We start from the raw sequence: 272,955 nt of genomic DNA on the forward strand, positions 1-272,955 counted from the left end.
TTAACACCAGCTCTCACACCGATCGTTTCCTCCTGGGTGACAGCCGTGACCGATGCCACCCTGCTTTCTGCTTTATGATCACAGAGGGTCTGGTCCCTAGGAAGTTCTGCAAGCACAGCACATTCTGGAAAGGGCACGCGAGCCGAGGCAGGCCACCGTCTAAAAAGCACAGTTGGTGTGGCGCTAGGAAACTTCAACGGTGTCACGGCCTGTCCTCCAAGGTGCTCGTTGGCCCTGTGCCCCCCTAGACAGGCTGCATTTCGGGGGTCTGTGTTCTTTGGCATCCTTTCTCTAGTTCCCCACTGCTTTGTTCACTGTCACCCAGTTGTTCCCAGCCAGCCTCAGGAGGAAAGGAGATGCTGAGGAGGGGAGTCACAACAGCGACAACCAATTTTCTAGGGCCTTCGCCTGAACACTTGGTATGTATTAGCTCATTTAAAAATATATATATTTTTTAATTTTTTAATATATCTTTATTGATCTCAGAGAGAGGAAAAGAGAGGGGGAGAGAGAGAGATAGAAACATCAATGATGAGAGTCATTGATCAGCTGTCCCCCCGACTGGGGATGGAGCCCGCGACCCGGGCCTGTGCCCTGCCCGGGAATCGAACCCCGATCGCCTGGATCCTAGGTCAGCGCTCAACCGCTGAGCCACGCCCGGCCGGGCAGCTCATTTTTTCCTCGCAACAATCCTTTTGTGGGCATAATTATTATGCCACTATAGAGAAAGACAGAAAGGCCCCATTGGACCCCTAGCTGAGTTTCCAAGAGGTTGGCGCACATTGGCGAGCCGTCCCTGGTAGCGTGGTGACACCGTCCGACCCGGGAGCAGCTGTGGGGACCAGAGGGAAGCGTGTTGGTGGACAAGAGCTGGTGAAGAAATAAAACTTGCTTTATGACCAGCTGTATGGCCATCAAAGCTGAGGGTTTCCCATCAGAAAGTACGTGCCGTCACAGTGGGATAGCAGCGCTCCCGGCGTCACACCCTGTCCCCGTGACAGCTGCCGTGTCACACCGGTGGCCAAGGGGACAGCAGGCGGGGGTTCCTTGTTAGGGTTCTGCATCCTCGGCGACTGGGCCTGGGCTGCTGGCTCGGTCGCGGCTGTCCCACCTGGCGTCTCTTTCTGTGCCCATGCGACGCTTCAGGCCTGCGGGTGGGGGTGCGGGGGACAGGAGCTCATTTCACACTTTGCCACCAGGCCACGCTCAGCGGTCTTCAGAATCGCTAAAAGCCACGAACCCCAAAGCTTGCTGCCAAGGGGCTCCCCGCCCTCCCTCAAACGCCTGCGCACTTCTCAGCGGTGCCCTCCCGCCCGTGGGCACAGCGGCCGCCCTTCTGGAAGCCTTTGCCAGTCTTGTCGCAGCGGGTGAAGCCCTGCTCGCCCAGGACCTCGTGGGACAATCTTTCTCTAATCCCCCAGAGTGGCCTGAAATGCCCCTTTCTCCGTACCCCGTGGCGCTTTATCACAGCAGTCACCCCAAGTTGCCTAATTCTCCCCTATTTAGTGCCCGACTGTCAACAGACTGTCCCCAGGGCACCGCCCTGAGGCACAGAGTCTGCATCATAGGCCTGTCACCTCCCAGATGAAAGACTCTCCTGGGTGCTTGACTTCCCCCCAAGTGCCAAAGCTGAATGCCTGTGGGGTGCCTGCCCATGCAGGGGGGTGATAGAGTCGCTGGAGTGGTCACCACCAGCGTTTGTCACATGTGTCCCCCCCCTTTGCTCTCACAGCTTCACTGAGATGCAGGTTTTAGTTTCATACTTTCTACCAGCGAGGAAGCTGAGGTTCATCCAGCGACACTTCGGGGCCCGGGAACGTCCCACAGCGAGGAAGGGGCCGAGCCGGGTCCTCGCTCCAGCGTCGCCCGTCACTGCCTCTGAACGACGGGCCCGACGGCGCGTCCCCAGGGCGCTCCTGGGGTCGCCCTTCGCTGCCGCGGAGCCTTAAGGCGCGTCGTCCTCTCCTCAGGGCTGCCTAATGAGGAAGGGGGGGCGTGAACCCTTCTCTCTCTAACTTCTGTTTCCTCTGAGTGGAAGCAGAGCCCGCCCCCCGACGTGAGCCTCCGCACGCGAGGCCCGTCGCCCCGCAGTCACCCGCTTCAGCGCAGAGCCCCCCGAGGCCCCCCTTGCTGGGCAGAGTTAATTAACAGCCCAGCCGCTAATTACTTCCCCGGGCTCGGTCCTGATCGCTGAGAAAATGTGAACGTACTGAGTCACCTCGAAGTGTAAAAGCGAGCAGCAGGCCTTCGCGTAGCAGTAACAATATTTTTTATGGACTTTATGGGGGGGACGCCGGTTAATGCAACGATGCAGGTTTCAGGTTCTATGACACGTCATCTGTACATTGTGCCCTGTGCCCAGCACCCCAGTTCAAGCCTCCTTCCATCACATTTCTCTCCCCCGTGCCCTCTCCTTCCCCCACCCCCTTCCCCTCTGGCAGTCGCCCTGCTGACAATAACATTAATGCAATTTCCCATCAAGGACCAGGTTCTGTGCTAAGTGCTGTTTCTGTCGCCCTGACAGGACTTTAGTTTGAAGCAGACGCTCCCCTTTTCCTCTCTGCCTTGAAAGCCCAAGGAGAAGGTTAGGGTGAGATTTGAACCCAAGTCTGTGCAACCGGGGCCCGGACACGGGGTCCTGCCGGTGCCCGCGTCTCAGTGGCAGGGAGAGGAAATCATCCCCTTTATGTTGGACCGGGGCGCTTCTCCGCCCATGCAGCAGAGCTTGTCGTCACGAAACCTGCAGAGCTGAGGTTACAGGCCCTTTGTGACTAAGGCAGCCCCCTCGAGACCCTCGAGTTTGGGCGAATGGGAGCCAGCTGGTGCCCCTGTGACCGAGACCTTGGCCAAGGCAGGGTGTTGGTGGCCTCTGAGCAGCCGAGCTCAAGCCCAGATGAGAGGTGCAGCTTAGGGACTCTTCTAGCTATATTCACAAGGCGTTTCTTCTGCCTGGGACATTAGCTCACGCTCACCAGGTCCCCTCTGCAAGTCCTGAGACCCTTTCGTGTCAGCTTCAAAGCTCTTTGCGTGCAGACCGCTCCTGACCTCCAGAAGAGGCCCTGCCTCAGCTTCCCCGTGTCAGGGAACCCTTGTGTGTGGATCACAGCCCTGAATACTGATTTGGGTCACTGTGGATTAAATACCTGTGGCCAGTGCCGGGTATTAAGTTCTGTGTCTCATTCTTTGTCCCATCTGTGGCCTAGTACAGTGCCTGGCACCTGAGGCCCGCGTATAAGTCGTGGTCGTGTTAGCCTTTTAGGGCTTCCCTCAAAAAGACCGAGAACTGGATGGATTGAAACCAAAGAAACTTGTTCTCTCGCAGCTCTGGGGGCCTGAAGAATGAAATCAAGTTGTCAGCAGGGCCACGTTCCCTCTGATGGCTTCAGGGGAGGGTCCTTCCCTGTCGTGTTCTGCTGGGGTCATGGAAGTGCCTGTCACAGGGCAGGGTGAACAGAAGGGGCTTTAGGGTGACACGCAGGAGCTAGGCCCCAGTCGGTCATGGGGGTTCGTCCCTCTGAGTCTTCGTTGCCCCATCTGTGGGGGGAGCTGCACCACCTTCCTCAGTTTCCCCTGTGAGGGTGATGACCGCCACACTAAGTAAGCCCATTGCATGTAAAGTCCTTGATAAACTGCCTGCCGCATAATCCATACCAACGAGTGCTAGCTATTATAATAATTATTATACTTTTATATGTATGTGAAAATTCCTGTTTTACAGAGGGCAGGCCTTTCAGCTCAGTACGTGTCGGTATTCCAAGAATTTTGCAGGGAAAAGAAAGGTTACCCCGTGTATTAATGCGAGTTGACCTTCTGTGCCTTCTTTAATCAGATTAAAGCGCTTTTTATGAAAATAGTTTTATTTTTTACCTAATTCTCTTGGTGGCTATTTTCTCCCCTAAGAGTTGTGGTGAGAGAAAAACAAGAACAGACTGGTTCTGGTTTTTAGCAACATGTTATTTCAGAGGGATAATTGAAGGGACACCCAACTAGGGCGTTTTGCTGGGTATGGGTGGCCATGGAGGCGTCCTACCAGATTCCCAGGTCCCCCCATTAGTGTCCATCACATGTGAGCCAAGGCCACGTTTCCCCCACGTGGTTCCCAGCCGGGTGACCAAGCCCAGCAGGGGTCCTAGTGCCTGGCCATTCGGGCCACCAAAGCGGATTCCTTTACTGGGCGACTGAAGCTGAGGATCCCCATTGCCCTGGCCAGTGAGCCTACCTACCTACCAAGCCAGTAACTCCAGAAGGGGGGGTTATGAAGAACTAGAGGATTCGTTGGTGTTGGTTGTTTCTTGCAAGGCTGCTCAAGAAACCTGGAGCTCCAGCAGGGCTTAGCCCGGGTGCAAGCAAAGTGCAAGGGAAGAGAGAGGAGCATGCAGGGGGCAAGGTCCTCAATGTGCTAGAAAAGGCAACGGCTTCTGTCCCTGGTGTCCTTGAGCCGGTGCTTGGCATTGGCCTTACGTACATGCCCAAAGGTGTCTCCATTTGAAAGATAAATCGTATGGTCATCCTACTTGCACCCCAAGTAGCTAGAGAGAGGACTGTGGTTCAAAGCCTTTTTCCAAGGCCGGTTAAGATCTCCTGGTCAAACATTAAGCCAGACAAAGATATCTCCTCTACCCCTGGCTAAGTATCGAATTGAAAATGTTGCCTTTCAACCTAACCTGTTATTACAAAAGGCTGCGGTGGGTGTCGCTGTCAAACCGAGGAGGAGGGATGGGTACACAAGGAGGGCAGGTTTAGGATACTATCTAGGAAAGAAGTCGCTTGTGGTGTCTGGCACAGGGAACCCACTGGAAGAAAATTCAATTGTGTTGCCAAAGAAATGATAAAATGGGTTTGCAGAGGTCTGTGAGCAGCTCCCATATCCCCAGATTCTCACAAGTAGGAGTGAGCTGGAACGGCTGTGGCCCAGGGTAGCTGCAGTGACAATGCCCTGGGGCAGGGAGAGCAATACAGGGTGAAACTGGTTCCCTGAGTGACCTTGTGGAGCAGAATCGCCCCACTGACATGGCCATTCACCTGGAAACAGGCCCAAAAGAGAGAAATAAACCAAGTTCTTTAAGCCACCATATAGTTAGGTCTCTTGGCTACTACAGCTTAGGTGTGTATCCTACCTAGTAGAGATGTTTTCATCTTTTTCATTTCTCCATTCATTCATTTATTCAAGCATCAATCCACCTATGACCTAGGCACTTAGGTGCAGGAGATAAAAAATATCGACAAAACATGTTTGTACTCTCAGGGAGGTCATTACCTACCAGGGGAGGTAAAAAAATACACAGAAAATTATAGCACAGGGTAATGAGTGCTCTGAGAGCAACACACTGAGGAAGAAGTGGCCTAGCTTAGGAATTGTTCTTTTTTTTGTTAATCGTTACTCAAGGATTTTTTTCCATTGATTTTCAGAGAGAGAGTGAAAGGGGGAGAGAGAGAGAGAGAAACGTGGATGTGAGAGAGACAGGTCAATGGGTTGCCTCCTTCATGCACCCCAACCGGGGCCTGGAATCGGGCCTGCAGCCGAGGTACATGCCCTTGGCTGGAATCGAACTCAGGACCCTTCAGTCCGAGGGCCGATGTTCTAACCACTGAGCAAACCAGCCAGGGCAGGACTTGTTCTTAAAGGACAGAACTGACAGACTGGGGCTTGGAGGCTGAGCGGTGACCATCACTAGTGACCAGTGAGTGAAACCCCGCTTTGTGGCAGGCCCTCCACCAGGCCCCTTGGACATACACTGATCTGCCTGAATGCTCACAGCACCTCTCCAGACAGGTGTGAACACTCTTTATTATAAAGATGGAGACACAGAAATTCAGAGTTTAAATAATTTTTCTAGGACCATGCAATTGACTGTCAAGATTTAAAGCCAGGCCGGCCTGACCCTGAAACAAGTGTCCTTTCTGCCCTGGTGAGCTGTCCCTCCACCCCGTGAGCTTCAGTGGTGTGATCCGCTTAATAAAATGCCGGCTGGACAGACGGCTGCCTGTCTGACCCGCCCTGAGCATTTCTCGAACTTACTGCTCGGGCCTATGGGGAGGCGACGGGAGAAAGCGGGGCGACCAGGGGCCGCTCTCGTTCCCTGATTTATTCGCTTTATTTCCAACCACGATCAGACACTCACCCCCGGCGTGACTGCCCTTCCTATTTCACACTGGACTTGTTCTAAACGGCTTGAGGCTGTTCCCTGAAAACAGTCAGACCTAAGGGACAGACATTTGCCACCACGCAGGATGCTCAAAGGACACACTACAGGCCTTGGCCACGTTTAACATCTGAGTCTGGAGTTTCCTGGGCAGTTAAAAGGGCAAAAGAGCCCCTTTCCACTGGGTCTAAAGACCCCATTTTTTAAAAATCAATTAACTAACTAATTAATTAATTAACTAATTAATTAATTAATTAATTAAACATGTTTTAAAATGTTTAAGTTACAGTTGACCTATAATATTATATTAATTTCAGGTGCACAACCTTGGGATTAGACATTTATATAACTTACAAAGAGGTCACCCCGGTAAGTCGGGCACCCCCCCGACACCACACGTAGTTAGTGCAGTGTCAGTGACTATGTCCCTGTGCTGTCCTTTACGCCCCGTGGCTGTTGGCATAACTGGCCTTCTGCCCATCTGGGCCCCTTCCCCCCTTTCGCCCCTACCCACGGGCCCCTTCCATCGGCAGCCATCAGGATGCTCTGTATCCACGACTTTCTTTCTGTTTTTTTGTTCGCGTATTTGGTTTTGCAGGCCCCACATACCAGTGAAATCATATGGCATTTGTCTTTCTCTGCGAAGGCCCCATTTTTAGCTCCCTGAAAAGGAGCCAGTCTTCCTTCTATTAACTCTGGGAGACGCCTTCCAATGGCCAAGAACATCAGTGTGAAGCTGACACTATTTTCTCCAAATACCATCCTCGGTGAGCAATTGGGCAAGACCGCAGCACCCCACACGGCTCCCATTCAAAAAATTAACATGAGAGCGACTGATCTAAAGAGGGATTTTTATCCATGTGTCTCCTCGATGTTATAAGAGGGAGTGAAAAATAAGAACTGAAGCTGATTTTTGGAAAGGAGCCTTTGCAAAGACACAACCTCGCCCCTCTTCAAATCATGTGCAGTTTCTAGTCTCTGCCACTTTTGTAAATGATTTTTTTTTTTTTTTAAATAAGAAAGTCTGTTTTGAAGGTAAATGAGTTTTCAAAGCAAGAAGAGATAATCTGTTCTCTTATTAGCAAGAGGATCATAAGTTATGTCCTGAGTTTATATGGAGAGATCGGTAAATAATAGTCAATAGCAGGTAGGCCGCACGGTGTCTTCTCCCAGGACGTTTTCAATATTCGGCTCTTTCTTTATTCACAAAGCATTCCCAGAGGGAAGGTGTGAAGGGGACACTGAGGCCGCTTTTGTAAGGACAGTGACCCAGACAGGACGCGGTTATGCTCAGGGTGACAGAAAAAAACGCACGTGTGGCTCCAGAGCCAACACCCCCGGGCCTGGTGTCCCCTCTGAACACCAGGCTTTTCCGTCTTTGTCTATTAGGCTTTTTTTGCTGAATTTGGTACCATCCGGGTGACACGTGTAATCAAGATCTTGCAGAAAGCTGATCAGATATGGAGCTTGTCACTCTACGTATAAAATAAACCAGATCACAGAAAGTGGAGAAATTAAATCTCCTTTCTCTTCTGGGGCATTTTCCTGAAAATCAAGTCAAATTTCTTCACTGGCTTAGAGTATTTGTAGGCACGTGGATGCACCTTGAGGCGCTTCACTGCTCCTCCAAAAGGGAATAAACTGAAAACTGAGAAATACTGTCCACCTATGTGAAATAGTTAATTTTTTCCTTGGTTCTCTTGAGAGAGTCTCCCAAGCCTAGTTGAGAATTTGGGGAAAAGAGATCCATTGGTCTACTTTTTTTTTTTTTTTGAAGAATGGAAATAGATTAACGATATGAATTGCCGGGGGCCTAGAAGGATTTATTTTGTCACTTGTGTGTCACTGGCGCATTGCCTTGGTTTCCAGGGCAGTCCTAAGAGTGCCAAGCGCCGCCTTGGCAATATGTCGTCGTCGGGGTTGTCGTGTTCAACATATCTGGGGGTGTCTGGTATATCTGGGGAACCCGCCTTCCCCACACGTAAGATGAGATGATGGGAAGGGATGGAATCCACAATAGAACGAAAAACTACTAAATCATATTACATATTATTTGCCCAGAGTCTCAGAATCTAATCTGCACATATCTCCATGTCACACCCGGCAGAGGAGGCCGGGAGCAGACAGGGGGCCTGGAGGCGGCAGGCAATAGGTGTCCCCTCCCAGCAGGCCACCTCCCTACCCTGCACCCCTCGTCACCATGGGCTTGTCTTCCTAGGGCCCCTGTCACCAGGGGAGGAACCCATCTCGCCCCAGCATCTCCGTCAGGCCCTCTTTTTTCCTCTTAGGCCCCATCACCCCCCTTTTCTCTCTCCTTCTGCCTCCTCGGGTTGCAGATCCCCCCCCTTTTCCATATGGTCCTCAACTTCCTCCCCCCGATGGTTTCTCTTGACCTGTTTCAGTGGACACCTTAGCAACCCTGGGAAACTGAGCCAGAGCCACCGGGGGGCTCTGGAGGCCTGAGATGAAACGTCTTGGGGTAACTTGTGGAGTCTGGGGGTGGCGACTGGGGGGCCGATGTCCATGCCAGCCAGTGTGCTGTTCAATGCAGCCACTGTCCCCTCTCTGGGGGCGGACAGAGCAAGGGGCTGGGGACTTTCAGTTTCTTCTATTATTTCTCCACCTGTCTCCCAGCTTTTAGGGGGAAGAGAGGGCCTCAAGGGCCTCCCACTGTCCTTAGCACCCATGGCCTGTCCCCTTACACCTCCACCCAAGAACCTCCCCCTTGGTGCCCCAAACTGCCTTGAAAGAAGGGACCTCTTCGGGTTATACCAAAGGCAGGCAGCCAAGGTCGGGGACCCCACACGAGCCTTGGCACTGAGCCTGCTTTTGTCAGTTGGCCCTTTCGTACCCCGAGATGGTGGAAGTGTGGGTCCCCTCAATGACTATGAGCACATGTCCACCCCGGCGGCTTCCTAAGCGAGCAGGGGACAGCCGAGAGGGGACAGGCCGCGATGTCCCGCGGCTGGGCCTTCCTCGGGGCTGCAAGGAGCCAAATGGAAAGAGGCGGGTCACAGACAGGCCTTAGGAATCTGTAGACAGGACGGAGGAGCTCTGGGAAAGTTTTAACAAGGTTAAGCGTGAAGAAAATGCTTTAGGACAAGATTGAGTCCGGATTGGAAGTTTGAGGGAAGAGCTGGAGCTGGTGCTGAAAGATGGGCTCTGTGAAGACTGTGGGCTAGACGCTCAAGCTCATTTCTCCCCCCCCTTTCTCTCCCTCTCTCTCTCTCTCTCTCTCTCTCTCACACACACACACACTCCAACAATAAGGATGGCACCATTATTATTACCGATTGGAAGAACTGAGATACGGAAAGCTTACACCATTTGCCCGATGTCGCACGGCTCCTAGGTGGCAGGGCTGGCATTCCGGTGTCTGAGCCTCCCTTCTATCTTTCCAACTTTATGTGAAAATCTTCCAACTATTGGAAAGAATAGGCCAGTGACAACCTAGGGGACCTACTTACTACCCGGTTTTGAGAATTTTGTCAAATTTGCTTTATCCGTCTGTGCGTGTGAGCGTGCTTTTTTCCCGGGGACATTTAAAAGTCATTTCTGCCACTTGCCCTCTGAACACTGCAGCACTCACCTCCCTACACCGAGAGCCTTCTTCCAGGTGACAGGGTGATTTGTCACAACTCAAGTACTGGAAGGTGTCTAGGATCATCCATCCCCCCATGCCCTGCTCATATTCAGATGTCCCCAGTTATTTCTAAAAAGCCATAAAGCTTTTTTAAAACTCAGCAACAATAAAAACTCACACATTATTACATTTGGCCTCTTTGTAGTTAAAACATAAATTAAAGATTATGCCCCAGCCGGTGATCTTTTGAGCAGCTCCGTCTTGGGCCCAGTTGCTCCCAGTGGCCACCAGCGCGGAGGGCTCAGGGTTGCTCCTGTTGGCTGGGCCTCAGGCCGCCCAGCGGATGGAGGTTGGTGGCTGTCCCTGTGACACCGCCCGGGGTCAAGTGGCCATGGGAACTGAGGAGTGACCCAGACGCAAGGGTCAGGCAGAACAGTATGTGTCTGTGCCTGGTCTTTGGCGGAGGAGTTGACCAGAGCTGCACTGGGCTGGGACCAGGTCCTTGCCCTGGTGACAAAGGCCCATTCTCCCAAGGCCAGCAGGGGCATGCAAGTGCCCTCCTGGAATCCTGGGGGGGGGAATGCCATGCTGGGGGGGGCGGTGCCCATATATGGCAAACATTTGAAAACTATTTTATGGCCTTATACTGGGTCAGAGTTATGTAGACGTCCCGCCTGATTAAAGAGATTTCCTAGATTGACCGAAAGTAATATTCTTCTAGAACCACTGAGCTAAGCAGAGTATGTGGTGAGTTGAAATCAAACATATCATCGCAAGGATACCTAATAATGATCAAATGATCATCGACACACACGAACGATAGGATATTAGAGCTAAAAGGGACCTTACGTTGAATCAGGGATTCGACTAATATTTACTGGGCACTTGGCACTGAGGGTCAGGCATTTATTCCATGCACGGGGCATATGGAAATGAAAAGAGATACAGAGATTGTTTGCCCTGGTGGAGCGAACATTCTAGTAGGGGATCCAGACAATTAAGTAAATAAACCATCAAGATTTCTAAAAAAATAGCTGAGGGCCCCTTTGGTTCTCGACTGTCTCTGCGCCTTCCTCAGGCCTGGAGGGTGAAGGGCCGCTGCTCGCAGACGCCTTTTCCAGTCTCCCACACACCCTGCTACAATTTGGGGGTACTTGCCACCTATTGTGGGGCCACATGAAAGCCCCAGACAGACTGACATTTCCATCTGCCCTTACAATAGGGTTGAAGCGCTGGCGAATGAGAACTGAACCAAAAAATACACGTGCCCATGGGAAACGAGCCTGCATTTGTCGGGCAAAGCTTCGACATACTTTTCAAGGACTAGGGAATGAATGTGGGGGTCGCCCTTCGGGTTCGAGGTGGGGGCCCCCGAGCTTTCCTTTCTGGAAAGTTGCCTGTGGAGACTCGAAGAGGCTTACGGTCTGGTGTCTCTTTCCCCTGGAACTTGGATGTGGCTTCTGGGGAACAGCTTCGCCCTTCCCTGGCCAGGCCCCCCCCCCAGTGTCTTTCCTCCTGAGTACTTCACAGAGAGATAGATGCTAAAGGGTCCCCGAAGTGTCGTCTGTCCTGGCAGGTGATGACACCCACAGCCAGAGCGATGAGATCCTGCGTGTGCGAGTTAAAAATCATATTGTCCCTCTTGCCCTTGTGGGTCACGTCTAGGGCCGGAGGCCGCTGGTACCACGGTGACACCGGAAGGGAGACTGGGAGCTGAAGTGCCTGGCAGGGGTGGCGCCTAATCTGTGAGGAAGGTAGGCACAGACTCCTTGTTGCCTGCCACCTATTTCAGGGCCTTGTCCCCAAAGCAGCTGTGCTGACATGACACGGGGGGGGGGGGGGGGGCCTACCCTGTGCCCTGGAGCACAGAGCATCCGCTCTCCCCGCAGCCCCTCGCTGTCCCGTCCCGTCCCCCCTCCATCGAACATTCTTTAATACCAACCTTGCCCTTGGTAGTTGGCGAGAGGGATTCAGAGACAGAAGCCATGGGGTGGAGCCTCCGTTGTCACTCCCTGGTGGCATAAGCTCGGGAGCCTGAAGCAGGACTGATGGGGTACACACAGGCCAGGAGAGAAGATGGGGGGGACAGCCTCTGTGAGACTCCACCTGCTCACGTGAAAATGTGGGTCACCCCCTCGGGCTCTCCTTCCCAGGAAGAAGGTGACAATACAGGTAAAAGGACCTCATCGGTCACACACCGTTAGATGAGTGTTTACTGTTCGAGGAAGAATCCTGTCATCTGTGTGACCCAGAGTCTAAAATAAATTCATCTGGAAAACAAAATAAGTGATGGGAATTCACATCTGAGAGCCTGCCTGCCTTGTTCACTTAACTATCAGCTCCTCTTGTCCCCGAGATGGGCGTCATTGTCCCACTTTGTGGCTGAGAAAAGCAAGGCCCAGAGTGAAGTAACCGGCCCAAGGTCAGGCCACAGAGCTGGGGGGATCCAAGGTGAGGGTCCATCTCTGTCTTTCCGAGGCTCCTTCCTCGGGGGACCCTGTGTGTGAGCCCGGCTGGGTGACCTCTGGGGTCCCTCCAATTCCAAGAGTGCATGATGTCCTGGAATAATTGGGTGACCCAGAGAAAAACACGGCTCTGAAGGATATCAGCCCCTTGGCTTCTAACAGGAAGGTCATTGCTCAGCTCTCCTGACAACCTAGATCTCGGGGGACACAGGCCTCAGCAGGCTGGGGGGCGAGGAAGGGTGGAGGAATGGCAGAAGCTTTGCCTCAAGGGGCTTCTTCCATTTTGGGGGGGTCCTGGAACCCAAGAAGGAAATAAGAGCATGAAGGATTTTTCTGGTATTTCCAAGCATCCTGGTAACAGAGTTAGAAGGATGGGCCACAGTTGAAGAACCAGCTTCTGACAGCGAGGTATTTATCAGAAGGGAGCAACCTTGGCTTTTTTTCCTTTAAAGAACTGAGCACGACACACAGCTGAGGTGGCTTAGGAGAGGCAAAAAAATATATATATCATTTCCAGTTCCATGCCTGTGCACAGAAAGAATTGACAGGCGTGTTAAATATTGCTTAGCACGAAGTTAACTAGGAAAAAAATGTTTTGTTCCCGCGATTTTTCTAGTGGTTGAGGTTTTGAGATATTAAATCATTTAATATTATAGATAACATAGTGTTTTTTAGCTGATCCCCACCAGGTTATAAATATAGATAGTCCGATTTACATATTTATTAACTACATCTTGCAAGAAAATAGCAGCCTCCTGGTCCTGAATCTCCACTGACTGGCAAGGACATTTAAAATAAGCCCCTGCCACAAATTCTCATTCTGTGCTGGTCCCAGGGATAGCTGTGCATGAAATGATAATAGAGAGAAGCTTCCAGGCCTGAGCTCTGAATATCAAGTTTAAGTGCGATGAGGTCATTTGCTGAGTCTGTGACCCTTCAAGTCATTAGGTAAGAGGGTTACCATATCCCTGCATCCCTGCCTCGGGGACACAGTGGCCTCGATCGGCCCTCAGGACAAAAGTTCAGACGGTAACATGCTCTGTCTGCCATCAAGGGTGGCGTGGGCACCCTTTGCAGAAGGCCTCCCGCCTGGAGGGGACATTAGATGCAGTGCCCTGGGTCCAGGTCCCCAGAGCCTAAGGCATTTGTTTAGAAGCATTTGAGCTTCAGCCTTTCTCCTGGGAGCCTGGGCTCCTCCAGCCAGAAAGCACTGAACACGATCAGCCTCTTGGCCCAATTTTGTTTCTCCTGTGGAAAAATATGGGTACAGGAAATCGCCACAAGGGTTTCTCTTGCCAGACTGGCAAAGGGGAAATGATTTGTCAGGCCTCTGGCTGCAGGGAAGGGGCCCCTGGTGTCTTTTTGTGTCTCAGAGAAGAGATGGGCGGGCAGGCCTGCAGCGAGCACAGAGAAAGAAAACTCCCAATGAACCCAAATTTTCATTTCATTTCATTTCATTTCATTTCATTTCATTTCATTTCATTTCATTTCATTTCATTTCATTTCATTTCATCTGAATTTAAAGAAAATGGTAACTTCTGACATCATCGAGGGAGGGTTCAAGCGTTATGTGAGTGGCGTGGCCTGCAGTGGGCCCAGGCTGCCAGGGAAGGGGGCCCCCTAACAGTCTCCTGCTGAGCCACCTCTTGCCTCTGTCTGTGGTCCTGGGAAGGACCAAAAACAAAACGGACACTTGTCACAAAGCTTCTTTGAAGAGGGCATTCGTTAATCTCTTTTCTCAAGGGGCTGGAAACCACTTTCTATCCCCCCGAAAGGAGGCGTCCTCTGAGACACGCCAACCCCAACTTGCACCCTCATGTGCAGAGAGCATCGTGGCAAAAAAATGGGAGTTTTCTGTTAAAACAGCGTCAACAGCCCTAAAAACACACTCCACCTTATTAAAATTCCCTTAAACCTTTAGGTAATGGGGCATTTGCCCAATCGTCTCGAGTTTGGAAATATTTCAACAGGCGAACTATCCCCTAGGGCTGCCTCCCGAGCCTCTCCACACAGCAGTGCAGGGGTTAACTGGAGGCCTGCAGTTAACTCCTTGGGTGTCATGGAGCCTTTTGGAATTGTATGCAAAAGTGTGTGTGTGTGTGTAGCTTTCATTTTTAAAAAGGACCCGATTAGGTCTCAATGGCATGGACTTAAAGGACTCTACAACTTAATAGTCGTAGAAGTATTTCTAGCCTCCAGGCCAGTGGCACCGTAATGGACCCAGTGAGGGGGTGACGATATGACACACACAGGACCTGGTGGCTCTCTCGATTCCCCATCTGCATGCCCGCCGTGGCCCGTGGCCCGTGGCCCGTGGCCTGTGACCCCTCGCACAGCGCATCTGCAGGCCTGTGACACAGCAAAAGCCACCACCCAGGGCCGGCTCCCGGCTCCGGCGCTTTGCTGTGTCCCTCTCTTGCTGTGACATGAGGCCACCAGCCCGGTCCCTGCAGTGCTGTGGAGCCCTCAACGGCCGTCCCCACTTTGGCCAACGTCTCATAAATGACACAATAAATCCAGGATCGTCCCGGCCACCAGAAGATGCAAGCAAGCCAAGAAAGCCCGAGCCTCCTTTGCGTCCTTGTCGTGGGCCTTTGCTCTGTGTCAGAACCTCAGGGCCTTGTCGAGCGTTTGCTGAGCGTTGGCAGGTCGCTTGTGACAACAGCCTTCCTCCTTTGTCACTTGATACCTGTCTGGCCCTGACCAGCCCTCTTTCTTTGCCCCCAGCCGCCGCTCCTCTCTGCTGGCAGCTTCCCAGCACCCAGGGGAGCTGTGGGCCTGCACCACGGCCACCGATGGCCTTGCACCCTGGGGTGCGTTGTCCCTCTTTTGTTCAACTTACCTGTCATCCCCTGTGTCTATAATGCTTGTTCCATCTGACTCTCTCTTCCTTCTCCTTTAGGACACAGCTCTGGGGCTGGCTCCAGACAACTGACAATGAGCCCCCCAGGCCCTTGTGGGTGACAGTGTAGCACCCCCATCGGACTTGCTGTGTTATAGTGAAAAACGGGAGCTTTTCACTACTCACCCCCACCTAGGATGGGCCCCAAGCCACTGCTATTGGCTAAAATTTATTGAGCATTACTGACCGCCCGATTGATAACCTAGGCCTTATTTTTCACGTTCACTTCGCCAATAAGGAGATCAAGGTTTGGGAAGGTGAAGGAAGGTGTTTGTAGATCAGAAAATGACATTTCTGCCGCCTTCATCAGGGCCAGGGGAAATGAACCGGTGTCTTTATATGTATAGGTTGTAAATGTACTAATCTCCTTTTTCCTAAGTGGCAGGATTGTCCCCTGTCTCGTCAGGACAGTCGGGCACAGCACAAACCTGGGATAAAAGGGCGGCCCGTTTGCGAGCGGAGTTTGTTGGTGGCCTAAGGCTGCCTTGTGCTTAGACGCCTCTAGGGTCAGCTCTGAGCCTCACGTCGGTGAAGCTGAGGAACATTAGTAAAAATTAGGGAGAAAGAGCCTTAACTACGTTTGCAAAATGTATAGTCATTTACAAGGTGGCCCTCAACTGTCGCTGGGCCAAGGCTGCTCATGTCCTGAGCCTGCCTGTCCCTTTAAATATCACTGTCTTGCTCTTTGGGAAAAAGGGGAATGATGAATATTCCTAATTATCACCGACCAGGCTCTTGCCCATTCTGGTCGGTTCCCCGCAGGTTCCACTATGTGCCAATATCTATTTAACTGGAGCCGTAACAGGAAAAACTCCCAAGTCTAATCAGCTGGCAATTCTCTGGCCCTCTCTCGCTTGAGGGGGATCGTATTTTTGCGCTGGAGGTCACCCTTAAATAGGAGAGGGGCAGCGAGGCTGGGGGAAGGTTGGTATTAAAAATAGAGCCAAGTCCCAGGCTCTCGAGAGCTCCTGGAAGATGCAGGCCTTTTATTATTCATGCTTAAGGCTCACACCATCCCCCCTGCCTGGAGAGCATGCCAAGGATCTTCGCAGGGCCCTGGCGCCACCTCGCCAGCTGCCAGGGTTGGCATCTGTTGAAAAGTGGATTTTTTGCTTCTGCCCATCGCATCGAGGCAGGGTGCGTGAAGGTAAATGAGGGGTCTGTCCGTCCCTGAGCCTGCCTGCCTCCTACTCTGAAACCCTGGGCACCCCCCCCCCCCCCCCCCCCCGCTGCCTACCTGACCCCAGGCCTCAGGCTTCCCCAGCTTTGACCAGTAGCTGCCCCAAAGCTCCCAGGTCAGGAATGGAGGTTACCAACCTGCTAACTCACTAAATTAAACAGAAAAAATGCTGCCAACAGGAGAATTCCTTCTAGTCGGAAAAGTCAACCTTTATTGAGGCGAATCCCAAACTCACCCTAGTCCTAGCATTACATAGTTGAGAATATATTTTTAGATGCATGAAAGCTTTTTAGAAAGTCTTGGCGCTGCTCGAGTATTTTTCGTGCAAACACTGGGTGGGGTAGGCTCCGAATTCAGAATAGCTGACTTCACTGTTACCATCCACCTTTGGGTACATGTAAGTACCCATATTCTCGCACTTGAGGATCCTGAGCTTCCAGGAGGTCAAATAATTCTTCTGAGCTCATATACCCTGATGGAAATCTGAACCCTGGTCATGTGATCTCTAAAGTGCTGACTTTCTCTCGACCCCACACTGGGGGGACTGGGGTCAATGTTGGCCCAGGTCAGAGGAAGGAGCATAATCTGCTCATGGAGTCAGGTCATGAGTTGCTCTTGGAGGGACATCGCCCTATGGTCCAAATCCAATGCCTAGGTTAGGGGCTGTGCCCAAGCAAAGGCAAGGTGACCAAAGGGGAAGGGCCCAGTGGCCAGTGCATGCCCCAGATGCCCTTGGAAGCAGGAGAGGTTCCAGTGAGTCCAGAGCAGGCCCAAGGAGGCTGATGGTCAGGGTCAGGGACTCCATCTGTTTGGAAACCGGAGGGCAGGACAGAGAACTGGGCCCAGGCCCTCATGATGGGGGAAGGACCTACCCCAAACCTGGCCTGATGCTGAGGAGCTAAGCATGAGTGCCAGGAGTCTGTGCCCAGATCTGGGAGAGGCTGATTCCTCAGGAGGGCCTCTGCTATCCAGGTTGCCTGGTTGAGAGGCCTGCGAAAGCGTGGAGATGTGAAGGTCACTGACCCTGGGCAAAGCCTAAATATGACCCCATTTTCCAGAAGTCAACAGGATTACTGACTCCCTGCACATTCAGTGAGTCAGCAAGTGACTCAGCCCCCAAATGCTCTTTTGGGCCCTTATAATTGTCTTATTCCTCTAAGAGTTGGGGGCACCTTACCGTGTGGGGGGCTGACTCTTGGTGGGGACAGTTCTCTCTGGCTGCACATAAGGATGCTTCGTGGAAGTCAGCCCTTCAGAAGGGCCAACTTGTTTTAGGTTGTTGGACAAGGCTTCCAAGGTTGACCCATTCCGGGTTCCTAAGGGCCTATGGGGTTGCATCCTTTGGCTGAAGCTATTTCTCCTCGAGAGCAGAATATAAGTGACCCCCAAATCAGGCAGCTGAGCTGACATAGCACCTTTGGTAATTACTGGCTGTGTGGCAAAGTATTAAACGTAGTCTCTCTTAAGGCTCCGCTTATCTTTATAATGAGATCAACAGTCCCTATTTCAGAAAGTGTTGAATATGAAATGAGTCTGGATTAGAGCAAGCCCTTAGTGAATGATAGCTATATGTAATATTCCTTCTTTGAATTTCGGAGCTTTAATGAAAATGACTTTTAAGAGAAACTGAACCCATGGTTTAAAAAAACACACACCGATTTCAAGGGCACAGAATTATACTTGGTTTGCTAAAGGGCTGACTTGAGCTAAGACACATCTTCATAAAATATGTTAATGCACATACACGGATGGTTCTAGACACCATGTACCTGAGGGGACTTCTGTGTACACACACATGCACCTCACCTCAAATTAATTGCAGATATGGCGCGCTCCCTCCCAGGAGCAGGCCTGCGCCTTCCCCTTTCCCCCTCCCCCATTAAAAAGAAAACTAATTGCAGAAGTTATGAATATGTGTTTCCAGCAGTAATTACCAGTCCCTCCTCACTACGGAATTATTATTGCTAAACTGAATTAACATCACCGTGTCTTGTTATTGTAAACACACCTGCTGGTAAGAGTGTCCCCAGGGTCTTCAGTTACCAGTTTCTAACCTCAGCGCTGGCTGGGCAGGACCAGCCCCACTTCACCTGGTTGCCATGAGAAAGAAACAGAGCACAATTATTTGACAGAACTAACAAGCCCCTGTAGGGTTTCCTCCAGCCTTCAGACTAGGGAAAGAATGCCACACTCCGCTCTGGGCCTCCAGCGGGGGTAAGAAACACCTGCCACACCTCGGGCAGAACACCCACACCCAAATCTTCTGACGTATTTTGTCGGTAACTAGATCATATCACTAATTGAGTTTCAGAGTAATTATTCATGCATCCGTCTTTCTTCTGTGCAGGACAAGCAGGCTTTTCTGTGTATGTGGAGGATGTAGTGTTCATTTCTGTGTGCACAGTGGTTAGCCTGCCTGGGTAGCTCCTGGCACATATTTGATTAGTTGGATGAATGGGTGGGTGGATGGATGGATGGATGGATGGATGGATGAGTGGGTGGATGAATGATGGATGGATGGATGGATGGATGGATGATGGGTGGTTGGATGGGTGGATGGGTGGATGGATGGATGGATGGATGGATGATGGATGGATGGATGGATGGATGATGGATGGATGGATGATGGATGGATGGATGGATGGATGGATGGATGATGGGTGGTTGGATCGGTGGATGGATGGATGATGGATGGATGATGGATGGATGGATGGATGGATGATGGATGGATGATGGATGGATGGATGGATGGATGGATGGATGGATGGATGATGGGTGGTTGGATGGGTGGATGGGTGGATGGATGGATGGATGATGGGTAGATGGATGATGGATGGATGGATAATGGGTGGATAGATGGATGGATGGATGATGGATGGATGATGGGTGGGTGGATGGGTGCATGATGGATGGATGGATGGATGGATGGATGGATGGATGGGTGGATGGGTGGATGATGGGTGGGTGAGTGGATGGATGATGGGTGGGTGGATGGATGGATGGATGGGTGCATGATGGATGGATGGATGGATGGATGGATGATGGATGGATAATGGGTGGGTGGATGGATGGATGGATGGATGGGTGGATGATGGGTGGGTGGATGGATGGATGGATGATGGTTGGATGATGGGTGGGTGGATGGATGGATGGGTAGTTGGATGGATGGATGGATGATGGGTGGGTGGGTGGATGGATGGTGAAAAACAATGGTATAGTGGAGTGTGCAGCTCCATTTTCAGTAGGGTCTTTGACCTTGTGTGACTATGAGAGAGGAAATTGTGGTGATTACTTTGGTGAAGGACCCACCTGTACCTGATTTTTTCTAATATGCAATCTATGTGATTTTTTAGCTTGAATATTCCAGCAAATCATCTCATCTGAGTTTTTAAATGAGCAGAGCAGACCCTTGTTACAGTCAAGCTATGGCTCCTGCAACTGTACATGGAAAGCCAATGATCTTAAACTACTCCTTTTTGCCCCCTACTTAGCGCTTCAAGGGCACAGGGGTCCTTCTAAGCTCACTCAGGGGTCCCAAACTCTTTCATAAGGACCTAGTAGTAAATATAGTTTAGGTTTTGAGGTCCAAAGGCAAAATCAAAGACATGTTGTAGGAACTTACAAAACCTACATTTCACATTTTTAAATGATTACATAAGTAAAAACCATTCTTAACTCACAGGTCCTACAAAAACAAGAGAAGAGCTACGTTGGGCCCATCAGCAACGGTTGTCACCTCCTGGTTTAGAGGGATGGGGGGGCAGGAGAGTAACATGGCAGCATTTTTCTACTGGGGAAAAAAATAACAGATTTGGCTTTCCCAGTATATGCTTTCCACATATTTCCACACAGCAGCACAGAATCCATTTTTTCTGTGCACTTATTCCAAATGAAACCATTTGTTTCTAGCCTGAAACTATTTGTTTCATCGCCCACTGGTAGCTCCATTAGGGCAGGGACCATACCTGGCTTACTCATCAGTTCTTCCCATTAGTATGCCTGGTGCATACACTTGCTAATAAATATCTGTAGAATAAATAAATTACAGAACTGCATCTTTACAATCCTTCCATGTGTTCCTGGGCTATCTCTTACGTCCCAGGAATCTATCTTTTTTTTTCTTTTCTCCATGCATCTGTGCCATACTGGTTTAATTACTGTGGCTTTAGAGTTTGTCTTACACTTGGTGGTACTCTCACAGGAGACATGATTCCAGCAGTGGGCTAGATTCTAGAGATATAACTGTAAATATAAATAAACTGTGTCATTGTCCTCATGAGGTCAAATCCTAGTAGGATCTTGGAGCTTTATTTCAAATGAGAAACGGGCAGTGCATAAAAGTGAGAAATGGGTAGAATACTTGATCCAGATGGATAAGCAGGTCTGCAGATCTTCAAATTGTGGCAAATCTTCAAATGTGGCTCAGAGTTTTTATTGGAGGGGAGCTTCCCGGGGGCCATTGGTAGGTTCTAGAAAGACAGTGCTATTTCCAGTCCCGAAACTGAGTGAAACAGGGCCCAGGGTCAATTCCTGCTGAGGCTGTGTGACCGGTGTGGCGCACAGGGTGACCTGTCCACCTGATCCCCCTGACGTGGAAGCAACAGAAACTGCTCAGCTTGTTCTTCTGTGCCCTTGCTTTGGACCAGTGCGGGCCTGGGGCCCAAGGGTTAAGTGTGGGTTTAAATTTTAAACAGCTACCTGAGACGGTTGGGAGGCGATGCCCAGTTGTGCCCCTTGGCTGGGCCTTGCTTCTGGGTAGTGTTTCTGGCTGCCCCAGATTTTGGAAGGTGAGACGGCGAGAGGTGAAAATGTCACTGTCCTTGGCCAGGAAAAGATGCCAAAACAGATTGAGAAACCTCTCCGCCTCCGTGCGCAGGGGAGCAATTAGACGTGCATTTTTGTCTTATTTTGCAAATATTCTTAATATTTCTGTGTTTATGTTGTGCTCTCTCGCCCTGAGCTCCCAACTCATTGGGGAAAGCTGGGCCTATCTTTTTATTTTTATTTTCTATTCCATGTTTTGGTGTAAAGGTTGATTCTGCCTGAATTTCCATAACCCGGATCATGCCCTATGTGATCTTAATAGACTAAGGAAGTAGAATTGTTCCACAATGAAAATAACTCCCCAGTATTGTATGTTTGAGCTTTAAAAGTTGAGGTTTCTGTAAAGCTGAATATAACCGTGATGAAGCCTTACCTGCCCCTGGTTTTGCTGGGAAGCGCGGCTGGTGCTGAGGGTCTTCACTGAAGTCTTGGGAGGTGGGAGAAGAGCATGGGGGGCTTCTAGAGTCACCCGCATGCTGTGAGCCCTGTGGCCTCATCAGAGCCCCTTCATCATCATCATCATCATCATCATCATCATCACCATCCCTGTGTGTTCTGATTCCCTCCTTGTGAGAGAAGGGATTTCTCCTGGGGTCTTGGGATGGAAGCACCCCGGCCCTTCCCAGTCCCCCCCTCACCCCTGGGAACTATGCAATACCCTCATGGGGGAGTCTTGGAGTGGGGCCCGCAGACGAGCACCCCCAGAGTGGCCTCAGCCCCAGCCTCCTAACCCTCCCCCTTGTCCCACACCCGGGTGACCTTCTGGGGGACAAGCAATCTGCAATGAATGAGCGAACGGGCCTAAGATGTTGTTTAAGGGCCCAAACTGGCACCTGGCAGATAGATAAGTCCTGGGGATCTAATGCACAGTGCAGTGGTTATAGACAACGATATTGTATTATAATCATCAAATCTGCAGAGAGACTAGGCCTTAATTATTCCCGCCACAAAAACTAAATGATAATTATGTGATGGGACAGGGGTGCCAACTAAAGGCTTAATGGCAATTACATTCAACATGGCAATATATCAATATATCAAGATGTACACTTAAATTTGCACAGCGTTACATGTCCAGTACATGCCAATGAAAAGGGAGCAGGGAGACTGGGGGAACCGCAGGGAGTGGCCGGGATGCAGCCCAGGGGTGTGGAGGGAAACTTCCAGCCTGAGAGAGAGCAGATGTCATTCAAGGGCAGGCCCAGCACAGGCCCTCTGACGTTCGTGGGTTCCTTTGCCCTCCCTTTGCCTCAGTTTCCTTCTCGGTTTGGTGAAGGGTAGCACCTGCTTCACAGGAGGCTGATAGAAATTGCACATGACACCAGATGTAAAGCACACGGCACAGCACCCAGGCCCCAGGCGATAAACGAGAAAATCCATTTCTGAGGGCTGATTAGGCCTCAAGCCGTGGCACCAGCGCTCCTTTTTTCTGTGAAGATTGTCAAAACCTCTGCCTGTATCATCTTATCTAGGCTCAAATTAGTAATTAAGAAAAATTCCTCTCTTATACATCTTTTTTTTTTTTTTAAATATATCTTTATTGATTTCAGAGAGAGGAAGGGAGAGGGAGAGAGAGAGAAACATCAATGGTGAGAATCATTGATCGGCTGCCTCCCGCACGCCCCCTGCTGGGGATTGAGGAGCCTGCACCTGGGCCTGTGTCCTGACTGGGAATCGAACCGCGACCTCCTGGATCCTAGATTGACGTTCAACCACTGAGCCACACCAGCCAGGCTCTTATACATCTTAATAAAATATCTTTAGCGCTCATATAGTCACCGAGTTTCTCTCTTTATCTCGGTGTTTCTGAAAGCCCCCACCTTTCCTGGCGAATGCTCGCCTCCTAGTGCAGAGCTCAGCTCTTTATAACTGTGTCTTCGCTGCCTTGAAAGCAAGCTAACAAAGTCTTTTTGTCTGAAGTGCACACAGAAATAAAGTAGCCCAAATTACAAGACAGTGAATCTTATTTTTCACCCTTTATTAATCCTATTATCTCTAGCATTTTTCCTGCTCTTATGGAAAGGGGTGATCAATGACCTATCCTGTGGATTTCACAAATGCATCCATTAGGAGGGATCCCTTTCACCAGTGGGTCGAGTCTAATGGATCGTCCCTTTGAGTTTTAAGAATATTATAATTTAGTGTATTTTTAAAATCCCTTTTCTCATTTCTGCCTCCTCAGAAGAACTTCTCCAAATACCTTACGTTACTTTTCAAGGCTCCTTTGAGTCCAATCTATGTCTTTAAAAAATATATATCTTTATTGATTTCAGGGAGAGGAAGGGAGAGGGAGAGAGAGAGAAACATCAATGATGAGAGTCATTGATCGGCTGCCTCCTGCTCACCCCCTGCTGGGGATGGAGGAGCCCACACCCCGGGCCTGTGCCCCAACCGGGAATCGAACCGAGATCTCCTGGTTCCCAGGTTGATGCTCAACTGCTGAGCCACACTGGCTGGGCCCAATTTATGTCTTTTGGATGCTATGCAGAAATCAGCCTCCAGGCTGCCAAGAAAGAATGATTCTGTGTATATTTATTTGATTTAGTTTTATACTTTCTGCAGATGTGGAAGAATGGCCCCTCAATGGCCTCTGGCAATGTGGCCATCACTTCGTGTAAGTGGGGGACACATTCACTCCTCCACGCGCTAGGAGGCAAGGCCAGGGCTGTAGAAGCAGCTGTGGGTGATGTGTTGGGAATACATACATATGAAAGGTGGGGCGAAAGGAGACTTACAGTTGTTCGTATGGAAAATTCTACACATAAACGAACTGTAACATATGTTGGAAACCAAGTGGGCCTAAAACTAGGGAGTTTGGAGTCCAAGGGTTTAAAAAATACATTTCCTCCAGCCTCATTACCTTTCCCAAATTTCTTCAGACTAAGAACTAAGGACCTTTCCTTGTTTATGAAAACCCTAGATGCTGTGCTGGGTGCCCCGCACCTACCTGGCATGGCAGCCACGCACTCTTTCAAGGCCGAGCCTTCTCGGCTTCCCATTTGTGTGTAGTAGGTGTTCAGAGAAGGTGGTGTCTGAATTTTTTAAAGTCAAATATTTATTGAACTCTTACTTACTTACTTACTTACTAGGTGTACCTGAACAGACAGCTGAGAAGTTAGTGGAGAATTTTCCCTGCATGGTTTTTGCCCTGAAATTCAAACTGAGAGTTACCTTTGCCACCAGCATTGCCCTCTTTGTGTTTAATTGGACTTTCAAGGATCATCCCTTTGAGTTTTAAGAATATTATAATTTAGTGTATTTTTAAAATACCTGGTGACAGAGCTCATTGGAAAGCAGGAAGAGAGTTGAGAAAATGTGTCCAGGTTCATAGACTTGGGAAAGGATATAATATAGTATAGTATAGTATAGTATAGTATAATATATAATATAATATAATATAATATAATATAATAATATAATATAATAATATAATAGTATAGTATAATATATAATATAGTATAGTATAATATATAATTATAATATAATATAATATAATATAGTATAATATATAATATAATATAGTATAGTATAAAATAATTAATATAATATAATATAATATATAATAAAACATAATAAAACATAATAAAATAAAATAACATAATATAATTAATCTAATATGCAATCCCGAGTCAACAGAATGGAAGGAGAGGGTAAGTGGGCAATGAGGCTGGAGACTAGACTCCGGGTGGAAAGCACACTGCAGACTTTGTAGATGTCACATTACAAAGTGTACACCTGAAATTTGTGTAATGTCTGAACCAACGTTACCCCAATACATTTAATAAAAATAATATTTATAGCTCATAAATAACAAAAAGACAAGCTATCATTTTTTAGAGGGAGCAGGTTTATGGAATTTTTTACTTATTATTAAATAAAAGCCAAGGGCTGCATGGTGAGATCCGCCACAACCTGCGCTTCTTGCACTGCGTTGCTCTCATGATGGAAAGGAAATTAAGCAGCGGAGGAAAGACCACATCTGAGCAATTTCCCTGCCTTTCGCTGTTGGCATGAGCCTCACGTCACTAAAAGCCTATTGCAAAGGCGCAATTATCCTGCAGATCTCGCATTCTATCATCATCACCATCAAAATCACTTCCTCCACATGATGCTAATTCGGAACACACACAACATGTACTTTTTTACGTCCAGGGGGGAATTTACAGTATCTCAGGCCTTGTCCAAGTCAAGAGAGATTTCCATTTCCTAACATATTTTTTTGTAAATTTACTGCATAGCTCCAAACCGAGTTTTGGGACTTGGGAGTGGTCAAGGACATTTGGGATGTCAGATAATCAGAGTGGGACCAGCGCTGGCTGGGCTGAGAGGGTCAGTGGCTGTTGTGGGCCTTGGCTTGTCAGGATCCTTCTAGGCAGCCGAGGGGCCAACTCGAGGGCCCTTGCTGCATGGTCTCTTGAGATCACCAGGCTAAGACAAAGAGATCACCTCTGTGTCCAAAGGAGACACTAAGAACACAGCTAATAATTTTTTGGTGAGCTTTGGAGTAGCTCATGGATCGGGAAAGATGTGTCTCTTGCCCACATTAAAAGGCAACAGCTCTTTTGAGACCGTGGGCTGGACTGTGCTTGGTGAAAACGGCCCTAAGCTATAATGACCCCGAAATCTAGAATTACCTTCGAAGTTTACCAGTGGCTTATTGCTGTAAGTGCCATCGTTGAAGGTCCCCGGTGCCCAGGCCAGTCCATTCACTAGAGGTATTAAAATACCCACACACTTTTTATTTTGTGAGCCTTTATTTCTCTTCAGGTGAGCTGGCCTTTCGGGCCGGCCCCTGGGACAAGTCAATTATGAAATAAGAACATGAGTCCTCAGTGCTGAGGATTCCCAAGGGCCCTGTGAGGGGAGGAGGGCAGGGTGTTGGTGAAAGAAATGCGCCTTGAATGAGCTCCCACTGTAAATGGGCCTCTCCGTTTAACGGGTTATTGGGACAGAAAATAATCTTTCATTGGCTATTGAGACGGTTTTGTCTCTGTTCTTTTTTCTGCCATCCTGTCTCTCAGTCCCCATGCCCCCAGCCCTGCGGTGGCACTTTCCCACCCACCCCTTGCTTCCTTCCTGCATCCGATTTTCCCATAACCAGCAGGTATGGAAACACTTAAGACTCAATAGTGAGGGGTATTGTCTGTGCCTGGAAGTCCTGGAAAAGCTATAATCGTGGTCTGCTGGGGGCCAGGATGCTCCCAACGAGGGCGACAGCCAGGCTTTGGCTTCTGAGAGCAGGAGTTAAAGGAAATATTCTCTCAAGGAAACCAAGAGTGGGAAGAAGACAGAGCAAGGGCCTGAGAGAAAGGCCCTAGAGAAACGACGTGATACGATATAAAAGGCAAAGCTTGGGGGCGAAGCCCCTGACAGATCGTGTGGCCTTGAGAAAGTCATTTCATATCTGTGACCTTCAACTTCCTTGCCTGTAAACTGAGTCTGATATAAAGGGTTATTACAGTGATTACAAGTGGTAGGCACTGTGTCTGACATGTGGTAGGTGTGTGAAAATGTGAATTTTTATTTTATCAGCACTAGCGTCATCCGAGCTGAGGACTGAGCCAAAGACACCACCCTCAGTGGGCAAGTCCAAAGGGTGGGGACAGGTTCAAAAAGTATCTGAATGGGGGTGAAGTGATTCCTGGGCTCCCTGTCTGGATGGTGTACACACGTCTGTCCGACCTCCGGCCTTGGCAGCGAGGCTTTAGGCTGGTCCGGAGCCACAGGGGCCCAGTACTCAGGTCTAGGCAAGATCCCCCAAACTCTGCCTGGGTTCCCCAAACCCAGCACACTCGGGGGACTGAGCTCTAAGGCTCCAAGTCCCTGAATCGCATTCCTGGCCCCTCACTGCGGCTGGATGGAAAAGTGAATTGTTGAAAATACGGTTAAAAGAGATGAACCTACCAAATCCAGTCACCATCACCACCACGCAGGGGACACTCACTGGACATGTTCATGTCTTTATGCTAACATGCATTTATCTTCCTTTTAAAACATAAAAATCTGTAATTTATTAAGACTTGAGGGTTTCCTTTTGCACTGTTTGGGGGCTTTTTTCTCATTGCAAGAAATCCTGTGTCTCTGGGGTGAGATATTTAAACTTGGAAATAACCTAGCTAATCTTTGCCCTTATAACTCGATCTAGGGCTACCTTTAGAATGGCTATGTTTCAGTGTGGAAATTAAGTTTTGCATAGAGTTCTAGAAGCCTGTATGGCTCATGAGAGAATCTCAAGGCAATGCGTTTTGGCATTTTCCCTATGAGAACATTATTTTTCTGGTGGGGCAGAGTGGGAGCTCAGAGGACGCTAACAGGCCCCCAAAGACCCAAACCCCTGAAATTACAGTCAGGAGCCTAAGCCTGAATCGGTAATAATAAACCACTAACCTGGAGCTCACGTTCTTTGCCAATCAAACCATTGGGCTAAACCTGCTATTGTTATTTCACAAAAACTTCCAGAATCTACAATATCAGCCAACCCCTGTCTGAAGAGACCACTTTTTAAAAAAAATTTTTCCCAAAGCTTTTAGCTTCACCCATGTCCCGGGGCTCACCTGAAAGACCCCAAGGTGGCCCCGACCCCAGGGCAAAGTGCAAACAGCTCAGAGGCCTCCGCAGGAGACCCTCGGAGGCCTGATTTCCCGCATTTCTTCTCTTTCCATCTCTCCATCTTCTAGTCATTTCTACTGGAAATTTCACTTCCTATCATAATTAAGAAGAGTTCCTAACCTTTCCTTCCTCGAGGGGTAGCCTGGAGCAGGAGAAAGCAGGCTCAGAGCCCAGGAAAGTTAAGCAAATACCCTGCACCCACCCATGTCCTTACTTTTTGCACCAGACTGAAAACCACCACCTCCTGGGTTTGTTATGCAAGTGAACCAAGGTCCCTAACCCAGTAACCAAAACCTGAGACCCGCTCAATGTTGGCTTCTTTGCTTTGCCAGTAAAAAAATGATATATTAACTGTCTTTACACAGAGACTTTTAAGCTTCGGCCGCTTACTGCCGACGTGCCCCATTCTGTCCCCTGGTGTGTTCAGATGTGGGGTGAATAAGCCTTTCAGATGCTGTTGAAGTTGAGGCCCAGCTGCAGGGTTTAGGGGTGTTTTGAGGGACGGATGCACACCGACCACCCACTCGGCATACCCGGGTAACACTGGCCAGACGAGAGATGACCGCAGCGTCGTGGGTCACATTGACTGAGCTCTGTCGTCACCATTACTCAGCCAAATGCTGGTCCCATTAGAAATCATCCTAAACTCCCGCAGTGGAGGGGTTAAGATGCTCCGATTACGATGCAGAACAAAATGACCCCCAGGTTTCATTCGTCCGCTTCGCAGAGCAGCACTCACCCGGTCGTAGGAAAGCTGTCGGGCCGTAGATTTCGTTTCCAAGAGAGAGGGTTTGGTGGCCAAAGTGCAACCTGTGTCTCTGGTCACGTCTGTCTTTCGGGCCCCCTTTCGGGGCTGTCCCTCCGTCGCCTCCTCTCGCATCTCCCCCCTCTGTTTCGCACCTGTCCCCTCTGGGGGGACTGGTGACCCCGCAGTGGCCCCGACGGCCTGCTTGCCTCGTGGCTCCAGCCCAGGCCACTGCCCTTCTCTCGGGTTGGTCTCACCCAGACTCACTTGTGTCCCTTCCCTTTAACTCACCATCTCTATTTTTTTGCAAATTCACTTACTGAAAATCCACCTGCGCACATGTCACTCGTATTGTCCTGCTCCGAGTCCTGCAGTGCTTGGCAGTGGCCTGTGGTAGGCCCCTTGGCTCTTGCTCCTGTTTCCCTGCAACTTTGTCTGCTTTTAGGCCCCTTTAGGAGCCTCATGTTCCAGTGACATTGAGTGACTGTTATTCAAGTCACTTATGCTCTTCCAAGCCCCATTCCCCTGCTGGTTACGGCTTAGCTCAGATGGATGGGGCTCTTTTGCTTCCAGAAAATTCCTGGGCTCACCATTAATCGGCCACCCTAGAACCCGTCTGCTGTATGCCCCCCTCCGCCTCCAGTCCTGGGTCGCTTTATATTTTCTCCTGATGTCCCAAAGCCTAGCACAGTGCCTGGCACATCCCCAGGGGAAAATAGTCAGATTTTGTTACATAAATGAGGTTCTGTTGGCTCATCTCTGTAGATTCTCAACTCTCTGTATCTTTGTTTCTATTTTTTTCTGTAGTTTCCCAAACCAGAGAGTTGAGTCTCTCACTCAGAATGTCACAAAGCCTTTTAATTTTCTACCCTCACCTCACTGATGCCATCCAGAAACATGGAAGTCAGAGCTGTGCACCCTTGGGGGTGCACAAATCGATTCCCCCCAAGGCCTGACTGGCAAGGCTTTCCCATAAATTCCCCCGCTAGGAGAAATGTTATTGTTTTCCTATAAGTTGACCCGGTCATACCCTAAAATGACCTGCCCATTCATTACTATTTCTGAATAGTAATTAAAGTACTATAGAAGGCCCCCCCTTTCACTCACGATAAAATAATCAGAAAAATTGGAACAGCCTAGATGTTGAAGAATTTCATGATGATAATTTATGTTCATAGGAATAACCCAGAGGCGTAAGGAGCCTAAAATAGCCTCTGAATCATCAAAGAAAGATTAAAATTACATTCAGCATTTTTTAGTGCTAAGTGAATTTGATCTTGTTCTAATTCTCTGAAAACTGACACGTGGTGTGTGTATGCGTGTGCGTGTGCGTGTGTGTGATATGATCCCATTTCTTGCAAACATATAAAGACTCTATAATTGTCTTTTTTAGTTACATGCACTGTTCAGCACTCACAGCACCAACTGCATGACTGCCATTCCCCTAACACCCCCCCCCCCCATGATTTCTCAGGGAAAGAAATAGAAAAGCTGGAATTCTACTGTACTTCCTAAATTCCCGAAATAAACCCCTTAAAGCTCTCAGGTTTTCTCTCTAAAATCACAGACCTCACAATGACCTGGACTGAACTTGGATGCTAGTAATTTCTTCATGTTTATGCATTTCCATCATGAATGCCCATTGGAGCATTGCAATGGGCCCCAAGCACACACAGTAACATCTCAAAAATGAATTAAAGTAAATATGCAAAAAAAAATAAAAAAGGGGGGGTTCAAATATGAATGCAGCCAGGAGTGGCACCTGCCCGGACACGGGTTTTGTGAGGCGCTGCCCAGTGCTCGGCCTGGAGCGGGGTAGTCAGGGCATGTGGGTGTCACCCCACTTCCCCTCCCCGTTTCCCTTTTCCTGCCCACACGTGCCAGGCCAGATGGGCGGGGGGCCCCCTCCTTCCTCTTCTCTGGGACTTGCTTGGACCCACGCCCTCCCTTGCCCAGAGGTAGCAATATGCTTCCCTGTCTTTCCTGGGATTCTATTGAGATTGTTGCTCAATTTACCAGGGAGGGTAAATCACCCTTTGCCCAAGTCTCATGGTTCATCAATAAAGATGCTAATAAGTTGTTTCACATGAAAAAAAAATTCCATTCGATACTTTCTCCCCCGAATGAACTTATGGGCCCTCCTTCCCTCTAAGAACATCTCCCTTTGGTCCAGGAATCTAACACCTTCCAAGAAAGTGGGAACCGGGTCTGATGGGCCCTCCTTCCCTCTAAGAACATCTCCCTTTGGTCCAGGAATCTAACACCTTCCAGGAAAGTGGGAACCGGGTCTGATCCTGCGCTTGTGTCTCTGTGTGTTTTCCAAGGCCCCAGAGCCTGGCCAGATGCGCCCCGGTGTTGGCGGGAGGTTTCACTTCCTACCAACGGGGATCCTTTGTGATTCTCTGAAGAAGCTTCATTTTCCCGACACTGGCTCTGTTTTGGAGGGGATCTAGCCCCGCAGTCGGGCAAAGCAAAGCTTTCCCCTGTGCGACAGCTCTCCAGCCCCCAGCACCCGCCTCGTCCTGTCTGCTGGCCCCGGGGCCTGGCTCAAGAAGGGGACAGGTGCTGGCTGGGGGGGGGGTTGCTTCCCTCCGGCGTCCCAGGAGCTCCTGGGCTGCCCCCACCCTGTCGCTTTTATCTGCTCCTTTCCCCCTCCCACCTCAACACCATGCACTTGGGAAGACTTGGTTTGCCTTGCAGGGCTCTCTGGAGCCCCCATGTCCCTGCTGCCCTGTAGTGACACCGCCAGATGAGGGAGGAAAGGGCTCAGGCCCCTCCTCGGCGTATAAACACACCAGGGCTGCTCCTGTCTCTAAACCAGCCACCAGCCAGCTCACCTCCATGGACTTGTCCCCCCCCTTGGAATAATCTGTCTCCCTGTCTGCACACAGACAGCTTCGGAAAAGTAACCCATTGCGCACACCTGCTGGCCACTCTCTCTGAATCCCCACCCTGTCAGTATTGAAAATGTCGATATTTTGTTCACCAGAGGCTTTTTGCATTCATTTTGATTCTTACAAAGCCCTGCCTTAAAATCTTATTAATCTTGATTACTTAGTTGTTGTTTTTTTTCTCCCAAGCCACATGCCTCCCTCACCGTCCCTTGCTGGCCCTGCGCCCTTGACCCCCGAACCCATTTCGTATCTGGCTTCTGCTCCAAACTGCAATGGAAACGACCTTCCAAGGTTCATAAACAATCCTCGACATGTTCTCTTTTTAAAGGACATTTTTTTCACTCTCTGTTTTCGTTGGCATGCTTTGGAGCGTTTCAAACAATCCAACAAAACCTACACAAATATAATGATTCCCAAAAGTGTCCCTGTGCGCATACCAAGGCCTGCTCCCACAGTGTCAATGTCTTGTTTTATTTTAATGCCACTTCTGTACTTCCTGACATCACAGTGACACTTAAATATGAACCTTCCCAAGGACCAAGAAGCAAATAATATCAGTTGTGACAGCCAAGGCTGCAGGATCTGGCTGAGCAATTGCTTCTTGGCTATGAGGTAAACCCAGGTTCTCTCTCCCGACACTATTCCAACCCAAGCCATGGGCACCAGGCTGAAACTTTCTTTTTAAGATACTCTTCTCTTTTTTACACCGATTTTTAAAAACGTAGGCCCATGCTTTCCTTGTGCATTTTAGCTTTTAGCAGCCTGGCATTTCCCCATCAACCGTCGAAGTCTTTTTTGGCCAGCATGACACGGCCACCGCCCTGCTAGTGTGATAACCAGGACATCGGGGTAACCTGGGCTGTTGGCATTTTTTAAACTGTATGGATGTCACACCAGTGGCTCAGTATAATTCAGGGGACCATCTGGAGGTGTCACCTCCCAGGAGATGGAGAGCCAAGGCTGGGCAATGTTTAAGTGCCCCTGTTGGGACAGTTTCGAGTCTCCTCTCTGCTGAGTTATTGCGTCACCCTGGTGCCTGCGAGTCCCTCCTGCCCTTGGTTCTGCATTTTCCCCCCCGAGCAGTTAGGCTGATCACAGTTCCCCCGGAACTCTCCTTACGCAGACAGACATTCGTTTCATGCCCATGTTTTCAAATCAGAGTTAACAGGAGAAATAAACTATCAATTTATGTTAACCTCCTCTCCCTAAAATTAATAAAAAATTAAACAGGTCCCTTAATAGCCAAACTTCTAGGCCCATCCTCATTACCTTTAGTGTACTTTTTATTATTATTTATTTTAAAGCATCGTTATGAAATTATGGCCTTTCACAAACTCATCATATTTCAATTAACCACAATTATTAGGCCCTTTTGGATGCTCAGATTTTAATTTGGCCAATGGGAGCGCTCTAAGCTGGCTCGGATGTCCTTTCGGCCCTGTCCCTGGCATCTTTGAGGGTATTTCTGTTTCTGGGTATTCCAGGCTCATGCATGTTTGTGTGTGCATGTGTGTGTGTGCATGTGTGTGTGTGCGTGTGCACATGCACACCTGGGAGGGCTGGTTTCCTCCCAGGGAGTACCAGGCATCCAAATCTGGGCATTTAGGAGTCCATGGGACAACAGGCAGTGACTAAAATGCTGCTACTATTGAGACACTTCTAGGTGGAAAAATACTGCTTTCTAACATCAGGAGTTCACATTGATTTTTTTTTTCTAATATTATTAACATAATTAAATTGCCATATTTGACACTTCTTATAGCACGAGGTCTTCCTGCCCTGTAAGACTTTCTAGTATTTTGCTGCAAGAGCTGGCCTCAGCTCGAGCCTCGCCTCATTCATAATTCTAGCCTTGACTGGCTTTGCGGTTGTCTTCAGGTCACAATGACATTCAGGGACTTCGAGCCCTGGGTCTTTGTGCCTCCATCTCACTGTGGCGCCTGTCACACTGCTTTCCAACCTCACCTCAGGTGACTCCTTGGCCCCTGGGAAATGGACCTAAGTGCTCCCAGCCCCTGAGGAGTAATGGCCCTGGATGGTGACCTATTGAGTTTTCACTCTTCCAAAGAAATAGGGGCCTCACTCATCTCAGAGACCCTTTTCTCTGGGGTTCAGTTTTAGAGGACCCCACACTCCATATGTTGTCCCTCCTTCCCCTGCCACCAGTTCTGTCCCCGCAGTTTGCAGTCATCGGCTTCCAGCGCATTTGAATGTGGGGGTAAAAGGAGTGGCCTCTGGATATTGTCCTCGATGAGGCCATTGAAAGGGCAGGGGCCCTGCTGTCCCTCTCAGCCTGGCTAAGACAGTTGCTGGTTTTTCTTGCATTTTTCCTAAGGATCTTCCTTGATTGGTAACTGCAGACCTACAAATCCCATTGCTGAGGAGATCTGGAACTTTCCAAGGGTCTGCTCTGGCGGCCTCTGGCTCAGCTTCCATCCAGGGGTCACCACATGGGGGTTGTGCCAGAGATGCCCTCCTGTCCCTACACCCAGGAAGAGGGCCCTGGGCAAGGGAACGGGAGAACACTTGCTTTGAGACATAAGAGCTAGGACAGAGGACAGAGCAAAGGGACTCGTACGTGATCTGTCACTCAGAGTGACCTCAGCAGCGTGGAGCTTGCCACTGAGCGCAGCCAGGCTTTCGTCTTGTGCCTCTGGGCTGGGGCAGGGCGCATGGGGGATGTTAGTTTGCTGGAGATTTCCCATTAAGGGAGGCAACCTGGGCCCAGAAATAACGTCGTATGTATGCATGTTTAATATTAATGAAAAAATTAAAGTTGTGGTCCTAATGCATTCAAAAATCCTTTATTTTTTTGAACCGTAACTCAGAAATGCGTGTGGATGTGATACTGGCCATTGGTGAGTCAGGCTCTGTGATAGGCCCTGGATATTGCCTAAGTCTCCCAATATTCATAATATGCTGGGACAGCTGCTAATGGTATTCCCATTGCCAAGATGGGTAGATCGAGGCTTAGAAACATGAGGCAAATTATCCATGGTCACAGCTTAGTAGGTGATAAGTTGCGATTCAAATTCAGGTAGTCTGATCTGCAGAACCCATGGTGCTAAATATGACGTGTGTGTGATATTTTTGCCCATGTCTTTATTTTCTTGGATAGAGTCATTGGAGGGGAATTTCTGAGCCAAAGAAAGGGAACAATTTGAATACTGAAGTAGATATTACCGAATGACTGCCCAGAGAGTTTGTGAAAATTCAATTTATTAGAGAGACTGTCCATCAGCCTTTCACCAGCACAGAAAACTTTTATTTATTTATTTATTTATTTATTTATTTATTTATTTATTTACTTATTAGTTTCTTCTTTGTTATTGAATTTATCGGGGTGACGCTGGTTGATAAAATGACAGAGGTTTCAGGTGTACCACCTATAATACATCGTTTGTATATTGACCCCAAGTCAAGTCTCCTCCCATCACCACTTATCCCCTCTACAGCCTCTTGCTTTGAAAAATGTTTTGCCATTTTAGTGGATGAATAAAATGTATTCGGCGCTTATTTTAATTAGTGGGCGATCAGTTATGAGTGTGCACATTTTTGCACGCTTTCTGGATTTTGCCTTTTTAAAATCTCCTGTGCGGATCCTTTGCCCACACTTCTTTCGGAGCAGCGGAGTTTCACTTGTCGTTGGATGTTACCCTGCTGGCCTGTTGCTAAACTGCTGTTTCCCATTTGTGATTTTTGTTGGGAACTATGTTTCTTGCCATAGAGGAGCTCTAATTGTGGAATACTGAATCTCTCTAGTTTTTCCTTTGTAATTGCTTTCAGTGCTTTTCTGCTGAGGATGTCTTTCCCTTACATTTACATTTTTGTCTGTGTGGTTCTTTAATCCGTCTGTTTTTATTGTTGCTTTGGGGTTGGGCAGATGCAAGGAGAGCCTATGATTTTATTTTATTTTATTTTATTTTATTTTATTTTATTTTATTTTATTTTTTTAATATATCTTTATTGATTTCAGAGAGAGGAAAGGAGAGGGAGAGAGAGATAAAAACATCAATGATGAGAGAGTCATTGATCGGCTGCAACCTGCAACCTGGGCCTGTGCCCTGACCGGGAATCGAACCCTGATCTCCAGGATCCTAGGTCGATGCTCAACCGCTGAGCCACCCCGGCCGGGCAGAGCCTATGATTTTAGTTAATCAGTTTTCTCAACCATCTTATAAACAACCTCTGTCTGTCGTTTGTTCTGGTTACTTTATGAAGCTGCGATATGTGCTGGGGTCTATTTCAGGGCTGGTTTCTCTGTTCTGTCAGTCTGTCTGCCAGTTCTGGAGCTGGTTCAATGTTGCTCTCTCTCTCTCTCTCTCTCTCTCTCTCTCTCTCTCTATATATATATATATATATATATTTAATATATATATTTTAGTCCTTGATGAGTCAGGCTCTGTGATAGGCACTTGATATTGCCTGAGGATATTTTCCCCCATTCATTTTTATTTTTATTTATTTTAATTTTTAAAAATTTAAAAAATATATCTTTATTGATTTCAGAGAGAGGAAAGGAGAGGGAGAGAGAGAGAGAAACATCAATGATGAGAGTCATTGATCAAGCCCACAACCTGGGCACGTGCCCTGACCGGGAATCGAACCCTGATCGCCTGGATCCTAGGTCGACGCTCAACCGCTGAGCCACGCCCGGCTGGGCCCCATTCATTTTTAGAGAGAATGGAAGGGAAGGAGGGGTGGGGAAGTGAGAGAGAGAGAAACATCGATGTGAGAGACACACACCGATCAGTTGCCTCCCTCAGGTCCCCTTACCAGGCATCGAACCTGCAACCCAGATACAGGCCCTTGACCAGGAATCAAATCGAACCCATGACCCTTCGGTGCAGGGCCTAACCCTGCTCTAACCACTGAGCCACACCAGCCAGGGCACTCGCACTATATTTTAATACCTAGGAGGACATGCCTCCTTAATATAATTCCCCACGTTTTCTATTCCAATATGTTCTTCATTTTCTTTTCCTTGTAATTCATCTGCATGAACTTTGGAAGCACCAAGTCATGCAAGAAAGAAAATATGGTTTATCTGTTGGTTTTCCTCAGGTCACCGAAATGTTTGACATGGCCTTGCAAAATCAAAGCAGTATTTCGCTGTGTCTTTAATTTTTATATTAGTGTGACGCTGATTCATAAAATGGGTCTATTTTCAGCTTTTGTGTTTATATATGGAAAAATAGAATATGGAATTATCTGTCTTTGTAAAAGTCCGAAAGCTGTCACTGGTGAAATTTTCAGGCAATGGACCATCTTTAGAGGTTATCTTGGGGTTAGGTAAAATTTTCCATGAAAATATTCACTTAATTCACTTTTTTTCCATTTATCGACACTTAAAAAAATATTTTCTTATTTGTTAAAATGCTCCTGTTTTTACTTCATATTTCTTTTCTGCTTCTAATTTCCATTAATGTTCTTTCCCGTTTCTTTCTTCTGTTTCTTCATGTGGGTTTTGAATTCACCATTTTAAAAAAATTGCATTTATACCGATGCATATCGTTTTCACTCTTTTGCTGAGCGTTAGGATATATTCCAATTGAGCTATAATTTAAAATATACAACTATGAATATTGTAAGTCGCAAACACAGGCTGTATGGTACGAAAGCATATGGACCAGGCTAATTGGAAAGCGGAGGGGGCGGTGGTGGTGAGAAAAACACTGAAAAAGAGGAAATGAGCTTCAGCTCAGCCTGAAATATTAGTTTCCAATCAAAGAAGTTGGCTCGCCCCCAATTCTGCCCTTGGTTGGACACAATACGTGATCGGTGCATTTTCAGAAAAAGAGAAAACAGCCACCCAGAGGATAAGAACCTGAGCCTCTATTTTCCATCCCAGCGACAATCAGAAGCCCTTCTTCGCATTTATTCAACTTCGTACTTGCCTGTGAACAAAACTGGAGCTGGAGCAAAGCTGGTTCATGGGAATGACTTGAAATCTTGCCTCAGCCCAGGGACAGGGGATGATCTTGTCATTTTTCTTCCCATGCCCATGAAGTGAACCCACCTCTCTCCCCCTTAAATGAATTGGGGGTCCTTTCCAAAGCAGGGGAGGAGAGCTCTCCAAATCCTAAATGTAGCTTATTAATATTTTAGGCCCCAAAGCCAGTGTATCTTCCCATGTCACCCAATCTTCTTTCTGCTTCCCGAGATCAGATTTCCAGACGACATGGCTTCTCGATGTTTGGAATACCTCTCGCAGCCAGCAAAGTAGGGGATCATGGCACCCCAGCCTCAGCCAGCAATACTAACATCCAACTTGGAAAAGCCACCTGGCCCGGAAAAGTCGTCCAAAGGCCCAAATAATCACAAGGGCCCTCCAGTCACTCATGATACGAACCATTCCTAAAATTCACCATCTACCACTAGGGGGATAGAGGGATGAAGAAGACTCCAGCCTGGAAGGGGTGGCCGCACTGTTCCTCCCAGGGGACACTTAAGGTCGCCCAGTTGAGGTCTTGGGGGGCGGTTAAGTTCTGTTTGACAGGACAGTCAATTGTGCGTCTCAGAGGCCGGTTAGAGGGGGCACCGCAGATCACAGGAAGCCTAAGCTCCTTATTCAGCCCCCCCCTTCTCCTTGGTGACCCCACCAATTTGGGGTAGGAAAAAGCAGGTTTCAATTCCTGCCCCTTGCTATCTGGGAGCTCCGTGAAGCCACGATTGCTCTTTCTTATGAGTAAAATGGGGCTAAGCTCAGCTCTCCCTGTTGATCTGAGTGAGATAATAGGACCTCAAAATACTCTATCAGCAATCATGTGCTGTCCAGCTATGGTGACAGTTGCTATTTTTCTCCTGCTCCCTCTGTCTGCACAGGACAGAAGCCAGCAGAAGCACCTGCTGGTAGCATTGTCACCCACCTCACCATCCCCGGACCCCCGATCTAGAGGTAAATACAGGGTGCACAAGAGGGAACATGTTCGATTCCTTCTTTCTGACTGGCAGGAGGCTGACTGCTCATTTTCTTCAGGCCAGCTTTGACTATCCTTAAGGCTTCAAGCACAGGATTATTTCCATGGCTGCTTACTTACTGTTCATTTATAGGAGGGATCTACAACCCTAAGATGGAATCCTCTCCCTGGCAGCAAAAGTGTTTGATTTCTCTAAAGAAAGTTAAGTTCTTATCTAGAAGGAATGGTCAGGACTGAAAAAAGCCTGGGCCTCTTTGGGACTGTCTGCGAGATGAGGGATAGAGCAGGGATGAGCTGTGTGATGCCGGGATAGTCACTACACATCTCTGAGTCTCCACGTATATAATACAGGAACCATATGAGTCCCACCGTCCCCCAGAGGCAGACCCTGCGTGATAAATGAGATAATATGTAGGGAGTCATTGAGAACCATGGCTGTGATATCAAACACCTTGGTGTCAGAGGCCGGCTCTGCTGCTTACTGGGCCTATGGCATTGGTAAGGTTAGTTAACCTTTCTGGGCCTCTGTTTTCTTATCTGTAAAACGGGGCTAATAAGAGTAACTAGTTAAGAGGATGGCCCTGAGGATTAAATTGTAAGTGTGGGTGAAGCACTGGGAACAAATGGTGCCTGGCCAGAGAAAGCGGACAATAAACATTAGCTCTTGTTATTACAGGGTAAGACTGTAAATAAGACTTGAGGACTTGTAATGGGGTCCGAGTGCCATTTCCATAGCAGCAGGATCGCTGATCAGGGACAAGCAAGCCGTCCCAGCTCAGCTCTGCAGCTGTCCCCGTGGAGGCAGGAAGGGGGCAGCTCATCAAGGGTCTTCTTGGGACATCCTGAGGAACCACTCCCAAGATGCCAGAGTGATGCAGGGCCAGGGGTGAGGGAAAGGATTCTGCAGAAAAGTTGGCCATGACCGAGGGCAGGGTAGGGCCAGCAAGGGAGGGGCCAGAGTGAGGTGACAGACTGCTGGCCAGTGGTGTACCCATGGTGACAGGAGCTGGGGAAAATGGAAAAAGACCTCTATGGTGGGGAGACAGCTGAGACATGGGGAGCGAGCATCTGAAAGGGACACCGGGCCTAGGTGAGATCATGTCTAGAACCACACAAGGATGAAGCAGTTTATATTTAAGTAGTCCCACGAGACTACACCCCATATTACTCCACCCGGTCCCCCTTCAAGTTCTTTGGGAGTAAGTGAAAATTATGGGAGTGTAAATTGCTATTCAGTTTCAAATTTAAGCCTGCACTGGCACCTAAGAGAGTGGATCATCACTCCTCTACCCCCCCACCCCCCTCACCCCCCCCACCCCCCTCACCCCCCCCTCCCTCACCCCCCCACCCCCCCACCTCACCCCCCCACCCCACCCCACCCCACTCACCCACCCCACCCACCCACCCCACCCCACCCCCCTCACCCACCCCACCCCCCTCACCCCACCCACCCACCCCACCCCACCCCCTCACCCCCCTCACCCACCCCACCCCCCTCACCCCACCCCACCCACCCACCCCACCCCACCCCCCTCACCCACCCCACCGCCCTCACCCACCCCACCCACCCCACCCCACCCCCGGCCAGTAGCCCCGGGGGAGAGCTGCCCAGTCCTTCCCAGTTTCCTCCAGCTTCCCAAAGCTGCCTGAGGACTAGCAGGTTCTGACGGTACAGCCTTGGGGCCCAGACTCCCAGCAGTGACTTAGAAGGAGCAGCTGCCACGGGCCGGGGCAGTTAGGCCAAGGCGGAGGAAAGTGGCCCAGCCACGAAGACCACAGGAAGGGTGGGGCCGAGGCGGGCCCGTGTCTCTCTCCCGCTTCCTGAGAGTCGCGGCCCAGGCCGTGCGCTCCGGGGGAAGGGCTCGGGCCCACGCGGGGCTGGACAAGGCCCTCTGCTGGGGTCCTAGCCGCTGGCTGGGGCTCCCGAGGGTCACCGCACCTTCCCCGCCGCAGGGCTTCCCCGCCTGTCTCCCCTTTGGGCACACTCAGGGCCCCCCCGGAGAGCAGGGGCCCGCAGGCTGCGGAAGCCTCGCCCGGCTCTGACCTCTGGCACCTCCCGAGCCCCGGCGCGCAGCATCTGCGCCCAGAATTACGCGGGGGGAGGCGAAGGGAGACCGCAACCCCTTTCTGGGTACGCGACCTACTCGCGCTTCCTAGAAACAGGCCCAGTGGCCGGGCGCAGCGCCCCGATGCTGCCGGAGCTCTAGGTCCCCGCCCCGCGGAGGCGCCTCCGCGCCCCACCTCTGCGCCTCGGGCTCCCCTGCAGTACCACCCGGCGCCCGCGGGGGCGCCCCGCAGCGCCATCTAGGGGCCGGGTGCTGCCCCCCTCGCGCCCTCGCTCCCCCCCGGGGCACCCCACCCCCACCCCAGTCCCCGTCCCTGTCCCCCCCTCCCCCTGCGCCGCGCTTTCTCCGCGAGGACTCCCCCTCTCCCGGGTCCGTGGGGCAGCCGGACCCTCCCGGCCTCCGCGCCGCGAGTCGGTTCCCCGGCGCCTCCCCGGGGCGCGCGGGCGGCGAGGAGAGGCGCGCAGGGGGGGCGCAGGCGGGCGCGGGCGCCCCGGCTCGGGCCGGGCAGAGGCGCAGGGGGCGAGCGCAGGCTCGGACCGCGGGCCGGGGGAGCGGGCGAGGGCAGCGGCCGGTGCCCGCGGGCGGCGCGAGGAGCCGCGGTGATTGGCACAGCCCGAGCCGGAGGAGGCGGCGCGGGGCGGGGAGGGAGGGCGGGGGAGGGGAGGAAGGGGCGCGCGCGGGGCGGAGGCGGCGTGAGGAGCTTGCCGCCGCCTCTCCAGCCCCGGCAGGACGGGGGCGGCTGCCGCGGGCCCGGCGGGGACGGGGCGCAGCTTGGCCGCGAGCACCCTGCCCGGCGGCGCGCGGGCTCCCGGGGCGAGCGCGGCGGCGGCGGCGGCGCAGGATGCAGGGGAAGAAGCCGGGCGGCTCGTCGGGCGGCGGCCGGAGCGGCGAGCTGCAGGGGGACGAGGCTCAGCGGAACAAGAAGAAGAAAAAGAAGGTGTCCTGCTTCTCCAGCATCAAAATCTTCCTGGTGTCCGAGTGCGCCCTGATGCTGGCGCAGGGCACGGTGGGCGCCTACCTGGTGAGTCCCCGCGCCAACTCCGCCGCGCGGCCCCTTCCCCGGCTGCCGGCCGGCGCGGGGCGGGCACCCGCGGGCGTGACCTCCGCCCGGCGTGGAGGTGGCGGGTGGTGCAGAGGCGGCTGCTGCCGGGGAGCCGGGAACCCGCCGGGGGACCGCGGATGCGCGCGGCGGCCGGCGGGGGGCTGGGCGAGGGGGCGCGAGGGGGAGCGGCTGCGGGCCGCTGGGCGCGCGACCTTCCCTCTCCCCCTGGAAAGTGCGGCCGGAGGGCGAGTTCGGGAGCCCCCGGTGGGGAGGAAGGCGTCGGGGGTCTCAGGTGACCTGCACCTGGCCAGGAAAGCGGGGTAGCATCCCGCAGGAGTCCCCCGCTCCGTTCCATCGGCGCGGAGACCCGGGTCCATTATGCATCATCCTCTCCGCCTGTGATGGGCGCGGGTGATGGAACCGCTTAGGGTAACGCGCGCCCGAGCGCGGCCGGATCCGAGCCGGGGCCGCGTGGGGACTGTTCCCGCTCCGCACCCCGCGGCCACCTCTGCGCGCCTGGGATAAAGTTGCCACACCTGGGGAGCAGCTGCGAGCTCCTGCAGCGCCTCTGCCCACTCTCAGGTGGGGACCCCAGTCGCCTGTCGCGCACAGGAGGGTGGCATCGTTTTTTTTCCTCGCAGCGTAGGTCTGTTTGATCTGCCTTCTGAAAGGGGGTGTTAACGCTCAGCCGGCCCAGGGGCGCACGGCAGAGCCGGGGAAGCGGCGTGTCATGACTCAGCACCTCAAATACCCACTTGGCCGGGTCTCCTGCCCCAGCAGGGGGTCCCAGCTTGAGTTCCGGAGAGTGCAGGGCCAGACCCAGGTACAGTCCTGCGGAAACGGGAGATTTTTCAGCGTTTCGGGTGAAATCATCCCTTGACTGTTGACCTGAAACTGGAATCAGGTGTCACAGACTTGGAGCGTTAGTGAGCAAGTTTGATGGAGGTGGAACTGGGCAAGATTGTGGCTCTTGGATAACCACATCCAGAGGTGGAAAGAACCGTGCTTTTCCTGATTGTACCCCTTACCCCTCTTTCCTGGCCTCGGACCCTGTACCATTCGTAAACCGTGTCCCTGGACTCCGGGCTTGCTGTGGGAGGGAAGCGCCAGCAGGCTCCGTCGGTGGTGTGGGGTAAAGTCAGTTACGTGGTTCCCATAGAAGATTCTTCAAACTCAGCTCTGTTCCTGGGGTGACAGAGTTGCGGGGCTTCAGCAAATCAAATGCATTTCCTTTGCTCCTTGTGAGATGCAAGGCGTTTAAATCCCTGTCTCTGTGCATTCATGACTTGTATGCTGCAGATGAGCCCTGTAGCCAAAAGCACACATTTTGTTTAGTTTATATTTTTGTTTTATGTGTTAATGTACTTTTTTATCATGTCTGTGCACCATTGCAGACAGTACCTGTGGCCTTTGGAGTTTTGGGGGTAGGGGGAAACCATGGCTTAGGGGTCAGTTTATTGACCTTCCTTGGAGACGTGTGTGTTAAATTATTGTTAAAATAGGTACATGTATTACTAAGATGCAAATGCACGTGAATAAATACATGTTGGTCTTTACGGTAGCAGTTCCTAACCAGGTGGGTCTGCGTTTAAAGGTGGGTAGTTAGTGTATGAACGGCTGCCTCCAGCTGGATAGTTTGTTTGCCTCGAACCAGTTTCGTTCAGTAGAGCGCAGCATCCACGTGTGGCAAACACCAACAGGACTTTTCACACCATCAGTGATAAAGGCGTGGACTTAGTTTTAGCTTACAGTGATCTAAGGGTTTTTAGAAAGAATTGGAGCTGGGCTTCAATCGGATGAGCGGCCTGAGCTCCCTTAGAAAGCAAAGAAGCAGAGGGCTGGGGGAGCGGTGGATGCACAGACGCAGGGCTGGCACCAGGAGCCAGGAGGTTGATTTTAATCCTGCACTAGGCAAGTGGCAGCCAGGGGAACTCGGTCCGCCTGGTGGGGGCCTCCTGGCACGTCCAGCCTGGGCTGGGGGAAAGCCTGGTTCAAGGGGTAGGCCTCAACAGGTGACTGGCAGAAAGCAGATGGAGGCCCGTGAGGAGATGGGCTCGGGAAATTGAATTCATTTTGATCACTAAGAGTGGACGCACAAGATGCTCTGGGCCCTGCCTTGCCCGGCTGCCCTCAACTCTCCACTGCCATCCGAACCTCATGAAAATAAATAGTTTGCCCGCCAGGGCTGACTGAACCAGCTTGCTATGGGGTTTTGCTCTTCTGGGTCACTTGGGAGGTTTCATCTTCTGTTTGGCAGGCTATGTGAGATAATCTGAGAGTGAAACGGTTCAGGACGTTTGCAGGAAGGCAGATTTCTCCCTTTCTGTTCATCTCCTACTTGGTTAGGAAACCGGAGACCCGTGATCGTGGGTGATCACACACACAGGGTCTGTGTGCAAAGCGTGTGTGCTGTAGGATCGCAAATTCCATGCCAGTGACATTTCCTACTAGACTCTAGGAGTCTCTGCAGCTGTCTCTTAATTTCATCTTCCCAGGTGCGATTTATTTTATTTTATTTTTTTACATTTGGAGGTTTCATTTCATTTTTCTTGTTTCTCTCTGAAAAGACAGATTGCCCAGTGTCTTGAGTGACACAGGTGTAGTCTTCCCAGCTGTGGAACTGAAAGAGGAATTTGCCTGTGCTGAGAAGCGACTTTGAAAAGCAGGACTGTGTGTGTGTGTGTCTGTGTGTGTGTGTTCGTTCCTTTAAAGAACCTGCCCAGGGTGGGAAGTCCTGTATATGAGAAAGTCACCAATGCCTAAGCTAGCCAGGGGACCAGCAACTTTTTGCCTGGGTGTTGGGGGTCTCCTGGGCGAGTGCAGGAGAACACTGGCATTGACCCTGAAGCCCAGACTCAGCAATAATATAGATAAGGCATCCCGGGTCCAGCCCGGGCCAGCTGCGCATCCTGCGATCTGTTACTGTTCCAAATCTCTTAATTGGAAATCATGCTTCAGGTCAGCCAGCAGCCCCAGGGATGTTCTCTCTTAGTCACTTAAACTACAAAATATTTTCTCAGCGTAAGAGAGACCCATTCAGTGTGATCGTCGCTGTGTGTCACTGCGTGCGGAGTAGAGAATACAATTTAATTTTCCTCTGCTTGGGTCTTTTCTTCTGGTGGCTCCAGTCTGAACTGACCCACTTGCAAGGTTGTAACATCTGCCTAAGTCTTGGGCCGTTTGGAGGGGGCACAGGCCTGTGGGGACGGGGGTTTTGCGTGCACTTTAGGGCGTTTGTGGAGGCCAACTGAGATGTTTCAAGCCGTTCAATGAGGGCAGCACTGCACATAGAGGTTCCTGTGTGTCACCAAGTTACTGAGGCCTGGAGCAGATAAGTGTACAGGAAATTAAAGCCTCTGCCACCTCTGGGCAGTTATGATCGACGCTCACACACAAATGCATTTGAATTTCCTCAGGATAAAAACTGAAAAATGCCACTTTCGTCTCTGCTCAGGGTGACAGGGGCTCCTGCTGAACCAGGGGCGGGCATTTCCCTATGTGGAGTTATGCAGAAACTAAGTCTGAGGTTGTGGTGGCCGAGTAGAGAGATGAATGACTGAGTATGTTTAACAAGGTCCCAGCTCACTGCTTTGTAGTCACTTATTTTTTTATTTTTTTAGGCCTGAGAGCATCCAGTGGGCTGGCAATTAATAGATGAGGTGAACCTACTGGATTTATTATTTTTTTCCTAAAGAAGCATCTTTTTGAAGATGGGTTTTTGCATGTTTAACCCAGAATCAGACGGCTGGGAGATGTTTTTGACATCTTTGTCAAATTAGTGTGATGACTCAGGCAACTGTATTTTACTTAATCAAATTATTTTAAACACTTACGGTTTACTCAAAGTGACAAATCCCCTGCCATTTGCATAATTACTATATAGCCCCAAGTAGTAAGACACAAAATTACCCAGTTTTTTTTTTTTTTGGTGTTTTTTTTTTTTCTTTTCTTCCAGCTTGGTTGAAAATGTTTAGCTAATAATTATTAAGGGGAAAATATTATTTCTGAAAGTTCTTTTCAGCCAGCTTCGTGTACACACCTTAGTTCTGTGGAGGGGTTTTCTCGTGTGTGTTTAACAGTTGAACAAACCGAATTAGTTGTAAAGGGAGCAAGATCTCTTTTTTTCTGAATTTTGTAACCCTCTCCTTTTCAGCTTGAGATGCCTTATGAAAAAGATCACCCAGAGGCCTCTCAGCTGTGCCAGTGCCTTGCCAGTCACTTGCTCAGCATTTCGGCCCATCTCCTACACAACATTGCTGTGCATCAGGCTGGCTCAGTTTCCTCTTGTGCAAAAGCAGCTTGAACAAGGGGCCTCTGAATTTCTCTTGTTCACCTTAGAGCAAGCTTTGAGGTGCTGCCTTGTACAGGAACGGGGTTCACTTAGCAGGCTGGCCCTGGGGTAAGTGGAACGTAACAGCTGCATTGCACGTAGATGCAGGCCTTGAATAAAGACGGGATCTGTGAGCGTTACTGGCTGGGTACGGAGACAAAGCAGAGGCTGGCATTGCTTTCAGGGTCTGTGCCAGGCCTTCTGCAGAGGCCAGAGCAGGGGCAGGGACTCCTGCTGAGCTGACCTTGGGCCTTGGATTCCAGAGGGCTCCCTGAGGCGGCAGGCAGGGAAGGTGGGGCCTGCCTGGTGGCCATGGGCAGGCAGGTATGCAGAAGGTGCTCACCCCTTGCTGTGGCGGGAGATACAACTGTATACATTTCTACGGCACCTCACTTCCAACTTCAGGAGCACAGTTCACATGCACAGATTTAACTGCATTTAATAACCACCCTCCGCCAAAGTAGAGGAAAGGACTGTCCATCATTTCTACTCATGTATGTTTTTTGCATGTCACCTCTTACATTCTGTACATTACTGTGTGCAATGTATACAGACATGCATGCCCATGGACAGGGTCACATGCGCTAAATATTGTCTGCTATGCTTTTTTGAAGATATTAAGGGACATTTCAGTGGTACTTTTGAATGCATGGCTTACGCGTGGATGTCAAACTCCCCTGAAGACAAGTCACCTATATTTTATTACCCCTCGGAGAGGTCTTTGGGAATCTATAGGCCAGAAGGAAGGCATCCTTGCTCCTTTATTTTTTTGCTTTCTGTTTCTGTATCTACAAAATAAATAATAAACAAAAATAAAGTAGAATCGCTGACCTGGGTTGGTAGGATACGTGAATTGATGTGGTTTTTGAGACACTTGTGGTTTGTGTAACCTAAGTGCTTGTGGGTTAATGTGAAACATGGTTAGAACTGCCAGTGAAATGGTTAAACTCCCAGGTAGGGAGCAGCAAGACCCAGCATTCATTCCCATGTCGTCTCCCTGCCGGCTCTGTGACCTTGGGCTGATTACTTCACTTTTCTGGGCCTTGGTTTTTCATTTTAGAGCTGGGATGGTGATGGCACCTACCCTCATAGCGCTGCTGGGAGCTGAGCCAGCACCTGCAGACTTCGTGTTAATTTGAACACTGACTGGCACACAGTGCTTGATAAATGCCAGCTGTTATTATTAATAATGATGTGGTCATACATATGAGAAATAGGATTATTTCCGTCAGGCTTTGGTTTTGGTGCTGTGAACTGTGCACTCAAGCCGTTTCTTGGTCTGCATGGACATTTTGTCTGGGAGCTGAAAGTTTTTAAAAGTAAGAATTAAGCGCCAGTTGCTAATTATGTTCATCCCCTTATTGTAACTACAGAAATCCGTTTCATCTCAAAGATGCTATAAAGATTGCTAGTCCTGTGGGAGAGGAACCCACCATAGTCTTGGTTATTTTGACCGTTTATGGTCAGTGGGCGAATGAACAGGGACAATATGACAATGGCTGGGAAGCCCGCAGTGCCTGCTGCTTTGGTCTGTGGCTACAGGGTGGACAAGCCTGGGACAGTGTCCTGGGTGGCAGGCAGCTGAGGAGCAGTGACAAGAGTGTTGGACGTGGAGTCATAAGACCTGGGCTTGAACCTGGTCCTGCTACTTACCTGGTGACTCGACTTACCTGTGCCTCAGTATCTTCATCTGAAAACTGGACAGAATGAGATCCTGTCTTTCAGAGAGCTGAGAGATTTAAATAAATGGATGTGTTTTTCGTAGGGTGCAATATTCAATAATTGTCTTAACAATAAATGGCATCACCCTCCTCATTGACCTCGGCACAGTGGAAGCCCCTTTTGGGGGACCTGGGGATTTGGGGGGCTGCATGAGGCCTGGGCAATGTTTCCTGCTCTGTTTCTTTAGAGCAAAAGTGGCCACTTCAAGGCAGCCTGGGGTGGCAGGAGGAGGGGACCAAGGGACATATGCTGTGGACATATGCTGGCCTCCGGGCCGCCTTGTTTAAGACGTGCGACCTCGGAGCTCAGCTCTGGTTGGCAGCCAGGGCTCAGGCCTTTGGCCGCACCCACTGCCTTCCCCTGAGTCCCCTGCGGTGCCAAGCAGGGCTCAGCAGGCACCACTGTGGGCCTTTTCCTGATCTAGGTCCTTTCTGGTTTTTCAAAAGCAGAGCAGATGAGCTCTGGGTCCAGTCTGATGTCCCTCCCTGCGGATTTGTCATCTCGGCCTGCGGTTTGTGGCATTTGTTTAGGAGGCCCCCCTCTGCACAGCCCCACGTCTCCTTCCATCTGTAGTTTCTGAGGCACCTTTCCCTCGCCAGGTCTGGTCACTCGTGTCCTTGGGACCCATAGGGAGTGAACTGGGCTCCTCTCGGTGAACCAAGTTGGGCTTCAGGGAGGAGGAAGCCTGTCAGCTAGATTTCTACAGCCCCGGGCCTTCACAGCCACGGCCGTGCAGTGAGCGGCTGGGGACCCTTCATTCGGGCATCGTGGTGGCGACACAGAGAAGGCAAGTGCTCCCCTGGGTGCGAGCAGGGCCCCCGCAGCGGCTGTTCCCAACTTCTTCGTTTCGGTTCTTCTTTGGGGCCCTTCTGGAAAGGGAAGCCCTTTCGGATGGCGGGTTGAGCATCTCAATTCTTTAATAGGAACGGTGGCACCCAAGGCAGCTGCCCCTGAAAGGACTGGACATTCCTCTTCAGACAGGGAGCAGTCATGTCACTCTCTGAGCGACAATGAGACTTGGATGTTCCTGGTCTTGAAACAAAAGTCTCATTTATGATTTCGCACTCATTGAAAATGTTTCAAAAGCAACAAGCCCTACTTTTTGGCAGGGATTGGGGGCGGGTGGGAGAGAGGAGTGGCGCCCACTCGAATTCCCTTTGCCTTCCTGATTCCCCCCATAAATTCCCTGGCAGTCCCTTCTTCTTCTGGGCTGTCCCATCCCAGGTGGCATTTTTAAGGTACCTGGTAACAGAATCAAAGAGGGTACCTCCCGATGGCAGCAAGGATGTCGTATTTCCTTAGGGTTGGTTTTTGCTAAACTCTGGGCCTTGAGTGCCCTGAGCACCCAGCCAGGCGGGCAGGGGGACCGTGGCTGCCTCACCAGCGTGGGGCAGAAGGTCTCTGTTCCTGTGCCATGGCCTGAGTCCACTCAGAGGCCTGGGCTATGCCCTTTGGTCTCCTGTCTGTGTGTCTGTCTGCCTGGCCACCCGCATGCCAGATTCCTTATGATTAGGTGGCAGATTCTAATTTGTCTGGCAAGTTGCCCTTTAAAGGGGACGGGCGTCTGGTAATGAATCTGGCTGTCAGGTTACCCTTGAAACCTTTCCTTGGTGGCCCTAGAGCCTGCTGTGGCTCTCACTTTATAGCCACCCGAGCTCCCACTTATGCAGAAATAATACGGAGCTGAGCACGCTTTCAACATACAGTCCTGGGGACTATAATAGAGTAGTGGGCAGACTCCATGGTCCCCAGATCACTGCCTGCAGCTGCAGGGACTCGAGGAAGGAAGAAATGATTCGTTTTACTTTTATTTCTGCACTTGCAGCGTCAGTGTAGAGAGAACAGGGTCCCAGTGGCGTTGTTCAATTAAAGTCTATTGTAATATGTTCCTGGGAATGGCTGTTGGCTTTCCCTCCTCCCCGCTTTGCAAACGGCTTGTGTGGGGCGGGCCTGCTAGTTCTCGAATTGTTAGATGTGCTCCCCATTCTGGCTCTGCTGCTCCCCGACCTCCGGCTGGTTGGAATGAGAAATTACCCCCTTGAACACAAGCAGCGTGGAAATTGGAAAGCTGCCCTCTGACCGATTATATAAGCTCTAAAAGACTGTACCTGAAATCTTGTTTACCCTGCTAAGGGTTCCTTTAATGAAGATAAAAACTAAGCGGCAAAGACTCATGTGTTTTTATTATGTAAGAGTCACTTACCGTGATCCAACCTGTGAAGAATGGGGTTGGTGAGCTAATCTCTCCATTGCCTTTTTGGGTCAGGGCGTTGTTTGACCCCACAGAGCCACCTGGAGGTATCCCCTGGAACTCGGCACCCTCTTTTCTACAGGGGTGCAGAGGCTGTCCTGGGTCTGTGGCCACTAAGGTCAGCTGAGAGACTGCTCATGAGTCAGTGGGACACCCAGGAATTCCGACTGTCCATCAGGATGGGCTTCATCTCTTGGCCGTTCCATGTTCTGGAGCACGTCTGTGATGGCCCCCGGCATGTGCTTTGTCTTATTTTGTGTATCTTGCGTGTGTTTCCATGTGGTGCATGCCACTGATCTCTTCCCAAAGCCACACACGCGTGGGGCGCCCCGCACAGCACCCCTCACAGTCCCTTTCAGGCTCCTGGCCTCCTGCGCTGCAGACAGGAGCTCACTTAGCAGCCGGGGGGAGCCCAGGGCGCCAAAGACTTAAAGGCAACTAGATAGTTGGAAAAAATACAGAAGAGCTTCAGACAGGCCTCTCCTTCTTTAGGCACAAAATTTAGGGCAAGACTGTCCATTTAATAGGGTGGCGAGTTGTGTTGATTCCTCAGGTCTGGTAAATACTGTGTGGGCTGCGAGGCTCACACGCCAGCCAAAGGGAAGATATCTTTGGGAAACAACCCCCCCGCGCCCCCCCATAAATTGGCACCTTCCCTCTACCTTTGCCAGTCTGTGGAGATGCATATAAATAGATCAGAAAGTCAGCAAAGCGGTTCTGCTGCTTTGCAGCTTGTAGTTGATGGGAGCAGATGGGGAGGTTCGCCTTGGGGCTCAGTCCAAATGCAGCCCCGTGAAACTTCTAAGATTTGAGGGTGCAGATGACTGTCCAACAGGCAGCTTTTCCACGTGTCCCAGTCCTCGGGCTTTTGCGACATTGAGGAAGCTCTGCATTTCTTGCTTTCATCGTAGGTGGAATCAGGGCACAGAATTGAGTAGTTTTACCCAAATGTGCATCCCCTGTGCCCTCTGCACCCAGCCAGCTCACATTACCCAGCAGGCAAGCAGCCAGGGAGGGTTTTATTTGGAAGTAATGACTATGAACACACACAGACACGCACACACACACACACAGACGTGCACACACAAACACACACAGACATGCACACACAGACACGCAAACACACAGACACACACAGACATGCACACACACAGAAACGCAAACACACAGACACACACAGACATGCACACACAGATGCGCACACAGACACATGCACACACACAGACACACAGATGCGCACACAGACACACATGATGATTTGGTAAATACTAGAAAAAAAAAATCACTATTTTTCTTATTCTCTTGTAAAACATTCCTTCTTTTTTCTTTTAAATATACTCAATATTTCCTAATGGCCATTATCATTAATCTAGTGAAAAGATTTACAGATATATACATTTATCTGTCTTCTGATACCTTAGGTTTCATTGGGGAATGTTTTTGTCACTTAAAAATAATAGTACCAAGGCAGCAATTAAAAGTGACTCAAGGGCTTCTGCGCACCCAGGGCCATCAGGGAGACTTTTGAGTGGACAAGTGAAACATGTTATTTATTTATTTTTTTAACCCCCATGTTTTTATTGATTTTAGAGAGAGAGAGAGAGAGAGAGAAACATCGATGTGAGAGACAAACATCGATCGGTTGCCTCTCTACGTGTCTTGACCAGGGATCGATCGAAGTCACAGCCCCCCAGCTGAGCCACCCGGCCAGGGCCCAAGCGGAGCCTTTTACATCCCACAGGAGGAAGCTGAGTGTCCTTGTGTTCAGCTCTGTCGCCTTTGTGGCTGCTTTTCTCTTCATACCCGAGGAGCTGAACCGTGGTGGTCACAGGTGGTCAGCTGGGCCCTGTCGCCTCCCGGTTGCTGATTAATTCCACTCTTGCCTCCTGCTGGCCGATGACCCCGCCAACCCCGGGGGACCTGCGAGGACGTGTTCCCAGGAGCCAAGGCCTGAGGGAGGCTCATGCACACACTGTCCAGACATTTCTTTAGTGGCAGGCAGGGGAGGGACATCTTCATAGTTTAGTTAAACGTTTTTCTTCTGTGGGGCTCATGGGGCAGGAGGATCACCCTTGAACATTTGCAGGATCTCGGATGTTAGGCCCAAATTGGGTCAGAGCTTTTCCCCCAGATGCAGAAACACGCGACCTGTAGCAAAGAGAAGGTGACTGTGACAGCTCATTGTGAGGCAGACTTGGACCCAGAGGTGGGAAGGTGATGCATATGCTCCTCTGGGCTTTTCTGGAAGAAGAAACTGGTTGCATCAGTTTCCTGGGCCTGCTGTGACAAATTCCTGCAAACCGGGTGGCTTAGAACAACGGATTCCTTTTCCTGCGGTGCTGGAGGCCAGGAGCCTGAAGTCAAGGTGTCGTTGGGGCCTCGCTTTTCCTGAGACTCGGGGTGGATTCATTTTCTGCTTTTTCCCAGCGTCTGGTGGGGGCCCTGGTCCTTGGTGTCCCTTAGCTGGCAGCTGCCTCCTTCCAGTATTTGACTCCGAGGTCACTTTCTCTGTGTGTGTCTCTCTCTCTACTTATAAGGACACCAGTCATCCTGGATTAGGGCCCATCCTAATGACCTCATCTTAGCTAATTACATCCGCTAAGACCTTATATTCAAGTGCGGTCACAGGCACAGATAGCAGGAGTCAGGACTTCATGTCTTTTTGGGGGGACACAGTTCAACTCGCAGTGCCAGAGACAGAGAAGAGCAAAGGACCCTGACTTGGTTTTGAGGGTGCAAAGGAAAAAAAAAAAAAAGAAAGAAAAAGGGAGACTATTTGCCCTCTTTAAGGTGTTTTGGGTTGGGTGGGAGGATTATGGCATGTTGGTTGGAGAGTCGTTCTTGGTAGGAAGCCCAGCGTTTGAAGAAATGCTGCCCTGCGACAGCCCTTGTCACCTGTCTGTAAGGAGATGACCATGCTCCTCGCAAGGGGAGGGGTTACCTTGCAGCAGTGAGCCTGGTTGCCACCATGTGTGGCTTGGGACAGGTCCTTCCTCCGTCCTGGGCATAGCTGAAGGTGGAGATGGAACTGCGTGATCACATCATCTGATTAAGGGAAATGTGTGTAAAAAAAAAGCCTAGAAATACATGTGGGTGAGCATTTTGTGGGTATATATTTGGGGGGGGGGGCATATCTCTGTCCTTACACCCGGGACTCCTTCACAGGGCCAGGCCTGGTAAGTGTCCCTGCTGGCCCTGTCCCCTCCCCGAAGGGCCACCCACCCCCATTTGGTGGGACTGGCGGCCAGTCCCCTCCTAGGCCCAGGTATGTGCTGCATGCGGACCAGACATGTGCATTCTGATCTCATTTATGATCATGTTTTCTGGGTGGAGGTGAGAGCTGTGGGATTCTTGGAATTTCTCAGCGCAGCCTCCTTTCAAAAGACTTCATCTCGGTCCCTGCCAAACTAATTAACTCCGACAGCTTTCTGAAGTGCCCCGAGCAGTCCAGAGCGAGGTGTGTTCTTGGCCCTCGGGAGTTTGTGCGTCCTGGTGGGGCAGGCGACGTGCTCATAGTTTTATTAAGTGCTCGCTCCTTGGGCTGTTTCAGGCCCTGGGCCGGGCAGCTCATCCAGCTGTGGTTACACAGGACAGTGTGGTCTCTGACCGTGACATCCAGGTGGCACATCCAGGTGGCAGTGATGCTGGAGATGGGTTGGGGCGGGCAGGGAGAGAAGTTGATGGTTACAGATCTAAAATGATTTTCTCAGCATCGGTTGGGGGAAATCAAGGCAAATGCGAGGTGCTGAAGGCCTGGTGCTGAAGGAGGTTGGCTGGGCAGAGCCTCAGAGGTGGCACCTGCGACAGAGAGGGGGCAGGCGGGGAGCGCAGGGCCCCCGCCACACGCAGGGGCCTGTCAGGACTGGCACCGGGGAAGCTCGGCTCTGGCCAGCAGTGCGGGGGCTGGTGGCACCTCTCTTGGCAGAGCCGCTTCCTGCGCACCCCGCCCCCAGCTTTGAAGTGGTGCTTGAGGCCAGCCTGCCAGCAGGGCATCCTCAGGCTCTGCTAGAAGCAAGCGGGGCTGCCTGGCATGAGGTGGCCAAGGGGTGCAGGATGCTGGTGGTCCTGGATCACAGCGCTCACCGGGATGGGGGACAGGAGCAGGGGGAGCTCTCGCATCCCTACACAGTCACACTTCTGTGTTCAACCTCTCTTTTGGGTCCCCTACAGATGAGGTCTCTGCAGGAGGAGCCCAAATTAGGAAAAGGTCCTATCGTAGTTGACTGCTGTGTGTGTGTGTTTTTTTAACACTTCAGCTCGGCCTCGGATGTCCCCAAAACTGTCTGGGTCACTTTCAAGCTGGTAATAGAACAAACTGTGTTCACACACAGGAAGTGTCTCCAAACAGAAAGTGGGCGTGCGCTTTCCAGTTTAAAAACTGGATGGAGGCCATTCAGAATTCCCCTCCCGTCCTCCTTGAGAAAAACTCGGCAGGCGCCTGGGAGGGGGCACCTCTCCTGGGGACAGTCACCAGGGGGCCAGAGAGAGGCTGACGTGTGAGCAGAGCTGACCGGCTGCTGTAGGAGGCCGGGAGGGTGGTGGGGATTTACTGAGCTGGTCGCCCTTCGGCTTCAGAGCTTGTGGAGGGGGTACGTGGAGTGTGGCCAGGATGCCCCCGGCCTGTTGGCCCACACCTGCTGCCCGCAGATGGCTGATCCAAGCACTGGCTGAGACTTCAGAGCCCGGTGGGGGGGTTGGGGGGGCTGGGGGGGTTGGGGGGGGGCACATCACTTGGCTCTACCATTAACTTGAACTTCAAGTTCATGCTTGTGGCTTTTTAAAATTTATAAATATAAAGACATCACTGTTTCACTTCTTGCGCAAGGAATGCATGTGTTGAAAACTTGGAAAATACAGATACAGTAAAAAAGAAACATCACGCCTAACGCCGGGCCTTGGAGATCCACTGGCCCGCTGTCAGCACTTTGGTGTGTCCTTTCGGTCTCCGCGGGTCAGCCCGCACTCCCTCGGGATTTCAAGGACAAGGTCGTAGAGGGTATTGGCTTTGTGAAGCTCAGGGCTGCTGCCTGGTAATCTTATGTGGCTCTGGGCCATTGATTCTACCTCCCCAAGTCTCCATTTCGTATCTAAGGTTGGGATGGTATTTATACCAACTGCAGATGATCGTGAATACGAAATGGGATCATACGTTCAGTGTGCTGGGTCCCTGCCTCTCTGCAGTGTTACTGCCAGCCAGTCTCAGGCATCTCATCTGCACACAAATGATGCCTGATTTCTTGTCCTTTGTAGATTATTTGTGTATAGATAAAATGCCTGTTGTTGTTGATATTATTATTATTATTACTTGTCCCCACCCGAGGATATTTTTATTGATTGTTAGAGGGAAGAAGGGAGGGAGGGAGAGAGACAGAGAGAGAGAGAAAGAGAAAGAGAGAAACATCGATGTGAGAGAAACATCCATTGGCTGCCTCCTGCACCTGCCCCAACCCGGGACTGAACCCCAACCTGGGTATGTGTCCTGACCGGGAATCGAACCTACCACCTTTCGGGGTACCTCAGGATGCCCCAACCACACTGGCTAGGGCCAGATAGATGTTTGAAAATATATGTTCTTAAAATGCGAGGTAGTAACTTGAATTTCTCTCACATTTAACCAAAGACCTAATTAAAACTCGCAGTCGCTGTTTGTGCCCTGGGCTGTTGCTGTGGGAGAGTCCAAGGCCAGCCTGATGTTTCCTCCTTCGAAGGTTATTTGTGTATAGATAAGATGCCTGAAGAATTCCTTGTTCATATTTGACATACAGCAGTCACAGTGTATATTCCTGCCGCGTGGTGTGTGTCGTATTTTCGTGGAACTTGATGTCAGCAGATTCAATCCTTTATCCTTCTCAGGAGAATTTAAAAATATTTTCTCTTTGAGCACTTTCTTGGTTCTGTGTGGTAGGTTCGCCGCCTTTAGGACCTGTTATCCGTATGTTGGGTTGTCTTTGTCTCTGTAGTTTACTCTGCTTTGAGTACTTTAACAGCTTGTTTTCATCTGTAGTCAGTTTTTATTTTTAGCTTTCCTCTAGTCAATCAGCTGATTCGAAGCCATCTTTCTTTAGTTCTCTGTAGATTTTATTTTATATGTTACTTTCCTAATGTTTATTTTTTAAAAATCCCTAGTTTATTTTTTTAGGTTGGCAGTTGTTTATTTCTTTCAGGTTGGCAATTTCATTCTGTTTCTTTTTTTCTTTGCTAATGCTGTCTCTGAATTTTCAACTTACTGAACTCCTCATATTCATATTAAATTCTGTGGCTCGGAGGTCCCCTTTGGGGGCACTGCTGCGGTTCTTGGGTTGTGAGGTCTTTTAGACTCACTTCTTTGTCTTTGATACAATGCTTCGTTTTTTTCCTTCCCTCCAGGAGCCTGTATTTAGGGATGCCACCCCTTTTTGTTTGCTTTTTTCCAATTTGTTTTTGCCCGAGGGGTCTGCCCGGGTCGTTGCTGTTCTGCATGGAGGTGATTTCTGGGTTTGAAACCTCTCCCCGACCCCTGACCACCTTGAAGGCTGACGCTTTGCTTCTCCCAACACATTCTGTGGCCTGAAGACATTCAGAGTAGCAGGGCCAGCGGAGCCGTGGCAGGCGGTGCCCAGGGCACTGGCTAGTCCTGGCTACAAGGGGCGGGATTGGTGGCCTTTGCTTCTGGGACCTTTGAACGTTCCTTTTCAGTGGGTTCAGCCTTCCTGGGTGCGGGCACGCTGGGTCCCCTCGTATGCTCTGGCCCCAGATTTCATTGTGTGGTCCTGGAGCCGTCGCTTGCTGCCAGCAGAGATGCTCAGCATCACGGGTGATGGCCTCCGGCTCGTCCTTGCCTCCGCAGTGGGCATTTTCCCTGTCCCCATCAGAAAAGAGGGGCACATGGCCAGCTGCTCCAGGTCGCTTTGCTCGGAGTTAGTGACACTAATGGAAACTCTCAGGGTTCATTTGCTCCCTGGTTCAGCTTCCGAGGGTGGTGGGGCCTGGCTGCTGAACTCTCCCTTCCCACTCTGTCCTCAGATCTCCCTTTACTCCCCTGAGCAGGCGGCATGTGAACTTCATGACCCGGGCCTTGCTCATTTGCTTGTTTTTTTTAACAGGTGATTATTTTATTTCTGCTTTAAAATCCTTCCAGTTAAGTTTTGGAAGGAGGGGTGGGGCGCCGTGCATGGGGGTTCGTGCCATTCTAAGCGAGACGCACCCAGCAGCATTTTAAGGTAATATTATACTATTTTTCACCAGCCTATTTTTGTGTGGTAGGTTGTTGACAGCGCTTTGCTCAGATAAATCCAGATTTCTGATGCCTTTTCCATTTGCTTTTCAGAATTGCAAAGGGGGGCCATGAGATTCAAAGGGCTGCACAGCAGGGAGGGGAACTGCCTGTTTTTGGAGGGTCCTGTGTGTGCCAGGACGTCCATACACGGCCTGATTAGACTCTCACAACAACCCTGTGAGGTAAATGCCATTATTCCCATTTACAGATAAGGAAAACTAGGCCTCAGAGGTGTCAGCTCGCCCACAATCAGTTTTTGATCCCGGGCATCTCGGGTTTATCTTGCTCTGAGGTCCCTTGTGTTTCCTTAGGCCTCAGCTCCTCGGGAAGTCACAGCTGAATTGAATGCTTACGCATGTCGGTGTTTTGATATCGTTTTAACACATGACTACTTGTGTTAAATTCTCCTTTTTTAACCGAGAGAGGAGGTTAACCGAGCATGACTTCACTGGGGCCAGACAACCGCGTCGTCCGCTCTCGGCGTCCCTGTGCGCGCAGAGTGGCATCTGCAGCTTTTGTGAATTTCTGTGGCTCTGACACTGAAGCTTTGTGCAGCCCCAGGGCCCCTGCCCCGGGCGTGTTGTCACCTGCGTTTTCAGTTCTCGCTCGGAACAGCCAGCCACTCGAAAAACAAGGGCCATTATGTAATAATTCAGACATAAAAGCCCTCGCAGAATTACAGACCGCTCCGTGCCAGCGTGAGCCAGCGCTCTGATTCATGCGCCCCTGTCCACAAACGGTCATTTTCCAAAACCTTGGGACAAAACTCCCTGTACCTTATTTGAAAAGTAATCCACGGGAACTTACCAAACATTTGGATATTTATTTAAAGGCTCCTGTTTGGGCCTCCGCTTTATCATCAGAAACATAAGTGGGTCCAATGTGTGGAGTGTTTAATGGCTTTCGGTGTCATTATGGATTATGTCATTTCAGCCTTACAGCCACCCTGAGAGGTAGGTGGGGCATTTTGACCCCACCTTTATTTTATTTATTTATTTATTTATTTATTTATTTATTTATTTATTTATTATTATTTTTTTTTAAAGAGAAAATATTTTATTTTATTATTATTTTTATTTATTTTATTTTTTTAAATATACCTTTATTGATCTCAGAGAGAGGAAAGGAGAGGGAGAGAGAGAGATAGAAACATCAATGATGAGAGAGTCATTGAGCAACCCGGGCCTGTGCCCTGACCGGGAATCGAACCCTGATCGACCCCACCTTTATTTTAAATCCTGTATATAAATTCCCAAACAGAACCAAAAAACAGAAATCATAGTGCATTGAACATCCATGTGTTCACCACTTAGGACTGAACAGTTATTAAGATTTGGCATATTTGCTTTGTGTATACATACATGCCATACAAATATATGCATATAATCATTTTTTGAGCCACTTGAAAGTAAATTATAGAAATGAGGACACTTCACACCTAAGTATTTCATCATGCTTCTCTATAAAATACAATCATTTCTTTATAAAACTGGACCCTGTGATGACCCCAACAATCAGAGGGTTCTTGTGAGCTTGGAATGAGTTGCCACTTGTGAAAGACCTAGTACAGTGCCTGGCACATGTGCTCAGTAAACCTGTCCTTGTTCTGGCTGTCACCCGCGCCATGGGTCCCTGAAGACAGTTTCTAAGGCCCTTTCTGCCTTGAGAGTTTTACTTGTGCAGAAATCCTGGGGATGGCTGAAAATCAGGAGCAGCTGAGGAACAGTGGCGATGGTTCTAGAACTGGGCCAGTGCACTCCGGCCCGTGGGCCGCATCCGGCCTGCAGGCCCATCTCCTGAGCCCAGTATTATTGGGACAGCCACCCTGGTTCATTTACATGCTACTTTTGCAGACAGCAGCAGATTTGAGAGGTTGTGACAGAGACCAGCTGGCCTGCAGAGCCTAGAGTCTTCAGTATCTGGTATCCTACAGAAAAAAAATTTAAAAAAATTGCAGACCCCTTTTTTAGAATATTAAAGAGTTCTGAGAGTTGTGGTCTCTGACCCCGGGGTCCTGGCTCCCCAGATAAGATGCTGCTATCTCCTAGTGAATTCCTGCCTTCAGCGGTCACTCCCAGGGGGTAGTAGTGTCCAATCCTTCCAGCCTTATCTCCCCAGAGCCTAAGGCTAACATCACCCACTGGGTGGTCTCTCCTGCTGGTCTTCAGCTGGGGCCTGGAAACAAAGGCAAATGTGCTCACAGATGCTCTCTCAGCTGGGGAACCGGTGTTTCCAAAGGACCCCAAACTGGACACGTTCCCGTATCTGTGGCTCTTTCCTCCCAGGCGGTCGGTTGAACAGGCCTGTGTGTGTTTTGCAGAGCACCTTCCAGATGACCCTGCTCCCGGGGAGCTCCTGGGAGCTGCCCCTTGAGGATCTGGGCCCTGGTGGAGTCACAGGCCTCCCTTCTGGTCGTATTCCTGGCCCACTAACGCTCTACCAGCTAATTATAGAAATTAGATTTTTGCCAATATGTGTGGGGTCCTGCTGCTTGACCCAAATGGAACCGATTCAGCTCCACTGAATGAACAGCCCCATTTCCATACGTTACTTCTGCATTTGGACAGAAACAGACCGCTCTCCTAATGTCCCTTTCTGTTTTGTGTGCCTGATAGCCCTTGATTCATTTCCTGGCCTTTAAGATAGTGTTTATTGATCTGAGGCATTACATTTAATTCTGCTGCGGAAGAATCCTTTCCTTTTTATTTTTACGTTGCCTCCTAACCACTTAAATAACTATTTAATGTTTTAATTAATTTGGCGTGAAAGCTCTGGAAATGATGATGACAGTTCTTGGATATGTATTTCAATTTGGATATCAAGGCCCACTTTCTCTCTCTCTCGCCCTTAAAAAATTTAAGAGGTTTGTATTCTGTAATGCTGCCCTGTTAACTCACGGCCTAGTTTTTGAGCTTCTGTGATTTACCAGGCACCGTTCTAGGTGTTGGGGACACAGTGCTATGAAAACCCAGAAATATCCCCTCTGAAGGACCTTCCCCTGTGGCGCTTTTCTCAGAACCCTTTGCAAGTGACATCAGAGCAATGGCTGGGATTCTTGAAAGAATGAGTGTGGGAGGCCGAGTGTAAAAGTCCCTTTGTGGTGATGGGAAATAGCGGACATGGAAAGGGGGTTCCACAGGGAAAGCGGGGTGAGCAAACAGCAGAGGAGGGAGGTGTCCTCTGAGAATAGGGTGGGGAGGCCTCTGGCTCGCCCATGAGAAGGGGGGGGGAGAAGACCTCCTGGGGTGGAGGCTGCAGTTAGGTAAGGGAAAGGCCTTGACTTCTAGACTCAGTCTAGTGCACGCTAGGTTTTTGCAAAAAACTGGTGTGACCCGCAGAAAGGGGTTTTAGGAAGGAAGCAGCTCAGTGAGCCTGAAAGCAATTGGGGACCCGCGGTCTGGTCTGAGCACGCTGCCTGGAGTTAAGGGCACTATCTCAGAGCTTTACTGAAATGCAGAAATCTGTGCTGATAAAGGGGCAAAATGTAGAAGGAAAGGAAAGGAAATCGTCATCAATGTGAAATCTTAATCAGGGCAATGATTTGGGCATTTCCAGTGGGCTCCACCACCCCAGATGACTCCCTACTCCTTGGTCATAGCCACAGGGGACCAGAAGAAAGTAGCTCATCCTGTGTTTACAGGACATGGGATCATCTCACGGTCCCTAAATACTGGCTTTCACAGCATATAGACTAAACGGTGGAACTTCTCGAAGATTCTCTTAAGTACGTTCAATGTTAAGAATGACATTTTGACAGGGCCAGATCAAACACTGTGGTCTTTTAAAACCAGACCTTAGTTTTGTGTCCAATTATCCAGAATTGTTACCTCCCAGCCGCCTTCCTTACAACTCAGAGCGAGGATTTTCACGTTTAGAAAAAAATCTTCACGTTCAGAAAAAAATCTTCATTCACCAGCCTCCAAACATTGCAGTACCCGCAGTAACTGAAAAAGTGCCCATGCTTCATCAAAAAGACCCTATGCTTAAAGAGAGGAATGTTGCATTTCATGGAGATTTTATAATTTTTTTTTTTTTTACATTCAGGAAATAAGAATTGAGGCTTATTTCGTCTCTGCCAATTTTCTCCAATTCTCTCTTGTGAGCAGTCGCATTCTTTCTACCTGGCATTCAGATATTTCTGAAAAAGCTATTCTCATTTCAGCGTAATTACAATGTCACTATAAAATAAAGTACGTCACTCTCCATTGAAAATCAGCCTGTGATCTGACCCTGAGCTGTTGAACATGCATTTTTACCTACACGCATTGAATTGGGCAGCCTGCTTCCAAAGGCGACAGAGTAATTTGATAGGCTGCTGTTATATAGATTATCTGTTAGCATAAGGGTTCTACTAAAATATTTATTACTTGCCCCTGAGCGGGGGCCCCATGAGGCAGGTACACTCTGCAGAACCACTTGCACAGTGATATGCTTGGTTTCTATCACTTATTTTGCCTACCCCCCCCCTTTTTTTTAAAGCCACCATCTGCATTTTCCACTTTGAAGCACATTAGTTACTATGGGAACAGTGATGTCATTGGTGGGGGTGAGGGTTAGTAACATCTACGAGGACAGTTTAAAATCATTTTATTTAATGGCTCGAAATTTATACTACACTTGGGGAAAATTACGAGTCTGTTTGAGAGAATGCTGTGCTTATACGTGCAACGAGAGCGATCGTGATGCGTGTGCATGTAACAAAAGTCAGCATTTGTGCGTTTTTTTAGGTTGCAAATGAAAATATGCCTGAACATTAAGAAAAAAGTACAAAGGAAAGGAAAAAGGTGGTGGAAGGATTTGCATAACTGTTTCAACTGTGCAGGGCTTATAGTTACTACAGATGCATAGAGTTCCCTCTCTAGGTGCGGTTTATACAGGTAATGGTCCATTTTTCTCCTATAAAAATACTGTTACGGGATAGGCCTTTGGCGATCTGAGTGACACCCATGTTGCAGGCAGCGGTGGATTGATTCTTATGTGCAACTCAACTCTTTAACAAGATCCCTAAAAAGGCGCTGGTAATCTCAGAGGCTTCAGAAGATTTTATGTGACTGCAGGTTCGTGTGTCACAGCAGAGTTGGCCTGGCGAGTCCCAGGGGTGGGCACCTAGATCCCTTTAATAAGTACTCAGGGTGCTGTGCAGTGTCTGAATGAAGCTGGCCTGTTTTCTCCTTCAACCTGCTCACCTTTTTTTCTTTAAAAAAACTTTTAATTTTGAGATAATTATAGATTCACATGCAAATGTTAGAAATAATACAGAAAGATGGCCAGTCTCCCCCCATTGGTAGCATCTTGCATAACTGTAGTGCAGTCAGGAAACTGATGTGGATACAGCTCTTTAGTGGATTTCCCCGGTTTTAAGTACACTTATTTGTGTGTTGTGTGTATTTAATCTTTGCAGTTCAGTCACGTGTACAGATTTGTGTGCCCACAGCCACAGCCAAGGTGCAGAACAGTTGTAACACCTGGGCCCTTCCTGCCACCCGTGTACAGTCACACCCTCCCCTGCTCCCTGACACCAGAAAACCACTAGCCTGTGCTCTGTCTCCATATTGTTGCCATTTTAAGACATAAATGGAATCATAGAGCATCCAACCTTTTGAGATTCGCCCCCCCCCACACTCAATACAAATCCCTGGAGATGCATTGAAGTTATTGCATGTATCAGTAATTCATTCCTTTTCATTGCCGAGTAATATTCCATGATTTGGACGTACCATCAGCAGTTTAACATTCACTCCTCGAAGGACATTGTTCATCTTTTTAAAAACAGAAGTGCTTGGAGAGGGTTGATGGCGTCCTAACAGCACAGAGTCGGGGAGCGCTTTCTAGGCATCCAGTCTCTGTTCTCTCCTGTTTTCAGCAGGGCTTCCTCCACAAATAACAAGACCTAAAATATTTCAAAGGACGGACTGAGGTGGAGAGAGCCAACTGGAGCCCAGGAGAGCTTGCTAGCCAGGTGATGGTGTCTCCCTTCAGGGTGGGCCTTGGTGTCTGATATATTTAGTGTCCTTGCCGAGCTGTGTGCTCTGGGGCCTGCCTTGAAGCACCTGCTTTTCTCTTCTAAGGGCCGATAGAAGAACATGCCTTTCCTGAAATGCTGATGATAAACGGAGCTGTAACCCCAGCTGCTCAGCCTGCTTGGTCCCCGAGACCCTTTTGGGAAGGTCAAAACCTAGACTCTCATTTGGGGACCGGTTGCAAGGGGGATTGTTTTCTTGGTCTCACTGATTGATTTTCATTTTGAAAACTGAATCCCACCGGGCCTTTTAAAAACTTTGCTCCAGGATTGTTTAACTGGTCACACGAGCTAATTTAAACACCAAAATCCTTGTCAGAATCCCAGCCATAGGTCTGTGTTTCTGGTTTGAGGTTCACTGGTGATCTGATGCTTCCCCACGAAAGAGTTTTCTTTACCCTGCATTTTAGGCAACCAGCAGACTGTCCCCTTGGCCTCTGCTGTTTAAACCGTGCGCCTAAAGAAAGGAAGGATTTTTTAGGTTCGGGCTGTAGGTCTAAAAGCCACTCCGAGAAGCTTGATGTATTGGATCGGAAGCTTTTAATACCAGCAGCTGTTGGCCAGACAGTCAGTGCTCAGATTTTCTGTCAGAGCTGAACAGGGGATCTCCTTGTCATCTTTAGCACTAACCTGGCATGTCAGGCTTGAGTGGGGTCACCCTGTCCTCTCCCCCAAATCGCCTTCTCCGCCTCGCCTCTCCCTGGCCAAGTCAGGTGCCCTTTTTGGGGGGGCCTTCTTTGCAATTGACCCTATTATGACACAAAACCTTTGAATTTGTGCGTCTTATTGGGGAGTTTGTCTCTAAAGCAGCCTGAGACTCTAACATTGGGCGTGGGTGGGATGTTCCCCAAGGACATCCCCAGGTTGCCTGGAGGGTCAGTAGTGCCTCCAGGGCCCAAACTGTGTGAAAAGTGCTCAGGCTGGAATCACACTTAGGGTCAGTGAGATACGTGTGCAAGGAGAGGGCATGTGAGGACTGACAGGGCCGGGAAGGTCATGTCTGCTCCTCAGGCACATGTTCAGGCCCTGCCTTTACTGAGTGGCATTGGGGGGAAACCATTCATGTTCTTTAAATAACATATTTTCGAAGCTCTGCGTTTGTTCACAGCTCCCGGTTCCAGGCTGAGCGCGGGGATGGCGGTGTTTGGCAGCTGTTTGCTAAACGAATGAATGAATGGTCCTGTCGAGAGATGTGTCATTTACTAACGTGGCACCAGGGGTGGGATTTCCACCCTCCACTCCCGTGGCCACCGCACTGATTCTGTGGCATGTGCGCAAGAAGTGTAACTGTGACAGCCGGTCAACTCGGGACTAGAGCAAACTGGACATTTTTTTTTTGCAATCAGGTGTCACCCAGGATCCCAAGGAGCTGTAATGTCACCTTGCTCTTTAAGAAGGTGGTGGCGCTGCATTCTCAGTGCCTGGTGAGTCAGGGCCCAGCCGATGGGCCTCCAGCCACGTGTGGTCAGGCCGGCGCCGGCCCTGTAAACAGTGACACTTAGTGGCAAGGCCTTGGGAAGGAGCCATGAGCTCAGGCCCTCAGAGTCCAGGCTTCTCTATCAGCTCATCTCCATCTGCAGGTTGCCAAGAAGCTGGGAGACTGGCGATAATAAAATAACCCCCCCACCCCCCTTTTTTTTTTTACAGTTGGCAGGATGTGGTCTTGGTTTCACTTTCACCAGGTGCCTGGATGCAGGAGCTGTGACATCTGTTTATCCTGCTGGTGAAAAGAGAAACTTGGTCCCGAGACCCCAGAATCCCCTCTTTCTGGTTTGCTTTTCACCCCATCAGCTGAGATTTTGGGGGGAGTGGCAGGGACCCCGGGCCCCTCAGTGCAAGAAAGGCCTGTGTGGGATCAGAACATCCAGGCTCTGCCCGGCCCCCCGCTTCCAGGCTGGGGTTCGCGGTGCGGGGACCGCCTGGCTTTGGCTCACTGGGGCTTTTAGAAACTTCTGCATCATCAACAGTCTGTCCTTTTGCATTTCCTCACGCAGAGCAGTCATTTCCGTGGGGATTCCCGGCTGAGTTATTTGCAATTATCTTTTTTTATGCCATTACATACCCTTAAAGTTGCTGTTGATTGTAAATTCCAAGTGGTGATTTATATCTCTTCATAATAACTAGGATGGTTTTTTCCAAACATTATTCATACCCTCTGAATTATTGCATGTGTTTTACTGGTTTGTGTTTAGCAACTTTGGCTCCAACAATGTAAAATACATGTATATAAATGTATATATACAGCATCTTAAACGGTTTTGGTCGCTGCCATCACTTCAAATTATTGGGCTTTGCACCCTGTGCCAGGATCGGTGCTCAGTGCTTTTTTCATCTGTTGCCAACTTAACTTTCCCTCATGTGCTAACATACGCCCAGGAACATTTCACAGAGCAGAAAGCTGTGCCACCATAGCTCCCACCAGTTGCATTAAATGGTCAAAATAGTGACAAAGGAAAGCTCAGAATAGGGGTCACATCTAAGTGTTATAAGGCTTTCATATGCATTAACCTGTTTCATTCATTTAAAACCTTATGCAATGACTATTATCGTTATTTTATAGACAAAATTCTGAGGTCCTGAGACCCTTCTCAGTGTCACATAGCTCGAAAGTGGTGGCAGGGGCCACCAAAGGCGGGCATTCCGACTCCAGAGCCTTCAAAAAAAAAAAAAGTGTTTTAAGCTAAAGAAACCATTATTAATTTCTTCAACCGAGATTATACGAATCCCTAAAATCAGAAACTATTATGAAACGTCTGGTTTCCGGTATTAAATAGGGCTTAAGTGATTTCCACAATTTGCATCTTTCTAGAAAGCTTTGGTAATTAGATTCTAGTTCTAATTTTGCCATTTCCTGTTTTCAGCCATCGGAATCCTTTGTTCGAATCCAGCAATTTTCAATGCTTACTCTGGGCCAGGCCCTGTGCTCAGTATTTTTCAGATATTATCTGATTTTACTCTCAAAATAACATTATTCTTTGAGAGCTGAAGAAACAGAGCTCCACAGAGCTAACGGATCAGGACCCATCCAGTCACTTGGGTTCAACAGCTGGAGGCTCTTGTGATCCAGAAGCCCAGAGGCTGATGTCCTTCCCAGCATGTCAGGAAAGCTTTCTGGGGAAAGTTAAAGTGGCGCAGGTCACCCAATTCTTGCTCACTTGGTAGGGAAAAGCCATCCCATCCCACCCCACCCCACCCCACCCCATGCCATCCCATGCCACCCCATGCCATGCCATGCCATGCCATGCCATGCCATCCCATCCCTCCCCATCCCATCCCATCCCATCCCATCCCTCCCCATCCCATCCCATCCCATCCCATCCCATCCCATCCCATCCCATCCCATCCCATCCCATCCCATCCCACCCCACCCCATCCCCCCCACCCCACCCCATCCCTCCCCACCCCACCCCATCCCTCCCCACCCCATCCCTCCCCACCCCATCCCACCCCACCCCATCCCATCCCATCCCATCCCATCCCATCCCATCCCATCCCATCCCATCCCCATCCCATCCCATCCCATCCCATCCCATCCCATCCCACCCCATCCCTCCCCTCCCCATCCCATCCCATGCCATCCCATCCCATGCCATCCCATCCCATCCCACCCCACCCCACCCCATCCCATCCCATCCCATCCCATCCCATCCCATCCCATCCCATCCCATCCCATCCCATCCCATCCCATCCCATCCCATCCCTCCCCATCCCATCCCATCCCATCCCTCCCCTCCCCATCCCATCCCATGCCATCCCATGCCATCCCATGCCATCCCATGCCATCCCATCCCATCCCATCCCATCCCATCCCATCCCATCCCCCCCACCCCACCCCATCCCTCCCCACCCCACCCCACCCCACCCCACCCCTCCCCACCCCACCCCACCCCACCCCACCCCACCCCACCCCATCCCATCCCATCCCATCCCATCCCATCCCATCCCATCCCATCCCATCCCTCCCCTCCCCATCCCATCCCATGCCATCCCATGCCATCCCATGCCATCCCATGCCATCCCATGCCATCCCATCCCATCCCATCCCATCCCATCCCATCCCACCCCACCCCATCCCATCCCATCCCATCCCATCCCTCCCCATCCCATCCCATCCCACCCCACCCCGTGTGGGGAGCTGAGGCAGGCAGCGGGGTGCAGAACCAGCCCTGCTCTGGGTCACCTCGGCCAGGGCCCACTCACAGCAGAGGTCATCTTCGTCTTTGCCCCTTACCCCATCCCCAGCCATCCCCAGACCTAGCTGTGCTTTTTCTACTCTTGGCCCTTTCTCCAGGGCCGCCTTCCCAGGGCTCACCTTTGAAGGCAGGAAGACCGCGCTGGCTCCTCCCTGAGCGAGCTCAGAGGTCAAGAGCTCCCCACAGGCCAAGAGCCCCTGTGCCAGGAAACACACGACATCCGAGGCCGGAGCGCCTTTCTCCAGGCTGCCGGGGCTCCTGTGTTTCTGGCAGAAGTCTCTTTCTTTTAGTAGCCGGACACCAGTGTCTGAAATCATGTTACAGGGAAAGGGAATCCTTCCCTGCTGGGCAGCTGGGCCTGGAACACCCATAGTCCTCTAGTGATGCTTAGAGCGGGCCCTTGGCTGGTTTCTGGCTTTTGTACCATCTCAACCCTTAAGTTACCCTGATGGCCCTTGAGCATGTGCATCATCCCCTGACCTTGATTCCATTTACAGTAGGTAGTTTGGGTAGGTCCCCCTGGTGAACGGCCACACGCTTTCTGAATATTTTGCTGCTAACCTATGGGACAGTAGAGAAATGCCTCTCTGAGCAGGTGACATTTGAGTAGGTTTAAAGAAACTGTAGGATCAAATTATACAGCAAGAGTGTTTTAGGAAGAGGGGAGAGGAAGTGCAAAGGCCCTGGGGTTGAAGCATGCTTGCTGTGATCAGAGGATGGAAAGGCTGGTGAGGAAGAGGAAAAATGAGTGCAGAGAGGGCTGGAGAGCAGATCCTGCGGGGTCCCGTCAGCCTCCGTAAAGCTGGGTTGATTCCTGTTATTTTGGGCTGGCCAGTATGATCGGCCCATTTCCCAGCATCCCTGTGGCCTGTGCCTTTGCCTTTCTTTTTTTCTTTCCTTCAGCGTGTCTTGCACTTCCCCTTGGTCCCCGTTAGTCGTGCAATGGGAAACTTCCTCTGCAGTGCTAACAACACTAAAATCCTCAATGGAAGCTTCGAGGATTGTATCTTTTTCCATGAGCTGACTCTTCTTCTTTGCTGGACGGTGACATCAGAGCGGTGACTCCTACGCTTCTCTTTTCATTAAGGTTTACTCTCGGATCCCCCCTCAGTTCCCCCATCAGGCGAGACCTGCCCCCAGGAGCCCCTGACTCACCTTCCCTGCCCTGGGTCCGGGCGGCCTCCTGACCTCTCTTCCCTGTGGGGCGACTGTGCAAAGCCCTCGGTGCCTCCTGCCCAGGGGCCCTGTGTGACTGTGAACTTGGGCATGGTGGGTGCTTCACCTCCTCACGCTCTGCCCTTCCAAAGAGAGATGCCAGAGGCAGGCTCCCAGCCTCAGTTTCCACAGCGTGGCCCTGTGTGCGTGCTTCCCGACGGCTGAGTCCTCCCTGTGCCAGGATGCATTCGGTGCCCTTCTCTTCGTGGCCTGTTCCCAGGACCCCACCCCCAGCTTCATCAATCGGAGTCACCCTCTTAGCTCCAGACAAGACTCAGGGCGAGATGCGAGGGTGCTTTGTTGGTTCTCTTGAGGAGCGGTGAGGCCGGGGGTAGCGGGCATGGAATGAGCCCCTGCGAGGCGGCGGGTGCACAGTGCCTTGCAGCCTTCATTTCCAAGCCTGCAGTTCATATAGTGTCATCCAGAGCCCCGAGCTCAGAGGTCACACAGCCTGCTGGCACCTGCCACTGCGTGTGTCCGTGTGGTGGCCAGGACTCGGCTTTATGGCCCTTTGCGAGAAGGCTCCAGGAGCCAGGTGTCGCTGTCGCCATCAGGCGCCCACTTCCTCAGCACCGGGGCACAGACAGGCTCAGAAATGCCTCCGAATTAACAGTCAATGCAGAGCAGGCGCACAGACCGATGCTGTTTTGTTTTATTCCTCGGTCCCCCCTTTTCTCGTTTAGAATATCGTCGTCTCTGTCCCTCCCTCCACTCTTTTCCTCAGGGCGCAGGGCGGCTGAGGCCATTACCTGGGTGTGTTTGGTGGCCCAGGCGCCCCAGCCCCCCCAGACCCCCATCAACAACACTAAGGCTTTTAAAGATCCCCTTGGCCTGCCCGGCTGAGACCCCGCAGCGGCAAGGCCCGCACGGCTCTCCTGCTGTCCCCCGCCCAGGGACATGGCACCGCTGCGCGCGTGGAGCCCTGGAGCAGCTGCCACCGGGCACAAGGCGCACTCGCCTCTTGGCAACTCGGCGTGGCCTGGCGGCTCTGGCCATTTAGAGCCCGGCGGGTGCCGGGTTGCCGGGTCACCCTGCAGAGGTGACTTCCCACTTCATACTAATAAACAGATTTCAATCCTTGGGCCTTCCCAGGGCCCGCTGCTCTCGCCTCGCCTCCTGACTGTCTTGTGATGAAAGACGTTAGAGGGAGCCGCGCAGTTTAATGAAACCAGGCGGGATGCCACCGACACGGTTTTAAATAGCATCCTGCCTCCCGAGCTGTGCGCCCTAAACAAGGGACTTAATCTCTCTGAGCCTGTCCTTCTGTATCTCTGAACCGAAGTCAATAATTCCAGGATTTAATGAGATCATGTTGGTGGAAAGGGCCTCTTCCAGGCCTTGGCACACCCAGTGCGCTCAGGAGATAATTTAACTTTCTTTCCTTTCTCAGCATCTGGGATCCCAGGCAGGGGAAGGAGAGGCCACATACACTTCGGGACCTGCTGCTTTGCTCTGCGCTTGGCAGGTTCCAGATGCTTTTAAACACAAGTAAAAGGACTTTAATTACGCCCTTGTTTGCGGTTTGGTTTGGATGCGTTGTTAACTGATTCGAGAATAGTGGCCGCCCTCTCGCTGCTGCAAAGTGAAGGGCTGGCCGGGAGTCAAAAGCAGAGTCAGTGCTTTCTCCTGGAACGCCAAGTCCCCCTGCCTTGGACACGGGGACGGGCTGGCAGTGTCATCGGAGTGGGGTGTGGCTCAGGGCCTGGCCTGTTGAGTCAGTGCTGGCCGCAGGCATTCTCATTACATCTTCAGTGTGTGGGGGGGGTGTGTGTGTGTTGGGGGGGGGGCCTGTAGCTACACTGGCTGCCGCCTTCTGCCTCTTGTGCCCTTGATGTCACTGTGCACTTCCAGTTACACAAATGACAGATGCCTCCTGTGATTTGTCGCAAGCAGGTAGCTCGAGTGTCTAGTGCAACCCTGTGGCCACACTGCCTGGATTCCAGTCTCTGCTCCCCCCCAGATCCATGGCCCCGGGCATAAGAAAACTCAGTTTCTTGATCTGCAGAAACAACATAGTGACGTCGGATTGTATGGGGATTAGGAGGATTAATCTGCCCAAGTGCCCACTTAGCGCAGAGCCTGCTTCAGAGCCCGTGCTCGGTGAAAAGTGGTCGCATCAGTATTCGCGTTAGCAATAGGTGACATTTGAGCATGTAGGGTCCCAGGGCAAGTGTGTTCCTGCCACGTGGACATTGTTGGTTCCCTGTACAGCCGACCCTGCTGTTCTTTGATTGTGGTTCTAACGCCGGAGGTGCAGACTTTCTAGATAAAAGGCAGTTCTCTGTTACCATCAGGGAGGGACTCTGGGTGGTTCTGCTGAACGCAGAGGTGCATTTGCAGCATTTTGGGGGTTTCACAGCTGAGTTTGCCTCCCCTTGGGCTGTAACTCATTGCTCAGCTCTTCTCCCAGCCCCTCAGTTCCCCTGGGTCTCTGGGCCTGAGCTCACACTGCCTCTCCTTACCCCCGTGGGACATCGGGGCCATGGGCACTGGGTGGCAGGCGATGCCTTGTCAAGTGCAGTGCTGGCGTGTTTTGTGTAAATTGTAGTAAATTCTAACCTAGAAACTCTGTAACATAGGCTGGTTTCAGATGGGATTGCTAGTCACTTAGTGTCAAATGTAGCATCATTATTTACACCTAGGCCCTGCTCTTACCTAGCTGTGTAATATATATAGAGAGCCCTGCTTCCTACTAGTTAGTTTAGGCCATTAACCTGGGGAAACCAGCCAGGCAGTTAGAGTGAATGTATGATATTAGAATTTTGCTTTTTATTTTTGTAGGTTGTAAAAACTTATCTTTAAAAAAATTTTTTTTAAAAAAGCTTTTATTTCAGAGAGAGAGAAACATTGATGTGAGAGAGAAACATCAATCAGTTGCCTCCGATACGCACCCCAGCCAGGGACTAAACCCACAACCTGAGCATGTTCCCTGACTGGGAATTGAACCAGCGACCTTTCTGCGCACAAGACGACCCTTAACCGAGCCACACCGGCCAGTGCAAAAAATAAAAAAAGTGATCTTTGCCCACGGTTCTCTCCCTGGCTCAGGCCCCCTGTCTAGATTCTTTTAGGCAGTTAGGGAAGAAGTAACCCCTCCTGAGTCTGGGGCCTTCACTGTTTTCAGCTCAAAATAACCCATAGGCCAAAGTGGCACATTCCTGGGGCGCGGGGAGCTGCCCTGATCCCCATCAATACAAAATTAGCCAGTGTCCTTCAGGGCAGTGTTACTGTAACTTTTCTACTGTACATAAATCTCCAAGTTAACACATAGCCTCACAGTGTCTGAGCCCCAGGGTGGGGCAAAAGGAGGTTTGCAGTTGCGAGTGGGCGAAACAGTTTATTTTTATATTATTATTTATTAATTATTGTATTATTTTCCATACAAACAACTGCAAACCTCCTTTTGCCCCACCCTGTAGAGTATGTAGCAAAATCAAACCCAGGCATATTCCTCTAGGTCAGGGTCTGGCTGAGCTGTAAAGAGCCAGAGGGGAAATATTTTAGGCTCTGCAGGCCTGTTGCTCTGTCCCAAGTCTTCAGCTCCACTGTTGGAGCAGGAGAGCTGTCGTGATGACTAAACAAATGGGGGCGGCTCTGTTCCAGTGCAACTCGACTTACAAAAACAGGTGGAGGGTGAGTTTTGGCTGCAGGGCCATAGTGTACTGACCCTTGGCCTGCGTAGTGAAATAATCCTTGGGCGAGTCCTTAAACAATGTCCTAGTGTGGCATCCAAAGGACAAGTGCTGCCTGCCATCTTTGTCCCTCTGACGCTTGCAGGGTATAATTTCTAAATCCCACAACAGCCTGCGAGGTGCTCGTATTTCTGTTTCGCAGAGGAGGTAACAGGATCCATGAGGATTGTGCGTGGTCTTAGAATATGATGGTTCCTGGAAGTGAGCACCGTGGATCTGGCTTCAAGTCATGGGAGGCATTGGGGCAGAGGTCTGAGTCATTTTTTGGAGAAAAACACCCAAAAGGCAGAGCTGACTGCAGATTCAAAGAGCCCAGAGGGATCTACAGAGGCCCTGCCCAGGCCCACACCCTCTCAGCTCTTGTCACAGAATAGGTGGATTGTCACAGAATAGGTGGGTTGACCCGTGAGTGAGGCAGATGGCAGACAACCCTTGTCCGTCACCGTTTTAGAGGAATTTTCCAGCCTGGACCTTGTTTCCTGTGTGTGTTCTTCTGACACAAGTAGAAGGTGAGAAAAACCATAGAAGCAGCAGAGCTCTTCCTTGGACTGTGCCTCACGCTGGCTGTGCCTGAGCCCTCTAGGAAAAGGGGGGGAACCTCCACAGCCTTTCTAGCTCTTCTGTTGTAAATACCCATCAACCGGGCCTGCATTCGAATTCGGACTCCTCATCTCACCAGCCCTGTGATCATGGGCAAGTTTCTTTAATCTCACTGTGCCTCTTCCCTCATGTGTAAAGTGGGGATAAATATAGTATCATTTTCATATGGAGAATATGAAAGTCATATGAGTTTATATGCGTAGAGCTTGTGGAACAATACCTGGTACGTAGGAAGCACTCTGAAAGTATTTTCTGTTATTGTTTCTGTTATTGTTTTTATCGTCACCATGATTTTTAGCACTTAGTATGGTGCCTGGCTAGTCATAGGTGCTCCATGATAAGTGAGCCACATGATGAATTAGATCCAGTGCTCTCTGACAGAGCTCTGTGACGGTGGAGATGTTCTATATTGTCGCTGTCCAGTAGGGAAGCCATGAGCCACATGTGTCGAATGAGCACTGGACATGTGGGTAGTGCGACTGAGGAGCTGCATTAAAAATTTTATTCAATCTTAATGTAAGCTTACAGTATATGGCCACACGTGGCTAGTGGGTGCCATGTTGAACAGCATAGTTCTCTGAATATTCTAGTGTTCAGCAGTTGTGATTCAGTTGGTCTAGTACTGGCATTTTTCAAACATCTGCAGGCAATTAACATGTAGTCAGAGCTGAGAATCACAGGACTAGAACTTTCAGGCCCGTAGTTTCTCATCCACTCATCCATCCATGCGTCAGCCTAGCTACCCATCCACCCACCCACCCATCTATCCATCATCCATCCATCTGTTCACCCACCATCCATCCATCTGTTCACCCACCATCCATCCATCATCCATCTATCCATCCTCCATCCATCCACCCACCTATCCACCCACCCATCCACTCATCCATCCACCCACCTATCCACCCACCCATCCACTCATCCATCCATCCACCCATCCATCCATCCATCCTCCATCCATCCATCCATCCTCCATCCATCCATCCATCCATCCACCCACCCACTCACCCATCCATCCATCCATCCATCCATCCTCCATCCATCCATCCACCCACCCACCCACTCATCCATCCATCCATCCATCCATCCATCCATCCATCCATCCATCCATCCATCCATCCATCCGTCCATCATCCATCCATCATCCATCCATCCATCCATCCATCCATCCAATAAGTACATACGGGAATCTCCTGTTTTTTGAAAGTTTGCGTTATTCCACTCTGGCTTTTATGAAAGACCTACATTAATACAGATGGTCCCCAATTTATGATGGCTCGACTTGTGATTTTTCTGTTTTATAATGGTGCAAAAACGATACACATTCAGTAGAAACTGGTTGGACTAAGCTATGGCATTCGGTAGGGTGGGTGTATCGAATGCATTTTTGACTTAGGATATTTTCAACTTATGATGGGTTAATCAGGACGTACTCCATCATGAATCAAGGAAAATACCCATTTTAACAAATAGAACTCTGAAGAGGCTTTTAATTTATATGAAAAAAGGCAAAAAGCGAAAATAGCATTCAGCATTTGTTGTGCATGAGCCATTGTAGAGGCACTGCAGACCCCGAGCAGTGAGAGGTGCCACTGGGCTCCTTCCCCGGGAAGCACACTTGGCCCCTCAGCATCAGCCTGGGGCTCTGAACTCTGTCTGTGGGCATCTGTCTGGGCTTTATCTCCAGTTATTTAGTACATCCTTACCAAGATGTGCCCTATGGTATCAGGAAAGCCTAAGAAAACTTATAAGGGTGTTACTCTTAGTGTAAAACTGGATGCAATTAAGTGGATTTGGTATGATTTGCTAGGTTATTTTTTTGGCCTGAGAACACTGAAAAATTTTTCCATATGAATTGATGGTAATTGCTTCTTTGCTTTATGCCGTTGCAGCTTTTGTAGGAAGGCTCTACTTTCGGATCGTGGGGGAAACTCCAGACCAGGCACCTGAATGCAGTGAGAGCAGGAGACGGGGCTTGCCCAGGGGAAGCCTCCGTCAGGAGGGGACACCTGAGCTGAGACCTGTTGGCGAGAAGGAGACAGCCTTGTCTTGATCTGAGATGAGACTGTTCCAGGCAGAGGGAGCAGGACATTGTCTTGGAGTTGGGACTGTGTTTAGCCTGTTTGAGAAATAGGAATGAGGCCAGGGTGGCTGGAAGGGTGAGCACAGAGCACTGTGGTAGGACATGAGCTCAGAGAGGGGGTTTCAGGCCCTTGCAGCCTGGGGTCCGGGGTTAGGGTTTTATTCTAGGTGCCAAGGGGAACTGAATCATAGGAAGATGATAGGCAATGCCTCCCCTCCCGTCCTTCAAGCATCTCTTTAATTGCCATACAGTGCCTGGGTCATGGACAGGAGCAGTGCAGGGTGGTGGGAGCTCAGGGGAGGGGACAGTGGTGCCTGGGGCACAGAAGACTGTACAGATGGGATCTACCAGTGTAGAGCCAACAGAACTTATTGATGGATGAATTGGATACATGCTGAAGGTCACAGAGAGAGATTTTATATATTCCCTAAATATAGCTGGACAGGGAGACTGGGTATTTAGAGTCCCCGCTGACTGAGTGCGCTGACCTTCCTTCCCTCTGATTTCTGGAGGCTGCTGTGAAAGAAGCCTTGTGATCCCGAGGAGAGGCGGTTAGGGGATTATAGAGCACGCAGCCTGAGGCAGTGTTTCCCCGACTTTCATGTGCACATCACCTGGGGATCTCATTAAAATGCAGAAGCTGACTCAGGAGGTCTGGGCCAGGGCTGAGATTTTGCGTGTCTAAAATGCTCTCTCGGTGATTTCAGTGATACCTGAGCTTGAGCCCAGTTTACCCAGCAAGGACTTACCCCTGGTGCAAGCCCCCTCTGCACAGAAGCACAGAGTGACCCCCAGAGCCTTGGAAGCAGGCTTGTCCTGGGGGCAGGCTGCATGTAGCTCCTCGAGAATCAGAGACTCAAGGTTGGGCCTATTTTCCTGCGACTTGTGGCGAGTCCTCCCCAGAGCCCTGGGAATGTGCTCCCTGCTCCTTGGCAATTATTTCACAGCCCGTAGCAGTGTAGGCAGATCTCTTCAGGTCCAATCTCTAGAAGTATATTTGAAGGGATGTGTTGTACATGGAAACAAAATCTTGAAAGCAAAATGACCTGTGGGCAAGGAGGCCTGCGACTTGCCATCTGTAAGCAGCGCTGTGCCGTTAACACAGCGCATTGACTTGGTGTCTGGGGCCGAGGGAGACAGGAGACTTGATCACCAGAGATTTTAGCAATAGGGACCGTCGGTTTCAGCAGAGAGGGAGTTGAACTTTAAAGCAGGGCCTCGAGCTGTGGGTCCGTTTCTTAATGAAAAGGGAAAGGAAGCGACAAGACATTTAATATGATCCATGTCACTGCAGAGCATTGGTGTGGGTGACACCTCTCACCAGGCTGTGGGGGTTAGGGCTGTTTTTTTATTTTATTTATTTTATTTTATTTTATTTTATTATTTTTATTTTATTTTATTTTATTTTATTATTTTTTAATTTTTTTATTTTTGTTTAAAATATTACAGATGTCCCTTTTTCTCCCCAATGACCCGTTCCACCCTGTCCCTTCCCCCTCCCCAGTCCCTCTCCCCATCATTGAAATGCCGGGACCCCCTTGCAGAAGGGGCTGGCTCAATCGTATTGATCGCTCAGGGCCAGCACAGAGTGTTTCATTGAGGCAAGATTCCATATGGAAGCTTTTTTGTAAATGAAACTTAACGTTTGATTGCTGGGAGAAAATTACTGTGACTTTTCATCTGGTTTCCCGGCCAATACCCTTGATTCATGGCGCTTCTAGGAGTTCTTAATGATCGGTCCCATTTCATTTGATATGAGATATTGAAGCTATTTCCTTGACTCCTCCAGTCTGAACATTTAGGGTTATTGTGCCAGGCTTGTCCTCCGGTTTTCTTCGGTCTAATCTTTTGATTTCCCACGTGCTGTGGCATTTATCATTACAGGTTATTAAGTTATCATGCGGTGTTTTGCATTTTTATGAGGTTCTTTCACCTCTAACAAATGCACAGCTTCCCTTTAGAGCCCACATGGAATTTTTGTTTTTTTATTTCTTTAATCTTGGCAGAGTAGGGGGGACATTGAACTGTCACCACCCCCCTTAGTCAAAATGACCAGTGGCCTCTGGTTTCTGATTGGGAAGCTGTTCAGTAAAGCCACTCACTGGGGTTTTACTCTGCAAAGAAGTCTGATTTCTAGTCCTTCGGTTGCCAATGTTTGTTTTTCCCTCATTTTTTTTTTGTTTTGTTTGTTTGCTTTTCTTTGTTTCTCTGCTCTTTCTGGAATTACAGCTACCTCCAGAGATAGCTGCTTAAAAGGAATCTAAGCGATCTCTCAGTCTATAGAGTGGCCCTAGAATTGAGGCCTGGGCTCTTCTTGCGTTTGTAAGAAACACAAGCATCGCCGCCTCTCCACCTTGTATTTTGTAAACCAGTGCGGAATTTTCTCGATGTGCTTTAAGAGCCACGGTTTCCATCACAAAGCTGAAAAAGCTTTGATTTGCCAACTAGATAAAAGTTAGACCCGAATGTGACCACCGTGGCTTCTCGGAGGTGGCACTCCGGGCAGAGATGTCACAGGGAGGTCCTTCTTTTACAGGACAGCCTTCCCTTGTGTAAGATGTGCTGTATCTTGTAAGAGAATGGGCAGAATTGTCCCCAAACGATGTCCCTGTGATGTGATTCTGCAGAGATGGAGCACAGGCTCAGGAGCCAGGCAGCCCTGGGTGGAAGCCCTGTCTCTGCCACTTTCTTAGCTGTGTCATCTTAGGAAAGATTTAGGACAATTCTGATCTTGCACCTTCCCAGGAAAATAGATATGATCATGCCGTCTTATGAGCTTTAACAATAAATGGTAAGTTCCTACCACACCGTTTGCCATTTAAAGGATTGTTGCCTTTCAAACAAAAATATGAAGAAGTTGGATCTAATAGCTAATCTCTTACCCCGGTTTGTACATTTTTTGGAGCGAAGCAAAATATCAACAGCCTTGTCCTGATTTCTGACCATTTCTGATTTCCTTCACTTTGCCTCTTGTGAATGACCCAGGACACTCTGTTTCGGGTGTTTTCTCTGCTGATGCAAATGCCGCGGCTGTCGTCTGGATGAAGCCCGTGTCTCTGGACACTGGTGGCTGAGTGGCTGGCTTGCTGACAGGTGCCAGGCCCAGGTCCCCTGCAGTGTGCCAGGGGCAGTGTCGGAACTGTATGTCCGAGGCCTGTGATTGCAGGACCACCACCTGTTTCCTGACCTGTCCGGGCATCCTGCAGGGAGGGACGTGTCACATGTCACCCTGAGGGGGGCTGCGGGAGCTGCAGCTGCAGGAGCAAAGCCAGGGGAGCTGAGCAGGAGAGGGAGCCTTTGCCACCAAGCAGACCCTGAGCGGGTGCAGAGAGCTCGGGGTTCATTTCTGGTGTCCTCGGCTCGTGTGGAGGTGTCTCCTTCAGCACATCTCATTTTCTCAGCATGAAGTCCAAGGGAGATGCTGTGACCCGGATAACATGATGGGACTCCAGCATTCCCAGGGGACACATCCGCTCACGGTTCACCACGAGGCCTGCTCCCTGCCCAAGAGCAGAGCCACGGCCCCATGTCACCAAGTGCACAGAGCAAAATGCTGTCAGCTCCCTGGTCCCGAGCTAGGCAATGGCCACTTCTGACCGAGGTGGGGATTGCACCACTCTCTATATTCAGCTGGAGAGGCCAATATTCCAGAAGCTGGAGGTTCCAATCTTTCCAGAGTCTGCATTTTCTTTTATATTTGATAACATTCCTAATACCATCTTAGACCTGCTCGCCCGTGCAGCCTCCCCAAACACGGTCCCTCCTGGTGTCTAGCTTTTATCAGGCTCATTTCTATAACTGCTCCCCTTGTCTGGCCTGCTCTCAGTCTCTGGCCTCTGGAGCCACTTCATTCTCTTCTGGGGGCCCCCAGAAGATGGCTCTCACTCCTTCATTTCCAATTGATCTGGAAAAATTCAGCTAAAGGGATCTAACAGTTAGACCCACAAGGCGCTAACACTGTCCCCAGGGGGTTGGTGACATCGCCTCCCCTTCAGTGAGAACCCAGGGGGGGAAATTGCTTCTTGTGGGTGGGGGAAATTGCTTCTTGTGGGTGGGGAGGGCCATGAAGGACTTACTCCTTATGTGTACAGCACAGATACACATACAATATATAAATAGACACACAGCATGTGGTATTAAGATTATATGGGGGGCATTAGGAAGAAATGTAAAAGGCTTTTGGAGGGGCGATGGCGAAACGAGGGCTGAAAAACACTGCTCTAGGGATTTACTTTCCATGCCCTGGGCTTTCCATGCACAAAACGTAGTGGCTGAAAGGAAAGGCGTTGCTCTCTGCTTAGAAAGAAGTGGCCAGGTGCGGTTCTGGAAGGAGGGGAAGGCTGGGGTGCTTCCATCTGAAGCTTTGGGGAAAGCCACCGTGAGTTTATGACAACGTCTGAACCTCCTGGAGGGATTTCGGAATACCAGCTTGCAGCTTCAAAATACCCTCCGAGTGGACCCCAGAATCTTGCAGACACCCGGATTTGACTTGGGTGATTCCTAAATAGCCAGACCAAGGCTGAGTCCACAGTCCCTGACCTCTAGGAGAAGCAGAGAAAGTGGCTTGGACTAGGACCTGGCCCAGGGCGAGAGTGAGACTCTTCTGCAGGCCTTTCTGTCCCCACCGGGCCTCCCCTCTGTGCTTTGGCAGACTGGGTGGTGTGGGGGTCACCAGACGTACCCCAGCCTGCCTTTGCTTATTAGATTCAGTCCAATAGAGTCTGTCCACTCGGTTCCCCTGGCTTTTCCTAACCCATCAGCTCTCGGCTTGTTCTGCAAGACCGAGCTTCGGTGAGCACCCTTGCGGGCGACCTATGAACCTCCCTGGCCCCCCCATGTCCTTATTGTATTTGCTACATCCTGCCTTACGTTTTGGCTCTTTGTGCATGTTGTCTTTTTGTTTTATTTTATTAAGGTATAATTTACACACCAGAAAATTCATGCATTCTCACTACAAATTAAATGATTTTCAGCAAATTTGTTAAGTTGTGCAGTCATCGCCACGGCCCAGCTTTAAAACCTTTATGTCACCCCAAGTTTGCTCTTGCCTGCTTGCATTTTCCTCAAGTCAGGCCCCACCCACTGCCAGCTCCAGGCAACCTGCTTCCTTTTTCTCTAGATTTGCTGCTTCTGGACATTTTATCCATTTTTTTTAAATTTTATTTTTGTTTAAAATACTACAGATGTCCCTTTTTCTCCTGGACATTTTATATAGGCTTTTATATCTTGCCTTTTCAGTGAGCATAACCTTTTTGAGATTAATCTGCTTTGAAGCAGCTATTGGCAGTTTGTTTCATTTCGTTGCTGAAAACTATTTCCTGGTGTTAGAATTTAGTAGGTGTTGGATTCACTGGATTGGGTTAGTATTGGATTTACGGATACACCACATTTTGTGTATCTGTTGTATATATGTTTTCAAGTCTCTTGGGTAGATTGGGGGTAGAATTGCTGGGTTATGTGGTAAATATATATACTTTCATTTATATGCTTTTTAGAACTGCCCAGTGGTTTCCCAAAGTGGCCGTAACCATGTCATCTTTTACATGCCTGCCCGCAGTCTAGGGATGTTCCTCCACCTCCTCGTGAATACTTGGTATTGTCTGTATTTTTTTTATTATATCCTTTCTAGTGGAACCTTGTGATTTTTATTTGCATTTCCCTAAAGACGAATGATGCTGAGCGCCTTTTCAAATTCTTATTAGACATTTCTATGTCTCCTGTAGCAAACTGTCTATTCGAATCACTTGCCTGTTTTTAAAACCGGGCTGTCGTTTTTATTAAGTTGTAAGGTTGGAAGAAAGTGTTGTTCAAATCATCTTTGTTCTCACTGATTTTCTGTCTAGTTGTTTTATCATTTACTGAATGGGATATTAACAGCCTCAGCCATTACCGTGGAATTGTCTGGATCTCCTCTCCTTTTGTCACTTTTTGCTTTGTGTGCCATGGGGCCCTGTTACGAGGTTGGCTTTCCGCCTGTCATTATGTAATTGTTTTATATCGCGTCTTTTTAGTTCCTTTGTTCCTTCTTTATTGCCTTTTTCTGTGTTGTTTAGATAGTTTCTCATGTTTCTTTTTAATTCCTTCTCACCCTGTGTTATGAATTATTTTCATGTTGATTGCACCTACAAGCTGCATTTTAAGTTATCACAGCCTACTTTAGATTGGCACGACCGTATGCCTATAAAAATGGAAACTGCCCCAATATATAGCTCCATTTCTTTCTCTTCCTTTGTGCTACTGTGATGTATATATTACGTCTATATATGTTCTGATTAGAACAAGGCAGTGTTAGCTTTATGCAATCCTGTGCCGTGTAAAGAAGTTAAGAGGAAATCTATATTTTTATTTCTTAGAGTGTGTTTGAATTACTGTGTGGTGTCATTTCCTTTCCACCTAAAGGAATTTCTTTTTTCTCGCAAGGAAGACCTGCTAAGTCATGAATTCTCCTAGTCTTTGTTTCTCTAGGAATAGCTTTATTTTGCCTTCAATTTCAGGTGATAGTTTTGCTAGATATGGAATTCTTGGTTGACAGCACCGCTAAGTGTGGGTTTTTTCAATCAGGTGGTGATCTTAGAAAGATTTAGAACAATTCCCCACCCTCCAACCATGAGGGTGCTGGTCTGCACGGCCAGCCTGTCTGGAAGAACTATGGTGACAACCAGCAAGGAAGGGGCCTGGAAGTGAGGGACAGAGCCCAGCGTCCCACTGTCCTTAGCAGAGGCCCAGAACGTTGTCATGAATACGTGCTCCTGAATGTGTTGTATATTTTAGTTGATTTCTAGAGTCTTAAATGGTTGCTTTTGACAGTTTTATCATTGTTCTTTGAGGAGAGGGTTTGTCCAACTTCTCACAATGCCACTCCAGCCCTGTTTTTCTTTCCGCATCTTCCAGAGAGGAAAAATCGTGTGGCAGTTAGAAATATGGACTTTACCATCAGATAGCCTGGGCTCGAATCCTGGCCCTGCCACTTGCTACCTGCAAGCTGCTGATTGAGTTACTTAACCTCTGGGCCTCGGTTTCTTCTTCTGTAAAATGGGGATGATAGTGTTTCTGTCTGATGGGGCTGCTGTAAGAATGAAGTGGATTGATGTGCACTGAGTGAAAGGGGCAGTGCTTGGCAAACTGTAAATGCTGTAAAATGTTAGGTGTCATTGCCAGTTCAGTAAGGGAAGGGTCTGTATCTCATTTAGGACTTTAGCCGCCAAGTCCTTGGCCTGGTGCCCTTGCGTGCAGTCAGCCCATCGGACCCTCGGATCATCTTTACTAAGTGATGCTTGAAATTCAGATGAAATGAAGGTAGCATTCACAGTAACCTCAAGTGCAAGGGGGAAAGACCTCAGGGGACTAAGAACAGATGGCTCTGTGCCTTGTTGGGGCCAAACATTGGTCAGGCTTTGTCTTGGGTTCATGTGTGTTTTTCCTCCCAGCCCCAGGAACTGCCGTATGGAGTTTCAAACCAGGTCTGCACACTCGTGTTTGCAAACAGTTAGCACAGTTGCAACCATTTCAGAGGTTTCCTCGCATCAGAGCAGCTTGGCCATGATGCCTGGTCAGGTACTTGCACAAAGGGAAGGCCCTGGGGAGCTGTGTCCCCCAAGTCTGTACAGAGCCATCTGCCACTTTATTCCCCCAGTAGACACCCCTGCAGTGAACATAGTACGGGGTGAATTCAGCTCCCACTCATCACCTGGGTGCGACACATTTTACAGGAATGTGTGTCCTGCACAGCTGTATGCAGTGACCTGGCGTGGCCACCACGTGCCCTGTTCTGTGCCCAAGAGCAGGACTGCAGATGTAATAAGACAGCCATTGCCTTCAAGGAGCTTTCAGCCTTCACAGGGGGTGCCGGATGTGCCAAAATAGCGATGGCCTTGTGGGCATCTGTACCAAGTACCATGTTGCACAGGAGAAGGCGGAGGCCCGGAGGGCTCCCGGAGGAGGTGGCCTTTGAACCGCCTGCTGCGAGATAAGTAGGGATTTCGGAGGCGAGGGAAGTGGGACAGGTGGTGTTTTGGCCCATGGGGGTGAGAAAGATCCAGGCCAGTGCACATAGGGGTGAGATTGCTGCAGGAGGCAGGAGAGAGGCAGAATGGGCTCAGTCTCGGGGGGTCTGTCACCCCGAGACAAGGGGCTCGGGCTTTTCCAGGTGGCAGTGGGCGTCACTGGAGAGTTTTAAGCTGAGAATCAAGTGGGGATGGGTTGAATGAGGTCAGACAGGAGAGAGGACAGTGACCAGTGACCAGTGGCCAGTGCAACTTACACCAGCTGGCTCGGGCTTGTCACTGAGGCAGGAGTGACTGTGCTTTGTTCGCCTTTGTGATAATTGCATATTTTCATAGTTGTTATCTCTGTTACACTGAGTGGGTTGGGGACATCTCCAGCCCCTGGACTGGTTCCTGGTGGGGCGCAGGTACTCAGTGAGGGGTCTCTCAGCTCCTCTGATAGCAAGCCCGGGCCCTGGGCCTGCAGAGAAGCCTGGCTCAGTGTGAACAGTGCTGCCTGGGGAGTGTGCACACACACACACACGCATCCTTAGTGTGTCAGGCAGAAACCCCTTTCTTAAGGCTATGTCTGGGCCTCTGTGTGTTTTTGTTGAATGCCCAGGAAATCATGTCATTCCTATTGTTCTCGAAGTCTCTGTAATAAAAGAGACCTGGCTGCACGTAAATTGCGAATTGAAAAATAGGCTGAAGTTGTCGTGTGAAAGATGCTAAACACAAGCTATTAATAATCGCCAGCCCGATGGCAAACTTGCCGATGTGACACGTACAGCTCGGTAACCGAGTGGAAGAAAATGCTATTAGTTGTACCCAGAAGAGATGGGGAAGTTTTGTTTTTCTATGACAGACCACCAAGCTATAGAACAAAATCAATCACGAGATTTATAAGTAGGAAGCAATTAAATTTAGAGAGATTTTTTTTTTTTAAGAGAATCATAAAATGTTAGACGTTCTGGTAGAATTAACCGAACATAAGATTTCACTAAATATAAAGAACCATAAAAAATATGCTTCCGATGTACTTTAGGGCCATTCAGGGAACAGAGTTTTGAGGAGACTAGATGGATGTGAGAAGCTAAGAAACCAGGCGGAGAGGGGACAAAAGTCTGAGAAAGATGCAGGAGATGGCGGTGGGGACAGACGGACAGAGCCCGAGGAGGCCTCTCTAAGGACAGCCGGCTGAGATGCTGACCCTCAGGATGACCCGAGGAAATGATGGTCCTTCTGTTCAAGAGCCAGGTCCAGAGGAAGCCGGTGGCTTCTTAGGACCCAGCTGCAGGGATGAGCAAAGCCACTTTGCACATTTGCAACCCCAGGCAGAACTGCAGTCACAGTGACAAACCTTGCACAGGGCGTTGTCCCCTCCTTTGAAGCTTGTGGCAGACCGTGGGGTCAAAACTGTCACCTCCGTGCTGCACACAGGAAAAAAGAGTCACAGGCCTAAGGTTCAGGGCTGGTGTGTGGCTCTCAGAGCCTCTCGTAGTTTCCATCTGGCCTTCCTCCTGTCCCCTCATGCATGCTGGTGCCTTCAGTCCAGAGTCATGTCTAAATTAGAGTCTCCATATAATTCTTACTCGGCTTTTAAAGAAAAACAGTTGTGAAATTGCACCCCTGTGCCTGTCATGTGGTCATAATACAGGCTAAATCATTCCACCAGAAATAAAGCGACAGTGAGTGACTAGCCGGCATGTGAGCCAGGCTGGGGACCTGTTTGCCACCAGGGCAATTACAAGAGGTGCTTCGGTGTCATCTTCTGTTACCTGGTTGTGCAAACTTGGGCCCTGGATTGGCAAGTGACTGTCCCGTGTGTGCCCTTTCCCCCAAGCCTAGAATTACTCAAGGAGCTGCTGTTCCGATGGAAAACAAAGCCCCACTATGTGCCTCCCAGAAGGAAATCGCTGCTGCAGCTTCATTGGGGACAGTGCTCCCTGGGCTTCTGTGGTCAAGCCCGTCGCTCCTTTACTGCAAGAGGACAGGGCCTTGGCCCATCAGAGAAGAAACTGAAGTTGGCTTACAGATCACTTTCCTGGATTAAAAAAACAAACAAACTTGCCTTAAAGTTGTGCCTGGAATGACTTTTTTGTGTCAGCCACAGGAGTGTTTTCACAGACTTGTTATAAATGGCCAGCGTTTTCATTACAGACATGAAATAACATGATTTCCCAAACTGGATTGACAGAGTTTGGGGCCAAATCCAGCCCACTGCTCGTTTCTGTTCAAGTCTGATTGGAGCACAGCTATGCTTATAATTTACAGATTGCTGCTTTTGTGCTAGGATGTGGAGAGGAGCTGGTACTGAGACCATGTGGTCTGGAAGCTGAAAATATTAACTCTCTGCCCCTTTATGGAAAAAAAAACGAGCCCACCCCTATTCCAGAACCTTCCTTGGCGTTACTGCAGTCTGACCTGAGGCTGATGTCTCCTGGACTCCTTCCACGTCTGCTCCCTGACATGGGCCCTGCTGCTGGGCATGTGGTTTGAGGCTGCAGTTTCCTCCAGGTCCCCAGGGGCAGCCTGTTGGGCTCTGTCATGTCTTGTGCCCCTTGGAGCAGAAGGGTTTTCTTTAGAGGCCTCTCTCTCGCACAGACAGACTCCCTCCTTTGACGTCCTGCCAGCATTACCCTGGTGAAGCCTCATTTCTCAGCAGTACTGTTGAAATAGCTGCCCAGGCAGTTTCTTCTCACTCCATACTTTGCAACAATGCCAGGATAATGTTGCTGATGGATGGCTCCTCCTCAAGAACCTCCCTTGGCTCCCCATTGCCTTCCAGATCCAGGGCAGGCCCTCAGCCTGCCTTCAAGGCCATTTTCTCTCAGCTGACTCCTCTCAGCGCTGTGTGGTCAAAAGGTCTTTGCTTTCCCTAGGGGTTGTCTGAATTTTCCTTTGGGCGTGCCAGGCCTCCTTCCACCTCCGATTTTTGCTCTGGGAATGTCGAGGCACCCCCTTGGCTCCCCCAAATCTGTTACAGTCCAGTTCATCCGTGTTGTCCCGTGGACGTGCTTTTCCCCAGCGCAGTATGTTCTGATCCCCTCGAGCCCTTTGCCTCTCCAGGCCCCTGAATTAGAGGCTGTGTTGTTAGTTGATTGTGTCTTTCTGCTCATCTCAGACTGTAAACTGCCACAGGCCAGCACTGTGTCCCAGTCCCAGTTAGGGTTCTTGCCTGTGCCAGGGAGCAGGCATTGTGCATGGAATGGCACACAGAGCACGCACACCAGTGCACCTACTGTGTGCCAGCTGCGGTCGCATAACACGCACTCAGGCATCATAGTCCCGCTGTGCAGATGTGGAAACAGGCTCAGAACCATCGACTCGGCCAAGTGCTGTCAAAGCTAGATTTCTTCCCCGCTTTTAAAAAATATTTTTAAATTAAAGCTTAAAATGCGTGCAATAAAAAGTGCAAAGTGGATACATCGTAAGTGTTTAAGTCGCTGCATTATAACATATGCACATCTGTCAAAGGCAGATTTGAACTCGAGGCTCCCCTGCTCCAGTGCCACACTGATGGGACCAGGCTGCACTGTTGCAAACATCACGTATGTGCATCCATGCAGTGTCTGTGTGCACACACACCTCTGCCTCCCTGCCTACTGGGGTCCCCCTGGGGAGCTTTGAAAGTCCTCCTGCCCGGGCCCAGCTCACAGGGTACATCAGTCTTGGCTGTAGTGGGGGTGGAGAGGCAGGTGCTGGTGCTTTTCAAAAACTTTCCAGGTGATTCTGCTTTAGGCCCAGGCCCCCCGCACATGGGTGTAGGGAAGCCAAAGGGCTCACGGGAATAATTCCAGCTCCTGGTGCTGCTCTGAGGAGCTTGGCGTCTGACTGTGTCCCTGGCAGCCTGACCCTTTGGGAGGTGAGCAGGGCTCATCTGCACCTGCTGTGGTCTCTGGCGCCTCGTGTCCTCTGGCATGTGTGACGGCATGACCCGACGGCCTCCCTTTGGGGCTGGACCCCCATCTCTGCAGCTGGCCTGACCGAACCCCAGGCACCTAAGAGGTGAGCCTTTCCCAAGCGCGGCCTACCTTCCCCATACAGGGCAGTTTCTCTCTGAACGGAAACGAGGGGGTGCCTTCAGTGGGTATCTAATTTTTACAAAACTAACTTTTTTTTTTTTTTTTACCTTCATCTGAGGATATTTTGCCATTTATTTTATTTATTATTATTATTTTTTAGGGAGAGAGAGAGAGAGAGAAACATCGATTATTTGCCTCCCCATGTAGACCGACTGGGGCCGGGATCGAACCTGCAGCCCAGGTCCTGGGCCCTTGACCGGGAATGGGACCTGTGACCCTTCGGCCATCGGGTCGAGATGTTCTAACCACTGACTCAGACCTGCCAGGGCAAAAAAAATAAGCTCTTTCATCCTGAGCGGGGTGGGTTTGCTGTAGAGAGGGGCCCAGGGGGGCTGCGGTTCCCAAAGCCAGGCGCCCTGATCAGCACCATTGGCATCACCCGGCGCTTGTTACAACGATCAGCCCTTAGATCATTCCAGAGCCACCCATCCACTCCCTCTGGGGTGGGAGCCCAGCAGGCCAAAAGCCTCGGGTGACTTTGCTGCCACCCAAGGATGACAACCACAGCTCTGGGGGGACCCCTGCAGTGCCAGTGTGTGGTCCTCAGTCCCCGGTGGGCATGAGACCCCTGGAGCTTTATAAAACCTCAGACTCCCGGCCCTCCACTCAGGGTTGGGGACTCTATTTTTTACCAGGGGTTCCAGGAGATTTTGAGATGCACCCCCCCCTTTTTTTTTTTTTAATTGTGGCCGTAGAAACCTGATAACTGTTGCATTCTTTTAATAACTTCATATTTACTTGGCACAGGGCAAGGACACTTCCACTTTTGTTTTCCTCCTGGGGTTTTGTCTCCTTGGTCTCCAGCGATCAAGACGTTTTCCAGTAGTTCTGAAGGAAAGACGGTCGTTCCCTTTAGGACCCATGTCCCTCGAACAAAGACGGATTGCTCACTGCCACACAAGAGCCACAAGTGGGGGGTGTGGCCTCGTGCATGCTTAACCCCATCGTCTCAAAATTGCATTTTAAGTGACTGAAGACATTAGCTTGTGACCTAACTGATCCTCTCCTGAGGCTGAGTCGCGGAGGCGAAGACCCCACTTATTCCTGTCACCCCTGCAGGCCGCCCTGCCAAGAGCAGGCTGCAGGCACAGGCGTCAGCTCTCTCTCAAAAAAAAAAGCTGATTATTTGTCTTTTGCCCACAGCTGTCTCCCTCCCTCCGCCCTTATCTGTCATCATAAATGTCCACACCTGCGTGATAGTTTATGACAGGGCACACCTGCTCAAAAGGAGCGGTTGTCGCGTTTCAGATATGCTGCCAAGGCCGGGTGTCGTTAAGCCTCGTGGCAGAAATGAAATAGGGCTCTGCTGTCCCTTGTCCCACCCGCCCACCCCTTCCTGCCACTTTCACTGTCCTTTACTCTTGTGGTGGAGACCACCAGGCTGCAGACCCACCAGCCTGCTCCAGGTGACTCTAGGGGACCCAGGGGACCCTGCCTGGGTGTGTCCCTGCTTGATCCTGCATCTGGCCTTTTCTGGGCATCACCCCAATGGCCTGGGTGCCACTCCGGGGCCCCCACCTGCCAGGCAGTCAGGCTGCCTGCCTTGAGGTCCCCGCCACACCGCAGTCCCTGTTATAGGCCTTGTGTTACCAGGGAAAGGGGTGACTGAATGAAGCCTTTGCTTTTACTCAGACCTTTCAGGACCTTTGGGGGAGTCTTGGAAAGCCCTTTTAATGAGACCAGCCCCCGCTAAACCTCTTTTCTCGACAGTTGCAAATACTTGGTGTTTGGAAAACAATAATCCAGCCACATAACTAGGGCTGAGTTGTGAGCTGGCCTTGACTGGGTTAGAAAGCAGCGTGGAAATGGGAATCACAGGTGACAGAGGGGTACCCAGATGTCCTGTCGTTGGTCATGGCGGGGGGGGGGCTGTGTCAGTGCTGGACCCCTGCTCCGCTGAGGGGTTGACCACAGTGCTGTGCGCCCCACAAAGTCACCTGGGGGCTTTCAGGAAATCCGGGGGCCCAGGCTTCTCCCAGACCAGTTGGTGAGAAACCGGGGGGGCCCAGCCACGTGAAATTTTTCGGGCGTGGGGAGCCTCAGGGCTAGAGGAGCCTGTTGGAAGGTGCGGAGTTGGAAGTAAGGCTGAGGAGGATCACTGGGCTCCTGTTGTTTGTAATAAAGGCAGATGGAGCAGAGGTGTGCTGAGCACCACAGGTGTGCACAGTGTGTGTGTGTGTGGGCGCCTGTGCCCTGCAGGGAGGTGTGGTTTCATGGGTGTCCACAACTGTGCACGTTTATACCTTTGAAGGAAGGCTAGGTCCATGGGACCCTCCCTCGTTCCTTAGCACACCCCCCTCTGATGAGCTGACAGCCCAGCCTCCCCAAAGATATAATCCTGCTCTTCCATGCTCCATTCTTTTGTTCATTTTTATTACCACTGTATTGACTCAGATCTCTTCTCTCTCTCTTTTAATAGTAGCCCAGCCTTTCCCTCTGCCCGCTTTCATTTCTCCACTCCCCCAGCATTCGTCATCCATCCTGTGGCCATCCCTGGGGTCACTCTTAGGCTTGAGAAACCTTTGATGTCCCTTGATGGCCACAGATAAATGAGAATAGTTGTAGCGAGCGCTTACCCAGCACTTACACATATATGATCTTTACTCCTGCCCCCCGCCCTAAGAGGTCGAACTCGTGTCCACATTTTACAGACTCGGGAAGGTGAAAGCACCGGGTGTCCTGTCGCAGAGCCGGGGTGCACCCAGGCCTCCTGGCCCCCGAGCCCGGCCCTGCGTGCCTCTGCTTTGCTGCCTCCCTGCGCTCCCCTGCCAGGTAGCGAGGGGCTGCTCTGTGTGAAGGGACTTGGCACATATCGTGTCTAATCTTTCCATCCATCCTAGCAGGGGGATGCTGTTCTTATTTCAGAGAAACCAAACAGGTTGAATAACTTGACGCAAGTCACAAAGCTAATAAAGGAAAGAGTAGGTGAGATTCAAACGGGGCGTCCCTCCTTCTGTGATCTGCCCAGGGTTGTCTGATTTCTTTAGGAGGCATCTACCTGACGCCTTATAATTTGTCCCCAGCCCGCCTGGCCTCCTGGTGTCCCTTTCGTTATTAAATCACGCCGCCTGACTTTTGCTCCCCGTGGTCCCTTGGCGAGCAAGTTCTTCACTCCCTGACTGGGGCTGTGAGAGCTCCCATGACGGGAGCCCTTGTCTTGCTTATACGACCTGGTGTGGAACCTGCAAGCAGCAGGAGAGAAAGGCCATTTACATGACCTCTCCATGGAAGAAGCCTGAACATGAAGCCCCTCCACCTAGTGGGGTGTTTGCAGCGTGAGGGTGACATCCAGCTGCTCTGCGTTGCCTTTCCGCTGGGCCGCATGCTGAGGCCAGGGGACATCTCTTGTTTTTCTATCTTTTGTGACTGGGGCGTTATTGGGCCAACGGCAGATACTCAGTAAATATTTGTTAAGACAAATGTAAGGCAAAGATGGGGAAAGCCTGAAACCGTTCCTTCCGAGGGGCCGTGGTGGGGATATAGGGCCCGGGACAGTCAGGGTGCATCTGCCTGGCAGCCTCTAGGGACACCTGCATCGTTTGGAAATGTCTAGAAGAGAGTGAAGAGCTAATGATTATCCTAAGGAGCTCATCTAGCTTGTCTATTTTGCCATCCAGGTTTATTGACTTATTTATTTCTTATTTATTTAGGTTGCTAGCCTCCTGGTGAGAAGCCCCTGGCTCCTGTGTTCCCTCAGAATGGGCTTTGTAAATAGGCTGTGGTTGGGAGCCTGTAAAAACCATGGGCTTCTGGACTTTTACAGGATGCACGGGCTCTAAATTGCTATGGAGTAGGGGAAATTGTGTTTCCTGAGTAGAGGCAGAGCCTGTCAGGATGGAAAGGGGCCCAGAAAAAGTTCATTGCCAGTGAGAAAGTTCATTCTTGAACCGTGTCCTTAGGGTTGCCACACTAAGGTAACGTTCGCTGGACTCTTCAGGTTTAAAACACCCCGCACAGGTGCCTGTTTTGCAGCTGGTACAAGGCCCCAAGTGGGGGGGCCTAGGCGGGGCCTAGGCGGGCGGCGCACCCCCGAGGCCGGAAGGGAGCTTCCCCCTTGAAGCCCACCGGGATTGACGCTGGGGTTCTGGTTTTGCCGCCTGCAGGTGAGCGTGCTGACCACCCTGGAGCGGAGGTTCAACCTGCAGAGCGCGGACGTGGGTGTGATCGCCAGCAGCTTCGAGATCGGGAACCTGGCGCTCATCCTGTTCGTGAGCTACTTCGGGGCGCGCGGGCACCGGCCCCGCCTCATCGGCTGCGGGGGCATCGTCATGGCCCTGGGGGCGCTGCTGTCTGCGTTGCCCGAGTTCCTGACCCACCAGTACAAGTACGAGGCGGGCGAGATCCGCTGGGGCGCCGAGGGCCGCGACGTGTGCGCCGCCAATGGCACTGGCAGCGACCAGGGGCCTGACCCCGACCTCATCTGCCGCAGCCGGACCACCACCAACATGATGTACCTGCTGCTGATCGGGGCCCAGGTGCTCCTGGGCATCGGTGCTACCCCTGTGCAGCCCCTGGGCGTCTCCTACATCGACGACCACGTGCGGAGGAAGGACTCCTCGCTCTATATAGGTAGGAGCAGCCCCGGTGCCGGGGTGCGGTTCTCCTTGCTTTGCGCGCTGCTGGCAATCTGGGCGTGTTGAGAAAGGAAGGAAAGAGGGGGGCCCGTGAGCTTTGTATTTTGCCCGGGCACTGGTGCTCAGGCTTGGCTTCAAAAACTTCAGGGATTTTTGAAAGCTGATGTCTGAGTGGCACCCCCAGAAAATGTGGCGTGGTTGGGATGGGGTGCAACCTGGGCGGGATGCGTTTTTAAAAAGCTCCCCAGGGGGTTGCACTGTGCAGAATCTGAGCTCTGTTGTGCTAGAGCATTGAGAGACCTCGAGAGGGGAGACATGGGCAGGAGGAGTTTTATGGTTTATATGCCCTTTTTTTTTCTGCTTGTGGACTTTGGGCCCTCTGGCATTAGCCACCAGGGTAGAGTTGGGTTTGGTATCATCCGGAGTTGGTGACTTGGAGTCATTTTTTTCTGTAATGGGAGTATATGCTGGAACTGGGCATTTTGGAAGAAATAAGGTATGCGTGAGTTTTGAAAAATTATTTTGCGCTGTATGAGTTTCTGATATTTTCGACTGGAAGCATAGAATCCATTCGCAGATGCGGGGTTAAGAAGTGGAGAATTGCTCTTACAGGAAGCGAGAGCGTCCCCTCTTTGCAAGGTGGCCCGGACACCCTGGTCATCAGTCACTGCTTCTGGGTCCTGTTGCAAAGCCATTTGAACGACGAGGGCTGGCCTGCCCTAGCATCTCTGTCTTTTGTTTCCCGAGTATAATTTCGTTTTCCGCAAGCTGTTGGACGGTAGGACACATTCCCAGCCACTGAGTGCTGAGCTTTGAAAAACTTACCTCTACCTGTGGAAGCTTTGTGCCTCCTAGAAAGCAGTGTGCCTTGAGATATAAAGGTCCTTATAACGTGGAGGTTGGGTTACCGTAGAATTTGACACAAAGCTTCCTATCTGCCAAGCTTCCAGCATACGTTGCCCAAGTTTTCTGAGCCAGGAGGGCCTGGAGGTGCTGTACCCCTGAATGCTGGGGCCTGGAAGTGCTGTACCCCTGAATGCTGATTTTCCTCGGTGCCTTTTCATCCGAGCCTTGCAGTAGATGCTTTGGGTGAACAAATAGGCCCCAGATGTACGTGTCAGCCCTCTGTGGGTGGGCCCAAGGTGGGAAAGGTGGTACCTGTGAGCCTGGCGCGACCTAATAACCATGGGACGCAAAGGAGAAGGGAAGACTGCTCAGGCCAGGGATGGCCAGTCCCTCTCCCCACGCAGCTAGGGGCTCCCATGATTGTGTGTGAAGCTGGGGAGAGGGGTCTAAGGAGATCATTGGCATTTTGTTACTTTTGAAGCTTGAGCGAAAGCCACTCCGTGCGACTCTGTGGCAGACTAGGACATGGGCCCACAGCGTGTGTCCGAAATCGCCTCCCGAGGTCCAGCGGGACAGTTGGCCTCTGACTTGATGGATGTCACCCTAGGGCCCTGGGAGAGAGGTTTTCTGGCGGTGAGAACAGCAAGTAGATAAATCAGAGTGCAGAGAAGGAAATGGAGAGTGAAAGGCTGAGTTCTTGTCTCTGATGATGGGATTAAATAGAAAAATGTCTCCCTGGAATCCCTCCTCAGTCACAGCGCTGCTAAATCGCATCGGCTCGGGGCCTGTGCCCTGAGCTGCAGACTTGGCCCTCTTTCGGGGAGTCTCCCCGGACGCATTGGGCTTTGGTATCTCCCTGCCCTGGATGGGGCCTGGTTGGTGTGTGCAAAGCTTTAAGGTGAGGAGGCATTTTGGTTTCAGGTGGGGGAGGTAGAGGCGTGGGCAGAGGGGCCTTGTCCAGCTCTGAGCTTTTATCTGTGGGATTTGCAGTGAGCCTTTGTCAGGATGAAGGTTTTGGCCAAATTTCTGCTTGGCTGCCCTTTTCCTCTACGGTAGTTAGGCAGTCAGAGAGCATCTGCTGTTTGCATGGTGCATGGACATCTTGGTGGCTCTGGGCCATCTGGCCAAATTCCAAAACAAATGGGGATGGACCCTCCGAGTGTCTCCCTACGGGTTTCGTGGGCCTTTGTTTCCAGGGACCGGCAGAGAGCAAGCCCCCTGCACCGGTGGCCTCAGTAGGTGCCCTGGTGGCCTTTTATTTCGCGTGTGCTTTGAATTCTTAAGGAGCAAGTTGAGAGGACCGCAGTACATGCAGGATGTAGCTGGTTCATTCATTTATGGCGCAGGTCATAGAAAAGCATTAGTGACCGTGAGACTGTTAGCATTTATCTGCTAACAGGGATCTAGTTCCTGAAGTCGCTAAATTTGCTTCGGGAAGTATTTGGAGGAGCCCACTGAAGAGGATTGATATGAATTAAGGCCTCTTAACGCCCTGCAGAGAGGAGGAAAGTCTGAAGGGACTGGTGCTGGGATTGCGGGCCAAACTGTACCCATTGGGGTGGGCCAGCAGTGTGCCTCTGGGGTGTGTCGCCTGGAAAGCTGGCCAACGTAGAGAGGCCCGGCCCAGCTGTCTGGGCATAGGCCTGAAAAATGAGCGTGGCTTGGAGATCGAAAGGATTAGAAATATTGCATGTGTCACACACAGCTTGTTCGCAGCTGACCCTTCCCCGTGGATGTCAGCGGGAAAGGGGACTGAAACCGTGCAGTGCCCGGGCTGCAAGGCCCTGGTGACAAGACCTGCCCCGGGGCTGCCCGCAGAGTGGGTCGCTAGACGGGTGCCCTCTGCACGTCTGTGGCAGGGCCATCGGCCCCACTGCAAGCAGGGGGGAGTGACGCCTGGCATCTTGAGGCAAGCTGACGTTTTCCACCGACATGACTTCGGGTTTGCCTTGGCCTCTGGTGGCCGAGCCCCTGCCAAGCTCCTCGAGTCCTCGATGGGCCTTCACAAGGGGCTTCTCTGGCTGGCTCTGTTCTGCGGCCGCTTCGTTCCAGCCTGGGGAGGCAGCCAAGGGAGCCCATTACCAGGGGACAAAGCCCAGTGAATGGGGACACGGCTCTGCTGGCAGGCCTTTGACTGCGGCACAATGTGGAGCCACGTCTGGCTGCGAGGCTACACAGCAACCCCGGGGGTGACACGTGGCACTCACTGTCTTCCTAGAGGGACGGATCGGGCAGAGTGGCACTGGAGCCATTCGATGGGGTCCAAGAATTGACCCTTTGGGGGTCCACTCATGGCACTAATCCAAGTGGCGACCTTCCCTTCGCCCAGTTTTCTTAGCTGCCCTGTGTCTCCAAGTTCAAAACACACAGCATATTGTATCATAGGCAAGAATAAGTGGCTAATGTCATGGACTCACTGTGGCCTTTTTTTTTCTTTCTAAGCATCACCCAGGGGTATGTTTATTGATTTTTTTGGTGGGGGGAGAGAGAGAAACATCGATCAGTTGCCTCCTGAACCCACCCTGACTGGGTATCAAACCTGCAGCCTAGGTATGTGCCCTGACTGGGAATTGAACCCGCAACCGTTCGGTGCACAGGGCGATGCTCCAACCAACCCAGCCCCCGGCCAGGGCATCACCGTGTCCTTTTGTTAGGTTGCTGTGTCAGTTGGTGGTTGTCTTTTGTTTTGTTTTTTGTTTTATGGAGGAATAAGCCAAGATGAGAGTGTTCAAGATTTTAAAAATAACTTTATTTCTAGTTAAAAAGTATTAACACCGTTGACAACTTGGGGAGTATAAAGAAAGACTCATTGGAAAATAATTATGCTTAGCTTTATGATTGTCTTTTTTTGTGCACTGGTAGTTTCTGCAAAAAATAGCGTTGATAATAAACAGTGCTTTGCAACTTAATTTCTCTCTTAATATTTCATGAACATTTCTCTGTCACTAAATATTCTTCTGTGACATTATTACTGCATACTGAACATTCCCTCGTGAATATATACCTCAGTATTTATTGCACTCTATTGTTGGACACGGGATTTTTAATTCTGTGCTGTTATACATGAGGCAGACAGGTGGGCTGTGGTTCTGGGAGGTTAAATAAGTTGCCTAAGGTAACTTAGCTGGATGGGGCTGTGGTGTTTCTTTCCAGGTGCATCTGGATCTTGTCACCAGGCTGGGGTGGGGCAAAGGGGACCGTGGCCCAGGGGTTAGTGCGAGTCAGGGCATGCCACAGGAGAGCCTGGAAACTTCAGGACGTAACAATTATAGGAGCCAGGAAGGTGAGAAGGGAGCAGGTGTCTCAGATCTGGGGGGACAAGTACTATTGGAATGGGGAGTGGGTGTCAAAGCCAGACAGAGGGGGGAGTGGGAAGGAGAGGCGAGGCTGGCTCCGGCTAACAGTCGGGCTAGGGTTCTAGAAGGAGGCTGTGCTTTGAGAGATGGGCACAGGGCAGAGCTGAGGCTCCTGAGGCCGGGGCAGCTGGTATGTTCCGTGAATTGTGGACACTGTACCCTCACGTGGCTGGTCATTTTATTTTTGAACCACGGTGGCCAGTAGGAAATTGGCTTTATGCTGTGTTAGAAACCTGTCTCCTTTCAGCTTGCCACAGGCTGGTGCTGGTTCTGGTGCTGGTTCTGCCCTCTGGACCTGCCCTGAAAAATTGTGATTCCTGTGCCATGTTTTGGTAATTCTTAGAAGGACACCAGTTGGATTGGATGAGGACCTACTCATATGACCTCATTTCACCTTCCTTACCCTTTCAGGCCCTGTTCCCCAAAACAGTGCAGTTACCTTCTGAGGGTTAGAGCTTTAACATATTAATTTCGAGGGGACACAATTCAGCCCAAAATAGTTACCAAGGGGCCTAGGACCAAACCCAACCGAGACTCTTGGTCTCTTTTGTCCTAACTTTTCTATAAGGAGCTGCAGTGTCATGTTGGTTAGTTGGTTGGTTTTTCAAGGCACCCAAGGGATTATTTGTGGGCGTAATTTTGGTTTTTTTTTCAACTTTTCATTTTGAAATAATTGAAGAATCACAAGTTGTTGCAAAATCCAGGGAAGTCCCCTGTACCCTTCAGCCACTTTCCCTCCTGGTAACATCTTGCATGACTCTAGTACAATATCAAAATTAGGAAATCGTGCCACTGGTCATCCGTGCTCAGGTTCCACCAGTTTTAGATGCATTCAGGTGTCTGTCTGTGTGTGTGTGTCTGTGTGTAGCTCTGTGCAGTCGTATGAGGTGTGGGTGCTGTTTGAAAAATGCAGAATGGGCTCCAGATGAAACTAGAACATTTCGAGTCATGCAAGTGTGTCCGGCAGACACACACACGTACAACACTGACACGTGTGCACGAAGACACGGAGACAGAGTGTAGGTGGCATGGGAGCTGCGGGGACCCCCTGCGTGCCCGGGAAGAATGGGACCCTTGCGGGATGTCGGGACACACAGAGCAACCGCTGCAAGTCAGGAGGCCCATGTATCAGGCCTGGATGTGTCATGTTTTCTTTATCACTTATATTGAAACCCAGTGGAGCCCTCCGTGTTCCTGCTAATGATGCAAAGAAAGTTATTCTCAGATTTCATTTGCCAGTTGTTGGTTTAGTGCAAAGGTCACTCTAATACCAGCCAGCAACCGGAAAAAAAAAAAAAACCCAAATTTCGCTTGAGAGCCCTGGGAGACCCCAGAGTTATTTTGCTTCTGATGAGTTTTTATTTTAACCTGACATTGGGTAAAATGTGTTTTAACTCTCCAAAGAGCCTGGGTCCGGTATGGATCAGATACCCAGTGACTGCAGTTCATCTGGAAAAATAATTAAACAGCTGTCCCCCCTGGGAGCAAGCACAGCTCATTATGCTATTGCAACTTCATTGATGTTGAAGTTTCCCCCATTAATTTCTTTTTCTAAAATTAATGACACTGCGCCACTGGGCAGTTGGCTTGGGCTGTGTTCCGTTTCTGCTGCTCACATGGCATTTTCAGTGTGTTTGAGCAACGTGCCAGGAAACGTGCATGTGGCTCTTATCTGGCGATTCCATATTTCCTGGGCTGGTAGGTATTGTTCATTTGCAGCCACTCATAACTCATGGCCCGTGGGTCATGGAATCACTGCTGTGCTCACCCAAGGCCTGGGTCACCTTGCACAGGACACCATGCGTGGGCCCTGGAGTCCTCACAGCCTTGTGATTGAATTCCTGGCTCCTCCACAGACCTGCCACTGGGATTTTAGAGACATTTCCAGCTGACCTGAGCCTGTTTCTTTATCAGAAAAAACAAAGACCGGGATCGACCTCACAAGGCCTTGCCTAGGCCAAGTTTGCATCAGGTATCATGTCTGTGGTGAGGATCATCTTCATGGTCATGACACCTCTATTGCTAGGGATAGAGACTGAGGCAGGAGAAAGTGGTTAACTTATTAAACACACAGGCAGGTCTATTTACAGGAGCATTTTGATCCCGATTTTCAGCCTGGGGTAAAATCCATCTAGGAGATGTGAGAATAGCAACCTCTTCAGTCCTGAATTCAATCAGCAGGGCTCTTTTTTGCCTGCAGACCGCTTTCTGCAGCTCATCACAAAATACATAAAGTGCTAGTGTTGCCCCAGGGGCAGGCTATCTGGTTTATATGTCATATCTGGAGGCCCCACTTTGTATGCCCGTCGCCCCAATGCGATGTGTTGGTTGCCTTTCTGGGTTCCAGCACATTGCTTCTGAATTTGTTTATAAATATTGGTGCACTATTTTTTATTTATTTTTTTTAAAGAATGTGTTATTTTAGTCAGGTTGGGAAAAACAAAAATATAATAAGAAAACTTAAATAATTTATTAATCCAGATACCTATAGAGTATACTGTCAAAATTTAGGTTTATTTCACTCCAGCCTTTCTTTGTATATATTTTTACTTAGTTAAGACCATCCCACAAGTAAACCTGCTTTTATCAATCGATATGGTATAAACTTTCTGTATGTCATAAACAATAGACATTGTTTCAGAGAATTGCATAAGATTTCGTCAATCTAGAAATGCTGAAATTTGCGTTTTGGATATTAGGGCGATGAACATCTTCGAGGCTATAGCCTTGTGCACATTTGCTGAAAACTTGAAAAGCTCAGGTTAGTTCAGAGAGATTCAGTGTGAGCTGGAAATCGGCCGTTTGGTTTTGCTGTGACTTTTTGCAGAAGATGAACTCAGGGGTGGCAATCCCAGGCGTGACAGGGGCTCCGCTAGCAAACGAGAAGAGCAGACTATGTGAGGTTGGGAAGTGAGGCCCTTGCCTCGTCCTGTGCCATTCGTTGCCCAGTGTAATGCAGTCAGTCTTGGCAGATATTCTGATTTTTAGGAGACTAGAAATGCATATTTTTCAAGCAGACTGAATTGCCAAATTATTTGACATCTGCAAACGCTCTGTGGATCAGCTCCATGTCACATCAGCTCAGACACATCAGGGGCTTGGCATTTGGGGCCCTGTGCTCTAGACCATCCACTTCAGATGGCATCTGTCCTTTGAATAGCAAATAAGTAAATAAGAAAGGAAGGAAGGAAGGAGGAAAGGAAAGCAGTTGCATGCCCTGAACGGCACAGAGTAAATAGTGGTGTCTGCTGTGGTTCCCAGTGACATGGGCATTGGGTTGGGGAAGGGGGGGGGGGCTATTGCACAAACACAGGACACAGTGACAGAAATGAGCGAATGCCTCCTGCCGAGCGAGCCTCTGGGGTGCTCTTCTGGCTGGGGCTTTGCTTCCTGTCTCGGAAAAATGGGAATTTCAGGATGGAAAAGAAAAGAAGTGAAGCCAGGTTTCCAAGCTAAGCATGGCCAGGTGAAGAAAAATGCTGCTCACAGCTCCTTGGGGGGGTGGGATCCCGAAGCCAGTACCACTTGGGGTTTGTGGGGCCTGTGGATGTGCACTGCCCGTCAAGAGCATCTTTGCTCAGAGATTTTTTTAGAGCCCAGCATCGAAGCCTTTGATAGATAGGATGTAAGACCAGAGAGGCCCAGGCTGACCTAGAGGATTCACAGGAAAGATGTAGGCCACGCAAGGGCGTTTTCTCTCCATGGAATCACCAGCCTCTTACCTGCTAGTGAAATCAGACCCATTTTATTTTTCTTTTCGGCTGTAACACAGGTATTGTTCTTAAATAAAAAAGATTCTGAGATATTTTCCTGAGTACATGCATATTTTTTCTTTAGATTGTTTCTAGACTGTTGACTTGTCCTTTCCGAGAGAGAATTATCTTGGTTATTTCCCTTCTCACCTGCAAGAAGCACTGTGCGGGAGCCGGTGCGGGGAAGGGTTAGGTGCCTGTAGAAGATCATGACTTGCTGTGGGTAACACTGGGATTGGAGGCTGGTGGCCTTCTTCTCAGTGGGACCCGACTCCTTCATTGCCATAGAGAAGTCTTTGGTGTTAGAATGCCTCACGTGAGAGTCTTTGTTGTGGACCTTTCCTTCTGTCTGTCCAGCACCCTGTTGTTTCACTGGGAAACTGCCTCTTCTGATCCCATGTGGTCCCAGCTGGCTGCAGAAATGACCGTGTGGCCCAGGCATGGCCAACCAGGACACAGGGAAGTGCTCTGGTCACTGAGTGGCTGCAGGAGTGAGACACAGTCCACCATGAGGTTTTAAAAATGGGCTCAGAGAGAGAGAAAGAAAAAAGACAAAGACCACTGAATGCCCCCAGATTCCAATGTCCACATTTGCTGCTGACACAGAGAACTTGGCCTAGGAATGGTAGAATAGTAGACCAGGGGAAAGACAGGGCAGGAGGGCTCCCTGGATCCAGCCGTGCCTGAAGCTGGCGCTGGCCCTGAGAATCCCTTGAACACATAAATTATCCCTCCCGACATTTACAGCCATCAGGATGCCGCCTGATCAGGCCTGAATGCTGTCCTGTCATGTAAGTGTTGGGCCGGATTGCGTCCCTCTTGAGGTTTGACCAAGGACCTTCCACTAGGGAAAGTGTTTTTGTCCAAGGAGACACACGAAAGGCAGCTGTCCCCTGATCCAACTCGGTCACAACAGCAAGATGTTCACTCATGATGCTCTAAAGACCCTAAGAGCTCCTGACCTTCTGCAATACAAATGGGTAGCCCTTCCTGTCATTATTTCATAGACATTTAATTTGCAGCACAGGGGCTCAGAGGTCAAAAGTGATCCCCCCTCCACTTTGCCCCCAGCCACCGAAAACAAACAAAAGGAGCTTAAAATAACCTGTTGGCAGGCTCTGGGCGGGGACAGCGAGTGTTTAAATAGCAAATGGCTTATGTGGGCCGGAGAATGTGGAGCTCGCTCGGCTTGTTCAATGGGGCTCTTTATTGAATGGAAAAATCAGAACCAGCCCTGCCTGGCTCCTTGACGTGGGGGGAGTTGCCAAAGCTGCCTTCACCCCCTCGAAGGACTTTGCACTGTCAGGAGGCAGCCAATTAAAGGAACACGTTTCACTCCCAGCTTGGCTTTGCCATTTCACGCCTGCCAAGCCATGTGTGTCTGTCTGTGGGTCTGTGTGTCTGTGTGCATGTGTCTGAGTCCACATGCAGACAAAAATCTACAGATACCAAAGCATTCAGTGGCTAGTGGACACTCCTAAAAAAGTGAAGTGTAGCCTTTAGAGCTGGTGTCCAGGGGTGTATCTGAAAAATGTCAGGAGGAATTGGGCACCACCTGAGGCTGAATGTTCTAGCATGTGTGTTAGGGGAGGTCCACAACCTTCTAAAATTATATGGAGGTATCTGTGAGCTCTGGTGGGGAAGCTTTCACTGGATCCTCAAGGAGTAGGCCCTGAAAACAGGCATCTTGGGGTGAGACAAGCCAAGGTAGTTGAGGTGATAGGCTGTGTGGAGTGACAGATGGCATTTGGGGACTGGAATGCTGGGCAGGCTCAGTTCTCAGCATCATCTGCTCCCTGGGGAGCTGCTGTGCTTACAACAGGAAGCATCTGAGCGTCACTTAGGACAAAAAGTCAGAATGCGTTCTCTGTGGCATTGGAGACAGTTGTCCTCTGGGCCTCCCCACCCCCACCCCCCACCCCCACCCCCACCCTAAGTCCACTGGGGCTGAAATTTTCCGTTCCTTATTTCAGCCTGGCCATGGGTGTTTTGGGTCATATTCAGCAACTTTTCTGTGCTGGTTTGAACTGATGCACAGATAGGACAATCAAAACTTTTATTTTTGGCTCAAAAAGCAAAAACATTTTCAAAATGCACTTGGATCATTAATAGAATCTGAACTCTCAAAGTCAAAATTTTCCATGCACCCTTACTAAGAAAAATGCTCTTAGGGCAATTTGAAAACTGACCAACAGGCAGGAAGTTCCGAGGCCCCCCCCCCCCCAAGTCTTCTGGGTACATGAATAAATTGGGCAAACTTTTTATGGATAGAACTTATCCCAGCCTTTTTTCGGGGTGGGTGGGTAGTTGATGCCTTTGGGCAACCTTCGTCTGTCTTTGCCATTTACCGTGGCCTCCTGTTTCAGGTGTGGGAGGCATGGGGGGTTTGGGGTTAGTGCACCCACATCTCTCCCCGAGGAGAGATGCTTTTCTCGCCTTCTCGAGAATGTTCTGTGCATGCGGCGCAGGTGAATGCAGCCTCCCGCTGCCTCCCTTCCTGGGCAAGGCCTGGAGCTTCAAGAATAGTCACATTTGCCCACCTGCCTTGTGGGCTGTTAATGGACTTTACAGAAGGAATTTGGGTTCCCAGCAAGAGGTCTCATTAGCACAGCAAGGTTCTAATAGATTCTAAAATGGGGCCTGGACACTTGGAACCTTTTAAAGCCCAGCATCTATTATTAGATCCCAGTCATTTCCCCAACTCCGGCCTCAGTCTGTACATTTGTATCACAGGGGAGAGAACCTTGTCTTGATCCAGCCAGATCAACCGATTGGTCTAGGTGCGCATTAAATAATAACTATGCACCTTGGTGATTTAATTTATTTTTTATTTTTTAACGTTGGCCTTGTTACTGGTTGTGAGCAGGCGTGTAGTTTCAGGATTCACTGCTGTCGCGAGGAAAACGGAACAGCCGCCTGCTTATTTAGACAGGTGTAAGCTCATGCGGGTTTGAGGAATGACCGTAGTGACACTGACTGTACCAGCTCCGTTTATACGGTCGCTGCCGTGTGACAGTCATAGGATGGGTGCTTTGCATGTGGACTCTCATTCCGCCTTCATAAAGCCCAGGGTGCTAAGGGTTGTTGTTCCCATTGTACAGATGAAGAAACTGAGGCTGAGGGAGGTTAAGCAACTTGCGCGGGGTCCCAGGGCTCGTTCATGGCAAGGCCTGGATTACTCAGGCCACAGACCATATCTTTCCCACTTAGGCTTCCTTCCTCCTCTGTCCTTAGACATCATAATGTCCCCACCAGGATAGCATGGGACCCAAGTGTGCTGTGCTAGGTATAAAAGTAGCTTAACCCGGCTACCTAATTATTTATCTCTGTGCGTGTGTCTCTGTCTGTCTCTCCCTCCCCCCTCCATGCTAAATACCTAGAGCTGGTTGCTGGTTTAGCAATAAAGTAGGACATGTGTTTCCAGGTGATGTGTTTCTAGACAGGCCAGGGTCTGTCTAGATGGGTGTAAGGTGCTCAGGGCCTGGCTTCCCCATGGGAATTTTTAAAACTCTCATCAGATAAAGCTTCGCCTCCTACAGAAAACCCACGTGAATTGTTTTCACAGGCTCCCCGTAGTAAAGCGAGAGAGAAGCGCGCTCACCAGATGGCTTTGTCGCATTCCAGGCAGAGTGGCACTTGATTGCTGCACACTCGCGGCTGTTAGGCAACTTGGGCTGGGGCGTTTTCACGCCCAGGCTTGGCTAAGCCAGCTCTGGAACCTGCTAGACCACAGCTGGGACGGAAATGGCAAGAAGGCAGGGTAAAAAAGACACCATGTGTCACGATGGACACACAAGAAAGAAAACTTAAAGGACATGTAGAGGCCAACGAGTTAAAATAATATACTTCCCAAGGCCTTTCAATACAGGAAAATAATCGGTCTCCACAGTGGTTTAGCCCTGGGGAGCCGTGAAGGCCTTGAAAATAGAAGGTGCTTTGAAATGAGCTGTGTTAGCAGAAGAAGGTGCTTCCATGGGATTAGAGGGGGGCAAAGGCCTCCATCCTGGACGGCGTGATGTCCAGGCGGCTGAACACTCTTACCTTGTGCCTTTGAGCCACACTTTCCTGAGCCCTTGTTGGTGGCCTGGCAACAGACCATCTCTTACCGGTCTACCTGGGGGACTGGAAAGAGGGTTTGGGGGTCAGAAACCGGGTGTGAGTGACCAAGGACTATTGAGGCACAGTTGGCGATTTGAAAGTCTCCTGACTCCAGATCCATATTTCCAGCTTTTTATTTTATAATTGAAATTTTTTTGTTAATTGTGATAAACACATAACATAAAATTCACCATCTTAACCATTTTTTATTTAATTATATTTTTTAAAAAAATATGTCTTTATTGATTTCAGAGAGAGGAAGGGAGAGGGAGAGAGAGAGAGGGAGAGAGAAACATCAATGATGAGAGTCATTGATTGGCTGCCTCCTGCAGGCCCCCGACTAGGGATGGAGCCTGCAACTCGGGCATGTGCCCTGACCGGGAATCGAACCCTGATCACCTGGATCCTAGGTCGATGCTCAACCGCTGAGCCACACCCGGCTGGGCTTAACCATTTTTTAAATGTATAGTTCAGTAGCAGTAAGTAGATTCACGGCTGTGCAACAGGTCTCCAGAATTCTTTCATCTTGCAGAACTGAAACTCTGTACCTATTAACCAGCACCCAGCCCTTGGCAGCCACCGCCCTACCTTCTGTCTTTATGGATTTGACTGCTCTGGCTGTCTCCTAAAAGTGGAATCATATGCTGTGTGTCTTTTTGTGTCTGGCTAGTTTCACTTAGCGTAGTGTCCTCGAGGTTCATCAGAGGCGTAGCATGTGCCAGAATTTCCTTCTTTTTGAAAGGCTGAGTAATAGCCCTTTGTGTGCACATTCCCCATTTTATTTACCCATTCATTCCTTGATGGGCCTTTGGGTTGCTTCCACCTCTTGGCTGTGTGAACAGCGCTGCTGTGAGCATCTCTGTGCAGTTAAAAGACATCTCTACTTGGGTGTCAAGGTGCATTAAGCTCAGTAAGTCCAAAATTCAATTTCTTAATCTCCTCCCAACTTTGCTTTATCATTGACTCACATTGTCCTTTCCCTCGCACTCCCTGCATTTGAAAGCTGCCACCTCTTACCGACTAGGGCCCCCGAAGGTCCCTAGTGCCTGGCTCCCCAGTGCCCTCTGCACCTCACTGCCCCAGGCCAGGCTGGCTGCACCTCTCACCCAGGCGATTTCACCCACCTTGGACGAGTCTGATTGTCCCCAATCCGGCCCGCCTCCAAGTCGCCCTCCACACTGCCACCGCTCCAAAGCCGGCTCTGAACGTCTGCGAGCCTGGAGACACGCACGTTGGCCTGGAACCTTTGTCAGAAAAGTAAAAAGGCATCTGTATGGAATTTAATTGAAATTTATTACATGCCCAGTGAACAGTAATAATATAGTTATGTGTAATAATAGAACGCACATATTTAAGATGATAGTACTGTATTTCTGAGACTGAAAACGCCTTGACTCCTTTTTAACAGACTTGTTAAATTTAACTGTCTACATTTCACTCATTCACGCATTGATTTCACAAACGTTAATTGAGAACTTAACATGTGTCAGTCGCTTTGCAAGGTCCTGAGGATACATGGATGCACCTGACCTATCACGAGCCTGTAAGAGTAATAATAATATTAACAAACATTTATAAAGCGCTTTATGTGTGCCAGACGGGGCCAGGCTCTCTCTCTATATATTACCTGCTGTGATTCTCAAAATAGTCCTTTGAGTTAGGTTTTATTGTCTGCTTTTAAGGACGGAAATCAGGACACCTAGATGGAGTAACCTTCCCAGTAAGGGACAGCAGGGGAACCCAAGCCCAGGGGGCTCCTTCTCCAAGTGATGTGCTCCTCTGCTTCTCAGCAAACTCTCAGCGACTGTCCTAAAAAGCAAGAGCTTGACACATCGTGAAGGCAGAATGCGACACCAGGCCAATCGGAAGGAGCCCACATGTGCATTTTTGGATGTGGGGCTGGAAAATAGTGACCACGTGCTCAGGAAGAGTTTACCCGTGTGAGTAATGACTCGGTGCCTTGCAAAGAGACAGGCCGTCTTCCAACCCGTAGGTTGTTGGAGGAAAAAAAATGAAAGAGCCTCCTGCATGTTCTCAAAGCAAGGACTCATGTAAACTCCATTTATCGTCGGTGTCACATGCTGTTCCCTGATGTGATGCATTATTCGGGCAAGGAAAATAACCTGACAAAGCCTCTCACCCAGGCTCAGAAAGGAAGCCCACGTCCCTGAGCTGGCTGGCTGCCTGGGAGAAGCATTTTCAGAACTTGGGGGGCAGTCACAGCTGGGGGGACGGTGCTGATTTCCTGTGGATCAGGGAGGGCCAAGCCCAAGAGGGGCCACCTAGCTGTGTGTGTGTAGATGAAGGGGGAAAACGGAGATTATTTATCACACAGGAGACAGCATGTTCTTCGGAGAAGGCATTTCGCTCCTGCTGGATCCTATTAAGCAAATAATCCATGAGCATTCAGCAGGTTTTTAATTTAAAGCCATGGCAATGCCTTAACTGGGAGGTGGGAGCCCCCCTGGGTCCAGTGCACGCCGTGGGCCAGGCCCTGAGCTCAGTGTGGCCTTTATTATTTTCTCACACCATCTCCCTCATGACCATGGCACAGAGTGGGCAACTGAGGCCCAGCAGAATTAAGTAACTTATCCAAAGTCACATTTCTGTGTAAGTAATAAGAGTTGAGCGTGTCTACTGATTATGTCTGGCCCCCATACTGAGATTTTTGTGGAATAATTGTGTATTATGGGAAATTTGGAGCCCATCCGAAAGCAGAGAGTTGAATGGAGCTCAATGTTGAATGTGCCCATCACTCGATGATTTCAACACGTTTCATCTGTACCTCACCACCCCGTCTCCCCTCTCCTTCATTATTTCAGACATACAGTTTGAGAAATTTCAGACATTTTATCTGTGACTATTTAGTATTTATTTCTAAGAGAGAAGGACTCTCTGAAAATTTTATTTATTGATTTCAGAGAGGGGGAGAGAGAGAAACATCAATGATGAGAGTCATGGATCGGCTGCCTCCCGCACGCCCCCCCCCACTGGGGATCGACCCTGAACCCTGGGCCTGGGCCTGGACCAGGCATCGAAACGTGGCCTCCTGGTTCATAGGTCGGGTTCAACCGCTGAGCAACACCGGCCAGGTGGAGATAAGAAAATAATCTTTAAAAAAATAATCACAATGCCATTGTCATGCCTTAAGAATTAATAATAATTTCTTACTAGCAACAGATACCTGCCCAGTGTATGTATTCTTGGCACACCTGGCAAGATATATAGGAGCCTAGAGACCCAGCCAGGCCCGCTTCTCCCAACATTTTTTGTCACCTTTCTTAATCGTTTTAAAATAAAGAGTCCAGTCGGGTAGCCTATATCATTTTTTTGACAAATTACTGCTTTTAAAGGCTTTTGACAATATTCCCTGACACAGTTACTATAGGTTTTGTAGTTCTCAGATTCTAACTGCAGCCGAAAAACAAACCCCCAAACCCAGCGAGATCTCTCTCGAAGGCCACTCTTAATACATTTTCAACCCTCGCTAGGACTTCTTCTTTGTTATTTGTGACAGGTGACATTTTCAAGCCAGCCAGGGGAATGAGGCTGGCAAGCATCGGTCAGTTCCACGACTGCCTAACAGGAGGTTTCTTTTTTATCCCCTTGTCTGTTCCCTCGCTCAGCTTCTTTTCAGTGGGGAGTCCGGTTTTTTTTGCCCATGATTTTGGTATAATTTTGGCAATTCCTGCCTCTCCTCGGACCCCGATCGTCACATCCCTTTTGCACAGGAACACGTTGGACTTGGGTAGCATTCCTGCGAGGCTGCCCTCTCCCACAGCTTGGCATCCTCAGTGGATTTTCTGATTGGGGTTCTTCTGTTAAATAAGAAATATTAAGGGTCTAGGGGAGAAGCGGCCTGGTAAGTCAGCCGAGGAAACAGCCACAGAACGAGGTTTTGTAAATCTTTTTTGTTCCCCATCGTCGCCTTGGGACGATGCCCAGATGCCATAGGAACGTAACTCTTGCTTCCATCGATGAGCCTGTGGGGAAAATGGGTTTTTTCTTGCGCTGTTTGGCATAAAGTCCCAGAACCTGTGGACGAGGTTAGATGAACACTCCCCAGATATCTCTGATCTGCTACGGAAAACTGGGAGCCAAGGCCTCGGAGGTAAGACGAGAGCATAAAAAGCAGGTCCTGGGTTAGGGGACAAAGGTCAGGCTAATGCAGGAAAAGGCCATTCGTGCCACACGGTACCCCTTACTTCACATGTAGCCACTCCTGTTTCTACGAGGATGGGCATTGTTTAATTCAAGCTGCCCGATTTTTAACAGTCCCATGCTAGGTGGGGGCAGGCCTCAGCCTTTCCCTCCTTGTGGATTTTAATGCAAAGGGGTAGAGTCTGGGGGTTGAAGGAAGGGCATTTTTTAGGGGTCACTGGTATGTGGGAGCTCATGAGGATTAGTGCTTCCTTCCTGGGGGACTCCCAGAGGGGGTTTTACATGAGTGCGCCCGGAATGTTCTCGAACAGACATCCGTGTGTGCCCATCGCCAGCCTTTTTTTTGTAGCTTCTCACTCCTGGTGGGGCCTCTTCTGCAAGTACTTGTGCTTGACCAGGCTCACGGGGTCTTTCAGGACCTTAAAACTGTTTCAGGAATGTCCCACCACAATTAGGGTCATGAACCCTTGTTAGGTTTGCAAAACCGCCCAGCAAGGAGTCACGGGTGGGTTAGCCATTGCATTGCCTTGTCACTTACCAGCTCTTGACTCAGTTTCCTCCCAGGCACAGTGGGAATGATGGTTCCAGGAGAGGACATCACGGTGTCCCATTACTGGCACCTAGCAAGCACTCAGTGCGTTATTAAGTAGGCAACAGAGAGTCCTCACAAAGCTCCATCGACTAATTGACATGCTTTCCAGGCTTAAGCTGCGGCAGAGTTGGTTTTTGTTGTTTTTTTCTAAAACCTGGCCTGGAGCCGGTATGGCCCCCACTAGCCGCATGTAGCTGTTGAAATGAATTCACGCCAAGTAAAATGGAAAACCGCCATCGCTCAGTGGCACTAAGTAAGTTTCGGATGGAAGAGCCTCGTGGTGGCCTTGGCTGCGGTTCTGGGGCGTGTAGACGCTGGACCAGCTCCCTCAGTGCGTGGAGCTCATGTGGACAGCTCTGGTCTAGATTTGAACCCTGAGGGACTTGATGGCCATATGATGGCTGAGTGTTTAATTTGGGACCTTTCCTCCTGGTACCAGTGGCCTTTCAGTGTCTTTTTCTACAGATAGAGAGGAATGTGGGTAGTGCTGATCCAGGCCTGTACAGATTATTTCGGTGACCACTGGCATCAGAAAGCCCTCGTAGATGAAGCTGGGGATGTGGGGCTTGCTCCAAGGTGATGCTGTTGTGACAGGTGGCTGAGGGCCACTCGTTGCTCTCAGCCGCACAGTCCCCTGCAGACCCTCCCGGGCACAGAGGCCCCAGTTCTTCCTTGCCGTGGTCCCCCCTCTTGAATTCTAAGATTACCTTCTGCTTCCCTCATAGGCCCTGTATGTCCCAATTTGTGTTTCTAAACTGTGGTCACTGGGGTCATGGGCCACCAAAGGCCTTCCGTTCATTGGCCTGGTCTAGGGGGTTCCTCTTTTCCAGGCTCCACTCTCCGAATCTGCAGAGCAGGAAAGGGGGGCCTGAAAGGGGCTGGACAGCTGTGTCTCCCTTTCCTTTGGGTGTTGTCTTCGAGGGAACAGTGTTAGCTGTGTTTTGAAGGTTAATCACCGGCCGTCTTCCCAGTGGACCATGCAGAAGGAAACCACCCACTTGCATTAAAATGTGTTTCTGCTCCTAAGCTCCTGAGGGCTCATTAGAGGTGGTGTTAATAAGGACCCCTGGGCTCGGCTGTGATCTTTTGGCATCGAGAAGGTGCTCGCTAGGTGCCAGGCCCCATGGGGAGCAGGCCTAGGAGGTGCAGGCTGTGACTGCTCCCTGCCTTGGAGCAAGTTGGGTATCTGGGGAGGCAGCCTGGTGGAAGGGGCCTTCCAAGCTGCATTTTAGAGGCGGGGTGAGTTTGTTAAATTGGGGGAAAGGGGAAAAGGGAAGAGAGCATTCTAGGAAGAGCAGGTTGTGCAATGGTTTAATTTGAGACAGTAAACAACTTATTAGAAGAACTCCACCACCTCCTAGTTACGCAGTTTTGGGTAAGTTACTTAACCTCAGTTTCCACTTCTGCAAAATGGGACTGTAGTAGTATCTACCTCATAGGGCTGTTCTGAGGATGGATGAGTTGGTGCATGTGTAAGCACATAAGGAAAATGAGCTGCCATCGTTATTAGCCTCCTTCCTCCTCTGGGTGTCTTTATTGCTATTATTGGACGAAAGGGAGGCTTTGTCATTGAGTTCAGGTGCCAGGTTTGCCACTGGCCCTGTGTGAGCCACTTGAGCTTTCTGAGCCTTAAATTGCTTGTCATTAATGTGGGGATAGTGCTGTTTATGTTATGGGGCTTCTCGTGAAGTTGAAGGATGTGTTGTCTATAAAATCTCAATCAGGGCCAGGAAAATAGAAGGTGCTCAGTAATGTCACATTCCTCCCCTCCTCCCCCCAACCCGCTTTCCTGGGACTCACTTGGCAGCCCCTTTGCTTGGTAAATGAGGGGGTGAACTGGCATTTGAGGAAAATTAATCCAGCAGCTGTGTGTAGGATGAATTAGCTCATGTGCGACACCGCAGTTTAAATAGAAAAGCCTTTTTGGTATCTAGGTATTTGCGTCATGGTTACACGACAGTTTCTTTTACAGTTACAATAGCTCTTTCCATGGGCCAAGCTGCTCTACGTGTTTTATATTTACTTACTGATTTAGCCCGTAAGACAACCATAAGAAGTAGGGCTATTGTTCCCATTTTATAGATAAAAATACCGAGGCACAGAGAGATGAAGTAACTGGTCCACAGTCGCCCAGCTAATGTGAGGTGGTGCCGGGATTGGAACCCAGAGCCTGTGTCTGCCCCTCGGTGGTTGACCGTTGTAGATCCAGCAGGGGACTGCATTCTGCGCTGAGCATTTCTGTGGCACGAACGTGGTGCACTTAGGAGCTACGGAGGCACAGACTAGAGGGTTAATGGAGAGAGAAAGCGTGCTTCGGCCATCAGGAGACCTTAGCCTTGTCCCAGAAGTTGGGTGCGGGAGGGTAGGCCCAAGTTTTTCGAAACTTAGCCCCTTACCCTGCCCCTTCTCTGGGACTGACGCCTGCCCTCCTCTCTCCTGGAAGCTGCCTGGTGTTGGGGGGAGAATGCAGCTCCCCAGCAGGACTCCCCCACCTGCCAGTTTTTCAGGGCCGGACAGTTGTCCCCACAGCCCTGCAGAAGGGCAGGCCAATGCTGGCAGATCCCGCACCCCTTGATGGAGCCTCTCATGGGGCCTTCAGGCCAGCGAGCAGGTGGAGCCAGAGGGGGTGCCAGGCTGCCCCCCCCCCCCCCAGTGTTCTGGTTCAGAATTTGTATTCCCTCCTTCCTTGGTCCCGGCTGTCGGGTTTCAAAGCCATGTTCCAACCTGGGCTAACCGACTCCAGGCCCAGGCCCTTTCTACAGTGCCAGCCTGTCTCGCCCAGGGTATGAAAAAAGTGCATTGAAATAGTGAATTTCAGAGCAGTATTTTAACTTCGGGCGTTGTGTGTTGTCCAGGGAATTGTAACCAGGTTATCCAAAAGTGTCACTCTGGCACCCCCACCAACCCCTACCCCCGTCCAGATTCCCTGGACACACATTCATATCCTCTTGGGAGCCCACTCTGCTCTCCTGGCTGTGTGTGCCCTGGTGCCCCTGTGGCTATTGATCACGCTCAGGGGCTCCCGGCAACCCTGGAGAGCCTCCTGCACCCACACCTCCTGCAACAAACACCCCCTCCCCCCAATACCGCCAGCCACTGGCAGGTGCTGAGTAAATCTCATTTTCTGCGGGGAGGCCTGGGCACATACTCTGTGTCCTGACCACTGCCTCCCTGAGTTGTTTTTGCCACTTTGAAACTGCCCCAGGCATTCTCCAGGAGCTTTCGAGAACATCCTGGGCCCGGGCTGCTAAATGTTAATGAGGGATCCCTCCAGGGGAGGGCCCCCTTGACCTCTGGCCTTGGGCTTTGCCACCTGCCATTTTCGGGGAGAGATTTATTGAAAGGGAGGCAGAGGCGGCTGGTGGGAAGGAAATCGCCCTTTTAACTTTATGGGCAGTTTTGCCTGCATTAATGTGCAAGCCTCCAGCCGTGCAATTAGAGGTCCTTAGGCAGCTACAATGCGAAATTAATTCTGTAGCTCCCCCCCTCCCCCCCCGCCCCCTCATGTGTGTGGGTGAAACTGCTCCAGGGCAGGGAGAAAGCAGATGTGTTCCACTGGCCTGGTGACAAGGTTGTACTGTTCCCCTGGGAAGTGACTGAGAGCTTGCCCAGAGTGTGTGTGTGTGTGTGACATTGGATAAGTAAATGAGTGACCAGTTAGGACCGAGCCCAGGGCTCTGAGTCCCTGGGAAGCCGTGGGGCAGGGGCCTACCCAGGGGTTTGCATTGGGAGGGTGGCAGGACCACCCTGGGAGGGGCTCCCCCTCCGGCCTTGGGGAAGGCTGGATCCCGGCTCTGACCATTGAGGCTGGGCGACCTTGGCCAAGTCACTTAGTCTCTCTGAGCCCTGTTTCCTCCTTTGTAAAAAGATGACGATGGAAATGAGAGATTTAACACAGGAAATGAGCTTTTCTTTCCCTTCAACCTGCAGGCTTTGAAGCTTCTAATCTCTAATAGGTTTATACTTTCTTTTTTAAAAAAACAACAGATTTGTCCCTTTTAGTTTTTAAGTGTGAAATAAAACCTCCTTGTCATCGACCTCCATTGAGCTCGTCCCCGTGTGTGTGACCACGTCTCGGCCTCCACGGTCCCCTGTGTGCTGAAGAAGCTCCCCGGACGCAGAGAGGTTTCCAGAAGGAAACGCACGGTCATCCCAGGTCGCACGGAAGGTGGGAGGCAGGGTCCGACTCGGGGGCCCCATGTCCCAACTAATTTTCCCAAAGAGTCTGGTGGCATATGCCCAGCCTCTGTGTCAGTCTCAGACAGAGGAGCGCCCCACTCGCGTCTTCATTTCCTTCACTAATCGGTTGTCCATAAACAAATCAATCCGTGGGGAAAGGCCTTTCGGCTTCCCGCTGGCACCACCCTTTGCGGGGATACCCTGCTCCCCGCGTGTCCCTGGTGTGGACTTCCCTGCCCCCTGGCAGATGTCACCGTTGCCCTGAAACACTCTTAGGCCGCCCTCATTGAGTGCTGTGCCCGGGCGCGGGTGGAGTCGGGGGGCCTTCTGTGCACAGATGACGGCTTCACCCCAAGGTGAGCCCAGCAGGAGGGTGGCCCTGTGGGGAAGGATGCCGTCCACAGGGCCAGAGTGCCCGGTTCGATCCCAGCTCCACCCTCCCTGGCTGTGTGACCCACGTCGTATCAGTCTCCTCCGCTGTAAATGGGTGGCAGTGGCACCCATTTCCGAGGGGGACAAGTAACTGTCGGAGAGACACTTTGAGGAAGACGGGAAATCGAAGCTGTCCTTGAGGAAGAAAGCTGTGACAGGCTCAGGAAGGCGCTGGGCCCAGGGCAGGGGGCCTGAGGGTGCCAGGCCTGCTGGGGTAAGGGGGAGCCCCCTTGCGGCCAGACGTGAGGGTGTGCGTGTAGTGGGGGGTGGGAGGGGTGCCAGGGGGCTGGGGAAGCAGAGGTCAGCCCAGGAGCAGTGAGGGGACCTGGCCCAGGTCACCAAAGAGAGTCAGAGGTGCCCCGCGTGGCCCGGCAGCCGAGGGGAGTTCAACTTCGCCCCTGGTCCTTGATCCCGGGCCTTGACCAAGTGGGATCTCTGACCCCGACGGTGGGATCTCTGACCCCCGACGGCGGCATCGAGGTGTAGGGAAGGGCAGATGAGCTGCCCCAGGGTGACCCTCGAGCTAGAGCACACTGGACACCCGCAGGTGCGTGGCCCCTGGTTTGGGGCCTCATTTTCTACTCTTGTCACCTTAGTTCCCCGAGGTCCCTAGGACTTCAGCAGGTAATAGAGAAACGTAGTGTGCCTTCAGCTCCCCAGGCGCCACGTGCTCCCTCCTTCCCTCCCCCTGGAATAAATTCAGACCTGTCCAACTTCGCTGGTTTCTGTGCTTCACGCGGGGCTCCTGCGTTTGGGTGCGGCTGGGCCTGCCCGGCTCCATGGCACGTGCTGCGCGGGTTCTGCTGATTCTCTTAGTTACTTGGTGACAGAGGCGACGCCCTGGGAAATACAGCCGGGGAACCACCCTCTGCCACTGTCCCCACAGGCAGCTAGTATCCGATCTGAGAGAGAAAGAGAACAGGAGATGTTTCTCTGGCTTTCACTTCATTTGTGCCTAGTCACCTGCGAAAGCCGGTGCGCACAGTCCTAGGGGGCATGTGGCCCTGAGGGATTTGCTGACCCGCACCCCATTTATTTACGTCAGGTTTCTAACCTCTGCAGTTCCCAGGGGGTCAGACTTTAATAATTATTTATATAGCAGCTGTGATCAGGCTGTGGCGGAGGGTGACAGGGGCTGATCCTAATCAGGGCCCGGCAGGCTTCCTGGAGGAAGTGACTGCAGGCTCCGAGCTTAAGAAGAAGTGGAAGTGGACTGGCTGAGGAACACTCCAGGCCGAGAAAGTGGCTCTGTATGAATTTGCTCAGAATGGAGGCGCTTGTGGTTAGAGCCCAGTGAGTGAGGGGTGGAGTGGGCAGGGTAGGGGGGCTGCAAAGCACCGCTCACTGCCCCTCCGACACAGGATCTGACAGAGGCCACTGCCAGCCGGGGCACTGCACCCGTCACACCTCCCAGTCCCTGGCCAGGCCCTGCCCTGCCTCTGTGTCTTGAGTCCCATTCCCTGTGGACCCTGGTCAGTCCTGTGTCCCTCACGTCCCCCACAATGCCCCTGCCACCTTTCCACCTCTGCTCCCTACTATAGCTCATGCATGAGAATCATAACAGCTCCTTGTCATATTATGAGCCGCTCTTCCAAGGGCTGTACAGACATTTCCATGTTCAGTCTTTACCACAACCCTGTGGAGTAGGTTTAATATTATCCCCATTTCACAGATGGGGAAATGAAGGCCCAGAGAGGCTAAGTACCTTGTACAAGGCCGCACAGCTTAGGAAGTGCTGGGCTGGGGTTTGAACCCAGGCAGGCAGCCTGTGCTCTTAACCCCTGCCCTGGGCTGCTTTTCCCCCCTGGGAAAGTCATGTTCTTTCCAGCCCTGGAGCCACATGTTTGTATCCCTGAGCTACCACGTAGGAGGTGCTCGTTACAGGTTCGGCCAATGAATTCCATCTTTACCTCCTGCTTGCCTGGGCACCGTGCCTTGTGCCTATGTCCTTTGTAAAGAAATGAGTAAATGGACTGATGAGCAGACCAAAGCCAGATGAATGCCCCTGTCAGTGTGTTTGGAGGCTGTAATTACCGGTGTTTTTCAGGGCAGAGGGGCGAGGTCACAATGACTGGACAGGCTCTGAAGGCGACCCAGTCACTGGGAGCATGCTCCAGATGGGACTCCGTGTGCTGTAGAGTCCCTTGCCGACAGGAGGTAGTGTTTTTACTGTTAGCAAAGCAGGAGCCCCTTGGGGCGTGTGCTTTCCAAGCCCTGGGCTGGGGCTCTTAGTTCAAAGCAAGGACAAGGGGAGAAGGGAGGGGCTCCCCAAGCAGGTGGTTAGAAGGCCCATCTCGGGGTGCGCTGGGGACAGCTTTGGAGAATGGAAATGAGTTCCTCTGGCTGTTGTAATTCCCTTATCTCGGCCTTCCTGCTGGGCTGGCTGGCTGGCTCGGAGCGCCACAGAATTCCTGGGGCCTCTCAGCAGGAGGCCTGAGCTCCAGAAGCTGTGCACACGCCCGGGAGCAAATGATTGAGGGGTTCCTGATGCAAAATGGGCCCCTGGCGTCGGGGATGAAAATAGAATGTCAGCCGTTATCACTTTCCCCCACTTCTGGGCGGCCCGCTTGCCCAGCGCTCTGTGGGCCTTCGCCTCCTGCTCTGCAGATCCGCTGGCATATTTATTTGTAAGCGGAGTAAAGTGGAATTTTTCAAAGGGAAGCAGTTTGCAAAAGATGGAAAGCAAACAACGTGGGACGAATGGCTCATCTGGCGATGGGAAATCGCCTCTGGCACGTAGAGATCTTTAACTTTGAACAAGCAGCAGGGAGCTGGGCTACTGTGTGGTCTTAGAGAAAGAGCCTGTCTCCCTGCTGAGGCTGGACCCTGGGGCGAGGCCTACACCCAAACCACCACCGGTTGAGAATTTGATGGGTAGATGCCTACTTCTTCTGTCCAGTCAGCTTCTGTGTCTCCCCTTGTTGAAGAGCCTGCGATTTCTGTCCCCTGGACTATTGGTCTAGTCTCCCACCGGTTCCCTGGCTTCTGCCCCGGCACCCTGTCAGTCTCAGCTGCCAACCACACCCGTCAGTGTGATCGCCTAGAAACAGAGTGAATTTGATCCGTTACCTAGGTGAGCAAGGCCCCTGGCGTCTCCCACACCAGTGTAAAACCTCCAACTCAGCAAAAGCTCCTCTTACCATGCATGGCCCAGAAGGTCCCATGAGATCGGGCTCTTCTACCTTTTTGGCTTTATTTCCTGCCGCAGTCACACTGGCCTCTTTGCTGTTCCTCACGGACATCAAGCTCATTCCAACCCCAGGGCCTTTGCATGTGGTCTTCCCTCTACCTGGTTCACTCCCCAGACCCCCAGGGTTCTCCTTCTCTTGGTTGAGGCTCTGCTCAGGTATTATCTTACCAGAAAGGCCCTCCTGACAGCCTTGTATAGTATCCAGGCTCTCAGCCCTGCACTCCCTGGCCCCTATTTTCACTTTTATTTTTCTCCATAGAACTTACAGCTACCAGACGTAGTTACATAGTCATTTATATGTTTAATTTCTTTCCTGCTACACCAAAACGTAGGTGCCATAAAAGACAAGGCCTTGGCTGAATTCACTGGCGTATCCGCAGGGCACAGAGCATTGTGTGGCACAGGGCAGGTGCTCACCAAGTCTTTGGTGTATAAATGAAAGTGAATGGCTGTGTCCACGTGCTGGGCCTGGAGGAAGGCTGAGCTTTGAGTTAAGCGGCCCTGGATTTGAATTCTGCCCTTTGCATTTCTTAGGCCGGCTCTGCTGGGGAAGGTTTCCCACCTTACCTTCATCTCCTCACTTTGGAAACTGCTGGAACATGGCTCGCCCGTGGGGCTGCTGGAGGAATGAATGGCAGTTTGGGTTGCAGCGTTTTGTTAGCTGATGAGCTGTATTAATTTAATGTTAAGACAAACAGAGGGAAAGCCTTTTAAAAAAACAACAACAGACCAAACCCAAAACCTCTTTATTACGATATAATTCACATCCCATAGAGTTTACTGGTTCAGGTATACAGCTCAGCGCTTTAGTATATTCGCAGAGCTGTGCGGCCATCAGCACAATCCCGTTTTAGAACATTTTTATCATTTTTATCGCCCCTCTGCAGCCATTCCCCTCTTCTCTGCCCCCAGGCCCTGGCAAGAGCTGATTTACAGCCCGTCCTTACAGATTTGCCTGTTCTTGACATTTCATATAAATGGGATCCTCCAATATGTGGCCTTTTGTGATTGGCTGCTTTCACTTAATATAATGTTTTCAAGGGTCACCCGTGTTAACACGCGTCCGTGCTTCACTCCTTTTCTGGCAAATAATATACCATTATATGGCCACATTGCCTGTTGTGTGTCCGCTCACCCACGGATGCACGTTTGGGTGGTTTCTGCTTTTGAACTATTACAGATGACACTGCCGTTGTTTGTAATAGCACAGACTTTTGTGACCAAGGACAACTTTAATTGGGTGTGCCCTGGCCAGGCCGGGCTGACTTCTTTGAGTGATGGTCACACCTTGAGCCATGTCCCAAGTCCCCCAGTAGCTCCCTAGCAGCCCTTTTAAATGATGATTGTACTTTAATAGCACTCCTTTCCCATCCCAGCAGCCAGCCTTTTGATATAGGATTCATTTGTCGTTAACTTTTTTCACTGTTTTATATGACTAGCTAGCTGGTGAGTCACTCGCTTTGCCACCTGCAGTCACCCCTCGGCTGCCCCCCGCTAGGCCCCGGCTCTGTCCCCCTCAGGCCTCAGAGGTGACTGCGTTGTCCCTCAAGGGGCCCTTTCCCGGGTGAAAGTTGCCTTTCTGCCCTTGGAGCCCTGGCCTTGTCTGAAATGCGACCTCCGAGCTCTGCGTTCATCTCATTCCAGTCAATTTCTTTATCTCCTAATTGCATTATCCACGGCCCCGGTGGGATCACAGAGCGGGTTTCCAGAAGATTCATTAAGCCTTGACTGCTGGCGAGGGTGTGATAACAGAGGCGGCCCCGACCTCCCAGCCGAGCACCAGCGTTTGCACTTCTCAGGCTCGCTCCTCCGCCTCCAGGCCGCCTGATTTCCCAGCTCTGCTCTGAAGGGCATGTGCATTAGAAGGGGTGCGGGTGGGGGGCTCTCTGGTTCTCTCCTGAGGACATGGAGCTTTGTTGAAAGCACCTCAGTCCAAGGTGTGTGGGGCTCTAGAGCTGAATCCTGTCTCACATCTGTAGGTCGCTTTTCAGCGCATTTTCCTGTACATTCTATTATGGAGCGCACCCCAGGGCCTTTGCACTTGCTTCCGCTCTACTCAGGCCTCCATGCATCTGCCACCACGTCATAAAGGCCTTCCTGAGTACCCTTCCCGCTGCTACCTTCTTGGTCTCCCTACTTGGCTCTCTTCACAGCACTTACCCTCCCTTAGCGTGTTATATATTTGTCCATTTGTTGTTCTTTGCTAGGATACAAGCCTCCTGATGGGGTATCACTCGCTGTTACATCTTTAAAGTATAAAACGGCTCTGAGAACATGGAAGGGGCTCAGTAACTGTGTGTTGAGTGAATGAAGGAACGCGCTCAGTCTTGTGAAAGCCCCAGGGCAAAGGTACTATTACTGCCCGCATGGGGGGAGGAAACCCAGAGTCAGATGACCAGAGAATCGTTCAAGGTCACCATATGGGATGTGGCCGAGACCTGGGCGGTGAGCTCGGTTTCGCTGGATCCCTGTGCAGCCATCTCCCAGGGGTTACAGGGCCCAAGAATGTCCCCTGCGGGTCACTGGCAAATTCTCCGAAAATGCCACAGACTGCAGCAGGAGGTGGCCCAGAAGGTACCGAGTGGAGTGGAAATTTTGAAAGCTGTGGAGCAGGGGTTGCCTGTGACCCCAGGAGGCGAACGGGAAGTTGCTGGAAGCTGGAGAAAGAGCAATGGGAGAGGCTTGGTGCTGGGGGAAGGGCCAGTGGGGAGGGAGGGGACGGACACAGCAGAAGTGGCTGTGGAAAGTCATAAACCCTGTGGAAAGCCCCAGCTCGGATGGCTTGGGGGCCTCGTGATGAACATAGGCCCAGACCTGCCCACGGCTCACTCGGGCTGGTCCATGCAGTGTTCCCAGGGCCTGTCTCCTGAGGGTCTGGCACTCGAGGGACAGCAACCTAGGGTGCTTCACTCTTGGAGTGTTGTGCCAAAGAGAAAGGGGCTTGGAAAAGGAGAACAGACACCCCCAGGCACCCCCAGATCTGCTCCTGGAGTGCACTTGAGCTGGTAGCTGTCCGAATGGGGCATCTGTGTGTTTCCAATTTCTGAAAATAAGTTTGCAGGAAAACGGAGCCCGTGGTGTCCCCAGAACACTCAAGACCATAATCTTACCTGGAATGATCCATAGATCACATGGCCTCTGCGTGAAAGGAGATACAATGGCCCTGTCACTTGTGATTTTTTAATTTTTATTTTTTGGGTAATTTTTAGGTGAAACATTTAATAGTGCCTTACACCCTGTACCCTTTTTGGGTATGGAGCATGTATTTTTTTTTTTTTGCGATTCCCACAGGTGCCATGACAAGCACACCGTCACCTGCATCATTGCTTAGACTGATACTAATTTCTTGCTCGTGCGAGATCTGAAATCTGCTCTTTTCCAAGTGGTGGCCCTTTGCCCCTTGGCATGGCCATTTCCAGTAATGTCATTTGCAAGGTTGCTGTGTTTGCATCAGGGAGGAATGGATATGGCGGGAGGGGTGGGGGGAGGCCTTGGGGCCCGGCTGGACCCTGCAGATGCCACTTCCACTCACATCCGTTGTCCAGAGCTCAGTGGTGTCCCCAGGGTGCTGGGAAGGGGAGCACAGCCATGCGCCCAGAAAGGAGCAGGCCCAGGCTTAGTCACCAGCAGCCCTTCTCGGCCAGAAGGAGTCAGTATTTTTTTTTTAAGTGCAATAATCTCTTTAAATTACGTAGCCCTTTCTGTACATTCCCGCATGTTCTTGAGAACGGTTGTCCTTGACCCTCACGGAAACGTGGTTGTCATCTGCATTTTGCAGATGAGGAAATGGAGATTCAGGAAACTTAAGTCACTTGTTCATGGACGCGGAGGGTGGGATGCTGGTGACACGCTCAGGATCCAGGCGCCCTTAAGCCCTGCCCTGTACTTCACCCTTTACTTTCTTTCCATGAGCTGTTGAATGTGGCCAGAGGTCCTACCTTTAGCCTTCTCTGTGCCACGTTGGCTCCTGGGAAGATCACTGTCATAACCCCTGTCTGTGTCCTCAGTGACACTGCACATTCCGGGCGAGAGAGGGCCTGCGGATGCTCAGTGGCGGTGACAGTTTTCAGAAACCCTGGGACAAGAGACAGCTTTATGTACATTAAAATCCAAGTTCCCAGAGGTCAGGATAATCCGAGAGGCACATGATTAAAGGGGAAAGCACATGAGGCCCCAGGCCTGTGCTTGGGAGCCCCAAAGCCAAGCCGTGGCCCCTCCTTAACCCCTAAAGGACACATTGAGCCCCCTTGATGATCAGGTGTCCCCTAATGAGTTAGAAGCCGGATCCCTGAATTTCAAGTAGTGCTGAAGGAAGGACCTTTCCACCAGGCCTGACAGGTCGAAATAAATATCTTCCATCGCAAGGAGCAATCTCATTTGGGCCTGGGAGGCGTTCTCAGCTTCGGGCTCTCCAAAAATATCCTTCGTCGACGGTTCGCTTCGTAACCCCGATGGATGCTTCCCTCGCCTGGCCTGGCCTGGCCTGGCCTGGCCTGGCCTGGCCTTGCTTGGGGAAGGCAGACCCTGCTGAGAAGCTGCATCTGGAAAAGGAGCTTTGGGCCTTGAGGACACACTGGGAAGGCGGGGAGTGAGCAGGTGTGTGTGAGTGTGTCTGTGTGTGTGTCTCGAGTGTGTGCATGTGTCTGTATGTGCATGTGTTCAAGGCGGTTCTTAGGAGTGAGTGTGGACACGTCTGCTCTAAATTGCCTCTACTCTAATTGCACGCCTGCCCCTGGAGGTACCTGGCAGGGGTGACTGTGGTCATTTGTGCCCATCCAGCTGCCAGGACACTGACTCCAGCTCCTAGCTCGTGTTGAAGGGGGGAGGGAAGCTCAGCTAGGAGACTCAGTGTAGCTCATCCTTGCCTGGTTTTCTGGGAGTCACCCACAAGGCGTTGGAGCCTTGTCATTTTGGCAGGCGAGGGGCATTTGTGCCAGGCTGATTGTGGGCAGCTCTGATCTGAAGGAACAAGGCTGAGTGGAGGTAGGTTGAGAAATGACCCAGACAGAAACAGGGCCTCAGCCCGGTAGCCCCAGCCACCTGGCGGCTGCACCCGTGGCTCGAGATGAGGTCAGGGTTTTTCTGCTCTGTGACAGATTTGGGACACTGAGAAAGGAGGAGATGAGGCTTTGTACTGACCGAGGCCGGCGCTGATGCCAGTGCGGCTGGAGTGGTTCACAGTCAGGGAATGGAGACTCAGCTATATGTTCTTTCTGCCTCACACAATGCAATGTCACCCTGTCCCCAAGGTGCTTGGGACAGAAAAGTCCCTGTTGGAGCTGGGCACAAAATTTCATTTCTGAGCAGTCGAGCCTTCCACCCCGCCAAGGTATTGAGCCCAGCACCGGAATTTTGTGGGCTAGGGCCTTGCCTGAAAGCACCAGGCAGAGATGTGCTTTTCAAATGCAAATTTTCGAAACATTTATTTGAATGGGTTCCTTAGGAGTAGTAACCATGCTCAGATCCCAATTAACCTGTGAGCATTAGAATGCCTCAGCACTGGAAAGAATGAATCCACGCCTGGACCTTGGCGACACTTCTCAAAGCCAGCAGCTGCCACATCTCACGTAATGAGGTGGTTTACCAACCAAATGATAAGGTGGCACTTTGCAGAATGTAAAAAAATGCAGGCCCTTGCTTCTGCAAAGAACTCGGCTGCTGCGCCACAAATCACATTTGTATGACATTTTACTTCCAAGGGGCAGCTCTAGTCGTGGAGAAGACGGAGGATTTGTGTCGGTTTTTTGGGGGTAGGGACAGCTTGACAAACCAGACGGAATTTGCGTGTTTGAGCTCCTCTCTCAAATAACTTGCTGCATGGCTTTAAACTGTCTTAGTTTGTTCAGGCTGCTATAACAAACATGCCGTACACTCGGTCGCTTAACAGCGAACATTTATTTCTCCCAGTTCTGGAGCCTGGGAAGTCTAAGATCAAGGCACCTACAGATTTGGTCTCTGGTGAGGGCCCACCTCCTGGTTCCTAGGTGGCCAGGGACAAGGGAGCTCTCTGGGGTCTCTTTTATAAGGACACTAATCCCATTCGTGAGGGCTCCATCCTCAGGACTTAGTCCCCTCCCAGAGGCCCCACCTCTTCCTACCATCACATTGGGCATTAGGGCTTCACCATATGAATTTTGGGCAGTAATATTGGTCTCCTTCCCTCCCTACCTTGGGACATGATCCAGAAGCATCACCATGTGATCATGACAAACAGCACTTGACATAAAAACAGTCCAGCCTTGGATGAGTCGCATATGGCTAATCCCAGATGAAATAAATTAAGCCCGTTATACAGGTGGATGAACTATTTGGTCCTGTTGACTCCCAGCTCCTGGTATGTCTCATACTTTCCCAGATCCCGTTGTCTATCAAATATCACAAGCACACTTGGGGCTGTGTTCCTTCCAACCAGCCGACCATGTGGGGGCCCGCTAGGGCACAGTGACAGGAGTAAAGGTCCAGGTCGCTTCTTCAGCAGTCTCCCAAGCCCCCCCCCGGCGCAGCTCTCTTCCTGTCCCCTTCATTTGTAAGATTCAGTTCCAGGGGTTCAGACGGGCAGAGCCTCGGGCAGTTAAATCAAGAGGAAGGCTCGGCTCCCCCCTCTTCTCGCTCTTCCTCCTGTGGAGAGGCGAGATGGCCCCAGAAAGTCCCCAGGCAGGCGGCCCCCACACAGTGCATCCATCCCAGGGCCCTGCATGCCCCCTTCCTAGACAAAGGACAGAATCATGAAGCCTGCAGAGGGGACCGGGTGAATCCTGGTCCTCGTGTAGGGTCAGAGACTGGACGAGCCACCTGCCACCCCTCCTCCTAGCTCGTGGCCCCTTTCACCCCTCCGCCTGGGGAAGAAATCAGCTGGCATCCTTCAGGCGATGCTTTCCCTCCAGTCAGGTCTGCAGGGGATTCTAGGGACAAGGCGTGAGGAATAGACTGGCCCTCTGGAATTCTCTGGACTGTGTTCATTAGGCAGCAGGCAGGTGTCACTGCCAGCACAGGGCCTTTCATTTATCATGTCTGGTCACTGGGTGAGACAAACAGGCCTCCACGGGGACCAGTTGCACCAAATTCTGGGGCTAACGAAGCAAGATCAGTGGCAGGCAGGGAGCGAGGAGCTGGGTGGAGACAAGTGGCCCCCCCACTTGCACATGAAGCTTATACCTGCTCCCTGCACACAGACACACATGCACAATTTGCACACACGCACAGTGGTTACAGTCGCCCTCGCAAGCATTCCCCAATGACAGGCACTGTACGTCCCTAAGCCACCCCTGGGGTGGCCCTGTGTGTCGGTGTCTCTGCTTTGCATGTGCTGCTTTCCCTGTGTGGGGTCGTCTTTCTCACCCCCTAGGAAGCCTTCTGTGCCCACTCCCCCTACACGCAGAGAAAAGGGCACTGAGGGAGTGTCCTGGCCTCACCAGTGGTCAGGGCTGCGGACCTGAAGCCCAGGACAAGAGTGGCAGGGAGGAAAGTGGGCCCTGCAGGAGTGTCCCGTGGGTGCTGGGGGATCCCGGGTTTGCCCAAAGCCACCCGGCTACATTGGGCCCAGCCCCATGCGTCTCAAGCCCAGGTTCTGAGCGTGGCACCTGACAAGGGGAATAGGCCCCTCTCCAGGTGTGGCTTACCTGTGTCAGCCCCCCCCAGGCTCCCAGGAATCGGGGGGGGTCTGTCCTTTTGCAGAATGGCATTGCCTGAGTGGGTCTGTGGGAGCAGCAGCTGGAGCACAGACTTGATCCAAAGCTCGGCTGTCTTCCTCTTGAATCCCCTGCCTTCCTCCCTCCAGGCTGGGCCTGGGGCTGGGTCTGGGCCTGGGGCTGGGGCTGGGGCTGGGCCTGGGGCTTTGGCTGGGGCTGGGGCTGGGGCTTTGGCTGGGGCTGGGGCTTTGGCTGGGGCTGGGGCTGGGGCTTTGGCTGGGCCTGGGGCTTTGGCTGGGGCTGGGGCTTTGGCTGGGGCTGGGGCTGGGCCTGGGGCTTTGGCTGGGGCTGGGGCTGGGGCTTTGGCTGGGGCTGGGCCTGGGGCTGGGCCTGGGGCTTTGGCTGGGGCTGGGCCTGGGGCTTTGGCTGGGGCTGGGGCTGGGGCTGGGGCTTTGGCTGGGCCTGGGCCTGGGCCTGGGCCTGGGCCTGGGGCTGGGGCTGGGGCTGCCCAGAAATGGCAGTCACGTTTTAACAAGTCCCCTTGACAAGGTGCACTTGACTTTTTGCTGTGCGACCAGTGACCGAGCATGCACCCCATGCCAGGCCCGTCCTGTGTGCTGTGCATGGCCTTTCATTCGCACGACATCCCCAATTCATACAGGCCGTCCTGCTTAAGAATTTCAATAGCAAGGCTGGTGGGCGTGTTTCTCCCACACTTTTCTGGAGCGTGACCCCGAGAGTCTTCCCCCCTGTCCCTTTGCCTGGACTAATGGGAGAACTGCCCCCACGGAGCCAGCCTGGGAGGCTTCTCTGTAACCCCAACTTAATCTTTCACTGACAACCCTGCGTGGACTGCGAGCTGAGACCCGTCAGAAGGTGGCTTGAGGCTGAATTTCCCCCGAGTGCTCAGCACACTTTTAAAAGTAAATGACTTATTTCTTTCTTGAGGCTGTAAACACGCATTTGCTTGGCTGTGGCACAGGGAGGCCACGGGAGCTGTGGCTTCCAGAAAACCAGGGCTTAATATTTGTGACAGAAAGCAGTAAAATAGCACCGATGGACGTGAGTGTGAGGTGACCATGACATTTGCCACAGTAGCAGAGACAGGTGGAGGGCAGGCCTCTGGTTTTATGTCCTGTTATTAGATAGTCATCCAGGGCTGCAATCCTGAGCCCCAACCTCGCTCCAGTTTGGGTCTAGATGCTTCCACGTGCTGTACAGTAAATCCACGTATGGTAACCGAGCCAATAAAACAGGGAGGAAAAGTAGGACGGTTGCTAGGAGAGGGGCGAGACGCCGTGAGAGGGGACAGGGTTCCTGTCACATGGCTTTTCAGTCCAGCTGCTGCACCCCTGACCCTCCCAACCAAACAAGCTTCTGTTTATCCAGACGGGGGGCTGCAGGGTCCAGTTTGCACTGGGCTATCCCCCTGAAAAGGGGGGTTTAAACCTTTATTTTTACTTGCCTGCCCGGCCCAGCCATGAGACTTGTGGTCCTCTGGTTTGTTGACTTCTCTCAAGGGGTGGCGCTGGGAACCCTCCTCTGGGACAGAAATCAGGGGGCGAGAGTGTGGCATTTGGTGACCTCCCTCTTCAGCGGTGGTTTCACGAGTACAGGGAAAAAAAGAAAATTTATAGAAGCGGATTTCCTGGATGATTCAGCTGTTCTTCTTATTGGAGATTTATAAGTAATTTTAAAAGTCCAACATTTCCACGGTCTAGAGGCCTTTGTGCCTTTTTCCTGAGATGGTGTATTATGTGCGTGCACGTAGCTAAGGGCCTCCTAATGTTTGCTTAAACCCCATCAGTTGAAAGCTTCTGTAAGTACCGATAATACGCTACATATAAACCTCATACTTGTCTTTCTTAATGTAGAACATAAATTATGGAACAGGCAGGAATGTGCACAAAAGGAGTTAAAGATGAAATAATCAGTATTTTACAGGCTGATATCGCCAAACATCAAAATAGGCACTTGGAGTGATGTTTATTGTTAATGATTTCTCCGTAATTTCACTTTTTTTTCCTTCTTTTTTTTTTGCTGAATTTCTGTCACTGTTTTTGACCTTGTAATATGGCTGATGTAACTTTTACTAGCAGAACAAGCTGCCCCGCCCCCCCCTTTTGGTAATTACTCGTATTAGTATTAATATTATCCTTAATTCATGCTGGCTTAGCTGGGATCATTTTATAAGTGAACTTTTCTTATTTAATTGAAGTATACCACACATAGATAACAGCACTCAGGTTATTACTCAAGATATAAGTGTGTATACACCTTGCGGGTTCACAAAATATACGGCCCACGTCACCAGCCCCCAGATCAGGAGATAGAACATTCCTGAAGCTCCCAGTATGGCTCCCAAGCCACTTCCCACGCAGTTCTTTCCCAGAGTGACCACCCTCCTGACCCCTATTTACACCTATTTACATGATTTTTACCTGTCTTTGAAATTATAAACAGATGATATTGTGTGTACTCCTTTGCATCTGGGTTCCTTCGCTCTGCATTGTGTCTGTTGAATTTGCCTGTGGTGTTGTAAAGCACCCCAGGGTGGGACTGTCCTGCCATGTCATATCCATGTTGATGGACATTTATTTGCATGGTTGGGGTCCAGCTGGGGGCTGTCATGAAGAGTGTGCCTCTGTGAGCACTGGCGTGCCTGGGTTTTGGTGAAGGGATGCACAGCGGGTCCCTGGATGTCATCATTTCGTTCAATTCTGTTTCCTTTTAACACTCATGAAAAAAGAAAATTGATTCCTGGCTGGGGCCACTGCCTATGTGGAGTCCTCACATTCTCCCCAAGTCACATTCACCCCCAAAGTTCCAGGGTGAGGCCTGGAAATTTACATTTCTCGAAAGTTCCCAGGTGCTGCTGCTGCTGGCCCGGGAACCCCACTTTGAGAACCACTGGTCTATTCCATTCCATTACCGCTGTTACTTTCCCGACAGTTTCAGGCTTTAGTTTCCTAGGTTAATGCAAAGTTGGGTTACAAATATGCATTGCAGGAAGAGAGAGTCTCGTCCTGCATCCTACAACAAAAATTAGGGAATTGTCATTGCGGCCTTAGGCTCCCCTTGGTGTCTGCCTGGGCCACTCTGTGTCTCCCTGTGGGGGTATTAAAATGAGGCTGTCAGTGATCGGGCCCCTCCCCGTCTGCTCATATCCTGACACTCTGCAGAAGCTTCCAGAGCCAGCACTCATACTGTGTCTTTGCGCAAACTTCTTTCTGCACTGACTGCAAGGTTTTCATTCTCCCTCAAGAACGCTGTTCGGCTTCGTAGGCTGTTCCCGGCTTCTCTAACTATGTTCCTTCGTGTTCTTTCTGTCCCTCGAATGGGCTCCTGCCACAGCATGTGCCACATTAGACAGAACCTGTAGCCTCTGCGGTGCCCGAGGCCCACCCCCAGCCTGCACAGTAAATACCTATGGGCTGCGTGGCTGGGTGATTTAGTGAAAGCACCCCAGCTTTCCCAGTCTGTAAAAACGAGCAGAATGAAATCACAACCACTAAATGTAATGCAGAGAGTCCAAATAACTGATATTTGGGAAAGAGCTGCCAAGCCATGGGCACAGAAGATAGTAATTTGAAGTGCTGAGCTTCTCAGTACGTCACTCCCTAGGCCAGTGGAGCCTGAATCTACCTCTGCGTGTATTAATCCTTTCACGGAGGAGCCAGAGTGTTATTTACCCACTCGTGATAAGCATTTTGCTGATACCAGACCAAGGAAAATGGATATCGCAGACTGGCTGTCCATAAGCATCGGTACTCTCGTTTATATTTTGGTCACAGGGGCAGGTCATCAAACAAATCAGTGGAGCAGTGTCTGAATCCTCAGCTCTAACATAATCACTTAGGAAAATATTTGCCGAGAGAGTAAAAAGATTATGAGAATGAACATTTTTTCCATTTGCCTGGAAAAGAGTAGCTTCAGAATCGTAATCATGTAGAATATTGTAAGAGCCCGTCAGAGGGTCCAGGATTTCAGTCCTTAAGCATATTTTCAGTCGGGCTTGTCACCTCTTTGCTACACACACAGTGGAGTTTTAAAGTCACAGGGTGGGGAGGCGGGGAACAAAATATCAGAGAAGCCAGTGGTAAGATGGGGAAGATTTCTGGACTCAGCGATGACTTTGTCACTATCAAGATTTGGCAGATACCTCATTGCTCAAGAGGACTGTTTCTACCCAATATTTACCTGTTTGCACTATGCATTCATGCTGGGGAGTAGGGCCCTGGAGCTGTTGGCTTAGTGAAGATTATGACCACCAGTGACTACTGTCTGGACCCCAGTTCCATGGTTTTTGTTTCCTATGGTACGTTCAAGGATCCGTTGAAGCTGCAAACTTCAGACTTACAATCATGGAAACCATGTTGGCATCTTCCAAGGCTCCCCAGGGTGTGGTCATTTCTGCTCCTTGGTTACTGGAGGCAACCAGGGGAAGTGTGACAACTTCTCAGGACTGTCAGCCACAGCCACCTGACTCAAGCGTAATGCCCTTGGTGACAGCTTTGGCATTGGCGGGGGGGGGGGGGGGGGCGGATACTCACCAAGAGTGCTTTGCAGGAGGCCCCGGTTGCACCTCTGGTGAGTTAGGGCAGTGCTGCGGTTGAGAATGTCATCCTGGAACACTTGCCAGCACTGTCAGAAAGGCTGTCCTAGGGCCACTGCTATGACACGTCCCCGTGTCTCGAATCTCTGGCAGGGATCTGGCGTGAGACAGCTGCCAAGAAGCAGGAACCTGAGAATCTTGGCCCCTCGGAGACGTGGTTGCTGCCCCAGGCCTTAGGCCCTCCCTTCCTGGCCAGCTCCTGGGCTCTCTGGCTTCAGCGAGCAGCCTTCCCTGGGGTTCAGCCAGGCTTATCTCCCGAGTCCAGCTCTGGTGGGCAGAGGAGGAAGCGGACAGCCTGCCTCTGTGCAAGGAGGAACTTTCCCACAATTGTCTTGGGACACATACCAGTGCCTCCACCGTCGCCTTGGCGCAGACACTTCAGCCAAGGCGTGACATTTCAGTCTGCTTTGTTTGGAGCCTTCTGGATTCAGAGGAAGCATTTCATTTCGATCCACTTGGACGAAGAAGACCGTTGCATAGCCCTTCGGGTTTGTGGTTACCACTCCAAACACTTTTATATGGAGAGGAAATCTGAGCACTAATTTATGGAGATAATCATTTAGAGTCGAAATTGAGAACACATAATTCCTTCCTTGGAAATGGCTCAGAAAGCAGATAGTAAAGTGACAGAGAGCTAGACTGGAACTTGGCTGGGTGACACGTGCATTTCTTCTTTTCGTCCAGACATCCATTCTTTTGATAAATGGGTATTATCTCGCTATATGCCAGGCACTTAGAATGCGAGAATAATTAAGATCCAATTCCTTTCTTTAACAGACCCGTGTCAGCCAGCTTGTAAGTTTAGCCCCCAGTAATCCTGGCCTCCTGGTATCCATACCCTTGTCCAAACCCCTCCCACAGTGAATAGTGCTGAGCTGTGTAACAACAGGAGAGTGCAAATGTGATGGTGTGTGACACCCAGGGCTAGGTTGTGAAAGATCTTGCTGCTTTTCACGCGTTCTCCTGGGTCACCTGCTCTATTGGGAAGCTGGTTGTGTGTTGTGAGGACACTCCCACATGGAGAACTGAGGCCTCCTGCCCCCAGCCAGCGCCAGCATGCCAGCCATGTGAATAAGCTATCTTGAAAAGTGTCCCAGCTTTAGTCAAGCCAACAGGCCCTGTAGCCTTGACTGATGTCTTGATTATGGACTTAGGAGACACCACAAGCCAGACTCACTCAAATTCCTGACCTATCCTTGTGTGGGATGATAAATGTTTATTGTTTTAAGCCTCTAGGTTTTGAGATAATTTGTTACACAGCAGTAGATAACTAACCGATACACACCCCTTACAGCTTGCCAGGCATTGTTTTAAGACCTTTGCAGATATTAACCCATTAATATTTATAGCAATCCTTTGAAGTGTGTACTCTTGTTGTCCTCATTTTAGACATGTGGAAACAGGCCCGAAGGTGTGTCAGTGACTTTCCCAAAGTCACAGAACTTGTAAAAGGCTGAACCGGAATTTGAATGAAGCAGCCTGGTCAGTCCACATTCCCAACTATTGCACTGTGTTGTCCTGAAAGAGTAGAGTGTGGTAGGAAATGTGTTGAAAACTCAGGGTGATTGATGCAGTGCAGGGTTAAGATCTAGAAGAGGAGTGAACTGGGTTCTGCATCCAGCTCTACCACCATCCAGGATTTGGGGATTTGGGGATTGGGGAGGTTATTGGATAGATCACTTCGCTGAGCCTCCATCCACTCATCTGTAAACCTGAGATAATACCAACTCCCATTTTGGGATGTGTCAAGGGTTAAATAAGTCCTAAAAGGCCTTTAGCTGGGGGAAGGGGTCAGTGCGCCCAAGTTCCTTCCCTTGGTGGGTACTTTCATTTACCACAGCTAAAGGGGGACCCAGTCATCTGGAAGGTGACTGCTCTGCTCAGGGCCTGCAGCCTGGGGCCACGCCTGGATGCTGTCTGATCTCTGAGCCTGGGACGGTGCCTGGCATCCCAGCCTAGGTGTTCACAGCTCCCTAAGGACACTCCCATGTGGGACTCAGCCCTGAGTCGCCACATAGGAAAAATGAACTTCCCGAGCATCCCCTGACCTTCATTGTTAGGTTGCGGGCGAACAACAATAAACCATTTCCCCTGCTTAATTATATTATTCACAGCAGTCTACAGAGTGGGCGGTTTGGAACCCCAACTGCTAATTTCCAAAGTCGTCGGAAAGACAGAAATAAAATGAGATAGGAGAGTGGCTTTGCCGCCTCTGTGAGGCCCGCATTGTGGAGCCAGAGGCAGTCCTGCTGGGGCTGCCTGGAGAGTCGGGGTGGCCCTGGGAACTGTGGAAAGCACACGGCGTGGTCGTCACACAGACCCATTCCCACCACTTTCTGGTGTGAGACTTCGGACAAGTTATTTAACCTCTGAATTTTGAGGTTGCTGCTGCTGACCTCGTTTGCTCTTTGCCAGGATCCCATGGGAAAATGGGGTTCCCTTTTCCTTCATCATGATCATAATGCATAGTTACAGGCAGCTAATAGGAGTTCAAGTTCACATAGGAAATTTTGCCCCCAAAGGAGATTTAGGGATAATTTCAGGCCAACACAGTGTTGAGGCATTTCAGCAGGTGACCGTAGAGGAGCTGCAGGCACATGTGGTCCTTGGAGGGGTCTGGGAGGGCAGACCCTAGCCTTGGGGTCTTAGGCCTAGCCCGGCTGGAGACGGGAGGCCGGTCTTTTTAAGTCTAAGTTTCCAACCTTGCAAGAGAAAAGTAGTGATGTGCCCTGGAATCTTTTCTATAAAACTCTTGTATATCTCAATATGCATAAGGTAGAGGGGAAAAAATTTTCATATAGTGTAGTGTGCATTCATGATCGAAAACACAAAACAAGAAAAAAACAAAGGTAAAACTCCTAGCAAGGCAGAAATAGAAGGGAACTTTCTTATTCCGATAAAGAATGTCTGAAAGGAACCCCAAGTATGTTGAACATGATACTTAACTGGGAAACTAGGCATTTAAGGCAACTCTCTACTCACTGTCACACTGGATGTTCTAGCTACTTAAAAAGACATGAAAAGGGGGGCGTGAAATTAGAAAAAAATTTTAAAATTCGCAGGTGATATGTTATTAATGTAAAGAAATAAGAGAATCTATAAACTATTAGTGATAATTTAAGTTTGTTGGTTACAAGATCTATGTACAAAAATTAATAACATTCCTATAGAGAAGCAACAACCAAGTACAAAAGAAAAAATTTTAAAAATGAATATTCTAGCCCGGCCGGGTTTGTAGAAGGAGCTCTGTGCAGATGGGTCCCTCCTGTGGGGGTGCAGGGAGGTTTAGGGGTGCAGGGTGGCAGTGGCCCTCGTGTCCTCAGCGGGTGTGGCCTCCCGGATCCGGGGTGGGATGGTGGCCCAGTGGCTGTTCATTTCCCTCCCAGGAATATGATCTCGAGCCCGGCCGATCAGTCTGTCTCTGTCACTCTGTCTTCTAAATATGTGATCCGCCTTGTCGTGATGGCCTTCTCCTCCACTCACATGTCTCATTTCCAGCCATTCGTCCCTGAGACATAACTCCAAGCGCCTAATAAAAAATGCAGGAGAGAATTTACCCCCTTGGGCCTTGCTCTCTAATACGCAGTGGACACGCTTTGAGGACCAGGGAGAAACAGCACTGTGTCTGCAGCCCCTGGAGAGCCCCTTTGCTCACCAGTGAAAGTGCCACAGGGGGAAGGGCATGCACCGTGGGGCACATTATGGATGCCACCTAGTTGGTGCTGGGGAGGAAACGCCTGCCTTCTGGTGACTGGGGTCCACAGGGCCCTCTGGCTTGAATCGCTCCTTGTTTTGCCCGGGTTTCAGGTGGCAGCATGCCAGCGCCTCCCTCCCAGCCTCCTGGGCCCCCCGGCCTGCTGTGTGTGCCAGCCTGTCCCTTGGAGCGGCTGAGCCCCAGCTAGGGGCTGAGGGACAGAAAACTGATGTGATAAGGAGACCTGAATGCTGGGGAGGCTCTTGGCCTCAGATGCACCCCCAGGGAAATTTCTTAGCGAGCTGAGGGCTACCCGAAAGGACGCAAAATAAACGTGTGTATTTTTTATCAACGTAAGTGGCTTTAAATTCTTAGAATGATAAAGCTGGCCATATGCTAAGGATTTCTGGGCTAACCTAAGCAGCCAGCCAGGCAGCCAATATTTACCAAGCTCTATCTCTTTGCATTTTAGAAATGTAAAGTCTGAAGTCCAGGGACATTGCATGACTTTTCTGTTAGCTAAGTTGGCACCGTTTCCGAGGCGTGGGCCCGCTCAATACAGGTCCCTGCATCCTGCTGTAAGGGTCACCAGGGCTGCCTCAAATCCTAACACATTTCTGAGACCATCACGTTGGGCCCTGGGTGGGGACTCAATCGATGAGTCAATATTGAGCCCTTAGTGCTGGGACTCAGGATCTTAGTCTAGAGGGGACATGGGGAGTCTTAGCCTGTGCAGTAATTTATGGTTTGCCTCTCAGTCTCAGTCCAGATGTCCAGTCGCAGGGAAGGAAGGCACCTCCCGGCCACTGCCACAGGTGTTGATTGTCCCCAGTAACGGGCTGGGGTCCTGTTCCTAGGCAGGCAACATCCAGACATCAGCCCTGGACCCCAGACACCAAGAGAGAGAAACCACCCAATGGGGTTCACTCCAAAAAGGCCCTTGAATGAAGGACTTGCTCAGGGCCTTTCCGGATGAAGTGGCGGCTTTTTAGAAGTCTGGTAACAATTTTTATAATTTTATGAAGCCCAGGTGCTGACGGCCAGCATAGCATAAACATACTTACTGCCTTTTCTCTTCTTTCTTAAGAAAAAAACATTATTAACGTGGAATGTGGGGACCTGGCATTCTGAGAATTTTTTCTCTTACCGATTCCAGCCTTTCCAAACAATCTTCTTTGCTGGATGCACACATGGGAGATGAAGAGCTTCGTGGTAAAGCTATTCCCAGAAATTGGTGATAGCAGTTGCTCCGCTGGAAGGGCCTGGGCTGGACAGGAGACTCCATTTTTATTGAATAAGCCTTGTAGTATTTGAATTAAATTTTCCCAAATGTATATCCTTATCAATTAAATATGTTAAATTTAAAAATATATATTTTGATGTAGAACATGATAATATCGCCTATGCTAAGTGTTAACTCTACACGGTCATCTGAATTAGCATGTCCCAGTTCTTGTATTAATATGATGCAACCAGTTAGTGCCACAGACTGACCTGGGGCCTCAGTGACAGCCTCTCTGGGCCTCAGCCTGCCTATCGCCTGAGGAATAAACTAGCTAATGGGCCTCCTGGGGATTAAAGGAGATAGATGCCTGGGACAGGAAAGTAGGAAGGGCCACCCGGGAGTGTCCTTAGCTGCAAAGCTGCTCTGCTGTCTCATGTTTGAGCATGCGATGGGGGAGTTTGCTAATTTTTTTTTTATTTTTTAAATAAAGCCTAGAAAGCAACAGTTAGAAAAACATGCATTTCAGAGGTTAATTGGGTTTCTTTCAGATTTTCCTGCTTGTGCGGGAGCCGCCGAGACTCTTGCCTGGCTGCGTGCCTTGCACGCCGGGGAAAGCAGGGCTTTTTCATTCCTGCCCTAAGATTAGACGGCCTTGCCTTGCCAAGACCCGCACAGCAGCTGAAGATCTGTGACATGAGCGAAAGCTCCCATGTGAACCAGATAACACAGTTCCTTTGTCAGATGTAAATGAGTTTTCCCCGGCTGAGCACAGCTCCCGAGTTCGTTCAAGAGGAAAGATGCTTTTCCGATAGAGGAAAAAAAATAAAGGTTCTGAAGTTCATGCTGGCGACTGTCTTCTGCTTAGATCAGAGATATAGTCCTGCCTGATCCTGCCCGGCCTGTTCTTGGCACTCCTTTTTGTCAAGTATTTAAAGGTATGCTGGGTTTAAAAACAGAACAGGAAAAAAAAAACCACAACAAACCTAAAAAATAATTTCCTGTTCATTTAAACGACTGCAGTGGTTGATAAAGACTCCTCCACTCTTTTCAAAACGTGAGTGCCCATATCCCAAAGGACAAGTCACAGTGAATTTAATAAACAGGGTGGATGTTTTCCATGCAGAGTCAGTCTTCTTGTTACTGACTAAATCCACTTCATTAAGCGGCCACTTGGAAATGAAGTCCCCCTCTGGAGAAAATGCCAGGTCAGACACCCGTCTAAGGCCCCACATTTACACTCTTAGCTTTATCTCCCTGTATTTGATCCCCGATTTAGAAGGCTGGACTCCTCCACCTAGACGAAGCAATTCCCAAAGGAAGCAGCTGAAAGGCCCAGTAAGTGATAGCTTGGGAATTGTGCTACATGGAGTCATGTCACACTCACCAAGCACTCGTGTGCGTGGTACAAGAGTTTATTTACGAAATGGGGAGCACTGCAGGTGGCACTCAGGAGGGCTGGAGTGTGTTCCTCGGGGTCCTTGGTAAAGGCCTGATTGGTGTCAGATGCTGCGTGGAAGGAGATGCTGTTTGCTCTCCCAGGACCTGCCTGGCGAATGTTAAAGCTGGTCGGATAATCTATAAACACGAAAGACGCAGTCACCATCCGATAGGGACAAGGCGACAGCGTTCAGTCGCTGAGGATTTGGAGCTTGAGTTGACACGTGCTGGGTACACGGCCGGAGTGTTGAGGCTGGGAGGCCTCTCTGAGGCTGAATCAGTGAAGACCCCAAGGGGAAAGTGTGAGAGAGGAAGAGGCCTTGTCACACGTGGCTTAAGGTTCAAATAGAGCAAGGGACACCTTTTCTAATGGCTATCATGCGGAGGGGGACCGCTCTGGGACACATGCACGCAAATGGCCTTCGATAGCCAGAGAGGCACAAGGAAACTGGGTTGTTTTAATTGGTGGTAAGATCCTCTTAGAGGTTTTTAGAGGCCTTGGAATCAGCAGCCTTGATGGAAAATCAGAAGAACTGGATGGGGGTGGAGGGACAGCACTGCGTGTGTTTTTCCTGCTGTGTAAGTTTTGAGGCATCCCCAGTTAAATGTGTTAAAATAACCCCCAAAGCATAAAGCAAGGGTTTCTTGAGGTTAATAGGAGTATTTCACCCAAGGGACGGAGATCTAAGCTCTCCTGGTTTGCAGGGTCCCAGCTCAGAAGGAGTGCGAGTTCATTTCCTTTCTAAATCTTTGAAAGAATTTCTTTAATATGCAAGCTGGTGCCTTTAGAAAGCGCCACATTGACAGCCTCGCGGGGACCTGCCATTCCTGGGTCAGCCTGACACACGTCTAGTCCCTGATGGAGCCAGAGAGGTTGCCTTTGATGCTGGAGGCAGCTCAGCAAACCCGGGCCGCCCTTGGCGATGTTATTTCTTGAGGGAACAGGGCTTGGTCCCCAAATCAGAAGACTCCTCTTTTTCTCCTTGTATGCATGCAAACACACACACACACACACAGAGAGAGAGAGACAGACAGACAGACAGACAGATAGGGTTTGGAGCCTTGGCATTACTTCCACTCGGGCTGAATGGGCCCGACTGAAACCTGGGCCCAGCAGTTGGGGACTCCTTGTGCCTCAGGCTTTACAGAAGCACAGACGGGGGCTCACACCCCAGGGCCCCCCCAAGCGTGCAGCTCCCTAGAGTAAGTGCACCCCGTTTCTGAGCTCCAGCTTGCTCTTCTTTAAAGCCAGGATCGTCAACACTCGTTTGGCGTGGGCTTTGTGACCATAAATTATTATTTATAAGGTACCTAGCCGATGGGCATGTACAGTAGGCTAAAAAAAAATTGTCGTTGGTATATTTAATTTTAAATCTTTCACTTCCTTTCTGAGCTGTTTATTAAAATAACCCAGATTAAAAGAAAATAATAAAATTAAAATAAAATAACCCAGATTGATTTTCCCAGGTTTTGGAGAATCAACCTTGACACTGAAATGATGATTCTGGGTTCAAATTGGTCGCAGATAAGGATTTTATATAACAGCTATAGGTTGTTTTCTCAGTGATATTTTTCAGCCGTATTGGCAAATGTGGCTATTTTGCATAGGAAGCGATAGTTAGAACTGGGAGCATTTATATGGAAACCAACAGTGAATCTTTTCAAAAAGCAAATGTGCTTTCGGGCAGCATCAGTCGTGGTCCAACGCCCTGGCCGTCCAGAAGAGCAGTGTTTCAGTTCCAGGGGCTCTATTTGAAGAGATTTTGTGGCTTTCTGATGTGTAAAGTGAGATTGTGCTATATCAGAAAGCCCTGGTGATCTCTGCTTGATGACACCTCAGCCGCCTTAAGCCTCAAGTCGGTTTTAAATGACGGAATGAGACTCGCTGGGCAGCCCCGGGGGAACCCTGAGTATTTTAACAGACATCCCTATAATCCAGTCAACTTTGCTGTGAAAATATATGCAAAGCCCTGCATGCCCGGGGTCCCTACTATCTTTTACTCCCCCCCCCCCCGCCCCCTCCGAAGCCACCCAGGCCTCCTTGCTCTTTCTACAATGCTGCAGGCCGAGTCCTGTCGCTTCTGCCTGGGACACCCTTGGGACACCCTTGGGACACCCTTGGGACACCTGTGCCTGTGATATCCAGATGTCCTGCTGCCTCACTCGCTTCTGGTATTTGCCAAACGCCTGTGCTGTCGTATGTACAGCAGCAGCCCCCCCCTTCCCTAGTGTTCATTCTGTAACCCTTCCCTGCTCTGTCCCCCCCCAGCGCCCATCAGTGCCCATCAGGCCTGGTCACTCAGTTATGTTTATTGTCCCCTATCCGCGGGATGCCAGCTGGCTTCGGCAGGGGTTGGCTGTGCTCTCGGTCGTCTCCCCAGCTCCTAGCACAGTGCTCCTCCTGCGGGCAGAGCCTGGCATCTAGATGTTGAATGGATGAGCGACAGCAGTCACCATCCCTTGTTTGTGACGTGACCGGGACATGCAAGAGGCCGAGCGTCAGGGACCTTGTCAGTTTGCCGTGTGATTTCCAACAGCCCAGCCTGGGAGCTTCTCCCAGGTTCAGAGGCTGCGGCTTCTGGGTTAAGTTGTCACAGCGGAAGGTCAGAGCCTGCAACTCGTGGGGACTGCAGCCCCAGAAGAGGGGGGGTTGTTGTCCCCTGTGATAGTAATGATCGTTTATTGCATGAGTGCTTTCTCGCCGGGATCTGGCCTTGCTGCCCCTTGCAAATGCCACCTTGTCTTAATCTTCACAGTGCCAAGCCTTTGAGGCTGCGGTGACTCGCGCCTGAGCTCACCAGGGGAGGTCCATTCGGGAGATAAAGCAGAAAGGACAGTCTTCCTGGGACTCAGTTTCCATGCAGTGAAAGGAGCAAATCAGAAGTGCTCTTAATTAAAGGCCCCTTCCTGTCGCAGAAGTTCTGCTCCCCGAGGGATAAAGTGATCTTGAAGCCACAGGCCCCTGTGTGTCGTTCATTTCATGACTCAGCTTAGCACAGCTGTAGAAGTGGCTCGGAGACTCCCTGGGCTGCGACGAGCTCCTGCAGGCGGCAGGTCGCCTTCTGTGATGACCTCAGGGAGAGGTTCCACCTGGGCCCTGCTGGACTGAGGTAGAGGCATCTTCAGACAGTCCCCCGGGGTGGTGGGGACAGTGGGCAAAGTATGAAGGGAACACAGGGCTGAATAGCTTCAGACAAGGGCCTGTGAAAAAGCAAATGCCATTTGTTGGACGGAAAAGCACATCTCTGGTTGCAGCTTATGGACCAAAGCTGTCAGACTGGAAGCTAGAAGATTCCCTGTCGTGCGATCTGCTAGGGACAGTGGCCCAGCAGCCTGACAACACAGATTCCTGGGAAAGAGGGACTCGTGTCTCTCCACTAGGCTGGAAGGAGAGAGGGAGCCGTTTGCAGGTGGGTGGGCTGTTGCCCAGCAGATCCTGGCATTAGGGGAGAGCAGCTTTTGCAGACTCCCCAAGGGCACTGGAGGGGCCTTTCTCAATACAGAGGAAGTGTGAGTTCCAAACTCGGGCTCCATAAACTCATCAGTTCTCCCAGCAGTGCGGAGATATCTTTACTCCCATTTCTCAGATGGGAAAAGGGAGGCACACAGAGGCCGAGGCTTGCTGTGCATGACACTGCCCTGTGCCAGAGGGAGGGTGCGTGCCATACCTCTGATCTCTCCGTGGTGCGTGGCCATGGAGAGATCAGGGTTGGTCCCAACCCTACAGGCTTAGAGCGGAGACCTCGCTGTGACGAAAGGCTGGGTGACATGAGTTTAGTCCCTGGGGGCTGAGGTCTCCAGGAACACAGCACAGGGCGCTCTGATCGGTAAGGCATGCCAGGCCGCCACCTGAGTTGGCTTATAGGTGTCAGCCGAGAACTTAAACTATTAAGAATGTGCCAAAGGTCATTTTCCGGTGATATGGAAACTGTCACTCGTAATCAATCTTCATTACTCGGCTTTAGATCCGCTGCAGACACAGACCCATCATAAAATCGTGGAGTCCAAAGGGACCTTTAAAGCTCTTGCTGTCAGGAGGGTGTTGGGGAAAGGCTTGCACTTGGCCACACCTACTGGGTTTAACTCCTGGGCTTGCCCCGTGCAGCTCTGTGACCTTGGGCAAGACGCTGAGCCTCTCTGGGCCTCAGTGTCTCACTTTGTCAAATGACATGAAAATAGTGCTCCCCTAATGGGCAGCAGAGGCCCGGCAGGAATGGAGCTGGATACTGTAAGAGGTTAGGTGCGCAGTAGGTGCTCCCCAGAAATAGAAGCAGTGACCAGGCCTCCTTGGGCCGCCCCCCCATCTTTTCTGCACCACAAGGGCAGGAGCCTGCCTCCAGAGAGTAAGTCTGAGGCCTCCACACCTCCTAATTCAGGCAGAAGCTTCATCTCCCTTTATCTGGATGCTGGCAGAGGAGACCTATGTGGGGCCAAGTTAGGGCCTTTGTCACCGCTGGAGAAGAAAGGACAATGGAGCTCACTTAGGTCTCCCGCAGGCCACCGGGCTGTGTGGGCAGCTGGCCACCTGCCGGCTCTTGAAGCACAGCTCAGGGTTGAGCCAAATACCTGGGCACGGGTGTGAAGCGTGGGTACAGGGGGGCAGAGAAAGAGCTGGAAAGAAAGCTGGCACCCTTTGGAGGGTGCATGGGCGAAAAGGCCCAGCGATTAGGCTTTCCTTCCAGGCCTGTAGTTTAAATTACAGTCACAATTTATTGCTGTTACAGGCACTGAACTGTACTTGCCCCGGGCTCTGCAAACACAGGAAAGCAGCCAGGCCTGTTCGGAGCGGTGTTCAAACAGCTCGACGCAGTAGGAGAAAGCAAACCTGCCCTCTCCGCCATCCTGGTGGCCAAAGGGCCCACCTCCATTTGCCCGCTCAGACGCCCGCCTTGAAAAATGAAGTTGGCAAAAGGTCCTCAGTGCCCAGGCTCTGTGCTGGGGGCAGTGAGGGCAATGGAAACTTGGAGGCCCTTGTCCTTCTGCATTGGGGGAGACGGGGGGCAGGGTTCAGAGCCAAACATTCTGGGAATTCAGCAACAGGAGGAGGGGGGGAGATCGGCTGGGACCAGGAGGATGGCTCCCTAAGGGGAAAGGCCCACCGCCCGGTGCGCAGCCCCCAGGGTGGGAGCCCTCCCACTGGGTCCCACGGCAGGAGACACCTGAAGGCGGCCTTGCAGCAGTTGCTGATTGCATTTGGGGGAGCCACTTGGAGAGGCATTTGAGGAGCAAAGTTTTTCCAATAGGGGGCTGGGGCAGGCAGGAGCTGGGCCTGGGCATGTGCATTTTGCTAAACGACCAGCAGGAGTCTTCCATACATCATGCCAGTGGGCCTGGGTCCAGAGAAGCTTCCATTCCCCGGAGAGGCCTGGAAGTCAAAGTGGGCAGGAAGCTGGGGCAGAAGCCAGAGTGTCCGCTTGGCACTGAGGTGGCAGGTGAACAGCTGCCCCATGCTGAGGGTAAGTGGTGGGGGCACTGTCCCTACGTACTGGCTATCAGATTGAGTCTGGAGGGGGGATTTGACCGCTTTTGGGGGGGTGGCTTCAGAAACAATGGCCAGGCAACCTGGTGAAGGCAGGAGCTGATCGTTTCCTTGGAGAAATAAATGGCTACTGGAAGAGCTATCCTTAGTTGGCACATGAGTGATTATCAGATGAGTTGGAAAGACACTGATATTAGAGGGTTGAGAGTGGCAAGAAAGGGGTTCAGGCTGGGGCTCTTCCAAAGCGGAGGCAGAATTTCTGCTAGGCCTTGTAGGATTTTGCCAGACCAAAGGAAGAAGTGGACACTCTGGATAGGAGTACAGAGTGGAAAAGGCGCAGGGATTGAGTCAGGTTGGGAGTCACAAGCCTGGTCCAGATGCTGGGGGCCCTGGATGGGAGCCAGGTACATACTGCGGACTTAGACTCTGCTGTGCAGTGGCTGTGTGGCCTTGGGCAAGTCACTTGGGTTTCCTGGAGGAGGGCTCCTGTCAGCACCAATCCTCTGTTTCTGTGCAAGGTGGTCTAATGGGGACAGCAGGGGCCCTGGCGGTGATTCAGAGCAGTGACCTTGGGGCTCCAGCCTCAAGTCTCCACACACGGGCCTGGCATCTCCTTCCAGCCTATTTTATGCTCCTGCCCCCGCAGCCTTGCTCCTGGCGTCAGGAGCAGCAGCAGGCAGCCATCACCTCGTGACATTGCCACTCCCCTTCTGCAAGAATTGGAAGCTCCGAATTCATAGCTGGGTTTAAATCGGTGCCCTCCCCAGCTCCTGGCAGCCTGACCTCACCCTGGCAGATAAGCCGGGGCTGCCACGGCGAGGCAGGAAGGGGGAGGCAGGCAGGAGGGCCACCTGAGGGGTGGCCCTGGGCTCGCCCATGGGCTGTACCCGACCAGGTGAACACAGAGGGGCGCCTGGGGGGTGACTGAGTGCAGAAATGCCCCCAGGGTCCTCCCCATTCCCCTCCACCAAAGCATCTGCGAACCGAAGTGCCTGGCCACTGCGGCTGTCAGGTGTGACCCAGTGTCCCTCCGTCACAGCAACGTGACTGCAGGATCTGTGCCATTGCTGGCACTCCCTCATGCCCAGTCTGGGACAAGGCACCACTCGGGGACATTTTTTTCCCCAGGAGGCTATTTTTAGAGTGCTCCAGCTGAACTGCTCCTGTGAACCATATATCTTACCTAGGAGCGGGCATGTCATTAGCGAGGTGGGCAGGGCGTGTATCCTGGGAGGGGTGGCACTGTGCCTGGTGGGGGCCGCAAGGTGGCTGACGCTGCCAGGGGCTGGCTTGGTTAATCTTGCCTGTGCAGGCAGAAGTTGAGTCTGGGTGGGAGTCGGGTCAGTCTGAAATTCCTCCTTACCTCCACAGTCGGGGGTGCCAGGGCTGTGTCCTAAAGAACTGTATGGGGCTGGCCCCAGGACTGTGGCCCCGTCAGCATCCTGGGCTTAGGGAGCCTCTTTGGGACCCATCTGGCCGCCTGGTGCAGAGGAAACAGTGGAGCCGGGGACACTGATGGTGCCCTGGAGTCAGACCCCCTCCTTATGAATTGTGCCTGTGCCTTACCAGCCCTGTGACCTTGGGCAAACTGTGCACTTGACCTCATTCTCGAAGCCTCGGTTTGCTCATGTAAAACTTAGGGTGAGTGCTGATCTCAGGAAATTCGGAGCCAGATCCGGTAAACTTGCAGCTCTTCATTGCTTGGTGTTCAGTAAATGCTAGCCCCCCCCCCCCCCGTTTTTGAGGTTTGTTTTTTTTGCTTAGAGGCTTCTTTCTACTTATAAATGTTGTTAATCGTTGCTGTGGCCCGGCCCTGCCCTAGGCCCAGGTGAGCCGGTGGTGCTCACAGTGCAGCTTGAGCTGAGCCTTGCGGGGCGATCAAGGGCTCCCTGAAAGATTCGGGGGACAGGAGGACTCTTCTAGGAAGCACCTCCTTTTGAGGGCTGCCTGATGCTTCCCAGGAGACGCTGCCCACGTCCTGTGGCAAGACCCAAGTCTGCTGCTCCTGGGTGGCTCCATTCTGGCCGGGTGCCTTTATCGGGTGTCCGACGGGACAGACCTAAAGCTTGGTGACACCCTGCCCGGGTGTGGAAGAAGAGAAGGGGTCATAGTGGTCTTCATGGCAGGGCAGTGAGGACTGCGTGCCCCCCCCTTCCCCCCCCTGTGCTAAAGCACCGGTGACAGGGGACCGTGTCCAGGAAGAGACGCGATGCTGGCATCTGGGAACGTGTGCCCCCAAGGAGCTGCTGTCCACGTGGCGCTATCTTCCCAGGATGTGTCCCAGCTACAGGGAGGGCCCAGAGTTTCCCAGATGACGCGTGTCCGGGATACACGCTTCTCTCTAATCGTGTCAGGTTTTTCCCCGCCAGGGACACGCCTCTGTCGTATCGGGAAGCTTCTGGTTTGAGGCAGCGCTGAAACCTGCCCGCTCGGTGGACTGTCTGTCCCGTCTCAGCAGATTTGGCAGAAACACGAAATCCCTGAAACCACGCGGGCCAGCCCGCAGGACCCCTGCCCTGGGGAAGTGAAAAAAAAAAATACATTGCAGGTTTGGGGGCTCACTGGCATTGAAAGCAGTCAGGATTTATTTGCATTTTCTTAAGTTTTTACAATGACCACCAGGGACTGTCATGTTGAATTCCATGGGTGGCAGTGATCAAGGACATGAGCAGGTGGACGGGGGGGGGGGGGGTCTAGCTCATGCACCTCCCAACCCTCCCCTAGAGAGAGAGAGCCGGCCTCGGTCAGCGGGCCGGGGACAATGGCCTGGCTGGACCGGCGGGCTGGGGACATGAGCCTGGCTGGACCTGTGGGCCGGGGACAATGGCCTGGCTGGACCGGCGGGCCGGGGACAATGGCCTGGCTGGACCGGCGGGCTGGGGACATGAGCCTGGCTGGACCTGTGGGCCGGGGACAATGGCCTGGCTGGACCGGCGGGCCGGGGACAATGGCCTGGCTGGACCGGCGGGCTGGGGACATGAGCCTGGCTGGACCTGTGGGCCGGGGACATTGGCCTGTTTGGACCAGCAGGCCGGGGACATGAGCCTGGCTGGATCAGTGGGCTGGGGACATGAGCCTGGCTGCCTTCTCTTTGACACCAGTGCTCAGAAGAGACCTGCTTCTGCATCTTCTTATGAGCAACAGCGGAGAATTCAGCAAATCCAGAAGGCAGTGTAGTGCGCGGTGTAGCATTTAAAAAAAAATACATGCTCTCTCAAGCCCCCTTAGAATTATTTGTAATTATTTAATCACCTCTGTGGCATATAGTAAGTGGTTTTAATGAAAGCCTATAAATTTTGGCTGCACTGTTGTGCGGCCTCGTATCAATTGCATGCTATCTCCAAACCGTAGTCCTTGGCTGTAAAAGGGGCTGCTAAGAATAATAGCCCCCTGAGAGAATTGTAGGGGGGCTTAAAGGCCGTAATACATGGGGTTTTACGACACGGAGCGAGTCCTCAGTGAGTGGCGACCACAGTCCCTTCGTCATCAACATGATTGTGGTGCCTGTTGTCCTTAGGACATATTTTTGGGTGGCCCAAGCGCAACGTGCCTTGGGCGGTGCAGCAGGAGGCCTGCCTTAAGGGCATGGTCTTCATTCACTCATTCACTCACTCACTCACTCGTGCATCAGAGATTTATTGATCTTCTATTATGTGCCAGGCTTTGAGGCCACAAAAGTGGATGGGAGACAGCCCTGTGCTGAAGCAGCTCTGGAGAGAGGCTCACAGAGCAGTCACGTCGGGTTTGCTCCAAGGACGACTCTCAGGGAAGCAGGCACCGGGGACCCAGGGAAGGGGACCCTGTGGGAGCCTGTGGGAGGGAGGCAGAGTGTCAGGGCCCCCTTGCCTTGCCAGTCCACACCCCCTATTACAGTGATGCCCTGAGTTTTTAGAAACCAAAGGCCAAAGCCGATTTGTAACAAGAGCCTCCCACCTGCTGGGAGTGGCAGGAAGGCAAAAGTCAATATATTTCATTGCTTGGGGACTGGATTCAGCCAGAAGGTGTCGAGGTGAAGCGGAAATCCTGTCTGGAACACAAGTTCCCACCGTTGGTGTAAAATCCTTGGGGGTGGGGAAGGAAAAAAGGTCAGTAAGATCCCAGCGATACGGAAAAATTCCTGACTTTAAAGGGGTGGGATTTTTAACGAAGGAAGTGGGCTGTGTAGAGATGCCTTTTTCCCCCAGAATTATTTTTGGTCTCCAGCTATAGAGGTTTTCTTGCCAACTTTGGTGCAGTGTGTACACTAGGCCGATCTTTGGGGGGAACAAAAGCAGGCCACGTTCTCCTGTTAGAGGGTCGGGTTAGTCTCAGGAGGGCAACACCTTGGGGGGGGGGCGAGGTATAGCCCAGGGTCACAGTCACCGGTAAATAGTCACCAACGAGGCCATGAAGGAAGTCGCTGGCCTCAGCCCGCTCCCTCTGAATTTTGGGGAGCTCCGAGATGGAAGGAAAGGCCCTTGTCTAATAAGAGCGGTTCTGTCAAAATGCATCATTTTGGTTTTATCATGAAGTGTCTGTGAACAAGGACTTAAAGCTAAATTTGTTCTTTAGTTTGTGATTCGTCCATCAGGTGTTTACTCGCATCGTCTGTCTCTGAACCGAGCCTCTTGGTGGCTGTCAAGGGACACAGCCAGGTGTGCAGCTAAGAGCAGCGTCGCTGCCCTGGCCGGTGTGGTTCAGGGTTCGAGCGCCAGGCCATGCCTCAAAGGGTCAAGGGTTCGATTCCTGATCAAGCACATGTACCTGGGTTGCGGGTTCGCTCCCCACCCGCCATCAGGGCCGGTGCAGAAGGCAACCAATCCATGTGTGTCTCTCGCATCAATGTCTCTCTCTCTCCTTCCCTCCCTTCCACTGTCTCTGAAAAGCAATGGAAAAAATACCCTTGGGTGGGGACTGACAAGAACAAAAGAGCTGCTTTGCTAAGTGGCGTGATAGGTACACGAGACAGACAGGTGGCAGCTGAACCAGGGCCTCAGGACCTGGCAGGAGGCTGCCTAGGAAGAAAGGACACTGGGCATGGGACACGGCAGATGCAGGCCGGGGGCAGGGCCTGCAGAGAAGGTGCTTCATGGAAACAGCCAGAAGTCCTGGAGCCCCCGAGTGGACGGTTAGCCCAGCAACCCACTCACTTTACAGGAGAAACAGAGAAACTGAAACCAAGTGGCTTGCCCGGCCAGTGTCACACGGCTCCCCTGTGCTCTTCGGGTCTTGGCTTCGAGTATGACATGACAGGTTGGCGGCCAGGGTGCTAAGGGCCCTCGAGGGCTCCTCGATGGTTCTCTGCAGCCTCCCAAGGATAGACTCGGCTTAAATGGACTCTGCCTTTCTTTACAGAACTTACAAGGAGCTGTCTAGTAGCTGTTTATATCCTAAAGGGCCACATGGGTGCAAATCGACCAGCCTGGGCATGTTTTCAGAACTTGGGGATTGAAAATAATTAAAAATTTCAGAATCCCTGCATTTAAAAAAATTCTTTTTCGTTTTCGTCTTTTGGTCCTCTGTATGAGGAGAAACCTGGGGCTCCCATAAAGCAGGGCTGTGAAAGAGTGAGGCTGAGTTTTATAAACAGCTTTGAAAGTTGAGACTGACCTTACCCTCCTCCTTCAGGAAGTCCTCCTGGATTGCTGGAGCCTTAGCCCATTGCTTCTTACCCTGAGTGGCTTTTGAGCTCCGTCTTCTGGGGCTGAAACCCCTTCTTTGTGCTCACAGAGGTGGTGGGCAGGGTGGGTTTCCTTGCAGAGCCAGGCTTAGTGCCTGGAGCGGGCTGGTGAATCGGTCGGGCAGCCTGTCCCCTGGTTCCTCTGCCTCTTGGCCCCCCAAGCATCCCGCCACACCTGCCCTCGCCCTTAGTGTTTAAATCGTCTCTTCCCTGCTGGGGGTCCGCCAGGCGGGACCCCAGACACAGCACAGGTCTTGGCCTGATGAGTGACAAATGGAATGGGGAAAAAAAAGGGAAGAAACTGATGTGACCCCGCTGCTCCGCAGGTGACGGACGGGGTCAGTCCCTGTGATTCCTGTTTCTGTTCATGTCCACATTGCTGTCTTGTGAACAGATGTCACTGGCTGAGCCCTAACAAGGAATAGGGGTTCCTCACCCCCACCTTCAGGCCTCAGTCTTCCAAGGAAATTGGGTCTTAGGTGCATTGAGAAGTCTGTGAAAATGTCACGCTGCCCAGCTCACTGTGACAGTGTGTTCAGAGTTTTTAAAGAGTCCGTGCTAATCTGTATTTAATTGGGAATTCTACCACCGTATATTGACATATATTTGTGTGTGTGTATGTATTCCTCTACCCACCCGTCTACCTACTGAACAAATATTTACTGGGTGCCTGCTCTGTGCGAGGCACCTCTCTGCGTCTTGGGGATACAGCCATGAAAAAACAAAGCCCCGATCCTCATGAAGCTTATTACCCTAGGGTAGGGAGACAGAAAAATTAACAAATGAACACAGTGCAGCCGTAGTAATAGATGCTCTGCTGAAAGCAAGGCAGCCCTTGAGGCTAAAGGACAGGAAAGAATGAAGCGCTGTTTTGCGGGTGGTGGGTCAGGGAAGGCCTCTCTTGGGAGGTGACATGTGAACATAGACCTGAATGACATGAAGGGAGTGAGCCCAGAAAATATCAGGAAACCCACAAGTACAAAGGCCTTCCCACCCATGGTTTCACCCATCTGTCCGTCCATCCATCCATCCATCCATCCATCCATCCATCCATCCGTCCAGCCACCCGCCCACCTGTCCCCCTGCCCCCCACTCTCCCCCATTTACCCACCCACCTGTCTCCATCTACTTTCCCATCTATTCATTCACCCCTCATCCACCTATCCCATCCATCCACTCATCTGTCTATCCATCCATCCGTCCATCCATCCATCCGTCCGTCTGTCGGTCCATCCGTCCATCCATCCATCCACCCACCCATCCGTCCACCCACCCATCCGTCCATCCGTCCATCCACCCACCCACCCATCCTTCCTCCAAATGGCAGGGCCTTAGCACCCCGAGTGCCCTGGGTGCCCTACAGCTATGGAGACAGACTGCTTATCACCCCTTAAAATCAGGCTGGCAACAGTTATTTTTCTTTTGAGCGCTTTTGCTCTAAGAGAGATTTTTAAATGTCTTTTTTGTTTTATGTTAGAAGGGTGATTTTTCACTTCCAAGAGATTTATAATTCAAGAAGCCCTTACGGATGGGGCTCAGAGGTGAGCCACGCCAGCCAGTCCCTCCTTAAATCATAGGCCCTTATTCGGGGGCCAGGGATGGTACTTCATGGGGTCCTTCTGAGGGACTGTCGGGGCTCATTGCAAACAGCAGCCCCACCAGGACTGCACACGGGCTGATGGCAGCCGCTGGTGGCTTTGGAGCAGTGCTGGGCCCCGGGCGACACTGTCCATCTCAGGGTCGGTCTGTCCTGTTCCACGTGGGCAGGAAACTGGGCTCAGGCTGAGGCCCTGAGCATCCCCATAGCAGCCTCCCTGCATGGCCCTTAAACTGGGGAGACTGGAGACTCTCTTCTCAGTCCACAAAGGAGAAAGAACTTTCTAGGTTACCCTTCCCGTGAGTGGCTGCTGTCTGTCTTGCCAGTGCCGTGTGATTCATCGTGGAGCGGGAGCTAATATTTCCCAAGGGCCCATTAGCAGAGGAAAATGCTGAAGGAGTAGTGCAGAGGTTTCTAAGTAACTTAACAGATTTTATGAACTGTTAATTACCTCATAAAGCCGTTTATGGGGCTGGGTGATCTGTTATAGGCTCTGGCTGCTTGCACAGCTCAGGGCTTCCATGCAGTTCTGTGCCCTGCTCGCGCCTAAGCCAGTGTCCACCACCTGCCACCAAATGGGGACAGGACTCTGGTCCTGCATCCAGTGACCCTTCGAGTGGTATCATTGGAAATTTGAAGCAGGACCATTTCAGCCGGATACTCGATTAGGGTAATAGGTCTGGCAACAGACAAGAGCCTTGGTTTTCTTATCTGCAAAATGGGAGAAAAAAGGCAGGTTTTTATTTATCTTTGTTTGTTTTTTGAATGGGCTCTTTCACTTTTGAATCTTTAAGAAGTTCCTCACCAAGGGGCCAGAAATGACCAGAGTAGCTGGTAAGTTGAACAGGTGGCAGAGAGAAAGTAGAGCCAGCCAGCTCCTATTACATTTTTATTTTCCCCACTGGTTGGATTGCCTTAAAATGGGAAGGATGGGACAAACCGGGTCACAAAGCAACTGGAGTCCATAGTAATTTAAAAAAAAAATAGCACAGGGGAGCTGAAGGGCTCTCCGAGTTCTGCTTTCCAGCTTCTTAAGTGAATTTAGAGGCCTGAACTCGTAGACCCGTTATCTGGCTCTTTAACAAAGACTCAAGAAGAATGGGGGGAAATAGGTGGGCAAAGGAGGTGACGGTTGTCATGGTTCTTATTAAGCAGGGAAAGCTGGATTCTGAAAACAGTAGTGCACGCGGGACAGTGACGACAGTCCCGCCGAGTGTCCAGAGTGGATTATTCCCCAGGCGCTTTGCTAGGAGATGACTGGGAGCTGTCATGAGCTCTCTAAAACCAAGCAAAGCCAAATAAAATGCATCACATTTTTGATAGGGTTGCTGTTCTGTCAAATCGATACGATCTCCTGGAGATGCAAAACAGATTTTCTCATGTTTTCCTTGTGAGCTTGCTAAGGAGCACGCTGCCGTCATTTATTAGGAAGCTCTGATAGACACAGGCGAAGGCTGTTACCCGGGTTGTCCCATATAATTCTCAGATCAGCCGTATGAGGTGGATGCTGGCCTGATTTTTTTTCTATATTGTGGGTGAGCAAGTCGAGGCTCAGAGATGAGCGACTTGCCCAAGGTCACACAGCCAGCCAGCCAGCCAGGGGTCTCGCTCCCTCGCACATGCTCTTGACCGTGGCCCCGGGGCTCCTGCAGCTGCAGGATTTGCCCTTGAAGCATGAAAGGCCTCTGGTTCAGGGAGCCCCCGGGGTCTTCCCCCTGCTTGGCACGATTCATCGAGTTGATCTATGCCCGGAATGAAAACATAAAGGCTCACTTTCTATAGAAGCCAAGCAGTTGGCACAGGCTGGAGAAGCGGATCCTGCCCTGGGCAGCATCGGATGATCTCTCCGGTCTCAGCAGTGGGTGCCGCCGGGAGGGCCACTGCGAAGTGGACATTTCTGCATCTTGGTTTTTAGTTTAACTTTCAAGGAAGCCACATGCCTGCAAGACGGACACCTAAGAGGCGTGCATGAGAGGGACGTGGGCTTGTAAGAGCCTATGTGGAGGCCTCACCACACTGTGGTCCTCAATATGCACAAGACCCCCTGTCTGGGAGTCTCCCCTACACTTTCTGCCAAACAGTGGGCAGAAGACCCGTCCATCCTGCTGGTTCACATTGGGAGCCACGGGGCCCTTGGCCGAAGGGAAGACTCAGGGGGCGAGAGGAAGGCGCAGGGCGTGGGGACCTGGTCAGTCATGAGTCAGTGATGGAGCCACAAGTGGAACAACCATGCAGGCTGCAGGCCTCCCGGGAAACTCAGGGCTGTGTTTCAGATCTTCAGGCAGGGAGGGGTGTGATCTAGTGGGAACCAGCTCCCAGGCCCCGGACCCCATTATAGTGTAGAGAAGTCAGGGTGCTGGAATCTGCCCTCTAGCTGATCTCGGTCCCCTGGCCCCAAGCGCACAGACACGCACCTACCTGATCCCTGACGCTTCAGCAAATGCATTTCTTCAATAAATACCTATTGACAGCCTGCGGCACCAGGCAGTGTTCTAGGCCCTGGGGTTACATTTTTAATAAAGCAGAAATAAATAGAGAAAAGAAAAGTAAAAGACAAAGGCCAGCCTTCAAAACTGGGCAGGGTGCTAACCCAGAAAGACGACTGTTGGGATGCTGGACCTGCTGCAGTCTTCAAACAGCAAGTGTGCAATATAGTTTCTAGACTACAGAATGGCTGGGATGTGGGCTTGCTTTCTTTTTTGAAGTGGGTTTTATTCCGCAATAAAATTGCTGCTTTTAATATTCATGGAGAGCACCCTGCCAGTGGGGCTTTTTCCATGTCTTCCGAGGCCAGGAGCTTTGTAGGGTCTGGAAATGAGGGCATTTGGGGTTCTGCTGGTGCATGGACTAGGAGAGCTTGACGTCTTGCTTCAGAGCAGGCGTGTGTGTGTGTGTGCATGTGTGTGCCTGTGTGTACATGCATGTGCTCGTGTGTGCTTAATCACCAGAAAAAGCCCACTCCACAGTCAGACAACCCCCAGAACCGCCCGTTGCTTAGAAAAGCTCCCATTTCCTTGGGCCCCAGTGAATATATATTTAAGTAAACACTTTAATTAAATTACATCCCGTTGCCAAGAAATTTCTTGAAGAAGAGGCGGTAAATGGAACCTCTTCTGGGAAAGTTATGCTAGAATCGCTGGGAGGCTTTCTACAGGAGGAAAATGTTTATTTGAAAACCTTCTACAGCCTATTGTTTGCATCTCAGATGTCTGACCCGGGAAAGAAAGGAAACTTGTTTGCTTCCAGAGGATGCCAAATTTAGGATTTGTCCCTGGAGACAGGGAACAGCTGTCAGGGACTGTTTTGCCTTCGGGCCAGGCCCTTGCACAGCAGTGAGCATGAGCGGCAAGGTCCCTGTGCTCTGGGGATTTAAAGATATTTGCATTGGACCAAAAAGCAAGATTATCGTGGGGCTTGGTAGGTTTCCATATACAAATTCTCCATTGTACATCTTACCTACTTCAAACAATGTAGTCATTTTCTGGGCAGAGGCCCATGTGGACATTTGTTTTTGCAAAATGTTTATATTTTCTCATAAGGGAACACATCCATTCTCCATATAGAAAATTTGGAAACAGAGTAAAAGCTTAGAAGGAAAATAAGAATCATCTATTTTCCCACAACCCAGGGATAAAGTACCGTTGTGTCTGGGTGTTTTTTTTTTGCAGTATCTTACCCCAGGCACATGTATGTGGTCAAGCTGATACTGTACAAGTGAATTATTTTATAGGATTTATTTAAAAGTAAAAAGCAAATGGCCTCTGCCCCCAGGAGCTGGGTCCTGTCCCAGCTGAGGCCTGCTCGCTGGCCTTCACGCATTTTAATAGAACTCTTCTGCCTGGTGTGATGAAAGGTGAAAAGCTATGTGATTCAATCAGGCCCCTTCTTTGCTCAGGTGACAAGTCTGTGAGCCACCGGGCTGCAGGGCAGTCACCCCGAGTGGTTCGGAATTGCAGGCCGCTTCCCCGGCCACGCTTCTTAAGGTGCATTATTGCTCTAATAAAAGCACCTCGCCCATGATTTTGCAACAGTTGGAAATAGGAGTCCCAAAGGCATTGGGCATTTATCTTGAACACGGGCTCTACCCGGGCCCCCAGCTGCAGAGCAAAGCTTGTTTTCGCGATGTCCCCTTGAATAATTTAATGCCGGCATCCTGTTGATTCTGTGTACTTTGTTCTGCAAGATGCCCCAAAGGGTTAGTTGGTTTTCAAAAGCCGCATGTTAGACACACTGGATCTTTCTTTTTTTTTTTCTTCTCTGGCCTTGAGATTTATGCATCGAGATCTTCCTCAGACAAATCCCAGGGGAAAACACTTTTGCAAAATAGAAAATTTCCCCCTGGGAGCCCCCAGCCGATGATTTCTCGCCTTCTGCAGGCGCCCAGTGGGGGCGGTGGAGTCAGCACGGGCCTGTCCGGTCGCCTTTTATGCCAGAGCCACAGTAAATAGCTCAGTTGGTCCCATCCTGCTTAAAAGACATTGAAAAATCCCCTGCCGTTACTGCTGATTGGACCAAGGAAACCCAAGGTGAACTTTGAGGAACTCTGACCTGAGGGATCAAAGGCTGAGGAAATTATAGATCTCGTGGGGTCTGGGAGGTCATCTTTCCCCGGAGCTTGGATTTATAGGTTAGGAAGTGAGGCCCTGCCGGGGGGGGGAAGCAACATGCAGTAAGTCACATGCGTCCCCGAGGAGGGGAGTGGAGCCCGAGCCATGCCTCCTGCACCCCCAAGCCATGCCTCCTGCACCCTAAGCCATGCCTCCTGCACCCTAAGCCATGCCTCCTGCACCCCAAGCCATCCCTCCTGCACCCCAAGCCATCCCTCCTGCACCCCAAGCCATCCCTCCTGCACCCCAAGCCATGCCTCCTGCACCCCAGGCCATGCCTCCTGCACCCCAAGCCATCCCTCCTGCACCTCAGGCCATCCCTCCTGCACCCTAAGCCATGCCTCCTGCACCCCAAGCCATCCCTCCTGCACCCTAAGCCCTGCCTCCTGCACCCCAAGCCATCCCTCCTGCACCCTAAGCCATGCCTCCTGCACCCCAAGCCATCCCTCCTGCACCCTAAGCCATGCCTCCTGCACCCCAAGCCATCCCTCCTGCACCCTAAGCCATGCCTCCTGCACCCCAAGCCATCCCTCCTGCACCCCAAGCCATGCCTCCTGCACCCCAGGCCATGCCTCCTGCACCCCAAGCCATCCCTCCTGCACCTCAGGCCATCCCTCCTGCACCCTAAGCCATGCCTCCTGCACCCCAAGCCATCCCTCCTGCACCCCGAGCCATGCCTCCTGCACCCTGAGCCATGCCTCCTGCACCCCAAGCCATCCCTCCTGTACCCCGAGCCATGCCTCCTGCACCCCGAACCATGCCTCCTGCACCCCAAGCCATCCCTCCTGCACCCTAAGCCATCCCTCCTGCACCCCAAGCCATCCCTCCTGCACCCCGAGCCATGCCTCCTGCACCCCAAGCCATCCCTCCTGCACCCCAAGCCATCCCTCCTGCACCCCATGGGGCCTCTTGGTGCTCTCAGTCTAAGGACACTAGACATGTGTCTCAGTGGTGCCATGAAAATGAGAATCGCCCTTTGCTCAGGGGTCTGATGACTTGAAAAACAGATGCCACTTGGTGGCCTTTCCACTTTGGTGATCGCCGGCCCGAGTGCGCGTTGGCATCGCGTCGCTGTGCCGCTGGCTGCGAGGCGGCCCCTCCTCTGAGCTGCTCCCACCCTCCAAGGGGGGGCCGGCCGAGGGGATTTTGTGAACATCGCGAATGTTACCTTTTTAAAGGAATATTTGCGATTCCCAGTGTCCGCATGGCCTTCGTTTAGTTGCGCCAGGGCCCCAAGAGAAAGCCAGGGGCAAGGAAAGGAAAAGGCAGGGACTCGGGGGAGGCCTGAATACGAAAAAAATTAAAGGAGCTAAACGGGGTGTGTTGTTTTTTTCAAAGAGATGAGTCAGTGGAGAAATAGCAGCAGCAGAAAGGAATTTGAAAAGCATGGGAGGGTCAATGCCTTGTCCAAGGCCAGAGTTAAAGGGGCAGAGCGACGGAGAATTCTAGATGACAGGCTCCCAGGCATGTGGGTTTCAGGCAGGAGGCTGTCCGTTGCGCATGGACTCCAGCTCCCAAGTGGTGTCCCAGGGGCCCTCCTGGTGGCCTCACCAGTCACCCCGAGGCCCTTAAATAAATTCATATAAAGAAATAAGATGAGGTTGGTAACGACCCCAGTAAAACTTGCTCTGTGCCTCGGTGCTGAGTCGGTAATGTCGACAGCAGGCGCAGAGGTGAACTTTGCCAGAGGGAGATGTCACTCTTTTCCTTTGCTCTTTCCTTGGGCACAACTGTGCCTGTAAACACTCGTGTAGCGGGGCCCAGAGGAGGTAGAAACCCGCATGTGTTTGCATTAGGAAGCGTGCACACTCCAGTGAGCCCAGCCCATCAAGAGCTGTGAGTTCCAAGGGACCCTCAGGCAGGCACAGTGACCTCAGAGGGACCAAGCACCAGTCTGCAGGCTGCCTGATTCCAGTTTCCACCACCTTGCAGAGGACAGAGGGCTGGGCTCGGCCAGCTCCAGGACAGCCCTCAGACCTAACAGGGTCACAGCCAGGCTGGACTCCTAACACCCCCGGAGCCCCAGAGCTCAGAGTCCCCCCACTTGGGGGGCCATCCATGAGAGTCCCCGAGAGTGTGGTGTCAGCCCTCATCCAGTGTCCCCTCCTGACCCAGAGGGGCCCAAGCCTGCTCCCTTTCCTTAGCGCTACAGGCAGGATCTGGAGGCTGCGGGGGGTTGATGGCGGGGAGAGGACCGCACTTTCAGTGACGACCATTCAGGCCCTGGAGGCTGGGCCCCATCCTGAGCTCGTCGCCTGGGTGGGACACTCACGAAGGGCTCAGTGCAGACTGTGGCGTTTGCCAGATGTGTCCCTGACCTGTCTGCCACAATACGGTCCCCTCCCATGTAACTAGGGCAGGGCCCCTGCCCAGGCCTGGGCCCAGCCCCTCCAGGCTTCGGTCCAACTTCAGAGACACCCCCCCCCCCCCCGCCCGTGTTGCGAGACAAGAGGACACCGTGGGTTTTCTGGGTTTCTCCTGCGCGCCCTGCACCCCTCCCAGCGCTGGGTTTTATGAAACACCAAGGGCCTGGCCTGGAGCACACCCTCCTCTTAATTTCTAAAGCCAGCCTGACAGCTTGTTGGGGGAAATGGAATCCATGCGCTTCTGTGGACACTATTGTTGCACAAGGCGCCGCTTAGTATCAGAGGAACCTTCTGGAGCTTTTGAAGGATTCTGCTCCTATTTTTCCTCTCCTCACTGACCAAGAATTAGAGGCTTCATCTGCTGGCTCCCCTTAGGCTTGCAACCCGCCAGACCTGCCCCTCCCTGCCCTGGCAGAGGGAGCGGTTAATCCAGCCGTTGCACTCACCTTGCTGGGGAGCCATAGGCCTTCTTCAAAGCCAAAGTCTATTCTTTTCCATTTAAAAAAAAATAAAGATGAGCGTGGCTGTCGACACCAGTCCCTGGTTCTGATTTGTAGCTTTGTAAGCGGTTTCGTAGCTGGGAACTTGCCTCCCCGGGTCTGGCCTTGGGGTTTCTCCAGCCCTAAGGTCTTGTGACTGTGGGTTTGTAACTTCCCGCCTTTCGCTGTGCTGGGCAGTGCCCGGATTGCATGGGGGAAGCACAGTTGTCACTCACAGATCTTCAGGCTGTGACCCCATAGGGCAGGCAGGCCTGGGGCCGTTTGGGTTGACATTGATCGCAAGGCCTGGGTCAGGCTCTCATGCCTCCTGGTGACCATCTCCAGAGGTTCATTATTTCCACAGGCGGGGGCCTGAGTGCGTTTGGGGGCCCTGCACTGTTCCAGGTGCTGAGGATGCCTCAGCAGATGCCCCAGAAGAGCCTGAACCCCCAGAGCTTCTGCTGTGGCGACGCCCTGAGATGCTCGGCTGCATCCTGAGGGCCCGGGAGCCTGCATCCTGCACGCTTACAACCATCGTCTTTCAGATCCAGTCATCTTCACCCACACGGTGCTCTGGTGACAGTGTCTACGCCAAAGGCTGCGCTTCACTGCCAACCAAAGCCGCCTTTTCTTCTTGGCCTGACTTGGGAAATTCACGTCTTATTTAATAGACCCCCCCAAACAGCTTACTTGTGAGTAGACAGGAGCCCGAGGCTCAGAGGCTGGTGCGTGGTGGCCTCTGCAGGAGGTGGTGGAGGTGGCCGTCCAGCCCAGATTGCTGAGTCTGAGCCCAGAAACCTCAGTAGTAAAGTCACGCGTCCCTAAGGAGGGAGTCGGCTTCTGGGACGCTAGACCTAGAACTTGTCTCACGGCTCCTGTTTGCCAACCTTGACCCTGGCGAAGTCCCGCCAGATTTCTAAAGCCGTCCTTTTATTGCTCTGACACCAGTTTCTGAGTTGCCAAAAAAGCAAGTTTGAGCTCCTTTGGGGATGTCGAGGCTCTGGAGGTGGCAGGGGACAGGCCTGTGGCAGCTGCCTTCCTGCTCCGTCCAGAGAGGCTCTGATGCTGATGACAGAGTGCCCCCAAGGCACACCCCGCTGTCCCCAAGCTCCCTCCCTCACCGCCTCTGCCAGCTGCCCCGGCCCTGCCTGGGGCCCTGAGATGCGAAGAGCAGACCCTGAACACGAGGACATGCGACCTGGAAGAGGACTGAAGCCATGGTCCACCTCTAGGCCTCTCAGATACTTGTGCAAGGGAGGCAAACACACAACACACACACACACAACATGCACACACACAACACACACACACACAACACGCCCACAGCCATACGCAGAGCACACACGGTTTAGCGCTCACTCTGTTCCAGAAAGTTTTGAAGGTGACAGAATTCTTGCAGAATGGGCATGGGGGAACCCTTAGCCCCTCAAAACCAGCTGCTAGATGGCACGAGACTCTCCCAACTGTGAGGGAGGGGTCCCGTCAGCCGGGGACACTCTGAGGTCACCCTGCTTTGAACTGGAATCCGAGGGCCTGACAAGGCCGCGTTTCCTTGGGGGGCTCTGCAGACAACTGTTGGTTTCTCCGGGGAAAATGTCACCGCGAAAAATAATAGAAACAGAACTTCAGGTTTTTACCACTAAAAAAATATCACCTCTAAATATCACAGCAGCCTCTGGCACCGGTGCCCTTGGGAATCCTGACCGCCTCGGAGGGTTTTGCATGTTCTTAATAACGTAATTCGCCGTTAGCATCTTTATGATGGTGTGTGGGGGGGGTGCATTTTGGAGAGCTCTTCAGGAAAGCAGAGGCACAGGGAGGGGCGAAGGTGACAGCATTGGGACCAGAGTCCAGGTGTCTGCCTCCAACTCCAGCCCAGACGAAGCTGTGCCTCCCAGAATGTGGGTGCAGGGGGCTGCTGGAGTGACTGGGCTGCGTGGGGCAGGTGTGGCCTCACCTCCTTCTAGCTGCAGTCAGGGGAGAGAGCAAGGCCAAGGTCAGGGAGACCCCCCAAGACCACTGCACCCCCCCCCCCCCAGGGTCCCCTGGAGATGCACCCTTGGCCCAGGTATGCAAACCACGGTGGTTGGTGCTTGGCTGTCCCTGGTGTTTCTGAGGAGTGCGGCCTGGCCTGTCTTGCAGAAAAAAGGAGGGGACCCCTGTCTGTGTGACCTTTTCCTGAGACCTGCTTCCATCGGGCGGCAAGCTCAGGTTTCCCGGCCTTGCTCTTCTAGGAAAGGGGCAGCCCCAGTGCCTCCCAAATGAAGAGCCGAAGGGGACAGCAGGTACCCAGGAGCTGTGAGCAGTGAGGCCGGAGGTGACGGTCCCTCCAGGTGCCACCAGGCGCTAGGAGAGCATTTCCTCAGAGGAGGGAGGAGCCCTGAGCCACCAAAGCCCTGGGGGTTCTGGGTGAGAGGCGGTGACATAGCTGTTGGATGTCCCCGGAGGTGATGCATGTGGTGAGTTTGCAAACCGGAGCTCATTTGGTGGCTCATTTATAAGCGTCCTGAGCACTCGTCGGAAGGCAGGCCCTGTGCTGCGAAGGACGAAGATGAAAAGCTTTTTTCTGTGGCATCGCAGTGAAGCGAGCTGACTTCAGAGCCAGCCTTTACTGGGTTCCAACACTGTCGCCTCCACGCGAGTTGCTGTGTGACCCCGGGTAAATGGCTTAACCTTTCTGATGCTCCAGTTCCTCACCTGTAAAATGTGGATGGAGCTAAGCTCTCGTCCGCTGACCTTTTTCTTATCTTCAGATAAAAGCACTGAGCCCTTGATAAAGCTTAGTTCTTTATAGATTATTTGAAGGGGACTGTTGAGTTATGACTCCTTCTGATGTCCCCAGGAGCTTTCCTGTCCCGCTGCTTCTGAGGGCTCTGCAGAGCCCGGGGGCTGCAGGGGTGCCCTCTGTGTGCCTGGAGTGGCCGCCGCCTTGGGCACGGCAAAGAGGAGGTGCCACCAGCTTACATCAGCCCCAGGCCCGAAACCAGAGGGGTTGCGGTCAGTGCGGTTCCTCCCTGTGCGGGAGGGAACACTTTCTGATAGAAAATGATCCTGTGGCTGAGTTTAAATTTCTCTGCCATCCAGTCCTCTCAAGAAGGGGACAGGAGCCCAGTCCCCCTGCACCCAGTGCTGCCTGTCAGACGACCCAGTTGTCAGCCGCACAGGCCTTTGTGGGTGAACTTAGCGCACGGTGAGTGGACCGAGATCTTGGGCAAATCGTGTCGTTTCAGGGCCTCAGTTTCCCCATCAGTAAATGAGACATAAGGACGCTGCCTGGGCCGCAGCAACGTTTAGCCTGAGTTGGAAACACAGCTCCGCCCGCACCCGGGAGCAGCCTGTCCCCACCCCTGTCCCCACCCCTGGTCCTTGCGCCAGCCTGGGGGCTCCTTTATTCCAGTTTCAAGGGAAGCGTGACAGGCAGACTGCTGTCGGTTAGCAGAGGCCTTTTTAAAATCAAGTCTTGTGTGGGTTGGTTAATAGCATCGCATGATACCGTTACGAAAAACAAGGTTTGGAAACACTCTCAGCTTGGGGGGCCGGTATGGAAAGAGGGAGCCACAGGCTACCAGGTGGCTGCCCGGGGCCTGTCCCCACCAGTCTCAGGCAGGCGGGCAAGGCCTTCGCCCAGTTACCTCCGGGCCCTTTTCCCTGCGCCCAGGAGCACCAGTGACTCCAGATAAATTTGCAGATTTTAATTAAGGGCAGATGCTTTAAGCTAATTCAATGCAGCAGACTTAGGTTGAGCATCTAGTATGTGCAAAGGAACAAGTCTGCAGGCTCAGGGGCCAGATAGGGACGGTGTCCTGGGGGAGGTGATGTTTGAATCCGTGTGAATTTTATGGGGTGGCTCAGAGCAGCTAGACCCGGCCCAGGTCAGAGTGGCCTTTCCGAAAAGCGCAGGGACACGGTGGCCTGAAGTGGGGCACGTTAGGAGGCCCCTGGGAAGCAGCTGGGGTGCCTCGTGAACCATGCAGGGGAGTGCGAATTTTTCCGGGGAGGTGATGAAAAATCACTAATGAGTTTGGGAAGGGGCTGGTGTGGACCCACGTGCGTCCAGGGGAATGTGACCCTGGGCTCTGCTGGCAGCGCTGTGAAAAACTTGGAAAGGGTGGTAGGCAGGGTTTGGAGACCCCAAAACCAGCTGGCCCAAGGAGTGAATTTCTAATTGTGGATTCTCAGACACCAGCAAGGTATTAGGAGAGTGACTTGGGGGTGATGAGATCCGGAGACATAGCCCTGAGGGTCTCTGACTAGCCTGGCCTCTCTCTTAGGACCCTCTGTGGTCCCGGTTAAGGCTTTCCCTGGAAATCAACGTGCCCCCAAGCCCCTGGCCCCCACCCAGGGCCACCCTGGGAGAGCCTGCGCCTGGACCGGAGCCCGCCTGTCCCCTTCAGGTCCGTTTCTGTGTGTCGGGAGCTGGAGCTCTGTGACTGGGCCGGTCCTTGGGAGTCTCAGCCTTTCTCAGGGCAGGAATTGGTGAGAAGAAAAACACCAGGACAGAAAACATTAGCTCAGCTGTGCGATCAGATCACCCAAAAAGGGCAACAAGGAAACGGGGAGCTAAAAATAGCCCCTTAGGGCTGGTTCGGGCCCTGCTTTAGGGGCTGCGCTCCAAGCCCGAGGGACGTTTAACCACAGGGAACCCGGCGTCGGGGGGTTTCACGGGGGCTCGTTTGGGGCATGAAACCGTGGCAGCTGCGAGTGTAGACCTCAGCAGGGACGGGTGTTACGGGAATGTGACACATGCTGGCTTGGGCCCCGCATGTGCGTAGATACCCAGGCCCTGGCGCACGGGTGGGTCCTTGTCAATGGCATAGTCGAGCGACAAGGGCTTCGAAGTCAGGCGGGCCGGGCTCACATCCCAGCTCTGCCGCCTGTCGGCTGGGGGGCTTCACCTCTGGCAGCCTGATTTCGCCTATAAAATGGGGACAGTTAGAACCACAACAGATGTTCACTGTGAACATTGAATAAAATCCTAGAAACTCCCCGCCAGGGCCAAGGCGAGGGCTCTGCCTACACTTGTTCCCAAAACTTTAAAAAAAACTCATTGGGCCGGGCATTGTGCTGAGTTTCTGCTTTTCCCACGGATTATCTCATTGAACCCGTAGGGCAGCCTTATGGAATAGGCGACCGAGGTGTGGTCAGTTCATAGGTGACGTGAATGACGCTTAGGGATGTGTTTCTTCTGAGTTTGCTGGTGATTGGGGTCAAGTTAATGCCTCCAGCCAGCTGACCTTGCAGCTGTTCCAACCACGGGGCCTGCGTTAGACAGACAGACAGACAGACCCTAGCAGGGCCCTGGTGGGACTTCAGTAGGTGGGAAGGCACCTTCGGCTAAACTCTGCTTCGGGTCTCTAACATCCCCCCCCCCCCAACCTGCTGAACTTTTGCAGGAGCCTGTCGGTTGCCTGGGTTCGAGCCTAGCTCCAGTTTCTCTTTAAGGAGACAGGACAAGGGGCTGCAGCGTCCCCCCGAGCTGCCCTGAGCGTGGCCCGCCTTTCCCGGGCAGCCCCTGCTCCCCGGCGTCCTGAAAGGGGAGCCGGGCCCTCCATCCCTCCCAGAGCTCTTCTCAAAAACATCCTTCTTCTTCTTTTTTTAAAAACAATGTTATTGGGTATAATTTATATACCATAAAATTCACTCGTTTCATGCGCGCAATTTACCGAGTTATACAACTCGTGCCACAATCTAATGGTAAGTGTTTACAGCTCCCCTGCTATTCCTGTTTAAAAGCAGATAAAAAAGTTATGTGATGGCCCTGCCGAGCGTGACCGGGAAGCTTAGACGAGGGAGCCGTGTGCGGGGAGCCCGCAGCCCCCCGGCCTTCAGGGGAGGAAGCGAGAAGGCGGCTCAGGAGCCCGAGGGCGCGGGGCGGCTGAGGCCCATCTGCCGCGAGGATTTTTAAAGCAGTTGGGGACACTGGCCTCCTTCTCTTTAGATTGTCAAATAAAAGAGGGACAACGGCCCACACAGCAGCAGCCATCCGGGGTGCAGAAATCCCAATGATACTTTCATTTTTGGGGTGTGCCTCGGGATTTTATCGATTCGCTTGCGTGTGCCATGAAAATCGCAGGCCTGCTGTTGTCTGGAAGCCTTGCCGATAACATCAAGAGCCGGTGAACACATTACATGCTGTGTTCTTTGCGTTTTCAATCTCCCCCCCAGGACATGCTTAGAGAGGAAGGGGGGGGAGAGAGAAACATCGGCTGCCTTCTGTAGGCGCCGGCTGGGATTTGAACCCACAACCCAGGCCTGTGCCCTGGCCGGGAATCGAACCCGCAACCTTTTAGGTGCACAGGACGGTGCCCAACCAGCCGAGTCACTCCGGTAGGGCTGTATACTGTATTCCTTCAATCAAGGAAGCTAGAGAAAGGAAATATTAAGAAAATCATAATGCCCCGGCTGGTGTGGCTCAGCGGTTGAGCGTCGCCTGGGATCCAGGCGATCGGGGTTCGATTCCCGGTCAGGGCACAGGCCCGGGTTGCGGGCTCGATCAATGACTCTCTCATCACTGATGTTTCTGTCTGTCTCTCTCCCTCTCCCTTCCTCTCTCTGAAATCAATAAAGATATATTTAAAAAAAAAAAAAATCAGAATGGAGAGAAAACGCATGCCCAGGGTGTGCGTGAGGCTTTAACCTGGTGTCAAGTGTCAGCAGCTGAGCCACTAAATCCGACTCATTAACATCCCAGGGCGACTGCGCTGCTGCTTCTGGGGCTGGCTGTCCAGACCCGGGAGCATCCACAGGCCACTCTTTTCCTTTGTAGTCGCTTGACCACTTGGGAGTCATGGCATGTGCCCCAGGCTGCCTCTTAAGGACGCTGCTGGGTGGCATCGGGTGGGACGGGCATGACTGCGCTCAAGGGTCCGGGCGCGGGAAGCCGCTGCGGCCTAGTCATTGGCACCTTTGCAGGAAAACTTAGCGACAGGCCTGCGGGATGGAAGGAAAGATCAGCCTTCCCCGCTCACCCCAGCTCGCCTCCCACCTCAAACACGAGCCAGGCGGTTTACGCTGCTGTGCTTTGCCCTTTCGGGGGGGAAAGCAGACCCCAAACCTGATTAAAACAGCGCTTCGGGTCTGTAAGTCCGTCCACTCGCCACCCGGCTGCGCTGGGGTTGGCATCGCAGAGCTGATTCCTTTACTCGGGTTTAAGTTCCAGAGAGACTGAAAGAAAATGAACCCTGCTCTTCTCCTGCCCAGCGGGGCCACGGGGCTGCGGTCGCTGTCATCCACCAGCACAGATGTCCCCCACGATGTGGGATGTCCTGGCCAAGTAGCGTTACTAGCCTCGCTCCTTAGGTGCCCAGGGCTAGAAAGCAGAAGAATCCCAAACGCAGCTCCTCTTTCTGAGCTACCGGCTCCCTCCCGCCCCTCCTGCAGGGCTTGGGAACAGGGTGGCTGTGGCCTTACCAGCCCTGTCCCTCCGCGTGACGCAGGCGATGGGATGCCAGCCGGGCCCCATCTGTGCCGTGACGGGCCCCACGCCTGTTTCGCAGACTGATCCTCAGAGATGCACAAGTATCTGGGGACCCTCGTGTGTGCCAGGCGCCGTGCTGGGCTGTAGGGAAGCCCAAAGGCGTAAACAGGGCCTTGCCCTCCGTGAGCACGTGCTCTAAACGCACGGTTCTCAGGCAGGGGCTTTCTTGTCCCCAGGGGGCGGTTGGCAATAACTGGAGGCATTTTGGGGTTGTCCGGACGAGGGGCCTCTAATAGGGGTGATGCCAAACATCCTACAAGGCCTAGATGTGGTGGTTCTCGTGCTATGTAACCTTGGTTCCAGCTCCATCAGAATTCACCCCGTCAACAGAGGGGCAGGGGGCACCCAGCGTGGGGCCAGGCCTGCTGGGGGGCGGGTAGGTGGCTTTCAGCAGCGTGTCCCTTTTCATTCATCCTTTTGTGTCACCTAAAAGCCCCCAGCCCTCCACAAAGTTGTGCAGAATTACAAATGAGTCACCGCGTGACTCACAGGGGAAAGCCTTCCCCCGAGAGGTGGCCGAATGCCCACCCAGGTGACATCAACCCTCTGTCTCGGTTCCCTCCTTGCCTTGCCCTCCCCAAAGGGGCAAAAAATAAAATGTAAAATAGTCGAGACCACTGTTTTGTGACAGCAGCTTTTATAAGAAGAAAGTAAAGCGGAAATTTGTAAAGGAGGCAAACTGGGGGCTCCCCAGAGTAGAACCCGGGAAGGTCAGGGCCTGGTGGAAACGTGCTCGCGCCGCTGGGCGTCGGGCCCCTGCAGAAGCAGCTCCTGCGAGCGAGTCGCCGTCCCGGAGGCGGAGGGGAGCGGGAGAGCACGGGGCTCTGGTTCCAAAAGTCCCCTGCTCAGCATCGGTGCCCTTAGGAGGTGGCTCAGCCTGGGGCTCAGTTGCTTGGTCTCCATGCAGGCTGATGGCACCGGGTTAAGGAGCAGCCGAGCCTCACGCGCCTCCGGGTGGCCTCGCCCTCGGGAAGAACCCCAGGCCCCCCGTTCAGTGCAATGGAGCAGACGGAAGATATTGAGGGGACAGCGTGGGGCCCCTGCTGCCCAGGGAGGAACCGGGGCTCAGGAACAGATGCATTTCGAGCCTTTTTAAAAATGCACGTCAGAGACAGAGCCGTTTGAAGCTTAGTGTCACCTGTCTCGGAATAATTGTCCTGTGGCATCAGAGTTTACAAAATGATCGGTGACACAGGGCGCTCTCCCGGCGGACGATGCTGACCTGCCTGGGTGGGTGGAAGCGCCAGGCGCTGTGACCGCAGCGGGTCCCTGAGCAGCTGTGGCCTCCCTTCTGGTCTTCGTTCTTCAGTTGTGACACCTGGGGGCATGTGCCTTCACCTCTCGGGCTCTTGGTGTCCCCACCTGTGAAATGAGGAGCCAGGTCACCTCTGCAGACTCCGACCGACCACTCTGTGGCGAAGAGTTTATGGTGACAGGCCATCTGTAGGGTCATTCCCAACAGACAAGTGCCTTCGTCGTGATTGGGGGGCCCGGACGTGCCGAGCTCTTACTCTTCCCACTGAACGACCTGCCCCGGACCCTGGTGAGTCTCTGAGCTGGGAGCCGTCTGTCTCTGCTGTCACCGAGGGCACAGTCAGTGGCCCTCACGGGTCCTTCGCTAGGAGGCGCGCTGTGGGGGATGCCTGGATAGCAAGGCCGCTGCTAGTCTGTGTTTTCATTCCCTCGTGGATTCTAGCAGGTTCCAAAAGAGCTTGGATGGTGCACAGTGCAGGCTATTTTGCAAGAACTGAGGAGGTCTCTGCCCAATAAGCAAAGCACCATATCCCTACCCCGCACCCCCAGGTTCTGAATTATATGTTTAGGAGATGGGGCTCAACCCATTGTCTACCCCCCCCTTTGTTCAACAGTTGTTTTCTGAATTCTTGTTACAGACTTAACAGCAGACCCAGGGGAGGTGGCCCAGTAGAGGGAGTGACTTTCCAACGTGTGGCTCTGGGACCGTTTCTTGAAAGGAAACTCTTAGTTCTGGGGCGTTTTGGGGCTTCACTGTCACTTCTCCTGGGTGTGGGACACCGTTTTCATGGTGGGATGTCTGCCTCTTCCCATCCCCACCCTGTCCCCCTGCATGGCAGCCTGGCTTCTCATTGGGTCATGCGGAGGGCCTCCTGGTGGTCAGGGGCCTGGGCCTGAGGCCACTGGTAGGCCGATGGCCATGCCCAGGGATGTCACTAGCCACCCCTGCCTGGCCAGTGCTGATGATGACGCTGTGCTCACCTCGAACAGGGTGCTTGCTGTTGATGTGCGTGCTTCGTGGCCTGGCCAGCCCCACCCTGCAGTGCGCTCAGCCGGAGGCTCTGGGCCAGGCCCTGCCCAGGCCCTGCCCGGGCCCATCCCAGGCTGCCTCAGGCTAGCCCACCCAGCCCGCGTCCATGCTCCTGCGGCCTGGCGTTGCAGCCCTGCCCCTACCCAGGCCACTGCCAGGCCGAAGTTTGGACTTTGTTTTATAAAGTAGGGCACGCCTGGCGGTTTCAAGCCGGGGGGGGGGGGGTGTATGATTGCACAATATTTTAGGAAGATCGGTCAAGTACAGACCATACCAGTTGTGGGGGGTCGAGGCACGGTGGGTGGGTGGGATAACCCATTATGATTTCAAAGGCCCAGGCGTTTCGGATGTGGTCGTTTTCTTGCCGGACGTAGCATGAAGACCTTTAGCAGTGACCACAGATCTGTCAGGTCATTTGCCACTGTGCCCCCTGCAGGTGAGGCCTCCTCGGTACCCTCCCACCTTGAGCTGCAAGCCTGGCACCGCCTGAGGATTAGCAGTGCCTGGCGCGAGGCGGTGCCTGGCGCCCTCTGGCGGCCGACAGGAGGAAATGCCTCAGCGGGCTCCCATTTCCACCGACGGTGGGCCGCAGGCTCGTTGGGTAAACTAAGGGTAAACTGAGGCCCAGAGGCCCCTCCACGCTGAGCATGGGCAGAGTCCCCCATGGTTATGTGTGCATGTGCTTGAATCAGTTGGGTCTCCTCCAGGCCACTCGGTTTCCAAGTGACAGGCGGGCTAAACCTCAGGGCGGGGCCTCAGCACCCTGCAGACACCGGCTCCTTCAGAACTTACTAGAAGGTTTCCACGGCCCACAGCCTTTCTGCAGCCGTCTCCTCCTGCCAAATGGCGTGTTGGAGGAAGTGCAGGATTGGGGCCCGCAGGACCCGACGTGCCATCCAGTTGTGGGGCCATAGGACGGCAACCTAACTTCTCTGTGGCATCCATAGGGCCAGGCAGAAGTGGCAGTGGGATTTCAGTCCTGAGCAGCGAAGACAGAGTTGGGTCACCTCGGGTGACCGCCTGAGTCCTCGGGTGAATGACAGTGAGAAATATCCAGAACTAAGAAGTGACCTGTGGGAGCTTCACCTGCTGGGCAGGGCCTGGCCTCTGCTGTCTCCCCGAGGCCACTGCTTCTGAGAGTCCTTTGAAGATGCAGATTGTGTCCCCGAGGCCTCGCTCCTTGGCTCGCAGCTCCTGGGTATAGGCATGTCCCCCTGAAGCTGTGTCAGGAGGGTAACCCCAGAAACAGGATGTGGGGACAGTAGAGGGCAGAGGAGCAGGCAGGTAGGGAGCAGATGCAGGTCCTATCTCCAAATACACATTCTGAGCTTCTGGGGCATTAGGGTTTCAACACATGGATTTGGGGGGGGGGGCATGATTCAGCCCCTAACAGGAGGTAAGCGGGACAAGTCACTGCCCTGTTTCGCAGCTGGAGTTCCCCAGGCTGGGACACATGAACCTTCGTGTTTGCATCCAGGCAGACTGTTGGTAGAACTGTGGAAAAAGTCTGAGACAGGTGCTGTGGCAGAAGAGGGAGGGGGAAGAAAGAAGAGGGGAAATCTAGGAAGGCTCCATGGAGGAGGTGGCATTTCAGGCAACCTTTGAATGGAGGGTAGAACTTTGATGTACTTCCCGGGGCCTGGAGTAGAGGGAGAAACTGGGTTGAGGACCAGTGTGAGTAAGGCCTAGAAACCAGACGGCACCAGGGACCATGCCAGGTGTGCCAGGCAGAGTCCCGTAGTTGAGTGCACAGCCGCGGTGGCGCACAGGGCAGCTTTGGCTGGCTGCACAAGAGCAATGCGACTTCTGCCCCTGTGTTCGGTGACCTCGGTCTGTCCAGACTCAGTCTCCGCCTTTCAGGACTGACCTCAGATAGCATTCGTGTCCCTTTTCCCACGTGCCCAGATGCATTTTGGGGACCAAGTGGTTCCTTGGTCAAGGTCAGCAAGGGAAGGGACCAGTGGTTCTCAGTCTGCCTGCATGTGGCATCACCTGGAGAGCTTGGAAAAAATCCCGGTGCCCAGGCTGTGCCCCAGACCAGCTACATCAGATCTCAGAGGGTGGGACTTAGGCATTAATATATTTTTTTAAGTTGCCCAGTGATTCCAGTGTGCAGCCAACTTTGAGACCCAGCAATATAGCTGACTTAGGAGGGGACAGGCCTGACACTGTGGAAAGGGGGTCAGAAACTCTGGCACATGCCACGTGGCCTTAGCAACATTAGTGTTTTGTTTCCTTTATACACTTTGCCGGGGGATAATTCTATCACACGGGTTGTGTGCCGTGTCTGGCGTGTAATCCGTGTTGAGTTTCTTCATTCTCTCTGCCCCTCAGAGATGAGCAAGGTCAGTGACTAAATGCTGCCGGGCTCTTGGCAGCGGGCACCGGATACATACGTATCCCACGTTTTGCAGGCTTTCTGCTGTTTATGGCTCATGTTTTATTCATGTACGTGTGATCCAGAACACTCCTCCTTAGGGGAGAAATTCCAGCCTGCGCGGTTGAAGACGGAGGATACATTTGTATAAATTGGGGGCATGGAGAACAAGTGGGAGTGAGAAAAGCAGTGAGTGTGCTGCCCGGGAGGTTCATGGGCAGCCAGGAGGAGGGCACAGGCCAGGGCTCCGTCTTTTCTAGGCCGATGCTGCCCCCTAGTGGCGAAAGGCCACAGCCAACCCGAGCTTCCTCTGCCCTGGGGGGGGCAGGGGGGGGAGATTAACCAAAGAACATGCCTGCATATATGCAGAGTACATGGGCACAAACAGTAGTGTGGGGAAGGCCTGGGGAGGGGGCGGGAGGGGGCGAGGGGTCAGAGGGGGAGGGGACATCTGTAATACTTGCAACAATAAAGATAAAATTTTAAAAATAATAAAAATAAATTTAAAAAAATAAAATAAAACCACTCCCTTGACTGTTTTGCTCATTGAATGACCTCTGGTTTTTAATCTAATCTTTGTGTCCTCTCTTTTTCAGGAATCCTGTTCACAATGCTGGTGTTCGGACCAGCCTGTGGATTTATCCTGGGCTCTTTGTGTACCAAAATCTACGTGGATGCCGTCTTCATTGATACAAGTAAGGACTGTCTCTCGGTTTCTAAACGCCACCCGCAAGCCTTTCCTCCCCGCCTCCTAAAGGACCTGTCAGCCTGCGGGCTCTGAGACCTTCCTACTAAGCGGCGGCCTCACTGTGTGCATCTCTGTGGTGTAGCTGGTCGCCCGCCTGAGATCAGAAGGAAGGAGCATGAGCTGTGGGCTCAGGGGGCCTGGACTCGAGTCTGCGCTCTGCCAGGATCCACTTGGAGGCTGACTAAGTCCCTGTCATTGATTTTTACCCCTCATCGGTAAATAAATGGCAGTGGAGTCACAGCTTCCACTGAGAATTGAGCGGGAGGCTGGGTGTAGAAATGCCTGGGATGCACGTGCTCGCCGAATGTTGGTCCATTTACCTACACGGGGACTGTACTTTTTAAACGAAAAGTTGTGACACGTATTCTGCTTGTGCTTAATGAGACGGAATATTTGAAAATCTTCCCTGTAAGACACTGCTGTGGGGGCCTTCAGAGGGATCGTACCGTGTCCTCAAAACTGTCCCAACAGTAGCTTTTGTGGTTTTAGCAGGAAGAGCAAGTATATTTCTCAGATTGCTCCAGGCCCCCGATTCCTCTGCGCACGTTGAACGGCGGGGCGGTCAGGATGGGCTCGGTTATGCTGCGCTAACAAACAGGTCCCCGGTCTACACAACCAGTTGATTTCTCATCACACTGCATGCCCAGTGCAGGTTGGTGGTGCTGGGAAGGGTGAGACTTGGCTCATCGTGGTCACAGAAGTTTCCTCTGACCCCAGCTGCACAGTTGCCAAAGCAGGAAACCAGACTGCGGCAAGTCGCCCCCTCGCTCTTGAAGCTTCTGCCCAGAAATGACGCACGTTGTTTCTACTCACATTTAGCAGCCGTGTGCATTAGGTGTCTGTTGCTGTGTAACAAATTACCCCGAACTTAATGACTTAGAACAGTAGACAGTTGTCTCACAGCTGGTTCCTGTGGCTCTGCAGTCTGGGGCAGCTTAGCCGAGGGGTTCTGGCTCAGGGTCTTGCCTGAGACTGCAACCCAGGTGTCGCCTGGCCTGCAGTCATCTCCAAGCTCACCTGCAGGAAGGTCCCCTTTCGGGCTCACCCCCATGGGTGTCTCTGCAGGGCGGCCTGCCCTGGAGCAAACAGCCCGAGAGAGGGTGAGAGCGCCTGGGAGAAAAGCCATGGTCCCTTTAGGACCCAACTCAGAGGTGACATCTCATTGCTTCTGCTTCCTGCTCTGTGTGCGACAAGCAAGCCGCTTGTTTTGGTCTGTGCTCAGGAGAAGGGATTCTTATACAAGGACGTGAATACTGAGGGCTGAGGGTCGCTGGAGGTGATCTTGGTCACCACCTGCCATAGGTGGACAGGTGCCCGGGGCCCCGGAGAGGAAGCTGTGCTCCTGAGCAGCCGCGTGAGTAGAGAGGCCACGCGGCCTTTCCGCAAACTGCGTGCGGGAGGCAATTCCAGCCGCCTCCTGCCCATCCGTCCTGGGGATCAGTACGAAGTCCCAGCCCCCGAGTCCCCCATCCATCATCTCGCGACAGTGCTAAATTTACTAATTCACCCCAAAGCAATAATGTGGCTTTAAACCCAATCAAGTCGCTTTGTGATGCAGTCCATTAATCCCACTGATATATTTACTGGTGGCTAATGATGTTACTAATTTCCGAGTCGGGGGAGAAAAGACACCGAAACGCCGCGGCCTGGTTTGTTTATTCCTTTAAAGTGCTGCTGCGCGCAAGTTGATCGGCCCCGTGAACCTGTCCCGAGTGGGAGAAACGCCACGCGAGGCGAGTGTGCTGCCCTCCTGCTCCCGGGGGCGGGGAGAGCCAGCCTCCGCCACTGGACCGGAGGCCACGCGACACAGGACGAGCGGGCGGCTTGGGCAGGGGGCGCGCGCCCAGGGCGCAGGGAGAGCAGGGGGGAGCCTCGTGGCACAGGAGCAGCGCCCCCCTCGAGCCAAGGCCTGTGGACAAACTCAATCTTTGAACCAAAAAGAGCCTCAGGCACCATCCTCTCCCAACTCTTTCATTGTGCAAATGAGGAAACGGGAGGCGGGGAGAGGGACAGGGCTGTCCCCCATCCCAGGGGCGCATCTGTATAAAGCCAGGTGTCCCGCGTCAGCGCGAGGTGTCCCCACTTCCAGAGGCCCCCACCACGCGCCCTCCTGGGGATGCAACAGCATCTTCGTGCCTGGGGTGGCCGAGGGGTGGACAGGCGGCTGGAGGCTCACAGTCCCCTCGGCGTGCCACGCCTTTGCCCCCGCTGTCCCCTGAGCCGCGCATGCTGGCTCCATCCTGTGCATCCTCTTTCATCCCCGAGGCCCAGTGTGGCCACGTCATCGGGGGCCCCAGGCCTTTGGCGGCGTGAAGCCTCCCCGTGAGTCAGGCACAGGGCGCCCGCGCCCGGCCTTGCTGAGCGCACCCTCCCTCCCAGCCCGCGCCCAGGCGGTGGTGGGTGGGCTCGGCCCCGATGGGTGGCGGTGAGCACTCCCCGCCTTTGTCTGCACCCCGCTGAAGGCCATGGCCGGCCGGTGCCGCTTTCCAGCAGCAGGGGGCGGAAGAGCCCAACTTATCTTCCCAGGGCGCCAGCCCCAGGCTCCCGGAGTCCCCACAGCAGCTTTTATTTTCCGAAGCCTGTCACTGAAACTTGCTCTATCCCTGGATGGCTTTGGGCCGTGTTTTTAAGAGGGGGGGGGTTCTCGGTTTTTTTTAGGGATGACCTTCCCTTATTGTTTCCTTGCCGCTTAATACAGAGCCCCTCATTAGGACCGTCGAGGCTACGGGAGTGTCGTAAGTGCGCAGGAGAGTCAGCGTGTGACAAGGACTCTCGTTTGCACAGCGACCAGGAGTCAGGGCCGAGGCCACTGAGCCGCCCGCTCCCGGAGACCTGCCCAGGAATTTAGCCAGGACACTGCCCTTTCCTTGGACGAAGGCCTTGCCCAGAGGACCTAAGCCGTCGAGCGTGTCCCTGCAGACTTGTCCTAAGGTGTGTCCCAGCCAGACCCGCCCCAGCTACGCGGTGTTTGCAGCCGGGAAGGTCAGCAGGCGGAGAGCCCCGCACGGCCCCGCAGCGCTCACTGCTGTCCACAGACCCCTTCGTGTTGGACTAATTAGCCCAGCGGCCGGGACCCTGATTGCTCCACGCTGCCCTCCTGTCTCTCCTTCCTAATTAGGTCTGTCACTTAATGACACTCTTGGAATTCTTGGGTCCCATAGCAAAAGTTTCACGAACTAGGTTAGACAAATTGGTAAATGGACTGGACAAAAAAAATCCAAAAACTACCCAGAGAGCCGTCAGTGTGGCCCAGGGGTGAGAAGTCCGCGTCTCCGATGGGCTGTGATCTGCCCTCGCAGTCTCTGGTACACTCCTGGGTTGGTTGGCTTCAAGCTGGTTCAACCCTATTGCCAGTGACTTTTCTTTCGAACCTGTGATGATGATGATGGCCCTCGGAGGTGCGAAGACATCTCAACCCCCTGTGTTTGCCTGGCCCCCCAAAATGCACCTCACACAGTACTTCTGCTATTCCAGGCCTGCCCGAGACCGCTGTCCCTAAGGGGCGCGCTCTGACTTGCTAAGCCTTTTGTATCAGTCAGGGTCGGCCAGGCTCTGCTGCGGTAACAAACACTCAGCCGCTCAGTGACTCACAACACTGGAGGTTTATTCCTTGCTCGTGCTGTGTACCCAGCGCAGGTCAGCAGGGACATGTGTCCACTGCAGCCTTTCGTGGGCTGGGCCACGACAACTGTCCCTCAACGCCGAGAATTCCCGAGCAGTTACCCGCTGAGCAGGCGGAGGGAGGGTTTCTCCATAACCAGCCAAAAGTGCCTCGTAAAACTACCATTCATTGTGGAGATGGGCAGAGAAAGGGGGTGTCTTAGAAGAGACGTTTCTCAGACCAGGTTCAGGCCTCGGCTGGCTTCTTGGGAGCCACCAACATCAGAGCGAGACCCCACTGGCAGCGTGCGCCAGAGCCACGCTGTTTCTGCTCAGTGTCTTTTCTCTCCCTGCCACAGTGCTCTGGATATTTGAAATGAAGGGAAAAAATATCTCCCAAAAGACTCAAGTGTGATTTTCCTGTGTCTATAAAATCCTGCCCCCCCCCCCCACACACACCTTCCTGCTGAAGCCCCTCTCCCCTTGCCCGAGGCTCAGGCTCTCCTTAGTCTGACACCGATCGATGCTCTGCCCCGTGTTACAAGTTAGGAGCCAGTGTTGGCTCTCCACGCACATGCACGAACCCACGGGGAGCGGTGACACGTTGACACAAACCCCCACCTCCCCCAGGCAGCCCCCCTCCCTGGGATGTTTTCTCACACGTAGCAGAGCCACTAACTTCCTAACTAAAACATGACTGCGCGCTAATTGCATTGCCTCAACTGCCAGGATTTCTCTCTCTGCTGCTCACATCTGCTGGCTTTTGGTTCCCTCCCTCCGGACCCCCCAAGACAGAGGAGGGGGGACGGCGGCTCCCCCTCACCGCTTTTGTTTCTCTTTGCTGCCCAGCAGCAGGTGAGGAAACGCGGTGAGAGGCCGGCGAGAACATCCCCGCTCAGCTACCGAGGCGGATTCATTTCCTTCCCTCCTCATGTGCAAAAGATGCTTCCAGGGTCACCTTGTGTCTGCCCATGCTCCCTTCTTCTTTAAAGATCCGTATCTTAAAATTCTCATTCATTTAAATATATACCTAAAAGTAACAGTAACAGGAGCTGCCGTAGAGAGGGGCGCCCTGTGCGTCAGGCGGTTCTGGCTCCTTACCTCTCTCGCTTGCAAACACTCTGCTTTGCAGCAGATGAGACTGAGGCTCCGAGAGGGTGAGGGACTTACCTGCTGTCACGTGCTAGGGTGTAGCAGAGCTGGGGCTCAAGGCGGAGCCCCCCGAAGCTTACACTCTCTGCTCTCCAGCGGGCAGCTACACCAAGGCACCTGGTCCATTGTAGCCCCCAGGGTATCGCTGCTGGGTTGCTGTCAAGGTCTCCAGGACAGGGACTCCCCATGTTCCAAAGGTCAGCTTGCCACCTACCGACAAGTAGGTGGCCTTAGGCTCATTGCACAAGGCCGGAGAGTTAACACCCGCCTAGAGCCCTCCAGGGAGCCCAGACAGTCCGGACAATCCAGGGGGGCCGCCGGTGTGGCAGAGCGCGCAGAGCCTGGCCCCCGCGTCACACCTTCAGCTCTGTGAACTTGGGCAAGGCCCCTGACCTTTCTCGGCCTCAGTTTCTCCAGCCGTATAAATCAGGGATAGTAGATTATTTTGTAGGGTCATCGGGACGGGCGACAGGCACAGTTAAGGTTGCACCCTGCCTGGGGCCTGGGGCCGAGGAAGTCCTTGCTGGCATTTTCGTTGGTGTGACCTAAAGAGTCGCCAGGGAGGGCCTCTTGCAGATGGTGGTCATCTGGTGCCTGTGGTCGTTTTTATTCCCGAGTCTGTCCGTCCACTGGTCCAGGCCTGCAGCCCTGTTAGCTCTTAGCTCCTATGCCATGGCCCAGGCCTCCAAGAATTTCCTTCCAGGCTCCAGGGACATGGGATTATCGTCAAAGAGACATTTCTCAGCAGCTCATCTGGGAGTGCTGCCATGAAAGGTAGTCGGGGGGGAGAGAGAGGGAGGGGGAGAAAACCTCTACCAAGGAGTAAGCCGTAGTTTATGTCTTCATGACTTCAGCTGGCAAATCGAAGAAATAACGGGACAAGACAGCCAAACCACAGGCGCACCGCCGCGAGGCGTGGAGGTTGGCCGCAGAGCTTCCCAGTGGAGGCCTGGCCCAGGCCGCAGGCCGCCCCCGAGGCTTGAATGAACCTCCCCGCCGGCAGATCGGAGAAGGACCCTGCCATAAATACTGAGCTGCCATCGATTCGGGGCTCAAGCTCGTGCCAGGCATCTCCTGAGCACTTCGGGTCTCGCGTGGCTCATTGGATCGTCCCCCAGACTCCACGAGACACATACTGTCGGGCCGTGGTCACTGTGGTGCGGCGAAGTCAGCTGACGCGCAGAGTTCCCATCCCAGGCCTGGGGTCGCACCGCGAGAAGGGGGCAGGATCTCGGCCCAGGGTTCAGGCTTTTGGCCTGTGCTCTGTGCATGACTTAGGATCTGTGAGCCCCATGTAAGACGGAGTGGGGTGGTGAATGGGACCTCAGATCAGCCGCTTTGGGGGTGGGGGGTGAGTGAGTATACCTAGTAAAAACGATATCCTTGAATAATAAAAGTTTCTGATTTTTTTGTGTGTTTTTGTTAGCCCGCCTCGACAGCTCTGCCAAGCCAGAGATTCCACCCTAGATTCACAAGGTGCCTGGCTTCTGGCTGTTTTTGTCTAGACTGATACAAGCACAGGGTTGACAAGAAAATTAAGGGGGGGAAGTGATCAGTCTTCAGCTTGGGGGGGAGCGATCAGTCTTCAGCTTGGGGAGGAGCAGAAGCGCCCATGCGAAACAACAGGCTGCTTTGCCCGGTGTCCGGCCCCCGCCCCGGGCCCTGTCCAGAGTTCTCGGCCCATCTGCACCCCCCCCCCCGCCCCCCGCCGCTAACTGTCCCCTCTCTGATTGCAGGTAACCTGGACATCACTCCGGATGACCCCCGCTGGATCGGAGCCTGGTGGGGTGGCTTCCTGCTCTGCGGTGCCTTACTCTTCTTCTCTTCCCTCTTGATGTTCGGGTTTCCACAGTCTCTGCCCCCGCACTCAGACCCCGCCATGGAGAGCGAGCAGGCCATGCTCCCCGAAAGGGACTACGAGAGACCCAAGCCCAGCAACGGGGTCCTGCGGCACCCGCTGGAGCCGGACAGCAGCGCCTCCTGCTTCCAGCAGCTGAGAGGTAAGGCGGCCGCAGGAATGGGCCGACCGAGGGTGGCGGGGGACGGGCTGGCAGTCGGGACCGGCTGCTGGGGGACTGGAGGCAGAATCGTCCTTGTTTGGCACGATTCGCTGCTCCGGTCCTGTGCTTGGCTGGCTCCTGAGAAGCCGGTGACCTCGCTTGCAAAGTAGCTACCAGTTAGCGAAGGGCAGCCGACGGATGTCCCCAGGAGAGAACCCCATGGCAACGTAGCAACCGATGTGTGATAAACATAAATGTTTGCAGAGGGAAGGAAGTGACAGAGGGCAGGAGGGGGCTGGGCGTTTTGCAGAACGCTCGTGAGCTCTTTCATGCAGCTTATAAGCGCTTTGAAGCGTCAGAGGGGCTTCTGAAGTTGGCTCGCTTTGCCCGACTCGGGCATTCTGTAAGAGCCACGTCCCAAGTGCACATCTTCAGGTTCACTCCTTCCTTCCATCCGCTGCACGAGAGGCTGGGCGCGTGCGCCTGCGGACAGGAATGTGCAAATACAGAGTCACGCTGTAGAGTAATGACAGTCACACTGCGGATGCAGCAAAGTGCTCACAATCGTAAAAATTTTTTAAATCTTCTTTTCTAATAGCGTGGGGAGGCAGTGATGCAGAGTGAGAATGAGAAGCACCCCCACCCCCACCCCCGCCCCCAGTTGATTCCACATTTGCCGCATCTGGTCCCTTAAAGGCGAGGACAGTGTGGCCTCAAAAGCGGCTCCGTGCCTCTCGCCCCCCGGGAGGCGCGTGCTCTGCTCCTGGCTGCGCAGCGCCCCTGAGTCCTGGGCCCCTGGAGGACCTGCTGCGCTTTAGAAATGAGCGGACGTGAGGCTGGAGCGCTGTCCCCCAGGGCGGCTGGGGGGGCAGGAAGGTGGCCGGTCACCTGTGCGGGCCCGGGGCGCGCAGCCAGGCCTCAGACAGTCCTGCCGGCGCGGTTTAGACGTTTGGTGTGGGTGCAGTGAGCTCCTATATAAATGCCGAGCGCCTTCGTGGAGAAGCTGAAGTACCACGGAGGGGCCTCGGGCAGCCCTGTGGCCTGATCCCCGCTCTGCTCTAGACTAGCGAGAACTGGAGCCCCGCCGCGTTAGGCCACAGGGAATCCTGTTCATTCCCGAGAGACTGATTAATCACCGAATGGCATGCCCGCCCCGTGTCCCATGGTGGCGTCTGCCAAGCCTCCAATTTGGAATTGTGCACAGAAGGCCTTAGACTTCATCTCTCTGAGGTCTAGGGGACAGTGGTAGGCGAGAAGGCCACTCCCTTTGTGTCCTCTGAGGTTGCCTGGGTGTGCACCCCGAGGAGTATGTGCTCAATAAAAGCGTCCCCCAGAGAAAAACGGGGCCGCTTCTGTAGCCCCGGTGACCAGAGGGTGGAGCCTGCTGCTCCCCTCGTCGCACAGCAGCCCACAGGAAAAACGGCCGCACGAGAGTGGGCCTCGGGGGACACCCTTGCCCTGGAGCGGGGAGGGAGGCAGCAGCCTTTCTAGGTTTTTCCCCACGCCAGGGCGACACTCGGGCCTTGCTATGGCTGAGTATTAGAGCTGCACAAGTAAACGCTTATCATGCGTCTCTGGTTACAAAGATGAAAAGCTACCATTCTGCCGCCAAAGAGCTCGCCCTCCAGCGTAGGGACCGACCAGCCCCCCAAGGAAGCCAGCCCGGGGCGGTAAGCACAGCCAAACCCCGAGCCCTGGAGGTTACAAAACAGGGACAGGCAGGGGACTCCACCTGCCGGGTCGGAGACGGAGCTGAGCTGGGTCTCGGGGTGTCACTGCTTCCGGACGCTTGGATTAGGAGTCAGTTGCTCGTTAACTCATTTGTTCAACTCAGTCTGTGTTTACTGAGGCCCTGCTGGGGTTCAGGGGCCTAGCGCTGGGTTGACCAAGGCGGCTTATGTTCTGGAGCTGGAATCGTAGCCGGGAGGCCTGCAGGAGGCAGAGTCCAGGCCGCGACGAGGTGCGAGTGGCATGTGCGGTGGCCGGGCTGACGGGCCCGCAGTTGGGTAGATTTGTCTGAGGCTCACTAGACCACAGGCGATGGCACGTTGTGACCTGTGTGCACACAGGCTCCACTTCTGATGATCCATTGTTTTTAATTTAGAATTAGCGATTCCCCAAGGCCATGGGTCCCTGAATGGACGTGAAGGATGTCCCGGCAGGAAAGGAAGGAAGTGTCTTTAGAAGGATCCCCAGGAGCCAAAATACAGTGAAGTGAGCTGTTACGTTAATAAACCATTTTCCATCACCTCGTGGAGGGGGGGCACGGTGGTCTACAGCCCCCATTCCCCACCTGAGACAGCGTTCTGGCCGTGTGGACATCTCCACCTAAAGCACCGTGCATTGCTCCCTGGGGCTCCCAAGCGCCTCACCCGCTTTGCGCCCCATGCTGTGCCAACAAACTTCCCCTGAACACCCCAGCTCCGAAGCCCCCCTTCCTGATCGTGATCTTCAGATGCCCCAGAGCGTTTGCTGAGTCGCCTTCCAGGACCCGTCTCCCCCCTGGGACCCCGCCTCTCGTATCCAGCACTGTGTCTGCCTCTTGCTTTCCTGCACCAGGAGCTGTGTGGTGGCCAGGACTGCGCCTGGGGTGGCCTCCTGCAGCCAGAAGCTCGGAGTTTGCAGAATGGTCTGTGAAAGGCTGGACCCAGAGGGAGGAAGGACTGCAGGGGCCGTAATAGACAGATGCGCAGTAGTATCATCAGCTCACGACCACAGTTTCGTGTTTCATTGGAAATTGCCTCCCGTGTCACTTGCCCTGAAGGGGCCTTGATGGTGGGGATCTGGGTCCCTTCTGCAGCCACACGTCCAGGCACCTTCCCCACCGTGTCCCTCACGGATGTTTCTGGAACACATCTGGCACTCTCCTCTTTGCCGCTGTTTCTGCCTGGCACGCCCTCCTCCCTTGGTCCCCCTCTGAGCTAGACCCAGTCCCCCCTTAGCCCCTCTGAGCACATGCCCCCGTATACCCAGCAGTTCCCCTGTTGGCCACACGGCCCCTGCAAAGCACTTGCTAGCCCACTGCGGGGCGCCTCTCTGCTTGTCTGCATCTGCCCAAAACTTGTGGCTTCTCCAAGGACAAAGCTCTTAACATCTTTTTGTTCCATTGCATAGAACAGTGCCCGGTGCTGTGTAGGTGACATTAGTTGAATGGATGAGTGAACAAATGAGCACTTTCTTGCCAGCATGCTCGCACATGCGCATACACACTGCACCCCCCCCCCCCATGCACATATGCACAGCTGGATTTCCTTTCCATGCACTGTCGTATTTGGTACCCTATAAGGCATTGGTACCATTTTACAGGTAAGGAAACTGAGGCTTGGAGACGAACGGAAAGGCTGTGAATCCTGGCAGGGTCCCAGTGCCTGTCGTCTTGGCCACGACATTGTACCGCATCTTCGGGCAATAAAGCGACTCTCAGAGAAAAAGTGGCGTCAGCAGGTGCCAACTGACTTTTCAGCTGAGTTGACTAATACTCTTCCGGCTGCTGGCTCGGTGGCACAGAGGTACCTTAAGACAATGGGCCTCCCGGGCAGGACCGCTTCCTAAAAGGGAGGGGACGAGCGACTCCCTGGAGCGTTGCTGGCACGTCCGACCCTCTGGTGGGCTTTCTGGCTGGCTGAGGGTGACGGTGCCAAACGGTTTAAACTCTGCAGGCAGAGCCCTGCCTTTGATCATGGAAAGAGCAGAGCAGTCACAAGCTCAGCACTCTTGCCTGTGTGCTGCTCCCGCTGACTGCCAAGTGGCCTCTTCTCGTCCCAGAAAAGATAGCTGCACTGGGGACAGCAGGGGACAGCTGAGCTGGCAGGGAGGGGTGAGTCTTAATAACCAGCCCCAAAGTGTGGAGCGTGGTTAATGACTTCCAGAGCGCCTGCGTGGGCCTCCCACTCCGGTCGATGGGGTGGGTGTGACGAGTCTCCGTGCCACCTGTCGGGACAGCTGGGCCTAGACCCAGGTCTCCAGCCTCTAGATTCTGAGCTCTTTCCAGGGTTTCGCACAAGGACTCACTCAACTGTTAATGAACCAAGCGAGGAAGACAAGGGGAGCCAGCCTGGGGTGGGTGGAACCCTTTTCCACAGCACCCACTCGCAAGGACCTTTGCTTTTAGGGGAGATGAAGTCTCCCTGGCTTGGTGCCATCTCCACCCTTCTTGCCCCACTAATGCCATCGTCACCGGGTTCTGCTGACTTGATCTCCCACGTCTCCCTCTAACCTGCTCCTGGTACCTCCTGCATGCCAGCCTCCCCTCACCCCTCTGGTCTGTTACCCACGTGATGGTTTGGGGACCCGTCGGATCCTGTCGTCCTGCTCTGCGTGAAGGGATAGAGTCACAGGCCATCACGTGCCCCTCCAGCTTCCTGTCGCAGCAGCCTCAGGCCTCTGTATTTCCAGGCTCTGCCTCCCAGGACTTTGCACTTGCTGTTCCCTCCAGGGGAACTCTGAGCCCATCTTCAGGCATCAGCTCACATGTCATTTCCCCAAGGACTGGAGGGAGGGCGGGCGTGGTAAGAAGTGTCATCAGCCAGCCATCGGGCAGAGCTCTGGGTGCGGGTTTTGTTCATGGTGGAGTTCGGAGCGGGAATGTGACGCGAGCTGACCCCATCCTGTGTAGGGAATGATTGCATTGGGTCAACAAGGAAAACCAAGACCCTCGTCGGCTCGTTCAGATGACCCCCCAGGGGAGAGCTCATGGCAGCTTTGTCCAGGGAGGTGGCCGTGAAAGTGGTGGTGATAGGAAGGGGGTGGGCTTTATATATTTATAAATATACATGAGAGAACCTAGAATTGCTTTCCTGAAACTGTTAAGATTAAATACATTTTCTTAACACACATACACAGTTACAAATATTAATCCCAGGTATATATGTACACTTAGATGTATTGATAGGACATAGTTGTTCATTTATAATTTATAATATATAATTAAGGTGTAGTTCCCCTTTTGAGAAACAAACCCCAAACTCCTTTGGGAGGGCAGGGCAGGATGGAAATCAGTTGTGATCGCTTATAAAATATTTCAGTGTTTCCAGTAAATTGGAATAGCAGGCATGTCATAGCCTCCCCTGTTTTAGTCGTCGTCGCTTTCCCTGGCAAAACAGCAGCTATGTTTGGAAGCCAGAGTTTTCCGTTATGGGCGACTTCACAGGCTATAGGCTTTGGCCTGAGGAGCTGGGTGGCTCCTGGCGCTGTTTCCCGAGGCAGGCGGGCGTGTGCCAAGAAGAGGCCTTGGGGGGAGAAGGCCTGGGAGCGCAGTGTGTGACCTTGGCCCTCTGCTTCTCTGCCCCTGCAGTGATCCCCAAGGTCACCAAGCACCTGCTCTCCAACCCCGTGTTCACCTGCATCATCCTGGCCGCCTGCATGGAGATCGCGGTGGTGGCTGGCTTCGCCGCCTTCTTGGGGAAGTACCTGGAGCAGCAGTTTAACCTCACCACCTCTTCTGCCAACCAGCTGCTCGGTGAGTCTGTCCCCGGCGCCCTGGGAGGGTGGGGAGGCTGTCGTGCTCGCCGTGAAGGCGACAAGCGTGTACCACACGCGCGGTGCCCTGCAGCAGAATTGCAAAGTGTGGTCTCCAGGTAAGACAAGCCCACCTGAGGCAATTATTAAAAATGCACGGCCAGAAAGAGCTCAGATATAAAACGTACGCGGGAAGCATTGTGACAGGCCAGGAAGTCGATGGACTGGGGCGAGCTGGAGAGTTGGGGGGGAAGATATGGGGAAGGAAGAGGGACATCAAGACGGATCTTGAAAGGTTTGGGTTAGGCCTTGGTCGGGCACATAAAAAGCAAGAATATTCTTCGCAGCATGAAACCCCTGGCCGGCAAATTCAGAACTTGGAAGCCATACGCTCCCGTTCTGTCCGCTTGCCTGTGGCAGATGGAATTAGTGGATGGTGACAGCCCTTCCCCCCAAGCTCAGGCCCGGTCCCACTGTCCTGGGCGGCAGGCATCCCCCCTAATTGTTCGGCGCAGGCTTGCCAAAGGAACCCCGTTTCCCTCGTGGGAAGCAGTGGCACTTACTCGAGTGAGGAAGGTGGTCTCCAGCCCGTGGGAGAGAGGGAAGGGTAGGAACGGCCCCCAGATTCTGGCTGGAAACGTGGAAACGGCAGAGAAGACGGGCCTGCGGGGAAGGCGACGAGCTGAGGTGTCAGTGCCCGGGGGACACCCGTGTCCCGGGCCTGTGATCGGCTCAGAGCTCAAGATCGGGGTCGGGAACGTCGGCTCGGGTGCATCAGTGTGTGGACAGCCGTTGAGGGTTGGGGCTGGAGTTTCTTTAGGGAAGGTGGAAAGAAGGGGCGCGATACAACCGTGAAGAAGCCGGGGAGCCTGTAGAGAGCTTTAAGCAGCCCCCGAAAGAAGCCCCCGGGTCACGGTAGCCAAGGAAGAGAGGGTGCAAAGAAGGAAGCAGCCGGCAGTGCGCTCACACGTCCCCGTTAGCTTTGCAGCAGGACCTGCTCCGCCCGTGTCAGGGCTGTGTCCGCGGAGTGGTGGCAGGGGACCGGGGGCCGGGATAGACCGTGGCCGCGGGACCCTTTCCCGAGGCTTAGCCGTGGAGGAAGGACGGTCGGAGGCCACGGCGGGTGCTGTGGTTGGGAGCTCAGGGATGGGAGCGTGATGGGGGGGTTGCTGGGTGCTGTTGTGTCAGGAGAGACGCTGCCCAGCAGGTTTCCAAGCAGAGCGACAGGAGGCAGCAGAAAGCGATCTGCAGAAGCGGGGAGTGGGGGGGGACGGCCCCCCGTTTCAGGGCTCAGCTGTTCCGAAAGCGCAGAGCAGGGAGGCCTGGGGGCGGCCGCTGGAGTAGGCCAGGCCCGGCCCCGTGGGGTGCTCGTCTCCGCGGACTGGGAATCGGGTCCCTGCTGAGAGGAGGGGCGGGGACAGGAGTGTGATGCGGGTGTTGCTGAGCTTGTGGTGTTTTCAGTTACTTCCCAGCGTGGCCCGTGCACAGACGCAGAGGGCTGCCCCGTGGGGGTCAGGAAAGCGCCAGCCGGCACCCCAGACCTGCGCTACCAGGCGCGGTGCGCACGGGGAGCCCCAGAGCGCTCGTCCCAGCCGGCGGGCGGGCGGGCGCGGGGCGCGAGCCGTCTGGAAAGCTCCGCGGCGGTTCACGCTGAGCATGTGCCCGTGTGCGGGTGCAGCCGCTCCGCTCCCAGGCGCGCACCCAGCGGGAGCGAGCGTTTCGATGCGCTCACGGGTACACGCGTGTTCCACGGTGTTCGGAGCAGCTTTACGCACAACAGCCCCTCGCTGGGAACAACCCGAACGTCTGTGAGCAGCGGGCTGGGTAAGGAATTTATAAAACGGTCGAACGGCGGACGCCACAGGGCGTGAGACAGCCAGAGCGGATCCGTGCCTCTGTGTGGCCGAATTTGACTGCGGTGAAAGGCGTCGGACACAGAGGAGAACATGCTTGTTGGAGCTAAAAGGAGGGAAAGGTACTTAAAGGGACGGAGGCCAGAAGGATGGTCGCCCTTGGGGGAGACCGCCTCCTGGGGTGCACACCAGGCGCCTCCTGGCCGCTGGGCATGGTCCCCAGACCTGATCTGACCTGGCGACAGGCGTGTTTAGAAAATGGGGTTTTTAGAAAAATTCCTCGGCTCTTCCCTTAAGCTTTGGCACGTCACAGGACATAACAAGTTAATGATGTGGCCGGGTCACAGCACAGCCTTGTTTTTTCCTTCTTACTAACAGCCCTTTACACCCACTGCTTCCTAAGGGTTCTTCTAAGTGCTAGCAGCGCGCAGCCCGCCGGTCTCTCCGACAGACAGGCGGCACACCCGTGTCATTAAAGGGGGCCCTTCATCGGAGCGGGCGCGGCTCAGGCCTCCCCCTGAGCACCCGAGGAGCGGGCCGCTCGCTCCCGGCTACGCTGCTGCTGCTCCTCACGTTTTTATTACGTTTGCACAGCTGCTTGCACCTTGGGCTTGTCTTCCATCTAAGATCAGATTTCCCAGTTTGCTGTCGAAAAACAAATCAGTCGTTTTCAGGGTAGAAGGTCTGAGAACAGTCTGAATTTCTTGTGCCTGTTTCTTTTCGAGCGACTTTCTGCCTGTCGGAGTGCTTGGCAGAGGAGGACCGTTCCTGCCACTGTCCCCTGGCTGTCCCCTGGCTGTCCCTGCCCCTGCCCCGGGCTGCGCTCTAATCGGCGTGGACGCGGGGGGCTGGCTGAGGAGGGGCTGCCGGTGGCCTTTAGGGGATAAAGCAGCAGCGGGAGCCTAAGCCAAGGCCTGAGATCAGCGCAGGGCTCTGGGCCACCCAGGAAATCATAGCAGATGGGGCGGGATTCAGAAAAGAGCGACACAGGTGATTAAGGGGCTGATGGCGTTGGATTAGTGGCAGCGATGAAAGGACTCGATCTGCGCAGGAAACGCAGGGAGGTTCTGAGACCAGCCCGCATGTTAAGGCCACACACGCAGCAAGGGGGGGGGGGCTGCTGATGGCTTGGAGATGATGATGGCACGCCTGTTACTGTCACAGTTACCATCACCGCCGGGTGACACTCCCACTGTCTCTGTCAGGGAGTGAGACAAAGCACAGGCCTGCTCTTGGGCATGGGCGTGCCACCGGTGTCCATCCACACGGTCATCTGTCACCACCTAACTCTCCCCCGAGTAACCCCGAGGGCCCCTCTGGCCTGGGGTCCATGCTGGGCACAGGGAACCGTGCTGGACAGGACAGGACAGGATGGGAAGGGCTCTTGTCCTCAGGGAAGCTGCAGCTCAGTAAGGAGGGAGGGCACAAGAACCCCACAAATAAACAGGCAGCTTCTGATCGTAGGGGAGCCATGAAAAGAGGAAGTCGGGGAATCGGGCGGGGTGCAGGGACTGCTAGATGGGGTGGCCTGGGAAGGCCTCTCTGGAGAGGAGAGGGGCCAGCCAAGAAAAGACATAGGCCAAGAATGTTCTAGAAGAGGGGCCAGGAAATGCAAAGCCTGGGTGCCTGTTCCAGGGAGAGAAAGGAGGAGAAGGGGGCTTGGCTGGGGGGCCGTGAGACATGGGCTGAGAGCACAGCGGGGCTCAGAGGGGCTCGGTCACCAGGACCATTTCTGTGCCCAGGGCTGGGGAACTGAGCAGAAATATTCCAAGAGCGTCAGATAATACAAGAGGTATTATGGGTTTTTTTAAAATGTAACTTGTGCTATTTTCTTACACAGCTCAGCCTCCCTGATTATATTCTTCTTACCCTAATATTAAAATTAATTTGCATTCCCTTAGCACATAGCAGCTGGTTGATGTAGTCAACTGACCTAGAGGTCTGTCGCTTAGCCAGGAGGAGGCCGACTGGGCCGGGAAATTGGCCGTGCACAGTTTACCCCGGGGATAGATGACGCCCAGGGTAGTTTAAAGCCGAGTTTTAGATGGAGTGAGTCAGAACAGAGCAGAACCAAACAGGCTGGACGCCTAGGACCCGCTGGTCCTCCCGAAATCCCACGAGTCTCTGAGGATCCGAAATAACAGGCCGATGGCCCTGCTGCCTTGCAGGCGGTTCTGTTTGTGAGAGAGGGACATACATGCCACCCACTCACCAAGAGCCACGAAATACACTGATTTGATTGCTGCTACTCCCTGAAAGGCCATGGGGCTGCCTAAAACGCTGTCCCCTCGGGCTGGCGAGTTGTGGGACCTCCAGGCCGTTCCTTGAAGCCCTCCTTGCCTAGTGGGAAGAGGGGGTGACAGTCCCCAAATGGGCTTCAGCCCGGCTCCCACACCCTCAGGAGCGTGCAGAGCGGTCGCTGCTCCCCAGTCCTTACTGTCCTAAAGGGCGTGCGGGTTCCCACTGCATCTGACTTTGACTTCTGGTTGTCCCCACAGCTGTTTCTGTGCGGGGACCCCACTTGCACAGTAGGTGGGTGCACTTAGGCTCCTAGGAACAGAGCTCTCACGTGCGAGTCTCCCCAGCTTCCTGTGAGCTCCTCCAGGACAGAGGGGGGCCCGTGATGGGGACTTGGGGGCCCCGGGAGGCGGTGGCCCGCTTGCCCTGCTCACGGCGCCACCCCTCTGTCCCTCTGCCCCCCGCAGGGATGACCGCCATCCCCTGCGCCTGCCTGGGCATCTTCCTGGGCGGCCTGCTGGTGAAGAAGCTCAGCCTGTCCGCCCTGGGGGCCATCCGGATGGCCATGCTCGTCAACCTGGTGTCCACCGCCTGCTATGTCTCCTTCCTCTTCCTGGGCTGCGACACGGGCCCCGTGGCTGGGGTCACTGTTCCCTATGGAAACGCGTAAGTACCAGCAGCGTCTGTTCGTGCCCCTCTCTGCCCCCTGGGCCAGGTTGATGGCAGAGCTTTGTCCCTAGTGACCTGGAGCCGAGGAGTGGGTGACGCCCCTGTGTCTGTTTCCAAGGTCAGAGACTCAGTGGGACCCTCTGGGTGGGGGGCAGACCGTGTCCCTCGAGGGCTCTCTCCCAGGGCAGCCAAGGGACCTTGGGGGAGATGAGCAGACATTACTCCTGGGGACCCAGGTTACCACTCCTGGCATTTGACTGTGGGAATGATGCGAAGATAGAAAATAAAAGGGAATTTTATTGTAATATTCAGCTGCAAGTAAAAGATAGAATAGACATCAGCAGTTCCTTCGTTTCTATGGGACCACTTTTCTTATCTGGTTGTTGTCCTTATATATCCAGCGTTGACAGCCGTCCCCTTTTCTACATGGGACTCTGAGGCTGCCTTGACAGTCCGGCCTGGAGCATTGAGACTGGAGCACGGCTGGCTTGCAGGATACCAGTTCCTCGCTACCCTGGTCTCCTCCTCCAGGCAGGCCACCAGGCCTACTCCTGCAGTTAAGCCAGAGGATACAGTAGAGCTTGAGCACTAAAAGGCTTAGCTGCAAATGACAGGGCTGAAGAAAGGACACTTGTCTCTCACAGCACCAAAAACGCCCCTTCCACCCTGTCCCCCTCTGCAGTGTGCTAGCTCTAGGTAGCTGCGCCTTTGGTGGTGCAAAAGGAACTTTAAAATATCTTAGTGTTACTTTTCGCAGGAAAGTGACTCAGTCGGGCAGACAGTAATTATTGAAGCGGCCTGGTTGTAGTGGTTTGTTGAGTATCACGGGGCTTGCTGTCTGCTGGGGTGGGATAAAACCGAGACAAGGACCGACCCAAAGAGGGGAGATGGGAGTGTTCAGCTGGGCAGGGTGGAGTTGCTGGTCCATCGGAGGCTGCAGTAATCTGGAGAGGCATCCTGGAGGAGGTGGCCCTGAGCAGAGCCCCAGCTCTTGCCAGCCCAGAGGGCGCATTGGTGCAAATGATAGAGAGAAGCTTCTTCTCCTCTAGGCAGACAGAGCTCCCACCCAGCCTAGCACCACGGTGCAGGGAACAACCCACGGAGCTCCAGCTGTGGCTCTGGGCTGGATCCTGCAGGACAGATTGGGTTAAGAGGAGGCAAAGCAGGGGGTGCCAGGCGCCTCATCCCAGCACAGGGCAGAGAGATGTCACTGGGGGATCCTGTCGGAAGTTGGCCTTCTCTGACAGGTCTGTGTTTCCTTTGTTCTCCAGCTCAGCACCCGGCTCGGCCCTGGACCCCTACTCACCCTGCAATAAAAACTGTGAATGCCAAACCGATTCCTTCACTCCCGTGTGTGGAGCAGATGGCATCACCTACCTGTCTGCCTGCTTCGCTGGCTGCAACAGCACGGTATAGTGATGCTCGGAGGGATGGGATGGGATGGGATGGGGCGGGAACTCAGGCAGCCAAAGTAGCTTAAAACCAAAGGTCAAGGGCAGGAGTGGGAGCCACACATGTTCCACACTTTATGTTCCTGCTCTGTGCCTTTTCTCAGCCTCTGCCCTGCTGCAGTGAAGGCTTTTCCATCAGTAGGATGGGAGGACTGCTGGGCCCTTCTTGCTAAATCAATTGCCTTCCAAAAAGCATCATTGAGCAAATGAAACTAAAAATTCAAACGAAGGCGTATATATGGAGCCAGGGGAAAAGATTGTGGTTTGAGACACTCACAAAGGGTATTGGTGGAATAGGATGACTCTACGGGTAATGAGCTCCCCATCACCCGAAGTATGTAAAGAAAGGCTAGAAAATCACTTCCCAGGGAAGACCTCTTCCATGGCTGAGACTGTCTGATATTAATTCACCCTCTTCCCTACTCAGTTCCCTTTGCCTTTTTCTTCTCAGCTAGATGCCTCCCATTCTTTCCATCTTCCCACTGTACTTTTTTTGGCTCTTTCCTTCTTGGCTTGAGTTATACAATTGACTGTCAGCCTGTAGCTTTCCATGTCCCCTGCATAAAACCTGATGCCAAGTGAGTGGTCGCCAACTCCTGCTGATCCTACCTGCCAGGTGTCTCTTGTGTCTGCCCCATCTCTCGCTTGGACCTGGGTAGTAGCTGCCTAACTGGTCTCCCAGCTCCGGGCGGCCCCATTCTGGCCTGTGCTCTGCACTGCAGCCAGAATGGTTTCTGTCACACTACCTATGACCCTTCCTAATGCTAATGCATCAACTAGAAGATGAGATCGAGGCACTGACCTGGGTCTGATTTGCCTTCAGCCGTACCTCCCTTCAGTTCGTGGTGGTCAGCTTTTCCCACACAACGTGCATGTTTTCACGCTTCTCCCTCCAGCTGGACAGCTCCTTCTGACTCAGCAGCGCCCTGCTCCAGCTCCCATCCTCTGACAGCCTCCCTCCCCTCCTTTACCTTTACCTTTGGGGTTCTTGCCTCTGCATCTTGGCGCCTGTCTGTCCTGGAGGCAGTTGTCTCCTGTCGCTGCAGTGATCCGCTGAAAGTACGCCTCACCCGCTCTGATCTGTGCGTTGCTGAGCGAGGCCTGGCATCCAGGTGCGCTCCGCAGATGCCCAGGGGCGCGTAGACGGAAAGCGAGCTCAGCAAAGGGCTCAGCGGCTGCCATCAAGCAGCTTGGAGTGGAAATCATTCGTTTCCTCTCCTTGCCGCATCCTGGGTCTTTGTGGAGCAGCAGTGTTTCTGTAAAAGAAAACATTGATCATTTCCAAAGATGTATTTTTTTTTTCCTTGCTTCTAACATTTAGATTCCTGGCCAGTTATTAACATTTTTCTATAGAGAAAATAAATCACCATAGGAGGTGGGTAGGGAGGAACCGATTTTTTAAATTAGGTGATAAAGCACTTTCTTTATGTGAGTGGAAATGAATTTTTTAAAGGAAGGAAGGAGCCTGGAGAGTGGTTAAAATAAAAATACAAGCTATTCTTTTTCATGACAACAATGTCATTTATATTCAAAAAGTTATATTATAAATCAATGTTGGTTATTGACCTGTTATAAAAATTTAAGTATAGGCTAGTGTCCGGAGACCAAAGAAGTCTCTACTCCAGAGCATTCTCTGGCCCCCAAAAATGGTCTTAAAAATTGTATCTCCCCTGATGTCACTTGTACGAGAGTCTTACCGAGTAAGAGCCTGGCCGGGCTCCCGGCCGTTGCCAGCCACCCGAGCAGCCTGCTGCGCAAGGCAGTTATCCAGGGCGAGCTTCTCCGCTCCCTGCAGACACCTGCCTGTTTGTCACCTTACTGGGGGCCTCAGATTGTCTGCGGTGTGCAGGCAAAGCGGGGAGGTTCTCCCCCTGCAGTTAGGAGGCCGCGACGGGTAAGCCCAGGCCCCTGGGCTGGGGGGGAGTAGCAGTGCAGTCCTCCCCCTGGAGCCAGACTTCTCGCTGCCCTGGCTCCCAAAAGGCGGGTGAGAGACCTGGGGACACAGCCATGCGTGTCCTGGAAAAGGGCCATCGTGACAGTTTAACATGAAGAACCACTTGGAACAGCTGCAAGCTTTTCCAAGAGCCTGCGCAGGTCAGGGAACAGGGCCTTCCACGCGTCACTCGTGGCCCAGAGTCAGGGAATCTCAGGCCACCGTCCAGAAGCGAGCGAGGAGCGCTTGCAGGCTCTTGCACCTCTGCGCAGTTTGGAGAGGATACCAAATGGGGGCCATATTCCTGCTTGGCTTACCCGCTTCTCCCCCTCTCCCCCTCTCCTCGCCTCCAAGCTCTGGAAAAAAGTCCTCCATAAGCAGGGCTTCCCCCTCTCTCTCCCGTGTTCATTCCCTCACCCTCTGCTGGGGCCCCCACCTTTCCCAGCGTGAGGGTGACCGGCCTCCACCCCCAGCCCCGTACGTGTCACCTCACTAATCCTCTCAGTGGCCTTGGGAAGGTGTGGTTTTCATTCCCTGGGGGGGGGGGTCACAGGGTAGTCACGTGCCTAAGGTCACACTGACCGTGGCGGTGGGTGCCGGCCTTGGAATGTAGAGTCTGTCGAACCCCAAACCCAGCGTCTCCCCGTCTCTGTGACTTCCCTCTTCAGGATCCCCGCCTCTTTTCCACCTGAAAGGACCTGTTCGTGCACCGGCTTCACAGCCTCTTGCTGCCTCTCCAGCCAGAAGCTCCTCCCTCCTCCCACCTCTCCCAGAACCACGTGCTGTGTTGCACTTCTTGGGGTTCCCCCAACACACGCAGCTCCCCGTCGCCTCCGGGCCTTTGCACATGCTGTTCCTTTTGTCAGGGACACTCTTCCCCCAAAGCCCTTCCCACGCCTAACACCTCCTTACCCGAAGTGGAGAGGCCGCCTCCCGCCTGTCACTTCCTCCGGGTCTGCATTAGCACCCCGCTGCAGTGTCCCCACCGCCTGCTGTCCCCTAGGGAGCTTCTCACCCCCACCATGCCCGGGCTGCATGGCCCCTCACCCTGCATCTCCCCCCTAGCTGCAGCACCCGGCTGGGGTTCTGTTGAGGCCCTGCATTCCCAGTGGCAGCCGTGGCCCTGGGGAATGGCTCCAGCCTCCCGAAAGGCGGGGTGCCCCGGGCGGGCCTCAGGGAGCACCAGGGGGCCACTGGAGGCGATCATACCCCTCTCTTGAGTAGCAAATAGCAGGCAGGTCGGTTGGGTGGTGCTGATTTTAATACTAAAGCCCAATCCCTGCTCATGTCTCACCGCTTTCTAGCTTCCATCAACTCGGGCAAACCTCCCCTCACTCGATTAGATGTGAGTAATTCACCGATCAGATAAATCTGATTATAAGGTTGGCGTTAGCGGTTTCCCGATGTTAGGTTTCCTTCCGGCGCTGGTTTGGCTTTTGTGTTTTCTGTTCCCCTGTGTCCTTGGCTGATAGCAGGGAGGCGTCCAGGATTGCATTTAACACGCGATTTGTAATTCTTCTCATGGCAGAGAAGACGGGCTGCTAGTTAATTTTCTAAGCTTCCTTTGGCTTGACTCTGTCGTCTCTGTAGCCCCCACGCTCGGGAGAGATGATTCTAGCAGAAAGCCTGTTGCTATGCTGCGCACTGCCTGCTGGATGTTGTGTCCTTTCCACGTACCAAATAATTGACTTAACGCGTAGAGCAGCCACCAGTGGAACGTTGAAAGTCGATATAGGCCTGGCCCAGCAGCGCGTAGAGCACTGATGACAGATGATTAATCTGTGCCACCGTCCAGGCAACAAATGTTTATGGAGACCTGCGAGCAGAGCCCTGAGCAGGCTCTGCGGAAGGAAGGGGTGCCCCTTTGTGCACCCCCACAAGCTCGCCATTGAGTGTCACGGCTCAGCGCTGGCTGCGCATTAGAGTCACGCGAGCTTCTAGAGAATGAGGCCTGAGCCCCATCCTTAGAGATTCTGGTGTCTTTGTTCTGTTTTCAACGTTTTTAAAGCCTCAGGACTGCTGACACCCTTGGCTGCGTCATTCTCTGTCGTGGGAAATGTCCTGGGGTCCGGGGGATGTTTAGAAGCTTCCCTGCACTCTACCCACCAGAGGCCAGTAGCGTCTCCAAACGGTTCGGTAGGTCTTGGGGGGGCAGAATCACCCCCAGTTGCGAACCACCGCTCTAAGACCTTTCTGGAAACAGGTCAGCATCTGAGCTGATACTGAACACTCACCCTTCGGTCTCCTTTCCTTTGTCGCTTATTGTGTCCACCCCCCAGGGGACAGCAGCTGGAGATCGGAGGTGCCCTGTCAGCCTGGTACACCGATTGCTTGTGCGCCGTATCTGCCCTGCACGTGTATTGACTGTGGGCTAAAGCAAGGTTCGCCAGGCATTTCATACAGAAATCTGGACTTCAGGTGTCACTGTAAAAGTTGGACCGTAACTAACATGGCCCCTACACCCCCATAGGGCAGCGATGGGCCGTCGCTGAGCAGTGGCCGACCCCACCACTGGCCACCCCTTGCACCTGGACCATTTTCTTATCTGTTTCCTATCTGGCTTCCAAAGGTTTAAAGTTTGCAAACCCGCTTAAATAGCCCGGCCTGTTTGCCAGAACAGATTTAAAAGTCTACACTCATTCTGGTGATGGCTTGCATTCTGAAATCATGGCCACTCAGGACGCCTAATGGATCTCAGGCCCTGGGTGAGCGATTAGAAATATAGAGCTTGGTAAGGAAGGAGCTCACATTTACTATAAAATGACATGTAATCTATTAATAGAATTATGTACAGGCGACCACCCAAGAGCAGCAGCTAGATCGCCTTATATGTTGACAATACAGTATTAAGTGAAAAGAGCACATTATAAAACTGTTTATAGGCTATGATCCCTTTCAGTCAAAAAAAGAAAAATCTAAATATATGTATATCTTAGCATGGGAAAATATTAGAAGGGCATGTAGCCAACTGTTAATAGGTTACCTCTTGCTAGGGACTGAAACATTGATTTTCATATATTTCTTTCAAATGTTCAGTATATTTCTAAACTGTCTAAAAGAACATGCATTCGTTTTCCAATAGGGAAAACTTTTTTATTAAAACGTACGATTCGGCGTTAAAGGTAGGCGGTTACCTTCCGAGAGAAGGAAGCAGATGGGTGGGCAAATGGATCGTGGCCTTGCAGCGCGATGCCTGCCTGGGTGGAAATGGGTTCGGGTGGCGTGGGCTGGAGGGAGGGAGCGTGGACACTTTTCCTGGAGAGGGGCGATGTCAGGGTGGGGCCTTCGTCATGGGGGGGGAGTGGGTGTTTGCCGGCAGAGGCCTGAACCTCGAGGTATGGGCCAGGATTTGAGCCGGAGGGGGAGACAGAGGGGCCTGGCGATCGTTCCGAGCCGTGGCCACATCGTGGCCCTTCGCGCTCTGCCCGTGACTCCCTACCTGAGGTGCCTGATCCAGGGGGAGCCCCCTGCCCCCCAGGAGCAGCCCTTTCCTGCTCTCCTGCAGGAGATGGTGAAGGCCCTGCCCGCAGGATGCGCTCTGACCCCTGCGTTACAGGTTAGGGGCTGAGAGGCGGACGCAGGTCTTGCTTTCATGTCAGAGCTTTTCTCCCTGGCCGTGACCCCACCGGGGAACACGAGACTTTCTTCTCGTGGCTTTTCAACATGCCCCGGCCTTGGCCTTGGCCCAGAGGCTGCTGCAGGGCTCTGTGCAAATGATGAGCTCCAAGAAATACCAGCTTGGGCTGGGCTCACAAGGCGCAGAGATGCTGAGCTCCGAAAGGACAGTAACGAGTGACAGGAGAACAAGGAGCTTCGCTAAGCGCCTCGCGTACCTGGGAGTATGTTGTCATTCAAAGGCGGACGTCCCGGTCTGTTGTGGTTGTGTCACCAGCCCTTTGCCGTCTCACTGATGAGCGTGTCACACGGGGAGGCTGGAAGGTCGCGCGGGCAGAAGCAGAGCACTGCGTGGATCCGCTGTCTCTCCGGCCGCCCCCTTTCTCAGCCACAGGACTAGGGCCTGACATTTAATAGAAACTGTCACTTCTTCCTGGTGGCTGGCTGCCTTTCAGAAAGAAAAAGAAATGCAGTGTTCCAGGCTGTTGGGAGCGACCCTCCACTTTCCAAGTTGCCACGTCGGGCTGTTAATACACAGGACATCATCACCCCCATAGCTGTCCCCGTAGAAAAGTAATCTTTCAACCTAGAAATTAGTTTACTTGTACGATTAATAGAAATCGATCCTTCAGCGCTGAATGTGGGGTGGGGGGGACCAAACAAAAACAACTTTATTTGCCAGTATTTATGAAACACCGCTGACGAGTATTTTGGGCTTATAATATGAGCTGTCAAAACAGCACGCTTATGCTTTCCTTCAGCAGTGGAAAATGAATCCAAGATCCCAGAAAGTAATTTTTCTATTTTTCTGGTCTCCAGCTTTATTGTAATTATTTATCCCCATCATTGTAAGCGAACAGAAACATTCCTCAGTGTAAACTAATGATTGAGACGTGGAACAGGCGTAGGATTTTCAATGACTATGCTTTTCACTGATTTTTAGAGAGAGCGAAAGGTTTCTTTATTTTTAAAGTTCTAGACTTTTTCATTTTTTAAAGAAATGGTACACTTATAGGGTTCAAAAATCAGAAAGTATAAAAAGGGCATGGAAACTCTCCTTTCTACCTCTGCCTCCCACTTTTCAACCCACCACTCTGCCCAGTAGGTGATTACTATTATTAGTTTCTTGAAGTGTCTCCTTCTGGACTTTAATGCACGTATCAGGTCTTATTAACAACTCTACCAACAACAGGTGCAGAATAATTTATCTTGGAGTTTCTTTCCCTATTAGTATGTAAAGAGCACTCGTACCTTTTTGACAGCTGTATAGTATTCTGTTGTGAATCTGTTGGAATCTTTATAACCAATCCTTGTAGGTAGGCACTCAGATTGCTGCAGGACTTCAGCTCTTGCAGTGTTGTGACTTGTGTTAAACTTATGTCATTTGTGTCCAGGCAAGTCTGTCTGTAGGGTAAATTCTTACAAAGTGAGACAGGCCAGTCTCACATTGTTCTGTCCGTCACCACGGGTTCCCAAGCTTGTCGGGCCTGCTCCTCTGTAGGCACAGTGGTGATCTGAGTATCAACATGATATAACAGGGTGCACTTATTTCTAATAAAGCTAGATCCCGTCACCCTGTGTGTGACACCAGGCAGAGAATCCAGCCCTCCTGGGGGCAGTGACACTACATTTTCCCCTGGAGAAGAGCAAAGTGGGATGACAGTGTCTCCAGCCTCAGCCCCTGGATAAAGGCCCTGTGCAGGGCAGTCATAGAGGGTGGCCCTGTGGAGGCCGGGGGGCACTTAGAGGCTTTTGGACACCCCTGCCAGCATCCCATGGAGCTTTATGGGATAAGAAAAACCCCAAAGCCCCATCTATGTGCTATGGGGAAAGAAAAGAACGGGGGGGGGGGGGGAGGCAGCGAGGTGGGAGGGGCTGGAAGGCGGATGCTAAAGTGGGGGTGACCCTCAGGAGAATTCACCCCGTGTGCTCGGAAAGCTGAGCAGCTCTGGAAAGGAAGCAGTGAATTATTTATGATTGTTTTCATTTCGCATTCATTAAAGGCCCCGGCGCTATTATTATCGAACCTTAATTGGCTTGGCGCTGGCTGGGCACTGACTCTCCCGCCCCTGCGCCTCCCTTTGCCATAGAAATTCCTGGAGCGTGAGCAAGGGCCGTGCCTGGGAACGGGGGCGCCTGGGGCGATCTCGGGGGGATCAGAGGGAACACGGTGGCTCTTCTTCCTCCTCGGGTCGTGTATGGATGAGTGTGTCTCGCTGGGCTGCAGCTGGCCCCCCACATCGCTCTGCGCCCCCTGGAATCCCTCAGCCCTCTGCTTCCTGGCCACTGGAGAACCTTCCCATTAGCCCCCCCATCTCTAGGCCCCCCGATTGCAGCAGCTCCGTACCTGACAGGGCACGTCCTTTGTTCCCAGTGCCACACTGGGCACCGAACCAGCGACACTATGCAGCTTACCTGATTTACTTCTTTTAATACGCTTCAGTGTGATTATAACTGCATGGAAGAAAGGACAAATTGGCAAGTAATTACAGCGTTAATTTGGCAATGTTTTATCATATTGTGGGAGCGCAGTTTCCCCTCTAATTGTATTGGGGGGCACATTTGTCTGCGTTGCAGCTTTCCGAGAGAGTCTTGAGCTGGGAAAGGAGATACACAGGAGACGGGGACTCGGCTCTCCTCCCCATAAATACTCCTTTATTTGCGTGTGTTCTGCAGCCTCCTTAAAAAGCTAACTCGTTTATTCAGGCCTAATTAACGGGATGCTACGGAATGCATAATTGGGCTGTGACAGCCCCAGCTGATGGATGGCTTTGGATTAGGCTCTGGAAATACCCCAATTAAAAGGGCCGAATGCTTCTTTCCAGAATCTCACCGGCTGTGCGTGCCTCACGGGCGGCCCGCCTGAGAACGCGACCGTGGTCCCCGGAAAATGCCCCAGTCCTGGGTGCCAAGAGGCCTTCCTCACCTTCCTGTGCGTGATGTGTGTCTGCAGCATGATCGGGGCAATGGCACAGACGCCCTCCGTCATCATCCTCATCAGGTAAGCTTGGGAGGCCCCCCGGGCCCCGTGCGGCGGCCTCGCTGTCCCTCCGTCCCACCTGGTGGCTGCGGCAGGTCTCCTGGACACCAGAACGTCAGGTTCCATGTGAATCTCAGCAGCCGGCTGCCCCAGGTTGCTAGGAATCAGTCACACTAGAGACAGACCTGACACCAAGGGGAGAAAGCAGGGCCCAGGGCAGAAAAGCACACGTTGGTGTCCTCCCAGGAACAGACTCTGCAGGTCATTTTGAAAGGGACTGTGGGCCTGTATTGATTTTTGCAGAGAGACGGTTAGAGGTAAATGAAGGTGGCATTGGTCTAGCCAAGTCCCCATGTCTAGCCTCCATCTAGCCACTGACCTGTTCTTGAATCTGGAACTGGGGAGATGGCATTGGTCCCGCCGAGCCATGTGTGTGCAAGTGCCGTAGAGATGGGGGGGGGGGGTACTGAGGAGGGTGTGAGGCTGTGCCGATGGTGACTCTTCTGTACAAATAGGTGGTTGGTGACAGCCCCCCCCCAAGTCTTGGTTCCCTGTCTCTTAGGGCCTGTGGTGGGGGCAGGTGAGGCCTCAAAGGTGAATTAGTGAGTAATATTCTGAGTCACTTAGACATGTGCAAAGGTGCCTAGATTCGTGTGAGGAACCTAGAAGCAGAATGCTGTCCACCTAAGATGCTTCCCTGTCCTCACAAAAGCGGGGTCTCTTTAAAGGAGCCAAATTTAGGGGCCAAATTTGCATTCTGTCCTTCATGACAAGATTAGCTTGTTGTTAAAAACTGGAGCTCACGCAGTCACCAGTTTTTCAGACTCTAGGCAGGGAAAGCGGGAGGAAAACGCACCTGATAATTTTCTAAGGGCGGGCACGGGCGGGCCGGGGTCCGTTGCTGGCAGTGGGGTGATCATCTCTTCCTGTCCCCCTCGGCGACCGTAGGACAGTCAGCCCCGAGCTCAAGTCCTACGCCCTGGGAGTTCTTTTCCTCCTCCTCCGCTTGTTGGGTACGTATCTCTATTCCTTCAGTGGCTGCATGCTGATGCCCAGGTGAGTGAAGATCCGCGAAATGGTCCCATTTCTGGACGTGGTCTTTTTTTTTTTTTTTCCTATGACGTGTAATTAGAGAAAATCAGAGCAACTTGATGCCCATTTTGCCCATGGTTTAGACCTAGCTATGGCGGAGTTCTCATTGCAACGGCTGTGTCGGGCCACCCTGGATTCTCCTCGGCGTAAGGAGGGACAAGTGATGGCACCAAAGGGAAGAAAATTTGATGGTGTCATGTGCACCCTCAACCACCCACGAGCATCTTGTGAAGGCTTCATTTGTGGGGCTGCCAGCTGGTGGGGAGAAGGGCATGTGCCCTGACAGTGCCTCACAAATGGAAACTTTGAAAGATGCAGATTTTTCCAGACTGATTTGGTTTATGCCCCTTGGGTTTCTGGGATGGGGCAATGTGACCTTCATGCTGTAGAACCTCCATTCCAGGGGTTGGATTGGGGTGGAGAGAAAGAATGAAGGCCAACCGATGGGAAGAGCCCATGGTTCTCACAGGGTCCTGGGCCCTGCAGGGGCGAATCGGGACAGGCCAACCGGGAACCCGGCTCCCAGCCATGCCCACCCTGTCCCTCCAGATCTCCCCGATGCTTTATGAACAGCTTTGTCGAGGCTGAGACCAGGATAGGATAACTTTTCTTTCTTGAATGATAGGGCAGTGGTCTTCACTAATGGACATCAAATGGTAAGTCAGTGTGGAAAGCGAAATAACCATGGCCTGTATTCTCAGAGTAAAAATACTCATTTATTTGAAGTATATAGGCATGGATGAGCACAAAAAATGAACTTCGGAAGTGTTTATGGAAAAAAAAGTATATAAATGACTACAATCCAAATGTCCAAAAGCAGGGAATCCGTTAACTCCATTATAGTCTATAATCCCAGTAGAATTTGTTTCCCATTACAATTCTGGAAAGCACAATATCTATAGAATCAGAAATGGCACTTGATATGGTTGGGGGGGGGGGGGTGTCTATAATATATTATATACTTGAATGCTTTTAAAGCAAATAATTTCCAGTCACTTACCGTGATCATTCCTCCCAGGACAAGGCCTTAGAATCTCCACAACACTGTTGAATGATCCACACATGTTCATAAACGTGGGGACATTTAAATGGCATCAGTCTTATTTCAAAGTCATGGAAAATAGAAATGTTCTTAACTGGGTATTGTCACACCTAAGACTAGTTCAGCAATAATTTAAACCATTTCGGCCTTTCTGGACAGTGTAGTGGCTTTTAGAAATAACCACAGAGAGTAATAATTACGCTGCTTTGAAGGTAGAATGTATATGAGTCATGATGTCCCCCCAATGCAGTGCACGGATCGATAATGCATGTGTAGTACCTGGTAGCAAGCTGGGGACACTTACTTCTGAAAATGCTTAAAGTATTCCACTTACAAGTTCATTCGCAGCTGCATGGGCCATATTCGGGTAAATGGGCATCACCTGCTCTGTGTCACCCGTGTGAAGCTGACCAGAGACGATGCTGGGAGTCGCCCAAGTGTGGAGTTGATGTACAGGTCTCAGTGTATCTGGACAGGTGCAGGGACTCAAAATAGAAGGTGAAAATAGTTAATATGACAAGAGCAACAGCAAGGCATCTCTGACAATTTCTTTAAAATTTTAATCTATGTGAAGACAGGCCTAAAACTGTCACAGTGTACATTCTGTATAATTGTTAAGACCATTGTATACTGCCTTAAAAACATTTGTTTTCCGTATTTGTCCGTAATCACAAAGAGCAGGCATTCATTCTAGAGAGTAGTGCCGTTCAATTTCTATGCCTATAACCACCACCAGGAGAGGAGCCAGTGAAGGGGGCAGTGCCTAGATTAGATTAGAAAGGGCTAATGTGGCAGGAACGTGCTGGGCCTCTTTCCGGGGGCCTGACACGGAGCCCGTGCTCACTGCACTTGACTAGTGGAGGCGGCGGAGGACTGGAGCCCGAGGTAGGCGGTGGCCCTTTCTCTGCGGGCTCCGGTGGAGCCAACGCAGACTAGACAGGTGGCTGGCCTCTCAAGATAGACTCCGCTTGACCTCACTAGATTAGACTAGACTGTGAGGCAGGCGGGAGGCCTCTTCCCGCAGCGCCGCTGTGGGAGCCAGGGCGGACTGGAGGGGACTGGAGTTAGTGTTTGCTGATACTGAGGCCTCCTCAGACTTCCCTAGGCTAGAGTTTGGAATATTAGCCTTCGACCCTTTAATCTGGGTGGACCCAAGGCACACTAGACTAGACTAGAGAATGATGTGGCCGTACTTTTCTTCCAGATCCATGGAATGGTGCAGCTTTTCCCCCCTGTCCCCTATATGTCACCTCATTTCCCTGCTCTTATTGAGGACCAGTTGAATCACACACCTGTACTCTCCAAACCCCACTGGGCAGAAACACTTGGTATATTTTATTTTCACAATCCTAAGGTTAGGGCAGACACCGAGCTGTGATTTTCTTGGTTGTGATATAACACCTCAGGTTATTTTGTATGTTCCCAGGGCCTTTGAGCTTGGGCATCACACCAGTGACATCAATACAGAGGAACTCATTGTTGTAAATTAAGAGTGGTAAACGGTTTTCCTATCATGTGCCTTTCTGAACGAGCAGTTTTAGTTCCTTCCAGCTCAGAATTAAAAGGATTCTGAGCCGGAGGTGTCATCCAGGGGCAGGGAAGAGGCAATGTGTGTGCACGTACACATATATGACCTATGTATGTATGCATTGCAGACACACGCACAAGGTGTGGTGTCCTCCTATTCAGCTTCTGCTCCTTTATGATTCTAACTTGATTCACTGAGAGGCGCACACACCCCCTAGGAGCCCCCCACAAGAACTACACACAGAGCCAAAGCCTCTTTGCCTTTCCCTCTGCAAGGATGCACGTGTAACAAGAATGTCTCCCTTCCGGAAGACCCACCGCCATCTGAAAGGACTGGTAGTATTAGTCCTTTGGTGCAGATGGGGAAACTAAGGCACAGACGGCTTAAGCAACTTGCCCAGGCCTGTGCAGTAGGTAGAGGGCAGAGCTGGGATTGAAACTCACCCAACGGGGTCCTTTCACCAATATGCCATAGAGCCACCACCTGGGACGCGAGTCGGTCTCTACCTCACTCCAGCTGTGGGAGCCAGATGTTAAGGGTTGTCTTCCCTCTCACAGGCTTCATCCCCCCTCCTCTCATCTTCGGGGCCGGCATCGACTCCACCTGCCTGTTCTGGAGCACGTTCTGCGGGGAGCGGGGCGCCTGCGTCCTCTACGACAACGTGGTCTACAGGTACCTCTACGTGAGCATCGCCATCGCCCTCAAGTCCTCCGCCTTCATCCTTTACACCACCACGTGGCAGTGCCTGCGGAAAAACTATAAGCGCTACATCAAAAACCACGAGGGCGGGCTGAGCACCAGTGAGTTCTTTGCCTCTACTCTGACCCTAGACAATCTGGGGAGGGACCCTGTGCCCACAAACCAGACCCACAGGACAAAGTTTATCTATAACCTTGAAGATCATGAGTGGTGTGAAAACATGGAGTCCGTTTTATAGTGACTGAAGGAGGGTTGAACTCTGTATAGCAATCAAAGGTCATTTTTCCTACAGAAAGAAAAGATTTCCAAAAAAAAACAACTCAGTGCACACACACGCACACGCACACACGCGCGCGCACACACGACCTTTATCGTTTCTCCACATCAGAGCCAGATGCGAGTGAGAATGAGGAGAGCTTGGGGCCTTGTGCCCGATGCGACACCTACCTGCCGGCTCAGAGCCCGCTCTTTGAAGCCACCCCGTGGTGTTTCAGGATGCTGAGAGCTGCAAGCAACAGGCACTGCCCCATTCGGGGAGCCCTGGTGGCCAGCTTGGAGGACGGACACTTCTGAGCATACACACAGCATACAAAACAAAAGAATATTTTTAAAGAAAGTCTACTAAAAAAAAAAACACACGTTGACAACATTGCCAGGATAAGCACTAGTGACACCCCCTGTGCCACCCCCTCCTCCCGTGGGGGGGGGGAGGCATGCAAGCCGGAGGAGTGAAGGCCACTCCTCCCCCTAACTTTCGCAATATGGGTCACTGTGTAGACGACTCACCCAGTCTGCATGTGGTTCCAGGCCCCCCGAGTTCTCTCAGCGATGCTAACGGGTGATCCATGCTGGAGTCTGTAATTGGCACCTCTCACCAGCTCCATTTCCATGTTCAAGACTGAGGGCCCGAGGGGGAGCCGGTGCGGGGGCCAGCACCTCCCCGTGGTGGGCGCCCACCTCCCCCCGCCCCGCAGAGTGACCTCAGGAAGCAGCGGGCCTCACCCGGCTATGACCGACTTCACTCAGAGCCGGTGAAACCCAGCAGTCCAAGTCATTTGCTTACATTTGCCAAACCTTTTGCCATTTTTTAAAAATGCCATGCCTATGAACTTCAAACTGTTGTATGTATAATCCTCTAACACTATTTTTAACTCCTTCTGAAGTCTGTGTTAACCCTTCAGTGACTAACACAGTTCTCTAGGCCGAATTTACTATGCTGGTTGCTTTTACTTTCTTCCTTTTTTAATGCACCAAAAATATAATGTGATTCAAGGGATGAAATTAATCTTTTGTAATTTTTTTCATCATCATATCCTCAGCCATTCTGCAAAAACAAGAATATACAATGTTACGGGGAGAGAAAATGCTTGGCAAGGAGCTTGCCTTTAAAGGAACCACGTTTGGGACAAAGGGAGGGTGACGTGCTGAAGTGCCAATCGGCCTTCTCGCTTTCTTCCCGTGATTCGGGGATCACTGTCACGGGAGGGCCTTTTGTATATTTGCGCCCCATGTTCCACGAGGGGCTCTTTTGAGCCTGTGGAGATGCGCTGGGCTGTGGGTTGTGTCCAGGTGCAGGGCTCCTGGGAGAGGACACACAGAGGATGGCTCTTTAGTGGCACCTGCGAGGCAGCCTGTAGTGTCGGATCACGAGTAAACCCTCAGGCTCCTGGAAGCTACTGGACGTCCAGTGCTTCCCCCAGTGTCAGGTTTTCAGGGTCAATCTTGAACTAAGAGGCCTGTGTGTGTGTGGAAAGTGACCGAACCTCACGCAGCTAGAGCAACCCTGTCATTGTGTGGGGAAGAATCATGGGACAACCTCTTGCAGCCAGGAGACTCGGCCTTACACGGCCATTTCCAGAGCTGTCGGGACAGGACTGATGTGAGTGCACACACAGACACACATGCACGCACATGCACACCCGGCCCAGTTCACTTACCTGTCGTGGTTCCTCGGTGACCTTTGTCCAGGCTAACCGTGACCCTGGGAAGGACCTCGAGCGTTGTTTGGTTGGTTTGCTTTTCCGCCTCAGGTACATAGTTGCAGTCACCCAGAAGGCAAGAAAAAAATATTAAAGAATCCGAGGGAGGAAAGGGTGTTGTGCCAAATTTTTAACAAGCACCGTAAAAGGGGTGGTTTAAGTGACAGCCCCAAATAGGCACAACGCCACCAAGGAAGAAAGGCAAAGGGGAAGCTTGTGTGGTGGCCAGTGGCCACCGGGATCCACTGCCTGGGACCAGATGCTTCCAAAATGCTCTTTCCCCTATAGAGTCAGTCTGTCCTTGTTCATGACAATGGGACATTGGTCAGCGTGTTAACTAGTGAGAAGTCGGGTTGTTCTCCAGCCAGTTCATAAAATATAGGGTGTCCCCCCAAAATGTACACACACACTTTATTAAAATACGTTTCATTTTCAAAGTTGAGCTGTTAGTGTGTATTCGTTTTGGGGGGACACCCTAAGGCTTTGATACCTCTGTCCAGGCGGAGAGGTTTGGAGAAGGAATTGCCAACAGGTCACTGCCCCCCGGTGTTACTGCACAGCTTCCACACTCAGATCACACACGGGGGCCCCGTGACCCAGTGTTTCATGGACCTATTGGCTTTTTTTTTTTTTTAAGTTTTTGAAAACTCCTTGCTTTTTGGATTTTTTCCTAAGATTTTAGGATAAACAAAAATGAGATGTTAGGATGGCAAAGGAAAACAACTCCAGGGCTCAGGATTATCAACCATTGGAGGGAAATGTAAAGGTCCCTCTGGCAAGAAGGCTCTGCACTGTGTCACCTTTGAAATTCTTAACTCCTCATATATGCAGAACAGAAAACCTAGCGTATTTGTAGTTTCTTTTTGTGCTACAAAAAACCATTGTACATACACTGCCAGACGCAGCCCTGGGTTATTTGTTTGGTTTTGAGTGGTGTTTTGAATGAACAGATTTCCTGGTAAGATCTCCATAGTCTTACAGAAAACAGAAACCTGAGGGACAGAATCAGCCTAGAAAGTGAACGGTAAGGTCCCGTCTCTGCTGCTACAAGCCCAGGGATGGATGAGAACTCTCGTTGCTGCGACTTTTCTGTAGCCCAAGAAGTTTTTTTTACTAATATATTAGTACAAATTCCCGCATGGGAAGTACACATTTTCTAAGAGTGTCTCTCTCTCGGGGGTACGTGGTCTGCTCTCTTCCTTCCTCAGGGAAACGGGCAGCTTTGCTCCCTGCTTAGGGCCCCACAGAGGACGGGTGGGACATTCCAAGGCACTCTGGGGACACTGTCACTCCAGGAGGCCACAGCATGCGGGATTCCCTCACAGCTAACAAAGGCACGAGAGGCCTCCCCTCACGGCCCCTAAGGAGCCTGCCAGTGGGTAACATGCCAGCTACTCAGGGAAAACCGTGAGTTTCTAAGGAGCCTCTGACTGACCTCCTACCATCTGCTGAGCAGGAAGGAAGGAGTGTGCTCTCCCGATAAAAATCGCCTCTCTCGTCCCCGTGCAGAAACCTCCAGAGGTTTCTGCGGTTTGGTCGGTGGCATTCCACACAGTCACATCCCTGGTTCCACCTCCCTGGTTTCAGTCAAGACCTAGAGCTGCCCCTCACTCAAGCACTCAGATTGCCCAGCCCTCCTGCTGCAGAGCTCACAGGCCTGGGGGACCCAGCGACATGGGGACCTTCTCAGGGAAGAGGCCCTGCTGTGCTTGCTGACACGCACCCTTCACAGTCCAGAGCAGGCCCAGCTGGAGAACACAGCCCTCGGCTCGGCTCCCGTGAGCCTGTGAGGCTGCTGCTCTGGCTCAGGCCCTGCGAGTGTGGTTTCGTCACTGGGACCTGTGTGCTGAGCGTGCTTGGGGGCTCTAGCAGCCGAGGTCGTGTGTGGGAAGTGTCCTTTAGCCAGGTGACCGTCACCTCTGACATTGCTGACCCCAGAAATCTAGCTCAGGTACCCTATTTCCCAGGAAGGAGGTAAGTAGCGCACTCTTGTCGGGGTTATCACCTTTCGTAGGTAGTGGAAATGGGTGTGGGAGGGAAAGTGTAGAAAGCAGAAAAAGAATGAATACAGATTCTGAAAAGTATTTCACATCCCCCACACTTCCTTCCCACCAGCACAGAACATCAGCACTATAAAGCTAATAGGTATATGCCAGGTGGAGTAATTGGTAAACACTAATAAATACTAATAATAGTCACTAACATTTATCAAGCACTTTCTGTGAATCAGCTCATTACCTGTATTAGCTCATTTAGTCTCAACAGTAGCCCCATGACTTACAAATTTCAGTTTGTAAGAGAGGAACACGAGGCTGGAGAAGCTTCCAGAATTGGCCAGAGCTCACAAAGCAGAGTGGGCATTCCAACCCACCCAGATCTGTGAACCCCAAGCCCGCCTTCTTAGCCTCGTGGGTACTCGCTCCCTGTTGGGCACCGTGGAGGGACCTCTCCCCGCCTGTAGGGACTGACGGACCAGGAAAACTCTGCCTCCAATGGGCTGTGGGGCCCCACACACCCTGCCAGGCCCCCAATCAGGACCCAGTGACCACTGTATTCTGGGGACGGCCTGCCTTCCTGTGTTATTCCTGGTCTTGCCCAGTGGTCAGTGGTCCATTTATAGGGGGTGTCCTACCAGAAGGAGACAGGTAAGAGGAAATGCGAGATTTCTCCACCCGGGTGCGTCCTGAAGCATACTTCCAAAGCACTGCGGGGCAGGGAGCCACTCAGCTCCAGAGCACAGGCCCCAGACCCCTCCTGCCTGGCGTCCCTGGGGGTCACAGCGTGGACCTCAGCACTCGGCTCTGGGCCGGGGCCCTCAGACACTGATGCTGGTCCCTGGTTGTCTATGTCTTACTCTATCAGCAGATGCTGGGCTTTTCGAAACAGTTTCTAGACATTTCTGGTTTTGCATTAATGATTCAGGCCAACAATCAGTTTATTACCTTATGGAAAAAATATTCACAGTTTATGCTAAAGTTATCATGCTCTTTTACTATGAGCAAATGGAACAACACAGTAAATCTTCTGGAGGTTTAACTTTCCATCCCATTACATTCTCCCAAGTTATATTTTTTTAAAAATTCATGCTGACCTAATAGAATGGCGCTCTCATGAAGATCCATCTGTCAACACGGCCTGATTTTAGAACCTAAGGTCATAAAATGAATTGGGAGTGTGTAATGTAGGAACTTTCAGTACAAGAGAAACCCATCTAGCACATAAATTGAACTCTAGTCCAGCACCTGAAGGAGGGAAGGGGCTGGGAACTCGGGTCATTAACAGCCTGCTGCCCACGTGCCAGGTGCCAGAGGTAATGCTTCCAGCAGCTTCCTCACACGGGCCCTAAGGTAGGTATCATTTTTTTCCCACTTTACAGACCAGAAAATTAAGGCTCAGTAAACGCAAGCTTCTCATGGTCAAGTAGCTCATTAGAAAGTCCCCAAGACCCAATGCCAGGTCTGTCTGACTCCTGAACCCGCGCTCTTTCTGCTCCATCCCATGGGACACAGCCGACTTCTTAGGCGCTTCGATGAGGCGAATGGGGCGTCTATTGCCAGGGAAACCCCCACAGAAGTCTAGAGTTTCCTAGACAAATGAACCAGAGGTGGGGGAGAAAACCTCTGCAAACTTGCCTACGGGCACAGGAATCTCAGCTCAGAACAACTCTTTTCTGACTTTAGTAATTAAGCGTTAGAAACATTTAAAACCACTCCTTCCACCTTGGCCAGATCAGCCACTGGGTAACCCTCTGTCTCACTCACTGTGTGTCCAAGAACAATCCCCCACTCCCTGCCCCCAAGACTTCGGGCAGAGCCCCCAGACTATAAAAACCTGAAGTTGTGAGCTTGAGGGGCTGCTTATTAGGCCAGGTCTCAGCTGCCACGCCTTGAGGAGAGCGGTGGCATTTCCACACTGTCACCTAGCACACCGCCGGGTCATAGTCTGAGAGGACAAGTGAAGGAGGAGGGCCTTCAATGGCTTGAGGCACCTGTCACTAAACAGGAAAGCTGCCCATCACAGCCACATCGTCCCAGGGAGGAGCTGGGCTTTTAATACCTTGTAAGTGAAGCCACAGCGTCCATCTGGGAAGTGGCGTGAGGAGGTTTCCTCTCAGCCTGCAGTGAGCATCTGTGGCCAAATGGACGACACGCTGGTCCACGAGGCTGGGGAGATGCCGGCATCGTCTCTGGCCCTCAGCCACCTCTTCAGTGGAGGTGGCGGTGACACCCAGACCCCGCCACTGGTGATGGATGTAAGCTGAGGCGCTAACCACTGGGGTACATCTCCCCCATGCCATGGCAGAAGCATCCATGTGAGCGTGGGCACAGACATGTAGGTAAACATGCCTCAGGAAGGTCTCCGGGCTTGGAACCCACTTCCCTGGGGTTACATCCAGCGACCCCAGCACTTTAGTGGCCTGACGCCCTGTTCTTGCCCACCCCCTGGAAAGCCATGGGGCTGTTTAAGCCTAAGAAAGGCAGGAAAACTGGAAAAGACCGACCTCTCTTCCTCTTGGCTCTTCCCTCCTCCCCTTTAGGCACAGAGTACCAGGACATTGAGGCTGAGAAAACCTGCCCTGAGTCACACTCACCTTCAGAAGACTCCTTTGTGAGAAGCTGAGGGCCGGGCCCTGGGCCTCCTGCAGCAACAGCCCATCGCCACCATGCCACAGACCAGACCGAGAAGCCAGGGTCCCCGAGGGGGTTGCCCGGCCAGAGCGTGGGCCCCGAGTGGCTGTGAGCAGGCCGTTTCCCTGGGTCCCTAATGAGCACTGGTGACCTGGTCCACAAGCTCCCTTTGCCCATCCCTCTGGCTCGGGCGGGGATGACCTGCTGACGTGCTTTAGCAAACCCCCCTCCAGAACGCTTCCCCGATCGAGGCACCCAGCAGCTCTTCCGAAGCCCACCAAGGCCGGGTTTCACCAGGAGGGGTCAAAGGTCGCCCTGTTTCACAGCCTGGAGGGGGCGCGCATACTCAATAGATCCTGAGTATGCTATTCTGTATTTTTGCAGCTTCTATTTTCTAGATGAGCAGTTTAGAGATACGTGATGTAAAGTACATACTGTACGATTGCTGAAAATTATATTAAAAGCACTATTTTAATTCTTCCTCTGTCTCGTGATGTAATCGCTCTTACCTTTCTCTCTGTGTCTTTGGCTAGAACGATCCCAAAAGACTCTTCAGGAGTGTTCCTGGCCTTTGCATTGTTCAGAAGAGCACGGGCTCTGGAGTCAAAACAGACCGGGTTCAAATCCTCGCCCCAGCCCACGCTGCTGGCGTGGCGGCGAGCAAGCGCTCCTACTGCTCTGAGCGCCCGTTTCACCCTCTGTCAAGTGGGACACCGACACCTGCTTATACGGGTGTGACACGCTGCCATCTGGTTTTCCTTTCTGACTCTCCCCCCATCTGTAGACCCTGGGAGCACAGGGAACGACCTTAACTCATGCTGTGCCCACAGCGCAACGCACGACACCTGGTGCATTGCTCGGTATACAACTGAATGAATGAATGAGTGAATGAATGATGGACGAATAGCTTCCAACCCATCAGCCTGGGGGGCTTTGGCTTCAGTCTCGCTCCTCAGAGGCAATAGCAGTATTTATCTCCCAGCCTCAGGTCCACAGACCCCCCCCCCCCCCGAGCCTCGCCCTGTCACCTTCCCAGTTCTTGCCAGGCCCCTTCCTAATTGCCCAGCTTCCCCAGGTCACTAGTCCACTGGCCGGACTCCCACCTCATGGGGACAAGTTGCTCAGGTTGACGCCTTACACCTACGTGCCTCTTAGAGTCCTCACTACGTTCCCTACTTGGCTAGACAGCCTGGATCCCCAGGAACTCGTGGTTGGACTCTGTCTTCTGGGCTTAAGACCCAGGATGGCCCCCTGCTTTTGAGAGACAGTCCCCACATCTGAACCACATGCCTCACGGTCCCTCAGCCCGGATCCTGCCTCTCCAGCCCGGCTTGTCCAGCTACTGTCACTGGGACACCACACCCACCTCAGCCCTGCACTCTCTGCCCTCTGGGGTGGGTGGTGTCAGGAGAACTGTGACCTTGGTAACTCGAGTTACCTCTTCTAAAGCCCAATCGCCCGCCCACTGGTATTCAAGGACTTTTTTTTGAGCCTGGCCCTGTTATTTATGTGATTGTTTTTCCACAAAGCAATCTGATTTATTCTCTCCTGCCTAAAAATCCCAAGAAAATGCCATTTCAACATGCTCTGTCCTAATGTGAAAAGATGCTGAAGTGGCAAGAAACATTGGTGGCTCCTCACGGGAGCTGGACTTCATCTGCACCCGAAATTCAGGGAGAGGTGGAAGGAGGAAGCAGGGAAGGGCTACTGCGGAAGGCATCTGGGCTTTTGTTCCAAAATTCCCCATTTCTTTTTCATCTACAGTCCCGTTTCTTTTCTCCTGCAAACTTTTCCCTCCCGAGGGTAGGTAGTTTATCAAAAGCTTACTCTTGCACCATTTTATCTTAGCCTCACAAAGATGTACGATTTCTTATTCGGAGCCAACAGATTCACCCGTCAGTATTGAACTGGGTCCACGAGGGCTGTTCGCGCAGGTGGTTCAACCAGCTCGGGGAGACTAGACGGCACGGGTCAAACCCCAGACACCCGTGGGGCTCGAAAGTAACACGTGTTTCATTGAGAAGCCTCATCCTAGGCCACATACACACACCAGCTTCTGTGGACCCCTATTTGCTGCCACAGTGCTCTCTGAACACGCTTTTTCCTGCTGGGCAGCTTGATGACTTCTCGGTCCCTTAAGTTGTGAGTCTGTTTTCCTTAACTTTGGGGCAGAAAACCAGCCACTGACTCTCTTCAAGAACATCCCTCAACCCCGTTGTCACCCGTGGAGGCAGGCCAGCCACCAGGTGGCAGGGAGGACAGGTCACGCCTCCTCAAGAGTGGTCTCCCAGCTTTTCATCATCAACAGCCACCTGGTGCCTGAGCCCTTAGCACCTTCTAGACTTCAGATCATTAACTTCTTGACTATCGATCCGGGGCTGGTGTGGAGCCCTGGCCCCTAGGAGTCCCTGTGGGGAGATGGGGGGAGTCCCCGTTCACAACCAGTTCACAGTCTGAGGGAGGAAAGGCGGCCTCCGTGCAGTGAAAAGGCCGGCGATACCTCCACCCTCAGGCACGCACACTGCAAACAGGCTGGACAATGACGGGAATTCAGGGAACAGAGAATCCCTGAGGCCCCAGCAGCCAGATGGAGCTTTCTCAAGGAGGCAGGCCATGCAAAGACGGCAAGGAAGCCCCTCCACTAGGCTCAGGTAGGAGGCTCTGCCCTGGCATTGGCATGGGCAGGAGGAAGGCAGTGGCTGCCACCGTAAGATCTCTAGGAGGAGACAGGAGGACAGGGATAACCGTGCCCCAAGCACTGGGCTGAACTGTCTCCTCGTGTCACCTCGGGAGCAGCCCTGGAAACAGGAGTCCCTACCTGCCCGCCTCAAAGGCCAGCTTTCCACATCAGCAGGGTCCAGGTAACCACGTCCACCCCTGGGGACAGTCAGGCCTCAGGGGGGTCCTTCTACAAGGCACCGAGCACTATACCCGACACCCAGAAAGCGTCCCAGAAACAGGAGACACTCGAAGGCACACGGGAGACACGGGAAGCACATTCCCTCAGTGCCAGGTCATCGGAGGGAGGATCCCATTTCGAACGGAGCTGACTTGCGTGGGTAAATAATTATAAGCGCAATTATCTCCCCGAGGACACTGATTTGCCATCACCATTCCCACCCCCTGAAATTACATTCGCAGGCAGCAGAGCCTCCCATTGGCAGACAAAGATAATTAAATTGGAAAAATGGGGTCCACTGGCTGATTGGATTAATAGAAGGAATTTATTCCCCAGAGCTGTTTCAGAAACGCTTCTCCAAGCTGAATCCTATTTTTTTTTTTAAGCTTTTACTCTGAATTCAAATTATATATTAATTCCTTGCCAGAAATCATGCATCCAAGCCTCACAAACACCACGTGCCCCTCTCTGAGAAGCAACAACTCCTCTGGTCCTATGAAACCCACAGACACTGGCCTCTTGATGTCTGTAACAGCGGATCTCCAAAGACAGAGCACTTTCTGGTCAAGTCAACTCAGCAAATGTCTCAACTGAGTAATATGTTCACTGGTTGCAGAATTTTGTTTCAAAAAGGGACAAAGGATGTGATATAATATGGTCACTTCACAAGTTTCATTTTCTGTCCTCAAACTCTCCACAATATCAACTGATCATCTGCAGATTTGGCTCCAAATTGCTTTAAAAATTAAGTTTACAAACTGTGTAATTCTCATGAATTCTGCAACAAACTAGTAATGATTAGTGGGGTCCAAATATGTGGACCCTGAGGGAGAAAGGATTTTTTTCCCCATTTTGGAGGATGGCCAATACTCTAATTGTTTTTCACTACGGGCAAGGTCTAAGTTTTCATTTCCAAATCTGTCTGCCGTTTAGCCCTCCCGAAGCCTCGGGGGAGCTGGTGTCTGTTGGTTACATGCATTTACATGCAGCTCTTCACTCATGTGTTTGGGCGGTGTCTACACTGGTGTACTTCTTAGTTGCCTGAAATATTTCTGTGAGGTAGAGATAAGAAAGCATAAAACTTTCCTTTACCAATGGAAACATCCCAAGGCCAAAAGGGATCTTTCCCAGGAGTGGCTACTTCACTCCTGTCACCAAGGAAAAAAGAACCATCTGGTCACTGAGTTTCAAGATGGTCTTACGATCTTAGTTATGGGTGTACACCTGCGAACATGCCAAAGCCATCGAATTGTGTGCTTTAAACGGATGAACTGTGATGTGTGGATTAAAGCCATTTTTAAAATTACGGAATACAACCTCCCTAAGTATTTACTAAATTTAAAATTATACATACATGCACACTAACACAGCATTGCATTAACACATGAAATACATTCTTTTTCTAGGCTGAGTTGAAAAAGAAAGTTTTGATATATCTGAGCAGCTGAGGCACAGAAAGGCTCTGGACCCACCTGCTCAGAGCCCTTCTCTTCCCAGCACAGCATGCAGATTCCGGGGCCACTTGGAGGGCATGAGAGGCCCGGGAGTGCTGCCACTTGGGGGCCTACCGTATATTGAAAAACAAAGAAATGCCAAAGCAGGGCCGAAATATCAAGAGTTACTTTCACTGTTTATATTTGAAAAATTAAGGCTTTGGACATAAAAAAAAAACAAGCCACCAGACTGCAATATAATTGTGCTATTCACAAGATAGAGCTTTTCTAGAACAAAATGAGCTCCCAGGGCAGGGGGCAGCGGACCAGTGATGGGTGATCACTGGAAGGCTGCGTGTGAACCGTTCACCGCAGCAGCCTGGCTGGGCATCGGTGGCGGGGGCCCTGGGGAGTGACAGCCCCGCTCGCGGGCCCCCGCAGCGCGTCCAGGGGAGGCCTGTGCTTCAGGGCAGATGTGAGCCGGAGCGTGGGGAGGGGGAGGCCTGCGGAGCCCCTTCGTGGCCTGGAGGCCCTGCGAGATCGCTGATCTTTCACCAACCACAGTAACTGGGCGGAGAGGAGCCGTGGAGGGAGGCTGTGGGATGAGCTCCCAGTTCAACTGGGAGCAGGGTTTTCAAACCTCCTGGAGGCGAGACAACTCATTCATTTATAGCTGCCAGGATCTTTCCTGTCAAAGGTTGATATTGAAAAATAAAAATAAAAGAAAAAAAGAAAAAAAGAAAAAAATAAGCCTCCCTCTCTTCTTACCAACAACACAATAGCAGCGAGGAAAGAAAACTGTGATACTCGCTCCTTTACTTGCCCCCGACATTTCCAAAGCCACAGGGCCCTGGGAAAAGGCAGGGTCGGCCTCCCTCGGGTCTCAGGCCTTGGCAATCGGGTCCCCACTCCATCGGGAGCTGCCCGCCGGTCGCCATGGCAACAGAACAGCTGCCACCAGCTCTGCTCCAGCGGTCACCGGCCTCGGCCTCCTCCACGGTGCTGCGGGTCTGCGCCGAGGGCAGGGTTACGGCGACACGGGAGGTTAAATCCGAGCAAAGTGCGGGCCTGAGAGAGCACGCTCGGGTGTGCGTGGGGCCATTAACTCGGCCCATCTTTGGATTCATGTCTGTGGGTCTCAAATCCTACTGCCCGGGGTTGCGGGTTCGATCCCCAGTAGGGGGCGTGCAGGAGGCAGCCGACAATGACTCTCTCTCACCATTGATGTTTCTGTCTCTCCCTCCCTGTCCCTCTCTGAAAGCAATAAAGGTATATTTTTTAAAAAAGAATATCAATTAAATACAAATCAAGAATGATGACAATAATGAAGACAAGAGCAGAAATCAGTATTAATAAAAATTACAGAAACATCAGTGAAACCAAAAGTTGATTCTTTAAAAAAAAAAAAAAAAAAAATCAGTAATGTGAATTAACCTCTAACCAGGCTAAACAATAAAAAGCACAAATTTCCAACCTCAGAAATGAAAGGGAAGACATTACCGCAGATACTCCAGACATTAGAAAGATAAAGGAAAACTACGGACAACTTTATACCCATAATTTTGACAACTTAGATGAAAATGACCTATTTCTTGACAGAAACTACCAAAATATTCCAGAAAAAAACCATTAGAACTCTACCTCTTACAGAAAGTGAATTTGTAACTTAAAATTTTGCAACAAAGTGAACTTGAGGCCCAGATGACTTCACTGGCCAACTTGACCAAACAATCTAAAAGCACCAATGCTACATGGTCTCCCACGGAAAGGACAAGAGCAGGGACTATAGTCCCCAGTGGGGGTTATGAAGGGGGCTTCCACTGATCTGAAAACCAGGCCACAAAACCGTAAGGGAAAATCTTCCGACCAGTATCTCACACAAACAAACACAAGAACCCTCAGCAGGTATTAGCTAATCAAATCCAGCAGTATGTAAAAAAAGGCTAATACCTCACAATCAAGTATAACTCCTCCTGGCAATAAGATCGATTCAACATTTGAAAAATCAATCATGTGTGTCTAAGAATTCTCAGATACAACTCCGAAGGTGTGATGCATTCGATAAGAACAGTACGTCCTACTTCTCCAACATTAACAATGTCTGCTCTGCAAACCGAGCTGTTGAGGATGAAAACGCTCCCCACAACCTCGGAGAAAATATTTGCAAGTCATATAAAAAGGGACTTGTATCCAGAATAAATTCTCAAAACAACAAGCAAATAACCAACCCAATAAAAATGGACAGAAGCTTTTTCAACACACTTCAACAAAGGCAATGGGAAATAAACACCTAAAACAATACTCAGCATCACCGGTCATTAGGGAAATGCAAATTAAAACCACAGGGATACCACTATGCACCTTTCACAAAGTCCATAATAATCGTTTTTTTGGGTTGTTTTTTTAAATCAAGCACCAGCAGGGATGGAAAGCTATGGGAGCTTTCACACATTGCAGTTGGGAATACAGTCACACTGGAAAACCGAAAATTATATAGAAATAGCAAGAGGAAAATATATTGTCAAGCACTTAATAAAAAATGTAAAAGGCACATAAGCAAGTGGGGAAAGGTGCAGACCCAATATTAAGAAATGAAAAGTAAAATACGAGGGAGGCTATTCTCCACAATTCACCACTGACAAAGATATTTTTAAACAGAATACTAAGTATTTGTGAGAATTCAGTAGGACATATATTCTCATAAACTGTTGGTGGCAATGTAATTTGCTAAAGCTCTCCAGGACATGACTTGTACATATTTGTCATGAGCTACCAGAAAACGTCCTCCTCTTTGTCATAGTAATTTTACTTCTATGAATGGATCTCAAGGAAGTAATCAAATATAAAAACAAACACTTGTATATAAAGAAGTTCATCGTGACCTTATTTTCAATACTAGAACAACGGAAGCAACCTTAATACACAATTCGCCATTAAAAATATTTATGCAGCATTTCTGATGGCATCGGGAAGTACTTTTAGTGCAATGATAAGAAAAACAACAAACAAACAAAGGATGGCCCTGGCCGGTTTGGCTCAGTGGTTAGAGCATCACCCAGAGGACTGAAGGGTCCAGGGTTCGATCCAGGCCCTGGTCAGGGCACGTGCAGGAAGCAACCAACTGATGTGTCTCTCGCATCAATCTCTCTCTTGAGCTCTCTCCCTTCCACTCTCTCTCAAGCTCTCTCCCCCCCTTCCACTCTCTCTGAAAAACTGGAAAAAATATCCTTGGGTGGGGATTAAAAAAAAAAAAAGATATAAAATTGTATATAGTATGACAGACAATGTCTGCATGAGTATGTCTATATGTATGATGTTAAGGAGGTTAAGGTTATTTATATATGGATATATATGTGTGTGACTATAAAGAAATACAACCATTGGAACTACCAGACTAGGCTTTGCTATTCTATTTTTAAATTTTTTTCTTAAATCTTCTGACATTTTCACATTTTAAAAAATTATACTATTCAATAATAAAATAAAATAAAAAGATAAATTTAAAAAAAAGATAAATATTAAAAAAAATTATACTACTTTTATAATCAGAAAAATAATTCCATTATTTTAAAGTAATGCTTTTCTTTATAGGGTATCATAAATCTGGTTTTTACGTCTGCTTCAGCTGGAGACCCACGGTTTCATGACATAATTATGTCTAAAGAGGAAATGTCAAAGATGTCATTTTCCTCAGGATTATATGATGCAAGGATCTCCACTCCCCAGATAGTCATGCAAACCTCAGTGTGTAGAATCTGATTTTTACTGACCACACGACACCCATCAATATCACTAGAATAGGTTGTGTTCCATCCAAACCTGACTCAGAACATTTCACAAATTATTATAGGTTACATTATGAAAGTAGCTTGTACGGTATCTCCTAAATATTTCCATCACCACATAACTCATAGGCCAGGAGCACAGCAAAATACACAGGAGCAGAATGTCATTTCACTTTACTGGTACGATGACATGAGTAAGTCCCTTTTCCCAATAATCCTGAATTTCTTGGTGCCTCCAAAAATGCTTTTGTCCATGCCAAGTTGCCTAATTTCACCCATCAGACTCCTACACAGGAATGTTATAAAATGTTGTAAACTAGGAAGATGCAAAATTTAGGGATTTTTTTTTTTTTTTTAAACCCTAACTGGAAAAAAGAGTAAAAAGAATGAACAATTAGCTGGACAGGAAGAATATAAGCTAAAAATAACTACGCTGGGTACATTCAGGCAAATTCAGTTTGAAGAAACAACGGCAGTTCACTGGTTCAACTACCTACAAAGGGTCAAGCAATAGGCTTTAGTTTGGGCCTATGTAAAATATGTCTTATAGACCAATTTCTAGAATGTTCTAAGGGAAAGTTTGGTATCTGGCCTAGATATCCTTTAAGAGTAAAGGCAAAACATAGGGGAACCTAGGAACGCACACTCATGAACCACCTTCTTTAAAAAAAAAAAAATACTAGATAATACAACTAAAAATTCTATTTACATCAGTTTCTTTAAAACAAAAACCTTAACAATGTAACAATATAATGAAAACTGTGTCCTAATGTCCCATCTTTCATAATAAAGGAACATTTAGATCCTGTCTAAAGTTGAACAGTGAAATATTATGGCCCTCGGTAACTAATATGAAGCCAGACGCATCATTAAGGACTTAATTCATGAAGCGGCTGCAAGTTTGGTTCATTGTGTCTTTAGCTTGTGTGGATTCACTTAGCAAGAGTGGGACAAACTTCTGGTTTCCTCGCAGGACGCGTAAGACAGAGAGAACATCGGTCTGCCCCTCAGAGCAACATGCCGGATGCCTGCTGGATTTACAACTCATCTCGAGCCCATCAGAAAGCTGAAAGTTAGGGCAACAGAACCCCAACCAATTTAGGGAGCGACAGGGCCAGAGTGCCTACTTCTGAAGTGGGGAAGACACTGCCACACACCAGCAAGAACCCAGCTAACGCTTAAGCAACTCAAGGCCAGTGTGGGCTAGGCAAGTGCCCCGTGGGACAGAGGTAATGGGCACTTGCAGCCACCCACAGGTGATGCCACATGTGTCCCTGCAGACACACCCCCCTTGGTCTCTGACGGCCAAGGGTGAGATGGCCCTTTCTGAGGGACAGAGAGCGAGTTGGTTCAGACCAACTCACAGCAAGTTCCCTCAGCAACATTAGTCCTTTAAGTCCCATACTAACAAGGTTCCTTTCTTGTGCCAAGGCCAGAGATGCCCTCCGCGTCCCGGAAAACCAGACATCCCCTGCCCCGTCTTCACGCAGCTGCTGAATGTGTGCAGACGTCACAGCGAGGCGTGTCGTCAGAGGGCACGGTGGCCCCGCTGCCTGGGCTCCCTCTCTAAGGACCGCCGCTGGGACTGAGGACATGCCGTGCGCTTGTACCTTCCCAATACAGCTTGTCATCAGTTATGCACACCTTGGGTCACTCCCGTGTAGGTCGCCAGGCAACCTGACGACAGTGTGCTTGCCACGTAAGCCCTCTCCTGGCATGACCCCAGGACCTTGTCATCTCCAGGGGCCCTCTTTGTCTCTGAAGGGGTAGGAAACAGACTCAAGGGCTCTAATTTGGAAACGGAATGGGGCTTGTTAGTCCAGTCTGACTGTGGACAGAGGGGGTTGGATATCCCTGACCTGGGGGGGGGGGTCCCTTCAGCAAACTTGAACTTGGAGGTGTTCTTTCTGTCCTCAGAGCATGTGCAAGAAGTGGCTCAGATGGGCCCTGATGTGGAATGGTTCCCTGGTCACATAGCTGTTACCCCTCAGCATCACGCAACGTGGGCATTTCCTTAACTGGGCTGGTTCCAGGCTGGGGTGTGAGAGAGGGGCAGGGATTTCCTACTGTCTTCATTTAGCAGTAACTCCAAGAGGCACCAACCAACATGCGCAGCCCTGTGGCTTCAAACAGACCTTCCCTTGTGTTGGGTTCCTCCAAGGACCCCGCGTAAACTGAAGAAACAGGAAAGGTAAAGAAGCTTGGTTTTTTAAATTTCAGAGGGGAGATTAACATTATCTTTATAGAAACCAGGGGGAAAAAGTCACTCCTAGGAGCCTATCCATACTTTTGGTTACTCAGCTAACCATGCTTACTTAATTCCATTACCTAATGCCCCCTGTTGTTCTGCACAATCAAACCCCAGCAGGACCAGGCAAAGATGCTGAAAGGGTTGACTGCAGGGTGCCTTTAAAAAAAAAAATTTTTTTTTTAAAGACATGATTCAGAGCTGTGAGAGATTTTTACCAAAAAAAAAAGAAACAAAACAAAAAACCACACACACACAAAAACATGTTAAGCTAATGACTGTTCCAGCTCTTGAGCATCAAGTGTCATTTACAGGGTCAGTGAGTGGAATGAGAAGGAAAATGACAGGTTTGAGGAGACACATGGCTGGCATTTAACTACCAAAAAGCAGAAAAATGGAGGCGTTTTTTAAGAGGCCCAGAGTACAGACCGTGGAGAGGGAAGAGCAAGTGTGTTATGACTTAGAAGGAAGGGATGAGGGGTTCTGGGGGCTGGCCTGAAAAAGGAGAGGGGACTTACAGGGAGGGAGAAAGGGATGACTTCTTCATGGCTTTGTAGAATCTGGTAAACGCCCCAGGTCTCCAAATGGAGATTTGAGCACCACCTCACACCGGTCAGAATGGCTATCATCAAAAATCAACCAACAGTCAGTGTGGAGAAAAGGGAGCCCTCATGCACTGATGGGAATGCAAATTGGTGCAGCCCCCGTGGAAAACAGCACGAAGGGTCCTCAAAAAATTAAAAATAGAACTAATGACCCAGCAATCCCACTTCTGACTATTTACCTGAAAAAATCGAAAACACAAAATCAAAAAGATACAGGCATCCCAGTGCTCACTGCGGCATTATTTACAACAGCCGAAATCTGGAAGCTACCTCAGTGCCCACTGGGAGACTACTGCATAAAGCTGTGGAATAAAATACAACGGAGTATTACTCGGCCATAACAAAGATAGAATCTTACCACTTGCGACAATATGGATGGAACTAGAAGGTATTACGCTGAGTGAAATAAGACAGACAGAGAAAGACACGCACTGTATGATTTCACTTATATGTGGAATCTAAAGTACAGAAATCAGCAAACAAAATGCAGACTCATAGATACAGAGAACAGATTGATGGGTGCCAGAGGGGAGTGGTGTGGGGCTGGGTGAAAAAGGGGAATGAAGTACAATTGGAAGTTACCAAATAGTCACAGGATGTGAAGGACAGCACAGGGAAAATAGCCAATAATAGCGTAATAACCATGTGTGGTGCCAGGTGGGTACTCGACTTACTGGAGGTAAAAACCTATGCACTGGAAAGTAAGACATTATGAAGGAAAGTGGAAAGACAATGCCAAGATAGTCCATGTTCATGGATGTGAAGAACTAGTATTGTTAGAATATCCATACTATTGAAAGCAGTCTACAAAGTCAATGCAACTCCTATGAAAACACCAAGGGCATTTTTCACAGAACTAAAACCACCTTGAAACGTTCATGGAATCGTGAAGGATCTGGAACAGCCAGAGCAATCTTGAGAAAAGAGCAAAGCTGGAGGCATCCCAGGTCCGGATTTTAAACTCGATGACCAAGAGCTATCGTAATGAAACAGTATGGTATTGGCATGAAAATGGACTCGGATCACTGGAAGAGAACTGAGCGCCCAGAAATAAAGCCACACACGTTTTGTGAATTACCTTATGGCAAAGGAGCCAAGAATGGGGAAAGGACAGTCACTTCAATAAATGGTGTTTGGGAAAACTGGGCAGGTGGATGCAAGGGAATGTACCTGGACCACTGTCTCACACCACTCACAAAAATTAATTCAAAGTGGATTGCAGAACTGAACAAAGATCGAGAGCATACAACTCCTAGAAGAAACCATTGGCATCAGGCCTGGGGATGCATTTGACACCAAAGCAGAGGCAACAAAAGCAAAAATAAGCAGGCGGGACACATCCAACTAAGAAACCTCTGCACAGAGGAAACCATCGACGAAATGTACAAGCAGCCTACTGAACGAGACAAAATATTCACAAACTATGTATATAATAAGGGGTTGATATCATGCACGTACACACACACAGAGCGGGGCAAAAGTGGGTTTACGGTTGTGAGCAAGACACACCCTTCGCGGTTGTATTAAATTTGGACATGGGTGTCGTACTGGTCGGAATTAATTTCCATTGAAAGAGCAGTGATACATAACATGCAAGATTATGAAGGATAAACAAGATTTATGAACTGATACACGAATGAATAGAGTTAAGATTCGTACGGTTCCTTGCTGTGGTGGCTGAGAGCAGACATACGACCGGAACGGTAAAAAAAGCTTTGGTGGCTGAGAGTAGACAAACGACCGCAAAGGGTTAATTATTGTGCTATTTTCCATATAACGTGAGAAGCCACCGAGGGCTGCTGAATCAATACTGACGTGACCAAACCTCTCTGAAGATTCAGTATTACTCCTGAGCACTTCCCATGCTCAAGGTACTCACCAAAGAGACTTCACAGGTGACCCTAGTGACTCGTAATCCAGTTGAAGTTTTACAAGCATAACCGGGGTGGGAGGAGAGGAGTGTAAAGCTACAAGATGGTTCTCTAGCTCCCTTTTAACCCGTCTTTAGAGTATCATTTACTTGGTTAGAATCAATGGGAATGACCAGAAGTGTGCAAATGAACGTACAAAGGCAAATAGGTCTCCGCCTTGCTCAGCACATGATAGCTGGGGTGGTAACCAGGTAGAATGATGCCAGACGATGCTCATGACCAGTTCTCAGGAAATGCATGTTTCCTGTTATAGGATTAACCGCTGGATATGCGTCCCTAAGTCCCCTGGGCCCTATTTGTATTTTTTTTAAAATATATCTTTACTGATTCCAGAGAGAGGAAAGGAGAGGGAGAGAGGGAGACAGAAACATCAATGATGAGAGAGTCATTGATCGAGCCCACAACCCGGGCATGTGCCCTGACCAGGAATCAAACCCTGATCGCCTGGTTCCCAGGTCGACACTCAACCGCTGAGCCCCGCCCGGCCAGGCCTGGGCCCTATCTGTAAAGGACGGACCCCAGGAATCTGTGCGGCCACGTGGTGTGTGATTCTGGATCTGCCCTCGCTGGGCACTAAGCTCCAAGGACAGGCTGCGCCAGCCTCCCGCCCAGGCAGCAGCGGGTTATCGATGCCAAGTGTGCGGGACGGAGTTCCCCGCACACCCCTCCAGCGTGACCTGCAAATTGCCTGCTTTGTGCAACCCCTCATCCGTCAGTCGGCATAAACGCTCCAGCCTGCCTCGGGGCCGAGGTGATTTATTTATGTTTATCACTAGATATTGACTGAGATTCGGGTGACATGAAGCCAGCTGGCCTCTCTTCCTCCCCATTCACCCATCATCTCCCAAGCACCAGCCCCCCCAACTGAAAAGGGAGAGGTTGCCCAGACACATGCTAGAATTATTTTGTATTTCATCTTACTCCAGGAGTAATGAGGTCGTTTAACATGAAATGTAATTTAAGAGTGCAATGGGCCTTTTTTCCCCCTCTGTCCCTCCCTTGGTAATAGCTTCAGACTCCGTGTGCGGCTGACATGTGGGTAACAGGTACAGAATGAAACCCATTCCCTTCAGAAAATACGCATCCTGGGAGGGAGCCGCACAGACCGGGGCGATGAAGCGGATTTTTGAAGCCTGTGCCTGCACCTCAAGCTCACCTCCCAACAGGCTCAGGGCACAGTACTCTGGGCACCACACAAAGCCAGTGAAGACAATCATAGGAAGCAAACTCTCCAACATGAGACACCAAGGAACAGCTCCAACCACATCCCTCCCATCATTGCTTTAGAAAATAATATGCTTTCTTTTTAGGACACAGAAATCTAACGCCGAATCCTGATTAAAAGACACCAGGTACATTAACAGTATCAGGTATATTTGTTATCCCTCGAGGGATGTAACATGAAGAATTGGCAGGACTAGGAGAGGCCGGAAATGGAACCTTCAGGGAAAGTTTCATATTCAAGATGAAATCAAACCTCATAAGGCAGCTAATAGTTTTAGATGTATGCTTTTAAGCAGAAAGTGGTAAACGTGTGATAAAATATTAGCAAAGCTCAAAAAAATAGAGCTAGAACATCTTGGTCTCGGGCAGGAATGATGGGTGACACATGTGATGTGTTATAGATATATCTGTAGACATCGGTAATGACACCCGCTATTGCTACAATCTAAACATGTGATCAATATAAAGATTAATACAGTCAGAAATAGAGCTAGTGACACAAATGCTAAGCACATTAAGAAAGTGATGGCGCCAGGAGGCTGAATTCGGGCTATCTTCATTATTACCTCGGAGGGCGTTAGGTGTATTCAATACTCGAAACCATGTAACAGAAAGCAGGTAGTCACATACCTGTCTGCCTGGCTTCTGCAGGAACTCCCTGTGCAGCCTTGAACACGTCACGCCACTCCTTTCGGTCTCCTCCTCTCTCACCTATAAAAGGGAGCTGTTATTAGTACATCACTTATAAGATGCTTATGTCAAACACCGTGTATATATTTTTAACGCTCGCTATGTGTTTGTTTGTTTGTTTAATATTCTGACATCCCAATGGAGCCCTTAGTATTCAAAGTGTGGTCCAGAACCAACAGCATCCCCATCATCTCCGGCCTCACGCCAAACCTCCCTGATCAGAATCTGCATTGTAACGAGGTCTAGGTGATTTCTATTGCTCTCCTGAAGGGTACAAACGGGGCGACTTCAAAAGGAAGCCAGAGCTGCCATCCCAGAGGAACTGAGAACATCTCACTCCTAAAACCTTTGAAATGTTTAAACGGGGCAAAATAACTTTTGAGCTGGGCCGAAGCAACATAGCTTTGCAAACAATTGTTTCAAATACGAACAGGAAAGGTGATCTTCTGATGCCAGACTAAAATCAAAGACATTCTTTAGAATTACCAGCACCACGCATAGTTGAAGGGTAACTTAGCTGCTTTGCCTCTATAAAAATTTCTTCCTTCTATTCATGCCATTAATTCCCTTTCTCATAAAAATCCTTTGCCTTCCCCCCTAATTGGGACACTGTCTGGGTTTCTGCCTGAATCAGTCACCGACTGCCACTCTCCCTAGGGTTGACCCGCCCAGGCAACGTGGTCAAAGCCAATCAAGCTCCAGGATACAGAGCTGCAGAGCAGGCCTGGGATGACTGACTACAGAAGGTGGCCACAGCCCTGGCCTCGACTGGTAGGTTCAGGTGCCAGCAGTCAAAAAGGACACCTGCTCCATTTCTGCGTCTTTCACATGCCTCCCAAGTCCCCTTCTACCAAGAAGAGAGCAAAGTATCTCCTGTGTGCCTTCCACGAATAAGCCATGTTCCAAAGGCTGCTTTTCCCAAAGGACCCTTTATCCCACCCAGCACATTTCCATGTCTAAATGGTCACTGATCGCTGCTCATATATCCCACCCAACTAGCCTGTGGCCAACAGCCGCCCATTCATCTATTTAGATCAACTCAGAGCATCCCCGCTTCTCCCCCTCACCCCAAGAGTCCTGACTGATGGCTGTTATATCTGCCTGGTCAATCCTGTTCGCGTCTGCATCCCGTATGATAAAAGGAATGCCCCCCATCAGGAGCAGCGATCAGCAATTAGAATTATGAGATGTGTTTCCAACTGAGTGCCTTGTTAAACACACATAATCAACCCTAAACAGAGTGACATGTTGCTGATAAGGAACCACTGGCCCCCAAGGGATGATCCCAGGGAGAGACACATTCTGTGACCAAATCTCCAACATCAGCAATCACGAGGCAGCCACCTTTAAAAATCAGCCAATGAAACCTAACAGCCAGCGGGGTGTGGAAAATCAGCGGTGTTATTATTGCTTATTGGCAGATTTAAACCATGCTCACAAAAGAATCAAAGATTTTTTTTAAAGCCCCGATTTCTGAAGAGATTTTCACTTCACTGTATATATAAAAAAACAGAACATTTCCCTTTAGTAGAAACAGTGATGGTTCAGGTCCCCGGCTAGTCAATAAAATCCTATTAACCCATAATTATATGGATGAGCAGTTCTGCCCACCAGTGCCATCCACTTCTCAAATGCAGACAGTTCGTCATCTGTCTCCCCTGGATGCCCTTTCCTCACGCCCACCTGTCAAATCCTAAGTCATTAGAGAGACACAGATCAGGTACCTCTTCCTCCATGAAGCCTTCCTTACAACCTCAGACAAAAGAGCTCTCTCCTTGCTCCCCTGGAGTCCTGTTCGTTCCCTGTGATGGTTGCCATGTGCTGGGCTAATACATGCATCTTCTTGGCCCTGCTCCTTGCTGGGACGGAGTGTGTTTGTCCCCCCCACAGTGGCTATCTTGATGTCTCCTAAGACCAGCTCTTTCATCAAAAGCCACATGCCTGCTGTTAAACCAAACAGGGTAATGAATAAATGGAACTTCGAGGAAGTCACTGATAATTCCTGCCCTACAGTCAGGTGCACAGGAAAGCCTAACAGAATTTAAACCTGAAAAACGACAAGAAGTGTTTTCCTTTGCGCAGCATCCCACTGTATAATTATGCCGTCATTTATTTACCCAACCTCCAATTATTGAGCCCTTCCAGTGCTTTTATTAACGCAGAATCCTACAATGAGCGTAAATGTATTATGAATTTTGGGGATATGGTTACTATAGAATAAACCCCTGGAAGACCATTTGACCCGTAAACGGGCACATGCGTCTTTAAGAGTTTATACAAACTGAGACTTCTGAGTGGGAATTCTTCTAATGCTTCACAAGTAGGTGGAATTTTTGCTTTTGTTTTCTGCTAGATACACTCAAGTTCAGAAGTTTCCCTTTATTCATAGTTAACAGTTTTGCTCTTGAATGGGGGCTGGATTTTAGCCCTGTGCTAGCTGCCCTGAGCCTGGTCTTCCCCACTGGACCCTCTAACCCCCCCCCCCCGCCCCTGCCCTGCATGGGGCCTGTCCCACCCCGCCCGTGCTGGCAGGAGGTGAGGGATACATGCTCGAGGCCACCTGTGCTCCATCTATAGTTCCCTCTTGTGTGTTCAAATCTCCCATCTCCTTCGAAGATGGAGAAGCCTCTACCTAAGAAGCTCTGCAGAGGACTCCAGCCCTAAGGGCCTCTCATCTCTGCGTGACTGAGGCCCTCAGAGCCTGAGTCGTGCCATTTCCCACTCGGTGCTAGCCTATTAGTATCATTTAGTACTATCCCATTATACCACTTGTGATTTCCCCACCCTCCCCCAGAAAACGAATCTCCTGAAAGTTAGAGATGGAGATTTTCACTGTGCGGATTGGCCCCCCCATACTTTGCACAGGCGTAAACACAGGGGAAGCAATCAAAGAATCACCGGAGTGTTGACAAGTTGAAAATCACAGGTTAAAAGGTTGAAAATCACAGGTTAAAAAGGCTATACCGAATCAACTGTCCTCATCGAAGACTTGTAAGTCACGTGCTGATGTGAAATTACATATATATTTTAAAGCAAGGCAGAGAGCAGAGCCTCCCAGCCATCTGGAAGCCAGCGGAGTGTGAGGATTATTTCAGCGACGACCTCAAGTTGCAGGGACGACGCGGTTACAGGAAAAAGGGAAGGGGGGGGGCAAGATGTGATTCCAAATTGACCTTTATGAGGCATTCAGAGGGTGCTGAGGAAAAGCTAGGGGTGCTGGCGGATGGCAAGGGAGGTGCAAGGGTGACAAGGACAAGCATGATTATGAAGGGGGACAGGGGGAGGGGAGGGGCACTGCCTGCGGGCAGGGGGTAAGGGCTTTGTGCACAGGGCCGTGAGAACCTTCTTAGCCAGAAGATGTAGCTAAGTCAGAAGATGGGCTGTCTGCCCGGCCAGGGTGGCTCAGCGGTTAAGCGTCGACCTAGGATCCAGGCGATCGGGGTTCGATTCCTGGTCAGGGCACAGGCCCGGGTTGTGGGCTGCGGCCGATCAATGACTCTTTCATCATTGATGTTTCTATCTCTCTCTCTCCCTCTCCTTTCCTCTCTCTGAAATCAATAAAGATGTATTTTTTTTTAAAAAAAGATGATGGGCTGTCTGAATGGCTGGGACATTCACAAAGCACACAGGGAGTCATAGAAAAGTCTACTTGTCACGTCTCCCGTGGCCCACGCTGATCACTCCGAATCCAACCGTGGCCCTACCCTTTATAAAGTCGCATAAGGGAGTAGTTTTAGCCCCGACCCCATGCCTGGTACTTCGCACACTATAGACGCTGTCTCTAAGCTGCAGGGCAACCCACCAAGGGCAGTGTTGCTCTTGATTTAAAGACAAGGATCTGAAGGCTCAGAAGGTTACAGGTATTTCCTTGCTGGCCCATTCAACAGGCGTTTGCTGTGGGCCTACTTTGTGCTGGGAACAGGGGTGTTAAGTGGGGAGCAAGGCAGCAAATACTCGCTCTCAAGGAGCTTATGTTCTCTAGCTCATGGTCATAGCCAGAGAGTCCGGCTAAGAGTTAGACCCTGTGTGATTTTAAACCCCCACACCTAGCCCCCCTTAAGCTTCTACCATCACAAAGCCAGCCCACAAACGGTGTTCTTTTAGGCTTGTCTTAACAACATAATAACATGGTTATAAAAGCCTTTTGTCTCAACACTTCTGAAAAAGCTGTTTAAATTATCACAGGGAATATGAAGTATGTGGACAGATAGGAAGAAAGACTTGTCTTACCTTTTATTTAAATTACAAAAGCAAAGCACAGGAGGCTTCGAGGAATACAGCCGATTGAAAAGATACAGGGACTCCCTTTTCCGTGATAAAAACAAATTTTGGGAAAGGGTTGTTTTAAAAAAGTGTAAAACTGAGCTTGAAAGGAAACGGAAGACCTGAAATTACAGAAATAAAAAGGAACCTTAAAGCAAAGCGACTGTAGTGAGGGGTAGTTTATGGATTACGTCTCTAGATGTACAAGCCCAAATATTAAGGAGAAAGTGGAAACTAAATTCTCTGCCTAATATAGAGTGCTCAGAGTTTTAGCTAGACCATTCCTTCCATCCAACTGTCTCATCTTAGAAGGCCCAGGAAGGCTGAGTGAGTGGCCCAACGTCACACAGCAAGGCTGCAGCGGCAAAGATAAACCCAGAGCAATAGCCTGATGAGTGATTAACCCTATACCAACCTGCAAGTGTTCCGGTGGAGATTTGAGTTTTCAAGTATCTGCCAAGCCTGCTTCGAGCTAACAGGGACACAGATACTGCCGAAGCGCCTGGAGTTTAAGGGGAGCAAGAATTTGACAAGTTCAGGGACGGAATCTGTGTTCGCAGGCCCGAGCTGGGCCTCACAAGTCTGCGATCACATTTTCCCCCTAGAAGCCAACAGCCGGGGAAGCCTGTGCTCCCGAGTCTGCTCACACTGGGAGCCAGGGAAGTGTTTAATCCTTGATTTAAATCCCGATGATTAGTCAGCCACTTAGACTTCAACTCAGTCATCAGAGGTTAAACTGCCTTCAGGTTCTGCAGGCAACAAGGCAGGAAATTAGCTCCCCCGGCCCTGAATCCAAATGGAAATAAAGACAGGCGAACGAGGACCTGATTCCGTGTTCAGATGACCAACCTAGAGCTCTAAGGTGTGGACAGAAGGAGAACGCACCTCCAGGAGCCCCGCAGCAAAGAGAGACCTGCCACCTGCCCTCCGCCACCCCAGGGCCCATCTTTACACCCAGCGCAGGGAAGGGAGTGCAGCCGGGAGACCTGTCTTTGGCCACCACGCAGCCAACAGCTTCCAGAAGCAAGATTTTGCTTGGCCCCCCAAAAGCCTGGGGCAGGAGCCGATTTAAAGTACACTCGCCCCCGATGCTTTCTCTCACCAGGTATAGGAATAGATCATTTAATGGAACGTGCCCTTCAGAATGGTCAAACTACAGTGCTTTTCGCTGAGCACCAGCCCCCCAGAGAGGTAAGTTGTTTATGTACAGAAGCACTCGGGGACGGAAACATCACAGGAAAGAGCAGGGACTAGGAAGATAAAAGCTGCAGCAAGAACCCCACCCCCACAACACTAAACTGATGTGTGTTCTTAAAAATCCACCTTCCTGAATAAGTGTATTAGCCACCCCCCTGACCACCTCTCCCCCCACTCAGCCCTGCACCAGGCCCAGCGGAGCCACCACAGGCCAAATCCTAGGTGTTGGATTAGGGCGACTGGTCCAGGACACGCAGTTGACACTCAGGGGCCTTCTGCTGACTGACCAGCTTAAGATAAAAAGTGTCTCAGGTGCCTCTGGAATTGATGAGCTTAGTTGGCCGTCGAAGCAGATTTTCACTCTGCACCAGGCCACCTTTCCTGAAGGGGAGGCGAGTCCACGCAGGTCCCCTCCATCCAGCCTTAAGGCCTGTTCCCACCTGTTCCTTCCTAGAGCAGCTTCTCCATCTTTAATTGATATTCTGAGCCTCGTGGCCATCCCACCACCACCCGAACCCACCAGCTGGAACAGCTGGTCGTGGAAGAATCGAGATTCTCCCTCCCCCGTCACTGTGTTGGTTTAGTGGGGAATCCAAACATAGAATGACCTATATTTTTGTTTATATAATTTGTTTCCCCATAGTTAATAAAACATTGCTCCGCTGTGAAACAGTTGGAAAATGCAAACAAGTAGAAAATCCTCCTGCCAATCAATCATAACGCCACCAAAATAAATGATTGCCTAACCCTGTCTTTTAGCTTTGTTACCACATGCACATTTACACGTGTCTGAAAAACTGAGCTAACACCTACTGGAAGCTACAAAGCTTACAGTACTTTGGTAAGGGCTCAAATACATTACTTCACTGAATCCTGGCCACAATCTAGATAGTAAATACTACTGACTATCTCCAGGTGTGCTTATAGGCTCTCTCTGCAATTTTGTTGGCTCATTTTTATGGGCTTTTTAACATTAAAATATAAGCATATACATTTTAGTAAAGTGAAAAAATGCTCATCATTTTTAATGATTTCCTATTTTTACTTTAAACTGTCTTTATTAAGGATTTAAGTTGGTTCTAATTTTATAAAGAACGTTGCGATGAACACCTTTATGCTTAAGTGTTTTCCGTATTTAACATTATTTCTTTAAGATAGTTTTTCAGGAATAAAACCAGATAAAATGGGTATAAATATTTTTAAAGGTTTGTTCAGTTACTTGCAGAACTATCCCATGATTTGGAGAAATTTTATGTAATTTAAAGAGCTGGCGTGTGCTATCAAAATCAGGAGAATAAATCTTTAAAGAGGCTAAAGGTAAAATTCATCGAGCCAGAGGCTAAAAGTGCTCTCAGAAGCTATAGTAAATGTACCAGAAATGGTGACTGTACCTCGGAATTATAGTAACAGCCCCAGCGAGGAGCTCCTCTGTGTTCCCAAGGTCACTAGGTGTCCCGCAACCAGCTCTCAGCAACCTGTGACAGACGACAGGCCACTCTTCCTCTCTTCTGTTGCTTCAGTCCTAGGACCCGTGTCAGCTTCTTGCAATTACTGATCTTGCCATCTTTCTTAGTGTTCTCTTCCTTCCATGCCAACATTTTGGTAACCAGTTTTTATTAAATCCCCTCTGTTAAAATAAGGAATATAGTATCCATTATCATCTGAAGTTACTAGTTCTATTATCCTAAGTAAAATAGCACTTAAGGCGCTTTTTGTAACTCTGATAATATTTCCGCCCAAATTTTCACACAAAGCTAAAAATGCTGCTATCAGCTATTTAATAATCTGGTCAAAGCGTGTTAATGTAGTAGATGCTGTTGGTGGGTTGTTTGGCAAACAAAGCAGCCAAAAGCATCTAAAATTCATCTATATTCAATTTTAGTATTTGATTGGGCTTCATTCCATCCCTTCACAGGGAGGTCAGACAGACAAGTGTGTAACCCATTTTGTATATTTTCCCATTAATATTACACAATATAAACCTAAAGGGTCTTATTTATCCTCCTGGCTGCCCCAACAGCTAGATGACAGAATATTCTCGCAGATCTCATCAGGCTCTGCCCCGTAAGTGTGGCCTCTCTCTATTCAGGCCCAGACCCCAAATGGAGGAAGGTTCTCTAGGTGTTTCAGACTGGCTGGCCGAACTTCCACTCCGAGCAAAGGAAATGCCCATCAGCTCTCTGCTGACTCGGGAAAGCTGACAGATTTCAAGAGGAAACTTTGCCCAGGGACAGAGTCCTCCTGGCTGAGCAGCAGGAACCTGGCTTTGACGCCTGTTGACCTGTCAAGCCTTCATTCAGGTGGAGCACCTGCCTTGCAGGTATTTTTAGAAGCCTAATCCAGCTGGGAGAGGGCGGAGGGGGTTGGAGTTTTGTACTTAGGTTCAGTGACAAGCAATTTAACCTACTGGAATCATCTTCTGGCCTCAGCTCTGGGAGAGGACCCCACATCGATCGCTGACGCTCCCTCGCCCCCAGGAGGGCCTGTCACAGCCGCACACGCAACTCCTGCTTCTCCGCAGGCTTTGCTCCCAGTTCTCGGGCGGCGCCCCCTTTTCAGAGTGGGGAGACCCTGAGCCTCCAGCTGAGCTCCTAAGCTGCCCACTCAAGGGCAAGCGAGGTGGGACAGACGGGGACTGAGAGAAAAGGAACTTTTCAACTCGAAAAGAACAGTGACTACCCAAACTGAGCTCCTGGGGTTTGCCATGCTTGGTGCAACCCTGAGAGAGACCCAGCCCCGTTACGAATTCTTAGAAAGTTCCAGCGGGGAGAGATCTCAGAAAGTACCAACCGTGGCCCTTGTCAGGCTGAGTGCTGCCGACTGATACCATCTCAGAGGTGGAGTTAGAGCAGTTGGATGTGTCGCCAAAATGTAAAAGCGAGGAGATTTCACCGGGAGTCTGCATTTCTGGCTTACCTTGAAAAGCCAGGGCATCTTCCAGCCCCAGGCTCCATTCCGGCGCCGCCCCGGGAGCAACCCTCCTTCGCAGGTCCCCAGTCTAGTCTCCTGTGTGCCACAGTCTCCCCATTTTCTGTGGCGTCCCGTGTTTCTTCCCCAGCACGGCCTGTACCCTGAGAGCCCTTTCGCAGCGCCTGGGCCTCTGGGGAGCATTGCAGGGTCGCCCAGTGTCTGACTCGGTGGGGTCCTCGCTCTACCCGCCAAGGCCACGGGCAAGCTTCTGCTCTGTGCAAACAAGTCCCGCGCATGTCCTCAGAGCAGCTTTTACAAACCAGGTGGTTTTGCTCCTTTGAAAGCCCAGCTGCTCTCGCTCCTCCTTTATGAGCTGAATTGAGGTTCTTTGTTAGCAAAGCGAACAGGCTTCAGGTGGGGAGGCGAGAGCTTGGCGCCAGGAGACCCTCGCTCAGGCCGGCTCAACACCTGAGAGCACTTGTCACCTCCTGGACCTCAGGATGACCCGGCCCCACCCTGACCAACTAAGTCAGACTCTCTGGATCCGGGGATCCGGGTTTTTTAGGCTCCTCAGATGACTCCAGTTGGCCAGCATGGTCCCTGGTGAGTATTCCTGACTCCTCGCAGGTGATTTATGCGAGTCTGAAGGTTCTAGAAAGTTTCGTCACCTGGAAAACGAGGCTGGATTAGATGAGCAATTTTCAATTTGGGTGACTCTGTCCCTTGGCATCCACAGCGAAACAATGAACTTACCGAGCTACTTTGAACATTGCACAAGGTCAGGTGGAAATAGCACGTTAACCTGTGTTAAGGCGACACACGTTAATGAAGGGTTACATTTCTTTGATTTGGCCTGGAAATACATTTATTTCGTGTGGTGATTCCAGTTGCAAAATATGAGGTTTGCGGGAAGGAGGGGAAAAGTTATTGGTAGTTAAAAATAGGAAAGAAGAAGGAAGGGAGGGGTGGCTCAGTTGGTTGGAGCGTCTCTTGTACCCCAAAAGGGTGTGAGCTCAATCCCTAGTTGGGGTGCACATGGAAGGCAACTGATCAGTCTCTCTCTCTCTCTCTCCCTCCCCCCTTCCTCTCTGTAAAATCAATAATAAAAAAATATATAGGTGAGGATTAGGAGAGAGGGGAAACTGGGCTCTGTCCCAGGGATTTCACACGCCGGCCTTAACACCTGCGAAGAGACAAATGACCTTGGAGAAAACGTGCCGTCTGTGAACGCCCAGTCCCTAAAAGAATGCCACTCGAACACAATCCTTTTTAAACGGGCTTCCATCCAAGTCCCTTTCTTCTTTTTTTTAATTTCTCTTTATTGCTGAAAGTATTATCGATGCCCCCCCCACTCTCCTGGCCCCTTTCTTTGGGGAACGTGCCAATGCCTGGGCCCCAACACACCTGAAAAGAACGGGCCCCTCATTCCAGGCCCTGAGCCCGGCAGTTTGACAGCTGGGCCACTGCAGGCCCACAGGCACAAGGACAGTGTTGTCAGGATCCCCGTCAGTGGGCGGTGACAGGAAATAAAACATTTTCCTACATGACAGATAAGTGCTCCCTGACAATCTGTCTGTTTTTATCGCGTGAAAGTCTCCCCCCCCCCGTTCTCATCTCCCCGGCTGTGAAATTATTCCAGCCAACAGGCCGTCTCCCCAGTAAACATGCTCTGCGCCTGACACCGGGGGGATGTCATCGGGGGGAGAGGTTGTCCTCTCGGCTCTGTCTCCTGGGGAACCTCCCCCTGGAGTCCCCCTCTTGCCTGCGCAGGCAGATCCGGTGGCCATTGCTAGGCAACGTGTCATCATAAATATTTCATGGGTGGCAGAAAGTCTGTCTCGGAGAAGCCTGCCTTTGTCTGTTCTAGTACTTCGGCCCTCTTTTTTTAAAATAATAGAAAAAAATAATAGGAATCCGCTACTGGTGTGTTCCCTGCCGTCCACGTTGAGGAGCTGGTGACAAAGGAAAAGTGGGAAACTTAAAATCCAGGCAATGCCAATAAGTAAATTAGAAAATACAATGGGGGGAAATATCGCACTCATAACATTGTCTTAGTCAGCTTGAGCTGCTCTAGCAAAATACCATAGACTGAGTGACTTGAACATTTATTTCTCATTTATTTCGGAGTCTGAAAACCAAGAAAAAGGCGCTGGCAGGTTCCACTCCTGGTGAGGCCCTCGTCTTGGAGATGATTGCCTTCTCCCAGTGCCCTCACCTAACCCTGCTCACCCCCCAAAGACCCCATCTTCAAAGACCATCACCCTGGGGTGCTAGGGCTTCAGCATATGAATTGTGGGGGGGCACAAGCATCCAGTCGAACAACTATCCACCAAAAATTTCAAATGATGGTCATCCACATTTCCCAGTGATATTGTGACAAGAATAAACGATCCCACGGTGACTGGACTACAATTACAACTTCTTTTAAAGAAATACCTAAACATATAGGTGACAACCATCTAGGACATAGGCAAAACATCAAGAGTGGTGTCCTTAGGAGATTTGAACTATGGATGTGGTAGACAGAATTCTTCAATGACCCCCAAGATCTCCACTGCCTGGCATACACGCCCTGATTAATGAGTCCCCTGCCCTCGAGTGTGGGCAGGACCTGTAAATATAAAGGCATGTAACTCCGATGGTTATGTTATATTACATGGCGAGAGGGATTTTTACAGATGTATTTAAGACCCCTAATCAGATGAATTGATTAAAGGGAAGATGATACTGGGTGGGCCTGACCTAATCAGGTGAGCTCTTAAAAGAGGTCAAGAGGTTGGAGATGAAGGGAGACAGAGGCCTCCTGCTAGCCTGGGGGAAAGCTGGCATCCGTGCTATGAACTGTCCATGGAGACCACGTGGCAAGGAACTAGGAGTGGCCTCTGGGAGCTGAGAGTAGTCTCCAGCTAACAGCTGGAAAGAAAACAGGGACTTTGATACTATAATTGCAAGGTACTGAATTCAGCCAACAACCTCAATGATCTTGGGAGAAGACCCCAAACTCCAAGTGATATCTGGAGCACAGGTGACGCCCGGATTGTGGCCTCATTAGACACTGAGCAGAAGATCCAGCTGAGCTGTGCCCAGACTCTTGACCCACAGAGACGATCAGATAATAAATCTGTGTTGTTTTAAGCTAACTTTGTGGTAATTCATTTTGTAGCAATCGAAAACCAATACAATGGGTGACTGTTATCTTTCTCTTCTGTTTTCTATTTTAAAAAATTCTTGTTGTATTATCTGTGTAACAAACAAACTGAGGACAAAGTTGAAGCCTCCATTTGGAATATAGGATTTTTACAGAATATGTACATCATTGTTGACATCCTGAGCAAAGGAGGTTTTCTCCAATTTTCTGGCCCTGGAGCCAGTTTCACAAACTACCTTGCTGGCCCTCACTAAGTGTGTTTCATCATGACACAAACTCAGAACCTATTTTAAAAGAAGTATGCCTTGTAAACAGACTTTACCCTGGGAATAAACAGAGAAAGCAGACTTCACTGTCCTAAGGAAATAATTAGAAAGCTACATGGGAATGTATATAAATAGATGTCCATTGCTATCTTATAAAGATAAAATTCAGAATATACATGTTAACTGGAGTTTGTCCCATTCATTCAATGGAATATTATGCACCATTTTAAAGATTATATAGCTCTGTTCATTAATGAGGACGTTTATGATAGATAGTGTCGTGTATAAAAAAAATGAGCTGTAAGATTTTATATACAACATGATCTCAATTTGTTTCAAAAAAGATAGATACAGAGCATACGGATACAGATATGGGTCTAGACATGGAGACAGATAAAAGGGTATTTAAAAGGATATACAGGTGATAAGAGTAGTTACCTGTAGTGGTTATTTTATGAAGATATTTTCCGTTTTGTTCATTTGGGCTCTAATTTTCCTTCACTAAAAATAGATTAATTGCAATTTTTCAAATGCAAAGAAAAAATTTAGTATTTAATAGATTAAAGACAGAAGAGGTGCAAGGCAGCTCATTAAAAGAAACATTTCCATTTCTATTTAACAATCAATAGCCTCTTGACTTTCCTTGAATTTTATAACTGGCAGCAATATTCTCGTTTGTCCTCATGTTTATAGCAATTTTTACAACTATTGATCCATTCGAAGAGAGGACTGGTCTCCAGAATATGCAGATAAAATTTTTTTCTTGGCATTAATGGTGTATCTTCCAGATGCAAATTACAGAGGTCAATAATAACTGTTTTTGTTGTTCTAAAACATAAAAAACACTAAGAATGCCATTTCCATGATACTTATTGATGCTTCTATTATGAAACTCCCAGCAGAAGACAATCCTACTGAGAAAATGAACCCTTTCAATAGCCTTCCCTTCACCTTATGGATAGGCAGGTAATAATCTCACTCTTCAGGGGCACAGTCTCTCTCCTATGTTCTCTGCCAAAGTCATTACAACAAAAGACATTTAAAGTCGTAATAAAAGTCACTGGATATGAAACATCTTCCCGCTGAGGTAAACCCTTGGCTGGAAGAGCACATCTCTGTCCATGATCCATGGAACAGAAAATCCTCTACTCCCTGGATAGCTTAGATCAGTGGTTATCACCTGGAGATGACTGCCGATGTCTAGAGACATTTTGATTGTAATATCTAGGATGGGGAGTCTGCTGTTGGCATCTAGTGGGTAGAGGCTATGAATGCTGCTAAATATTCTACAATGGACAGGACAACCCTCCCCAGCAAAGAATTTTCCAGCCCCAACTGTCAATAGGTTCTAGCTTTAGAAGCCTTGGCCTAGAGTGTGAGAGAGAGGTACAAAACTGGTGATATCAAGGACTCGAAACAGGTAGGAGCACAGCTCTCTTAGAAGCTAAAAACTATAAAATGTTGGCAGAGAGAATGTGATCAGAGACTTAAAAAATGCTTTTCTAGTGCATGTGCCATCACCATGAGAACAGGCCTGTAACCAGGAACAGCATGTGAGACAAGCGGAGCAGAGCAATCTCAGCCAAGCCACAGACCCGCAGTGAGAAGCAGGGTCACCGAACTGAGCCCAGCCTAGATCAGCTGAGCCCCAGCCAACCCACAGACCTGCAGTGAGAAGCAGCGTCACTGAACTGGGCCCAGCCTAGATCAGCTGAGCCCCAGCCAACCCACAGACCTGCAGTGAAAAGCAGCGTCACCGAACTGAGCCCAGCCTAGATCAGCTGAGCCCCAGCCAAGCCACAGACGTGTAACCTCATACATGCTAATTGCGGGGTCCCACTGACATTTTGTGCTGGATTTGGGGGCAGCAATACCTGAGCCCTATGCTGCTATGCACCTCCTGTCGGAGGCAGAGCCGGAGGTTAAGCAGCACAGAGAAGGTAACAGTCCTCTGAACAGCAGACCCTGGATTTGAATTGACGTCTGCCTGACTCCACCGCCAGCATTTTTACACATTGCTGCTTCCCAAGAGCCTCACTCCTGGGAACCTGCCCTAAGGCTCTAGTTCCTAAAAAGGTGCTGTGCATGTATATATTTAGCAGTTTTGCCTATGACTGAAACAATCAAAAATGACCTCGTGTCCCCAAAGTGAGAAGTTAAGCAAACTATGATATATAATCTTGCAAGGATAGCTTGTGCTTATTAAAATGTTAGGAAGAAAATGCAAGATAGATAGAGGTCCATATTCTAACGCTAATCTTTAAAACCAAAATATACTTCCTAGGTCAATGAAAAGTGACACTGAACACGTGTAGACGTGCAGGAATGCATGTGTGTTTGTCTGCACTGACGCAAACAGACAAGGGCAGAACAGCAGCTTGCAAATGAGATCGATTTCATAGAGTTGTGGAATTAGAAGCGATGTCTTTTAATCTTTACATTTTCCATTCGCCGTCATAATAAAAACAGTGATTAAGGTGACACACACACAGCTCTGGTGTCACACCTAATCCACTCACAGGGCTTACACAGCCACCCACCATCTTACGCGCACTGGGCCTCTGGCGCCTTCAGGAGCCTTAGCATCGCTGAGCTCTTTCTCCCCGATGCTCTTAGCTTCAGAGAGCATCTTTCCCATTACGAGCCCAGCCAGGGGCTGCCACGGCTTACACCTGGCCTTAGGGAAAGAAGAAAAAGAGGCTCTCTGTCTCCAGAGGCCTTGCATCTGCCGGGAGGACAGATTTTCCATCAAGAAGCTCTTTCACTTCAAAGCTGGAGCCAGTTCTCACCCTGGTTGTAAACCTGGTTGGAGAAGGGGGTGTGATATGGGGCATTTCTCTTCTTCCTGCCACCTTTCTGACATTCAGAGCTAAATGTATAGAGCACTTGGAGGTGCCTCTCCTCTCTGCTGGGCACGTCACATGTGTTATCTGATTTATTCTATGAGTGAGGCCATCACCCCATCTGCTAGGGGACAGAGCCAAGCCTTGGAGAAGCTGAGTGATTTGCACCATGGGCACTAGTATTGGATTAATCAGCAAACAGGTTAGTGCCGATGTCTCCCTCCTGGGCAATGACAAACCTATTCCCTAGTGACTCCAACTGGAAGGTCTTCAGGTGCCTTGAAGGTGGGGCGAGAAGACACCTTTTGTTCAGACACCTAAAGATATGAAATTTAAAAGGAAATAACCAAGGTGGTGACAAATGTCTGTTGACCAAACAATCAAGCACATTTAAAAATGAATATGAAGCTTGTCACTTGGGTGAAGACTATCGTTCCTCTTTACTGTCCCTCGGTCACAATTAGATAGTAGATGGATCTGGAGTCAGAGAGACTCAAGTCCACACCCGGACTTCACACCTCTTAGCTGCATGGCTTTCGCAAGTCGCTTAATATCACCACGCATGTTTTCTCCTTGATAAAACAGACGGAAATAATAACAAAACACACCGTGCCAACCTCCCAGAGTTGTCCTGGAGATAAAACTGCGTACGTGTAGGCACTGTGCAAATATCTGTGGCTATTCTGAGAGATTCTTACAGCATCTTGGTTACCAAATTCAGTCCTTCAAGGTATGATGACTGTGCATACAGTTGAAGGTCGGATGTGGGAAGAGCTTAAATCCCAGTGCTGGCCTTTCTCTAGGCTAGAGCCTGGCTAAATAAGCCCTCCTGTTAGGCAGGGAAGCTGGGGAAAGAACCTGAAAGAATCCGCAGCTGCCTCCATCCTTCCCCTCCCTTTAGCATTCTCGGGGTGCACGCAGAAGGTATCCAGAAACGCTTGGGAACACAATCACGTTATACGTTCTTCCTGGAAGATTAGTCTCCATTTCACCACCTAATTTATGTGTTCATTCTCTGCAGAGCCTCCCTCCTTCCTTCCCAGCAAGTTTTTGCATTCACTCAACAAACACTTGCTGATCGCCTACTGGGCCGAGCCTTGGGCTGGTGCGGAAACTATAGGTGGCAGACGGCTGGGACCCTGCCCTTGCGAGCGTCATGATCTGGTAAAGGAAAAAGACCTAAAGCATCCATGTGCCATGGGCTGTGCCATCAGAGAAGCGAGTAAAGCTTCTGTGGGTCGGGGGGAGTAGGCCAGGCAGAGAGAACACAGGGGCACAGGTTCCCGGGGCTGGGGAGGGTGCAGACCATGACAGGGGAGAAGCTTGAGGTGAGCTTAAGAGCAACTGGTGCCTGACCTGCAGAGCTCTGTATGTGAAAGGAGAGGCTTTAGATGTTATCCCCGAGCCAAAGGGAGTGCAGAGGACTGCAAGCAGGACAATGACCGCATCGGAACACCCTAGTCCTCTAAGATACACTCTGGCTTCCCACAGGACACATATTGTGGCAATATTCCCAGCTGGCAAAGTCAGTTCTCCCTGGTGGGTGGAGGGGATGGATCCCAGTCCATGGCTTGGTACCTACGTAGGCCCTGCAGCAATGCCCCAGCCAACGTCAGAATAAAAACATCCACCTGACTCGGTGCCCCTTAAAAACTCCTGCTAGAAAGAGCTCTTTAGAGGGAAACTGTACCAAGGGAACTGCAGAAGGCACCCACCAAAGGCAACAGGAATGTGCCACGAGAAGTGGGGAGGGAGATGGGAAAGAGAGATGGAAAATAAGCGGAGAGACTTCCAGAAATGGTGGGCTCTCTGTCGGTGCCCAAGAACAAGGAGGTGAAGTGAAAATCAAGAGCTCATCTGCTGATGGTGCAGGGCTGACTCTCAGCACCATCAGAAAGTCCAGATAGGAAAGCAGCATGTTCCAGAACCACACAGGGACCTCTGCCAGCAAGAATACCGACCGATGGCTTAGCAACCAATGACCAGGTAAGTTAAAACAAGGTGGCTGACATCTGTCATTTGTCCCTGTGCTGGAGGTGGCTTCAGAACCCTTGGAGCAGTGCTGATGGACACCAAGAGTAGAAATGATAAAAGAATAGATTGGTAGGTTTGAGAGCCTAAACTGTAATACTCCTACGTATCAAAAATCTACAGGTACAAAATTAAAAGGCAAATCCAGAGAAGAATTTTTATGCACAAAGCTGTCTTCATTCATTTTATTTATTGTCATGAGAAATTGGAGACAACCTAAGCATCCAACAGTCACCTTTTAAAAGAGGGTTCTGAGGACCCGCAAACTTGAAAGCACTCACAAGTGCATTCAGCTAAGTAATAAAAACAGACCATGACATTTTGAAAATACAGGGCGATTTGTCTATGTAGTAAGAAAAATGCTGTGCATAAGAAAATCGAAAAAAAAAATTTTTTTTAAAGGTTTGTTGCTTCTTATTTCCTTGGGTAAATGTTGTCAACCCAGACCTGAATCCAGGGTGGAAATAGTCTGGTTCTTGGGTCCTTCTATCCCTGACCACACATGGCCCAACCCACTCAGAAGCAGTTTTGTGCCAAAGCCATTCCCACCCCAGCAATTGCAGGTGGCTTCGGGAGCCTGTGGTTCAGAACCTTCACGCAAGGCTTGGGGTCAGTCCCATTCTGATGACAAGGGCCATTAGGGGCTGGAGTCCATGCCGCTGAACGCCAGCCTGAATGCACTCCAGCCTCAGAGTTTTGCAGGCCAGGAAGCATCCTGAGCTCTCTCCCAGATAATGAGAGCTTGCTGCCTGGATATATGCCCCCTTCCAGCAAACAGACAAAGCAGGTTCATTCAAGGGGAGAGGGAGGGCCATTCCCTTGGGGTGCTCATTACAAACACGGTCCCGGGGCGAAGAGAGGAGTTAAGCTTGCTGTTAACCTTTAGACGCGGGAAAAAAAATAGACGGGAAAGAAGGCTGAGGTCTCCAGTTAGTGGTTTTTTAAATATCTGTCAGATTTAATTAAATCATCGCAAATGCCTTTTAAAGGGCTCTGTGTGGTTGTCCTCCGTGGTCGGAGGAACTCAATCCAAGCCGCAGCCAGGGCTTTGGTGGCACGCCAACTCCTGTCCTTTCCCAGGCGAGAGACAGTCAGGCCAGCAACGCACATCATCACGTGGGCCCAGAAGGCCATCAGATGCAGAGCTGGCATCGGGTCCTGAGGCTCAGCACGGCGCAGGGACACTGCCAGAAAGTCCGATACCCACGTCCCAGAGGCCACACTGCAGACACGGTCCAGGCCAGCTCAGGACAGAGCAATGAATCTCCTGCGCTCCTTTCCCTTCATTCCCACAGCACCTGCGACAACAGCAGGGCTTAAGTGACATTCTCTCATTCAAGAGACATCCATGGAATGAGAAGCCTCTCTCTCGGTAAAAATATTTTGTGTGTGTGTGTGTGTGTATATATATATATATATATATATATATATATATATATATATATGCACTGGGCTGGTTGGACTTACTGGCTTCTCTGTATTTGGGAGCTGGGAGCGACCACGTGAATCATTCTGGCCCATGAGTTCTGAGCGGAAGGGATGCATGTCATTCACAGGCAGGGACCTTCCAGTTTTCACTTTTGCCCTGGCACAGTGACTGGCAACTTTGGGTACCAGAGCCCCTACCAATGCATAACGAATGAATGGCATGAGTTGATTTTCATTTTGAGCCCCTGTTATCTGCCTTGTTGGCTAGTGCGGCCTCTTCTAGTCCATGTGCATAAGCTTACATATGCGTGGATTATTTCTGACAAGCCAAAAACTGGCAACAGAAAGAGAAGTAGACTCACGTGTGGGAGGGATTTTATACTTTCACTGTTTTGTACAATTTTGGCTTAGCGTGTCCATGCAGGAATGCCTTTCTCCCTCCTCCACCCGGAATTTAAACAAATGAATAAATGCACATCGAGCAGGCCCTGTGTGCTAAGTAGGCATCGCACTGGGCAACTGGGAAACCAAGTTTGAAGCTATTCTGTTTTCCTAGCCAAGGCCCTATCAGGCTGATCTTCCCGGGTCTTCTCTGGTCACCTCCAGGCTGCTTAAATGGCTCCTTCCCGCACCATATAGTGTTCCTCATCCACTCAGAGCCTGGGAGGCAGCGAGAATGGAGCCAGATCTTTCAGGCCACGTCAGAGAGGTTCAGTCGAGCCTCTCTGTCACCATCACTGCTGCTGGGTTAGAGGGAGCTCAGAAAAGGCTGTGAGGACGCTTAAAGCCTCTCAGCTCGCTGCGTGGATGAGCCGCACTGCAGCTGGACCACTTAAGGGGCCTCTTCATGGCCATTGGACATGAGCCCGAAGCAGACTGTGTCCCAAAAAAGCTTCTGCGATGGGTGAACCCATAATACAGTTCACCTTGCTGGAGGCTGGGGCTAAGGTACCAATTAGGGTTCATCATTCAGCGACAGAAATGCAATCACAACGGCTTAACCAAATCAAGGGTTATTTTCCCCCTACCAAGGAGGCTGGGAGGCAGGCCAGAAGCGGTGCAGCAGCCCAAGGTGTCACCACTGGGACATTGCTGAAGGGCCCATGTCCTGCTCAGAGCATCTGTGAGACCTGCAGGTACAGGGTTTCAGTGCCCATAGGTCAAGGGGTAAGATTTCCCTTTGTTCCACTCTACAAAAGGGAGGCTAGGTGTCTGTTTTTATTTTCCACTTTGAGATATTTGTGGGAGTCAGGTAGCTGTTTGGGGGTGTCCCCTCAGTGCCCAGCCCTGATGGGGGCAGAGGGACAGGCACAGGTGGGTCCTGGAGCCCTACCTTCCTGGAACAGGTAACGCTGAGGCTACACCGCTCATTCTGTTAACTGCTCCATTTCCTCAGGCAGTGGCATTTTTCATAAAAACCCAATCTTGTTTCTACCTTGTCACCCTCGTCTCCACCCCCACAAGCTGCTTTTCACCAACAACAATTTCAAAATTGATCTTTGAAATGACTCCTCACTTAAATCAGCTTGAGTTTTAAAGGGTAAGGAAATGTCTCTTACTCATTTAGACTAAAAGAATGTGCCCACTAACGTGCTGGAGACGAGCAGAGTCGACTCCCTAGAATCAGCCATCACCCCCATTTCAGGCTCTCACTCCTGCTGGCCTGCGTCCTGTGTTGCCTCCGAGTTCTAAACTTCAGATTTCATCTTGGTGTGTCCCTCCTCCAAAAGCTGACTTTCAGTGGCACACAAACTTCTGTGTTGTGTGAAAGGGACATTTCTAACTTACTGATGTGGGCACAGCAGGGGGGAAGGCTTAGCCTTGGCTCACACTATGGTCAAGTCATTATTCTTGGAAGATTCATCATTCAAGTGGAGGAAGGAATGGAATTTTCCAGAGACCTCTTAATTGCACTCTTATAGACTATGGTGTTTTAAACATTAATACTCTGTAATAAAAGAAACTAGAAGAAATTTAGATTAATCAAAGGCAGGAGCTGGAAGAGGGGACACATTATGGAGATTGATGACTTGGGTTAGATAATCACAGAGAGCTATGCATTTGTTCAAGAAAGTAATTTTTAAACTCTGGCCCTTAAACACTAGGGTCCTGTGGGGATGTTCAGGCCTGCATGGATTCCATGTAAGTTTGATTCGGAAATTCTATATATTTAACTGTTGCTCAAAGGTCTAAATAAATCTTGCATATTAAACGGTTATGTTTCCAAAACTTTACTATTATTGGAGACTACTGGTGGTTTAAAGTGTGTCCTAACTTACCAGCTTTATAGTAAGTATCATAAATGTGAGCATATAAAACAAATTCACCTTTCTCACACACACACACACACACACACACACACACACACACACACAGGCAATGCAGGATGTCAAAATACAGTTGGCCCCTGGATTCCTCCTCAATAAGAAACTGTATTTCCTTTTTTCTTGCAAGCCCCCCCCCATCATGTTTATATTTATTTGTTTTATTGACTAGTTCCTTTTCTCCTCAGAGCCCATTAGTCATGTAGCTGCCATTTATCCCTAAAGATTCACTCTCCCTGCCCGTCCGGTGTGGCTCAGTGGTTGAGTGTAGACCCAGGAACCAAGAGGTCACGGTTGGATTCCTGGTCAGGGCACATGCCAGGTCCTGGGCTCACCCCAAGTAGGGAGCGTGCAGGAGGCTGCTGATCGATGATGTTTTTCTCCCATAGATGTTTCTCACCCTCTATCCCTCTCCCTTCCTCTCTAAAAATCCATTTTAAAAAAACATTTTTTAAAAAAAATTCACTCCCCAACCACACTTTTTCACTCGTTTTTCTGTCCAAGGGGCAGACCTGAGTGCATGACTCCAGTGGCTTCCTTGCCCTTTGGCTTTCTGTTGGGTAGGCCAATGGGGAGCTCTACCTGGAGAGCAGAGAGAGAGGAGAGGGGGGTCAGGGTAACGTGTCCCTGATCCCCTCCCTTTGAGTCACTTAGGCTTAGCTGGGTCCCTCAGCAGCTGAAGGCCGCTGCTGCTCTCCTGGAAACCCTTTCCTCACAAGGCCTAGTAACCATTCTCTCCTCCAGTGCCTTCAGGCTGGATGAAGTAACAGCTCACCTTCCGCTAACTCTGGGTTCTGAACTATAGCTCCCACACCTCTGTGCACAAACCTATCTTGAATTTTCTTAATTTGAGTGAGCCAGCTGTTTCCTGCTGGAACCCTGACTGCACCCCCGACTCCTGGTCCCCTTCCCACGAGGGAAACCATCCATACGCGCTCATACGCTTCTGTTTGTATGTGTTCTTGCAAAACAGTGGTTTTTTATATGCATGTATTTGAACTTTCTCATAAACACTGAGTTATATCTTTCACTCTGCTTCTTACCTTTCTCACTAATTGCAATTTTTTTAAATTCATTCATGTTGCTATGCCTACAGCTAACCTGTTGCCTTTATCTACTGCTCCCTGCTCTGCTAAGTGTGCCCTCCACATTTACTTATGCAGTCTCCAAATGACAGACACATATTTGCATAAAATAAATGTTTAATTCGTTGGCGAGTTGGAGACCAGTTCTTCTGCCTACTATCCGTATAATTTGGGAAACGTCAGCTAACCTCAGTTGTCTCATCTCTATCACCAGGACAGTAATGATAAAACCAAGTCCCATGTGTGGGATAAGGGTTACAGAGAACCACATATGTAAAGAAGCAGCCAGTCCCAGGCCAATGGTGGGATGCAGGTCAGCCCAGGGATCATCTCCAGCCTGCTTAAAAACAGGTGACAGGACTCTCCCTGGTCAGAAGCAGGGCTGGTGTCTCAGGCTGGGGGAAAACCACATGGACTAGGACATCTGCCTACACAAGAACACAAATCCCACAGGGATGCCCTCCCTAACTTCCAAGGGTCCCAGGCTGATTAGCATGTGAACCGGGTTCTAATTAGAGAAGAGCCCCAAAGGGGAGGGAGAGGGAATCTCTCCTGGGGTCTCTGGGCCTGCTCCCCACCCCTCAAGCTCATTTGTCTCCAGTGATTAGCACATGAATGAGGCCTTGATTACCAAGCCAAGCTATTGTGTAGCCTTTCAATGGAGTGGCTCCATGTGGGGACTTATTAGTAATTAAGCCTTGAATAAATGTTTTGTAAATGGGTTCTCTCCCGATGAATAGAAAGGGTTTGGGGAGTTCAGAAACCGTCAATGCTAGGACCATCCAGGCCTGCACTGTGGGCTTTCACTGGCACATAATTGTATATTTGTCCACTTCAAGGGTGCCCAGGCCCCAGTTGGCAGATAAGAACCTGTTACAAAGGCAGGTCTGCCCTCTCGGTTGTGTCCTTTCCTGGAAGAAGTGGGCATGTTTTCTACATCGTTTATCTTGGATGGTGCCAGTCCAGTGGCTCCCTCACTGTGTCTTGCTGGAGAGATACTGGGCATTGCCAGGGCCCAGGAGGGAGTTCCAACCTCATGGGAGAGCTCCACTCTCCAGGGCACCCTGGAGTCACATTCAAGTTTCCCACAGGGTTTGGTCTGACTAGCAGTTCCCACGGGATGATTCATCTCAGCCCCTAGAAGGGTTCTCAGCTTGTCACTATTGACATTGGGGGCCAGAACATTCCTCACTGTGCGGGGCTGTCCTGTGCACTGGAGGCCGTTTAACAGCATCCATGACAGCTACCCATTAGATAGATGCCAATAGTGCAGGGGACACCAAAGATGTCACTGGACACTGCCTAATGTCTCTGCTGTTGAGAACTATGCTTCCACGGGGAAGGGTTTCCAAGTAACTTCAGTGAAAATACCGAACTTGCCTGGGGAAAAATATCTGCCGATCAACGCATTTTAAAGTGATGAAAGGGAATTTTGTTTATAAAAATCCATTTATTCCTGCCTCCACCCACCCCTCCCTTGGGCCCCGCCCCCACGCTGGGCGCTGTTCTAGGTGCTGAAGTCAGCCGCAAACAAGGCGCACAGCGTCCCTGCTCCCCTGCAGCTGGCCTTCTAGGCCAGACGGGCAGACTGACAATAAACGACTCAACCGACAAAGGGACAGCTTCGGGTTTAGGCGAGCACCGCCACTGCGCCTTCTAGGCCTCCATTCTGACCATTCCTTGTCCCATGGGGACCTCCGGTCTCCTGAGCCTACCACTCTCCTCCCACCCGCTACTCCTTCCAGTTCATACTCGCCTTCTCTCCAAGCTTAAACCCATGGCCCACCGCCAGGAACACCTCCTTTTATACGGCCTCAGCCCCTCTTTCTGCCAATTCTGCTTAAACGTGCCGTGTTTGCCTTGGAAGAGCTGGATGGGGCCGGAGAGGAACGCTAAAAGTGACGCTTACACCCTCTAGGGAGCCTTCAGCACTGCCGCCAACTCTAGTTCCTTGGTCAGTCTGTCACCCCTCTCTCTGCGACGACCATTCCCGACCTTCTCTTATCGCCTGAAACCACCTAGACCCTTTCCCTGTGCCTCACTTTCAGCTAATGCCCTTGCTGCCTGGTCCTCTGAAAGAATATAGCTCTCCAAGAGAGAGGCCTCTTCTTCCCATCATGACATCTCCTGCCCGCCTGCATCTGTGCCCTCCCATGCTCCTGTTACATAGGACATTGGTTTCTGAGCTTGTTATTTGTTCCCCCGAGGAAAGGAACTCTGCTTTAATTATTGCTGCATTCCAGTGTACAGGGACAGTGCCTTGCACTTACCAAGTGCTCATTAAAAATGTGTTTGTGAATTAATGATTTCATTTTAAGCAGGGGAATGACAAGATCTACTCTCTGTTTTAATTTAAAAGTTTGCTCCGGCTGCTGTGCAGAGAATGGGTTTGTAGAATAATTGGTGTAAAAGCAGAGTGAGTTAAGAGGCAATTGCTTTGCCCTGCTGGCAGGGCTCAGCGGTTGAGCGTTGACCTATGAACCAGGAGGTCACCGGTTCGATTCCCAGTCAGGGCACATGCCCGGGTTGCAGGCTTGATCCCCAGTAGGGGGTGTTCAGGAGGCAGCAGCCGATAGATGTTTCTCTCTCATCGGTGTTTCTATGTCTCTATCCATCTCCCTTCCTCTCCCTAAAATCAATAAAAACTTTAAAAAAAAAAAAAAGAGGCAATTGCCTTGATCCCGGCCTGGATTAGGGTCACAGTATTGGTATGGAGAAAACTAAATAACTTCAGGACCTACACTGGAAATATAACTAACTTACTGATGGAAAGATGTGTGGAGTATAGGAAAGAATCAAGGAAGGATCTCAAATTTTGGCTTTAACTGTTGGAAGGAGGATGGAGCCACATACTGAAATGGACAAAAATGGAAAAGAGCCACTTTGAGGAGGGAGGGAAGTGAGAATTTGGTTTTGGACACGTGAACGTGTTAAATTTGGGATGCCCTTTGGAGTTGCTCAGTTCAGTTGGAGGAGTAATTTATGCTGTTGAATGTCAGGCTGGGGCTTCGGGAAGCTTTGAGGACTCTCTTTCTTGCTACGTGGCTACATGTCCATTGCAGGTCAGCCAGCGATTCTGCTCATCTCAGTCACTCAGGGGTCCAGACTGATAGAGGCTTCACCCAACGTGGCCCCACTATTGGGGAATCAATGAAAAGAGATCACTACACGCCACACACTTCTATTGCCTAATACAAGTTGTAAAATGGTACCTAGAAGTTGCCCATTGTTTTTTATCTGTTGGCTGATGATGACACTTAATTTTGTGTGTCTATGTGACTAACCACTGGGTGCCCAGACATTTGGTCAAACATTAATTTAGATGTGTCTGGGAGGGTGTTTCTAGATGGATCAGTAGGCTGAGTAAAGCAGGCTGCTCCCCTCAATGTGGGTGAGCCCTGTGCAATCAGTGGAAGACCAATGGAATAAAAAGGGAGCTCCTCCTACCTGACAGATTGAGCTGGGACGTCAGTCTTTTCCTGTCTGTGGGGCCAAAGTGAAAAATTAGTGCTGCTTGGTTCTCTGACCTGCTGGCTTTCTTACTAGAATTTATACCTCATCACACTGACTACAGATCTTGGTACTCCTCGGCCTCCATAACTGTGTGAACCAATTTCTTATAATAAATTATATATCTAGAGCTAGAGCTAGGCCAATATCCATATCCATATCTCCTGTGATTCCATCTCTCTGGAGAATCGTGACTAATTCTGATCAAAAGATGACAACTACTTCCCAGGTGGAGTTCTAGGGCCCTGGGAGCCTTCACATAGGTGATTATCATGGCCTTTCTGTGGGTGAGTAAATATAATAATACCACTTATTAAGTGATTAGTATATGCCAAGTCACGGGCTAATCTATTTACATACAGTATTTTAATCTGTAAAATAACCTTATAAAGTTGATTTCATTATCCCTGTTTCACAAATGAGAAAATTGCCAAAAGACATCATTAACTAGCCTCAGACCACAAAGCTGGAGAGCTGTGAATCTCAGGCTTGTACCCGGTATCTCCAAACTGAAAGTCCATGCTCTCAACCACTCTAGGAGAACTGAGCTACGGAGACCTAAAGACGTCCTGGAAATTTCAGAAAGATCCAACCTGAGAAGTCATTTGCTCTAGAACACACTTCTGTTTTCTAACCTTTTCCTTGGAAGTAGGAGATACCCTTGGCTACCACTCCAACAAATCTCAGATTCACTTGCTCAGGTGACTGGCTCTGCAAACCTCTAACTTGCCCCCCGTCTTCTGTCCCCTAGTTCTCCATGATAAATCATTAACATGTTCCATACCAAGTCACTCTGATGCCAAATAAACCTTCCTCACTGATATGTCCTCCATTGGCAAGTCAGACCCATAATAAATTACTCATTACAAGACCAAGTCTACCCAGATAGCCCAAGGTATTCTCCCCACCCCAAGATCTTTAACTTGATCACAGCTACAAAGTCCCTTTCGCCATGTAAGCAAGCATTCACAGGTTCCAGGGATTAGGGGACATATGACTCAATAATACCAACAGCGGTGCAGAAGGCTCCTAAACTCAAGGATAATATTTCTCCAATAATTTCCTGGCTCCTTCAAATCCTATCACATTCAAAGCGCCATGTAACCGCCAGTTCGTTGACTTCTGTACCGGGGCCTGCAATTGCTAAATCCCATGAACCAGACAATATTGAACATGTCGGAACTGACAGTTCTCTGAGTCTGAGACATCCTCAAACCCACAGGGACTAGAAGCTATTATTGTATTTCAGGGCAGGCCGCAGCAGAGGAAAGAAATGAACCCCAGGGGAAGAGCTAGTTAGCCTACACCTACTCGATCCAGAAAGAGTGAATTTATTCAATCAGTCAATCAATTAATCATTTCTTACTAATTACAAGCCTGAGAGCACCCACCACTGGGCTGGTGCTGGAGAGGTAGGAGGTGATGTCGTAGACAAGGATTTACGGTGTCATGAGACTGGCTACCTTTTATTTAGACTCGTTAGGGCCAGTCACACAGAGGAATTATTTGGAATACAGCTTTTGTACTTATAGTCCTCCAACCAGTACTCCAGAGAAGTTACACCAGTCTTCTGATTCGGAAGGAACTGGTGGGTAGATGGAACAGGAAGGGAGTCAAGTCAAGAACAAGCCAAGGGAAACACAGGTCCCTGCACTGTGGCTTCTGCCAGCCCTCGGATCCTATTTGCAGGCTTTGGGATATGTGGACCACATCCCACCTCTGGGGCTAGGCAGGTGCCGATGCAAATCACTTGCTGAAAGGATTAAAATAACCAGGCTGAGTGCATCTGCAGAGCAGCCTCCCATTCAGTGTGTTTGTACAATTGTTTCAGTGGAGCCCTGGGCCCCGCTGTCCGGAGACAGGCCATCATCGGAGCGGGGCCATTAGCTCAGGTCAAAACTCACGTCTCAGAAAATGGGGTGTTATCTCTTGGAGGCAGGAGGTAAGATCCATTTTGTTCTCATCACCGGGACAGGAAAATTTCCTTTCAGACAAGATGCTGCTGGGAGCCTGTGTGCCAGGAGCAGAGGGGCTGGCCCTTGTTGATGGTGGAGACGAGAGTGAAGCCGGGGCCGGCTATTTGAGCAGCAAAGTGTAGTTATTTCCACGGACGGCCACTGATAATGGCATATTAGACAAGAGCAAAATGCTTTGTGATGCCTGGCCAAATTATACTTCTGATGCAATCAAATTCTAGTCTCTACATCTAAAAGTCCAGCAAAGGGCTGCAAGGCACGCCCACTCTCAGTTACGCTCAGCACTCGAGGGCACGGGGTGTGTGGGAGACTTGGAGCTTTGTAGTCACTGTCACTGAGCTTGCACTTTGAATTATGTGTCCAGCTTTAACTGACACCACCCTTTCCCAGGGAGGAAACTAAGCCAGGAGGAGGAACTAAGCCAGGCCTGCCTGTAGCCCTGACCCTGAAATGGAGTCTCAGGCACTCAATGTGGGGTAACTAGAGTTTGCCTAAAATGGCCAAAAGCAAAAAGATTTAGACTATGCAAAATGCACATAGTTAAATGGATAATATGTGACACAAACCAGGCCTTAAAGAACAGGTTGGATATGTAAAAATCAAGAGAAATTTGGAAGGCATTTTAAGTTAGAAATTGCTTTCAGTTGTTAAAATAGAAACCTAATCTTCATGGCTGCTACGCACAGGGATTTTCTCTTTTTTGTAAAGTTCAGACATCACATTCCAGGGCTGCCAATGCTTTTTGTATTTTTCTGCTTGGCTGTGTGTAGCCTCCCTGTCCAGCTTACCCCAAAGGCTCTAAAGGCTGCCAGAGCTCCAGCCATTGTCCCCGTATTCCAGGCAGTCGCCAAGTAGAAGAGGAAGAGGTGGAAAGATAAAAGGGGCTCACGCCAGCTTTCTGTCCTTGTCAGAAGTCCCTCCCTCGCTCTCACTTCTGCTTAAAATCATTAGTTCGAGTTTAATTCTCTGACTGCACCAAGTTGCAAAGGAAAGTGGTCAGCTAGGCACAATGCTGTCTCCATGATACAGACCTACTGGTAATAAAGAGGGCGGGCGGAAGCTGGGGAGACAGCCAGGTGCTGCTTTTGCAGGGGGCACCCCAAGAGTAGAGACAAAAAGGATGAATACGCAGCCCCCCACTCGGGACAGGGAGAGGATGCATGTGGCACATGAAAGACATCTAGGGTAGGCCAGAGGTTCTCTAGCTTGGGGGAGAATCAGGAGTACCAGGGGGGCTTGTTCCAACGCAGATTGCTGGACCCCACTCCCAGGGTTGCTCATTCAGTCGGTCTGGACTGCAGCCCTAAAATGTGGCATTTCTGACGAGCTCCCAGATGCTATTGATGCCGCTGGTCTGGGGGCCACACTTCGAGAACCACTTTCAAATGCAGTTCGGACTCTATCCTCTAAGCACATGGGCCCCTTAAAGCTCTGGGGTTGGGTAGGAAAACTATGAACGGATGTATGAGGGCTTATCTACAGTAGCAATTTTCAACCGCTTTCATCTCATGCCACACATAAACTAATTACTAAAAATCTGCGGCCCTCCAAAAAAAAATATTTTTTGCCAATCTGACAAAAAAAAAAGGTATAATGTTGCTTCATTCACACCGGACGGCTATTGTTGGGTTGGCTGTTTTCGCTTTTTTATTTGCCAATCTAAGGGAAAAGAGGTCAGTGCCCCTGACTGAATAGTCAGGTATTGCACGTTTTAGAAATTCTTATGGCTCACCGGCTGAAAATCTCTGGTCCATAGGATGGGCTGGAAAGGCTGGAGAGGGAGGCAGAGGCCAAGGCAGTGAGCAGGCAGAAATGAGACCAGCATTTGGGTCGTGTTAGCCAGACTTAACTGTGTTCTTTATATCGATCCCATGATGGTGCTGACCTCTAAGCCCCAACTTTATTAGCTGTGAGCAAACCAATCAATGTAGCTGCCTTATGCCCAGGAGGACTCTGTTACTGAAGGTGCATTAGCATTGATGATTGATTTACAGATAGATCAGATGATAGATAGATAGATAGATAGATAGATAGATAGATAGATAGATAGATAGATAGATGATAGATAGATGATAGATAGATGATAGATAGATAGATGATAGATAGATAGATAGATAGATAGATAGATAGATAGATAGATAGATAGATAGATAGATAGATAGATGATAGATAGATAGATGATAGATAGATAGAGATAGATGATAATAGATAGATAGATATAGATAGATGATAGATGATAGATAGATAGATGATAGATAGATAGATAGATAGATAGATAGATAGATAGATAGATGATAGATAGATGACAGTGTGTGTTCCCCTGTCTCCCGACCCAACTGCAGCCCAAAGAAGTTTATATTGAAAAATAAGCAGCTGAATGGACCCACAAGCAAACTGTCAGGTCCTGGTCCTGGTTAGAAGAAATAGGATGGTAGGGAAGAGCTAGGTCAATGGACCCCGCTCCTTCCAGCACTGACTCTCCCCCACTTTCTGTTTGTTTTGTGCCTTGGGGCCTGGGGATAAGACTGAAATATGCAGTGAGGCAGGACAGCTAATTGAGAATTGCAACCAACCCCAGCTTAACCCAGGGTCTAGCTGTGAAGCAGGGTGGTAGCCAGACTCTGGGAGACTTTTCTAAACCAGAAAAGGCACCCTCTGGGCACAGCTTGACAGCCAGAGTGGCTAGATTCCAGCCTCCATTTGTCCCTGGTGCAGGACACAGCCTGTTGGACTGTAAGAGGTGGTCCTGCTGTGAGAAGGGACTTGTCCTCAGGAGCCTCGGGTGTGTCCTCTGTCTGATGGGATGGTAGGCAGAGGCCCAGAGCTGTTGGGCAGATTAACTGAGATAAACCATATAAAGTGCCCAGCACGTGGCTGGTGCCCAGGCAGCATAGGTTTCCTTCCAGATTTCCTTTTGAGTCAGTGAGGCCAGCCGGATGGGCGCAGCCTCTCGGGCTGCCAGGGAGTCATCTGCTCCTCCTAGTCTTGGCACGGTTACCCCTGCTTGGCATCTGCAGCAACGTGCCTGCCGCCTCTCTGCCAGTATTCTCATTGCCTGGCATGAGGAAAAGGTGCCCAGCTCCTGCTGCAGTGTGGAGCGTAGCAGACAGAGACCAGCTGAGCTCCTGCGGTCAGCACATTAGCTCCCTTAATGCTGCCAGCTCTGGGGGTCACGGAGCCCCCAGCTGCAAGCCTGAAATCCCAGTGGCTTCCCTCCCTTTTCATTAATTTCCTAAGCTCCAATGCCCTGCCAGGTGCAGGGACTTCTCTAAAGTGCTTTGCCCACCCATCCAACCCACATCGGGGGCCCTGGGCTGCTCGCCCGGGTGCTGGAGAGGCCGGGAGGGGCAGGGGCATCGTTGTAGCAAGCCCTGTAGGTGTGAGGGATGCGGAGAGCTTTCAGCGTGGATGACTGTTTCTAAAGGGGCCAGCCAACGTGCTGAAGTGCCAAGTCCCAATTAAATCACAGGAGAAGTGGGAGCAGACTGAGGATGAGTGGGGAGGGAGGGAAGCGGCTGTGGTTGCTTCTCCGAGGGCCATCTACCCTCCTCACTGAGGCTGAGTGAGGCTTGCTGGATGGGGACTTTTCTGTGCTCAGTCCTTGTGTGATTGTAACAAATGCTGAGCACTAATTACAGGCTGGGCATAGGCGATCCAGGGATGAATGAGACCCAGCGAGCAAGCTCACATTTTAGTTGGGAGCCGGACCATGCCATGCAATATGGTGCAGGCTCTCACAGAGACCATGGGGGTGTTGAGGATGCACCAAGTGGGGCATGTCGAACTCTGCCTCATGGCAGTGGGAACGCTTCTGAAAGAAAGGGGCACTGGAGCTCGTCCCCAAAGGATGGGCAGCAATGGACCAGGCAGAGAAGGTGGGAATGAGACCTAGTGAGCAAGCTCACATTTTAGTTGAGAGCCACACAATACGATGCAGGGACAGGAATAGCACTTGGCGAGCAGAGCACGGAACCGTGGTGTGGGGGGAGGAACACCTAGGGCAGTGAGGCCAGAGAAGTTGAGTAATGAGACTGAAAAGGGTCTTGTGCGCTGACAGTCTTGTTGGGGGGTGGGGCGGTGGGGGGCTGAAAAGGGAGAAGACTTGCAGACCAACAAGCAAAGAAGAAAACCATTAAACTGTTTTGTCACTCACACATGCTTTTCCCGCCCCCATTTTTGCTGGGGAAGGGCAGGCTGGTGGATGGTGAAGTTGTTGATAAGCCATCCAGGCTAGCAAGAGGCAGAAGGTAAATCCCAAACTCTAAGAGGAAGCGATATTCTGCCATCTCTCCAGTGTCTGAACCACTGGGGAAGGGGACTGGATTAACATTTATCCAGGTTGCCCCAGATCAGTCATTAATTGTTAGACTATTTAAAATTGAATTGTTGAAACATTTCCATTCCAGTTGGTACATAGCTCCTGTCCTCAAGCCCCCAAGTGCCGCCCTCCGGTGCCTCATTCTGGTTGGTTGGTACCCACTGGTAAATATATTTAATATTACCCCTAGACCAGGAAGAAAGAAGTTTCACAATACTACATTTGCACAAGATGTATAAGTGCTACCTCGAATTATTGATGGTTCCGTAAAATAGCAGCCATTTTCTGTAACATTAGCGAGATGACTTGAGCGAAAGCACAGAGCCTAATGCCTAACACATAGCAGGTGTTCAGTAGACATTAGCTGAACTGTCATTTAAGTTATGTTACTAAAAGTGTCCCTTGAGGAAGCCTTGGGAGCCCAACAATTCCCTGAGTTGACAGAGCTGACACGGATTCTTTCAGGAGGCAACAGTAGAGCAATTTTCATTTAAGTCCCTGAAGCAGAGACTTAAATGCATCAGAGAGGGCTAGAACTGGAGCAGCTGGACAAGTCAGCAAAGGCAGGTGCTAGATTGGAATGGGCACTAGCTGAGAGGCGAGGGCAGAGTGAAACAGGAGACGGATTTGTGCCCGCAACAGAAGCCAGCTGTACTCACCAGCAAGCCCTCCCCCTGGACAGATGTTGGGCACTAACATTTACTGAGCACTTTATCGTCTTTGAATCCTCCAGCCCACGATGGGAAGAGCGGCAGCACTTCCAGTTTTGATGCTTGGAAACTGGAGTTAGAGAGGGCTAGGGACTTGTCTAAGGCCACACAGCTATCAGGGCATGGAGTTGAGAATCCCATCCATTCTTTCTGGTTCTAAGGTAGTTAGTCCATCCCCTCTGCCATGCGCCCTTATGTGCTGCTGTGCTTTGCTTTAACAGAACTTTTACAAAGAAATCACAGAAGAAATGGTTCAAATATTCACATATTTCAAATTTGACGTATTTACTAGAACCCACGTGCAATCCAGAGAGGCCAGCAAGGCCCGTGGAGATGGGAAGGAAGTAACGTGTGAAAGCACAGAGCAGAATGCCTAACACATAGCAGGTGCTCACTAAACACTAGCTGAACTATCACCTAAGCTGCGTTACTAAAAGTGTCCCTCGAGGGAGAGTTTGGAGCCCAATAATTCCCTGAGTTGATGCAAAGAACACACACACACACCTACACCTGCCAATGGGAATAAGAATCAGATATCAGTTGACAACACTGGTGACAAGCGAAGGTCTCTCAAGTGACTTCACTGTGGGTGGAGAATGGGTAGTGCCCAGGATACACTTTCCCGACCTCTGGATGAGCAGCCTTGGCCTTGGTATGAGAGGGAGCTGTGAGGCATATGAACGTCCTCAGTGAGCCTGGTGGCCACACAGGGACAGCGGAGCCCATGTCCCTGGACTGTGTGTGTTTACAACTGGCATCAACACAAAGGGGGTGGGTTTGACACAGACACAGCCTGGAGCCCGTCTGTCCGCTCACACAGTGCGTCTAATGTCTGGCCTTTGCTACACTTTGCGTGTATAGCTCTTGGTGGTTTTCAAAATTACTCTCTCCGATGGGATAGCTTTTTAATTAAATGAGGATTCTGAAGACCCTCTAATCATCTGGGTCACTGGAGCCCAGTCTTTTCATTAAGAGACGATAAATACGGTTTCTCTTCTTTTTTTCTCTCAGTAGAATTAGCTACTTTCTAACTGGTCTTCTTGTCTCGAGGCTCGACATCACTGCGTCCGTCCTGGAACCTACTGCCTGAGATGCCTACACAAACACAAATCGGACTATGTTTGCAGCATGCTGCTCAGGAACCATCTGAGGGTCCGCCCTGCCGGCTGCAGTCTGTCTAGAGATGATTTTCTGAGCGTGGAAATGGGGCCAAATAAGTTTGGGAAATGCTGCAAACCCGATCCTCTCCTTGTGTTTTGGGGATCTTCTCAATGGACTGGGCTACAGAAATGGGCTTCCTTGACCCAGTGAAACATCTGCTAAAATCTGAGGACTGTACCTTCTAGAACAAGTTTTGGAAAAGGCCTGCCTAAAAGTTAACATCCAGACTCTTGACCTAATAGTCTCCAATAGCCGTAAAAGTTTAGCTTCAAGAATCAGACAAATCCCCGTTCAAATCCCAACGCTGGCATCGAATCCTGGGTAACTTTGGCCTCAGTTACTGTGCCATCCTGTGCCACAGGCTCCTTCTCTATAAATGGCATGAACTGCCCCAACCTTGAAGGGTTATTGCAAAGGATTGCATGAGATGAATAGAAAGCCCATAGAATATCTAGCCTGCAGAAGAGGACTCCATACATGGAGTTTCTATTATTATGATTATCTTTTAGAGTTCCTTTGCCAACCGACCCACTGTGACTCACTCCAACAAATTTGCTTGCTTGTTTCCAAATATTATCCTATAGTGTCCAAATTTATTCGGACTTTGCATGTGGAATGCCTTCCCTTCCCCAGCTCCATGAATCTAGCTTCCCTGGTTTCTGTATCTACAAGGCATTTAACTCTCACTGCCAATGTGGCTTTTAGGTCCCTGCTCCTGTTCCCTGCCGGAGAGGCCTGAGGAAGCCCTGTGACTGGTGAGACAAGCTTGCACTTTGCAGGCAGATGGGTTTCATTCAACCCCACCTCCCTGAAAGGCTGGCCTTGGGACCTTGCTTTTATCCAAGAAAGAATGAGACAATTTCTGAGCACACAGTGTCTGCATTTCCTCCACAACTTCTACAGAATCAAAGAGCCCTCATGAAAGCCATAGAATTCCACTGTCCACCTCCCACTGGCTGGGCTTGCCTGGCACCTGAGCCTAGAAACCCAAAAATGTGAAGGCAGGAGAGGACAGGTGATGGTGTCCCCAGCACATGTGCCTGGCTGACTGGTGGTTTTAGAAAGAAGGCATTTACCCATCAAATCCAGCTTCTTACCCTACTGCTAGCAAAGCTCACCGTTCCCAGACTCTGTGCAGCCTTACCGACGAGTTTTCCAACCTAATTAAGCTTAGCATTATCATTGTTTTTATCACATTAAGTTCCCACTTGGCCCTCAGCAGCAGAGACCACAAAATCAGCACTGCATCTTTAAACAGAAACAACAGATTTTGGTTCAATTAAAAATTCATTAAAATGCAAATGAGTTTGTAAATTTCCCCCCTCCTTCTGATGATTCCTCAACGCGGCTTTTTGATCAGAGCTGGCGCTGAAGGAGAGGTGAACGTGTGACTAGAAAGCAATAGAGAGGAAGAGCCTGAAAGTGGAGCCCCTCCCCCTGCTGCGGGGTGAAGACCCCCTGAGAACCTCACCCTCTCTCCATCTCTCTGTCACATCATTTCCTCCCAGGGGAGGCTGCTTTCATTCTCATTGCTCCCCAGTGCTTGACTAATATACTCAGTCATTTTTCTGATCTCAGCCTCTCTAGGCCACGCATCTTGAGGCAAACACCAGGACACAGTGAACAGTTCCCCTTACCCGCCTACATTTCCTGGCCCTCCTGTCATATTCTCACAATGCTTTCAGGGGGCTTCCACCATTAACAAGACATTGAAATCTGACCGGGGCTCCTGCAAGGACTTTCAATGGCAATTAATGCCCCAAGTGCTTAGCCAGGTAACCTCTTTGCCCAAATCCTTCAAAATCACAGAGCCTTCAGAGAAGCACCTACAAGCTGATAACAAAGTCTACTATCTACAGGACTGTACGGCTTTGCCCTGCTCTCTTATTAATCCAGCCAGCAGCCTCGGTGAGCTCCTATCTGTTATACGTACGATAGGAGTGGGGAGGCTGAGGCCCGGAGATCTGAGGAATACCTGCCCAAAGTCACATTACTAGCAAGCAGTCATCAAGACTGGAACCCATGGCTCCTGGACTCCAAAGCCAGTACTCTGTCCCTGACACTAATTCCATGCTTCTTGGTTTCCACTTTCACAGACTGGGTCCAGCTTATTGTGTCACTGATTGACCGGCTCTCACAGTCAACGGATCCTAAGATAGGCCGGATGTATATACTGAGGCTAGTTCTCAGTAAGATAGTGCCAAGCAGCCTCGGACACAAGGAGGACTGTTCTCATCCGCCTGCTTGCTATGGGACGCAAGCAGCTGCTGCAAGTTCATTAGGTGGCCCTAATTGCGGAGAATGCTTTCAGGAAGTATGGTAAATGCAACTTAATCGAGAACTAATTAACTTGTTGTAGTTATCTCGTTACATGCCAATTAAGTGTCTAAATATTCTTTTCTTCTCAGATAAAAGAATAAAAAAGATACATAAAGTGAATCATAAAGCTGGATCTCCCGGTGAGAGAATTCCTGTAGTGGGTTCCCGGGTAGGTGTCAACCCACAGGGCCAGCAGTGGGGACCCGCGGTCCTGAGGAAGCACCAAGCTCATTAATGCCATTTTAAAGGGAGTTGTTCAAAGGCAGTGGGCAGATTTCGACTTTCAGAAGAATTCTCCACTAAATCTGGTGTGAAATGGGATTTGGCCTCAAAGGCCCCACGAGACAGAGCCTGGCGAGGGCTCTTCCGACCACCCGGCTTCTCTGTAGCTGTTTAAGGTTTGGGTTTTTTGTCCGTTTCTTTGCTTTTATTTAATCTGCCCTTTTCCTAGGAAAATCCAGAGGCCTTCCGCCCAACTGCATGCTGTTATGAGGCGCATTCTGCCAGGGCAGGGCTCAGTTTCAGCCCAGCTCCCAAGTAATCTTTCCCTCTTAATCTGTTTCTCAACAGCAACGCTGTTTAACCCTCTCCTGCACCGAGTCTCCAGAAGCTCTTCCAAGAAGAGAGTGGAGGAGATGAAAGATGCCCTTGACTTTCTAAATTATGTCTATTTAAATCACTGAGAAAAGCAAATTCTGTTTATAACTATGCGAAACTCAAATCAATGCCCAGTCCTGGCAGACGAGGGCATCGGATCCTGTTCTCGCTGGCTCGTCACGGGTGGATCTGATGGGCCAGCGACTGTGGGCCGCCTTGTAGAGACGGGCTGGCCCTGCACGAGGAAAGCACGTCTCTGGTTTTTCCTAATGAAAAGCAGGCGCGGCTGCTTCGAAACGCTGCACTTGACTCCCTCCACCTCAGCAGTCTGACAACCAGTGCCCTTTCCAGGTCTTTCTGGTTCCCTGTCTCGCTGAACAATGTCCCACCCACGTTGTTCCCGAGGTTTTTTTCTTTCTCCCTTTCTCACAGCCATGTTTCATCTCTATTCTGGGGCTGTCGTGCTAACATACCGTGCAGGAGCTGTGGGAATTAGATACAAGAGAACTGGAGAATTAGAGAGAAAGGACACTGAAGGCCCATTCTAAGGGCGCCATCTACCTGGTCTGCGCCCAGGCTGGATGTCCAAACCCTCAGCCCAGGTAGGTGTCTATGAAAAAGGCTCATGGCCTTCATGGAAGCGGCTACAGAACCCACTGAAAACGGTGAGCCCCCCGCAAAATGAGAAACGCTAACCCACTTATTCTGCAGTCAGTTGAAGCTGCGGCGCACAGAGCGGACTGTGAATGACACACAATGAGATTCTGTACGAACTTCTCCCTACAACACGAGTGTGCCCCGTCCTTAGTTCTCGCTAGGAGCTCGCCTGCCATCTGCTTCGCCTGGGCTGTGAAATTCCCTTCACTGTCCGCTTGGCTACTTCACTTCCACCGACGCTGCAACCCCGTCTTTGTTCCACCTCAGTCTGCGCCGGCGTCTGTGTCTGAAGCCCTCGCTCACTGCTGTTTGCAGAAAACACTCAGTCTCTGCTTATGCGTTTGTTCCAAGTTCACGTTAAGTAGGGAGCATTTATCAACTGCATTGCTCTGCAAAGCCCCGGTTCCTCATTACGGGGAATGGCTTCGCTTCCTACTCTGCATGGCCCTGCAGCTCTCTGTCAAGGTCTCCCCCATTTTAGAGCTCTGTTTCCTTTGGCCAGCAGCCTCTGTTCTCCTCCTGCAACCTGATGATCAGTGCCATGTTCCAGACCCTTCTCCTTGAGGGTGGGGCAGGTGCCCACCAGTGTGGGACTGACATTGAAAGAACTCTTCTACTGAATGAAAATATGGTTACTGTGTGAAAATCCTCCTGGTAGAAGCAGCCCCCTGGTGACAGAGGCTTAAGCAAAGCTTTGGGGATGGAGGTGGAGGCAGGGGCCCCAGCGAGGTGTGGTTTCTGCCAGAAAATGGTTCTCTGAACCCTGCGGCCCATTGGAATCCCCTGGGGAGCATTTGAAAATCCCGCCACTTCTGCCCCACCCCAAAGAACCTGACTGAATTACTGGAGAGGAGGGAGCTTTAATCAAGGTTGTTTCAAGTTCCCCAGGTAGACTGAGGGCCACTGGGCTGGAGGTTTGAGCCAAGTCAGAGTCAGCAAGAAAAAGCTAAGCTTCTCGACCTCAAGTGCAAAGAGCCAGCAGCAGCACTGGAAGCCAGGCTGTAGAGCCAAACAAGAGTTCAAAGTGGGGCAGAAATGGAGCCCAGTGTTTAAAAAAAATCCAACTAGACCAGAGCCACAAGGACCCAGAGTGACTTCTGCAAGGGCCGTGGCCTGAATCCACAGCTCAGCCTTGAAGGCCAAGGGGATTGAAGTCCCAGGTGGTCAGCTTGACTAAGCAGGGGTGGGGAACATCCAGCCCGCAACGGCCCTCGAAATCATTTGGTCTGGCCCTGCCAAGGCAACTGCAGGCAGGATTCAAAATTCAATAAATCTAAGAACCATTTTCATTGCTAATTTTTAAGTTGATAGTTTTGTATGGCCCAGGAATGATGTTATAAATATCCGAATGGCCCTTGGCAGAAAAAAGGTTCCCCAATCCTGGGCTAATGTCTGAGGCAGGACCCATAGGGGTCTGTGCCTTCCCGCTTGAGGCGCTTAAGCAGCATTCTGCCTGGAGCAGCTAAGCGCTGGACCATTTCAGTCCATTGCTACACACATTGTAATGACACTGTAATGGCCTAAAATCATAGAGTGTTTGTGCTGGAAGAAATAGTGTGGTCCAACCTCCTCCATTACGTCGAAATCAGAACAGAGCCTGTTTCTCCTCCCCAGACCTCCACTGTAAGGACTTAAAACACTGAAGGAGGCGTTCATAGAGGCAAGCAGAGATGGTTTCAAATTTTAGTAGCGATGTTTCAGTGATAATCAGCAGGGTGATGGGAAATGGGAGAGAATTCCTAAATCAGCATTTCCCAAACTTCAGGATGCTTGAAAAGTGTCCAGGGGTGGGGGTGGGGTGGGGAGTTAAATCTGAATCAGTACGTCTGGGGTGGGGCCCAAAAATCTGCATTTTTAACACCTGAGATGTCCAAGGGATTCTGATGTGGGTAGTTTGAGAGCCAGGTTATAAGAAACACCAGTTCAGGCAGTGATATCATCCCTTGACTCCAGGGCAGAAAAGCAATATTCCAAATAGGCAGTTACCAACCCTGGCTGCATGTTAGAATCGCCTGGGCAGCATTTTGATAAACACTAATGCCTGGGCCTCAACTCAAACCAACAGACTCAGAATCTCTTCGGCCTGCGGCCTTGATTACTTAGACATTGCTGTAATGATACTGTGTGACAAACATCTCAAAGCTCAATGGCTTAAAACAGCAAGCATTTATTTCTCACTCACAGGTCTGTGGGTGGACTGGAGCTTGGCTGATGGAAGCTGGGCTCAGCTGGGCTCATGCTCCAGACGGCAGGTGGTATTCAGGTCAGCTTCATGTGTTTCCTTCTCCCTAGGCCACTGGCCACCTAAGGTATGCTCTTCTTGTGACGGATCACTGGAGTGCAAAAGACAGGCCATGCTAAGTATCTTTAAAGCTGCAGCTGAGGTCACGTACATTGGCCAAAGCAAGTGCCATGCCCAAGCCCGCCATCAACGGGATGGGAAAAAATACTCAGCTCAGTGGTCCAAACTACCATGGGCTCCATCCCGGATCAATGAAATAAAGATGTCTGGGGTGGGGTTTGGGCAATGACAAAGCCCCCTACCATGAGCAGCGAGGGTTGGGGCTCCCCCTTATAAAGGATGACCTGAGTCCCGGGCCAACCCCAGACAGGCCTGGGCAGTTCACCCCGTGGGAAGGCATTGCAGTGTGACATATTTGGAATAAAATATGAGAAGTAGCACTGTGGCAATAAGATGGTTAATTAACAGTACAGAAAATAATAAAAATCAAGCAAATTACGTTATTTGTTCATGTCAGCCCTCCTGTATTTAGACTCGTGTTCTGCACCACCGACCCCCAGCTCCTCCGTGCTTTGCACTTTCTGTTCCATGGATCACTGTCCACAAGCCTCACTCTCAATTCCCCCTCCCCATCTGGTCTCACTCTTCTCTGACTGCACTCTATACATTTTATGTACCCCCTGTAAATCTGGGGTGCCCCAAATATCCCTCAGTGTTCCTGCTGTGGCCTTGACCTGAGAGGAATAAAATCAGACAGCCTCTCTCCCCTTGTCCTTGAGACCAAATTCTTGCTAACTCGGCCCAAGTGAAATCGCCAGGAAGGAGCAGCACCCGTCCACGCAGGTCAGGCCCAGTGTCCCTGGCTCAATGTCAAGAACCATTTCTCGGCCACTTGCCTCCCTTTGGGGTCCATTCCCAGCTCTGCCTCTCCCTGAATTTCCTTGGACAAGTCACTTCCTCCACTCTGGGTCGCAGTTTCCTCCTGTGGAAAAAGAGGAGAGTGGAGACAGCTACCCCCTTTCTGCTCTGACCTGGAGTGTATGGAATTCAGCAGGCATAAGAGTGGCCCTCAGAAAAGCCCTGGGATAGTCAGGGGACTAAAGGAAGTCCAGGCATCACTTGGGGTTATTTCCCAGCAGCATGCTTGTGAAAAGCTCGGGCAAAGGCTTGTGCAGCTCCAGAAAAATTAATTGCTTTGCTGCTGCTGCTGCTAATGGAACAACCCACTAACCGCATTCTCCCAGGTGTGCGGTGACCGGGCTCCCAGCCAGGGAGCCGAGAAGGAAGAGCTTTAACACAGCCGGGCCCGCGGGGCCCTCTAGGATGTGGCTACTGTGGCTTTGTGCCCACCTGCCCCAGCAGAGGGGAGCTTGCAGGCCTCACTCCCTGTGGCCACAGAGCCCTGCCTTTGCAGGTCCTGCTCCCTGCCTCCCCCATCTCCCTGCACCTGAACACCTAGAGACCACCGTCCAACCGCCCTCCCCGCAGCCATCGAGGCCCTGCGTGGCCTGGCCCTGCCCCCCTCCACACTTGTCTCCTCTCTCCCCTGCTTGACCACATGCCCATCCTATCCGCCTCTTGGACATTCCCGAAACATACCAAGTTCTTTCCCTCTTAGCAGCCTTTTCACCTGCTGTTTCCTGTGCCTGAGGTACTTCCTGTGGTGACCAATCATCTCAATTTGCCTAAAACTGTCCTGGTTTTAGCACTGAAAGTCTGCTTCCCAGGAAACCCCTCAATCTTGGACAAATAGGGGTGTTGGCCACCCTACTGGCATATTCATAGGGCTGGCTCTTCCATTTCCTTCAGAAGCTGCTCTAGGAGGGGCCTTCCCAGACACCTTTATAAAATGGCCCACCCCGACGTCTTGTCACTTTTCATCACTTACCACATGCTGACCTTGGCTGAAACTTTTATTGTCTGTCTCTTCCCTCTACATAGAGACTGGGGACCTAGTCTTACTCCCCAATTAGAAGGCAGTTTGGCCAGAAGAAAGCATTCTGGAAGTATTTTCTGTTGGACTGATTTTAGGTAAATTGAATTGGTGTCCTTGGCTCTCCAGGCACAGATTGGAGTCCAGAGGCACTGGTGCCAATAGCACACTCTCTTGGAACATTTTAGGAGGCCAGCGGGTCCTTGGATCTTTGCTCATATCATTCATTACTTGTTTAACAACAGCTCACACTGCCTAGAAATGCAATGGCCAAGGCAGCAAGCACAAGTGCATTAGCTTTTAAGACCTGCTGCGAAGTCTCCTGGGAAACAGGGGATCCGCTGGGCACCAACGTGGAGATGAGAGTTATGGGGTGCCCAAGAACTGGGGAAGAGCTCAGGATCACGCATCCACTCTTTAATCATAGCCAAATGGCCACCAGGTATAGGGAATACCAACGCTTAATGGACTTTCCCTCATTAGAACCTTATACCTACCTCTGTAAGGGGCAGATGCTATTACTTGTTTTAGAAATGAGAACACGGAGGCACAGAGAGAACATGTAAATCACATCAACGGTAAGTGGCCAAAGATGCCTGAAGACAAGTCTGTGGGCTCTAAAGCCTTTCGCCTTCTCTCCATAATGAACTGCCCCCACGTTTCACTAACTGTGTAGTAATTTTAAAATAGTTATGCTGCCGTAAGAACTTGGAAAATTCCATGTTTCATGAAAAACTAGGATACAAACGTGTGTACACACTTTCTTAATATTTATATTTAAAATGTTTTACATAGGAAAAAATATTAAGCTAATCAAAATGTCATAGTAGTTGCGTCGAATGATAGATTTTAAAGTAAATTTTAAAATAACTTCCAGATATGTGTTACTTTTATACTTAAAAAAAAAAAAAAAATCAACGTGTTTATTCAAAGGGAAAGTTGCCCATCCCGTTTGCCCGAGAGGAAGTGGGAGAGAGTCCCGGAGACCTCAGATCTGTAACTTCATTTGGTTCTTCAGTGGCGGGAGGGCAAGAGTGAGGGTGGGGAATGGAAAAAGTCTTTCAATCAAGAAGCTGGAGATGGAGCAGAGAAAGGCTGGGGGGGGTGCACAATGTCTTGGCTGGCATCAAAAATACGGGAGAGTTTTACAGACAAAGGCTGAACATCCCTGTGGTCCGATGACCTTAAATTACTGCCCAAGGTCAAGGCCACCGACAGGCAAGGGCCTGGAACCAAGAGCATTCCAGAGGGAAGCTGGACAATGAACTTGGTTCTCAGCCCCCTTTCACCCACAGGAAAAAAAAAAATCAGGAGCAATTTTCCTTTTTTATAGGTATTTTGGATCTGACGAGTTCCCTGAGGAGCTCTCAATATGGTTCCGACTTTAGATGTTTTGACAAAATGTATGATCCACCCTGAACAAGCCTGGCATGTACGTCCAACCAAATCTATTTGTCAAAGGCCAAACGTGGGGGAGAGTGAAAGAAAGACTTCTCTGTGAGGGGAAATTCTATTGCTTAGGATGTTTTATTAGCTTCCATGAAACAGAGTTATATAGAACCCAGGACCCTGTGTGATAGGTGGTCTTCTGTGGATGACAGAATTATTGATTATGAACTCCTTCCTGTCAAAAGAAGGGAATTAAATATCTCCCTTTGGACAGTATCCTTAGGACAAGTTAAAGCACTCCAAACTGTGCCAGAAGAGCATTACAGGCTTCTCAGGGCAATCTGCATGTTCTTTGTCGGGGGTTATTTTACCGTTACTGTGTGACACTTAAACAGAGCAGCCTAATGGATCTGCAGACCGCCTGGAGAAAGACAGGGCACGCGGAAATGACCACGGTGTGCTGCGGCCAGAGAGACGTGGGTTGGAACCCAGTGTCTCGGTTGCTCAGGTTGCCATAACAAAATGCCATAGATGGGGGGGCTTAAACGACAGAAAGCCATTTTCTCACAGTTCCGGAGGCTGGAAGTCCAAGAACAGGGTGCCAGCATGATCAGGTTCTGGTGAGAGCTCTCTTCCTGGCTTGCAGACGGCCACCTTCTTGTGTGTCCTCACCTGGAGAACAGAAAGAACAAGCCCTGTGGTGTGTCTTCTTAAAAGGACACTCAGCCCATTAGGAGGGCCCCGCCCTCACGACTTCATCTAAACCTAATTACCTCCCGAAGGCCTCATCTCCAAATACCATCACATGGAGGGTTGGGGCTTCAAAATATGAATTGGGGGTGCGGGGACATTAAGTCCACCTCAGCCTCATCACTCACTAGCTGGGGGGCCTTGGCCAGGCCACATCACCTTTCTCAGTCTCAATTTTGTCACCTGTCACACTGAGAGACTTGTTGGCCAGTTGTCCAAGTTAAGTGAGCTAAAGTCCATAAAGACTTCAACATAGTCCATGGCACATAGGAGGGTCCTTAGAAGCACCCCAAGGGTGTTATTGACAGCAGAATACTTTTCTTCATTGACAGAAGCATGATCTAAACAGATAATAAGGGCAGAGCTGCTTCTGAGAAGGCAGCCCTTCCACTGGCTCTCACTGATGTCTGGAACCACACAGTAGGACCCAGGACTTCACAGACCACTGTTTAAAAGCCATTCATCTGCACATGCATGCACACACACGCACACACACACACAGAGAGAGAGAGAGAGACAGAGAGACAGAGAGAGAGGGAGGAATCCAGAAGATTTATTTTTTTCTCACTCCAGGTTAAAAATGTGCAACAGCTCAGTGTGTGCATGCACCCATGGGTCTCAGTTTAGACAAACTTACTAGATTTAGGAGTCTCGGCTTCTGTTAGGGAGTTATATGGCAGGTTAAAAAGGGTAAGATTCATAAGTTGTGCATTCATTAGTATCATTTCCATGCTGCCAAACGCATAATTCTGACTCACAGCTCCCACCAAACCTATAAGTCAGAGGATTTATTTTATTGTTCCATTTTATTAATTGCTTTTCCTTCCCTTTCAGCGTCTCCCTGGGACTGGCGCATGGGGAAAGTTTCACCTGTGATTAGATAGGGGATTGCTGGGGGGGATCTGGGAACCTGGGTACCAGCCTCCGGTTGAGGCACCTGCACCTGAAGGAGATGACGGTGCTTTTGAGGGTGTGGCCCAACTAACAGGTTTCTAGCCAGGACAGAGAAAAGCCTTCTTTCCATAAAAGGCCTACACCTCTGACACCAGTGTCTAAACCTTAACCCCAAGGTATTAGAACCTCCTCCTGGATATTTTATAATTTTGTTCAGCAGCTTAGACAAACAATGCATTTTTCTCTTTAACTTGACTATTCTAAAATTCTAAATTAGTCCCCATCGTGAATAGGCAGTTCATAGAAAAAGCATAAGAAAAGATGTTCACTCTCACATATAATGAAATAATTTGCATTTAAAACACCAAACTACCAATTTTTTCCCACGTAGCAGATGGCAAGATCACCAAGTCTGCTACAGTGCTGTATGAGCAGGTGCGGAGACACATTTGGAAGGGACAGTCCATTGGCAATGGCCACCAAAATGTGAAATGTATCTGATCCCTGATTCAGCGATTCCTCTCCTGGGTCTTGATCCTAGATCTACAGTGGCCCGTGTGAACATTGCTGGAGGAAAACCCAGCAATGCCTGTGCACGCTGAACTCACTTTAAATTTACCCGCAAATCGCAAACAGGCCCCCAACTCTGCTCAGGAACTCGGCCCCTCTTTCCTAGTCAAATGGCTGGCTGCTCTTCTAAATGACCATGTCATACAGGAACGCTCACTTCTTAAACCTCCAACTTTTCAGCTGGAGATGCCTCCTCAGTTTTCACAGAGAAAGAGATGCAGATACAAAGAAGTTTCCCAGTTGAACAACTGTAGCAGGTCTATCCCAGAGAGGGAGGAGAGCGTAGGATCTGGCAACAGCCAGCCTCAGAGGTGAATGGGTTTAAATGCCACATAGTAGCATGAGGCCTTGGTCAAGTCATATAAACTCTTTAACCTTCAGGTTCTTCATCTAAACAACTAAGGTCCTGGCCATGGCCTTGAAGGAAAGAGAAGAATCCAAATGACTCCTAGGTGTCTGGCCTACTGTGTAGACAGAGGTACCATTAACTGAGATGGTTTAGATCAATGGTTCTCAAAGTATGGCCCCTGGGCCGGCAGAATGAGCTTCACCTTGCTCCCCCAGACCTACTACTGAATGTGTGTTGCTACAGAAGATATATTAAGAGACTCAAAACTGGGCCCTGGTTGACCAGAAGAGGGGGAAATGGTCAAAAACAAGAGAGGAGAGGGCCAGCCAAGAGAAGCCTAGGGTTGGAAGTCTTTGAAGAGGAATGGGGGGCTGACCAAGTCAGATGCTGCTGGGGGGTCTGGTAAGATGGAGACAGAAAGTCAGCTTCTTTGACTGCAAGGTAGATAAGAGCCCCTTGGCAGGAATGGTGGGCAAGATGCTGTCTGCAGATGGTTGACGAGGGAGTAAGCAAAGAGGAGACAGAGACAAAGAATATGGAAAAAAGCACTCCCTAAGCAAACCAACCGCCTCATGCAGGCGACCTGAAAGGAGCAGTTAAAAAAAAAAAAAAAAGGCAGATGAAATGGGCCAGCAGGAACCCCCAGATGCAAAAAGGGTACAAAAAGCACTAAGCGTTCTCTTCTTGGGAGACAAAGCCAGGTCTCACAAAGCACAAGCGAAGGAACGAGTGGTGGCAGCTCCTGGGCGCCGCGTTCACCCGCCACTTACCTGCTGCGGGAGCGGAGCTCTCTCACTTTCAGAACCTGGGAGTAACGAGAGATGCATTTATAAACACACCCACACTCGCCGTGAAGCTCAGGAGCTTCCACTCCACATCCCTGGAGGACTGACTAGAGGAATCCATTAAGTTAATGACGGGCGGGGTGCAGCTCTATCTGTGCGACATGCTACAAGCGTCACCCGTCACTGAATCAGGGATCTTTTGCGAAGCTCTTGCTTCTGTTTCTTAAGTATCAGAGCGTCGGGCCCCATGCTGGGCACACAGAGGAAGATATTTAATATCTTACCTGAGCTGTGAGGACACGAATAGTGTACTAATATCACCCTCATCCCCCTTCCCTAAGGAAGTGGATCTGCTATTTCATATACCGTCTTTGGGGGAGGGGAAGGACCGTCAGGAGAAACACTGATTCTTTGTCTTCTACATCTCAGGACAACTGAGAAAAGGGGGACATTTCACATTTTTTAACTTTTGAATTTAAACAGCTGGAAATTCACATCTACTTTGATTGTGCCCAAGTCAGCGACAGTGCAAGGTGTCTATTATTGATTTTCATAAATAGTGCAAGGAGTCAATCTATTATTGATTCCCATTATCAATTATCTGGAGAACTGCTCAAATTTAGTTTCTTCACCAAGGCCGGGAGGAGATTAAGAAAAGGACCCTCTGCAGAGGTAACTTGGATGTTTCCAACCAGTTTTTGGTGATCCAGGTCCACCTCCCCTCCGTTTGCTTGCCTTGAATACTGATTTCCAGAGATACTATGTCTACTTTTCATCGCAATTCGTTATGTGGTGATTGAAACTGGCTTCGGCGAGTCTACGCAGGTCACAGGCAAAATGCAAGATTCTTGCTGCCTTCTGGGCAGTGTGTCCTCCCGGGGTTCTCTCTCTCTTGATTTCTCCCAGGCCCTGTACCGACCGGGCACTGGCTTAGCCCAGCAATTCATTTCCAGGCCCCTCCCTGGCACAGTGCCACCTGGTGGCTGCCCGCAGCTATTACAGCAGGACCGCAAAAGCATGGAAAAGCCTTGGCGATGAGTGGAAAGGAAACCTTCCCGATGGACCGCATAAAAGAAATCGAACGACTGGTAGGGAGAAAAAATTCCTCCTTTCGTGGAATGGCCCATAAATTCACAAGCTGCATAAAAGCAGAATAAGGATTGATTCTGCGGAGACTATTTTACAAACATCAAAACTGTATTCCCACCCACATCTCCAAAAATGCCTCTTCTGTTGTATGTTGTCAGTAGACTTTTGCGTGGCTGGCAACTCCCTACGGAAGCCCTCTCTTCACTGGCTTCTGAAGGCAAAGCTGTAAAATGGTTTGCTATTAGCCAGCAAATTGCGATGAACCATCAATATTATTGATACTTAAGAGTTTACCTTTTCAGATGGCCGGAGCAGCCTGGGAATGCTAACTGCTGTTTCATTCAAAGCGTCTGGCTCCCATGATGACGACCGTGTGCTATAGTCCTGAGTCCTAGCCGGTGTTTTGCCAGGCGAAGGAAGACAAAACCGAAATTATGTGTTTTAGTGGTTATCTTTATTGGAGCTGACAGCAACAACAAAATGTTTGTTGCATGTGATTTTTAAATGTCTATATTTTTTAACAATGGGTGCTGCTTCGTGATTTCTTCCCCATCACTATTTGTGGTCAATTCCTTCCTAGAAACGGAGAAAAAGTAGTTCTTTTCCTGCCAGCTTCATCTTTTCCATTGATTTCCTCGCCCAGCGCATGGCCCTAATGGAGCCTGAAATGAATGTAGCTCTGCTTTCCTCCTTGTTGGCACACTTCTGCCCAAGGCCTGCTGTGGTCTGAGCCCCGGGCGCTCGCCCTGTGCCAAGGGGTCTGCCCCTCTCAGGGGCTGCCGAGCACAAGAGAAGGAAGGGGACAGGACGATGTGGCCCCTTTGCTGGGCCTGGAGCCACAATAACCCGCGATCTTTGGACATGAGCTGCACTACGGAAAATAGCAGCTTTATAAAATACGTGAGAACCAGAAGTTAGCGATCCAGGTGTTAAAGAAGGACAGTGCTGAGAACGCAGGAGGTCCTTATAAAATGCCAGATGAAGTCCCTTACACCTTAAAAACTGCAAAATAAGTGTTAGAAAACTGGTCCCAAATGGGCCAAGGGGGGTTTATTCACAGAGGACAAGGGGAAAGGAAGGACACCGCGAAGGTCTCCCGAGTTCTCCAGCTGTCACCGGGCTCCCTTCCTTTATAACCATCCCCCACAGCTCAGGAACCGCAATCCACACTAACAGCTGAGACCATGGACTTGAGCCAGTGGGTCCCTCTGGAAAAATTTAGAGTTTGGCTGAGGATCTTATGGGCACTTAAAGGCCTGTAATAACCCGCTATGGAGCCTTTCCTGATCTCAGACCTTGGCTTTTTCCCTTTGAAAGAAAACTGTAAGATCAAACTGGCCTTCCTAATCTCTCTGGGACCCACGTGCAGCTACAGTGGGAAAGTCACGTGGCATTTCTCTCACTTGTATGTGAGTAACTTAAGTGTTCACAAGTATTGCCATTCTGTGCCCAATCTACCTCCCTGTGATGTCAGATGGCTGGAAGCCAGCCTCGCTCCCAGGGCCACTCAGGAAAATTTAATGAGCTGCTTTCAGACCCAAAGGGTGACCTAGCACTCATTTGTCATCTCAGTGAATTTCCAGAAACCTGCAAAATGGACTGTGTTTACTCCACTGGATCACGACAATAGGGGGAGGGGTTCTGTTACTGACCAAGGACTTGCAAGCTAGCAAATGACAGCTATTACCAATAATATGTTGACATAAAGGCACCTACACGGCTACAAATCTCTATAATCATTGAGAATTGTCAAAATTATCTCCCTATTGGTAAACATTTACTTGAAGCTTCAGTTACACATGGGATTATAATGTATCGTAAAGAATATTTGTAACAAAAACACGCACTGCTACTAGGTTGTAATCATAGTCTTTCCAAGAATGTTAACTCTAATGGATGTTAAATAGTAACAATGCCCTCCTAGAGTTTGGGAGAGATTGAGACAATAAAAATTTTATAATCTCTAAAAAAAACAAAAAACTGTCGGGGGAAACTTTTTTTTTACTGTTTTTTCCATCCTCACCTGAGGATATTTTTTCCATTACTTTTCAGAGAGAGATTTGAAAAGAAAGCATGTCTTGATTAGGGTCCTTGGATGTCAATGTTGCTCCTCCAGCCCTCGTTTTAGTGTATACTCCGTATTGCTGCCTGCAGAAAACCATCGGCAGCAGAATTGAGGCCGAGAGGGGAAGTGGCTGGTGGGGTTCGGGGCGTCCACTCCCTGCACAAGGATCTCTGAACTGCCCCTCTGCTCCAGAAGCTGGGGTGTGGCTGTGACCCAGGGCAGAGAAGTCCAGGTTAGATGAGGAGGAGGCTCAGGTGAGAAGAGTAGGAGAGGGAAGCATCTCCAGGGCTTCCAACGCCAGTGGGACAAAGCTGTGTTGAGTGTTTTTCTACATCAGAAACTGCCATGCGAATATTAGGTAGATACCTACAAAATATCAAAGGAAGATGGGATATTGTTTGCAAAACCAATTTTCTTTACTAAATATGTGTGTTTATATTGGGTTATTGAGAAGGAATATTAAACTGTGGCAGAAAAAAATTCAGTGCAGAGAAAATAGGCACAACAAATTTTAATGACTTTTTTCCTGATTACGGAGTAATTTATGATCGTTGTAGAAAATTTATAAAATGGAGACAAGTCTGAAGAAAAATAAAGAACCACCCAATTTTACCATCCAGGGATAACTACTGTTTGCATTTTACATATACCCTTCCTACTTCTGCGTTATCCTAAATGAAAAACAAAAGTCCATATATAATGATCACTTACTTTATGCCCAAGTTCTACTAAGTGCTTGAGACACATGCGTTCAACTCCCGAAGGGACATGTGACAGGAAATCCACTTGGGGCTAAGGGTCACTCTCCTTTGACATGTTTTGTGCTAAGATCCCAGCAGGCTGACATTCTGGGGAGTGTGGCCATGACTTTGGAGACTATCTCGTCTGGAGTTTATTTTAGAAACAGGGTTTCACCGAGCACGCCCACCAAGTTGATCGTGACTATGGCAAGTTCCCGTTGCCACTGGTCACCAGTGTTGGCCTGGAGATGACTCATGCAGATTGTTCAGCAGAGCCGTTACTAAAAATTAAACTCACAATTAAATAGATTATACTAAAAGCAAAGGCAATACATATGCAGAACTCATCACTTCCTAATTTTATTTTTTGCCTTTTGCTATTGTGTATGCTCCTGAGATTATTTCACGTATTGTATGTATATGGTGGAAATACTCCACCTTGGTGCACACTGCCTCCCAAGGCTGCCTTCAGTTGTGTGATGTTGGTGGCTTGAGATTCCCCATGGCGAGAACAGGTACTGATGGGGTTTCTACCATGCTAGATAATATGAAACTAGATGAGAAGAAAGGTCCCCTGTCCCGTGGGAGTTTGCAATCCCACTGAAATGTCATGAAGAAGTGTACTTGCAGGAGAGCCAGCACTGAACTCAACTAGGAGACAGGCCAGCTAGAATCTGCTCTCAGCTCTGAAGCTCCCGTGGGCAAGTCTCGTGGTCTCTGGGTCCCAGGGTTTTCAATCTGTAAAATCCCACAGGAATCTGAGCTCCACAAGGGCAGGAACTGGGCCTGTGCCTCACCCTCCTCTAGGGTAATTCCAGACACACGACAGGTGACGCAGCAGCACCTGTTAAATGAGTGAATGGACAGGAACGCACTATCTCTGCCCTCCCCTCCCAACTCTGAAAATGTGGAGGTCCCCGATCCAAACGTTGCTGGGAGTCAGGGATGACTGACTTGGCCCAGCTCCCTCAGATGCCTCATGGGGGGCAGTCATGCTGGACTCTGGGCCAAGCTGGGGGAGCTAATTCAGAGATTACAGTGAAGCACTGGTGGGAATCGTGAGAGGACATTCCTTTTCCTTCGTCTCTCCCATCTGGTACCTGACTTTGTGCTTGGGTTCAAAACCACCTTTAATCCTAACTGAAAAGTCTGGAAAAATTCCAGCAAAAAAAAAAAAAAATACTGAATCATCCCCTCTCTCTTCTATCACCTCCAACTCCCTGTGGAGCTCATGCCCACATCCCTCCCAAGATCTCTTGCTGCTAATCCCAGAAACATTTACAGCAATCGTCTGGACATATTTCTTTTCTTTCTGTAGCTAATATACAATTTTGCTATTTACAAAAGCTACAAATGGAATGCAAATGTGTCCATTTACTGTTCCGTGTTGTTGCTGCTGGGATTCTGATTCTGACGGGGAGAACGGTACATTTGTGAGAATTCAAATTTAGTGTAGATTTCAAAAGAGAAGGCCGGTTCTCTCGGTTGCTGGAGGTGCAGAAACACAATAGCCTATTAGTCTGTTGCAACTATGATATTGTACCTCTTGACACCCCCACACCGGACGTAGAGCTATTCACAGCCCCCCCTTCACAGAAAAAGCAAGGCCATTCCCTCTCTGTAGTTAGCATGCTAAACTGCTTTCTCAGTAAGTTCGAGGGTGTTGGGTACTAAGTCACAATTTTAGATAAGAAAATTGTTATTTAAATATTGGGCTTTTTTTTTTTTAAGTTGAATTGACTGAAAAGACTAGTCTGTTCCACATGGAAAGATGAAAACTGAGATTGATGGTTACGGTCTCACTGCTATTGACAGGTGTGCAGGGAGTTAAGATAAACTCGTTCCCTGAATCCCGACTTACTGGAACTAAGGGGATATAGTCAGAATTTACAAATGAAGACAATGGTGGCCCCATGAAAGGATTACCAGGAGGATTCTTTATTACTCCCAAGAAGTAGCTTGTGTGAAAACTCTATATATCTGGGGGGTAAGAGGTGGCAGGGCAGGGGCTAGTCAGAAGTGTAAAAGGTAGATTCAGTTTTGGAGTTTCCAGGAATTTCAGCTCTGGGTGGTGGTCCCCTTTGGAGGTTGGCAGCTGGAAGGAGAAATACGCCCTTAGCCAGTGTCAGAGCTAAGGAAGGGGCGTCCAGCGGCTGGGCGTGACCCGGTTAAGCCCCTTCTGGCCTCTGCAGAGCTTCCTGCTCCTCGATCCCTCATTCATATGCACTTTCCAGGGCCTTATTAGTTGTCTGAATAGCTAATATACTCTACTAATTGAGTTAAAATGTTAATGGATGGTAATGACTTTTAATTTGCTGCCACTCCCACATAACTCCTCCGTCTCAACCCAAACAGTTAATGACTTAGCCTACAGAAGTGCTTACTGTGGTATCTTCCGCTTTTCTGGAAAAAGCAGGGCAGGAAAAGGGACTTGCTTAGACAGAGGGGTCAGGAGAGGAGGGGCCAGGGTGGCTGAGCCAAGCTGTGTCCTGGTGGCAGTTTACTCAGCATCACCAGACAGGACACTTGCTGCCAATCTGACCGTGCCTCCTCTTTCCAGGAACAAACTGAGTTTTCTGTAAAAGCAGCTAGCCCATGTGGAGTCAGACCTTACGTGTCCTTATAGAGAGTTTCATGGTCAGCTATCACGGGGGGTCCCGAACACCCTCTGAGTCGAGTCCCGTCTCAGTAACTCTGTGCAGGGACAGCCTCCGCAGTACAAAGCTAGCTCTGTTTCCCAGCAGATGCACTGAGGGGCGTTGCTCTGCGGGTCTGGTTACAAGGATTTCTCTATAAAGGGTGGACACTTATTCAATAAGTTTCCACTTTTCCTGGCTGCTCTTAATGGCTCTTTATAAGTGAGTCCAAAGGAGGGAGGCTCTGAGCCTGGGATGATAACATGGGAAACGCAAATAGAGTCTGTTGTAACATTGCTGGTGGCTGTGCGGTTTACCTGACCCAGGGGAATTTAGGATCACCACAGCCACCCCACGATGTTCCGAACAGCAAGAGTGTAGTTGGTA

General features: G+C 50.9%; 1 protein-coding gene across 3 annotated transcripts; it reads left to right on the plus strand.

Moving 5' to 3' along the window:
* The first annotated feature begins 41,005 nt into the window (after positions 1-41,005).
* Positions 41,006-206,048, plus strand: SLCO3A1 (solute carrier organic anion transporter family member 3A1). 3 transcript variants are annotated; one of them, XM_081124647.1, is made up of 11 exons: positions 41,006-41,352; positions 90,904-91,369; positions 167,501-167,599; positions 174,141-174,404; positions 179,698-179,862; positions 184,420-184,618; positions 185,893-186,031; positions 194,446-194,621; positions 195,549-195,613; positions 198,820-199,062; positions 205,478-206,048. In XM_081124647.1, exons 1-11 carry the CDS (start codon positions 41,173-41,175, stop codon positions 205,558-205,560), a joined length of 2,079 nt encoding a protein of 692 aa, XP_080980773.1. In that variant the 5' UTR covers positions 41,006-41,172; the 3' UTR covers positions 205,561-206,048. The 3 variants fall into 3 exon arrangements, with proteins under 3 accessions (XP_080980773.1, XP_080980771.1, XP_080980772.1); XM_081124645.1 differs by lacking the exon at positions 205,478-206,048 and adding an exon at positions 199,350-200,238 and having other exon boundaries at positions 41,050-41,352; XM_081124646.1 differs by lacking the exon at positions 205,478-206,048 and having other exon boundaries at positions 41,050-41,352; positions 198,820-199,275.
* Positions 206,049-272,955: the final 66,907 nt, after the last annotated feature.

This window comes from Miniopterus schreibersii (assembly GCF_964146895.1).
Source record: "Miniopterus schreibersii genome assembly, chromosome: 22".
NCBI lineage: Eukaryota > Metazoa > Chordata > Mammalia > Chiroptera > Miniopteridae > Miniopterus > Miniopterus schreibersii.

Bases quoted from the DNA above. Each gene is read 5' to 3' on its own strand.
- SLCO3A1 (XM_081124645.1), top strand. From the start codon at position 41,173: ATGCAGGGGAAGAAGCCGGGCGGCTCGTCGGGCGGCGGCCGGAGCGGC. The intron at 91,370-167,500 runs GTAGGAGCAGCC...TCTCTTTTTCAG, and splicing joins GGACTCCTCGCTCTATATAG to GAATCCTGTTCACAATGCTG. The intron at 194,622-195,548 runs GTAAGCTTGGGA...CGGCGACCGTAG, and splicing joins TCCGTCATCATCCTCATCAG to GACAGTCAGCCCCGAGCTCA.